General features: G+C 44.3%; 2 long non-coding RNA genes and 1 pseudogene across 3 annotated transcripts; 1 reads left to right on the top strand and 2 right to left on the bottom strand.

Moving 5' to 3' along the window:
- Positions 1 to 71,552: 71,552 nt before the first annotated feature.
- LOC130357914 (uncharacterized) lies at positions 71,553 to 85,685 on the bottom strand. Of its 2 annotated transcripts, none has more exons than XR_008889321.1 (3): positions 85,603 to 85,685; positions 77,520 to 77,675; positions 71,553 to 71,759 (listed from the first exon to the last, which is right to left on the bottom strand). It is a non-coding gene; the product is annotated as an uncharacterized LOC130357914 (long non-coding RNA). The 2 variants fall into 2 exon arrangements; XR_008889322.1 differs by lacking the exon at positions 85,603 to 85,685 and adding an exon at positions 77,901 to 78,038.
- Positions 77,310 to 247,363, top strand: LOC130357915 (uncharacterized). Its single transcript, XR_008889323.1, has 4 exons — positions 77,310 to 77,394; positions 100,750 to 100,833; positions 142,733 to 142,811; positions 246,851 to 247,363. It is a non-coding gene; the product is annotated as an uncharacterized LOC130357915 (long non-coding RNA).
- On the bottom strand, positions 92,400 to 92,509 carry LOC130359879 (U2 spliceosomal RNA; annotated as a pseudogene).
- Positions 247,364 to 288,358: the final 40,995 nt, after the last annotated feature.

Raw genomic sequence — 288,358 nt, 5'->3', positions numbered from 1 at the left:
TAAAAATGTTCAAACATTACTACAATTCTCCTTGTTTATCAGCTTAAATTGATTTAAACCTAATATTGCAAATGTGTTAAAAAGAAAAATATATATAAGCATTAACTATCACAAAAGCATTCAATATTTTATTCATAAAAGTGTTGAACTGTACAAAATGTTTTTAGGTTATAAAACAAGTTACTTTCACAAAAAACCCAATGGCAAACAGTCCCTTGTTAGAAATCACTCCATTTTTGGAATGTAGGTTATTGCGTGAGGCAAACTCACACTTTTTCTAGAGTGATTTTGGAAGTACTCCGAGTATTTTTTGTCGGTAAATGCCTGTTTTTGCATAAAACACGCACATTTCAGAGTGAAAAAAAAACAGAGTGTTTTCTAAAGTGTTGGTTGTGCGACTAAAATTTGGTTGCATAAATAGTCGCACAGACGTTTCGACAAAAATGTAGCCGAGAATAAGAGTCAGTCGATAAATGAGGGCCACTGTGCATAATAATTTGGAACAGTGCATTGTAAGTTTTTTTATGTTTAAAAAAAATACTGTTATCATTAGGTTGTTTGTTCAATAAAATTTGAATTGTAGTCTTAATAGTTGATAACTAGAGAATTATGGTGACTGTTATTTACAATTATTTTGCTAAATGAGAAAAATATAATTTGCATAATAATATGGAACAGGGGGTAGTTTCTAAGGTTGAAAAATAAAAACACATGCCCATTATGTTCAACCTAAAATCCTACTGTGTTGATGCAGAGAAAGGCATCCCCCCTCATAAGACTTATGCCAACTACCCCATTAGAAAGAAAAAAGGCCTTGCCGACTTCAATATGGCAATCATAATATATCCCTGGATCAATGTTTCGTTTCCATAAATTTAGTATCGATGATCACACTTACCCCCTATCCTGTGGGTAGGGGTTAAGCTTTAAGGTGTCTATACATAAGAAAAAAACTGCAGGCCAAAAGTTAATTTAGCCAACAATTATTTCTTCTGGCTTCCCCATACATGGCTAATTGCTCATGTATCATTTATTAGGAGGGGAGAGGTAAGCTGCAGACAGACTCCTTTGACATTGGCTTTTTCCTCCAAGAGCAATAGGGTCTTAAAGTAAAAATCTTACATGTTAGATCCTTCTCTTTACAGAGGTCATCTGTTGGTAAAGATCAGTGTACGGTAAGCTGTTGAATGTGGAGGGTCCAGCCGACTTTAGAAAAAGGTATATACTGGGGGCAAGTCCTGGGAAAAAAGTGTGGGAACTTACCCAAGATTTCCACTCAAGGGCTGGACTCCTGATAATTGGAACAGTGTTCCTGCTGTGGAAAAAGTGCAGGAACTCCGTTCCCATGCGTTCTTGCAGGACTTGAGCCCTGGGTATATATATATTTACAGGGTAGAATGCCTCTTTAAGCCAACAGTCAAATGTAAATGCAGTCAATTGCTACTTCTGTGTTAAAGGGGTACTCCGGTGAAAAACTTTTTTTTTTAAAATCAACTGGTGCCAGAAATGTAAACAGATTTGTAAATTACTTCTATAAAAAAATCTTAATCCTTCCTGTACTTATTAGCTGCTGAATACTACAGTGGAAATTCTTTTCCGTTTGAAACACAGAGCTGTCTGCTGACATCATGAGCACAGTGCTCTCTGCTGACATCTCTGTCCATTTTAGGAACTGTCCAGCGTAAAAGGAAATCCCCATAGCAAACATATGCTGTTCTGGACAGTTCCTAAAATGGACAGAGATGTCAGCAGAGAGCACTGTGCTCATGATGTAAGCAGACAGCTCTGTGTTTCAAAAAGAAAAGAATTTCCGCTGTAGTATTCAGCAGCTAATAAGTACAGGAAGGATTAAGATTTTTCAATGATTCTGCCGCTTGACTGCTCATGCCTGGATCTCAGGCACGGAGCAGTCATTTGGCGATTGGACATGCAGGATAAAGGTAGGGACCCTCCTTGTGTCCTCCAGCTGTTCAGGATGCTGTGATTTCGCAGTGGGCGGTCCCGAACAGCCCACTGAGCTAGCTGGGAGTAGTTTACTTTCACTTTATACGCGGCGATCAACTTTGAACGCCGTGTCTAAAGGATTAATAGCATGTGGCACCACGATCAGTGCCGTGCGCTATTAGCCATGGGTCCACCACAGCCGGGCCTGACCCGCTATGACACAGGGAGCGGACTCTGGGGTCAGAAGAGGACAATTTTAAATGTATTAATTTTCGTGCATGTAGTTAAACCTATAAAATCAAACCAATATAAGTAGGGTATCATTTTAATTGTATGGACCTACAGAATAAAGATAAAGTGTAATTTTTACCGAAAAATTTACTGCATTGAAACGGAAGCCCCCAAAATTAAAAAAATAAGCCCTTATATGGATTTTTAGGTGCAAAATTGACAGAGTTATGATTTTTAAAAGGTAAGGAGGAAAAAACGAAAGTGCAAAAACAGAAAAACGCTTGGTCCTTAAGGAGTTAAGGTAATTCATAAATAAAGCTAATTCTGAGAGAAATATAGGTCATAGACGCATAAATTATATGTACATGATCAGGATGAGACCTAGAGATGAGCAAACTTTTGAAAAATTCGATTCGGACAATCTGACAAATTTTTTGAAAAATGTTGGTTTGATACGAATTTATTCACGTAAATCTATATTAAAAACAGCTATTTCTGGCCTACAGAGAGCCTCATTAGGGGTGTAGAACACGCATATGGAGTGTGCTGGTTTAGTATAATAATACTGTTATTCAGCATGACATGCAGATTACAGGCATCTCTTTTAGAATCACTGCCGCACAATGACAGAGCCTGGAGGTGGCATCAGTATGAGGAGACCATATAGTGGCTGAATGACACAGCGTGGAGGTGTTGACAGCATGAGGAGAACATATAGTGGCTGAATGACACAGCGTGGAGGCGTTGGCAGCATGAGCAGACCTTATTTTGGCTGAATGACACAGCTTGGATGTGGCTGAAGCATGAGGAGACCATATAATGGCTGAATGACACAGCTTGGATGTGGCTGAAGCATGAGGAGACCATATAATGGCTGAATAACACAGCATGGAGGTTTTGGCAGCATGAGGAGACCATATAGTGACTGAATGAAACAGCCTGGAGCTGGCAGCAGCATAAGTAGACACTAGAGCTTTACAATCCCTAAGATTAAAAGATGAATTTTTAAATTGAAATTGAAATTTTATGGTAGCTAGTGCTACCATAAATTTTTTTTTTAGGTCTAGGCCCAGGTCCAGCAGCATCAGTAAACTATATATTGGCTGAATGACACAGCCTGAAGGTGGCTGAAGCATGAGGAGACCATATAGTGTCTGAATGGCACAGCCTGGAGTTTGCAGCAGCATGAGTAGACACTAGGGCTTCACAATCCCTAAAAATAAAAGATGAATTCTGAAATTTAAACGGAAGATTTTGGGTAGTTAGTGCTACCATAACAATTTTTTTTATTCCCAGACCCAGCAGCATCAGTAAACTATATAATGCCTGAATGACACTGCCAAGAGTTGGCTGAAGCATGAGGAGACCATCGAAATTTATGATTTTTTAAATTTAAAGGGGTATTCCGGGCAAAAACATTTTATCCCCTATCCAAAGGGCCATCACACCCCCTCCTAAAAACATGAATGGAGGGGGCGTGGCGTGACGTCATGTCCCCAGTCCCGGAAATCCGGAGGTTTCTGAAACTGGAGACACATATAATGAGGGTGCTGCAGGGAGATCACAGGGGGTCTCCGTGGCAGGCTCCCCGCGATCAGACATCTTATCCCCTATCCTTTGGATAGTGTATAAAATGTATTTGCCTGAAATACCCCTTCAAGATTTTGAAATTTAACTTTTAACTTCCAAGTTTTAGTGTCCAGGGCCCCGGAGTGTGGGTACAAAGGACAAAATATAACAAGGAGTGACATGTCACATGGCAGCACAATGACAGAGCCTGGAGGTGGCATCAGTAGGAGAAGACCATATAGGGGCTGAATGGCACAGCCTGGAGTTGGCTGAAGCATGAGAAGAGACTGTCACGCCGAGCGCTCCGGGTCCCCGCTCCTCCCTGGAGCGCTCACGGCGTTCTCCTGTTCGCAGCGCCCCGGTCAGACCCGCTGACCGGGTGCGCTGCGATTATGTCCCCAGCCGGGATGCGATTCGCGATGCGGGACGACTCGCTCGTGGTGCGCATCCCGACCCGCTTACCAGACTCGTTCCCCATCTGTGCTGTCCCGGCGCGTGTGGCCCCGCTCCCTAGGGCGCGTGCGCGGCGGGTCTTTGCGATTTAAAGGGCCGGTGCGCCACTGATTGGCGCATGGTTTTTTTATCAGTATCTTCACCTGTGCACTTCCCTATAATACCTCACTTCCCCTGCACTTCCTTGCCGGATCTTGTTGCCATTGTGCCAGTGAAAGCGTTTCCTTGTGTGTTCCTAGCCTGTGTTCCAGACCTCCTGCCGTTGCCCCTGACTACGATCCTTGCTGCCTGCCCTGAACTTCTGCTACGTCCGACTCTGCTCTTGTCTACTCCCTTGTACCGCGCCTATCTCAGCAGTCAGAGAGGTTGAGCCGTTGCCGGTGGATACGACCTGGTTGCTACCGCCGCTGCAAGTCCATCCCGCTTTGCGGCGGGCTCTGGCAAAAAACAGTAGCAACTTAGAACCGGTCCACCGACACGGTCCACGCCAATCCCTCTCTGACACAGAGAATCCACCTCCAGCCTGCCGAATCCTGACAGAGACCATATAGTGGCTGAATGAGACAGCCTGGAGGTGGCATCATTATGAGGAGACCATATAGTGGCTGAATTAATTTCTGGAGTTTGTGGCAGCATGGGGAGACCATATAGTGTCTGAATGGCACAGCCTGAAGGTGGCTGAAGCATGAAGAGACCATATAGTGGCTGAATGGCACAGCCTGGAGTTTGTGGCACCATGAAGGTACCACATAGTGGCTGAATGGCACAGCCTGGGGGTGGCTGAAGCATAAGGAGACCATATATGTTACGGAGCTGGATGTGGATCCTCTAACTTGTGTGGCTGATGACTCAGACCGTATCGGGGAGCGGAGTCTAAGGTGCCGCTGGTCTTGACCAGAGCCCGCTGCAAGGCAGCATGGGCTTGCTGCTGCAGGCGACACCCAGGTCACTACCCCCAACACGGCTCGACCACACAGGTACCTGGGCAAGGCGAGGTACCAAAGGATAAGGCAGTAGTGTAGTCAGACGTAGCAGAAGGTCAAGGCAAGCGGCAAAGGTGCAAAGTCAAATAACTTAGCGGGAAGGTATGGATACACGGATAAGGCAAATAGACAATATGGAATGCTTAATCTCAGGCTAGGGGCACTGAAGATCCAGCAGGGAAGCGGGGGAGGTGCAGGAACTTTATAATGTAGTGACAGGTGTGACAGCAATTGTGGGCATACTGGCCCTTTAAACTTCAGAGCTCCGGCGTGCGCGCCCTAGGAGACAGGGACGTGTGCGCTGGAGCTGAGACACAGAAGAGGTGGCAGCAGCAGAGCATGGTGAGCAGACGGGGACACAGGGACTCTGCGCTCACGGCCGATGCTTGCGGACGGAGTGCAAAGTGTAATAGTACCCCCCCCTTTGGTCTCCCCCTCTTTTTGGAGGACAAGAACTTCTGGATTAGGTTACGGTCTAGAATATTATCTTGTGGCTCCTAAGACCTGTCACGTACCTGGATGTGGATGTCACGGAGCAGGTAGTGGATCCTCTACCTGTGTGGCTGATGACTCGGACCGCATCAGGGAGCGGAATCTAAGGTGCCGCTGGTCTTCACCAGAGCCCGCCGCAAGGTAGGATGGATTTGCTGCGGCAGGCGACACCCAGGTCACTACCCCCGATACGGCTCGACCACACAGATACTGGGCTAGGCAAGGTACAGGAGGATGAGACAGAGGCGTAGTCAATGTAGCAGAAGGTCAAGGCAGGCGGCAAAGGTTTGTAGTAAAAAAACGTAGCATGTAAGTCTGGTAACACGGGTAGGCAAAACAGGCAATGGGAACGCTTTCTCTTAGGCAAAGTGCACTGAAGATCTGACAGGGAAGTGTGGGAGGTGCAGGGACTTTATTAGTTAGTGTCAGGTGCATACAGTAATTAAGGGCGTACTGGCCCTTTAACCCCTTAAGGACACATGACGTTCTCATACGTCTCCATTTTCGAGTCCTTAAGGACACATGACGTATGAGAACGTCATGTATTTTACCGGCCCCCCGCAACCATCTGGAGCGTAGCCGGTGCCCGATGCCTGCTGAAATCATTCAGCAGGCATCGGGGCATATCGCCCAGGGGGGTCATGATGACCCCCCATGTCGGCGATGGCCGCAGATCGCTGGACAATTCAGTCCAGCGATCTGCGGCGGATTCCGGGTCAATCGGGTCTCCAGTGACCCGGTGACCCGGAATTATTGGCTGATTGGGGCCGATAGCCAGCAGGGGTGAGGTGGCACTGGTGCCATCTCACGATCGCCCTGATTCGTCGGCCGGATTACCGGCCGACCAATCAGGGCACCTGCTGCGGGTGTCACTCCCGCAACCCGCTCCGCCCCTCTTCCGGAGGACGTGAGCGGGTGTGGGACGTGCACCCCGGGTGCTGGGGACCCCGATCCCCGGGGTCCCTGTTGGGATCGGGGCCCCAGGAGCAGCAGCGGCGGCAACGACGAGGGACTGACCTGATGCGGCTGGATCGTTGGAGGTGAGTGACAGCCTCCTGCTGTTTCTTAGCAACAGCTCCCAGCATGCAAAAAGGGCATGCTGGGAGCTGTAGTTATGCAACAGCAGGAGGCAGACCACCACAACTCCCAGCATTCCCTTATGGGCATGCTGGGACTTGTAGTTTTGCAACAGCTGGAGGCACATTCTTTCTATGGAAAAGTGTACCTTCAGCTGTTGTATAACTACAACCCCCAGCTTGCACAATCAGCTAAAGTGCATGCTGGGAGTTGTAGTGGTGCATCTGGTGGTTGCATAACTACAACTCCCAGCATGCCCGTTGGCTGTCTGACTGCTGAGAGTTGTAGTTTTGCAACAGCTGAAGGCACACTGAGTTAAGTAGCAAACCAGTGTGTCTCCAGCTGTTGCATAACTACAAGACCCAGCATGCCCTTCCGCTGTCCGTACATGCTGGGGGTTGTAGCTTTTGCAACAGCTGAAGGCACACTGGTTGCAAAACACTGAGTTTGTTACCAAACTCGGTGTTTCACAACCAGTGTGCCTCCAGCTGTTGCAAAACTACAACTCCCAGCATGCAATGATAGACCGTACATGCTGGGAGTTGTAGTTTTGCAACAGCTGGATGCCCCCCAATGTGAATGTACAGGGTACACTCACATGGGTGGAGGATTACAGTAAGTATCCGGCTGCAAGTTTGAGGTGCGGCAAATTTTCTGCCGCAGCTCAAACTGCCAGCGAGAAACTACTGTGAACCCCCGCCCGTGCGACTGTACCCTAAAAACACTACACTAACACACAATAAAATAAAAAGTAAAAAACACTACGTATACACATACCTCTTCACAGCCCCCCTCCCCTCACCAATAAAAATGAAAAACGTCTGGTACGCCACTGTTTCCAAAACGGAGCCTCCAGCCGTTGCAAAACTACAACTCCCAGCATGCACTGATAGACCGTACATGCTGGGAGTTGTAGTTTTGCAACAGCTAGATGTCCCCCCCCCCCCATGTGAACGTACAGGGTACACTCACATGGGCGGAGGATTACAGTAATTATCCGGCTGCAAGTTTGAGCTGCGTCAAATTTTCTGCCGCAACTCAAACTGCCAGCGAGAAACTACTGTGAACCCCCGCCAGTGTGACTGTACCCTAAAAACACTACACTACACTAACACAAAATAAAATAAAAAGTAAAAAACACTACATATACACATACCCCTATACAACCCCCCTCCCCAATAAAAATGAAAAATGTCTGGTACGCCACTGTTTCCAAAACGGAGCCTCCAGCTGTTGCAAAACAACTACTCCCAGTATTGCCAGATAGCCGTTGACTGTCTAGACATGCTGGGAGTTTTACAACAGCTGGAGGCAAGCTGTTTGGGAATCACTGGCGTAGAATACCCCTATGTCCACCCCTATGCAAGTCCCTAATTCAGGCCTCAAATGCGCATGGCGCTCTCACTTTGGAGCCCTGTCGTATTTCAAGGCAACAGTTTAGGGCCACATATGGGGTATCGCCGTACTCGGGAGAAATTGTGTTACAAATTTTGGGGGGTATTTTCTGCTATTACCCTTTTTAAAAATGTTAAATTTTTGGGAAAACAAGCATTTTAGGTAAAAAAAATATATATTTTTTTACATATGCAAAAGTCGTGAAACACCTGTAGGGTATTAAGGTTCAAATTACCCCTTGTTACGTTCCCCGAGGGGTCTAGTTTCCAAAATGGTATGCCATGTGTTTTTTTTTTTGCTATCCTGGCACCATAGGGGCTTCCTAAATGCGGCATGCCCCCAGAGCAAAATTTGCTTTCAAAAAGCCAAATGTGACTCCTTCTCTTCTGAGACCTGTAGTGCGCCAGCAGAGCACTTTTCACCCCCATATGGGGTGTTTTCTGTATAGGGAGAAATTGGGCTTCAAATTTTGGGGGGTATTTTCTGCTATTACCCTTTTTAAAAATGTAAACATTTTGGGAAAACAAGCATTTTAGGTAAAAAAATATATATATTTTTTTTACATATGCAAAAGTCGTGAAACACCTGTAGGGTATTAAGGTTCAAATTACCCCTTGTTATATTCCCCGAGGGGTCTAGTTTCCAAAATGGTATGCCATGTGGTTTTTTTTTTTGCTGTCCTGGCACCATAGGGGCTTCCTAAATGCGGCATGCCCCCAGAGCAAAATTTGCTTTCAAAAAGCCAAATGTGACTCCTTCTCTTCTGAGACCTGTAGTGCTCCAGCAAAGCACTTTTCACCCCCCATATGGGGTGTTTTCTGTATCGGGAGAAATTGGGCTTCAAATTTTGGGGGGTATTTTCTGCTATTACCCTTTTTAAAAATGTAAAATTTTTGGGAAACCAAGCATTTTAGGTAAAAAAATATATATTTTGTTTTACATATGCAAAAGTCGTGAATCACCTGTAGGGTATTAAGGTTTACTTTACCCCTTGTTACGTTCCCTGAGGGGTCTAGTTTTCAAAATGGTATGCCATGTGTTTTTTTTTTGCTGTCCTGGCACCATAGGGGCTTCCTAAACGTGACTTGCCCCCCAAAAACCATTTGTCGCTCCTTCCCTTCTGAGCCCTCTACTGCGCCCACTGAACAATTAACATAGACATATGAGGTATGTGCTTACTCGAGAGAAATTGGGTTTCAAATACAAGTAAAAATGTTCTCCTTTTTACCCCTTGCAAAAATTAAAAAATTGGGTGTACAAGAACATGCGAGTGTAAAAAATGAAGATTTTGAATTTTCTCCTTCACTTTGCTGCTATTCCTGTGAAACACCTAAAGGGTTAATACACTTACTGAATGTCATTTTTAATACTTTGGGGGGTGTAGTTTTTATAATGGGGTCTTTTATGGGGTATTTCTAATATGAAGACCCTTCAAATCCACTTCAAAACTGAACTGGTCCCTGAAAAATAGTGAGTTTGAAAATTTTGTGAAAAATTTCAAAATTGCTGCTGAACTTTGAAGCCCTCTGGTGTCTTCCAAAAGTAAAAACTCATACATTTTATGATGTAAACATAAAGTAGACATATTGTATATGTGAACCCAAAAAAATATATTTTGAATATCCATTTTCCTTACAAGCAGAGAGCTTCAAAGTTAGAAAAATGCAAAATTTACATTTTTTTCATCAAATTTTGGGATTTTTCACCAAGAAAGGATGCAAGTTACCATAAAATTTTACCACTACGTTAAAGTAGAATAGGTCATGAAAAAACATTCTCGGAATCAGAATGATAACTAAAAGCATTCCAAAGTTATTAATGTTTAAAGTGACAGTGGTCAGAATTGCAAAAAACGCTCCGGTCCTTAAGGTGTAAAATGGCCTGGTCCTTAAGGGGTTAAATCTCAGATCTCCGTCACGCGCGCGCCCTAGGATACGGGGGCGCACGCGATGGGGCCGAGATACAGGAGCGGAAGCGGCAGCAGTACTGGGTGACGGGCCGGGATTCGCATGCAGGCGTGTCCCGCGATGCGCATTCCGGCCCCCCCGGAGTAGGAACAATGCGCTCACGGCCAACATGTGCGGCCGGAGTGCAGGTAGTAACAGTAACCCCCCCTTTTGGTCTCCCCCTGCTTTTGCGGCTCAGGAATTTCTTGAGAAGATCTTTGTCCAGAATATGGTCCTGCGGCTCCCAAGACCTCTCCTCCGGTCCAAAACCTTCCCAATCAACCAGAAAAAGGTGTTTTCCTCAGATGAACTTAGAATCCAAGATTTCCTTTACAACATACACATCAGAGGTCCCCGAGATTGGGGCAGGAGAGATGTCCCTCAGAGAGAAACGGTTGAAGATGGCTGGTTTTAGGAGAGAAACATGGAAGGAGTTCGAGATCCGGAGAGAGGAGGGAAGATGGAGGGAATAAGCCACAGGATTGAGACGTTTCTTGACTTTATAGGGACCCACATAACGAGGACCTAGTTTACAACTGGGTATCTTGAAGCGGATATATTTAGTAGATAGCCAGACTTTGTCACCAGGAGAATATTCAGGAGGAGGACTTCTCTTCTTGTGTGCCTGAACTTTTGTACGAGAAGGAGCCTGAAGAAGTGAAAGACGTGTTTTACGCCAGATGGAAGAAAAATTCTGTACTTGTTCGTCAACGGCAGGAACTCCAGAGGAAGAAGACAATGGATGAAGAGGACGAGGGTGAAGTCCATAGACAAAATAGAAGGGAGAAGCACCTGAGGAATTGGAATTCTTGTGGTTGTAGGAGAATTCAGCCCATGGTAGCAGATCAACTCAGTCATCTTGACGCGCAGAGATAAAATGGCGTAGATAGTCTCCCAACACCTAATTCACCCTCTCGACCTGTCCATTGGATTGGGGATGGTACGCCGAGGAGATATCCAACTTGATTCGTAGACGTGAACATAGGGCCCGCCAGAATTTAGAGACAAACTGAACCCCTCGGTCAGAAACAATATGGGAAGGGAGTCCATGCAAACGAAAGATTTGATGAAGAAAAAGCTTGGCAAATTGTGGAGCTGATGGGAGGCCAGGTAGTGGTACAAAATGAGCCATCTTAGAAAATCGATCGACTACCACCCATATGACAGTATTTCCTTGGGAAGATGGAAGGTCTGAAATGAAATCCATGGCAATATCAGACCAAGGAAACTCAGGAACTGGTAAGGGCAGAAGCAGACCTGCTGGCTTGAAACGGGGAGTCTTGTCCCGGGCACAGATTGAGCAGGACCGAACAAAATCAACGACATCCTTTTTCAAAGTAGGCCACCATTAATGTCTTGAGATGAGCTGTAGGGTCTTACGAACACCTGGATGGCCGGCCAAAAGAGAAGAATGTCCCCATTTCAAGACTCGGAGTTTCATACGAGATGATACATACGTTTTTCCAGGAGGTAGATGTTGGAGACTTGCTGGTGCTGAGGAAATGAGACTCTCTGGCGGGATAATATGCTGTGGAAGGGGTTCACCGTCGTGCACATCTGAAGACCTGGAGAGAGCATCAGCTCGGACATTCTTTTCTGCAGGACGGAAGTGGATGAAGAAGTTGAACCTGTAGAAAAATAATGACCATCGGGCCTGTCGTGGGTTGAGACGATGGGCTGACTGAAGATAAAGTAGATTCTTGTGGTCAGAATAAATTGTGACGGGATGTACAGAACCTTCCAGGAAGTGACGCCACTCTTCTAAGGCCAGCTTGATGGCTAGGAGATCGCGATCTCCGATAGTATAGTTTCTCTCAGCAGGGGAGAAGGTTTTAGAAAAAAATCCACAGGTTAAAGTTTTCCCTTTGGTAGACTTTGGTGTTAAGACTGCCCCAATTCCTAATGAGGAAGCATCCACTTCCAAGAAGAATGGCTTGCAAGGATCAGGTCTGGATAAAACAGGAGCAGAAGCAAAAGCGGACTTCAACTGTTTAACAGCTTCTTCAGCCTCTGATGTCCACAACCTAGGATTAGCCATCTTTTTGGTTAGGGAGACGATGGGAGCTACCAGAGTGGAGTAATGAGGTATAAATTGCCGATAGTAGTTGGCAAAACCAAGGAAGCGCTGGGTCGCTTTCAAACCAGACGGTAGAAGCCAGTCCAGAACTACAGACAACTTGTGGGGATCCATTTGGAGACCTTCACTTGTAACAATACAGTGATCCCTGACATACGATGGCCCCGACATATGATCAAATCGACATATGATGGACTCTCAGAGGCCATCGCATGTCGATGTCAGCATCAACATACGATGCTTTTTTATGTCGGGGCCATCACATTAAGTGCTATCCGGCAGCGCAAAATGCTTAAGCTCTGCCGGATAGCAGCTTAATGTTCCCCGTGTGGTGCGGTAAGTATTACTTACCCCTCCACGATGCTCCGGGGTGCCCTTCGGGTCCAGCGCTTGTCCTCCGGTGTCTTCTCAGCCCTCTCCAGTGACTTCAATACGAAGCTGCGCACGCCGTCCCATCATCCAATAGGAACGGCGTACGCAGCAACGTAATGACCTTGCTACGTAGGCCCAGTAAGGCCTTGCGGAAGACAGCGGAGGACCGGAGAAGACAGCGGAGGACCGGAGAAGACCAGGAGAGCCCAGCAGAGGACCAGAGAAGACCAGAAGAGCCAAGCGGAGGCCCAGGGACACGATCGGGAGCAGCGGGGACACCATCGGGAGCAGCGGGATGCGGTCTGGAGCGGCGTGGACAGGTGAGTATGACTTTACTTTTTTACATAGCACGAATCCCTCAACATAAGATGGATTCGACAAACGATGGCTCATTTGGAACGAATTACCATCGTATGTTATGGGACCACTGTATAGCCCAAGAAAGGAAGACTGGTACATTTTTCCAATTTGGCATAGAGATTATTTTCACGGAGACGATGTAAGACTTGGCGGAGATGAGAGCGATGAGATTGAAGATTGGGCGAATAGAGGAGTATGTCGTCCAAGTCGACTACGACACAGGAATAAAGAAGATCTCGGAAAACTCGGTAAAGAAGATCTCGTTGACGAACTCCTGAAAGACTGCTGGAGCGTTACAAAGTCCAAATGGCATGACCAGATACTCGAAATGTCCATCACGGGTATTAAACGCAGTCTTCCATTCGTCCCCTTTACGAATGCGAATCAAAATTATATGCCCCACGTAGATCAAGTTTAGAGAAGATTCTGGCACCTCTCAGGCGGTCAAGTAATTCCGAGATTAGAGGTAGTGGATAGCAGTTCTTCACTGTAATTTTATTTAAACCATGGTAATCGATACAAGGTCGCAAGGAACCCAACACCGGCAGGAGAAGAGGACTTCCTGATAAACCCCTTGCGCAGATTTTCTTGGATGTAGTCTGCCATGGCCTGGGTTTCCGGAACAGACAAGGGGTAAATTCTGCCTCTGAGAGGGGAGGTGCCGGGCAAGAGATCTCTGGGGTAATTGTAGGGACAGTGTGGAGGCAATATTTCAAGCTTGCTTTTCGCTGAAAATGTCCGCAAAGTCCTGGAGGAAAGAGGGCAGTCCAGGCAAGGGTCTAGAAGTTGGCTTCTGCTTAGTAACACGGACATGGATACAGTGGCTGTTACAATGTGGGCCCCAGCGTAGAACTTCTCCAGTTTTCCTATCTAACTGTGGGGCATGGAGCTGCAACCAAGGTAGACCAAGCAGGAGAGGAGAAGTACAGTGTGGGAGTATGTAGAAGGACAAGTTCTCCTTATGTGAAACTCCGTCCTGCATCGACAGGGGTTCTGTGCGGTATAGCACGGTACAGTACAGTCTTTCTCCATTTACCGTAGAGATGTACAGGGGTTTCTGAAGGTGGGAAAAAGGCAGACAATACTTATGCACCAGGGAGGCGTCAATAAAGTTTCCCGCAGAGCCAGAGTCCAGGAAGGCCAGAACGGAGATGATCTCTTTGGAGGAAAGAAGAAGCTGGACCGTCAAATTTAAACATGGAGAGGAGGAATTCACACCTAGGGAGGCCTCTCCTACAAACCCTAGGTGCGAGCGTTTCCCTGTGGCTGAGGATGCAGAGGACAATCCTTAAGGAAGTGGTCTACACTTGCGCAGTAAAGACAAAGATTTTCGGTTCATCGGCGAGTCCTTTCCTGCTGGGTCAAGCGAGACCGATGCACCTGCATAGCCTCCACTGAGGGAGGCAACGGAGAAGGTTGTGATGGTTGGTGGAAGACGGGTGCCAGACGAGGAAAGTGCAGAGGTCGTGCAGAATCCCTTTCTTGGCGTAGTTCCTCACGTCGCTCGGAGAAACAAATATCTATCCGGGATGCCAATTGTATCAGTTCATTCAAGGTAGACGGCAATTCCTGGGCCACGAGGACATCCTTAATTTGGCTAGATAATCCTCTCTTGAAGGTAGCACAGAGAGCTTCATTATTCCAGGACAACTCCGACGCCAGGGTTCGGAACCGGATGGCATACTCGCCAACAGTGGAGTTGCCCTGAGAAAGATTCAGCAGGGCCGTCTCTGCAGAGGAGGCTCGAGCAGGTTCCTCAAACACAGTGCGGTATTTGGTCAGGAATGCCTGGAGATTAGGGGTGAAGACATCACTGCGAACCCACAGCGGGGTTGCCCATACCAAAGCCCTTCCTGACAGGAGACTAATGACGAAAACCACCTTTGCATGTTCCGTGGAGAACTGGTCCGCCATGAGTTCTATGTGCATGGAGCACTGTGTCACAAAACCACGACAGGACTTGGGACCCCCCTCATATTTCTCTGGAAGAGACAAACAGAGTTTAGTTCTGGAGGAAACTGCAGCAGCGGGAGGTTGTACTGGAGCACGAGGAGGAGACAGAGGCTGTGGCAGTTGCTGCTGAGCAGAAAGCAACTGCTGCATCATGGCGGTTAGCTGGTTGAGCTGCTGTGCCTGCTGAGACAACTGCTGGGACAGAAGCGCCACGATAGGTGCAAGATCCGAGTGGTCAGGCAGAGGAACTCCAGTTGGATTCATGGCCGGATCTTGCTGTCACGTACCTTGATGTGGATGTCAGGGAGCAGGTAGTGGATCCTCTACCTGTGTGGCTGATGACTCGGACCGTATCAGGGAGCAGAGTCTAAGGTGCCGCTGGTCTTCACCAGAGCCAGCCGCAAGCCGCACCCATGTCGCTACCCCCGATAAGGCTCGACCACACAGGTACTGGGCGAGGTACAGGAGGATGAGACAGAGGCGTAGTCAACATAGCAGAAGGTCAAGGCAGGCGGCAAAGGTTCGTAGTCAAAAAACTTAGCAAGTAAGTCTGGTAACTCGGGTAGGCAAAACAGGCAATGGGAACACTTTCTCTTAGGCAAAGTGCACTGAAGATCCGGCAGGGAAGTGTGGGAGGTGCAGGGACTTTATTAGTTAGTGTCAGGTGCATACAGTAATTAAGGGCGTACTGGCCCTTAAAATCTCATAGCTCAGTCGTGCGCACGCCCTAGGAGACGGGGGCGCGTACGACGGGGCCGAGACACAGGAGCGGAAGCGGCAGCAGTACTGGGTGAGTGACGGGCTGGGATTCACATGCGATTAGTAACAATGCTCTCACGGCCGACATGTGCGGCCGGAGCGCAGGCAGTAACAAGACTTTTCTTCTGGTCCGAATCCTTCCCAATCGAAACGTCTTTCCCAGGAAGAAAAGTTTGGAGTCCAGAATTTCCTTGACTGTAAAAACATTGGGGGTACCTGAGATGGGAGTAGGAGAAATGTCCTTTTGAAAGAAGCGGTTATGGATGACAGGTTTCAAGAGGGAGACGTGAAAAGAATTTGGAATCCGGAGGGAGGAAGGCAGATGAAGAGAATAAGCCACTAGATTTAGACGTTTCTTGACCTTGAAAGGACCCAAATAGGAAGCACCCAGTTTATAGTAGGGTACTTTGAAGTGGATATATTTAGATGACAACCACACTCTGGGGGAGATTTATCAAAACCTGTCCAGAGGTAAAGTTGCTGAGTTGCCCATAGCAACCAATCAGATCACTTCTTTCATTTTTGCAAAGGCTTCTGAAAAATGAAAGAAGCGATCTGATTGGCTGCTATGGGCAACTCAGCAACTTTTCTTCTGGACAGGTTTTGATAAATCTCCCCCCCTGTCTCCAGGAGAGAATTAGGGAGGAGAATGCCTTTTCTTGTCCGCTTGAGATTTCATACGGGTCGTGGCATATAAGAGGGAGAGACGAGTCTTCCAGATGGAGGTGAAATTCTGTACTAGTTCATCTGCCATAGGGACACCGGAGGGAGAAGACAAGGGAAGTGGTGGATGTGGATGAAGTCCATAGACTACATGGAACGGCGAAGTCCCAGTGGGTTTGAAATCCCTATGGTTGTAAGAAAATTCGGCCCAGGGAAGTAAATCGGTCCAATCGTCCTGACGAGCCTAAGCAAAATGGCGAAGGTAGTCTCCCAAGATTTGGTTCACCCTTTTGACTTGTCCATTAGATTGAGGGTGATAAGCCAAAGAAAAATGTTATTTGACTTGGAGACGTGAGCAGAGGGCCTTCCAGAATTTTGAGACAAATTGAACTCCCTGGTCGGACACAATATGGGTAGGCAATCCATGTAAGCGGAAGATGTGGTGGAGAAAAAGTTTAGCAAGCTGCGGTGCCGATGGTAATCCTGGCAGGGGTACAAAATGAGTCATTTCAGAGAATCTGTCTACTACGACCCAAATGACTTTATTGCCGCCAGAGGAAAGAAGTATGGTTATAAAGTCCATGGCAATATTGGTCCAAGGTTGCTCTGGAACTGGCAAAGGTTTTAGAAGACCTGCAGGTTTGGAATGAGGGGCCTTGTCCTGGGCACAGACCGAACAGGAACGGACGAAGTCAACTACGTCCTGTTTTAAAGTTTGCCACCAATACTGTCGGGGTATGCATTGACAACGGTTCTGTGCGATATAGCATGGTACAGTCCAGTTTTTCTCCGTTGACCGTAGAGATGTACAGAGGTTTTAACAGGCGGGACACAGGCAGATGATACCTATGTACTAGGGAGGCATCAATAAAGTTTCCTGCTGAGCCAGAGTCCAGAAAAGCAAAAATGGAGATTATCTCTTTCGAGAAAACAAAAACCTGGACCCTCAAATTTAAGCGTGGATAGGTGATATTCACACCTAGGGAGGCCTCTCCCACAAACCCTAGGTGCGAGTGTTTCCTTGTGACTGTGGACACAGAGGACAATCCTTGAGGAAATGATCTGCACTGGCGCAGAATAGGCATAGATTCTCATTTCGTCGGCGAGTTCTTTCCTGCAGGGTCAGGCGAGACCGATCCACTTGCATAGCCTCCACTGCGGGAGGCAACGTAGAAGTTTGCAGAGGTTGCTGGAAGACAGGTGCCAGACAAGGAAAGCGCAGAGGTCGTGCAGACTCCATTTCTTGACGTAGTTCCTCACGTCACTCAGAGAAAAGGATATCAATCCGAGATGCCAAGTGTATAAGTTTATTCAGGTTAGATGCCAATTCCCAGGCAGCGAGGACATCCTTGATATGACTTGATAATCCTCTCTCGAAGGTAGCGCAAAGAGCTTCATTATTCCATGACAACTCCAATGCCAGAGTTTAAAATCGTATGGCATACTCGCCCACAGAGGAGTTCCCCTAAGATAGACTCAGCAATGCCAACTCAGTGGAGGAAGCTCGGGCTGGTTCTTCGAAGACACCTCGAAATTCCGACAGGAATGCCTGAAGATTAGTAGTGAGAGCATCACTGCGATCCCAAAGCAGAGTTTCCCAGGCCAAAGCCCTTCCAGTTAAGAGACTGATGACGAAGGCCACCTTTGCTCGTTCTGTAGGGAAATGTTCCGCCATGAGTTCTATGTGCATGGAGCACTGAGTCACGAAACCACGACAGGTCTTGGGATCCTCCTCATATTTCTCTGAAAGAGACAAGCAGAGTTTTGATCCAGAGATGACTGCAGGAGCGGGAGGCAGCACTGGTGCAGGAGGAGGCTGTGGCTGTGGCGGTTGTTGTTGAGCAGTGAGTAACTGCTGCATCATGGCGTACAACTGGCTCAACTGCTGTGCCTGCAGGGCCAACTGCTGTGACTGGAGCGCCATGATGGAAGCGAGATCCGGATTATCTGGCAGAGGAATCCGAGCGGGATCCATGGCCAGATCTTGCTGTTACGGAGCTGAATGTGCATCCCCTAACCTGTGTGGCTGATGACTCAGACCGTATCGAGGAGCGGAGTCTAAGGTGCCGCTGGTCTTCTCCAGAGCCTGCCTCGGGCTTGCTGCGGCAGGCGATACCCAGGTAGCTTCCCCCGACACGGCTCGACCACACAGGTAGCTGGGCAAGGCGAGGTACCGAAGGCTAAGGCAGTAGCGCAGTCAGATGTAGCAGAAGGTCAAGGCAAGCGGCAAAGGTGCAAAGTCAAATAACGTATGAGGATACCATATAGTGGCTGAATGGCACAGCCTGGAGTTGGCTGAAGCATGAGGAGACCATATAGTGGCTGAATGGCACAGCCTGGAGGTGGCTGACGCATGAGACCATATAGTGGCTGAATGAGACAGCCTGGAGGTGGCATCAGTAGGAGGAGACCATATAGTGGCTGAATGAGACAGTCTGGAGGTGGCATCAGTAGGAGGAAACCATATAGTTGCTTAATGACTGCCTGGAGTTTGTGGCAGCATGGGGAGACCATATAGTGTCTTAATGGCACAGCCTGGAGTTGGCAGAAGCATGAGGAGACCATTGAAATTTAAGAAGTTTAAATAGAAATGTAAGATTTTGAAACTGAAATTGAGGATTTTGAAATTGAAATGTTAACTCCCAAATTTTAGTGTCCCGGGCCCCGACGTGTGGGTACAAAGGATCAAATCTAACAAGGAGTCACATGTCACATGGCAGCACAATGACACACAATGAGTCTGGAGGTTGCATCAGTAGGAGGAGACCATATAGCTGCTGAATTGGACGGCCTGGAGTTGGCTGAAGCATGAGAAGTGACCATATAGTGGCTGAATGAGACAGCCTGGAGATGGCATCAGTATGAGGAGACCATATAGTGGCTGAATGACTGCCTGGAGTTTGTGGCATCAGGGGGAGACCATACAGTGTCTGAATGGCACAGCCTGGAGTTGGCGGCAGATGAGGAGACAATAGGGCCTTTCAATCTCTTAGAATAAAAGATGGATTTTGACATTTCCATTGAAGATGTATGGTACCTAATGCTACCACAAACATACATAGGTAAAGTCCTAGGCCCAGCAGCATCACTAAACCATGTACTTGCTGAATGACACAGACTGGAGCTGGCTGAAGCACCAGTAAACCATATATTTTATGAATGGCACAGCCTGGAGGTGGCTGAAACATGAGGAGACCATAAAGTGGCTGAATGACACAGCGTGGAGTTGGCTGAAGCATGAGAAGAGACCATATAGTGGCTGAATGAGACAGCCTGGAGGTGGCAGCAGCAGCATCAGGAGTCCTGAAAGTGACCTGATGACAGAGTGGTGCGGTGGGTAGCAATTGGGTCCTCCAACATACCATAGAGGACTTAACATAGTCACATGACCGAAGGTCCTGTGACGCTATCAAGGTAAGTAGACTAATATGCATTATATTAAATATATACATTATTAAATATGTACACATAAACATTATAAAATTAGAAAAGGAGGATGCGACTAGGGGCTGTCCCATCTGGGGGACCCTACCTGAACGTAGTAACTCTGACTTTGGGGACCACCATACAAGGCACAGTATGCAGTACGGTACCGGGACACCACACAGTCTTGCGAGCACAGGCGTGCTGATACACCCACCTCATAACGTCATACAACATGTGCCATAACATAAGGTGAATTGACGCGTTTTAAGTGTAATGGTACTGAACTGACTTGTATTTGCAAATCACTCAGCAGAAATCACTTGCAGGTTGAAATCCAAAGGATATTCTAACAGATTATCTAAAGCTATAAAAAAAAAAAAGAAAATAGTGTCCAAAAAAATTCAGTGATCTCAAGTCTAAGCAACAACATATGAAATTAGTTCAGAAGCCTGTTTCTATGAGGTAAAAAATTAAGTAAAAAAATATTTCCACATTCTAAAAGGAGATGAAAAATGAACCTATAATATGCCAAAAACTATAATACAAACAATACATTCATTGTAATTATACAAACACGGAAATTTTCCCTGCTGACAATCCACCATGTTAACAGAGCCTTAACCCCTTAAGGACTTAGCCCTTTTTCACCTTAAGGACTCGGACGTTTTTTGCAATTCCGACCACTGTCACTTTAAACATTAATAACTCTGGAATGCTTTAACTTATCATTCTGATTCCAAGATTGTTTTTTTATGACATATTCTACTTTAACATAGTGGTAAATTTTTGTGGTAACTTGCATCCTTTCTTGGTGAAAAATCCCCAAATTTGATGAAAAAAACGGAAATTTTGCATTTTTCTAACTTTGAAGCACTCTGCTTGTAAGGAAAATGGATATTCAAAATATTTTTTTTTGGTTCACATATACAATATGTCTACTTTATGTTTGCATCATAAAATTTAAGAGTTTTTACTTTTGGAAGACATCAGAGGGCAAGTTCAGCATACCATTTTGGAAACTAGACCCCTCGGGGAACATAACAAGGTGTAAAGTGAACCTTAATACCCCACAGGTGTTTAACGACTTTTGCATATGTAAAAAACTATTATTTTTTTTCCCTAAAATGCTTGTTTGCCCAAAAATTTTACATTTTTAAAAAGGGTAATAGCAGAAAATAATTCCCAAAGTTTGAAGCCCAATTTCTCCCGATTCAGAAAACACCCCATATGGGGGTGAAAAGTTCTCTGCTGGCGCTCTACAGGTCTCAGAAGAGAAGGAGTCACATTTGGCTTTTTGAAAGCAAATTTTGCTCTGGGGGCATGCCACATTTAGGAAGCCCCTATGGTGCCAGGACAGCAAAAAAAAACCCACATGGCATACCATTTTGGAAACTAGAACCCTTGGGAAATGTAACAAGGGGTAATGTGAACCTTAATACCCTACAGGTGTTTCACGACTTTTGCATATGTAAAAAAAATTAAATAATATTTTTTTACCTAAAATACTTGGTTTCCCAAAAATTTAACATTTTTAAAAAGGGTAATAGCAGAAAATACCCCCCAAAATTTGTAACACAATTTCTCCCGAGTACGGCGATACCCCATATGTGGCCCGAAACTGTTGCCTTGAAATACGACAGGGCTCCAAAGCAAAAGAGCGCCATGCACATTTGAGGCCTAAATTAGGGACTTGCATTGGGATGGACATAGGGGTATTCTACGCCAGTGATTCCCAAACAGGGTGCCTCCAGCTGTTGTAAAACTCCCAGCAATCCTGGACAGTCAGTGGCTTTCTGGCAATACTGGGAGTAGTTGTTTTGCAACAGCTGGAGGCTCTGTTTTGGAAACAGTGGCGTACATACCTGTGTAGGGGTATGTGTATATCTAGTGTTTTTACTTTTTCTTTTATTTTGTGTTAGTGTAGTGTAGTGTTTTTAGGGTACAGTCACACTGGAGGGGTTCACAGTAGTTTCTCGCTGGCAGTTTGAGCTGCGGCAGAAAATTTTCCGCAGCTCAAACATGCAGCCGATTACTTACTGTAAACCTCCGCCCATGTGAGTGTACCATGTACATTCACATTGGGGGGGGGGGGGGAGAAACATCCAGCTGTTGCAAAACTACAACTCCCAGCATGTACGGTCTATCAGTGCATGCTGGGAGTCGTAGTTTTGCAACAGCTGGAGGCATACTACTTTGGCTGGGGATGCTGGGGATTGTATTTATGCAACAGCTGGAGACACACTGGTTTGCTACTCAGTGTTTCACAACCATTGTGTTTCCAGCTGTCTCACAGCATGCTGGGAGTTGTAGTTTGCAACAGCTGGAGGCACACCGGTCGTGAAACAGAGTTAAGTAAAAAAAACGCTGTGTTTCACAACCAATGTGCCTTCAGCTGTTGCAAAACTACAACTCTCAGCTGTCACCGACAGCCAACGGGCATGCTGGGAGTTGTAGTTATGCAACCAGCAGTTGCACCACTACAACTCCCAGCATGCAGTTTAGCTGATTGTGCAAGCTGGGAGTTGTAGTTGTACAACAGCTGAAGGTACACTTTTCCATAGAAAAAATGTTCATCCAACTGTTGCAAAACTATAAGTCCCAGCATGCCCATAAGGGAATGCTGGGAGTTGTGGTGGTCTGCCTCCTGCTGTTGCATAATTACAGCTCCCAGCATGCCCTTTTTGCATGCTGGGAGCTGTTGCTAAGCAACAGCAGGAGGCTGTCACTCACCTCCAACTGCTGCTCCCGCACTCATGTCTGTCCCTCATCGCCGCTGCCGCTCCTGGGGCCCCGATCCCAACATTGACGCCGGGGATCATGGTCCCCAGCTGCCGGGGTCCACTTCCCGTACCCGCTCACGTCCTCTGGATAAGGTCTCTGAAATGAAGATGAGTCCTTAAGGGATTAAGGTTTAAAAGGGTACTCCGGTGGAAAACCTATTTTTTTCTAAATCAACTGGTGCCAGAAAGTTACATTTGTAAATTACTTCAATTAAAAAAATCTTAATCCTTCCAGTACTTATTAGCTGCTGAATACTACAGAGGAAACTCTTTTCTTTTTGGAACACAGTGCTCTCTGCTGAATCACGAGCACAGTGCTCTCTGCTGATATATCTGTCCATTTTAGGAACTAACCAGAGCAGCATATGTTTGCTATGGGGATTTTCTCCTACTCTGGACAGTTCTTAAAATGGGCAGAGATGTCAGCAGAGAGCACTGTACTTGTCATGTCAGCAGAGAGCTCTCTGTTCCAAAAAGAAAATAATTTCTTCTGTAGTCTTCAGCAGCTAATAAGTACTGGAAGGATCATGATCTTTTTAATAGAAGTAATTTACAAATCTGCTTAACTTTCTGGCACCAGTTGATAAAAACAAAAAGTTTTCCACAGGAGTACCCCTTTAACCCCTTAAAGACCTAGGGCGTATGGATACGCCCTGGCTTCCTGCTACTTAACCCCTTAAGGACCCGGCCATTTTTTGCACATCTGCATTAATAACTCTGGGATGCTTTTACCTTTCATTCTGATCCCGAGATTGTTTTTTCATGACATATTCTACTTTATGTTAGTGGTAAAATGTTGTCGATACTTGCATCATTTCTTGGTGAAAAATTCAAAAATTTGATGAAAAAATGTAAAATGTTGCATTTTTTTTACTTTGAAGCTCTCTGCTTATACAACATGTCTACTTTATGAATGCATCATAAAGTTGACATGTTTTTACTTTTGGAAGACATCAGAGGGCTTCAAAGTACAGCAGCAATTTTCCAATTTTTCACAAAATTTTCAAAATCGAAATTTTTCAGCGACCAGTTCTGTTTTGAAGTGTATTTGAAGGGCCTACATATTAGAAATACCCCACAAATGACCCCATTATAAAAACTGCACCCCTCAAAGTATTCAAAATGACATTCAAAAGGTTTGTTAACCCTTTAGCTGTTTCACAGGAATAGCAGCAATTTGAAGGAGAAAATTCAAAATCTTCATTTTTTACACAGGCATGTTCTTGTAGACCCAGTTATTGAATTTTTACAAGGGGTAAAAGGAGAGAAATCTTCCGAAAATGTGTAACCCAATTTCTCTAGAGTGAGAAAATACCTCATATGTGTATGTCAAGTGTTCGGCAGGTGCAGTAGAGGGCTCAGAAGGGATGGAACGACAGTGGGATTTTGGAGAGTGAGTTTTTCTGAAATGGTTTTTGGGGGGCATGTTGCATTTAGGAAGCTCCTATGGTGCCAGAACAGCAAAAAAACACATGGCATACTATTTTGGAAACTACACCCCTCAAGGAACGTAACAAGGGGTCCAGTGAGCCTTAACACCCCACAGGTGTTTCACGACTTTTCGTTAAAGTTGGATGTGTAAATTATTATTTTTTTCACTAAAATGCTGGTTTTCCCCCAATTTTTTTATTTTTACAAGGGGTAATAGGAGAAAATGCCCCCCAAAATTTGTAACCCCATCTCTTCTGAGTATGGAAACACCACATATGTGGTGGTCAAGTGCACTGCGGGCGCACTACAAAGCTCAGAAGAGAAGGAGTCACATTTGGCTTTTGCAAAGCAAAATTTGCTGAAATGGTATTTGTGGGGCATGTCCCATTTAGGAAGCCCCTATGGTGCCAGGACAGCAAAAAAATACCGACATGGCATACTATTTTGGAAACTACACCCCTCAAGGAACGTAACAAGGGGTACAGTGAGCCTTAACACCCCACAGGTGTTTCACAACTTTTCGTTAAAGTTGGACGTGTAAATGAAATTTTTTTTCACTAAAATGCTGGTTTTCCCCCAAATTTTACATTTTTACAAGGGGTAATAGGAGAAAATTCCCCCCAAAATTTGTAACCCCATCTCTTCTGAGTATAGAAACACCACATATGTGGAGGTCAAGTGCACTGCGGGCACACTACAAAGCTCAGAAAAGAAGGAGTCACATTTGGCTTTTGCAAAGCAAAATTAGCTGAAATGGTTTTTGGGGGGCATGTCCCATTTAGGAAGCCACTATGGTGCAAAAAACACATGGCATACTATTTTGGAAACTACACCCCTCAAGGAACGTAACAAGGTGTCCAGTGAGCCTTAACACTTGGCTGATTTTACAGTGGTTCTGACGTAAAAGCAAAAAAATAAATACCCACATGTGACCCCATTTTGGAAACTACACCCCTCACGGAACGGGCTATAGTGAGCCTTAACACCCCACAGGTGTTTGAAGAATTTTCATTAAAGTTGGATGGGAAAATAACAATAAAAACATTTTTCATTAAAATGCTGGTGTTACCCTAAATTTTTCATTTTCACAAGGAAAAATAGGAAAAAAAGTCCCCCAAAAATTTTAACCCCATTGCTTCTGAGTAAGAAAATATCCCATATGTGGATGTAAAGTGCTCTGCGGGTGCACTACAATGCTGACATTGGGCTTTTGAAGAGAAAATTTGGCCGGAATTGAAGGCCACGTGTGTTTACAAAGCCCCCATAGTGCCAGAACAATGGACCCTCCCACATGTGACACCATTTTGGATACTACGCCCCTCACATAATGTAACAAGGGGTACAGTGAGCATTTACGCCTTATTTAATTACATTTTTCATTTGCACAGCCAACTGTTCCAAAGATCTGTCAAATGCCAGTGGGGTGTAAATACTCACTGCACCCCTTATTAAATTCTGTGAGGGGTGTAGTTTCCAAAATGGGGTCCCATGTGGGGGGGTCCATTGTTCTGGCACTACGGGGGGCTTTGCAAACGCACATGGCCCCTGACTTCCATTCCAAACTAATTCTCTTTTCAATAGCTCAATGGCACTCCTCCATTTCAGCTAAATTTGCTTTCCAAAAGCCAAATGTGACTCCTTCTAACATGGGGTATTTCCATACTCAGAAGAGATGGGGTTACAAATTTTGGGGGGCATTTTCTCCCATTACCCTTTGTAAAAATGGTAAATTTTGGGGAAAAACGGAACTTTAGTGAAAAAAATGTTTTTTTTTCATTTACATATCCTACTTTAACGAAAAGTTGTCAAACAACTTTGGTGTGTTAAGGCTCACTGGACCCCTTGTTACGTGCCTTGAGGAGTGTAGTTCAAAAATGGTATGCCATGTGGTGTTTTCTGCTGTTCTGGCACCATAGGGACTTCCTAAATGTGACATGCCCCTCAAAAACCATTTCAGCAAAATTCACTCTCCAAAATCCCATTGTTGCTCCTTCCCTTCTGAACCCTCTACTGCGCCCGCAGAACACTTTACATACACATATGAGGTATTTCCTTACTCGAGAGAAATTGGGTTACAAATTGTGGGGGATTTTTTCTCCTATTACCACTTGTAAAAATTCAAAAACTGGGTCTACAAGAACATGCGAGTGTAAAAAATGAAGATTTTGAATTCTTTCCTTCACTTTGCTGCTATTCCTAACACAGTTACTGAATGTCATTTTGGATACTTTCAGGGGTGCAGTTTTTATAATGGGGTCTTTTGTGGGGTATTTCTAATATGAAGGCCCTTCAAATCTACTTAAAATCTGAACTGGTCCCTGAAAAATTCCGATTTAGAAAATTTTTGGAAAAATTGGAAAATTGCTGCTGAACTTTGAAGCTCTCTGACGTCTTCCAAAAGTAAAACATATGATGCAAACATAAAGTAGAAATATTGTCTATGTGAATAAATATATAATTTATTTGGAATATTCATTTTCCTTATAAGCAGAGAGCTTCAAAGTTTAAAAAAATACAAAATTTTAAATTTTTTCATCAAATTTTTGAATTTTTAACCAAGAAATGATGCAAGTATCAACAAAATTTTACCACTATCATAAAGTAGAATATGTCACGAAAAAACTATCTCAGAATCAGAATGAAAAGTAAAAGCATGCCAGAGTTATTAAAGGGGTATTCCAGGAAAAAAACTATTTTTATATATCAACTGGCTCCAGAAAGTTAAACAGATTTGTAAATTACTTCTATTAAAAAAATCTTAATCCTTTCAGTACTTATGAGCTTCTGAAGTTAACGTTGTTCTTTTCTGTCTAAGTGATCTCTGATGACACGCGTCTCGGGAAACGCCCAGTTCAGAAGAGGTTTGCTATGGGGATTTTTTTCTAAACTGGGCGTTTCCCGAGACAGGTGTCATCAGAGAACACTTAGACAGAAAAGAACAACCTTAACTTCAGAAGCTCAAAAGTACTGAAAGGATTAAGATTTTTTAATAGAAGTAATTTACAAATCTGTTTATCTTTCTGGAGCCAGTTGATATGTAAAAAAAAGGTTTTTTCCTGGATAACCCCTTTAATGTTTAAAGTGACAGTGGTCAGATGTTCAAAAATGGCCGGGTCCTCAAGGTATAAATGGGCTGGGTCCTTAAGGGGTTAAGCACCAGTACACCTAACTTATATTACTAGTGAGAAAATAAAATCTGGTGCTTTGCTTCACTCCCAAAATGTTCATGATGGTTAAACTAGTTTCTTTAGAATATATGCCATCAAAAAATATGCATGGAGGAAAAACCTACAACAAATTACTTGATCGGAAGTTTATGATTCAAACTAGAGAGAGGCTTGAAAGCAGTTGTTACAACATAAATGTTGTAAAGAGTCATAAAGAGTGTCTGAATAGACATTTAATGATGGAAGTTAAATTATGTGCTAGCATATGGATATAGTTGTTCTGCATTGTATTACTTTATTGTCACACATTTTGTTGTTTTAATGTGTTTTATAGGAAGAATCTCATACTGGGTGTTATTATTGACTAAAAGTGTGCTTGCGCGTAAATTCAAAAGTCTGCGATCAAGGTTGTTTTTTTATTTTTTTAACGGTCTGCCTCAGCCTGAACAGCTTCTGTAGCAGGCAGACCTGAGGGAGGCTGTCCTCAGGCCCTTGGTTGTCATGGCTAACATCGGCACTCAGGCTGTAGATGAGAAAAAGAGGGAGCTCCCTCCTACTTTACCTCGGGTAGATGCTGGGTTTGCACTAACTATAGCACCTAAAGATTTAGATGTCAAGATTGAAGCACAGTTGTGCAGGGCCAGATAAAGGCCGCCTGGAAGATGGAGCACTTCATTATGATGGTCCCCGCGCCCGACAGTCCCCCTTCCCTTTCACTGAGGCCTGCCAAGTAAGGAACAGACAGAGACCAAAAATAGGCCTGGGTTTATTAGACTATGTCGCCTTTTTTTTTTACAGGAGTCAGGCCCCCGTTAAAATAAAATGGGCTGCATGGTCTAAAATCACTTCAGTTCAAGTCACTCTTTCCAGCTGTTGCAAAGCTACAACACCCATTATGTCTGGAGAGCTTCAGGCATTATAGGAGTTGTAGTTTTGTAACAGCTGGATCCTCATATACAGTTTCATCCATTATTACTGCAAAACTTAGAAGTGACGAGAGACCTAGTGGGACAGTCAGGAGAATACACAAACATAAAATGACTCACAGGAGACGTCTTCTCTGTTGTCTTTGCTTTTCTTCTTCATCTGGTCCAGACGCCATGTCTTCTTCCAGCTTCATCTTCCTTTGTAAAGTTCGACGCCTGGACATCATTGGTTCCTCACTTTGCCAGCCGATCCTCATTCTCTGTATAAAGACAACAATCATTATAACCCTTCAAGAGACTGTGCTTCCTAAATATAATACTGCCAAACCCTGTGTACCCTGTATATTATGCTGCCAAACATAATTTTCTCTAAAAATAATACTACTACACACTGTGTCTTCCGTAGTATGCACAGAGCAGCAGCATCCCATTGAAAACAAGCAAAATTCTGCTGGCGGAAGTTCGTAGGGATGAGCCCTAATTCCCCCAGACCCCTCTGCCCCCCCCCCCCCCCCAGACCCCTAAGTCCTCCTCCAGACTCCTGCTCCCAGAGACCCCTAAGGCTAGGTTTCCCTCTTTTTTTTACCTGCAGAACACAGAAAAACTGCTACTGCTTTTTCCTGTGTTATGTTAATTTTTTGGCATTTTTTTCTTGTGCTTTTGCCTTCTCTGGAAACTTAGCCTTAGTCCTCCCCTGGTCCTTAAGTCCCCCCTTCAACACTCCTGGTCCTTCTCCACTATTCCACTTTTCTGCACCCCCTAACCCCCCCCCCCCCAGTCCCCTATCAAACAGGGTTAGATACATTCCTGAAACAAAATAACATTAATGCCTATGCAGAATTATTAAACTACATCCCTTCCCCTTATCCCCTTACACCCTTCCCTTCAATTCCCTGGTTGGTTATGTCTTTTTTCAACCATACTAACTATGTAACTATGTAACCTCACTTCAGCCCCCCATGCCTTTCTGGTCCTTCTCCACTACACTTTTCTTCACCAACCCCACCCCCAGTTCCCCCACATTAGGTTGGCAGTACAGTTCCCCCACATTAGGTGCAGTACAGTTCCCCCACATTAGGTGCAGTACAGTTTCCTCACATTAGGTGCAGTACAGTTCCCCCACATTAGGTGCAGTACAGTTCCCCCACATTAGGTGCAGTAGAGTTCCCCCACATTAGGTGCAGTACAGTTCCCCAGCATTAGGTGCAGTACAGTTCCCCCGCATTAGGTGCAGTACAGTTCCCCCGCATTAGGTGCAGTACAGTTCCGCCGCATTAGATGAAGCACAGTTCCCCCACATTAGGTTGGCAGTACAGTTCCCCCACATTAGGTTGTAGTTCCCCCACAATAGGTTGTAGTCCCCCCATATTAGGTTGGCAGTATAGTTCCCCCACAGACATACAGCCTCCAGCCATATACAGTGTATGGCTGGAGGCTGTATGCCTGTGTACTACCCCACTTCAGTGCTCTGACCACCGCTCCTCTGGCCCGGGGTCATGATCTACTGCTATGGCCTATGGGCCATAGCAGTAGGTCCCGGGACCAGAGGAGCGGTGGTCGGAGCACCAAAGATGACGTGCAGGTAACTTACCATGCGTGCTTCCTCGCTGCTCCGCTCCTATGGGCGCATGCACTAGACGTCAGTGATGTCCCTGAGTGCGCTACCTAGCGGTGGCCCCTGCGTTTTTAGAGTTAACGTGGGGCTGCAATCTTCAAAAAGGGCTCTAGGTCTTCCCCAGGAAACTATAGACCGGTAAATTTAACATGCATTGTGGGTAAATTGTTTGAAGGACTTATAAGGGATTACATACAGGAATACATAGGGGATAATTGTATTATAAGTGATAGCCAGGATGGGTTTACTAAGGATAGAAGTTGTCAAACCAATCTAATTTGCTTTTATGAAGAGGTGAGTAGAAGCCTTGACAGAGGAATGGCTGTGGATATAGTGTTTCTGGATTTTGCTAAAGCATTTGATACTGTCCCTCATAGACGTCTGACAGGTAAGTTAAGGTCTTTGGGTTTGGAAATTTTAGTTTGTAACTGGATTGAACACTGGCTCATGGATCGTACCCAGAGAGTGGTGGTCAATAATTCGTACTCTGATTGGTCCCCGGTTATTAGTGGTGTACCCCAAGGTTCTGTACTGGGCCTGCTGTTGTTTAATTTATTTATCAATGATATAGAGGATGGTATTAACAGCTCTGTTTCTATCTTTGCAGATGACACCAAGGTTTGTAGCAAGGTACAGTCTATAGAGGAGGTGTATAGGTTACAAGAAGACTTGGATAGACTAAGTGTCTGGGCATCCACTTGGCAAATGAGGTTCAACGTGGATAAATGTAAAGTTATGCATCTGGGTACTAATAACCTGCATGCGTCATATGTCTTAGAGGGGATTAAACTGGCAGAGTCACTGGTAGAGAAGGATCTGGGTGTACTTGTAGATCACAGACTACAGAATAGCATGCAATGTCAGGCTGCTGCTTCCAAAGCCAGCAGGATATTGTCATGTATCAAAAGAGGCATGGACTCAAGGGACAGGGACATAATACTCCCCCTTTATAAAGCATTGGTACGGCCTCACCTGGAATATGCTGTTCAGTTTTGGTCGCCTGTACATAAAAGGGACACTGCGGAGCTGGAAATGGTGCAGAGACGCACGACTAAACTAATATGGGGCATGGAACTTCTTAGCTATGAGGAGCGATTAACCCCTTAAGGACCAAGGACGTACCGGTACGTCCTTGGTCCTGCTCCCGTGATACAACGCGGGGTTACACGGTAACCCCGCATCATATCACGGCGGGCCCGGCATCATAGTGAAGCCGGGACCCGCCGCTAATAGCGCGCAGCGCCGATCGCAGCGCCGCGCGCTATTAACCCTTTAGCCGCGCGCTCGGAGCTGAGCCGCGCGGCTAAAAGTGAAGGTGAAACCATGCCGGTTAACTCAGTGGGCTGTTCGGGATGGCCGCGGCGAAATCGCGGAATCCCGAACAGCTTACAGGACAGCGGGAGGGTCCCTACCTGCCTCCTCGCTGTCCGATCGCCGAATGACTGCTCAGTGCCTGAGATCCAGACATGAGCAGTCATGCGGCAGAATCATCAATCACTGGTTTCCTATGAGAAACCAGTGATCAATGATAAAGATCAGTGTGTGCAGTGTTATAGGTCCCTATGGCAGCTATAACACTGCAAAAAAAAGTGTAAAAAAAAAGTGAATGAATATCATTTAACCCCTCCCCTATTAAAAGTTTGAATCACCCCCCTTTTCCCATAAAAAAAACACAGTGTAAATAAAAATAAACATATATGGAATCACAGCGTGCGGAAATGTCTGAATTATAAAAATATATCATTAATTAAACCGCTTGGTCAATGGCGTGCGCGCAAAAAAATTCCAAAGTCTAAAATAGTGCATTTTTGTTCACTTTTTATATCATTTAAAAATGAATAAAAAGTAATCAATAAGTCCTATCAATGCAAAAATGGTACCGTTAAAAACTTCAGATCACGGCGCAAAACATGAGCCCCCATACCGCCCCATACACGGAAAAATAAAAAAAGTTATAGGGGTCAGAAGATGACAATTTTAAACGTATTAATTTTCCTGCATGTAGTTATGATTTTTTCCAGGAGTCCGACAAAATCAAACCTATATAAATAGGGTATCATTTTAATCGTATGGACCTACAGAATAAATATCAGGTGTAATTTTTACCAAAAAATGTACTACGTAGAAATGGAAGCCTCCAAAATTTACAAAACAGCGTTTTTTATTTCAATTTTGTCGCACAATGATTTTTTTTTCCGTTTCACCGTAGATTTTTGGGCGTCATTACAAAGTAGAATTGGTGGCGCAAAAAATAAGCAATCATATGGATTGTTAGGTGCAAAATTGAAATAGTTATGATTTTTTTAAGGCAAGGAGCAAAAAACGAAAATGCAAAAATGGAAAAAACCCCGGTCCTTAAGGGGTTAAAGGAGTTACAATTGTTTAGTCTTGAGAAGAGACGTTTAAGGGGGGATATGATAAACGTATATAAGTATATTAACCCCTTAAGGACCGGAGGTTTTTCCGTTTTTGCATTTTCGTTTTTTGCTCCTTGCCTTTAAAAAATCATAACTCTTTCAAATTTACACCTATAAATCCATATGATGGCTTATTTTTTGCGCCACCAATTCTTCTTTGTAATGACGTCAGTCATTTTGCCCAAAAATCTATGGTGAAGCGGGAAAAAAAATCATTGTGCGACAAAATTTAAAAAAAAACGCTGTTTTGTAACTTTTGGGGGCTTCCGTTTCTACGTAGTACATTTTTCGGTAAAAATGACACCTGATATGTATTCTGTAGGTCCATACGATTAAAATGATACCCTACTTGTATAGGTTTGATTTTGTCGGACTTCTGGAAAAAATCATAACTACATGCAGGAAAATTAATACGTTTAAAATTGTCATCTTCTGACCCCTATAACTTTTTTATTTTTCCGTGTATGGGGCGGTATGAGGGCTCATTTTTTGCGCCGTGATCTGAAGTTTTTAACGGTACCATTTTTGCATTGATAGGACTTATTGATTACTTTTTATTCATTTTTAAATGATATAAAAAGTGAACAAAAATGCACTATTTTAGACTTTGGAATTTTTTTGCGCGCACGCCATTGACTGTGCGGTTTAATTAACGATATATTTTTATAATTCGGACATTTCCGCACGCGGCGATACCATTTATGTTTATTTTTATTTTTATTTACACTGTGTTTTTTCTTTTATGGGAAAAGGGGGGTGATTCAAACTTTTAATAGGGAAGGGGTTAAATGATGTTTATTCACTTTTTTTTTGCACTTTTTTTTTGCAGTGTTATAGGTCCCATAGGGACCTATAACACTGCACACACTGATCTTTTACATTGATCACTGGTTTCTCATAAGAAACCAGTGATCGATGATTCTGCCGCATGACTGCTCATGCCTGGATCTCAGGCACTGAGCTGTCATTCGGCGATCGGACAGCGAGGAGGCAGGTAGGGGCCCTCCCGCTGTCCTGTCAGCTGTTCGGGATGCCGCGATTTCACCGCGGCTATCCCGAACAGCCCACTGAGCTAGCCGGCATGCTTTCGGTTTCACTTTAGACGCGGCGTTCAACTTTGAACGCCGCGTCTAAAGGGTTAATAGCGCGCGGCACAGCGATCAATGCCGCGCGCTATTAGCCACGGGTCCCGGCCGTTGTTAGAGGCCAGGCCCGAACCGCTATGACGCGGGGCCACGCCGTGGCCCCGCGTTATAGATCGGGAGTGGACACATGACGTTCCAGTACGTCATGTGTCCTTAAGGGGTTAATGGCCCATACAAAAAATATGGAGAAAAACTGTTCCAGGTTAAACCCCCCCAAAGGACGAGGGGGCACTCCCTCCGTCTGGAGAAGAAAAAGTTTAGTCTCAAGGGGCGACACGCCTTCTTTACCATGAGAACTGTGAACTTATCGAACAGTCTACCTCAGGAACTGGTCACAGCAGGAAAAATTTACAGCTTTAAAACAGGGTTAGATACATTCCTGGAACAAAATAACATTAATGCTTATGAAGAAATATAAAATCCCATCCCTTCCCCAATATTGCGCCACACCCCTACCCTTCAATTCCCTGGTTGAACATGATGGACATATGTCTTTTTTCGACCGTACTAACTATGTAACTATGTAACCGGGACATCCTTGTGTCCCGAAAAGATCTTTCAGGACACAGGGATGTCCTGCTGAATGTGAGGGAGGAGAGGGGGGAATTACAGTATTTATCTGCGTATAGCATGCACTGGCATATAACACGCACCCTCATTTTCACAGGAAAATTTGAGGGGAAAAAAATAAATGTTAAATAAATGACTTGGAAGCTCTGAACTATATGCCTCATCATCCCCCCAACTTTGATTCCCCTTGATCCTCAGTTTACCCCCCCTCCTTCCTCCCCCTTTTATCAGCCCCTGTGCCACATTTACCCCCTCCTTTCCCGTGTTTTCCCCTGCTCATCATACCCCCCTGCTCATCATCCCCCCCTGCTCATCATTCTCCCCCTGCTCATCATTCCCCCTCCTGCTCATCATTCCCCCCCTGCTCATCATTCCCCCTCTGCTCATCATTCCCCCTGCTCATCATTCCCCCCCCCGCTGATCATTCCCCCCTGCTCATCATTACACCCCCTGCTCATCATTACCCCCATGCCAGTCGTTCCCCCCCATGCTCATCATTACCCCCCCTGCCTCATCATCCTCCCCCTGCTCCTCTCCCCTCCCCCACTCACAATCCTCCCCTGCTTATTGCCCCCCCCCCCCCCCTTCTCCTGCTATTTTTATTTTTCATATTTCCTTACCTGGCCGTGCTCGGCAGGCTCAGGTAATGCGTTGTGTCTTGGGGGCTGTGACAAGTGATGTCTCCTGCGGCTCCTCCTCAGGGATGTCACTCATCATTCCCTGCAGCGCCGGCTGCTTAAAGGGGTAGTCCAGTGTATAAGTTTGAGATCGCGTGGGGTCCGACCGCTGGGGCCCCCCGCGATCTCTCTGTACGAGGGCCAGGCTCTCCGGCCAGATAGCGGGTGTCAACCACCGCACGAAGCGGCGGCCGACACGCCCCCTCAATACATCACCATGGCAGAGCCGGAGATTGCCGAAGGCAGCACTCCGGCTCTGCCATAGAGTTGTATTGAGTGGGCATGTCGGCCGCCGCTTCGCACGGTGGTTGACACACTCCCTTCGCGCGGGCTGCCGCGGCCCCGTACAGGAGATCAGGATAGGGTATAAGTTAGGATAGGGGATAAGTTGTTCAGCACTTGTTCACCACTGGATGACTCCTTTAAGTTTTTAGCAGTCAAGCCGTGGCTGCAGGAAATGACAAGCGACGTCCCTGACACCGCGCAGAGGAGCCGCAGGAGACGTCACTCATCACAGCCCCCAAGATCTGACGCATTACTTGAAATATGAAAAATAGAAAAAGCAGGAGGAGTCCGGGTCAACAGAAGCCGCCGCTAGTCACTGTTTTAAAGTGGCCGGGCTACTGATCTTTAACAAGCAACCGGCGCTGCGGCCACTTTAAAACAGTTCCCTACTGAGCAGCCTGCAATGATGTCCCGAATGTGACGGGGCCCCCTGCGGGAGCGCCAATGATGATCTGGCCCTGGTTGTGTGATAGACAGATGATTATTTCTAATATTTAAGGACTCTTTAGTGACAGGGTCTGCTCCCCAGACTGGCATATAGTGAATGTGGTGCCAATTTTAAAAAGGGGTCACAAGTGAGGCCTTCTTATAGCTTAACCTTGATTGAATATAACTTGTTTGAGAGTTTTCTAAGAGAGATGCTAATTTGGAGTATCTCAATGAAAATGAATGCATGACTCCATATCAGCATGAGTTTATGAGGGATCGGTCCTGAAAAGCTAACCTGATCAGCTTTTATGAGTAGCGAGCTCAACACCAAATCAGGGTGAATTGCTGGATGTGAATTGCTAGATTTCTTTTCAAGTAGTTGATACAATGCCACATAAAAGGTAAGTACATAAAATGAGAATGAATGGGCTTGGGGAATATGTGGGTAAATACAAGAAAGAAATAGTGGAGCTAGAAAATATTCAAAGATAAGCAGCCACAGTAATACATGGAATGGGAGGACTACAGTACCCATACAAATTATCAAAAAATGTAGGGTATTTATTTTAGAAAAAAAAAAAAAAAGCCCTAATAACTATGTATAAATATATCAGGGGGAAATACAAAGATCTGTACACCAATGCAGAAAGTGATTCTTTACTGTAAGAGTGTGAGACTATGAAACTGTCTACCCCTTAACCCCTTAACCCCTTAAGGACAAATGACGTTCTCATACGTCTCCATTTCCGAGTCCTTAAGGACACATGACGTATGAGAACGTCATGTGTTTTACCGGCCCCCCGCAACCATCTGGAGCGGAGCCGGTCCCCGATGCCTGCTGAAATCGTTCAGCAGGCATCGGGGCATATCGCCCAGGGGGGTCATTATGACCCCCCATGTCGGCGATGGCCGCAGATCGCTGGACAATTCAGTCCAGCGATCTGCGGCGGATTCCGGGTCAATCGGGTCTCCAGTGACCCGGTGACCCGGAATTACAGGCTGTTCGGGGCCGTCTCCGACGGCCCCGAACAGCCAGAGCCAGCAGGGGTGAGGTGACACTGGTGCCACCTCACGATCGCCCTGATTTGTCGGCCGGATTACCGGCCGACCAATCAGGGCGCCTGCTGCGGGTGTCAGTCCCGCAACCCGCTCCGCCCCTCTTCCGGAGGACGTGAGCGGGTGCGGGACGTGCACCCCGGGTGCTGGGGACCCCGATCCCCGGCGCCCTTGTTGGGATCGGGGCCCCAGGAGCAGCGGCGGCGGCGGAGACGACGAGGGACTGACCTGGTGCAGCGAGGATCGTTGGAGGTGAGTGACAGCCTCCTGCTGTTGCTTAGCAACAGCTCCCAGCATGCAAAAAGGGCATGCTGGAAGCTGTAGTTATGCAACAGGAGGAGGCAGACCACCACAACTCCCAGCATGCCCTTATGGGCATGCTGGGACTTGTAGTTTTGCAACAGCTGGAGGCACATGCTTTCTATGGAAAAGTGTACCTTCAGCTGTTGTGTAACTACAACTCCCAGCTTGCACAATCAGCTAAAGTGCATGCTGGGAGTTGTAGTGGTGCATCTGGTGGTTGCATAACTACAACTCCCAGCATGCCCGTTGGCTGTCGGTGACTGCTGAGAGTTGTAGTTTTGCAACAGCTGAAGGCACACTGAGTTAAGTAGCAAACCAGTGTGTCTCCAGCTGTTGCATAACTACAATCCCCAGCATCCCCAGCCAAAGTAGTATGCCTCCAGCTGTTGCATAACTACAACACCCAGCATGCCCTTCCGCTGTCCGTACATGCTGGGGGTTGTAGCTTTTGCAACAGCTGAAGGCACACTGGTTGCAAAACACTGAGTTTGTTACCAAACTCGGTGTTTCACAACCAGTGTGCCTCCAGCTGTTGCAAAACTACAACTCCCAGCATGCACTGATAGACCGTACATGCTGGGAGTTGTAGTTTTGCAACAGCTGGATGTCCCCCCCCCCAATGTGAACGTACAGGGTACACTCACATGGGCGGAGGATTACAGTAAGTATCCGGCTGCAAGTTTGAGGTGCGGCAAAATTTCTGCCGCAGCTCAAACTGCCAGCGAGAAACTACTGTGAACCCCCCGCCCGTGTGACTGTACCCTAAAAACACTACACTAACACACAATAAAATAAAAAGTAAAAAACACTACATATACACATACCCCTACACAGCCCCCCTCCCCTCCCCAATAAAAATGAAAAACGTCTGGTACGCCACTGTTTCCAAAACGGAGCCTCCAGCGGTTGCAAAACTACAACTCCCAGCATGCACTGATAGACCGTACATGCTGGGAGTTGTAGTTTTGCACTGATTCCCCCCCCCCCCCCCCCAATGTGAACGTACAGGGTACACTCACATGGGCGGAGGATTACAGTAAGTATCCGGCTGCAAGTTTGAGCTGCGTCAAATTTTCTGCCGTAGCTCAAACTGCCAGCGAGAAACTACTGTGAACCCCCGCCCGTGCGACTGTACCCTAAAAACACTACACTAACACACAATAAAATAAAAAGTAAAAAACACTACATATACACATACCCCTATACAACCCCCCTCCCCAATAAAAATGAAAAACGTCTGGTACGCCACTGTTTCCAAAACGGAGCCTCCAGCTGTTGCAAAACAACTACTCCCAGTATTGCCAGATAGCCGTTGACTGTCCAGGCATGCTGGGAGTTTTACAACAGCTGGAGGCACCCTGTTTGGGAATCACTGGCGTAGAATACCCCTATGTCCACCCCTATGCAAGTCCCTAATTTAGGCCTCAAATGCGCATGGCGCTCTCACTTTGGAGCCCTGTCGTATTTCAAGGCAACAGTTTAGGGCCACATATGGGGTATCGCCGTACTCGGGAGAAATTGGGCTTCAAATTTTCGGGGGTATTTTCTGCTATTACCCTTTTAAAAAATGTAAAATTTTTGGGAAAACAAGCATTTTAGGTAAAAAAAATATATATTTTTTTACATATGCAAAAGTCGTGAAACACCTGTAGGGTATTAAGGTTCAAATTACCCCTTGTTACGTTCCCCGAGGGGTCTAGTTTCCAAAATAGTATGCCATGTGTTTTTTTTTTGCTGTCCTGGCACCATAGGGGCTTCCTAAATGCGGCATGCCCCCAGAGCAAAATTCGCTTTCAAAAAGCCAAATGTGACTCCTTCTCTTCTGAGACCTGTAGTGCGCCAGCAGAGCACTTTTCACACCCATATGGGGTGTTTTCTGAATCGGGAGAAATTGGGCTTCAAATTTTGGGGGGTATTTTCTGCTATTACCCTTTTTAAAATTGTAAAAATTTTGGGAAACCAAGCATTTTAGGTAAAAAAAATATATATTTTTTTACATATGCAAAAGTCGTGAAACACCTGTAGGCTATTAAGGTTCACATTACCCCTTGTTACGTTCCCCGAGGGGTCTAGTTTCCAAAATGGTATGCCATGTGTTTTTTTTTTGCTGTTCTGGCACCATAGGGGCTTCCTAAATGCGGCATGCCCCCAGAGCAAAATTTGCTTTCAAAAAGCCAAATGTTACTCCTTCTCTTCTGAGACCTGTAGTGCGCCAGCAGAGCACTTTTCACCCCCATATGGGGTGTTTTCTGAATCGGGAGAAATTGGGCTTCAAATTTTGGGGGGTATTTTCCGCTATTACCCTTTTTAAAAATGTAAACATTTTGGGAAAACAAGCATTTTAGGTAAAAAAAAATTTTTTTTTTTACATATGCAAAAGTCGTGAAACACCTGTAGGGCATTAAGGTTCACGTTACCCCTTGTTACGTTCCCCGAGGGGTCTAGTTTCCAAAATGGTATGCCATGTGTTTTTTTTTTGCTGTTCTGGCACCATAGGGGCTTCCTAAATGCGGCATGCCCCCAGAGCAAAATTTGCTTTCAAAAAGCCAAATGTGACTCCTTCTCTTCTGAGACCTGTAGTGCGCCAGCAGAGCACTTTTCACCCCCATGCGAGGTGTTTTCTGTATCGGGAGAAATTGGGCTTCAAATTTTGGGGGGTATTTTCTGCTATTACCCTTTTAAAAAATTTAAAATTTTTGGGAAACCAAGCATTTTAGGTAAAAAAAAATATTTTTTTTTTACATATGCAAAAGTCGTGAATCACCTGTAGGGTATTAAGGTTCACTTTACCCCTTGTTACGTTCCCTGAGGGGTCTAGTTTCCAAAATGGTATGCCATGTGTTTTTTTTTGCTGTCCTGGCACCATAGGGGCTTCCTAAATGCGGCATGCCCCCCAAAAACCATTTGTCGCTCCTTCCCTTCTGAGCCCTCTACTGCGCCCACCGAACAATTAACATAGACATATGAGGTATGTGCTTACTCGAGAGAAATTGGGTTTCAAATACAAGTAAAAATTTTCTCCTTTTTATCCCTTGCAAAAATTCAAAAATTGGGTCTACAAGAACATGCGAGTGTAAAAAATGAAGATTTTGAATTTTCTCCTTCACTTTGCTGCTATTCCTGTGAAACACCTAAAGGGTTAATACACTTACTGAATGTTTTTTTGAATACTTTAGGGGGTGTAGTTTTTATAATGGGGTCTTTTATGGGGTATTTCTAATATGAAGACCCTTCAAATCCACTTCAAAACTGAACTGGTCCCTGAAAAATAGTGAGTTTGAAAATTTTGTGAAAAATTTCAAAATTGCTACTGAACTTTGAAGCCCTCTGGTGTCTTCCAAAAGTAAAAACTCATAAATTTTATGATGCAAACATAAAGTAGACATATTGTATATGTGAACCCAAAAAAAATATATTTTGAATATCCATTTTCCTTACAAGCAGAGAGCTTCAAAGTTAGAAAAATGCAAAATTTTCATTTTTTTCATCAAATTTTGGGATTTTTCACCAAGAAAGGATGCAAGTTACCATAAAATTTTACCACTAAGTTAAAGTAGAATATGTCACGAAAAAACAATCTCGGAATCAGAATGATAACTAAAAGCATTCCAGAGTTATTAATGTTTAAAGTGACAGTGGTAAGAATTGCAAAAAACGCTCCGGTCCTTAAGGTATAAAAGGGCCTGGTCCTTAAGGGGTTAAGGACGCAGGACGTAAATGTACGTCCTGGTGTGGTGGTACTTAACGCACCAGGACGTACATTTACGTCCTGTGCATAACCGCGGGCATCGGAGCGATGCCCATGTCATGCGCGGCTGATCCCGGCTGATGATCGCAGCCAGGGACCCGCCGGCAATGGCCGACGCCCGCGATCTCGCGGGCGTCCGCCATTAACCCCTCAGGTGCCGGGATCAATACAGATCCCGGCATCTGCGGCAGTGCGCGATTTGAATGAATGATCGGATCGCCCGCAGCGCTGCTGTGGGGATCCGATCATTCAAAATGCCGCACGGAGGTCCCCTCACCATGCCTGATGAAGCTGGTTATCCAGCGAAACGCGTTGCATGCCGGGTAAATAAACCATTTTACCTTTGAAGTCCTGTGCGCTGCCTCTATCCTGGTTTGTTCCTTGGAGGGATCCGTTTAATGATTTTTAGAAGGCGAGGAGGAAAAAATGAAAACGTAAAAATTAAATTGTCTGAGTCCTTAAGGCCAAAATGGGCTGAGTCCTTAAGGGGTTAAGGACACAGGAATTTTTCATTTTTGTATTTACATGCTCACCTTCGAATAGTCTAAGAATGCATAAAATTTTTCACCTGCAAACCCATATAAGGGCTTGTTTTCCATGCCATCAATTGTACTTTTTAATGACATTAATTATTTCACCACAAAATCTACAGCAAAACCAAATGAAAATTAATTATGGGACAAAAATGAAGAAAAAAAAACACTGCTTTGTAACTTTTGGGGGCTTCTGTTTCTAAATAGTGTACTTGCTGGTAAAAATTACATATGTAAGCAAAATTTTTGTGGTGTGGTCTGTCATTTTTTATTTAAGCCATGTTTGTTTTTATGGGACTTTTTGATCACTTTTTATCTGCTATATAAAGTGACCAAAAATACGCAATTCTGGACATTTACACCATTGACTGTGCTGTTAAATTTACATGATATTTTCAACATTCGTACATTTACGCAGATGGCTATACCACATATATTATTATTTTTTTTACATCATTTTTTCAAAAAATGGGAAAAAGGGAGTTGATTTAAACATTTATTAGGCAAGGGGCTTATTAACATGTATTAAATGTGTCTGAATCAACATCTGAGCTGTGAGCTACCAACAACTGTGATTACAGTGTCTAAAGGGTTAATGGCAGGCAACAACCCGATTGGCAATGTCTGACACTAGCCATGAGTCCTGGCTGCTGATAGCAGCTGGGACCAACCGGTTATGATGCACGCTTAGCATGAGCGTGCTTTATATTTCAGGAGCAGGCACAGGGTGTAAATTTATGCCCTATGTCCTTAACCCATTAAGGACTCAGCCCATTTGGACCTTAAGGACTCAGACAATTTTATTTTTACGCTTTCGTTTTTTCCTCCTCCCCTTCAAAAAATCATAACTCTTTTATATTTTCATCCACAGACTAGTATGAGGGCTTGTTTTTTGCGTGACCAGTTGTCCGTTGTAATGCCATCACTCACTTTACCATAAAATGTATGGCGCAACCAAAAAAATTCTATTTGTGTGGGGAAATTAAAAAGAAAACCGCAATTTTGCAAATTTTGGAAGGTTTTGTTTTCACGTCGTAAATTTTTAATACATTTTTTTTGGAATAAAATATTATAAAAAGCAGCTATTTTGGACTTTTTTTTTACGTTCACGCCGTTCACCGTACGGGATTATTTAAATTTTATTTTAATAGTACGGATATTTACGAACGCTGCGATACCAAATATGTATATAAAATATTTTTTTTACACTTTTTGGGGGTAAAATAGGGAAAATGGGACAATTTACGATTTTATTGGGGGAGGGGGTTTTTCACATTTTTTTAACTTTATTTTATTACTTTTACATTTACACTCTTACAGTCCCAATAGGGGACTATTTATAGCAACCATTCGATTGCTAATCCTGTTCAGTGTTATGTATAGGACATAGCACTGATCAGGGTTATTGGTCATCTTCTGCTCTGGTCTGGGGGAAGGCAGATCAGAGCAGAAGACTCCCGGAAGACAGCGGAGGCAGGTGAGGGGCAGCGGCAGCGCTGCGGGCGATCCGATCATCCTGTTAAGTGACCGCGATGCTGCAGATGCCGTGATCTGTATTGATCACGGCATCTGAGGGGTTAATGACGGACATCCACGGGATCGCGGGTGTCCGCCACGGCGGGTCCCTGGCTGCGATCCACAGTCGGGACCTGCTGCCCATGATGCCGGCATCGATCCGATGCCCGCGGTTATGCTCAGGACTTAAATGTGCGTCCTGGTGCGTTAAGTACCACATCACCAGGACGTACATTTACGTCCTGCGTTGTTAAGGGGTTAAAGGGGTACTCCTGCGGAAAACTTTTTTTTTTTTTTAAATCAACTGGTGCCAGAAAGTTAAACAGATTTGTAAATTACTTCTATAAAAAATCTTAATCCTTCCAGTATTTATTAGCTGCTGAATACTACAGAGGAAATTATTTTCTTTTTGGAACACAGAGCTCTCTGCTGGCATCATGACCACAGTGTTCTCTGCTGACATCTCTGTCCATTTTAAGAACTCTACAGAGTAGAAGAAAATCCCCATAGAAAACACATGCTGTTCTGGACAGTTCCTAAAATGGACAGAGATGTCAGCAGAGAGCGCTGTGGTCATGATGTCAGCAGAGAGCTCTGTGTTCGAAAAAGAAAATAATTTCCTTTGTAGCATTCAGCAGCTAATAAGTACTGGAAGGATCAAGATTTTTTTTTTTTTTTTTTTTATAGAAGTCATTTACTAATCTGTAACTTTCTGGCACCAGTTGATTAAAAAAAAAAAAAAGTTTTCCACCGGAGTACACCTTTAAAGTGCTACCAGAGTAAGTTGCCATGGTGAACTCAATAAAAAGTACAAACTATATAATTAAATGTAACTATGTGTAAAGAGAATGCATTTATATTTCAATTCCATAACCTATTACCCTTGCTCACTTACACACAATAATCATTATTATAGTAATTTTCTACTGACAGTATGTAGTTGTTTAGAAGCAAATTAAAATAAATTCTCTTTTATTGATAGTCTTTGAGTTTAAGTAAAAGAATGCAGAAGCGTTCTAATCGTATATACCAACATATTATGTGGCACATTATAAAATACTTTGGAAAAATTAAGACATACGTCATCCAGCAATTTGTTCCGGTTCAGTCTTGAGCTCACCTCCTCATAAAAGCTGATCTATTTAGTTTGACAGGATCGATCCTTCATAAACCAATGCTGATATTATATACCGTATATACTTGAGTATAAGCCGACCCGAAAATAAGCCGAGGCCCCTAATTTCACCCCAAAAACCCTGGAAAAGTTATTGACTCGACTATAAGCCTAGGGTGGGAAATACATCATCCCCCCATGTCATCATCCAGACCCCCGTCATTAACACCCCTTCATCATCACCGCCTGTCAATCCCTTCTCAGTGGTCTTCAACCTGCGGACCTCCAGATGTTTCAAAGCTACAACTCCCAGCATGCCCGGACAGCCGATGGCTATCCGGGCATGCTGGGAGTTGTAGTTTTGCAACATCTGGAGGTCCGCAGGTTGAAGACCACTGATAAGGGATTGACAGGTGGAGATGGATGGCCGGGACCATCCCCTCACAGCTAAAGCCAAAAACGTTTCTTTTGTTCACTCGAGTATAAGCCGAGGGGGGCGTTTTCAGCACGAAAAATCGTGCTGAAAAACTAGGCTTATACTCGAGTATATACGGTATATCCGATATATCATCTCTTAGAATATCACTAAGCAATTTAAATACAATGAAAGTTAAACTAGCAAGCCTATAGCTCCCACTAGGGATCGACCGATATTGATTTTTTAGGGCCGATACCGATATTCTGTAACCTTTCAGGCCAATCGACCTTTCAGGCCGATTGGCATTGACCAATACCCCCACGGCCCCGTAGAAGCCGCTGCAGATCAATGATTTAAAGCGGGCGCCTTAAATCAATGAACAGCAGCGGCTTTTGCGGTGCCAGAGACTGCCGCCGCTTCTCTCCCCCTGCCTGTCCTGGGGTCCTCCCTAGTCCAACCACCGCCGTTGCCCCGTTGTCTCCCCTATCCCTGGTTTTATAATTACCTGTTCCCGGGGCCCGCGCCACTTCTGGCTTTGGCGGCGTCCTGCACTGCCACTGTGCGCACTGATGGTGACGTTGCGTTGAGAACGTCACTCGTGATTGCGCTGGGCAGCGCACAGCTATAGCACAGGACGACGCAGGAGCCAGAAGTAGCGCGGGCCCCGGGAACAGGTAATTATAAAACCGGGGATGGGGGAGGCAATGGCGCGGCGGCGTTCTCTGGCCGGGGAGGCGGGGTATTATCGGCAAGGTAATTGCCGATACCAATAATGCCCAAAATCATGAATATCGGCCGATAATATCTGCCAAACCGATAGTCGGTCGATCCCTAGCTCCCACTGCCACTTTTTGGCCCCTTTTTGAATATTAGCACCACATTTGCTATGAGCCAGTCCTGGGGAACAGGCACTGTCACTATAGAGTCCTTAAATATAAAAAGGGGTCCGTCTATCATATTACTTAACTGAACAATTCAACAATTCATTGGATCAATAAATGATTCATAACAAAACTCTTTAAGGGGGTTATGCCATGTTTAAAATATATATATATATATTTTGCAAAGATGATAAATGTGGTGGTGGTGGTGGTTGGGGGGGGTTTTATAAAAATATATATATCTTTTTTTTTTATAACATGCATATCTACAGAAGACCTGGGGAGCTTATGTTAGGCCCCTGGCTGCCATAGTAATCCATGTTAACCCTGCAATTAGATGACATAGCACCATTGGGGAACTCCATTACTTTGTTAAGCTCTTTAACCCCTCAATGACTTTCATTTTTGCACTTTCGTTTTTTTCTCCTCCCCTTCTCATAATGCTCTCATCATAATGCTTCTTCTAATTTTGCACCTACAGGCCCATATATGGTATTTTTTTTGTGTCAACAATTGTACTTTGTAAACAAAACAAAAAAAAAAATATTTGTGGGGAAATTTAAAAATAAAAACAAAACGCCATTTTGTAATTTTTGGAGGCTTCTCTTTCTACACAGTGTACTTTTAAGTAAAAATTACACCTTATCTTTATACTGTATCTCCTTCTGATAATAAAAATACCCAATTTATGTAGTTTTTTTTTACTACTTTAAAAGATTATAACTACGTGCACCAAAATTAGTATGTTTAAAATTGTCACCTTCTGACCCCTATAACTTTTTTATTTTTCTGCATACTGGGGTATATGAGGGCTCACTTTTTGCGCTGTGGCCTGTTGTTTTTATTGCTACCATTTATGTTTTCATGGGACTTTTTGATCCCTTTTTATACATTTTTTTATGGTATATGAAGTGACCAAAAATGCACAATTTTGGACATTGGTATTTTTTTAAGTGTACGTCATCGACCGTACGATTTAACTAATCTTCTATTTAATAGTTCGGACATTTACGCAAGTGGCTATATTACATATGATTATGTTTTATTTTTGATTACATTATTTGATTTAACCGTTTAAGGAGCAAGCCCATTATGACCTTAAGGACCAGAGCATTTTTTGCACATCTGACCACTGTCACTTTAAGCATTAATTACTCTGGGATGCTCTTACTAATGAATTTGATTCCGAGATAGTTTTTTCGTGACATATTCTACTTTAACATAGTGGTAAATTTTCGTCGATACTAGCATCATTTCTTGGTGAACAATTCAAAAATTTCATAAAAAATTAGATAATTTAGCATTTTTCTAACTTTGAAGCTCTCTGCTTATAAGGGAAATAGACATACCAAATAAAGTTTATATATTGATTCATATATACAATGGGTGGGATTTATCACAGCTGTCTATTTCCCGCATCAATATAGACCAAACTACAGAGCGTTAGGCCTATTGTGTGCCTAATTTATCAAAAGGCGCACGGCTCTTGATAAATTCTGTTCACGGACTTCGGGATCTACGGTTTAGGCTATATTAAACCTGCTTCAGCATGGTCTGATATTTCAGCTTCTTTTCACCCGATGCAAATTTTTGCCAAAAAATGTCAATTGATAAATTTAGCACCAGTGCATTTTTCCATCTAATATAGCCTAAAATGCATCATGAACTAAAAATCCTCTAAAGAAAAAGTCATGAAAAAGTCGCATGTATTTAGACTGCGACTTTCTGTGCGACAATTTTAGATGGGAAAAACAAGTCTAAATCCTTTGCTTAATCCACCCAATTTATCTACTTTATGTTGGCATCATAAAGTTGACATGTTTTAACTTTTTGATAACATCAGAGGGCTTCAAAATTTTCAAATTTTAAACAAAATTTTCAAATTGGAGAGTTCCGGGACCAGTTCAGTTTGAAGTGGATTGGAGGGGCCTTCATATTAGAAATACCCCATTAATGACCCCATTATAAAAACTGCACCCCCTCAAAGTATTCAAAATGACATTCAGAAAGTTTGTTAACCCTTTAGGTGTTTCACAATTTTTTACACTAACATGTTCTTGTAGACCCATTTTTTTTTTCATTTTTTCATTTTTTTCATTATCTCACAAGAGATAAATGGAGAAAAAGCCCACCAAAGTTTGTAACCTAATTTCTCTCGAGTAAGGGAATACCTCATATGTGTATGTCAAGTGCTCTGTGAGTGCACTAGAGGGCTCAGAAGAGATGGAGCAACAATGAGATTTTAGAGAGTGAATTTTGCTGAAATGGTTTTTGGGGGGCATGTCAGATTTAGGAAGCCCCCATGGTGCCAGAAAAGGAAAAAAAAACATGGCACACTATTTGAGAAACTACACCCCACAAGGAACATAACAAGGAGTACAGTGAGCCTTAACACCCCACAGGTGTTTGACAAATTTTCACTGAAGTTGGATGTGAAAATGAAAAAAAAAATATTTCACAAAAATGCTGGTGTTACCCAAAATTTGTAACACCATTTCTTCTGAGTATGGAAATATCCCATATGTAAATGTGAAGTGCAGGCGCACTACAATGCTCAGAAGAGAAGGAGCGCCATTGAGCTTTTGAAGAGAGAATTTGGTTGGAATAGAAGTCGGGGGCCATGTGCATTTACAAAGCCCTCATGGTGCCAGAACAGCGGAACCCCCACCACATGTGACCCAATTTTGGGAACTACACCCCTCACGGAATGTAATAAGGTGCAGTGAGCATTTACACTCCACTGACGTTTGACAGATCTTTGGAACAATGGGCTGTGCAAAGGAAAAATCTAATTTTTAATTTTCACGGACCACTGTTCAAAATATCTGTCAGACACCTGTAGGGTGTAAATGTTCACTGCACCCCTTATTACATTACGTGAGGGGTGTAGTTTCCAAATTGTGGTCACATGTGGGGGATCGCTGTTCTGGCACCATGGGGGCTTTGTAAATGCACATGGCCTTCATTTCCTGACAAAATTTCTCTCCAAAATCCCAATGGCGCTCCTTCTCTTCTGAGCATTGTTGTGCAACCGCAGAGCACTTTACATCCACATATGGGGTATTTCCGTACTGGAAATGGTGTTACAAATTTTGGGGGGATCTTTTTCTATTTTCCCTTGTGAAAAGAAAAAAATTATTGTAACACCAACATTTTAGTGAAAAAATATATTTGTTACGTTCCGTGAGGTGTGTAGTTTCCAAAATGAGTCAAACATGGATATTGTTTTTTTTTTTGCGATTATGTCAGAACTGCTGTAAAATCAGCCACCCTGTGCAAATCACCAATTTAGGCCTCAAATGTACATGGTGCGCTCTCTCTCCTGAGCCCTGTTGTGCGCCCGCAGAGCACTTTACGTCCACATATGGTGTATTTCCATACTCAGGAGAAATTGTGTTATAAAAAAGTATGGGGCAACACCAGCATGTTAGTGTAAAAAATGTAATTTTTTTACACTAACATGCTGGTGTAGACCCCAACTTTTCTTTTTTATAAGGGGTAACAGGAGAAAAAGGCCCCCAAAATTTGTAATGTCCCATATGTGACCCTAAACAGTTGCCTTGAAATATGACGGGGCTCCCAAGTGAGAGAGCGCCATGCGCATTCGAGGCCTAAATTAGGGATTTGCATAGGGGTGGACGCGGATGCAAGAGTTACAATTGCCTCCGCTACCAAAAATAGTCTACACCAGTGATTCCCAGACAGGGTGCCTCCAGCTGTTGCTAAACTCCCAGCATGCCTAGACTGTCAGTGGCTGTCCGGCAATGCTGGGAGTTGTTGTTTTACAACAGCTGGAGGCTCCATTTTGGAAACAGTGCCATACGAGATGTTTTTCATTTTTATTTGGGGTGGGGGACAATGTAAGGGTGTGTATATGTAGTGTTTTACCCTTTATTTTGTGTAGTGTAGTATTTTTAGGGTATATTCACATGGACGGGGGTTTATGATGAGTTTCCCGCTAGGAGTTTGAGCTGCGGTAAAAAATTTGCCGCAGCTCAAACTTGAAAACAGGAAACGCACTGCAAAGTACCCTGTACATGGGTGGGTGGGGAGCAACCTCCAGCTGTTGCAAAACTACAACTCCCAGCATGCACTGATCGCCGAAGGGCATGCCGGAAGTTGTAGATTTGCAGCAGCTGGAGGCACGCAACTACAACTCCCAACATGCCCAGACAGTCGTTTGCTGTTCGTGCATGCTGGGAGTTGTAGTTATGCAAGATTTGGAGCATCACAGTTTAGAGACCACGGCACAGTGATCTCCAACTGTAGCCCTCCAGATGTTGCAAAACTACAAATCCCAGCATGCCCAGACAGCAAACTTCAGTTTGCCATCTGGGCATGCGGGGATTTGTAGTTTTGAAACATCTGGATGGCTACAGTTTAGAGACCACTGTATAGTGGTCTCCAGACTGTACCCCTCCAGATGTTGCTAGGCAACTACTCACCAGCAGGATCAATACCTTCAGGAGGATCGCCGCCAATCGGTAAGTGTCCGCGCTGCCTGCTGCAGCCACTCATAGCATTTCCCCAGTTCTGCCCGGACTACCATGGGTGGACAGAGCGGGGGAACCGAAATTTAACCTCCCCCCCCCCCGCCCCGATCTTCCATTTGTCGGCTGCTTCTGACTGACCAATAGCCGGGATAGGAGGGGTGGCACCTTCAGGAGGATCGGGGCCGTCTTGGACAGCCCCGATCACCCGTATTTTCTGAGTCACTGGAGACCCGTATGACCAGAAATCGCCGCAGGCATTGTCACGGAGGTGTTAGACCTCCCAGGCGTTGACACGGGATGCCTGCTGAATGATTTTGCCTGGTTACCGGCAGTGAACGGAAATGTTCAGGGCGTACAGGTATGCCCTTGATCCTTAAGTCCCAGGATGCGAGGGTGTACCTGTACACCCTTTGTCCTGGACGGGTTAAAAAATTTAAAAAGGAGGGTGATTTGCATATTTATGAGGGGAGGGGCTTATTCACAATTATTCATTTTTTTAACTTTTTTTTTTGTCCCCATAGGGGGTTATACTATGCATACACTGATTAATGTTTCTCCATAGAACAGCATTGATCAATGTTACTGGTGCTTCTGCAGCATCCGAGCAGTGAACAGACAGTGAGGAGGCAGGTAAGGGCCCTCCCACCATCCTCTCAGCTGATTGGGACATTGCGATCTCACCGTGATGGTCCCGATCAACATTTTTTTTTTACAATTTCAGATGCCGCAATCAACTTTTATTGCGGTGCCTAAAGGGTTACTGAAGGGCATCGGCCCAATCAGTGATGTCCGGCATTTACCCTGCTGATAGCAGTCAGGACCCACTCCGTATAAAGCACGCTCAGCTCATGAGTGTGCTTCAAACAGCGGTAACGTGATCAGGGTGCACAGGTACGCCCTGCATCCTTAACTACCAGAACGCAAGGGCGTACCTATACACCCTGCATCCTGAACAGGTTTAATGCCATAGGCCCTACTAACCACAGCATCTAAGGTCACTATTGTCCACAGAGTCTAAGCAGTTAACTGGAATCATAGGTTTACAGCTGAAGCCTAGCTATAAGTAACAGCAGCTTCTGTGCCTTAACTGTTATTATGACATAACTGTACAGCGAGGCAACTCTATATGTAAGGCAATCCATAATGTACAGTTAAGTAATAGTATACTACGAGGTTAATAAGGATGGATGTAGAGGACTACAATAAATATAAGATTTCTCATAATATCTAAGTTCTAAAACCTTTTTAATCCTAACAGGAGAAAAATGTACTGTATGAAAATTTCCAATAAAAAAATATTTTATACAAACCTGTTAGGAGTCGCGCCGCAGTCAGATATGCTGGCCACGGACGCACTCCTCCTGCCCGGCTTACCCCGTGCTGCTTGTCGCATTCCGCAATGCGATCGCAGCCTTACCACTGCCTTTTACCTCCCCATCGTCTCCATACACTTCCTGCTTGCCGGTGCACCCACCTCCTAGGGCGTGCGCATGCCGGCTCAGTGAAATTTAAAAGGGACAGCACACATTTAATTGCCGGATCTTTGTGCCTTATCAGCCTAAGAGAAAGCGTCCTGTTTGTGCCTTGCCTTGCCATGTTCCAGACCCTGTTGCTACGTACCCTGACCTTGCTCCTGTGCCGCCTGCCCTCTGACCTCTTGCTTCATGACCTGACTTTGCTACTGTGCCGCCTGCCCTGACCTCCTGCCTGCCCTGACTAGGAGTTGACTTATCCATCCAGGACCACGTTACATCTCGACAAGTGTGGACGAATGATATCAGGGGTAGCGACCTGTGTGCCACCTGCCGCTGCAAGTCCATCTCGTTTTGCGGTGGGCTCTGGTGAAAACCAGTGGCACCTTAGACTCCACTCCCGGATACGGTCCACGTCATCATCCACACAGGTAAAGCGGATCCACTACACCTCAGCCATGAATCCTGCTGGGGTGCCTCTGCCAAATGTTCCTGACCTCATTTCTATTGTGGCCCAGCAGTCCAGGCAAATAGCGCAACAAGCGCAGCAGTTGAACCAACTGTCCGTGATGATGCAACAGCTCCTCATGGTCCAGCAGCAGCAACAACCACAACCTGCTCCAATGGCTCCTCCTGTGTCTGCAGCATCCGTTGGTCCCAAACTTCGTTTATCCCTGCCGACGAAGTATGAAGGGGACCCTAAATTGTGCAGGGGATTTGTGTCCCAGTGCTCCATGCACGTTGAACTGATGGCCGATCAGTTCCTGACGGAGCGTGCCAAGGTGGCCTTCGTGGTTAGTCTGCTCTCTGGTAAGGCTTTGGCCTGGGCCACTCCTCTGGGACAGAAGCCACCCGGTGACTACCAACCTACAAGCTTTCCTCTCTGAATTCCGTAGTATCTTTGAAGAGCCTTCTCAGTTTTCCTCTGCCGAAACTGCGCCTCTGAACCTCCGCCAAGGGGATTCTTCTGTTGGCGAGTATGCGGTCAAATTACGCACCTTGGCTTCTGAACTTGACTGGAATAATGGAGCCTTTTGTGCCACCTTCAAAAAAAGGACTTTCCAGCAGGGTCAAAGAGGCTTTGGCCTCCTTCTACCTTGAGGGAACTCATTCTGCTGGCTACCCGCATTGATGTGCGTTTTGCTGAGAGGCAAGAGGAGCTCTGTGTAGAACGCGAACCTGCCTGTTCTCGTTGCCTTCCCCGTTTGGCTCCGGTGTTTCAGCGACCTCCACTTCCTATGTCATTGCCATCCTCCGAAGAGCCCATGCAGGTGGATCGTGCTCACCTGTCTCCACAAGAGAGGTCCCGCCGTCGGAAAGAGAATCTGTGCCTATACTGTGCCAGCCTGGAGCATTTTCGCATTAACTGCCGCCTTCGGCCTCAGCGACCGGAAAACCTGCGCACCTAGAGCACGTGGGAGAGAGGTGTGAATACTTCCTCTCCTCGCTTATACATGCCTGTCCCACTCTTCTCCTCCACTGGTTCCTTGTTTTTGCTTTTGTGGACTCTGGTTCTGCAGGGAACTTCGAGGATGCCTCTCTGGTCCGTAAATATCTTCTCCCAGTCACACAGCTTGCTAAGCCTCTGTACATCTCTACCATCAATGGGGTGTGCCTGAATTCCCCGGTGAAGTTTATCACGGAACCTCTGAAGATGCAAGTGGGTGCTATGCACAAGGAGAGAATTAAGTTCTATGTGCTTCCACACAGTTCTGCCTCGGCTCTCCTCGGTCTGCCTTGGCTGCAATGTCACTCCCCTATTCCTTGTCCCTCCCTGCTGGGAAATACCTTGTGATGCCATTTGGTCTCTGTAACGCCCCGGCCATTTTTCAAGAATCTGTCAATTACATTTTTCGAGATCTCCTTTACACTTGTGTTGTGGTGTATCTGGACGACATCTTGATCTTCTCACCCAACTTGGAAGTCCATCGCACTCAAGTGCGTCAGGTCCTGAGACGCCTTCGGAGCAACTGTCTCTATGCCAAGCTCGAGAAATGTCTCTTCATGAAGTTGTCTCTGCCGTTCCTCGGCTATATTGTCTCTAACCAAGGACTTCGGATGTATCCTGATAAGCGGTCTTTGGTCCTAACCTGGCCACAACCTTCTGGTCTGCAGGCTATTCAATGCTTCCTCGGTTTTGCCAATTATTATCTGCAGTTCATTCCGCATTTTTACACCCTGGTAGCTCCAATTGTGGCTCTTACTAAGAAAGGAGCCAATCCTAAGTCTTGGCCACCTACAGCGGAGGAAGCCTTTTCTCGTTTGAAGTCATCATTTGCCTCCGCACCTGTTCTGAGAAGACCATACCTGGATAAGCCGTTCAACCTCGAAGTGGATGCCTCTTCTGTAGGAGCCAGAGCAGTTTTGACTCAAAAGTCTCCTAAGGAAAAGATGGTGACTTGCGGCTTCTTCTCTAAAACATTTTCTCCTGCAGAGAGAAATTACACCATCGGTGATCGGGAACTCTTGGCCATTAAGCTTGCGCTGCAAGAATGGCGTCACTTGTTAGAGGGAACTACTCATCCTATTAATATCTATATGGATCATAAAATCCCAGTTTAATTTTCTTATTCATTTTCAACCAGCACACAAGAACATCAGAGCTGATGTCCTCTCTCATGCCTTCGATGTAGTGGGTAAGGAACCTTTACCTTACCATATTGTGCCTCCTGATCTATTGGTTATGGCAGCTCTGGTCAACAATCAGCAAGTTCCCCCGGGAAAGACTTTTGTACCAACTTGCCTAAGGACTAAAGTGCTGAATTGGGGACATTCTTCCTTATTGGCCGGTCACCCAGGAATACGGAAATCCACTTTGCTCATCACCCGTCATTACTGGTGGCCGAAGCTAGAACGCAATGTTGCTGACTATGTCCATTCCTGCACAGTTTGTGCTCGTGACAAGACGACTCATAGCAAACCAGCTGGTCTCTTACAACCTCTTCCCATCCCAGAGTCTCCGTGGACCCATATTGCCATGGATTTCGTCACTAATCTGCCGTCCTCCTCCAGTTGCACGGTCATTTGGGTGGTCGTTGATTGTTTCTCCAAGATGGCTCATTTTGTACCCCTGCCTGGTCTTCCTTCTGCTCCTCAGTTGACAGATCTATTTTTCCGACACATTTTCCGCCTGCATGATCTTCCGCTTCACATCGTGTCTGATAGAGGGGTTCAATTTGTTTCCAAGTTTTGGCGGGCCTTCTGCTCTCGCCTTAAAGTTAAATTAGACTTTTCTTCTGTGTACCATCGCAAACCAACGGCCAGGTGGAGCGGGTGAACCAAGTTCTTGGAGAGTATCTTTGCCATCTTGTTTCTTTACGGCAGGACGATTGGTCCGATCTATTGCCTTGGGCTGAGTTCTCCTACATTCATCGTGACTCTGATTCTACAAGTAGCTCTCCATTCTTTGTTGTTTACGGTTATCACCTTCTTCCTCCTCTACTTTGTCTTGATACGGGACTTTCAATCCATTTGGCAGAAAACTCTGTGCTCTTTAGTTGTCGCCTCCTCTCGCATGAAGTCCCAGGATGACAAGAAGAGGAGGTCTCCACCTATCTTTTCCCCAGGAGACAAGGTTTGTCTCTCTGCGAAGTATGTTCGGCTGAAGCAATCTAGTTTCAAGTTGGGTTTGTGGTTCTTGGGTCCTCTTAAAGTTCTTTGCGGCATCAATCCGGCTGCGTACAAGTTACATCTCCCTCCTTCTCTGCGCATCCCGAAGTCTTTCCACATCTCCCTCCTCAAGCCTTTGGCCTTTAATCGCTTCTCCAAGAAGTATATCTCTCCAGCCCCTGTCACCAGGGCCTCAGATGTGTTTGAAGTCCAGGAGATACTCGCCACCAAGACCATCAGGGGGAAGCGGTACTTCTTGGTTTATTGAAAGGGTTTTGGTCCTGAGGAGAGGTCCTGGTAGCCTGAGGAGAACATCTTAGACCAGGATCTGGTGCTCAGGTTTCTCTGGCCTAAAAAGAGGGGGAAACCTAAGGGGGGGTACTGTTAGGAGTCGCGCCGCGGTCAGACATGCTGGCCATGGACGCACTCCTCCTCCACTTCCCGGCTTACCCTGTGCTGCTTGTCGCATCTCGCAATGCGATCACAGCCTGGCCACTGCCTCTTACCTATGCCCCTGCCACCTCTTACCTATGCCCCTGCCAGCTCTGTGAAAGGGACAGTACACATTTAATTGGTTTTCCCATGACCCTATAAGTACAGGCACTGCCTTTTGATCCTTGCCAGATCTTTGTGCCTCATCAGCCTAAGAGAAAGCGTTCTGTTTGTGCCTTGCCGTGTTCCAGATCCTGTTGCTACGTACCCTGACCTTGCTCCTGTGCCGCCTGCCCCCTGACCTCTTGCTTCGTGGCCTGACCTTGCTACTGTGCTGCCTGCCCTGACCTCCTGCCTGGCCTGACTATGAGTTGCCTATACATCCAGTACCATATTACATCCCGGCCGTCTTTGTGGATGAATCGTATTAGGGGTAGCGACCTGTGTGCCGCCTGCCACTGCAAGTCCATCCCGCTTTGCGGTGGGCTCTGGTGAAAACCAGTGGCAACTTAGACTCCGCTCCCTTATATGGTCCACGTCATCATTCACACAGGTAAAGCTTATCCACTACACCTCAGCCATAACAAAACCGTTTTAAGAAGACCATAGTCATAGGAATACTGTTGGCCAACAGCTAACCTGTTATCTCCTTTATAAAACTAAAACATTGGTTGTACATAAAGATACCGAGACAGTCATGTGTTACGTGAATGCTGGGGACATTTAGTACCAGTTAAAGGAATTCAGTGCTGGAAAGGTTAAACCATCCAGTCCTAGTCAAAAATGTCTTCTTAATGCTTAGCTAAGTGAAAAGAAACAAACTGGCTCAGACTTGCACTATATTAACAGTGATTATGACATCATCGGTTAGCATTACTAAAACCCATGCTTCTTTAACAACATTGTGCATTTCTATAGCCAGGAAATGTGAGCGGATTAACCATCATATATATGTACTGAAAATTCATGGAAATTTTAATTGATAAAGAAACATTTGAACAAAGAATTCAGAAGGATCTGGAAGCTAAAGTTGTATCACTGAAACTCCAATATTTTCTATGTAAAAAATAAACGGAAAACCGACCAAGTGTTGACATTTTTATACAAACGGTGGTCAAGAGGAAATGAATTATCAATAACTGGGTCCTTTCTCTTCTTTACAAAAATGAGAATTTATTAGTAGAGGGTAACTTTTTATTAGAAATGCTGCAGAATCACAGTTTTTATTTATATGGTTCCCCTTAGGGCTGTTATCTGGTTCTGTCATAATTTCCGTGATAATTTAAAATCATTTGCTTCCTTCCCATCTAGCATCATCCCTTTATTTTATTTTTTTTCAACTTTTCATTTAAGTTTCAAGGTCATCCAGGACAAACAATGCCACCAGCCCCTGTTTGAAATGCGAACGCCATTGGCGTCCATTGCCACCGTCTCCGTGGCAACACAGTAACCATTAATTTTCAATTAAACTAGACAAAAAGCTCGATGACAGCTCTGGGTCTGCTGAAGATGTCAAGAATCTGTATTAATATACAGAAAGAGAGTATAATTGTGTGTCCATCTTCACGAACAACAAAGATGGGGGATAATTAGCAGCTAGAAAGCCACTCTGTAATTTTGTGCTTATTGTCACCACAGCCCAGCACATTAGCATAAATTAAAAGTCAGTTTATTCCTATTAAATTTTCCTTACATTTTCAGATTTTTTTATTAACTATTTGCTATTTACTGATGTTAAATCAAAGTAAAATATAACATACACAAAGAAATCAATATCGGATTCACAACCTGTGACAATGCTTGCATAATACTTTAACTGCCTGTGCAGGAGAAAATTGCTGTATATGTGAGAATAAGCATTTTGCACTTTACATTGCTCATATTTATTTATAGAAAAGGGTGTTGTGTGGCATGTTTCATTAGTGCCATTTATTGTTAAGCCATGTTTTTGTGTGTGTTTTTAACCTGTCCACTACTAGGGGTTTTTGGACATTTTGCACTGTTAGTAGCTTGGACAGTTTTTTCACACACACACCTACACACATATTTTTTTTAACCTACGGTACAAAAGAAATGACTCTAAACCAACCCTTGTACCTATATATTTTCTTAGATTAAACGCTTGGCACATTTCTTAAATTAGATGCTTGACATTATTTAAAATGCTTTTCAGCATTTTGCACAGACAGGCACTTTAATGCTTAACAATGAACGTTTACAGCTGTCTGACCCAAGCAGAAGGTTATATACATCAGACCACCTAAAAATAAAAGGTCAACACGTGCATAGTTCATACGTATAACTTTAGCATGTGCATAGAAGCTCTAGTAAACATTAAGAGACTATCCCCATTTTTTCTATAAACGCTCAAAATTTCCTCCTTAACCAGTGCTGAATCCTGTTTTTCATCCTTTTACGTCTTTATATTCCCATTTATGTTGCTCACACTGTATGCAGTTCACTGAGGAAAAGGGGGCATTCGCTTGGGCAAGCATAACATTTTCCCTTACATCTCATGCGCCAACTTCCTCCCTCACTCCTCAGATCTGACAAATGGCTGCTCTGTGCACTAAGGCTCTGTGACATGCCACTACCTCACAGAGCAGGCTGAATGACAAGCCAGGAGCATACAAGCCCAGCTTGTCCCTCCCACACCTCTGTGCTTTATCTTAGCGCAGCTGCCTGCTGAGACACACTGGCAATAGCTGCACGGATTAGTGGAGGAAGCCCTAGTGGTAGGAAATATTGAGCATTTTTTTTTTTTACCCACAAATATACTTTTTTTTTTTTATATACACATATATTGTTATCTACATTATGTACAAAGTTTTTGCAAATGACAATGCCCAGCATGTATGGCAGCCATTCCATTCCAGTGTCTATTACTTTTCTACGAAGAGTATAGAAGAAAAGGGACCAGCAGATTCCAGGCGCTGCTTGCTCAAACACCATAAGCAGAGATTAATAGTAAAAGATCCTTGCAGGGATCATATTTAAAAATAAAAAAATAATATTACATATAATGCGTTTCGAGGGTAACCCCTCTTCATCAGATCAGTATATCATATACTGATCTGATAGAGATTGGGTTACCCTCGAAACGCGTCATCTGTAATTTTATTTTTTTATTATTAAATATGATCCCTGCAAGGATCTTTTACTATTAATCTCTACTTATGGTGTTTGAGTAAGCAGCGCCTGGAATCTGCTGGTCCCTTTTCTTCTATACTCTTCGCATACTACTACAGGACAGGATCTCCAGACTCCTGAGGACCCTCCGGCCGAGCAGCCTGCTCCACCTCTATACCTCTATCAGAGGTGATATGCTATAAATCTTCTACTTCAAAGTGAGCGGCCACCTATAAGGTGCTACACTATTCTTTATTTATCCCAAGGGTAATACACAAGGCGAGGTTTGTGGTCTTCTCTTTTTCTCTATATTACTTTTCTACACAGGCACACCTTATTTTACTTTATTGATTTACTGATTAGGTGATTACTTGAACCACAGCTAATTTAACGAGGAAAAGTATAAAAAACCACTGCTGTGGTCTACACTATCCTCTTTCAAAAGCACCAGCTGTATGATAAAAACAGTGAAAGTAGTCAGGGGCGTACCTAGAGCGTTTGGCACCCCCCCCCCCCCCCCACACACACACAAATGCACGCACCCCCCTTAATTACACCCCCTCCCTCCCCTCCCCCAGGGGCAGACTGACAACACTCAGGAGCCCCGGACCAAAAAAAAGGCAAGGGCCCCTGCTAGGCTCTGCAACTCGTCAATCTTCTGCCATGCTCCTATTCCACCCAAATCTCACACACAATAAATTAAAATTTATATATGTAAGAAACACTTTAACGTAGGTAAATTTCCATGACCAATAATACTGGTATACAAGGAGTAAATATATACCACCACATAATAACTGGATAATATCGCCATAATGTACTGAATAAAACCAGTATATACAGACCAGTATACTATAAAGAATCTGCATACAATATAAGTGATTATATACAGGACCATATGGCGGTAGGTATCAGCTGTACACAGGATGTGTATACCATATAAGTGATTGCAGTAACATTTTGGGATTTACAATTACGTCTTTTCTGATCAGCAGCGTCCTCTTTCCTTTTCTTCTCCGTCCGGATAAGACCGCCATGTGGATCTCTTAACATCTGCAGGAAAAACATGTCAGACTCTGCATATATTCAATGCCCTCCTCTACACAATCTTTCCATCTATAGGCCCACAAACTGTAATAATGTCCTCCTTGGTGTCCTGCACAGTAAAAGGGCAGGTAGGTAGGTAGCCAGGTAACCCCCTCTTTCCCATAGGTATATGCAGACTTACCCCCCCCCCCTTTCCCATGGGTATATGCAGAGTTACACCCCCCTCTCTTTCTCATAGGTATATGCAGAGCTACGCTACACCCCCCTCTTTCCCATAGGTATATGCAGTTACACCCCCCTCTTTCCCATAGGTATATGCAGAGCTACACCCCCACCCCCTCTTTCCCTTAGGTATATGCAGAGCTACCCCCCTCTTTCCCATAGGTATATGCAGAGTTACACCCCCCCCTTTTTCCCATAGGTATATGCAGAGCTACACCCCCCTCTTTCCTATAGGTATATGCAGGGTTACCCCCCCTCTTTCCCATAGGTATATGCAGAGCTACCCCCCTCTTTCCCATATGTATATGTGTAGCTACACCCCCCCTTCCCCATAGGTATATGCAGAGCTACACCCCCCTCTTTCCCATAGGTATATGCAGAGCTACACCCCACCCTCTTTCCCATAGGTATATGCAGAGCCACATACCCCTCTTCCCCATAGGTATATGCAGAGCTACACCCCCCTCTTCCCCATAGGTATATGCAGAGCTACACCCCCCTTCCCCATAGGTATATGCAGAGCTACACCCCCCTCTTTCCCATAGGTATATGCAGAGCTACACCCCCCTCTTCCCCATAGGTATATGCAGAGCTACCCCCCTCTTTCCCATATGTATATGTGTAGCTACACCCCCCCTTCCCCATAGGTATATGCAGAGCTACACCCCCCTCTTTCCCATAGGTATATGCAGAGCTACACCCCACCCTCTTTCCCATAGGTATATGCAGAGCCACATACCCCTCTTCCCCATAGGTATATGCAGAGCTACACCCCCCTCTTCCCCATAGGTATATGCAGAGCTACACCCCCCTTCCCCATAGGTATATGCAGAGCTACACCCCCCTCTTTCCCATAGGTATATGCAGAGCTACACCCCCCTCTTCCCCATAGGTATATGCAGAGCTACACCCCCCCTTCCCCATAGGTATATGCAGAGCTACACCCCCCTCTTTCCCATAGGTATATGCAGAGCTACACCCCCCTCTTCCCCATAGGTATATGCAGAGCTACACCCCCCCTCCCCATAGGTATATGCAGAGCTACACCCCCCTCTTCCCCATAGGTATACGCAGAGCTACACCCCCTTCCCCATAGGTATATGCAGAGCTAAACCCCCCTCTCCCTCCCTTTCCCATAGGTATATGCAGAGCACCCCCCCTCTCCCTCCCTTCCCTATAGGTATATGCAGAGCACCCCCCTCTCCCCCTTCCCTATAGGTATATGCAGAGCACCCCCCTTCCCTATAGGTATATGCAGAGCACCCCCCCTCTCCCCCCCTTCACTATAAGTATATGCAGAGCACCCCCTCCTTCCCTATAGGTATAGGCAGGGTTAAAAAAAAAAATCTCCTTAGCTGCAGGGCCCGCATATCTCCCCTCCACAGTACAGGCGCCGGATGAGTGACGTCATCGGCGCCTGTACTGCATGCTGCGTGGGGGCGGAGGTCACGTCTCCTCTGTGTAGCTGCAGATGCGGCTCACACAGAGGGGACGCCTTCTCCTGTATGTGCGTGTATACAGGAGAATGTAGCGTTGTCTGCTGGGGATCTGGGACGAGCAGTGGCGGTGGTGGCGGCGGGTCAGTCCGCCCCTGGCACCCCCCTTGAGAGTGGCACCCGGGGATGGTCTCTTATACGCTCATAAATGGGGTCATATATGGTGGTTAGTAGTGTGTGCACAGTTGGATAGCAGAAATGTAAGATACAGTATAAATAAAATATTTTGTTTATCATTATACAATAAGGCATCTGTCTGCAGTTGTGCTGATAATTATAGATATATTCAATAAATGTATAAATAAAATGTATAAATAATATAATAAAACTTGTATAAAACTTATGGAAGTGTGTATTAGCAATCTAATAGTTGTATGCAGCCTTTGTAATTAAATCATGTGCAAATGGTGTGCACATGTAGTATATAGTTCAATGTATATAGTGTCTGTGATTGGTGCAGATATAGTTCAATGTATATAGTGTCTGTGATTGGTGCAGTCTGTATTACTCAGAGAGGCTTCTTGCAAATAGATACTATGTAACTATAGAGATATATATATTGCGAAGGTTGCAGGAGTGTGCTGCTCACCCATCCTGCCGTGGTCCTCCGGAGCTCTCACTACTTACTCGCTGCGGCTTCTAAACCAGACGCCTGGTGGCTTCCTGGAGTGGTGAGTTATCAGCGCCGGCAAGCCAGGGGAGGGAGAGTTGTATGGCCAGAGAGAGTTGGCCGGCGTGGCTTAGTGCTTTGTTTGTGCGCTATGCGCACTAGGATAGCTGAGACTTGTGTGGCTGGCTGTAGATTGCTAATTACAGTATATAGGAGGGCTAGACGCCTTTCAAGATTGGCTGGATCTCTTTATCAATAGCATTATACCAAAAGAGCATGTCTTTTATATACCCTGCTGGTAACTGATTGGACCATTTGTTTTCTAGTAAAGACCGTTCTGGATCAGAACAGGGAACATACATGGATAATGGTAAACTCTGTGCTGGTCTAAAATAGGATTGGATCTATGAGCATATAAATTATATATTAGACCATTACACCTATACATATATTGAATACATGGAGGTATATGTACATGATAACACAAGGAATAATATGATATAGTATAGTATATGGTATTAAATAAAGAAACATTTATGATAAATAATAATGGGAAATAATATATCATAAATATGATAGAAATAGAAAAATGCAGAAAATTATGATGAGAAAAATGATGATAGAATAAAATAACAAAATGCAATATATTGAAATATATTGTAAAATGGAAGAAATGGAATAATGGTTGGTGATGAGTATATTGGATATATATATATATATATATATATATATATATATATATTCATAGGTTGCATTAGTGGTATTAGGTATGTGTATATTTGTAGAGTGTGTTTTGCTGGTAAAATATACGTACATATATATATATATATATATATGTGTGTGTGTGTGTGTGTGTGTGTGTGTGTGTGTGTATATATTGTGTACATAGAATATAACAAAACTGTTCATTTTACTCAAATTCCTATAAATAGTAAAACAAGAGAAACTGATCATTTTGCAGTGGCCTCTTAAAGGGGTATTCCAGGATTTTTTTTATTTGACTATGCTACAGAGGCTGTAAAGATAGTGTAGTTCATAATATAGTGTCTGTACCTGTGTGTGACGATTTTCTCACAATTCTTCCGTGATTTTCACCCCACTATTTATTTTTAACAGCATACAAAATGACTGTTGTCTCGGATTTTTCCCAGCTTGCAATGCGGCCGAGACCTGACTCACTAGTCACTGGATGACAGGGAGCCTGTCTGTTTCAATGGGTGGAGCAATCACTTGGTGGGAGAGAGATCAATCTGCAACTAATGCAACAGCTTTAGGCACCCTGATTGAAAACCACAGGAGGTCTTTAGTTTCAATGGGTGGGGTGGCTGATGTGTGGGAGGGAGGAAAATGGAATTGTGGGATTTGTAGTAAAAAAAAAGAAGAAAGTCAAACAGGAAATACAAGTTCACAAAAAGCTAGCCAGTGTTATGGTAATCTCAGAACATAGCCATTTAGCCCCAAAACAAGTGCAGATCCTTCCTAAGCATGTCCATTACTGTCTGCCAGGTATGTACTAAAATCACCTTTTGGTGGATAACCCCTTTAAGTTTTTTTTTCCAGAGTGGTAATTTTATAAAAGGACCAGAAATGTGAGATATGGTCTAAGGTAAATTAGGTAATGTTATTGTGGGAAAAACTCTGTGACCACACAGCTTACACCAGAGAGTTTGTAAAGAACTCAGTTTAGTTATTTCTGTCCTCTTGTTGATAATATTTAGATTCTCTGGTGACTGACGCAAGGCAAATGTAGTACTGATCTTTAAAAGGGACTCTAGGTCTTGCCCAGGTGATTATAGACCAGTAAGCTTAAAGGTATTTTACAGACTAATATTATCGATTGCCTTTCCTCAGGATCAGTCATCAATCGCTGATCGGGAGTTACTGACATCTGGCATCCAAGCCGGTCAGCTGTTCGGGGCCCACAATACAAAAGTTAATGGGGCTCGAAGCAGTTGGCTCTGCTCAATCTATTTAGGACCTTGCTCAACATTTTAATTTGAATTAAAGTCAGGTAAGGGGGACATGTGCTGGCTGCTGGGGGTCCCCTGCAATCTTCTGTTCGGGGTCTGGTGGCTCCCCTGTCCTCAGCGTGACATTCTCGCAGATGAACTTCAGTGAGGACCAACTCAGCCAATCACTGACTGTGCCATCATTGAAGCTCCTCTCTAAGGGTGGGGACTGGAACACTGCCTTTGACAGTTGAGTAGCCATCACCCATACAGGAGATTGCAGGGAGGGGGGCAGCAGTCAGACCCCCAGCGATCACATATCTGGCTCTGGACTGGTGGAGTCCAAGCTCTTTAGAGATGGTTTGGTAAACCTTTACAGCCTAATCAACAACTCTTCTTCTGAGGTTCTCAGAAATCTCCTTTGTTCATTTCGTGATACAGTGTCACAAAAATCTTCTGTAAGGATCAGGCTTTGATAGATTGCTTTTATTTAAATCAAATAGGTCACTAGAGATGTCGCGGCGAATTTCGCATGTTCACGTTCGCATCGCCAGGCGAACATATGTGAAGTTCAATCCGCCCCCTATACTTTAACATTGCAGTAAACTTTGACCCTGTGAGTCAGAGTCAGCAGACACATTACAGCCAATCAGCAGCAGTCTCTCCCTTCCAGACCATCCTACCTCTTGCACGGACGCCATTTTAGCCTCATTCAGCATGCTGCAAGCCTAGGAAGTGGAGGGTTAGAGAAGCTGCTCCTGCTGTATAGGGAAAGCGATAGCTAGGTTGCTGCTAAGTGGTGTATTCAGGGTCCAGTTTACTCCTAAAGCACTAGTGTAACATCTGCTTTAAGGACAGCACCCAAAAAAGCCCTTTTTAGGGCTGAAAGATATCAGTCCTGGCAGGGAGGGAACCGCTGGTTAAAAGGGGTACTCCAGAATCAAACTTAAGTTCCTTCAAGAAACTATCTACTACAGTGTTCAAAGGGCTGAAAGATATCAGTCCGTGAGTCTTGCAACAGCTGGAGGCACCCTGGTTGGGAGGGAACCGCTGGTTAAAAGGGGTACTCCAGAATCAAACTTAAGTTCCTTCAAGCAACTAACTACTACAATATTCAAAGGGCTGAAAGATATCAGTCCGTGTGTTTTGCAACAGCTGTAGACACTCTGGTTGGGGACCACTGCTTAAAAGGGGAATTCCGCTGGCAAGCTTTTTTTATTTAAAGCAACTAACTACTACAGTATTCAAAGGGCTGAAATATATCAGTCCGTGTGTTTTGCAACAGCTGGAGGCACCCTGGTTGGGGACCACTGCATAAAAGGGGAACTCCGCTGGCAAGTTTTTTTGCTCATTGTCACACTAGTGCACATCACATTAGGTGTGACAGTTGTGCAAATAAAAAAAAAATACTTTTTTGGGCTGTTAAATAAAATCAGCCGTCACTGTTAGTTCACGTCACAGTTGCCATTTTTCCTGCCTGAAGGGCAAATTGTGTCACCCTAGTGCAAATCACATTAGGTGTGACAGTTGTGCAAATTAAAAAAAAATACCTTTTTTGGCTGTTAAATAAAATCAGTCGTCACTGTTAGTTCACGTCACAGTTGCCATTTTTCCTGCCTGCAGGGCAAATTGTGTCACACTAGTGCAAATCACATTAGGTGTGACAGTTGTGCAAATTAAAAAAAAAATACCTTTTTTGTCTGTTAAATAAAATCAGTCGTCACTGTTAGTTCACGTCACAGTTGCCATTTTTCTTGCCTGCAGGGCAAATTGTGTCACCTTAGTGCAAATCCCATTAGATGTGACAGTTGTGCAAATTTAACCAAAAAAATGACAGGCAGAGGAAAGCCACCCTGCAGGGGCCGTCGTGGTGCTGGGATTCCCTTTGGCCCTAGAATGGCCAGTGTTCAGAGGCCACGTACCCTGAACCCCCAAAGTTCTGAGGACTTAGTTGACTGGCTATCACAAGACACCCAATTTACTACTAAAGCTTCCGCTTGGAACCTTGACGCACCGTCCTTCTCCTCCTCTAGCTTGGCTTCGGCACCTCTCATGCTACCACTTGCCCGCCTGCTGCCACCACCAACACTAGCACCACAGCAGCTTTGCTTGATCCGTCAGAGGAGTTATTTACACATCAGTTTGAAGACATGAGTGATGCACAACCATTATTGCCAGAGGATTTAGTTAACAGGGATATGTCTCAGTCAGGCAGCATTACACACATGGACATATGGTGTGATGATGATGTTGTACCTGCTGCTGCTTCCTTTCTTGAGGTGTCAGATAGCGGTGAAGGTGTTGATGATGACGATGTGTCCGTGGATGCCACGTGGGTGCCCGCTAGAAGAGAAGAAGAGGGGGAAAGTTCAGATGGGGAGACAGAGAGGAGGAGGAGACGAGTTGGAAGCAGGGGGAGGTCGTCGCAAGGAGCTAGTGGTACAGTCAGACAGCATGCATCGGCACCCGGGGTCAGCCAGACGGGACGACAATCAACGCATGCTGTTGCCACCACCAGAATGCCGTCATCGCAGAGCTCAGCAGTGTGGCATTTTTTTTGTGTGTCTGCCTCTGACAACAGCGAGGCCATTTGCAACCTGTGCCAGAAGAAACTGAGTCGTGGGAAGTCCAACACCCACCTAGGCACAATTGCTTTGCGAAGGCACATGATGTCACATCACAAACGCCTATGGGATCAACACGTCAGTACAAACAGCACACAAAGTCAAAGCCGCCATCCTCCTCCTGGTCCAGAATCTTCAGCCAGGTCAACCACTGCTGCCCTCCTTGCCCCCTCTCAACCATCCGCCTCTCCGTCTCTCACCTTGAGCAGTTCCTGCTCATCTGCCCACAGTCAGGTGTCTGTCAAGGAGATGTTTGAGCGCAAGAAGACAATGTCTCAAAGTCACCCCCTAGCCTGGCATCTGGCATCTCTAGCTGGCTTGTCGGAACTGCTAGCCCGTCAACTTTTACCATACAAGCTGGTGGAGTCTGAGGCCTTTAAAAAATTTGTAGCCATTGGGACACCGCAGTGGAAGGTACCCGGACTAATTTTTTTTGCACAAAAGGCAATCCCCAACCTTTACTCCATTGTGCAAAAGGAAATTATGGCATGTCTGGCACACAGTGTAGGGACAAGTGTCCATCTGACCACTGATACCTGGTCTGCAAAGCATGGTCAGGGCAGGTATATCACCTACACTGCTCATTGGGTAAACCTGGTGACGGCTGCCAAGCATGGAAAGCGTGGCTCTGCAGAGGAGTTGGTGACACCACCACGACTTGCAGGCAGGCCTGCTGACACCTCCTCTACTCCTCCTACTCCATCCTATTCCATAACATCCTCGGCCGAGTCCTCTTTCACTGCTGTGTCTTGCTCCACATCACCGGCACCCCCCCCCCAGCTCCCCAGATGCTATTCCACATCCCGGATATGGCAGTGTCACGCCATCTTGGGGTTGACTTGCCTCAAGCGGGGAGTCACACCGCACCAGCGCTCCTGTCGGGCCTGAACGCACAGGTGGACCAGTGGCTGACTCCGCACCAACTGGAGATCGGCAAGGTGGTTTGTGACAACGGAACAAATTTGTTGGCGGCATTGAGGTTGGGCAAGTTGACACATGTGCCAGCGGCGAAACAACATGCCAGTGAGGTGCTTGATTTGCGACACCCCGACACGTTGGAATTCAACACTCCTAATGTTCGACTGCCTGCTCCAACAAGAAAAAGCCGTCAACGAATATTTGTATGACCGGGGTGCTAGGACATCATCTGCGGAGCTGGGAATTTTTCTGCCATGTTACTGAAGGCTCATGCGCATTGCCTGTGGGCTCATGCGCCCTTTTGAGAAGGTGACAAACCTGGTCAGTCGCACCGAAGGCACCATCAGCGACATCATACCGTTTGTTTTCTTCCTGGAGCGTGCCCTGCGAAGAGTGTTGGATCAGGCAGTAGATGAGCGTGGAGAGGAAGAGTTGTGGACACCATCACCACCAGAAACAGCCTTATCAGCATCGCTTGCTGGACCTGCGGCAACGCTGGAAGAGGATTGTGAGGAAGAGGAGTCAGAGGAGGAATGTGGCTTTGAAGAGGAGGAGGAAGACCAACCACAGCAGGCATCCCAGGGTGCTCCTTGTCACCTATCTGGTTCCCGTGATGTTGTACGTGGATGGGGGAAGAAGATTATACCATCCCTGACATCACTGAGGACGAGGAACGGGACATGAGTAGCTCGGCATCCGTCCTTGTGCAAATGGGGTCTTTCATGCTGTCGTGCCTGTTGAAGGACCCTCGTATAAAAAGGATGAAGGAGAACGACCTGTACTGGGTGTCCACGCTACTAGACCCCCGGTATAAACATAAAGTGCATGACATGTTACCGCATTACAGCAAGGCGGAAAGGATTCAGCAGGTCCAAAATAAATTAAGAAGTATGCTGTACACAGCGTATAAGGGTCATGTCACAACACAACAGGGGTCTAACAGGGAAAGAGGTGAAAGTAATCCTCCTCCTCCTCCCACAAACACGCCGGCAAGGACAGGAAGCTGTACAGACATGCTGTTGATGGCGGACATGCGGAGCTTTTTAAGTCCTACGCATCGCCACAGCCCTTCGGGGTCCACTATCAGAGAACGACTTTACCGACAGGTAGCAGACTACCTGGCCTTAACCGCAGATATTGACACTCTGAGGAGCGATGAACCCCTTGACTACTGGGTGTGCCGGCTTGACCTGTGGCCTGAGCTATCCCAATTTGCGCTCGAACTTCTGGCCTGTCCCGCTTCAAGTGTCCTGTCAGAAAGGACCTTCAGTGCAGCAGGATGTATTGTCACTGAGAAGAAGAGTCGCCTTGGTCAAAAAAATCTGGATTACCTCACCTTTATTAAGATGAATGAGGGATGAATCCCGAAGGGACTGACACTGGGCGATACATTTGACTGAACAAGGCCTGATCAGATGAGCTGCCTTGGCCTAAAAATGGTCCACACGGTGCTGTATTTGAACTCTGAATGCTGGATGACTTGCGTGACTTATCCGCCACCAACTAGGGTTCAAGCCGCAATGTTTTAGGGCACTTTCTGCCTGGCAAAACAAACAGAATTTTTTCAGGCCGCTGCTACAGCAGCTGCTGCGACAATACCCAATTTTTCATCCATGTGTACATGCCTAATTTTTCTTGCCTCTGCTGCTGCACTTGTTATGGTGCTGCAATTTTTATGGCCGCTGCTACAGCTGCGACAATACCAAATTTTCCTGCCAGGTGTACATGCCTAATTTTTCTGGCCTCTGCTGCTGCACTTGTTATGGTGCTGCAATTTTTCTGGCTGCTGCTACAGCTGCGGCTGCGACAATACCCAATTTTTCATCCATGTGTACATGCCTCATTTTTCTGGCCTCTGCTGCTGCACTTGTTATGGTGCTGCAATTTTTATGGCCGCTGCTACAGCTGCGACAATACCAAATTTTCCAGCCAGGTGTACATGCCTAATTTTTCTTCTTCTGCTACTGCACTTTTTCTGGTGCTGCAATTTTTCTGGCTGCTGCTACAGATGCGGCTGCGACAATACCCAATTTTTCATCCTTGTGTACATGCCTAATTTTTCTGGCCTCTGCTGCTGCAATTGTTATAGCGCTGCAATTTTTACGGCCGCTGCTACAAAAGCGGCTGCAACAATACCACATTTTTCAGGCATGTGTACATGCCTAATTTTTCAGGTACTCTCTGCTGACATCTCTGTCCATTTTTGCAACCATGGATATTAGATGTATGCTAAGGGTAGCATGGTGGCTCAGAGGTTAGCACTGCTGCCTTGTAGCGCTGGGGCCTTGTGTTCAAATCCCACTATGTGCTGCTCTAACTATGTGCTGCCTAATATGGGGGAATCTTATGTGCTGCCTAAATGGGGAATCTAACTATGTGATGCCTACGTGCTGCCTAAAAGGGGGGATCTAACTACGTGCTGCCTAAAGGGAGGCTGTAACTATGTGCTGCCTAATATGGGGGAATCTAACTATGTGATGCCTAAAGGGGGGCTCTATGTGCTGCCTAAAGGGGGCTAAAGCACGTTATTCCAAACCATTTAGGAATAATAATAGATGATTTATGTCCTTTATGGATTAAAACCAGACTCTTCATTTAATATGTAATTTTCCATGGCAGTTTTGCCATGGATCCCACTCCGGGACGACACAGTCCAGGTGTTAGTCCCCTTGAAACAACTTTTAAATCACTATAGTGGCCAGAAAGAGTCCCTGTGGGTTTTAAAATTCGCCTGCCCATTGAAGTCAATGGCAGTTCGCCCGGTTCGCCGGTTCATGAACTTTTGCGGACGTTTGCGTTCGCGGTTCGCGAACCGCAAATTTTATGTTCGCGACATCACTACAGGTCACCCACTAACACTGGATTGTCATTCAATTGGTTAAAAACCCCTGACTTTACCTTGAAATGATGCTCCTCTGATGTCCACTTTCCTAATACTGCATATGGGCAGTGATTAACTTTTTAGATATGGATAAAATAAATCTCTGGGGAATCAGAAATGAAAAAACTCCCCTAGATCCTTTCTTTTAATATTTTCATTTTGTTGGAGAAATTCCTTTATGTCATATGGTCAAACATTCATTACGTTGTTGTGTTACCACTTGCTAAATGTAAACCTATGATACTTCATGCATCAGCCTTGATAGATCTGTTACTGTTCCGGTATAGAGGGAGATCAAGACCAGCAGGGCAGTCAGAGGTCACAGGATGACCGCCCCATGACTCATTATTCAGACAGCATGAAAGTTATAACAGGTTCCCTTTAAAATTTATATTTGCTTAAAAATTTGCATACATTTTTTACCAATTTTTTATTAAATGCTTTATTTTCAGTTATACAAAAGTATAAGGCTCATAGAAGAAGTAGAAAATATCAGTTTCTTGGTGTAGAACTTTACATAGATTTATATTGAATATTTGTTCCATGTACATCTTATTAAAAATGTTATATTACTTAGTGCATAACATTCCATTTTAGAGTTCATATCAAATGTAAGAACATGTTAATGATAACATTTTTGACTGTTATTTAGAAAATGGATGCTAGTAGACATTACTGTCCTTCATTGCCTATGGTTAAAAGGTCTCTGAGGCCATAAGTAACATTTTCATTTGTGGTGATGTAATCATATTTCTCAATGGGATTTCACAACTAAACAGAGAGAGTTCTCGCTGATTCATATATGTAACCCACATTGGTATAAAGATCACAGCTGGGTTACTGCTCATCACATATAATTTCAGGAATTGAAGTAAAAAGAAAATGAAATATTTTCAAATAATATCCAGTAAGAACCATCCTTAAAGGGGTATTCAAGGAAAAACTTTATAGGCTCATTAATTATACAATAGACATATAAAGTGAAATACATAAAAAAATAATATCATACATAGTGTTTAAGGGACATACATATAGGTCTGGAAATACATGTGTCTAAGTCACATAACTTATACAACAATACATATAGTGAAAAGTGTTTACAAAAACATGATGATTAAAATCGATGTAATAAACCGACAGGTGATGTATATATATCAATAACAGTTATTAAGAACAGGGGGCAGGGCTTACTTACATGAGGAGACCCGGCATGCACGCGGGACGCCATGTATACAAAGTATATAGTACATTTGTAAATAAAAAACTTCCGGGATGCCGTTCCGTGGGCCAATCAGGAATTGCCCCGCCGGATTGACAGTATACAGGCACCTATCAGATGTCCCCCCACGGGCATGCGCACGGGTCCAGCGACAACCCTCACTGGCGAGGGCAATCCCGTGACTCGGCTCAAGTCCTGGGGAGGCATACCGAGGGAGCATGCGCATCTGATATAATCGCACCGAACCCGGCCATCTTGCAAGTGGGCAAGTTAAGGGATAAAGTACTTATTAAGGAGCATGGATGTGGAAATACCAGCTGAATATAATCAGCACTCTGGGCACAGTAATATGTAACTATCATACAGATAGTGTTAGCAGCACACCTATGGTGATAATATAAATATATAATTATATAATGAGACTGGCATGAATTATGTCACCCACCGCCATTCAGTATCACACGTACCTGGGCACAAAATCACCACCCCACCTCGTCACATTTTCACCGTACATCCCAGGACTGGGATATGCATGTGTAACCAAGATTTTGGGGCACACAGGGTTCTGCGTCACTCTGCTATCACTGGTAGTGGCTTGGTATTCGGGGTCCACACACTGTGTCTGGGGTGCCAGCCATGCAGTTCATGCATCAAGTGCGGACATAAAAAAATCACCAAGTCTCAATAATGAACTGCGCCAAAGTAATATTAAGAGAGATATTTATTATAGATGACAGGACATGGTTTCAGTGCGATACTGATACTACAGATACCACATATTCATTAATTGAAAACAAAGAGAAAAAAAGGGGGGAGGGGGAAGCCCAAGGGTCGGCAACCTCGGAAGGGAAATGTTCTCAAACAACAGATGTGTGGATAGAAATTCTCCTCTATGGTTCTCCTCTGTAGTTCAGCCCCTGTCCCGTGTCCAGTGATTACACTAAAAAGCTAAAAAATTATAGACAAATTAATATATAGAAAAACAGATATAAATGTATAGGTGAATAGAATCACATCATAAAATCCAAACTAATGGGGGTATAGCCGAAGCATCAGTCTACAAAATTACACCCTATAAATCTGCGGAGTCACCTCGAGCTCAACGTTCAGGTCCTTCGGACGAAGGGACTGTAGTTCATGTATCCACTGTAATTCTCTGTGTTTAAGCATATTAGTACGGTCCCCTCCTCTTTTAGGGGGGGGGGGGAATATGGTCAATAATAACGCATTTCAGGTCTCTTTCTGTGTGATTAGCCTCGCTAACATGTATGTCCCTTAAACACTATGTATGATATTATTTTTTATGTATTTCACTTTTTATATCTATTGTATAATTAATGAGCCTCTATCAAGGTGTGTATAAAATGGCTCAAGGATCACTCAGTTGTAGCTTGACAAAGGGGGTGTGAGACCACAGAAACGTAGCTTGTTCACTTGGAATAAAACCTTTTTTCACTTGAAACTCCTGGTGTGCTGAAATCGCCCTTCTTTTCTCTGACTGGATTTGGACCCAGGACCGGGGTCCCAGAGATTGCTGGCACCCACTTATTTATTGCAATTTGGAAGTGCTGCTCTTCCACACACGATATATATATATATATATATATATATATATATATCAACTGGCTCCAGAAAGTTTAACAGATTTGTAGATTACTTCTATTAAAAAATCTTAATCCTTCCAATAATTATCGGCTGCTGAAGGTGAGTTGTTCTTTTCTGTCTGACAACAGTGCTCTCTGCTGGCATCTTTGCTTTTCTCGGGAACTGCACAGAGTAGAAGAGGTTTGCTATGGGAATTTGCTTCTACTCTGGACAGTTCCAGAGACAGGTGTCCTCAGAAAGCACTTAGACAGAAAAGAACAACTCAACTTCAGCAGCTCGTTAGTACTGAAAGGATTAAGATTTTTTTTATAGAAGTAATATACAAATCTGTTTAACTTTCTGGAGCCAGTTGATACAGTCATGGCCGTAAATGTTGGTACCCCTGAAATGTTTCAAGAAGATGAAGTATTTCTCACAGAAAAGGATTGCAGTAACACATGTTTTGCTGTACACATGTTTATTTCCTTTGTGTGTATTGGAACTAAACCAAAAAAGGGAGGAAGAAAAGTAAATTGGACATAATGTCACACCAAACTCCAAAAAGGGTCTGGACAAAATTATTGGCACCCTTAACTTAATATTTGGTTGCACACCCTTTGGAAAAAATAACTGAAATCAGTCGCTTCCTATAACCATCAATAAGCTTTTTACACCTCTCAGCCGGAATGATGAACCACTCTTCCTTTGCAAACTGCTCCAGGTCTCTTATTGGAAGGGTGTTTTTCCCAACAGCAATTTTAAGATCTCTCCACATGTGTTCAATGGGATTTAGATCTGAACTCATTGCTGGCCACTTCAGAACTCTCCAGCGCTTTGTTGCCATCCATTTCTGGCTTTTTGACGTATGTTTGGGGTCATTGTCCTGCTAGAAGACCCAAGATCTCCGATGCAAACCCAGCTTTCTGACACAGGGCTGCACAGTGTGACCCAAAATCCGTTGGTAATTCTCAGATTTCATGATGCCTTGCACACATTCAAGGCACCCAGTGCCAGAGGCAGCAAAACAACCCCAAAACATCATTGAACCTCCACCATATTTCGCTGTGGGTACTGTGTTCTTTTCTTTGTAGGCCTCATTCCTTTTTTGCTAAACAGTAGAATGATGTGCTTTACCAAAAAGCTCTATTTTGGTCTCATGTGTCCACAAGACGTTTTCCCAGAAGGATTTTGACTTACTCAAGTTCATTTTGGCAAAATGTAGTCTTGCTTTTTTATGTCTCTTGTGTCAGCAGTGGGGTCCTCCTGGGTCTCCTGCCATAGCGTTTCATTTCATTTAAATGTCGACTGACAGTTTGCGCTGACATTGATGCTCCCTGAGCCTGCAGGACAGCTTGAATATCTTTGGAACTTGTTTGGGGCTGCTTATCCACCATCCGGACTATCCTGCATTGACACCATTCAAAAAAATTTCTCTTCTGTCCACGCCCAGTGAGATTAGCTATAGTGCCATGGGTTGCAAGCTTCTTGATGATGTTCCGCACTGTGGACAAAGGAAAAACTAGATCTGTGGAGATGGACTTGTAACCTTGAGATTGTTGATATGTTTCCATAATTTTGGTCCTCAAGTCCTCAGTTCTCTTCTCAATTCTGTTGCCCGTGCTTAGTGTGGCACACACACACAATGCAAAAACTAAGTAAACTTCTCTCTTTTTTTTTCTGCTTTCAGGTGTGATTTTTATATTGCCCATACCTGTTACATGCCCCAGGTGAGTTTAAAGGAGCATCACATGCTTGAAACAATCTTATTTATCCACAATTTTGAAAGAGTGACAATCATTTTGTCCAGCCCATTTTTGGAGTTTGGTGTAACATTATGTCCAATTTGAATTTTCTTCCTCCCTTTTTTGATTTAGTTCTAATACAAACAATGGGAATAAACATGTGTATAGCAAAACATGTGTCACTGCAATCCTTTTCTGTGAGAAATACTTCATTTTCTTGAAAAAATTCAGGGTTGCCAACATTTACTGCCATGACTGTATATTAAAAAAAATATTTTTTCCTGGATAACCCCTTTAAAGGAAAGAATTTAATGTAATTACCCGAAAGAGCTCTCTCCCCATGCTTAGTCATAACACTGACCTCATGCCTGGGAAATGAAAGAGAAAAGACTGACTAACATTAGGAGGAATCATCCAATTCTGTGTCTCAATGAAATAAAGAAGCATCATATTTGCTCTGAAATGTCGCCTTCTTAGGCAAAAGTAGATTGGAGACATTTTCCATTTTACCTCTGATTAAAGGTAAAGTAGGTAAAGGAAAACATTGTGAAGATTTGCCAAAACTAGTGCAAAGAAAACATGAAGGAGTTGTTACATAAGTGTGCACACCCTTAAACTAATACTTTGGTGAAGCACCTTTTGCTTTTATTACAGCAATCAGGTAGGAGTTTAGCATGGTACATCTTCCTTGCAAAAATGTTCTAAACAAAGCTGGACTGGCCATGGGGCAAATTTTTCTTTTTTTTTCTTCTTCTAGTCTGCGGCTCCGGAAGCTCTGGCCACATACATAGAAACTACCACATTGCTCCCAGCTGCCACTGCGCCTGCTGTTAGACATGCTCCGCTCACGCATGCATGTCTGCTTCTAGTCCCTGAGGTTGCCATGCCTGCAACTGCTGGTGCCGAGTGGCCATACCTCAGTGTGAGGAAGAAGTGGGGGCCAGCAAAGTATACTGCAGTGGATGGAAGTTGGCATGTCCTGCCTCTGACCTCAACATGGCACTTGAGCAATCTTCATGGCGGCCGCAGGTCAGGAGGGTGGTTGGACTGGGGGTGAGGTGACCAAGGATGGGATGTGTGTATGTATTATGTATATATGCATTATGTATTTTTGTGTATATGTATGTATTATGTATTTATGTGTGTATGTATTATGTATTTATTTATGATGATGTGTGTATGTATATATTATGTATGCGTGAAACATGAGTGTGTATGATAGATGTATGTATGATATGTTTATGATAGATGTGTGTGTATGCATTTATTATGTATGTATGTGTGTGTATATGTTCAATAAGATTAAGGTCTGAGCTCTGTGGCTGGGCCATTCCAAAATGTTATTCTCCTACTAGTAAAGTAATGCTTTTGTGCATTTGATTATGTGCTTTGGGTCGTTTTCGCGCTGAACTTCTTCTGCAGCTTTCTAATGGATGCCTGAAGGTTTTGTGCCAAAATTGCCTGGTTTTTGGAACTGTTCATAATTCCCTCTACACTGACTATGACCCCGCTTCCAGCTGAAAAAAAAAATGCCTCAAAGCATGATACTGCCACCACCTTTCTTCACTGAGGATATATGTTCTTTGGGTGAAGTGCAATGTTGTTTTTTGCGCCAAACATACCTTTTGAAACTACTGATTGGCCAATAAGTTCAACCTTGGTTTCATGAAACCATAACACATTTTCCAATGTGCTTTGGGGGACTTGATGTTTGTTTTTGCCAACTTCAGCCAGGGTTGGATGTTTTTCTTTGTTAATGAAAAATGTGGAGAAATACCATGTACCCATGGATCAAATTTGGAAGGCAGCCATGTGTACTTCTCCTGCAACTTTCATAAAGCATTAAAGGCTAGACGTCTAAGCATCTAAGGGATCAGCACTTAGAGCTGAAAATCAGTAACCTTTACTCTCTAGTTTACCATTGATGTACCATTCCTGTACTGTCATAGGACGACCAGGAAGTGGAAAATTTACCTGAAGGCAGCATACATTTACCCACCCAATAAAAATAATATTGCAGCATACTATACATGCTTTGGTGGCTTCTGCAGTAGTCTTATTGGAGATACCCAGGTGTACATAACACTTTTCTACACATTTTCAAATTTTTTTTGTTTCAGAAATGAGATGTGCCATTTTTTTAAATGAATTTCACACATAATAATGAAATTTGTTAGTTGGCTCTAGTTTTCATGCAACAGACATTTTACATTTTCCAACTACAGGTAATAGTCTAATAATCACTGCTCTACAGGTAAAAAGTTGGGAGCGTGAAATCAGCTGCTCTTACATACTTTTTCGTTGCAAACAACGAAAATAACATTAAAAAAATTATATTTATATTTCCATGATATAAGCAACCAACTAATGAAGTAAGGTTTATAAAATGCATGATGCAACTTACACCATAGATTACATAGTCAGTATTGGTGACCAACAGAAAACCGCCAAGCGTACCAAGATGATGCAATATTAGCTAATATTATGTCACCAAATTCTATAAAAGTAGCAGTATCTGTTCTTTGGCGAGTTTAGGGTGGGTTAACACTGCATTTACTAACTATGGGAACCAGATCCGGCCAAGGGGGAGTGAAAACCGCGCTCTTCCGTATCCCACCCAGACCCAGACCCCTTCTCATTCATTTGAATGAGCCCTCCGGAGTCACATAGTGACATTTTTGCCCCATATCTGGTTTTCGGACTGGACTGAAACCCACAGCATCCCACTGTTTTCAGTCCGATCAGAAAACTGGATACAGGGCAAAAATTAGGTTTTAACTGCCCCAAGCTGGATCCGGGTCCTGTAGTTAGTAAACCCAGTGTGAACCCACCCTAAACTCGCCAAGCAACAGATACTGTGACTTTTATAGAATTTGATGACGTAATATTAGATAATATTGCATCATCTTGGTTTGGTACGCTTGGTGGTTTTCTATTGGTCGCCAATACTGACTATGTAATCTATGGTGTAAGTTCAATCATGCATTTTATAAACCTTACTTCATTACTTGGTTACTTATATCATGGAAACTAGAGCCAATATAAATTTTTTTATGTTATTTACGTTTTTAGCACCCCAAAATTATGTAAGAACAGCAGTTTTCATGCTCGTAACTTTTTACCTGTAGAACAGCGTAATTAATTAACTATTTTTCTTTCTGATTTTATTGCTAGATCTATCTCTTTTATTCTTGGTCAATGAGAATCCAATAACCCATTTGTGTGCTGCCTACGTACTCCAGGAAATGAAATTTTAGGTAAGATACATTTTTCACATTTTATTTACAGTATGGCAAGCTGATAATGTTATGTTCCTGACAACGATCTGCTGGGAAACTTTGGGTAGAGTAATAATGTCCATTGTTACAGACTAAGTACACACCTCCATGGCAGCAGTATTCTCTAATGGCAGTGGCCTATTTTTGCAAGATAATGCCCCCAGCCACACTGCAAACATTAGTACAAGAATCATGACAAGACGTTGACTTTGCTTCCAAATTCTTGAAATCTCAATCCAATTAATCATCTGATAGATGTGCTGGAAAAAACAAGACAGATATTTGAACAACTCACATTGCAACATACAGGACTTGCAACATAAGGATCTGCTGTACAGTCTTGGTGCCAGATCCTACTGGACACCTTTAGAAGTACTGTGGAGTCAATGACTTGAAGGGTCAGAACTGTTTTTGCTGGCAGTACTGACAGCTGACATCACTGTAGGGTTTTAAAATAATTGTATCTGTCCCCATCATACACTTACCTACTGTTTTCTACTCCATCTAAACGCACACCTTCTGTGTCATCTATCAAGGAACAGATAAACTGGAGAAAGCAAGGTGTTTTTGTTTAGCAGTGAATATCATCTTCCATTTATGTAGAATGTACTGTGGTGAATTTATGTAGAATGTACTGTGGTGAAGATGTTTAAACTTTATGCTTCAAATAAATATAAGCTTGTAGTCTACTGTGTACAAAAGCAAAATCAGCAAAACTCAGGAAAAAGTGCCCAGGATGCATCTGTTTCCAGTTTATTTTGTGATAAGCTGGGAAAACAGAATGTTTGATGTACTGTAACTGGAAATGGAAAGTAACAATTTCAGTGTGCTGCCTCTTTAGGAAATGGAAAGATGAAGACAAAATGAGGGAGACAGAGAGATGAGTAAACAGGAAGCAGCCAATGATGTGGAAGGAATGTGTTACAGGCAGCACGTCTGAAAGGGAGAGGGTTTCCGTAATTTGACTTTCATAATACTGCACTTACGTGATATTAGTAAACCAGACAAACACAGAAAAGAACACAAATCCAAGTACTGATCGAGCCAACCTCCTCCCTCATATTTCTTTGGTGTCAGATTCTGCTAGACAATTGTATTAGCGCAGTAGAAAAGACAAGGCGAACAAAATGTATAGAAACTTTATGTGGGAGCAGAATGTGGGAAAGTAATGGGGAAATATATATATATATATATATATATATATATAAATGCTGTAACTTGAGTCATAGCAGCCATACATGGTTATACAAATGGGTTTGATTATATATATTCATCATTCTATGTGTTTATTCGTTCATCATTACATGTAAATATTGACTCAGGTAGACATTGTGTAACAATACTGTCAGGTTTTTGTTTGTTCACTTATGTCCCCTTTACCAATCTAGTGGTGAGTTGTAATGAACAGCAAAGCCTTCTATGCACGTACCTTACTTAAGGCAAACACTTTCAGAAGTGTTTTATCTCCTGAGGATCTTAAACAAACCTCTTGTTCCTGCTGAACTGCAGACCAGCAAAGAACCAACAGTTTCTATTAAATTCATACCTTTGTGTTTTGGAGTTATATGTACACTTCTTCATTCAAATGATAACAAGTCAAGAACCCTCTCTAAGGTACAGGTTAGGGCATCTCAAATTCTTTCAGCTCTAGGTCAGATATTTTTTTCTGAATTAATGGAGAAGAGAATCTGTAAAGATTTGCTCATATACTTCCTAATAGGTGGTCAAACTAATTGTGTTCTGATATTCTTAACGCGTAATTATAGTGAAACAAGTGCACCGTATTATGTTTTTTAGTCACACACCGTATTATGTTTTTTAGTCAGTTATTTGGTTAGTATTTTTAGCCAGACCAGGAGTGAAACTAAAGCAGAGAAATCTATGATTAAAATATGTACAGCTTTTTTTAGGCGTTGAGCCCAATTCTGATTTGACCTAAATATATTGGCAATACCGTGTGAACCCAGCCTTAAAAAGAAACTGCAGATTTAAAGTCTATTTATATATGTGGTGTGTTCTGTTGGTGGCTCTTGCAATGTAATAGATGGAAATGTGCACATTGCACATGGATCTTGAATGTGGCATACCAAAAATTTAAATTCTTTGTTTTGTTGAGATAAAAATTGCAGAAGGTCAGGATTGTCTAAATATAAAGAATACACAACACTGTGGAACACAGTAAAATAGTACATAAACAGCGCAGTTATTTAAAAACTAAAATAGACTGAAGACTTGGACATAGTAAAAAAAAGTTTCACATCAGTTCCTTGTTTATTTGAAGCATTACATAGGTCCATGTGTAAATATTCTCCATGCTATGCAGTCTAACAATATTCTGATATGTCATAGAGAAATTAGAGACATTATAGTTCTGCTGAAATCTATCACCCTGCCAATATAAGCTCTGAGATCTCTAGAACTGGAGAAAATATAAAGGAAGCTAGGGTCATGGATGCCTGGATGCAGAATTATACTTTGGTGCCCCAGTGGGCACGGCTATCTCCTCCCCTTTACAAATGTATTTTTTATACATGGCAATACAGCACAAAACTACAACTCCTATCATGCCCGTAAAGGGAGTTTTGCAACATCCATTGGTTGGTAAATATGTAGAGTATTACCAAGACTTTGAAAAGTCACTACTTATAGTCAGATATACTTGAGTACCTAACACCTCCCAAAAAACACTAGAGGTTAACACAGGTACTTTCTATGCAATATAATACTGTATACCTATAATCAATCTGAGTAAATTGCCATCATACTATTACTGAATAAATCCAGTATATTGAGACCACTAATACCAGTATACAAGGAGGAATATTATCACAATACATATTACCATCTTCTGTTACTGGCCAAATCCAGTATACCAAGACCAATAATACCAGTATACAAGGGGGAATATTATCACCATAAATATCACCATCATACTGTTACTGACCGAATCCTGTATACTGAGACCAATATTAACAATGCCAGTATATAAGGAGGAATATTATCACCATACATATCACCATGATATTGTTACTAACAAAATCTTCTATACTGAGAACAATATAACCAATAGTACCAGTATACATGGGATAAATAATAGCTCTACACCATTACCACTGCATAGTGACTAAATATGTTACCAACATAAAGTTGCTGAATAAAATCCACTATACAAAGGCCAAATTCCGGTCCCCGCCGCTAGCCGGTTGTGGACCGGATCGGGATGCCTGCTGAAATCATTCAGCAGGCATCCCGGCACATCGCCCAGGGGGGTCCTGAGACCCCCCCATGTCGGCGATCGGAGAAAATCGCATGTCAATTCAGACTCTGGTGACCCAATCACCCGGAAAATAGGGCTGATCGGAGTTGTCAGCGACAGCCCCGATCAGCCTAAGGGATAGGAGTGAGGTTGCAGAGCTGCGATCTCCTCCTATCCCCTGTCATTAGCAGAACAGAGTTCTGACCAATGGCAGCGCAGGACAGGGGGATGTCGAGGGGATCGTGGGAAAAAGATGGAGGCCGTACCTGCAGGAAAAGATGCCTGGGGACCCGGGATCTTCGCTGGAGACTGCTGGATCCTGGCTCAGGTAGAGAATCGTCGTGGGGGGGGGGGGGGGGGGGAGGATTGAAAGTGAAAGTAAAGCAATCTTTACTGTGGCAACCACTAGGAAGGCCAAACTGCAACTCCCAGCATGCCCATACAGCCAAAGGCTGTCTGGGCATGCTAAGAGTTGTAGTTTTGCAACATCTGGAGGGTCACAGTTTGGAGACCAATGTTACAGTGGTGCCCAAACGGTAGCCCTCCAGATGTTGCCAAACTACAGCTCTCAGCATGCCTAGACTGCCCAGGCATGCTGGGAGTTGTAGTTCTGTAACATCTGTCCCTTAGGATTTAGCAATTTTCATACATTTTTTTAAAATTGCTGCTCTACTTTGAAGCACTCTAATTTTTTCAAAAAGCTAAAATATCTCCATTTTATGATGCCAAATTTGGGGATTTTTCACCAAAAAAGGATGCAAGTAGCGCCGAAAATTTACCACCAAAATAAAGTAGAATATGTCACGAAAAAAAGTAAATCTCAGAATCAGAATATTTGGTAAAAGCATTTTCGCGTTATTAATTCATATAGCGATGGTGGTCAGAATTGCGAAAAAGGGCTCAGTCCTTAAGGTGAAAAAGGGCTGCGTCCTTAAGGGGTTAATAAATGCACATATTGTAAAATCACTCTCTATAAACAATAAATGTTCTGCACTTGAGTCACATTTAAGTCTGTGCCCTGATACCCACAGTGTTAGGGCCAAGTGGGACACGAGTGCAGAACATTTGGAGTCTGCCATGGGTTTTACTGACTGTTTAAACTGTTGCATTAGCTTAAACACATGTTGTATTTTTTCAGCCTTGTTTTTATTTATTTTTTATTGCAAATATTATTAAAAAATGCTGAGGACATTTATAGTATAACATGCTTAGCTTAGACTCTGTTCACACTTTGTTTTTTCCCATCAGGTTTCTGTTCCTTTTATTGCTTAGCATAGTGGTTGCACTATTCTATCCAGAAAAGGAAGAAAAAACTGATTTCTTCAGTCCCCTTACAAGTCAACAGTTAAAAATGTAACAGATCTATTATACCTATAATGATTTCTGCAATTATGTAAGTCCTTGCTCTTTTATCAATAGGGTGTTAAGGGAGTACTTCCAAAAGTGAAAGCCAAACATTGCCAAGCACCGCTCGATAGACAATGAATGAAGCATGGCAGTCTCAGAGCTCCCTGCTGCGGGCGGGCAGCACTGTGTCTACAGCAGGAAATCCACCTATAGAAGCGGACGCATTGATCTACCCAGCCGCAGCAGGGAGCACGCTCTTTTGACTGTTGTCGGCGCATCCAAAGCGTGAAATGGCTTTGGATGTGCTCCAAGTGACCCTACCCTTAAATAATAAATTGCAGGTAAATGGGAGCTGAACTTCATGTACCAGCTCTACAAAGTTTCTGAAGACCATAGGGGTGATTACAGTGCAGTTACATCCAGTGACTCACAGGTACATGTTTCTGATCAAAGAAACCTTACCTTATACCAAGGTAATCATTTTCCCCAATAAGGTGGTCTCAGTACTAGTTTTGTCTAGATAAATGTAAGGGGACGATGAGGTGCACAGATGTCCATTGTGGTAATATCTTTACCAGTTTAATTTGATCCCCAGAATGGTTTGGACTAAGAGCAGAAGAGATGTGGTTAACTTTTAGTTGTAAATTTAGAAACCCAGTTATTTAGAGCCTGTTGGAGAACTACACATAGTTAAAATGTACGTGAGGCTAAACAACAGTATCTTCGACCCTAGCAGAGGTATCCCAATTTTTACAACTGGACAATAGTTGACCTAATCTTATTTGAAATCTCCACTTGTCACAGAAATTAGTAAATTACAATTATTATTATTATTTTTTTTAAATCTGTTAATTTGTGTGGGGTTGAACAGTAACACTGGCCCTGATTTAGTCCAACCGACTTTTTTTCTTGGTTTATGCGCCTAGATTTTTGTTGCACCATTCGTACGACTAATTCTGCACCCAAATTTTACACCGCACAACCTACACTTTTGAAAACCCTCAGAGTGTTTTTTTGTTACAAGAAAATGGGCGTGGTTAACCAAAAATGGGCGTGTTCCCAACAAAAAGCAGAAATTACCACCAAGAGGATGTGTAAAAACTACCAAAAGCAAGTGATTTTGGCAAAGGCACAGCTTAACATGGTGGAGAGTGCTTAAAGCGTACCCATCAGATCCAACCAAAAAATTTTTTTTAATATCGCTCAGTACCTAATCCTGACCATGTACATCAAATTTTTATGTGTCTAGCACCTTTATTTTTTATTACACTTTTAATTCAGCTCACTATTCTGAATTCCTCTCAAAGGGAGGGGGCGTGGCCCTGCGCTCACAGCTGTCAATCAATGAAGTGTGTCCATGACATAGGTGATGACGCATGGAAATATGAATAGGTGTATATATAGGCAGTGCAGGGGACCATAGAAGAGCAGCGCATCTATACATTATACAGGAGGATCGCAAGGGACCCCGGTGATCTTTCAATTAGTACAGGTACTACTACTCCCATCATAGAACAGTGTGTTCCATGCAGAGAGTAGTAGTACAACCTAAAAAAAAAATTTTTTTTTTATTATTGTCGGCTACATTTTTTGTGCCCTACCTGCCCACATAAATTGATCACTGTTTAAAAATTAATTAAGATTTTGTTATAAAAAAGATGAATTTCATTAAATCCAATATTTTTCCATCACTACTATCTTTTTTATTATTATTTTTTAATGGTACCCTACGAAATTTTAATGAAAAAGGTATCTCCATCACTTTTTTGGATCACTAAAGTCCAAAAGAGAATAAAAACCGCCTGCAAAAATGCCAAAGTTAAAACCCACATGGCATTTTTCTTGGTGTTTTTCACTCCCATAGACTATGGGAGGAAAACGCCAAGATTTTCCCGAAAAAACGCCAAAGTCTTGACAAGAGGACGTTTTTTAAAAACTGCCAAGGAGCCCAAAAATGCCAAAAGGATTAAAAAAAATGCCAAAATGAAAAATGCCAAGTGGATTTGGCATTTCGCAGTTCCCTATTGACTTGCAGCTAACATCTGGCCGCAGCGTTTTTTCACAAAAAAAACGCAATGCAGCAGAATGGGCGTTAACATTAGGCCGGGTATTTGGCATACATCACAAATATCACAAAAACATGCAGGGGGAATTTATCATTGTTTTGGTGTATATTTGTCACACAGTTAGTGCTGTGCAGTGTTTTGTGCTCATTTTCATGACCCTTAAATGGGCACTGTCACCAACTTTATTTTTTGATATGTTGTAGTACTTATGTACTACAAAATATCTCTAATATACTTTTATTTTATTTTTTTTCCATTAAAAAGGTTTAATTTACATTTAAAAACCGGCCACTGAAAAAGGACTGATTTTGGAGTGGCAATCAGTCCTTTTACAGTTAGGCTGCACTCGCTCCCTGCCTGTCAATCAGACAGGCGGGAGCGAGCGCATTGTCTCCCCGGCCACTGGCTGGGAGGCCACTCCTCCCGCACATCGCCGCCGCCGCCTCGTTGCCGCCGCTGTCCCTGCATGCCCGCTGCTGGACTCTGCAGTAACTGCAAGTGTAATGAGGGAACGGGGTATGCGGGGCGGGGGGGGAGGAGGGAACGGGCTAGTGCCGTAGCGGGGGGGGGGGGAACGGGCTAGTGCCATAGCGGGGGGGGGGGGGAACGGGCTAGCAAAAAAAAAAAAATAGGATGGTGGGAGCTACCCTTTAAGTATACACTTTTTTTTTTTCAAACTGTATATGAACCAGTTGTTAAAGTTACTTTTTTGCAGTGGTAATGACTTTATCAAGTACAACTTTTCAAAAAAAAGTTGCAAATTTTTGCGTAAGAACCAACAAAAAGTCGCAAAAATACACCAGTCCAGATTTAGAATAGACTCCTTGTGCCTGGTAGGTGACGTCTGTTAGGAAGATAGGGGGGGAAAAATTTGTGCATGCAAAGTATTTTTCTCCTGCTCTCTTCAGCCGCAAAACAGAGTTATAACGGACGTTAGAGGAATCACAAGTCACTGGACCACCACGTCCACTTAAGCTAACCTTAACCACAAATATCCAGAATAGAAAATTAGCTAAAATTAAATTTATTCAGTATAAAAATTACACAAAAAGTCCAAGCATATAGCTGACTATAACATTGAAGCAAGACAGTCATGATGATGGTTCTTCCAGTGGCTTTATCAGACATCAAGATGTTCATAAATTAGGGTCCAAACTCCTTCATGTGGGTCTGAATGGTATCCACATTAGTATACAGAGGGGCAATAATTAATCATGATGTCCAACCCTTCTCAAAACATGTCCCCCACTGCTAGCTTTGATAGAGCATCCTCCATTATGAAACATATGGGGGGAGATTTATCAAAACCTGTCCAGAGGAAAAGTTGCTGAGTTGCCCATAGCAACCAATCAGATCGCTTCTTTCATTTTGCAGAGGCCTTTTCAAAATGAAAGTAGCAATCTGATTGGTTGCTATGGGCAACTCAGCAACTTTTCCTCTGGACAGGTATTGATAAATCTCCCCCATAATGTATAATATTCGTGCACTTCTAGGACCACTGAAAGGACTGACACTTACTCCACAATGTTACTGTCCTTTCAAGCATAATACCGCCTGACAGGAAGGAGAGGGAACAAGCCACGGATAGACTGGATACCTTGTATGTGATAGCATATACATATGAAACTGTCAGCCTCAATATAAAACAGATAGGGAAAATCTCTGCAAGTCTGATTCCCAGATATAGGGTGCCTTGCCACCCTCAAAAAAGTCACCACCATCCAGGATTACAGAGAGATAGTGGTCAGGAGCCGGAGATGTTTGAAGTGGAGGGTGGCAAGGCACCCTATATCTGGGAATCAGACATGCAGAGATTTTCCCTATCTGTTTTATATTGAGGCTGACAGTTTTATATGTATATGCAATCACATACAAGGTATCCACCCTATCCGTGGCTTGTTCCCTCTCCTACCAGTCAGGCGGTATTATGCTTGAAAGGACAGTAACATTGTGGAGTAAGTGTGCGAATATTATACATTAAATGTTTCACAATAAAGGATACATGTGGAGCAAAGCTAGCAGTGCGGGACATGTTTTGAGAAGGGTTGGACATTATGATTAATTATTGCCCCTCTGTATACTAATGTGGATACCATTCAGACCCACATGAAGGAGTTCGGACGCTAATTTATGAACATCTTGTTGTCTGATAAAGCCACTGGAAGAACCATCATCGTGACTGTCTTGCTTCAATGTTATTGTCAGCTATGTGCAACCTGTATTTGTGCCATCTATGTGCTATATATATGCCTGCTATATATGTGCCATTTATGTACTGTATGTTATGTACTAATTTGCTCTATAGAGTGGAATAGTACAGTTGGTATATTTATATATTTTTCTACACCTCCATTTCCATCTTCATGTATACATCTCAGCTGATTACCCCTGATGAACTTTATCTCTCTCTATGTACGGGGAAACGTGTCGGGTTAATTTAATTTTGGAGATTGATCCTTTGGAACACTCCAATATTGGAGTTCCTCCAACCTGAATGGTTAGTTGTTTTTTAATGTTGTTTGGACTTTTTGTGTCATTTTGATACTGAATAAAGATAATTTTAGCTAATTTTCTTTTGTGGATACTTGACGTTAGAGGAATTCCATTCAAGTCATTGGGATCCTCTTTGCCCATTATGACTCCCATTAGGCTCTGTTACAATAACGTTAAGGGCGGTCAAAGTGAAAAAAAAAAAAAAAAAGCCTTAAAGGGGTATTTCAGGCAAAACCTTTTTTTATATATATCAACTGGCTCCGGAAAGTTAAACAGATTTGTAAATTACTTCTATTAAAAAATCTTAATCCTTCCAATAGTTATTAGCTTCTGAAGTTTTCTGTCTAACTGCTCAATGATGATGTCACGTCCCGGGAGCTGTGCATGATGGGAGAATATCCCCCTGGGGAACTGCACAGCTCCCAGGACGTGAGTCATCAGAGAGCAGTTAGACAGAAAACAACAACTCAACTTCAGAAGTTAATAACTATTGGAAGGATTAAGATTTTTTAATAGAAGTAATTTACAAATCTGTTTAACTTTCCGGAGCCAGTTGATATATAAAAAAAAGTTTTGGCCTGGAATAGCCCTTTAATGTCCATAGCCACTTTAAGGCTAAGTTTCTACTTGTTTTTTTGGGGGGGAAAAATGACAAGAAAAACGCCATTTCTGCTGCATTGCGTTTTTTCGGCCAAAAAACGCTGCTGCCAGATGTTAGCTGTAAATCAATAAGAGATCGCAAAATTCTTTTTACACTTGGCATTTTTCAGTTTGGCGATTTTTTTTTTTAATCCTTTTGGCATTTTTTCACTCTGTTTTGGCAGTTTTCAGCTCCTTGGCGGTTTTGCAAAATCGCAGCATGTTGAGCCACTGGCATTTTTTCCCCTGAAATCGTGGCGTTTTTCTCCCATAGAAGTCTATGGGAGTAAAAAAAACGCCAAGAAAAACGCCATGTGGGTTTTAACTTTGGCGTTTTTTAGGCGTTTTTTATTCTCTTTTGGACTTTAGTGATCCAAAAAAAGTGATGGAGATACCTTTTTTAATAAAATTTCGTAGGGTACCATTATAATAAAGATATAGTAGTAATGGAAAAATAGTTTTTAGCGCAATTTTTATTTTTAATAACAAAATGTTATTAATTTTTAAACAGGGATCAATTTATGTGGGCCAGCAGGGCACTAAAAATATGTCCGACAATAATAAAAATGTAGTGTGTGGGTGTTTTCACTCTTTATTCTTTATTTTTTAGGTGGTACTACTACTCCCATCATGGAACAGTGTGTGTAGTAGTACCTGTACTAATTGACCAACCCGAGTCTGTTGCGATCCTTCTGTATAATGTATAGATGCGGCCAGCCGCTCTTCTATGGTCCCCTGCACTGCCGTATATATACACCTATTCATATTTCCTGCAGAGAGCTGTGATTGGATAGATGGTTCCAGCCAATCACAGCTCTCTGTGGGAAATATGAATAGGTGAATATATACGGCAGTGCAGGGCACCATAGGAGAGCGTCTGGCCGCATCAATTATACATTATACAGTAGGAACACAGCGGGTGTCAGGAGTACTGTAGGTACTACAGCTCCCAACATGGAGCAGAGCTAGCTCCATGATGGGAGTAGTAGTACCTGATGTTAAGGAACGATCACAGCGGGTATCACTCCTGACACCTGATGCGATCATCTATTGCAGAGATGCAGAGCGGCTCTATACAGCGCTCGCATCTCTGCACTATACTCTGGCCAGTGATGTGAATAGAACATCACTCATTCATATTTCTCTCTGAGAGCTGTGATTGGCTGCAACCATCCGGCCAATCACCACTCTGGCCGAAAATATGAATGAGTGATGTTCTATTCACATTACTGCCTGGAGTACAGAGCAGAGATGTGAGCGCTGTATAGAGCCGCTCCACATCTCTGCTATATTATGGACGATCGCATCCTGTCCTGACACCCGGGGCGATATGTCTATTAGTACAGGTACTACTACTCCCATCATGGATCAGTGTGTTCCATGCTGGGAGTAGTAGTACTACCTAAAAAATAAAAAATAAATAGAGGGGAAAAAAAAGTGAAACACACACGTAACTAAAATTTCGTTACAAAGAATATACATTTTGTCAAATACATTTTTTTCCATCACTACTGCATCCTTTTTTTTTTTTTCGGTACCCAACAAAAATGCCAAAGGGGCCAAAAATGCAATTTCCACACAAATGAAAAAAACGCCAGGAAAAACGCCAGACGCAGGAAATTGCACTGGCATTTTTTCAGGTGTTTTTTTTTTCAAACCAAAAAACGCAGGACAAAAAAAAACAAGTAGAAATTTAGCCTAACAGTGTAAAAGTAGCCTTAGCTCTTTGGTGTGTGTACAGTGACATTTCAGGAAATGTATCAAATGCCTTGCAAGCATTTAATAACTTTGGTGCACCTACACATTACCAGCACACAAAAAAGGTACAATGATAACTCCCCCCTATATTCTGGAAGCTCGCCAGATATATTTATTTCCTTACTGCACTGACTACTATCTTTCACAGGATTGTAGACTACAGTAAAAGGCACTATACTTTTTTTTTTCTAACGCTATTATGACTTGCATAGTTGCAAGAGTTAAATCTATACAGTACTTATACAGACAGTTAGGAGAAAAGGGAGAGCCCTGCTGATTTGGGAAGCCAAGCTCCTTGTATTTATCCAAGCTGTATGTCAGAGGGGTAGCCCTGCTGCTTTCACACACTGTCTGACTGCAGCCTGTCAGCAGATCCCCGGGTTACAGACTGCACAGGCTCAAGGGACAGCAGCCAAGGAGAGAGGCCGTCTAGCCGCAGATCCAGATGTGGGGGCCACTGAACGCCAGCACTCCCTGAAAAGCCTTTCAGACTAAACAATTGTGACTTGGCTGTGAGAAGCAGGACAGCTCCAGCTGCAGCCTCCCCCTCGTGTCCCTTTAATTGAGCTGGCAGGCGCTGGGGCGCACTCAGAGAGGGGGAATCTCCCCATGGGACTGCACAGTTTTGGCAAAGCTCCTGCCTGGCTACCTTAAAGAAAGAAAAGAGAGGAGGAGGGAGAAAAAGAAAATTGGGAACATGCTGCCGAGGTGTTTACTGCTTAATCCAGCTGGGGCTACTCCTATTTCCCAAATTCTGCCCTCTGCCCCTTGCTGCATATAAGTTGAAAGCCCAAGAGAGGAAGATGTGTTATTGGGCTGATCTCGCAAGTGGGAGACGGATTTTATACCATCAACAGCTGCTTTTGACCTTGAATGATCACCGGGCTTCTCTTCGGGCCCACAAGTTGCTGGGACTGTACAAAGTACACTTACGTTAATATTGATGTGTATAAAGGGGCTTCCGTCACTTGCGTGTAAGAAGAACATGTATATGTCTACTACTTTGGATAAGATGCCCATATATTTTATAGAGAAAATGCAGTCACAAATGTCATATTTTAGGTTCGATGCTGAGTTTGTACATTTTATCAAACCAGAGTAATGTGGAAATTAAGTGATTTGTTCCCTTAAGGCTAAGTTTCCACTTGGTTTTTTTCCTGCATTTTTTTCTTGCATCTGATGTTTTTTCTGGCATTTTTGCATTTGAGTGGAAATTGCATTTTTGGCCCCTTTGGCATTTTTTTCAAAATTTGTTGGGTACCAAAAAAAATAAAAAAAAAATAAAATAATTAAAAAAATTAAAAAAAAGGATGCAGTAGTGATGGGGAAAAAATGTATTTACCGAAATTTATATTTTTATAATGAAATTTGAGCTAATTTTTAAACAGGGATCAATATATGTGAGCGGGCAGGGCTCTAAAAATTTTGTGTGTGTGTTTCACTTTTTTTTAACCTGTTAAGGACCCAGGGCGTAAACTTACGCCCTGAGTCCTGGTCCTGCGATATAATGCGGGGTCACACGGTGACCCCGCATCATATCGCGGCAGGCCCGGCATCATAGTGAAGTCGGGACTCGCCGCTAATAGCGCGCGGCACTGATCGCAAAGTGGAAAAATAATTTTGAGCTTTTTCATTGATGTACAGCTAACATCTAGCCACAGTGTTTTTTCAATGAAAAAACACCATGGGGCCATTTTGGGGCAGTTCTTTTTAGGATACGTGTGAATAGTATCCTGCGCATATTTGATGTGCAGAATGGTATTGAGTCATTTTACATTGAAATCAAGAGCATAAAATCTGCAACTTTAAAGCGTACCCATCAGATCCAACAAAAAAAATTTTTTTTAAATATATCACTCAGTACCTACTCCTGACCATATACATCAAATTTTTATGTGTCTAGCACCTTTACTTATTTTTTTATTACACTTTTAATTTAGCTCACTAGTCTGAATTCCTCTCAAAGGGAGGGGGCGTGGCCTCACTGTGCAGGTCTCTGCCCCCTCCCTCAGTATGCTGTCTGCTCACATCTTCCCTAGCATTAGCAATACTACAACTCCCAGCTTGTCCTCACAGACAGTAGCGGGACACAAGCTGACAGTGGGAGGATTTTTTGCCTCCAGCTGCGAGCCCTGCACTCACAGCTGTCAATCAAGGAAGTGTGTCCATGACATAGGTGATGATGCATGGACACAGCAGGACTAGTACGTGTCCAAGCAGGCAGGGGGGGGGGGCAGTTGTTTGACTGGCTTTTTCAGTATGAAATACAAAAAAATTTCTAATGAAAGCAATTGCAAAACCTATTGGTTTTGCATTGTTTACAACTTATCAAAAGTTTTTGTATCTGACAGTGCCCATGCTGGGCTTTGTAGTCTTGCAACATCTGGAGGCACACTCTTTGGAAAACTCTGCCTTAGAGGGATATTCCAGGAAAAACTATATATATATATATATATATATATATATATATATATATATATAGGGGAATATGCAAAGCAGCTCATTACATCACCTTTTCAGGTAATGTTCCCTGGTATCAGCTTGGCTCCTCTTAAGGAATATAAAAAGCTGATCGGGATTTATGCCAAGCCAGACTACTCCCCAAAAGGGAAGTTTCTACCCATCTGCAGACAGCAGTTTCGTGGTGTTTTTTTTATTTTTTATTTTTAAAGCCGAGGAACGTGCTCTCGATTCACCCAAAGTGCAAGAAAAAGTGCAAACGTGTTACACTAAAAAAAACGTGCACAAAGGATGCGGTCTATCGCAAGCCCTTCTCCGATAGGAGAGAGGCCCCCCAACAAACCTTACCCTTCGCCTCCGGACCAAAAGGTACCTGCGAGGTTCCAGGTTCGATGTCCCTTTTCGCCGAAGCTACTAGGGGACCACAAATGCTCCCGGCATCCCCCTTGGCATTAGCCAAGGTATCTGCCCGCAGAGCCGATAACGGTAGGTACCCTCCCAAAGCAGGAGTACCTGGGGTGTTTGCAGGGAGGTGCGGAACCTAATGGCCACACACACCTCCCCTAGACCACCAGGAGGGACACCCAGAAGGGCTACCGCATCCTGACAAATCCTGTGAACACACAGTGACACAGTGAGACAAAAAGAAATAAATAAGTGAATGTGTGCAGATATACTGCCCGGATCTATAAAAATTTCTCTGATCCTAGCCAGAAGGCCGGGAATCAAGAGGTGAGTGCCACAAGGTGAAGAGATTATGGTGCCCGTGCTTCAACTCAGTGAGCCAGTACTCCCAGTGAATTTCGGCACCTCGGGGTCACCACTCCCTGAGGCACAAAAGTACCTCGGCTCTAGACCCTCTCAGCCTCATGGCGAGACCCAGAGGGAACAGGTCACATCGGGGCAGCCGTCGAGCTGATTCCTCAGAACCAGCCCCGGAAAGCCCTGGTACACCTGCATCCTCCATGCAGCACCCATCCCCACCAGCCCCATACCGGCATCACAGTCCACCGGCATGAAAAACTGATAAGAACAGATACTACACTTGATCTTAGCCAAAAGGCCGAGAAGCAGTTTCGTAGTGTTTGCCACTCGTCAGTACAGAGCAGGGCGATCTGGCTTGGCTGAGGTAAGAGGCCTGAAAGCAGCTAAAGGGGATGAGTATTTACCTCAGGGAGAGGCCACCACTCCTGGTGTAACAGAGTTTCAGAAGGCCATTTAGCACTCCGCGTGCATTCTGGGTAGGGGAATATGCAAAGCAGCTCATTACATCACCTTTTCAGGTAATTTTCCCTGGTATCAACTTGGCTCCTGTTAAGGAATATAAAAAGCTGATCGGGATTTATGCCAAGCCAGACTACTCCCCAAAAGGGAAGTTTCTACCCATCTGCAGACAGCTGTTTCGTGGTGTTTGTCACTCGTCAGTACAGACCAGGGTGATCTGACTTGGCTGAGGTAAGAGGCCTGAGAGCAGCTAAAGGGGAAACTTTCCTTTTGGGGAGTAGTCTGGCTTGGCATAAATCCCGATCAGCTTTTTATATTCCTTAACAGGAGCCAAGCTGATACCAGGGAACATTACCTGAAAAGGTGATGTAATGAGCTGCTTTGCATATTCCCCTACCCAGAATGCCCGCGGAGTGCTAAATGGCCTTCTGAAGCTCCGATACACCAGGAGTGGCGGCCTCTCCCTGAGGTAAATACTTATCCCCTATATATATATATATATATATATATATATATATATATATATAAAATCAACTGGCTCTAGAAAGTTATACAAATTTGTAAATTTCTATTAAAAAATCTTAATCCTTCCAGTAGTTATCAGCTGCTGCAGTTGAGTTGTTCTTTTCTTTCTACAACAGTGCTCTCTGCCAAAACCTCTGCTTGTCTCAGGAACTGTCCGAAGCATTAGAGGTTTGCTATGGGGATTTGCTAACTCTGGACAGTTCCTGAGACAAGCAGAGGTGTCAGCAGAGAGCACTGTGGTCAGATAGAACAACTCAACGTCACCAGCTGATAACTACTGGAAGGATTAGGATTTTTTAATAAAAGTAATTCACTAATCTGTTTGACTTTCTGGAGCCAGTTGATATAAAAAAAAAAAAGTTTTTTTCCTGGAATACCCCTTTAAGGTATGGCCACATGTAACTGATAATTGGGTATGGCCATGTACATCCAGATTTGCAGGCAGAAAATATACATAGCAGCAAAGTGATTGAGATAAAAAAAAAAATCTATATGGAAACAGACCTGTGGTGCAAATTTGAAATTTCACAGCAAGTCAATTCTATTTGCAAAGCATAGGGTGAAATCTGGGGTACCATCTTGCTAAATTGTGGAATCCTAGAAGATTTGCAAAAGACATCACTGTGTGAACATATCCTAATGACACAAACTAAAGATTTTTTCAATGGCAATGGGTGTTTGCAACCTCATATACATCTAGGTTCACCTTAGCAAAAAATTCACAAAAAATTGCCCCATCATCTGCCTCAATGACGCAATCTGATAAATATGTCATGTACAATTTTCAAAAAGCCTTGTCCTAAGAAGGAACAGATATTTCTGCTTTATAAACAAGACACAACATGTCATTTTTGCTATTTGAGAACAGATTTGTATAACAAGAAAAATGACAAGAACATGATGCATAACTTAATAAAAACCTATAAGTAAGCCACCCCAGCGGTATGCTCTATTGTAGAATTTTCCTTGCTGTAGTAAATCACTGCTATACTGTTCCCCATTAGAAAGTCAGGAGAAATGAACTTTATTCATGTTTCATAAATAAATAAACAAAAATAAAATCATTTGTCACTAAAAACTTTCCAAATTTTGGTCTTCCTCCTAGAACTGAGATCATTGTATCTAGGATCCCAAGTTCAGGTCAAGCAGAGTGGCACAAAACTGGCAGTGCGGAGGTTAATGGGAGTTGTGCTGAACATTGGTGTCAGGACTTTGAGAGCAGAGATCAGTGGAAGGTTTTCTATTGCAGTGAAAGCTGAGGCCTCACTGGACAGCCTTCCTTTGTTTGTTTTCCTGAGATTGGGAGGTCTGAATTCTTTCTCAATGCCGTAGCAGTTTTGGGTGTTTTTAAGAGTGAAGGCCAGGAACTGCAGGTACTTCCTAGAAAACGGAGGGTGCATCTCTGTAGCTACAATTAGAGAAAATGACAGGTCAAAGGTGCAAAATCAGACACATAAACCAGCAGGTTGTGATTTTGGGCAAAGTTTCCAGTCTATTAGTTTCTTTTTTTTTTTTTTTAAAGAAGAAATTAAATGAAGAAGAGCCTTTTCTTTAACTTCAGGCATAAAATAAATAGAAGCACTTTTTTCTGGTTGAGCTTTTGGCAGTGTTAATAATTTCCCCCTGAAAAAACCCTCCAATAAAAGGAAAACATGGAAAGAAAAACAAACTATTAGAAAATCGAGGAGGGAGGAAATGTTATTTAAAAGGTAACCAGACCGCATCATTTTCCAGCGGTATTATATTCTCCCCTCAGTATCCAAAATATATACGGGCTCCGAGCCAAGAATGTAAAAGAAAAAACACCACGGCATAGACACAACATCTGGACAGAGGCAGAACAAAACCCCCATTTATCACACTTAATCCTGCAATGAAACAGTCAACAGTTTACTTCTGTTTTGCTAATTTAGCTTCTTTCATGGTATAAGGTGGAAAACCCAAAGGAGAGGCTTGCAGGCCAGGTCACTTACACAGCTTCTTAAATATGGAATGTTCTGCTTTTTCTATCCTTTGAAAACAGTTCTTTCCCTTTTATATTTGCCATGGGCACAATGTTTAGTCACTTTTATATTTGATCTGTTTGCCTGTAGTAGCATTGAGTTCTTTATTCTATGGTCCTATCATGGTCAGTTGCAGCACATACAATTTCCTAGAAATCTAAATATTGGATATATCCTCCTATACATTACAAATACCCTTATCATTGAAAAACCAATATTCTTTCACTTACATTGACATATTATGGAACCATTTTGTGATCTTGTGGCATAATATTTAAATTCCTATTGTCACCTTGCAAATTAGAGAGTTAAAGCATAATGCACATTGACATTCTGTACACATCAGCACCAACTGATTCAGTCAGTTCTGGGACCACTCGGATATATACCGTCACCATTGACAACAATGCATATATGAGCGGATCAGCAGAAAGAATGAACATGTTTATTCAGAGTCCAGAATTAACATTTTCTCTGCTGCAGAAATTCGGTGGTGGGCACAGTGCAGCAGAATCTCACTGAAAACAATGGGAGGCTGCTACACCTGGAAATTCCATAGTGTGAATGCACCCTAACTGTAAAGTTATATTAAACATGACTGTAGTGGAGCCCTGAGCACCAAAGTCATTTTTTAAAATTGTATGCATTATAAATTTAGCCTGTAATCACTTGATCGGAGATGCCATTCCATCAGCTTGCAGCCACTGTAATCTAAGGCTCTTAGCTAACCATACCCAGTGCTGTAGGATGTAATGGTGCTTGGTCTTGTGCTCAGGGATTTTTTAATATATATATATATATATATATATATATATCCGTAGTTACGCTTTTAAGTCCCCCCTCGGCTCTGTTGCTAGAGGGAGCCCAAAGTCCTTCTCTACATGAGATGACAACAAAACTTTACAGTGAAGGAAATCAATATTTGATCCCCTGATAATGAAATCAATCAGATTCTAAACTTTCTACCATGGCCGAAGAGCTTTCCAAGTATGTCAGGGACAAGCTCGACCTACACAAGGCTGAAATGAACTACAAGATCATCGCCAAGCAGCTTAGTAAGAAGTTTACAACAGTTGATGCGATTCTTCACAAATTGAAGAAACACAAAATAAACGTCAATCTCGAGGGAATTTTGTAAGATCTCACCTCATGGAGTTTTAATGATCATGAGAACAGTTAGGAATCAGCTCAGAACTACAAGGGATGATCTTGTCAATGATCTCAAGGTAGCTGGGACCATAGTCGCCAAGAAAACAATTGGTAACACACTATATTGTGCAGGACTGAAATCCTACAGTGCCTGCAAGGTTCCCCTTCTTAACCCCTTAAGGACATAGGGCGTACGGGTATGCCCTGACGTCCTTGTAGTTAAGGACACAGGCCATACCTGTACGCCCGTGGAGATTTCGGTCCCTGCATCGTGCCGGTCGGGGACCGGACCGGGATGACTGCTGAAATATTTCAGCAGGAACCCCGTGCAAACCCCTGGAGGGGTCCTGAGACCCCCCATGTCGGCGATCGTCACAAATCGCTGGTCAATTCAGACAGGCAATTTGCAGGCGATTTCGAGTCAATCGGGTCTCTGGTGACCTGGAAAAAAAAAGGTGAATGGGGCTGTCCGGGACAGCCCCAGTCACCCTTACCCAGCAGGAAAGAGGGGGCAAGGGCAAGAACATACCCATATGTGGATGTAAAATGCTCTGCAAGCAAAGTACAATGCTCAGAAAAGAAGGAGCACCATGGGCTTTTGGAGAGAGAATTGTCCGAAATTGAAGGCCATGTGTGTTTACAAAGCCCCCAGAACAGTGGACCCCTTCCACATGTGACCCCATTTTGGAAACTACACTCCTCACGTAATGTAATAGGGGATGCAGTGAGCATTTACACCCCACAGGTGTCTGACAGGTTTTTGGAACAGTGGTCCGTGAAAATGAAAAAGGTAAGCCCCCTTTTCCAAAGATATGTCATACGCCAGTGGAGTGTTAATTCTCACTGCACCCCTTATTAAATTCTGTGAGGGGTGTAGTTTCCAAAAAGGGGTCACATGCGGGGGGGTCAACTGTTCTGGCATCACGGGGGCTTTGTAAATGCACGTGGCCCCCAACTTCTATTCCAACCAAATTCTCTCTCCAAAAGCTCATTGGCGCTCCTTCTCTTCTGAGCATTGTAGTTCGCCAGCAGAGCACTTTAAATGCACATATGGGGTATTTCCATACTCAGAAGAAATGGGGTTACAGATTTTGGGAGTTTTTTCTCCTATTACCCCTTGTGAAAATGAAAAATTTGGGGTAACACCAGCATTTTAGTGAAAAAAATCAAATTTTTCATTTTCACGCCCAACTTTAGCGGAAATTTGTCAAACACCTGTGGGGTGTTAAGCTCACTGTACCCCTTGTTACGTTCCTTGAGGGGTGTAGTTTCTAAAATAGGATGCCATGTGGGTTTTTTGTTGCTGTTCTGGCACCATAGGGGCTTCCTAAATGTGACATGCTCCTGAAAAACCATTTCAGCAAAATTTGCTTTCCAAAAGCCAAATGTGACTTTTCTCTTCTGAGCATTGTAGTGCACCCGCAGTGCACATGACGTTCACACATGGGGTACAAATTTTGGGAGGCACTTTCTCCTATTACCCCTTGTAAAAATGTAAAATTTGGGGGAAAACCAGCATTTTAATGAAAAAAAGAAAAGAAAATTAATTTACACATCCAAATTTAACGAAAAGTCGTCAAACACCTGTGGGGTGTTAAGGCTCACTGTACCACTTACATTCCTTGAGAGGTGCAGTTTCCAAAATAGTATGCCATGGTTTTTATTTTTTTGCTTTTCTGGCACCATAGGGGCTTCCTAAATGTAACATGCCCCTCAAAAACCATTTCAGACAAACTCACTCTCCAAAATCCCATTGTCGCTCCTTCCCTCCTGAGCCCCCTACTGCGCCCGCCGAAAACTTTACATACACATATGAGGTATTTCCTTACTCGAGAGAAATTGGGTTACACATTTTGAAGGGCTTTTTCTCCTTTTACCCCTTTTAAAATTTCAAAAACTGGGTCTACAAGAACATGCAAGTGTAAAAAATGAAGATTTCCAATTTTCACTTTGCTGCTATTCCTGTGTTAGCACACTTTCTGAATGTCCTTTTGAATACTTTGAGGAGTGCAGTTTTTATAATAGGGTCATCTATGGGGTATTTCTAATATGAAGGCCCTTCAAATGCACTTCAAAACTGAACTGGTCCCTGAAAAATTCTGATTTTGTTAAAAATTGGAAAATTGCTGCTGAACTTTGAAGCCCTCTGATGTCTTCCAAAAGTAGAAACATGTCAACTTCATGATGCAAACATAAAGTAGACATATTGTATATGTGAAATAATACATAATGTATTTGATATGTCTTTTTTCCTTATAAGCAGATAGTTTAAAAGTAAAAGAAATGCAAAATTTTCTAATTTGCCATAAAATTTTGGAATTTTTCACCAAGAAATGATGCAACAAATTTACCACTGACATAAAGTAAAATATGTCACGAAAAAACTATCTCCGAATCAGAATAAAAAGTAAAAGCATTCCAGAGTTATTAATGCTTAAAGTGACAGTGGTCAGATTTGCAAATAATATTCTGGTCCTGAAGGTGAAAATGGGCTTGGTCCTTAAGAGGTTAAAAAACACATGTACAGGGGCGTGGCCTGGCTGCTGAGGCGAATGGCCACACATTAGAGGAGCTCGGTCTCATCGCCTGCTCCAGTGACTATAGAACAGCAAAACACCAGTCCTGCTCGCTATAGCCCGGACCCTAAAGTCACCCACCATGCCGGTGAGGAGGAGGAAGCCGCTCCGCTGCCGCTCTCTGGCTAAATTCCGCTTCTCCCCGAGAGGAGCTTACTCCCAAGATGGCGCCGACGGGGAATGCGGAGGCCCTGTACCTTGGGCCGCCTCTCCAGACAGCCGCCGCACTGCACAGCTCAGTCTCAGACGCCGCTCAGCCTCAGACACGGCGCTGCACACTGCTCAGGAGCCCGGGGATCCCCTGGCAATGACCGGAGGTCACCGCTCACCTACTTACAGCGGCGGGGACGGCTGCCTTGGCTCCTGCTCTTCTCCGGCGACTCCGGCCTGCCTCCCTCCGGCCCCATCCTCCATGAGCCATGCAAGGCACAGTCCACAGCTACCCTCCTCTCTGCATTCACAGGAGGTAAGAGCTCAATCCCTCTCAGGCACCCCTGTAGCAGCAGCTGACCTGCTGGCAACCCTGCCTGTCTCCAATAAGTCTCTGGCAGACTCTGCTATGAAGGGCATGTTATTGTTGCTACGATCTACCTTCCTCCAAGATATTAATACGCTAATTTGCCCCATCCAGTCTGATTTGAGGGACCTGGGTGGCAGGGTGGACCATCTGGAGCACAAGTTTGGGGACTTTGCTGATTCACACAATTCCCTCATACACTTGCATCATGAAATGGAGGACAAAGTGGCGGCCTTACAAGCAAAATTGGCAGATCAGGAGGACCGCAGCCGCCGCAACAATATTAAACTTAGAGGGGTGCCTGAAACAGTTACCCCGGCAGACATCCCGAAATATGTGCACTCATTACTTAAAGCGGTGGCACCCAACTCCGCACTCCAAGAGCTGACGGTCGACAGGGCCCATCGGGTTCCGCGCCACCTGGAGGATACTGTTCCGAGGGACATTTTGGCCCGCGTCCACTTCTTCCACATTAAAGAGCGCCTCATGGAGGTTTCCAGATGCAACAACGGGCTGCCTGCTCTGTATCACCACATCTCATTGTATGCAGACTTATCGGCTGCTACACTCCAAACTAGAAGGGCCCTGGGCCCGGTTACTCTGGCTCTCCGCACAGCATCTATCCCATATCGATGGGGCTTCCCAAAAAGACTCCTCATTAAAAGGGACAATATAATTCACGTTGTTATATCCTTGATGGAGGGTGAAGAATTACTGAAGACTTGGAACATCCAGTCCCTACTTGCAGAAGGCCCTCGTCCTCCTCCTGGAAAAGCTCGGGTCCGGAAGAAATGGGACGTCGCTTGATCTGGAAGGTGACATTCTTTCATCACAGATGTGGGCTCTTCTGCGCTGCCCGTGTGCCTCAGCTTCAGTGTGGACTCTGACCCCCACACAGACATCGATAGTGCTTGGTTAAGGCCATCCAGGTTCTCCTGTGCCACCTTTGAGTGGTTGTTTGTGTTTGTTTGTTTTTCTGTTTATTTTTCTGTTTTTACCACTGTCTTTTTTCAAGGTCCTAGTAGTGAATATTGACGCTTTCTGACAGGCTCATGCTGGCTGGGAGATGTGCCCTGTCCCCTCAATTTCCTGATCCTGCTACCAGTTCCGATCTTTGTATATTTCTGTATAAGATTGTCATATCCATTGCCAGCCTTAATATGAAGGGGCTGAACAATCCATGTAAACATTCCTATCTATGGAAGGAGGTAAAATTACTTAAATGTGACATAATATGCTTGCAAGAGACACACCTTTTATCCGCTGATGCGCACTGCCTCACCCACCCGCAATTTACGCATTTCTATCATTTACATTTCAGCTCCAAGTCCAGAGGGGTCTCGATCGGCATCAGGAACACCTTGGCTTTCACTCTGCAGGAAGTGGTTCCCGATCAACAATGCAGGTATGTGATCCTCCCCTGTGTCATCAATGCTGTTCCACTGACCATCGTGGCTTTGTATGTCCCTAATTCAGGCCAACTCCGTTTTTAAATCGATTACTGAAAAAAGTCCGCAGCTCGCCCTGGGGATCCCTAGTTCTCTGCGGGGACTTTAAAATAGTCTCGGACCACAACTTAGATTCCACATCCATCTCTCGTTTCCCCTCACCCACTATCACCTCACTACTGTTGGAGAAGGACCTATACGACATATGGAGGGTACAACACTCCACGGAAACAGACTATACCCTTCTCTCTACGGTGCACAACTCTTACTCACGCATAGACATGTTTCTTTTAGAGAAATCTCTGGTCTCCGATTCTATTACCACTACTATAGAATTTATCAAATGGTCAGACCATGCTGCTATCACCTTACAACTGACTGACACGGCCTCATTGCCCCCCACATACACGTGGAGAAGCAACCCCTTCTTGTGGTCTCATCCTACATACTCGGTCAACTTAAAACAACACATAGAGGAATATTTTGCATATAATGCTGACTCGATCTCTGACCCGATTGTGTTGTGGAATTGCCACAAGGCAGTGATACGAGGATTCTGCATACAATACGGATCGAGGCTTAAGAAACAGAGGGAAAAACTAGTGAACGACACTCTCTAACCTCCGCTCTGCTGAGGTCCTCAATCAAGCTGATCCTTCCCTGGCCCACGCCGCGGATGTCGCCTCCTTGAGATGCGACCTCCGCTGCCTGTTGCTACATATTTATGAGAAGTCCCATCGAAAACTCCAAGCCACATACTATTCACAAAACAACAAGGTGGGAAAGCTCATGGCGCACTGTTTGAAACGTCACCAACTCAAATCCCAGGTTCCCTACCTACTGCATCCCGTAACACACTCCAAACTGTACACACCAGATGACATTGCTAACGGCTTTCTCTCTTTTTATTCCAGACTATATAATCTCAAGGACTCTATCCCTCCTTCTCCTGATCTTCAGCTGGCTACTTCTACCTTTCTATCTAATCTGAATCTTCCTACCTTAACATCGGACCAGCTGGCCTTTTTAAACAAGGACATTACAGTGGAGGAGGTCTCACTTACGATACGGTCCCTACCTGCGGACAAGGCCCCGGGCCCAGACGGCTTTGTTAATTCCTACTTTAAACATTTTCAGTCTACAATAGTCCCTCACTTAACTAAGATTTGTAATGCGGCCATGTCCACGGGCGTGCTCCCACATGAAAACTTGCAGGCCACCATAGTGACTCTACCAAAACCTGGTAAGGACCCAGACAGACCCCAAAATTTTCGACCCATATCGCTTCTCAATCAAGATGTCAAGATTTTCACCAAATTGCTAGCATCTCGCATATCCACAGTTCTCCCGTCTTTAGTCTCTACAGATCAAGCGGGATTTGTGGCTGACCGTCAGGCCTCCAACAACACAAGGCGCTTACTTGATATCTTTGCTCACTTAGAATATACTGATACACCTACAGTGGTCTTGGCCCTGGACGCCGAGAAGGCCTTCGACTGCCTCCAGTGGTTGTATGCCTTCTTGGCCCTCTCACATATGGGCTTTGCTGGTCCGATAATTTCTGCTCTCTCCTCTCTCTACAGTTGCCCCTCGGCCAGAGTGCTGGTAAATGGCTTCTACTTGGAAAATTTTGACATATCTAACGGGTCACGTCAGGGATGCCCCCTTTTGCCCTTTCTCTACATCTTGTCCATGGAGCCCCTGGCTCAGGCTATCCGCCTGTGCCCAGAAGTTTCTGGGGTCATGATTGGACGTCACAGCCATACCATCTCGTTATACGCTGACGATGTTATCCTGTCTCTCACGAACCCTGTTCAGTCACTGAAGGCTATCATGGATCTGGTGCACAGATTTGGCGAATTATCCTACTACCTCCTTAATGCTTCTAAAACACAAGCTTTAGCTATCAACCTATCCCCACAGCTTTTGGGAACACTCCACTCCATGTATTCCTTTGATTGGCGTACTACTTCACCCCAATACTTGGGTATGCAACTTTCTTATCCCCATAACATGCTGTATCGGGAAAATTATTTACCACTACTAGCTAATGTGTCCGCTGAAGCTGATAGGCTTGCCAAAGCAGATATGTCCTGGGTTGGGAGGGTAGTCGTATTCAAGATGTTTCTTCTCCCCAAATTCCTATACCTGTTCCGCACACTGCCTATCTCCCTTCCTACTTCTTTCTTTTCTAAAGCCCAATCCCTCCTTTCTTCTTTTATATGGGCCGGACACAAACCACAGCTTTCGGCTAAAATCCTAACCAAAGCTAAACTCTCGGGAGGCCTGGGTTCCCAAGATCTACGCAATTACTACACTGCCACGATGGTCTCTATGTTACGGCACTGTAGGCAGAACCGGACAGATCTGCCTTGGGTAGACATTGAAAACCACTCTGTATTGCCTTTTATACTTACCATATTGGTCCTTTCCTCTGCCCGTTTTTATCAACCCGCTGGTCCAGGTCTCCTTCTCGGTGTGGACCTAGTACATACAGAAATCTCTCCCTATGTGGCCACTCACCTGTGATGACTTGCCGCTCTCGCTCATACAAGCAGCCATCCCTGATATCGATCTGTCTACCTGTATGTCCAAGGGCATCACACATGCAAAATACCTTTTACGATAGCTCCTCTATTGTTCCCTTTGCCACACTTACGGATAAATATCACATAGCTACACATGATTTCTATAAATACCTATAAGTCCGCCACTTTTTGTCAATGCTGAAAAGTTCGAGCACCCCTCTGGACAGCTTATCTCTTAAAATACTAACTACTTCCATAAAGGGCTTAAGGGTGTACTATAACAACTTGACTCAGGGGACCACGCTGACCAAATCATACCCCTTGCGTATGTGGGAGAGGGATCTAGATATAACAGTCTCTCTAGAAAGTTGGCAACGGACATTCAGAACCATACATGCTTCCTTCCAGTGCTCCTCCCACTTAGAATCTGCTATCAAAACTGTATTAAGGTGGTACTATACCCCAGACCGTCTGGGCAAAATATACCCGTCTGCCTCTACCCAGTGCTGGCGGGTATGTGGCGCCCTTGGCACCCTTCCTCATATCCTGTGGTTTTGCCCTGTCACTGCCCCCTTTTGGGAAGCTTGCAGAAAGCTACTGCAGGAGATATTTGGTAGTCATGCTCCATGGTCCCCCCAGGCGATATTACTTTTTCTAGACTTACAGATCTTACCCCGAGATCAACGAGCTTTGTTTAGCATTATTTGTATCCTAGCGAAAATAGTGATAGCAAGCCTCTGGAAGTCAGCGTCCGTGCCCACCATAGATACTCTTATCACCAAACTGAACATGACATATGCATATGAAAAGATTATAGCCTATGGGGCCTGTAAGCGCCAGTTGTTTCAGAAACGCTGGTTACTGTGGTCCTCCTCTGCCTGCTGCAAAGAAGTGTCATTTCCGCAAAGCCTTGTCACCTGTGCATTGGTCATTTACCTGTCATAGACTCCTCCCTCCTGTCCCACGCTCCACGCCCGTTCACCATATCAGATGCTCATGTTGTCACTGACTTATACTACCAACTACCCTCCATGGTAATATTCACGTTTACACTTAATTGCAACTTTGTGGCATTATTGTACCTAAACCATTTCTAACTGTAGGAACTCTATAATAATGCGCAGAGACACAGGTAGTTTGTGTTTTTATTTTTTATTTTATTGGTTGATTGTTAACATTTGTGTTTATTTAGTTACTTGTATGGCGGGCCTTGAATGTTGGGCAACACTGTGTATTGCCTTTATCCCCATGTTCGTGGTGCCCGGAAGAGTCCTGCATTTTCTATGTCGCCCGGGTCCATCGCACGACTGTACTGTTTGTATTTTATTGAAATACTTTAATAAAAATGTATTTACGAAAAAAAAAAAAAAAAGAAAGCACATGTACAGGTGCATCTAAAGTTTGCCAATTAACATCTGAATGATAAATCAATTCATAATTCTCACTGTTCACAAAAATCTACCATTTAAATTATAAAGGAATATATTTTTTTTTAGTGTGGAAACGTTCAAAAATTGGGGGACTCTGGTACAGCTTTTTTCATCAGGGCATAGGAGCGAAGCAGCAAAATGAAAGCATGTGCCTACTACAAAGGAGAAGATTTACGTGTGGCTGGCACTGTTGTGTATTTTCTGAAGCAATATTCACTTTGTAATCCATATGCATTTTTTTGTACCATTGCCTATTTGTCTGCACTGGCACCTTATATTTTTGCTGCATTTGGGATTAGTTCACTAACCTTTGCCTCTTATCTGTTATGGTTATTACCTTTTATGCTAAGTTATTTGTTTGACATCATAGTTATATGTAGAAAGAGTTAGAATGAGAGTTAAAATGTGGTAACTTTTGCTTAAGAAGTTCCTCTTTTATCAGTTGCTGTTGTTGGTTTTTTGTAATGTAGTTTTGTCTATCAATAAAGTAAACATGTATATTATCATTTCCTGTGGTCTGCAGCAAAATTCTTTGTAGGTTTGTTCTATTACTGTGAATAGAGATGTGCGAACCCGGATTCAACCCGAACTTTTGGAATTTTCTGGCTCGGCGAACACTCAAGCCTTTACAGGTTTGGCTCATGCGAGCCAGTAAATAGCGTGAAAAACCAGAAAGCATGGTTTTTTGGCAGGCGGAACAAGCAGGACAGAAGGGGGCGGTGAGATGACGTAAGAAAAGCAGCAGATCACATGATAACTAAGGTCTATCATGTGATTTGCTGCTTACTGTGTCAGTCAAGCACAAAGGCCAATAGGACACAGCCAGGGACACAGATAAAATGGCACTGATATCATCTACAGCGTTCAGAGCTTTCAGGATCTTCTGCAGAGAGGAGACAGAGAGAGAGGGAGAGAGCCAGACATAGGGACAATTAGTGGTTAGAAAGACAGAGATACAGATTAGAAAGCGATACCTTGTGTGTGTGTGAACAGGAGTCAATTCCCTTACAAGAAACCTATAGGGAACTCATCTTTTGCTAACACTAATCCAAAGCCTTTTTCAAGGCTCATACCTGCAAATACCTGAAATGAATAGTGTTCCTCAATCAGCTACAGTAGCCAGTGCCGTGATCTGTCTCGAGCCTGTAGTTCTGGTGAATTTCATATATTTCCGCAAACACAGTCAGTACTCATTGTGCATTAATCTCTGCCAGTCAAAAAGCGTGTCCATAAGTAATATGTATCTAGCCTGTTGGGTTGATATAGGCCTGTTATATTTCATATAGTTCCACAAACACCATCAGTATGTATTGTGCAGTCATTAGAGATGAGCGAAAAAATGTGTTTCTGTTTACATTTATTTGAGGTGAATCTATATTAAAAACTGCTATTTCTGGCCTACAGAGAGCCTCAATAGGGGTATATAACACTTTGCTGTGTTCTAACACGCATATGGAGTGTGCTGGGGTAGTGAAATAATACTGTTATTCAGAATAACATGCAGATTACCTGAATCGCTTTTAGAATCACTGCTGCAATGACAAAGCCTGGAGGTGGCATCAGTATGAGGAGACCATATAGTGGCTGAATGACACAGCATGGAGGTGGCATTAGTATGAGGAGACCATATAGTGGCTGAATGACACAGCGTGGAGGTGTTGGCAGCATGAGGAGACCACATAGTGGCTGAATGGCACAGCCAGGAGTTGGCAGCAGCATGAGTAAACACAAGGCCTTCAAAATCCCTAAGATTAAAAGATGAATTCAAAAATTTAAACCAAAGATTTTGGATAGCTAGTGCTACCTACCATCACAAAAAAAAATTCCCAGACCTAGGCCTAGCAGCAGTATCAGTAAACCATATATTGCCTGAATGACACAGCCTGGAGTTGGCTGAAGCATGAGGAGACCCCAGGGCTTCAAAATCCCCAAGAAAAAACACAAGAATTTTTGAAATTTAAAATGAAGATTTTGGATTACTAGTGCTACCTACCATTACAACATTTTTATTCCCAGGCCCAGCAGCGGTAACAGTAAACCATATATTGCCTGAATGACACAGCCTGGAGTTGGCTGAAGCATGAGTACACACCAGGGTTTCACAATCCCCCCCAAAAAACTGAAGAATTTTTGAAATTTTAAGAAAAGATTTTGGATAGCTAGTGCTACCTTCATTGAAAACATTTTTATTCCCAGGCCCAGCAGCAGTATCAGTAAACCATATATTGCCCAAATGACACAGCCTGGAGTCTGCTGAAGCATGAGGAGACCCCAGGGCTTTACAATCCCCCAAAAAAACACAAGAATTTTTGAAATTTAAAATGAAGATTTTGGATAGCTAGTGCTACCTACCGTAACAAAATTTTTATTCCCAGGTCCAGCAGCAGTATCAGTAAACCATATATTGCCTATATGACACAGCCTGGAGTTGGCTGAAGCATGAGGAGACCCCAGGGCTTCACAGTCCCCAAGAAAAAACACAATAATTTTTGAAATTTAAAATGAAGATTTTGGATAGCTGGTGCTACCTACTATAACATTTTTTTTTATTCCCAGACCCAGGCCCAGTAGTAGCATCAGTAAACCATATATTGCCTGAATGATACAGCCTGGAGTTGGCTGAAGCATGAGGAGACCATTGAAATGTATGATTTTTTTAATTAAATATAAGATTTAGAAATTTAAATTAATGATTTTGAAATTGAACTTTTAACTCCCAAGTTTTAGTGTGCCGGACCTGGGCGTTTAGGTACAAAGGGCCAAATCTAATAAACCCCCACAGGGTGCATGTGGCCGCGAGATGAAGGCGCAACGTCTCCATTGCCCTGACCAGCCATTATTTCCAACACTTTTCACCAAGGCAAACCATGTGAAGAACAGCGTGACACCTCTGTGCCCTGCCCACATTGTATGCTGAAGGGCCACTGAGACTTGTCCGGGCAGTGGAGGCTGAGGACACAGTGGAGGATGAGGAGGCAGAGTCGCACACTGTCGAGGGCCAACGGGCTGACAGAGTGGAGCAGGAAGCAACATGAGTACACAAGAGGGGTTCACAACCCCTAAAATTAAAAGGTGAATGTTGAAATCTCTATTGAAGATGCATGTTAGGTAATGCTGCCGTCCAAAAATGTAAGGCCAAAGCTCAGAAGCATCAGTAAGCCAAGTAGTTCCTGAAAGACACAGTCAGGAAAAGGCATCAGCAGTACACAAGAGGATTTCATAACCCCTAACATTGAAAGATCAATGTTGAAATCTCAATTAAGCATATATGTAAGCTAGTGCAAAACATCCCAAAATTGAAGGCCCATGCCCTGAAGCATCAATAAGCCAAGTAGTTCCTGAAAGACACAGGGGCAGTCAGGAGCAGGCATCAGCAGTACCCAAGAGGGTTTCATAGCCCCTTATATTGAAAGATCAAAGTTTAAATTTCTATTAAGCATGTATTTAGCTCATGCTAAACATCCAAAAATTTTAATCCCAAGCCCAGAAGCATCAATAAGCCAAGTAGTTCCTGAAACACACAGTCAGGAGCAGGCATCAGCAGTATACCAGAGGGTTTCATAACCCCTTACATTGAAAGATCAATCTTGAAATCTCAATTAAGAATTTATGTTAGCTTGTGCTACCAGAACATATTTGGAGTTAATATACCAAACTCAGTAGCATCAGAAAACGATATATTGGCTGAATGACACAGCCTGGAGGTAGGGAAAGCATAAGGAGCCCATTTAGTGTCTGAATGGTACAGCATGAAGGTGGCTGAAAAATGAGGAGACCATTGAAATACAAGAATTTTAAATAGAAATCTAAGATATTGAAATTGAAATTCAGGATTTTGAAATGGAACTTTTAACTCCCAAGTTTTAGTGGTCCGGGCCCCGGCATGTGGGTACAAAGGACCTAATCTAACAAGGAGTCCCATGTCACATGTCAGCACAATGACAAAGCCTGGAGGTGGCATCAGTAGGACGAGACCATATAGTGTCTGAATGGCACAGCCTGGAGTTGGCTGAAGCATGAGGAGACCCCAGGGCTTCACAAAAATTGTCAGAATACCACCTGACATTCATAATAATAAAATGATAGATATGTTCTCTGAAGAAAAGGATCCTTTATTAGATGACAATATGAGTATTGTGTGTTCCAGTGACATTAGCTCATCGGAGAAACAGGAAAACATGATACAACTTAATTCTGCAACTGAAGAACCACAACAAAGAATGAACGACTTAAAGCCTACTGGAACTGAGGAACTTCAAAATGGTAAATTTACCACCTGGGATGGTCAGTCAATTCCAACAGCCGGTGGTCAGTATCCACAGTTCCCTGTTTCTGCTAGTCCTTGGCAATATTCCCTTTATTACTGGTCTGGTATCAACATGACCATATAGTGTCTGAATGGCACAGCCTTGAGTTGGCGGCAGATGAGGAGACAATAGGGTCTCATAATCTCTCAGAATAAAAGATGAATTTTGAAATTTCCATTGAAGATATATGGTACCTAGTGCTACCATAAACATAGTTACATAGTACGGTTGAAAAAAGACATACGTCCATCAAGTTCAAGCAAGAAATTGAAGGGTAGGGGTGTGGCGCAATATTGGGAAGGGATGGGATTTTATATTTCTTCATAAGCATTAATGTTATTTTGTTCCAGGAATGTATCTAACCATGTTTTAAAGCTGTACATTTTTCCTGCTGTGACCAGTTCCTGAGGTAGACTGTTCCATAAGTTCACAGTTCTTATGGTAAAGAAGGCGTGTCTCCCCTTGAGACTAAACCTTTTCTTCTCCAGATGGAGGGAGTGCCCCATCAGACTTTGGGGGGGTTTAACCTGGAACAGTTTTTCTCCATATTTTTTGTATGGGCCATTAATATACTTATCTACATTTATCATATCCCCCCTTAAACATCTCTTCTCAAGACTAAACAATTATAACTCCTTTAATCACTCCTCATAGCTAAGATGTTCCATGCCCCAACATATATAGGTAATGTTCTAGGCCCAGCAGCATCACTAAACCATGTAGTTGCTGAATGACACAGACAGGAGCAGTCAGCAGCAGGAGTGCACAAGAGGGTTTCATAACCCCTAACATTAAAATGTTAATGTTGAATTCTGTATAGAAGATGTATGTTAGCTAGTGCTAACATCAAAAATTTCTAAGATTGAAAGATCAATGTTGAAATCTCAAGCATTTATGTAAGCTAGTGCTAACGTCCAAAAATGTAAGGCCCAAGCCTAGCAGCATCACTAAGCCAAGTAGTTCCTGAAACATACAGCATGAAGCAGGCATCAGCATGAGTTTACAAGAGGTCTTCACAACCCTTAACATTAAAATGTTAATGTTGAAATTTGTTTAGAAGATGTATGTTAGCTAGTGCTAACATCAAAATTTTTTTAGGACTGAGACAAAGATTTTGACAGAACTGTCCCCAGTGAATAATTTTTCCACTTCTCCAATCTAGTTGCGGAGAGTGACGTTGGAGCCAAGGAAGGCCAAGAAGAAGATCAGAAGTACAGTGAGGCAGTACATAGAATTCAATCTTTTCTGTATGCAAGACACCCACTTGCATGAGGAGAGGCTCAGTACTGAATAGCACCTTACAGTCCAACATTTCTCCATTAACAGAGGAGATGAACAAAGGCTTGGCAAGCCGAGTAACAGGAAGATGATGTTTGTGGACCAAAGAAGCATCAATAATGTCACCTGCGGATCCAGAATCTAAAAATGCTGTAGCGCTTAAGGAATACTTGGCAAAAACGAAGACTTGTAAAGAAATGGTCAAGCAAGGTGAGGTGGTATTCACACCCAGGGACGCCTCTCCTACATGCCCTAGGTGCGAGCGTTTTCCCGGATACTGTGAACGAACAGAACAGTCTTTGAGGAAGTGTTCCGGGCTAGCACAATACAAGCACAAATTCTCACTGCCTCTTTGTGATCTCTCCTGTTGCGTAAGACGAGAACGATCCAGTTGCATAGCCTCTTTGGCAAGAGGCGCAGGAAACTGACGAGGTGGACGTTGAAACACAGGTGCCAGGTGAGGATATCTCTGTGTTCGAGCAGGTTCCTCTCTAAGCGCAGTTCTTCCTGCCTGTCAGCAATACGTGTGGCCAGGTGGATAAGTTCAGTCTGAGAAGGAGGATCACGTGCAGCAAGGGCATCTTTAATCCTGCTAGACAGACCTTTTTTGAATGTGGCACACAAGGCCTCATCATTCCATGCAAGTTCTGAGGCTAGATTGCGGAATTGAACCGCATAGTTACCAACAGAAGAATTCCCTTGACATAGGTTCAGCAAAGCCATCTCAGCAGAATAGGCAAGTGTGGGTTTCTCAAAGACACAGTGAAATTCTGCCAGAAAAGCCATCAAGTTGGAAGCTACCAGATCACTGCGGTCCCAAAGGGGTGTAGCCCAGGCCAGGGCTTTTTCCGGACAGTGGGCTAATAACAAAGGCCACCTTAGCATGTTCTGTCGGAAACTGTTCAGACAAGAGCTCCAAATGCATGGAGCACTGTGTAACAAAGCCTCTGCATAACTTAGAGTCCCTGTCATATTTAGAGGGTAATGGTAGATTTAGCTGAGAGCCAGAAGACACTGCAGGAGCTGGAGGAGGGAGTGGGACAGGTTGTGGGTGCTGCTGCTGTTAAAAAGCCAAAAGCTGTTGCATCATAGCTGAAAGTTGAGAGAGTTGCTGCGCTTGGCGGGCCAACTGATGCGACTGACGTACCACAACGGAGGGAAGATCCACGACTTCAGGCAGGGGTACCTCAGTGGGATCCATGCCTGGATCTTACTGTAACACTCACTGTTCAGTATACAGCAACACTCTGGGTAGTAGATCTGCTGTACCTGTGTGGCAGATGACCAGGGCCGGACTGGGGACAAAAACCAGCCCTGGAAATTATTTCATACCAGCCCCACAGCACTGTGTCATTGTGCCAGCCAACAATATATATATATATATGTGTGTGTGTGTGTGTGTGTATATATATAGTTTTTTCAAGAAAACAGCACCGGAATGCATTGAAGAGTGCAGGCCAGTGTAAGAATCCTGGTCACAAATCCACAGCGAATTTTATAAAGAAAAAATAAAAAGTGGGTTTTATTCCAACATGTGTAGAGTTACAGGCAACGTTTCTGCTGCTCACCCAGACATTGGGGGAGATTTATCAAAACCTGTCCTGAGGAAAAGTTGCCTAGTTGCCCACAGCAGCCAATCAGATCGCTTCTTTTATTTTGCAAAGGCCCTTTTAAAAATGAAAGAAGCGATCTGATTGGCTGCTGTGGGCAACTAGGCAACTTTTCCACAGGACAGATTTTGATAAATCTCCCCCAATGTCTGGGTGAGCAGCAGAAACGTTGCCTGTAACTCTACATATGTTGGAATAAAATCCACTTTTTATTTTTGCAAGAAACACGTGTGCTGCAGTGATTCCTTCTGTCTCTCTTTCTCTCTCTATATACATACACACATCTATATTAATTTGTTTATTAATATATATATAAATATAATGTCACCCATAGAATACAGCCAGTGGTATTGCTAGGGTTGGTGTCACCCAGTGCGGTAGAAAATAGTGTCACCACATACCTACACGCCCCCCCCCCCCCCCCCCCCTCCCAAAGTAATTTTTTGGCTAGTTGTGACAGACGCCACTGGTGTAGCACATTGTGAAAAAATCCAGTATAATAATCAAATATATCAATTGCCACAGAATGGGAAAGCACTAAAGAAGTCTTCACCATTTAAAACTACAGCTCCCAGAATGACTTAAAGGGGTACTCCGGTAGAAAACATTTTCTTTCAAATAAACTGGTACCAGAAAGTTAAACAGATTTGTAAATTACTTCTATTTAAAAATCTTAATCCTTTCAGTACTTATCAGCTGCTATATGCTCCTCAGGAATTTCTTTTCTTTTTGAATTTCCTTTCTTTCTGACCATAGTGCTCTCTGCTGACACCTCTGTCCATGTCAGGAACTGTCCAGAGCAGGAGAGGTTTGCTATGGGGATTTGCTCCCACTCTGGACAGTTCCTAAAATGGACAGAGGTGTCAGCAGAGAGAACTGGGGTCAGACAGAAAGGAAATTCAAAAAGAAAAGAACTAAGGAGAATACAGAATGATATCAGTGACAACAGGTGACGTCTTCTCTAGTCTTTCCTTATTTAATTCAGATGGTACATACCGCCAGGACTTGTTCCTGCAAAATGTTCACTCAGCAGAACTTGACGCCCAGACGGCTCCTCACTATGTCAGCAGATTCTGATCCTCTATATGAAAACAATAATCATTATAATACTGCCAAACACTGTATCCTTTGATTATAATACTGGCACACACTGTGCCCTCTGAATATTATACTACTACATACTGTACCCTCTGAATATAATACCGCCCCACACCTTACCCTCTGTATATAAAACCGCCACACACCGTAACCTCTGAATATATTACCACAACACACTGTACCCTCTGAATATAATACTACCACATACTGTGCTCTCTGAATATAACCTTGCCATGCACCCTCTGAATACAATACCGTAATGTATTGTGGCCCATGAAAAACCATACTACCCCAGAAATTCCTTACAATATACACTATGGCCGACATGTATAATTGTCTTTAGACAGTTTTTTTGTGTCTAAAAATGGTGCAAAAAAGGCGCAAGCAGGGTTTATTTGCACCTTTTTTCCGCTTCAGTTGCAATCCACTGATTTTGGCAATACACGTGATATGGACGGGTTTTATGAACTGCGTCTTTTTGTGAAAATGCGCAAAAAAGGCGCAAAGCCACTGAAAAGTCTCTAAAACTGTGAAGAGTGAAATTTCAGAAAATTTGACCTGCACAAAATTTATCAAATGGTCTGCTACCTTTTAATAAATTTGGTGCAACTACACAGAAAAGTACTTCACTTACACCTACAATGATAAATGCCGGCCTATACATCTGAAATTTCAAAACACTCTGTGCCCCTCACATATAATGCACCCTGTCCTGTGCCCCTCACATATAATGCCCCCATGTCCTGTGCCCCTCACATATAATGCACCCTGTCCTGTGCCCCTCACATATAATGCACCCTGTCCTGTGCCCCTCACATATAATGCACCCTGTCCTGTGCCCCTCACATATAATTCACCGTGTCCTGTGCCCCTCACATATAATGCCCTCTGTCCTGTGCCCCTCAGATATAATGCCCCATGTCCTGTGCCCCTCGCATATAATGCACCCTGAGGGGCACATGACAGGGGGGCATTATATGTGAGGGGCACATGTCAGGGGGCATTATATGTGGGGGCACATGACAGGGGGCTTTATAAGTGAGGGGCACATGTCAGGGGTCATTATATATAAGTGGCACATGACAGGGGGACATTATATGGGCACATGACAGAGGGGGTCCTGTCATTTGCCCCCACATAAAATGCCCCCCTGACATGTGCCCCTTATATATAATACCCCATGTCCTGTGCCCCTCACAATATAATGCCCCCCTGACATGTGCCCCTCACTTATAATGCCCCCTGTCATGTGCCCCCACATATAATGCCCCCTGACATGTGCCCCTCACATATAATGCCCCCCTATCATGTGCCCCTCAGGGTGCATTATATGCGAGGGGCACAGGACATGGGGCATTATATCTGAGGGGCACAGGACAGAGGGCATTATATATATAAGGGGCACATGACAGGGGGGCATTATATGGGCACATGATAGGGGGGGTCCTGTCATTTGCCCTCCTGCCATGTGCCCCTCATATATAATGCCCCCTGACATGTGCTCCTTATATATAATATCCCATGTCCTGTGCCCCTCACAATATAATGCCCCCCTATCATGTGCCCATATAATGCCCTCCTGTCATGTGCCCCTTATATATAATGCCCTCTGTCCTGTGCCCCTCAGATATAATGCCCCCTGACATGTTCCCCTCACATATAATGCCCCCTATCATGTGCCCCTCAGGGTGCATTATATGTGAGGGGCAGAGGACATGGGGCATTATATCTGAGGGGCACAGGACAGAGGGCATTATATATGAGGGGCACATGACAGGGGGGCACTATATGGGCACATGACGGGGGGGGGTCCTGTCATTTGTCCCCACATATAATGCCCCCTGCCATGTGCCCCTCATATATAATGCCCCCCTGACATGTGCCCCTTATATATAATACCCCATGTTCTGTGCCCCTCACAATATAATGTCCCCTGTCATGTGCCCATATAATGCCCCCCTGTCATGTGCCCCTTATATATAATGCCCTCTGTCCTGTGCCCCTCAGATATAATGCCCCCTGACATGTGCCCCTCACATATAATGCCCCCCTATCACGTGCCCCTCAGGGTGCATTATATGCGAGGGGCACAGGACATGGGGCATTATATCTGAGGGGCACAGGACAGAGGACATTATATATAAGGGGCACATGACAGGGGGGCATTATATGGGCACATGACAGGGGGGGTCCTGTCATTTGCCCCCACATATAATGCCCCTCTGCCATGTACCCCTCATATATAATGCCCCCCCTGACATGTGTCCATCACTTATCATTTGCTTCCCCCCTTCTCACACCCGTCACCTTTCTCACGCTGCGGGCTGCTTGAAGTGTCAGTAACAGTTGCGGGTACGTGATTTCCGGGCGCCGGCCTGCCGTGGATGGCGTCACTGCGGCTGTCACTGGCACTTCAGGAACGGAGCAGCCGCCATCGCGCCGGCCTGCCGTGGATGGCGTCACTGCGGCTGTCACTGGCACTTCAGGAACGGAGCAACCGCAGTGTGAGAAAGGTGACTGAGTGGTGGACCGGGACAGCTGACAGCTCCCGCTCCACCATGCTAGCCAGAGCTTATAGCTCCTTCACTATGCGGCCGCTGCTGCTCTGCATACAAGGGCCTGATACTAGTATCAGGCCCTTGTATGCTAGTGTAGTGTGCATGGGCGGCCGCCGCGGCCCGACTGCACTGCGCCGCAGCCGCGCTGAATATATAAAAACGGGTCAGTCTTATGGTGCCTGAATTGCTCAGGCACCATCAGACTGACCCGTTTTTATATATTGCTGGCCCCAGGGTGAGCGGCCCAACGGGAATTTTCCCGGTATCCCGCCAAGCCAGTCCAGCCCTGCAGATGACGCGGGCCATACCAGGGAGCGGAGTCTAAGCTGTTGTTGGTTTTCACCAGAGCCCGCCGCAAAGCGGGATGGACTTCCTGCGGCAGGCAACACCTAGTTCGCTACCCCTGGCACGACTCGACCACACAGGCGGCTGAGGAGATTCGAAGCTACAGAAAGAGAACAGCAACTTGTAGTCAGGATAGCAGAAGGTCCAGACACTGGTGCGTGGTCAGGAAAGAAGCAGGAGGTCAGTAGGCAGGTGGCACAGGAGCAAGGTCAAGAACGTAGCAGGAGGTCAGTAACAAGGCAAAGCAAAACACAAGGCAACAAAGATCCAGCAGGGATGTGGGGGAGGAGCAGGAACTTATAGAGGAGACACAGGGGAACACATAATTAAGGGCGTACTGGCCCTTTAAATCTTCAAGCTCTGGTGTGGCAACATCTCAAGGCAGAAATTCTGTATTGTAAACTAAGTATTATTTAAGTTCTGCAGATACTTTTGTAATGTCCGTTTATTTGTTTTTGTATTTTTCTGTTTAGATGTGCATGCACACGCTAGTATCTTCAGAGCAGTTTGCTATTCTCCCTGGATAGGTAATAGTTAATGCTCTGAACGAATGAGATCTCGGGTGTGCCTATTTTAACCAGAGTTCTCCTGCATTCTAGTTACTGGTTATTTTGTGCAATAATGCTACTATGATGTCTGTTTGTGCAATACACTTCCATGCCTGCTTGTGCATGCACCCTGTATGTATCCTGTGATATATCTGAGTTTTAGGCATTGTTAAATAGTCCTGCTTATTGTAGATTTTAGTCTGTGTTATTTGTCGGTTTTTAGGATGTATGTCTGTGAGAATCCTGTCCTGTTCCTCCACATAGTGGAGTTTGGTTTTGAATTTATCCTGTGTTGTATCTTGAAATGTATCCTGTTTTGAATCTAGAGAAATATCCTGTCTAGTATCCTGAAAAGTGTTCCTGTATGTTGTAGAGTTTGGTTTTCTTGTATCCATTTTTATGAAGTTCATGTTTGTTATATGTGTCCAGTGTGAACAGTGTTCTATATTTCTGTCCCGTTTGGTTGATCTGATCTTTGTCTTTTGTACTTGTATCTGTTTGTGAACAGTGTCCTATGTTCCTTATAAGTTTGCCTGTTTTATATTCTGCCCTGCTTATTGTAGATTTTAGTCTGTGTTATTTGTCGGTTTTTAGGATGTATGTCTGTGAGAATCCTGTCCTGTTCCTCCACATAGTGGAGTTTGGTTTTGAATTTATCCTGTGTTGTATCTTGAAATGTATCCTGTTTTGAATCTAGAGAAATATCCTGTCTAGTATCCTGAAAAGTGTTCCTGTATGTTGTAGAGTTTGGTTTTCTTGTATCCATTTTTATGAAGTTCATGTTTGTTATATGTGTCCAGTGTGAACAGTGTTCTATATTTCTGTCCCGTTTGGTTGATCTGATCTTTGTCTTTTGTACTTGTATCTGTTTGTGAACAGTGTCCTATGTTCCTTATAAGTTTGCCTGTTTTATATTCTGCCCTGTTAGTATTTGCATCCTGTCTGGTTGTCTGGTAGTTTTACGCTTCTGTTTCTGGCCTGTGACCGACTATGTATATATTTGTTTTTATGCCACTGCACTGTAGCGCAGGGAGGGACCGGCTCCAAGTTGTCGATCCATCACTTAAGATGGATGGGCAAGTAGGCAGGGAGAGTGTTTTTAGGGTCAGTTTAGGGATCACTCTCCCTGTCCCCCCAGTCGGTCGTGACATCTATAGTTATAAATTTGCAGCAGAAAAACCTTACCAAATTATTTTAGAGAATTGTGGATTTTCCTCAGCAAATTTTCATGCAGAAAATTGCTGCTGCTGTGGAACCTCTATAGGGAATTCCAATGTGTAAACATAGCCTTATTGTAGGATGTACAAAGAAAAATTTATTCAGTTCCCCATCAGTCAGTGCACATCTAGAGGTGGGGTCCACAATAACCCTTTTACTCAGAATCACCTGCACAAACAATTTGTGTAAAAGTTTTTTTTTTTATCCCTTTTCCTTAGCCAAAGCCATAAGGGGATTCAAGAGGAACAAAAATGTAAAGGAATAATTTCTCCCTACTGCTAGAGCCACTAGCCTAGCGCATCTCCAAGCATATTTCACAGGAAATTCACCCGGAAGCCGATTCTGCTATGAGCAGAACTGTGGCCAGATTTTAGTTGGGAAATAATAGGGTATTATGAAACGCCATACTCACATGGCATCTTTTGTATTTTTTAGTGGTATGGTGGTGCAGAACAATGAGACAACCAGCTGGGTTAGAAGGCAGGGAAGGGAGAAAAGGTTCAGGAAGCCTAGTCTTGATCAGGCACACCCCAACAGGTTTGCCCAGTTGGCAGATGAGGGGGGTGTTAGTTCAGAGCTCAAACTGCTACAGTAAGACACTGCCTCTTACAGCCAAGGTGCAGGGCAGGTAAGACAGGCGCTGGTAGTGGGGGACTCTATCAGGGGGACAGACAGGGTGATCTGTCACAAAGACTGGGATTGTCCTGGCCCTTGACTTTAGCACATCGAGTTGGCAGATTACTGGAAGGGGCAACAGAAGACCCATCGGTCATGGTGCACATTGGCACTTCGGCAGCAAGCTAAAGGATCTCCAAGGTGGTATTTTCCAAAATACTACCAGTAGCACGTGCCACACCAGAGAGGCAGTGGGAAAATAGAGAGGCAAACAAATGGTTTAGAAACTGGTGTTAAAGAGGGGTTTGGGTTTATGGAGAACTGGACTGACCTGGCTACAGGCAATGCAGTAGGAATTGGCTGCATCTCAATAGGAAGGGTGTAAATGTTCTCAGGGAAAAGATGGCCAGAAGGGTAGAGGAGTGTTTAACCACTTAAGGACTGAGGGCGTATCCATATGCCCCCGTTTTAGAGTCCTTATGAGCTGGGTACGCCCATGGGAATTTCAGTCCCTGTTGCTATCCGGTCAGGGACCGGACTGTGATGCCTGCTGAAATCATTCAGCAGGCATCCCGTCACATCGCTGAGGGGGGACCTGAGAAAGGATCTCCGCAAATCACCGGCCAATTCAGACTGGCGATCTGCGGCGATTCCAGGTCAAACAGGTCTCCGGTGATTTGGAAAATAAGGGGGATCGGGGCTGTCCAAGACACCCCCAATCCCCCTGAAGGGATAGGAGTGAGGTGGCGGGGGCTTACAGTTCAGTTCCCCCCTTCTGCCCACCCACAGTAGTCCAGGCAGAACGGGGGGACGGACGGTGACTGGCGCTGGAGGTCACTTACCATGGGCAGCGGCGATCAGCGGGCGGCGATGATGTGTGGCTGGTTCCCTGCTGCAGACTAAGGAAGCCGGTTAGTTGCCTAGCAACATCTGGAGGGCCACTATACAGTAGTCTCTAAACTGTAGCCCTGCAGATGTTGCAAAACTAAAATTACATGCTGGGAGTTGTAGTTTTGCAATAGCTGGAGGCATACTGGTTGGAAAATACTGAGTTAGGTAACAGAACTTAATTGAAGGTTTTCCAATCAATGTGCCTCCAGCTGTTGAAAAAGTACAACTCCCAGCATGCACAGTCTGTCAGTGCATGCTGGGAGTTGCAGTTTTGCAACAGCTGGAGGTTTGATCCCCCCATGTAAATGTACAGCGTACATTCTCACGGCGGGTTTACAGTGAGTTTTTAGCTTCAAGTTTGAGCCGAGGCAAATTTTCTGCCGCAGCTCAAACTGACCTAGCGTGAAACTCACTGTAAACCCCCGCCTGTGTGAATACCCTAAAAACACTACACTAACACATAATAAAGGGCAAAACACTACATGTACACCACCTTACACGGTCCCCCCCCCCCCCCTCCCGATAAAAATGAAAAACGTATCATACGGAAGTGTTTCCAAAATGGAGCCTCCAGCTGTTGCAAAAACAACTCCCAGCATTTCCGGACAGCCACTGACTGTCCAGGCATGTTGGGAGTTTAGCAACAGCTGAAGGCACCCTGTTTGGGAATCAGTGGCATAGAATATCCCTATGTCCACCCCTATGCAATCCCTAATTTAGTCCTCAAATGCCCATGGTGCTCTCTTACTTCGGAGCCCTGTTGTATTTCAAGGAAACAGTTTTAGGGCCACATATGGGGTAATTCCGTACTCGGGAGCAATTGCACTAAAATTTACACTACCATGCTGGTGTTGCCCCATACTTTTTATTTTCCCAAGAGGGAAAAGGAAAAAAAGACCCCCAAAATTTGTAACGCAATTTCTCCTGAGAACGGAAATACCCCATCTGTGGGTGTAAAATGCTCTGCAGGCACACAAGGCTCAGGAGTGAGAGCACACTATGTACATTTGAGGCCTGACTTGGTGATTTGCACAGGGGTGGCTGATTTTACAGCCGTTCTGACATAAACAAAATAAACAAAAAAATAAATACCAACGTGGGACCCCATTTTGGAAACTACACCCCTCACGGAATGTAACAAGGGATAGTGAGCCTTAACACCCCATAGGTGGTTGACGAATTTTCGTTAAAGTTGGATGGGAAAATGAAAAAAACTTTTTTTTAACTAAAATGCTCGTGTTACTCAAAATTTTTCATGTTCACAAGGGAAAATAGGGAAAAAAGCCCCCCAAAATTTGTAACCCCATTTCTTCTGAGTAAGAACATACCCCATATGTGGATGTATAGTGCTCTACAGGTGAACTACATTGCTCAGAAGAGAAGGAGCGCCATTGGGCTTTTGAATAGAAAATTTGTCCGGAATTGAAGGCCATGTGTGTTTACAAAGCCCCCATAGTGCCAGAAAAATGGACCCCCCCCCCCCCCCACATGTGACCCCATTTTGGAAACTTAGCCCCTCACGGAATGTAATAAGGGGTACAGGGAGCATTTACGCCCCACAGGTGTCTGACAGATTTTTGGAACAGTGGTCTGTGAAAATGAAAAATTTAATTTTTAATTTGCACAGACCACTTACATCTGTCAAACGCCATTGACGTGTTAATGCTCACTGCACCCTTTATTAAATTCTGTGAGGGGTGTAGTTTCCAAAAGGGGGTCACATGTGGGGGGGGGGGGCGCTGTTCTGGCACCACCGGGGGCTTTGTAAATGCTCATGGCCCCCGACTTTCCATTCCAAACAAATTCTCTCCCCAAAAGCCCAATGGCGCTCATTCTCTACTGATCTTTGAAAAGAACAAATGGAAAAACCAGCGCTCGGAGGCAATATAAAACATAATAACAATCAAACCAAAATATAGTAGATTGTCACTGTGATAAACTTACTTCACTAGGGGAGATGTGTAGGTACAGTTACCTTTCACATCATCCCCTTCCAGGAGAGTAGGACAAAAAGGCCCGGAGGTCCGTGGATAGATAGGGTAGGGTTTATTGCGACGCGTTTCGGAGGGCTTACAGGATCGCCTCCTTCCTCAGGCATATATCAAAACAAAGTAATAACAGCCCCCTTATATACATACCATGTCCGGGGTAGAGGCGTGTTAATTGGTTCTTGTGTTCTAATGAAAGGATGGTTTGAGGACCTGCAGATCCGGTTCTGCAGGTCACGTGTTCCAGGGTCACGTGATCATAGATCACGTGATACCCAGAGGTATAGTGATTACCTCCTAAGGGGAGGAAAGCCGGAAGTTCCGGCAATGTGACCCGCGACCACGTGACGAGAATCACCACGTGATCGAGGATGACACGCCGGCCCTCCGGACAGATGCGTTCCACGCTGGAGCGCACCAATGCGCAAGCGGAGATAGATAGAACACTCGACGCCTGCGCACCAGACGTGTCGGCGACCCGTTGCGCTCCAGAGTGGAACGCACTGAGATAACTATCAGTAAATTGTTAAAGAACCAAAAAACGCCCATCCTACGGACATGTTTACAAAAAGGGAGGCAAGTAATACATTAAGAGAAACATGTTCAATTAAAAACATACAATAATGATATAGTATAATATAAAAAGAGTACAAATGTAAAAATATATAAATATAGTGTACACATGTACATGCAGGTGTATGGACATACGCACATGCATGTACACATGCATAAAACACTCAATCACACATATGCTAACATACACACCCATACTCTCATATGTATATATATATATATACACATACACATACATACATACACATTCACATATACTTAGAAATACACATACACACATACACGTACTAACACACACCTACACAAATACATGTATACACACATAGAAAATACATATACCAGTGTACATACATACATGCATGCACATATAATCACACATAGATATCACATTAAACACATAAAGCATATTCTAACATATCACATCTCAATCACAGGCATGTAATTAATTTAACATTATAAAAAGAAAGAGAATAACAAATTATATATATATACACATATACATGTATCCATGTGTATACGCACACATACGTGTAAATGCACGCGTGTGCACATACACACATATCCACATTCTTCCATATAAAAGGATAACTCAAATATATACTCCACAATATATGCATGTCATATAAAATACGCATCAATTACTTGATGCATAAATGAAGAGAATCAATACACTTGTTCTAAGGATTCGTTTAACCCCCGGGGCATTAGGGTGTTCAATTTGAAGATCCAAAACATCTCCTTATTACATAGTAGTTTGTAATTATTATTTGAAATCTTTTCAAGAGGTGTTATTCTTAGTAGTGTTGGATCTCTATTGTGTTGAAGGTTTAAATGCCTAGATACACTATGGAGGTTGAAGCCATGGCGTATATTGAATCTATGGCCATTGATACGCTGTCTTAAACTCGTAGTGGTTCTACCAATATATCTGAGGTCACACGGACACTCCAGTAGGTATATGATATAACCACTAGCACAGTTAAGATAATCCTTGATGTAATAGTGTTTACAATCAGCTACGGGAATTTCGGTTCTCCTGTGCATAATAATGTCACAACATTTACAATTCTTAAGTCCACATTTGTAGGCCCCTGTAATAGCCTCACCTCCAAAGAACGTACCCACCTCCCTCCGTGGGGTAAATTTCTTTTTTTGCTTAGTGGGTATTGATGGTGCAATGAGGTTTTTTAGGGTCTTTGATCTTCTAAAGATGCATCTAGGATTTTTAGGGACTATTTTCTCCATAATGGGATCCTGTTTGATGAGGTCCCAATTTTTAGAAAGGATCTTTTTAATGTAGCCATGTGAGGTATTGAATCGAGTCAAAAAGGCTAGATCCAATCTCTCTTGGTTGTCTCCGTTGGTGACGGATTTCACCTGTAGACAGTCATTTTGTTCAAGTTGTAAAATCCTGTCACTAGCATCTTTTATAAGTGGTTCAGGGTATCCTTTCTCCCTGAACCTATTTTCTAGAGTCTTTAATTGAGAAGAACATTGTAGGTCAGAGGAACAATTGCGTCGTATACGCCTCATTTGCCCATATGGGATATTGGTTTTCCATGATTTTAGATGACAACTAGAAAAATCTAGATAACTATTTGCATCCACCTCCTTGAAGTAGGTGGTGGTGCAAATTTGACCAGATTCGATGTAGATTTTCAGATCTAGAAAGACTACCTCGGATCCACTGATGGTAGATGTAAAATTTAGACCCCATATGTGGATGTATAGTGCTCTACAGGTGAACCACAATGCTCAGAAGAGAAGGAGCGCCATTGGGCTTTTGGATAGAAAATTTGTCCGGAATTGAAGGCCATGTGTGTTTACAAAGCCCCCATAGTGCCAGAAAAATGGACCCCCCCCCACATGTGACCCCATTTTGGAAACTAAGCCCCTCACGGAATGTAATAAGGGGTACAGGGAGCATTTACGCCCCACAGGTGTCTGACAGATTTTTGGAACAGTGGTCTGTGAAAATGAAAAATTAAATTTTTAATTTGCACAGACCACTTACATCTGTCAAACGCCATTGACGTGTTAATGCTCACTGCACCCTTTATTAAATTCTGTGAGGGGTGTAGTTTCCAAAAGGGGGTCACATGTGGGGGGGGGCGCTGTTCTGGCACCACCGGGGGCTTTGTAAATGCTCATGGCCCCCGACTTTCCATTCCAAACAAATTCTCTCCCCAAAAGCCCAATGGCGCTCATTCTCTACTGATCTTTGTAGAGCACTTGACGTCCACACAGCGGCAGCAGAGCACTTGACGTCCACATTTCCATACTCAGAAGAAATGGGGTTACAAATTTTGGGGGGCATTTTTTCCTATTATCCCTTTTAAAAATGTAAAATTTGGGGAAAAAACAGCATTTTAGTTAATTTTTTTTTTCCATTTACACATCCAACTTTTAAGAAAAGTCGTCAAACACCTGTGAGGTGTTAAGGCTCACTGTACCACTTGTTACATTCCCTGAGGGGTGTAGTTTCCAAAATAGTGTGCCATGTTTTTTGTTTCCTGGCCTAGGGGCTTCCTAAATGCCCCCCAAAAAACATTTTTGCAAAATTTGCTTACCAAAAGCCAAATTTGTCTCCTTCTCTTCTGAGCATTGTAGTGCGCCCGCAGTGCACTTGATGTCCATACATGGGGTATTTCCATACTCACAAGAAATGGGGTTGCACATTTTGGGGGGCATTTTTCCTATTATTTGGGAAAAAACACTGCATTTTAGTGAAAAAAATTTCATTTACACATCCAAGTTTAATGAAAAGTCATCAAACACCTGTGGGGTATTAAGGCTCACTGTACCCCTTATTACGTTCCTTGAGGTGTGTAGTTTCCAAAATAGTATGCCGTGTTTTTTTTTGCTGTTATGGAATCACAGGGACTTCTTAAATGCGACATGCCCCCCAAAAACCATTTCAGCAAAATTCACTCTCCAAAATCCCATTGTCGCTCCTTCACTTCTGAGCCCTCTAGTGCACCCACGGAGCACTTTACATCCACATATGCGGTATTTCCTTACTCGAGAGAAATGGGGTTTTCTCTCCTTTTACCCCTTGTAAAAATTAAAAAAATGGCTCTGATAGAACATGCGAGTGGAAAAAATTAAGATTTAAAATTTTCTCCTTCACTTTGCTGCTATTCCTGTGAAACACCTAAAGGGTAAACAAACTTTCTGAATGTTATTTTGAATACTTTGAAGGGTGCAGTTTTTATAATGGGGTAATTTATGGGGTATTTCTAACATGAAAGCACAAATGCACTTCAAAACTGAACTGGTCCCTGAAAAATTCCGATTTTGAAATTTTTGTGAAAAATTGGAAAATTGCTGCAGAACTTTGAAGCCCTCTGATGTCTTCCAAAAGTAAAAACATGTCAACTTTATGATGCCAACATAAAGTAGACATATTGTATATGTGAATCAATATATCATTTATTTGGAATTTCCTTTTTCCTTACAAGCAGGGAGCTTCAAAGTTAGAAAAATGCTAAATTTTCTAAATTTTCATGAAATTTGGGGATTTTTCACCAAGAAAGGATGCAAGTAATGACAAAAATTTATCGCTATGTTAAAGTATAATATGTCATGAAAAAACATTTTCGGAATCAGAATAAACGGTAAAAGCATCCCAGAGTTATGAATGCAAAAAGTGACAGTGGTCAGAATTGCAAAAAAGGACTCAGTCCTTAAGGTGAAAAAGGGCTCAGTCCTTAAGGGGTTAAACCAGGGACTGGAGGGACAGGAAATCACAAAAAGAAAACAGGTTTTTTACTATAGCTAAAGATAATTATCTGTCCCAAAGGTGCAGGACACAAGAAGAGAGGGTGCCCTACTGGACTTAAAGGAGTTATCTAAATAAGGGGGACTATTGGTAATGGTGGTTATAACCGTATTTATCGGGGTATATCACGCACCGGCCTATAACACCCACCCTCATTTTACCAAAGATATTTGGGTAAAAAATGTTTTTTACCCAAATATCCTTGGTAAAATGAGGGTGCGTGTGTGTGCATGTGTATACCCCGATACACTGTTTCTGACCCCACAGAAGCCCCCAGGAAAGGCAGGGGGAGAGAGGCCGTCGCTGCCCGCTTCTCTCCCCTTGCCTTTCCTGGAGTCTAGAGCCCTGCTGCCGCCGCTTCTCTCCCCCTGGCTATCGGCGCCGCTGCCCCATTGCCGGCGCCGCTGCCCCATTGCCTCCCCCATCCCCATTTTTATAATTACCTGTTGCCGGGGTCGGGTCCGTGCTGCTTTGTGGCATCGGCTCCGTTGTGGCATCTCCTGCGTCATTGCTATGTGCTGCGAGGCGCAATGAAGAGTGACGTCTTCAACGCGACATCACTCACCATTGCGCAGCGCATAGCAACGACGCAGGAGATGCCACACCGGAGCAGAAGCAGCGCGGACCCAACCCCGGCAACAGGTAATTATAAAACCAGGGATGGGGGAGGCAATGGGGCAGCGGCGCCGGCAATGGGGCAGCGGCGCCGGCAATGGGACAGCGGTGCCGATAGCCAGGGGGGGAGAAGCGGTGGCAGCAGGGCTCTAGACCCCAGGAAAGGCAGGGGGAGAGAAGTGGGCAGCGACGGCCTTTCTACCCCTGCCTTTCCTGGGGGCTTCTGAGGGGTCAGAAAAAACGGGGATGGGGGAGGCAATGGGGCAGCGCGGCCGGCAGTCTCTGGACCCCAGGATAGGCAGGGGCATAGAATCGGGCAGCAACGGCAGGTCTCTGGACCTGCAAAAGCCGCTGCAGTTCATTGATTTAAAGTGCCCGCTTTTAATCATTGAACTGCAGCGGCTTATCGCCGTATAACACGCAGATAGACTTTAGGCTAAAAATTTTTGCCTAAAAAATGCGTGTTATACGCCGATAAATACGGTAAGTGTCATACAGTAATAGACATGTTTACCAAGGTTTTTTGCTTGTGTCTGTGTGAGGATGTGGATCTGTGCGATGATGATTGCTCGCACGTGCACCAGTACCTTCATCAGGGGCTGGCTTCACACGTAAGAGACAAAGCAGCCAAGCCCCCCTTCAGTACCTGACTTGTGATGTATTGTCTTGGGTCGCAGAACAAGCTGGGAAAGGTCTGAACAACACTCATTTTGTAGACTGCAGAACATACACTTCCCAGAAGAAGAAAGACAAAGAAATTCGATACCAGCCACCAAACATGTATGTTATATGAAGTATATTAGTAACTAACTTTCCTGCCCCTGTCTCAAAGAACCAAAAATGTGGGAATACCCCTTTAATATTAACCTACCTGACAGAGTAACTAATGTGCAGATAGAGGGAAACTTAGGAAATAGTGACTATTATAATTTGTCCTTTAATAAGGGAAGTTTTGAGGAGTCATAAGAACAATAAACTTTAGGAAAGCAAAGTTTTATTAGCTCAGAAAACACTAGCCCTTAACACTATATACAGTATTGGGATAATATTCTCAAAAACAAGACTACAGACACTCAGTGGGCTATTTTTAAAAAGATCCTAAACTCTCATTGTGAGAGGTGTGTGTTATATATATATATATATATATATATATATATATATATATATATGTGGTGAGCTTGTAGAGATAATGGTGAACAGGGGTGTTGCAGAGTGGTAGTGTAGGGTATAGGTGTAACCCTTAATTGTCGTGACGCCAGGGTGCGGGCTTCCTCAATGAATGTAATTAGTCCTACCGCCACTGTTACGCCTAGCGCTCCGGGTCCCCGCTCCTCCCCGGAGCGCTCGCGGCGTCTCTCTCCCCGCAGCGCCCCGGTCAGTCCCGCTGACCGGGAGCGCTGCACTGTCATGGCCGTCGGGGATGCGATTCGCACAGCGGGACGTGCCCGCTCGCGAATCGCATCCCAGGTCACTTACCCGTCCCGGTCCCCTGCTGTCATGTGCTGGCGCGCGCGGCTCCGCTCTCTAGGGCGCGCGCGCGCCAGCTCTCTGCGACTTAAAGGGCCAGCGCACCAATGATTGGTGCCTGGCCCAATTAGCTTAATTGGCTCCCATCTGCTCCCTGCCTTTATCTGACCTCCTCCCATGCACTCCCTTGCCGGATCTTGTTGCCTTGTGCCAGTGAAAGCGTTTAGTGTGTCCAAAGCCTGTGTACCTGAACTTCTGCTACCCATCCTGACTACGAACCTTGCCGCCTGCCCCCGACCTTCTGCTACGTCTGACCTTGCCTCTGCCTAGTCCTTCTGTCCCACGCCTTCTCAGCAGTCAGCGAGGTAGAGCCGTTGTTAGTGGATACGACCTGGTTGCTACTGCCGCAGCAAGACCATCCCGCTTTGCGGCGGGCTCTGGTGAAAACCAGTAGCCTCTTAGAACCGGTCCACTAGCACGGTCCACGCCAATCCCTCGCTGACACAGAGGATCCACTACCTGGAAGCCGAATCGTGACAGTAGATCCGGCCATGGATCCCGCTGAGGTGCCGCTGCCAAGTCTCGCTGATCTTCCCACGGTGGTCGCTCAGCAATCGCAGCAGATTGCCCAACAAGGACAGCAGCTGTCGCAGTTGACCGCCATGTTAAAGCAACTTCTGCCTCTGCTACAGCAGCAACCATCTCCTCCGCCAGCTCCTGCACCTCCTCCGCAGCGAGTGGCCGCTCCTAACCTACGCTTGTCCCTGCCGGACAAATTTGATGGGGACTCTAAACTCTGCCGTGGATTTTTGTCTCAGTGTTCCCTGCATATGGAGATGTTGTCGGACTTGTTTCCTACAGAACGGTCTAAGGTGGCGTTCGTAGTAAGCCTTCTTTCAGGAAAGGCCTTGTCTTGGGCCACACCGCTCTGGGACCGCAATGATCCTGCCACAGCCACAGTCCAGTCCTTCTTCGCTGAAGTCCGAAGTGTCTTTGAGGAACCTGCCCGAGCCTCTTCTGCTGAGACTGCCTTGCTGAACCTGGTCCAGGGTAATTCTTCCGTTGGCGAGTACGCCATACAATTCCGTACTCTTGCTTCTGAACTATCCTGGAATAACGAGGCTCTCTGCGCGACCTTTAAAAAAGGCCTATCCAGTCGCATCAAGGATGTGCTGGCCGCACGAGAGATTCCTGCCAACCTCCAAGAACTCATCCATTTGGCTACCCGCATTGACATGCGTTTTTCTGAGCGACACCAAGAGCTCCGCCAGGAAAAAGACTTAGATCTCTGGGCACCTCTCCCACAGCATCCTTTGCAGTCTATGCCTGGGCCTCCCGCCGAGGAGGCCATGCAAGTGGATCGGTCTCGCCTGACCCAGGAAGAGAGGAATCGCCGTAGAGAAGAAAATCTCTGTCTGTACTGTGCCAGTACCGAGCATTTCTTGGTGGATTGCCCTATCCGTCCTCCACGCCTGGGAAACGCACGCACGCACCCAGCTCACGTGGGTGTGGCATCTCTTGGTTCTAAGTCTTCTTCTCCACGTCTCACGGTGCCCGTGCGGATTTCTCCTACAGCCAACTCCTCCCTCTCAGCCGTGGCCTGCTTGGACTCTGGTGCCTCCGGGAATTTTATTTTGGAGTCCTTTGTTAATAAATTCAGCATCCCGGTGACCCGTCTCGTCAAACCGCTCTACATTTCCGCGGTCAACGGAGCCAGATTGGACTGCACCGTGCGTTACCGCACAGAACCCCTCCTGATGTCTATCGGACCCCACCACGAAAGGATTGAGTTCTTCATTCTCCCCAACTGTACCTCTGAGGTCCTCCTCGGTCTGCCATGGCTCCGGCTTCATTCCCCCACCCTTGATTGGACCACCGGGGAGATAAAGAACTGGGACTCTGCCTGCCATAGGAAGTGCCTCTCCCCCCCTCCCAGTCCCGTCAGGCAAACCTCTGTGCCTCCTCATGGCCCCCGTCCTGGTGTCACACTGCCCCGTGCCAGGCTTCGCCCTCTGCCCTCCCTCCCCATTCCCACTCCTGCTGTACTGCCTGCCGTTGAGGAAACCCTCCATTCTTTCCCGGTGTCCTCATCCCAGGGGAGGCAGTTACCGGTCAAAGAAAAGGGGAGACCTAAGGGGGGGGGTACTGTTACGCCTAGCGCTCCGGGTCCCCGCTCCTCCCCGGAGCGCTCGCGGCGTCTCTCTCCCCGCAGCGCCCCGGTCAGTCCCGCTGACCGGGAGCGCTGCACTGTCATGGCCGTCGGGGATGCGATTCGCACAGCGGGACGTGCCCGCTCGCGAATCGCATCCCAGGTCACTTACCCGTCCCGGTCCCCTGCTGTCATGTGCTGGCGCGCGCGGCTCCGCTCTCTAGGGCGCGCGCGCGCCAGCTCTCTGCGACTTAAAGGGCCAGCGCACCAATGATTGGTGCCTGGCCCAATTAGCTTAATTGGCTCCCATCTGCTCCCTGCCTTTATCTGACCTCCTCCCATGCACTCCCTTGCCGGATCTTGTTGCTTTGTGCCAGTGAAAGCATTTAGTGTGTCCAAAGCCTGTGTACCTGAACTTCTGCTACCCATCCTGACTACGAACCTTGCCGCCTGCCCCCGACCTTCTGCTACGTCTGACCTTGCCTCTGCCTAGTCCTTCTGTCCCACGCCTTCTCAGCAGTCAGCGAGGTAGAGCCGTTGTAAGTGGATACGACCTGGTTGCTACTGCCGCAGCAAGACCATCCCGCTTTGCGGCGGGCTCTGGTGAAAACCAGTAGCCTCTTAGAACCGGTCCACTAGCACGGTCCACGCCAATCCCTCGCTGACACAGAGGATCCACTACCTGGAAGCCGAATCGTGACAGCCACCTGTCCCAGGAACGATAGGGAGGAATAAAGGATTGTCCACAGCAGAGGTTGAAGTAAACCAAGAACAAACTTTACTGCAGATTTTATGCAAGTTCAGATAATATACAGTCTTTTGTAAGAGGACCGTAGTACAGGCATCTCACAGGTTTTCCAGGACTTTGTAGTTGAATGAGCTTGGATTTTGCTAGCCACTGTGTTACTGAATTTAGGGGTAATTTTGGTTCAGTAGTCACAGAGGATTTGTATGTGTTGAGTTGGATTAAGTCACTTTTGTGGCTACTGAAGGAATAGGCTTCAGGCCTAGCTTGAATTGTAGTAGATGACACAGATGTGCTTTCTCTAGAGATCAGCAGGCAGCAAGAGCATAGCAGGACAACAACAACCCAGATTAAGTGGCAGCAGCCCCTTATATATCAAGGGGGCAGGATCAAAGCTCATTGGTTTAGCAAACCTGTCAGTCCTGACCTAAAGCATTATGGGAATATCACATGACCCAAAGGTCCTTGACCCTTAGCATAACACAATTTATTAACAGTCATATGACCTAAGGTCCTGTACATCAATATACTATAATAGAAAAATATATAAATATATACATTAACCCCTTAAGGATGCCGGGCATATCCATACGCCCCCGTTTTGAGTCCTTAAGGACTCAGGGCGTATGGTTAATTCCGTCCCCTGTCACTCGCCGGGCAGGGACCGGACCGGGATGCCTGCTGATATTGTTCAGCAGGCATCCCTGCATATCGCACAGGGGGGTCCTGAGGTCCCCCCATATCGGCGATCACCGCAAATCGCACGTCAATTCAGACGTGCGATTTGCGGTTATTCCAGGTCAATCGGGTCTCTGGTGACCCGGTGACCCGGAGACCCGGAAAAAAAGGGTGAATGGGGCTGTCTGAGACAGCCCCATTCACCCTTACTCAGCGAGGTGGCACGGGTGCCGCCTCACGATCACGTGATTGACCGGTCAGAACGACCGACCAATCACGGACCTGCTGGGGGTGATCGACCCCATTTTGGAAACTAAACCTCTCACGGAATATAACAAGGGGTATAGTGAGCCTTAACACCCCACAGGTGTTTGACAAATTTTTGTTAAATTTGGATGTGAAAATTAAGAAAAAAAAGTGTTTGCACTAAAAGGCTGGTGTTACCCTACATTTAAAATTTTCACAAGGGAGAATAGGAAAAAAGCCCCCAAAATTTGTAAACCCATTTCTTCTGAGTAAGAACATACCCCATATGTGGATGTAAAGTGCTCTGCGGGCGAACTACAATGCTCAGAAGAGAAGGAGCGACATTGGGCTTTTGGCAAGAGAAGGTGTCTGAAATTGAAGGCCATGTGTGTTTACAAAGCCCCCATAGAACCAGAACAATGGACCTCCCCCCCACATGTGACCTCATTTTGGAAACTGCACCCCTCACATAATGTAATAAGTGGTACAGTGAGCATTTATACCCCACAGGTGTCTGGCAGATTTTTGGAACAGTGGTCCATAAAAATGAAACATTTTATTTTTCATTTGCACAGCCCACTGTTCCAAAGATCTGTCAAATGCCTGTGGGGTATAAATGTTCCCTGCAGCCCTTATTAAATTCTGTGAGGGGTGTAGTTTCCAAAATGGGGTCACATGTGGGGGGTCCACTGTTCTGGCACCACGGGGGGGCTTTGTAAACACACATGGCCTCCCACTTCTATTCCAACCAAATTCTCTCACCAAAAGCCTAATGGCGCTCCTTCTCTTCTGAACATTGTAGTTCGCCCGCAGGACACTTTACATCCACATATGGGGTATTTCCATACTCAGAAGAAATGGGTTTACATTTTTCATTTTCACGTCCAACTTTAGCAGAAATTTGTCAGGCACCTGTGGGGTGTTAACCCCTTCCCGACCTATGACATACCTGTACGTCATGGGTGGCAAGGTGTTCCCGACCCATGACATACAGGTACGTCATGAACATTTTTGCCGCTACTCGCGGCATCCCGCAGCACCTGGAAAGATGGTGGCTATCACTGATAGCCAGCCATCTTACCATGCGACCACGGGGGGTTTCATCCCCCACCCCCCACCCCCAGCGATCGCTGCTATCAGCTGGTCAAATCTGACTAGCTGATAGCAGCGTTTCGCTATCAGAATACTTAGCAGCGCGGTGTGTGAGTCCCGATCACGGGGATCGGGACACACACCGCTCTGCTAAGTGTCCCTAACCCGTCCCCCGGCTTCACTTACCCGTCCGAGCGGTGTCCCGAGCGGTCCCGGCGCGAGCGACGTCCTCCATGCGGTCCCGGCTGCGCTGCGTCCCATCGGTGAGTTTCCGGCAGCAGTGCGGCATCTTCATTGGCAGCAGTGAGATCGCCGTAAAGCGATCTCACTGCTGCCTCTGGGAGTTTCAAAACTGCAACTCCCAGCATGCCCAGACAGCCTTTGGCTTTCTGGGCATGCTGGGAGTTGTAGTTTTGCAACATCTGGAGGTCCTCAGTTTGGAGACCACTGTATAATGGTCTCCAATCTGTGCTCTTCCAGATGTTGCAAAACTACAAATCTCAGCATGCTCAGTCTGTCCAGGCATGCTGGGAGTTGTAGTTCTCTAACATTTGGAAGAGCACAGATTGGAGACCATTATACAGTGGTCTCCAAACTGTGGACCTCCAGATGTTGCAAAACTACAACTCCCAGCATGCCCAGACTGCCCAAGCATGCTGGAAGTTGTAGATCGGCAACATCTGATCCTTCAGATATTGCCGAACTACAACTTCCAGCATGCCTGGGCAGTCTGGGCATGTTGGGAGTTGTAGTTTTGCAACAACTGGAGGCACACTAGTTGGGAAACATTGTCCGTTTCCTGCCTCCAGCTGTTGCAATTGTTGCAAAACTATAACTCCCAGCATGCACTGACAGACCATGCATGCTGGGAGTTGTAGTTTTGCAACAGCTGGAGGCACACTGGTTTGGAAACACTAAGTTTGGTTGCAAAACACTTGAAAGTTTATTACTTAACTTAGTGTTTCCAAACCAGTGTTCCTCCAGCTGTTGCAAAACTACAACTCCCAACATGCACGGACAGCCAAAGGGCGTGCTCGGAGTTTGCAACAGCTGGATGTTTGCCCCCTCCCCCCAATGTGAATGTACAGAGTACACTCACATGGGCGGAGGTTTACAGTGAGTGCTGCAAGTTTGAGATGGCGCAAATTTTGCGCTGCAGCCCAAACTTCCAGCGGCAAACTTGCTGTGAACCTCTGCCCATGTGACTGTACCCTAAAAACACTACACTAACACTAACCTAAAATAAAAAGTAAAAAACACTACATATACACATACCCCTACACAGCCTCCCTCCCCAAAAAAAATGAAAAACGTCTGGTACGCTGTTTCCAAAACGGAGCCTCCAGCTGTTGCAAAATAATAACTCCCAGTATTGCCGGACAGCCATTGACTGTCCAGGCATGCTGGGAGTTTTGCAACAGCTGGAGGCACCCTGTTTGGGAATCATTGGCATAGAATACCCCTATGTCCACCCCTATGCAAATCCCTAATTCAGGCCTCAAATGCGCATGGCGCTCTCTCACTTTGGAGCCCTGTCGTATTTCAGGGCAACAGTTTTGGGACACATATGGGGTATTGCCGTACTCGGGAGAAATTGCCTTACAAATTTTGGGGGGCTTTTTCTTCTTTAACCCCTTATGAAAAGGTGAAGTTGGGGTCTACACCAGCATGTTAGTGTAAAAAAAAAATTTTTTTACACTGACATGCTGGTGTTGCCCTATACTTTTCATTTTCACAAGAGGTAAAAGGGAAAAAAGACCCTCTAAATTTGTAATGCAATTTCTCCCGAGTACGGAGATACGCCATATGTGGGCGCAAAGTGCTCTGAGGGCGCACAACAAGGCCCAGAAGGGAGAGTGCACCATGTACATTTGAGGCGATTTGCACAGGGGTGGCTGATTGTTACAGCAGTTCTGACAAACGCAAAACAATAAATATCCATATGTGACCCCATTTTGGAAACTACACCCCTCACGGAATGTAATAAGGGGTGCAGTGAGCATTTACACCCCACTGGTGTATGACAGATTTTTGGAACAGTGGTCTGTGAAAATGAAAAATAAAATTTTTGATTGGCACAGTCCACTGTTTCAAATATCTGTCAAACGCCAGTGGGGTGTAAATGCTCACTGCACCACTTATTAAATTCCATGAGGGGTGTAGTTTCCAAAATGGGGTCATATGTGGGGGGGTCCACTGTTCTGGCACCATAGGGGCTTCCTAAATGGGACATGCCCCCCAAAAACCCTTTCAGAAAAACTCACTCTCCAAAATCCCATTGTCGCTCCTTCCCTTCTGAGCCCTCTACTGCGCCCGCCGAACACTTTACATATGCATATGAGGTATTTCCTTACTCGAGAGAAATTGGGTTACAAATGTTAGGGTGATTTCTCTCCTTTTACCCCTTGTAAAAATTCAAAAATTGGGTCTACAAGAAAATGCGAGTGTAAAAAATGAAGATTTAGAATTTTTTCCTTCACTTTGCTGCTATTCCTGTGAAACACCTAAAGGGTTAAAACACTTACTGAATGTCATTTTGAATACTTTGGGGGGTGCAGTTTTTATAATGGGGTCATTTGTGGGGTATTTCTAATATGAAGACCCTTAAAATCCACTTCCAACCTGAACTGGGCCCTGAAAAATTACGATTTTGAAAATCTTGTGAAAAATTGGAAAATTGCTGCGGAACTTTGAAGCCCTCTGGTGTCTTCCAAAAGTAAAAACTTTCAATTTTTTTATGCAAACACAAAGTAGACATATTGTATATGTGAATCAATATGTAATTTATTTGGAATATCCATTTTCCTTTCAAGCAGAGACTTTCAAAGTTAGAAAAATGCTAAATTTTCAAAATTTTCATGAAATTTTTAGATTTTTTACCAAGAAAGGATGCGAATATCAGTGAAATTTTACCAATAACATAAAGTAGAATATGTCACGAAAAAACTATCTCGGAATCAGAATGATAAGTAAAAGCATTCCAGAGTTATTAATGTTTAAAGTGACAGTGGTCAGATTTTCAAAAAATGCCCAGGTCCTGAAGGTGAAAATGGGCTGGGTCATGAAGGGGTTAAAGGGGTACTCCAGTGGAAAACTTTTTTTTTTTAATCAACTGGTGCCAGAAAGTTAAACAGATTTGTAAATTACTTCTATTAAAAAATCTTAATCCTTCCAGTACTTATTAGCTGCTGAATACTGCAGCAGAAATTCTTTTCGGAACATAGAGCTCTCTGCTAACATCATGACCACAGTGCTCTCTGCTGACACCTCTGTCCATTTTAGGAACTGTCCAGAGTAGGAGAAAATCCCAATAGCAAACATATGCTGCTCTGGACTGTTCCTAAAATGGACAGAGATGTCGGAGAGCACTGTGGTCATGATGTCAGCAGAGAGCACTGTGTTCCAAAAAGAAAATAATTTTCTCTGTAGTATTCAACAGCTAATAAGTACTGGAAGGAGTAAGATTTTTTAATAGAAGTAATTTACAAATCTGTTTAACTTTCTGGCAACAGTTGATTAAAAAAAATGTTTTTCACCGGGGTACCCCTTTAAGGCTCACTGTACGCCTTTTTGCGTTCCTTGAGGGGTGTAGTTTAGAAAATAGTAGGCCATGTGTTTTGTTTTTTTGTTATGGCACCATAGGGGCTTCCTAAATGCGACATGCCCCCCAAAAACAATTTCAGCAAAATTTGCTTTCCAAAAGCCAAATGTGACTCCATCTCTTCTGAGCATTGTAGTTTGCCAGCAGAGCACTTGACGTCCACACATGGGGTATTTCCATACTCAGAAGAGATGGGGTTACAAATTTTGGGGGGCATTTACTCCTATAACCCCTTGTAAAAATGTAAAATTTGGGGGAAAACCAGCATTTTAGTGGAAAAAAAATACATTCATTTACACATCCAACTTTAACGAAAAGTCTTCAAACACCTGTGGGGTGTTGAAGCTCAGCGGACCCCTTGTTACGTTCCTTGGGGGGGGGGGGTCGTTTCCAAAATAGTGTGCCAAAATAGCGTGGGCGGTTTTCTGCTGTTCTGGCACCATAGGGGCTTCCTAAGTGTGACATACCCCCCAAAAACCATTTCAGAAAAACTCTCTCTCCAAAATCCCATTGTCGCTCCTTCCCTTCTGAGCCCTCTAGGGCACCCACAGAGCACTTGACATCCACATATGAGGTATTTCCTTACTCGAGGGAAATTGGGTTACACATTTTTTTTCTCCTTTTACCTCCTTTTTCAAAAACTGGGTCTACAAGAACATGCGATTGTAAAAAATGAAGATTTTGAATTTTCTCCTTTACCTTGTTGCTATTCCTGTGAAACACCTAAAGGGTTAACACACTTTCTGAATGTTATTTTGAATACTTTGGGGGGTGAAGTTTTTATAATGGGGTCATTTATGGGGTATATCTAATAAGAAGACCATTCAAATCCACTTCAAAACTGAACTGGTCCCTGAAAAAAAAAATTTAAAATTTTGTGGAAAATTGAAAAATTGCTGCTGAACTTTGAAATGTCTTCCAAAAGTAAAAACATGTCAACTTCATGGTGCAAATATAAAGTAGACATATTGTATATGTGAATCAATAAACAATTCATTTGCAATATCCATTTTCCTTACAAGCAGAGAGTTTCAAAGTTAGAAAAATGCGAAATTTTCAAAATTTTCATGAAATTTGGGGATTTTTCACCATGAAAGGATGCAAGTAACCAAGTCCTGTACCAGGACACCACATGTATATATAGTACCTTGTAATGCCATTCGGTCTATGTAATACTCCAGCAGTCTTCCAGGAGTTTGTCAATGATATTTTTCGGTACCTTCTCTACTCCTGTGTCATTGTCTTTTTGGATGACATTCTCATCTATTCGCCCAATCTCCACACTCATCGTCTCCATCTCCGTCAAGTTTTACAGCGTCTCTGAGACAACCAATTCTATTAACTTGAAAATTGTACCTTTGAAAAAAACAGTCTTCAGTTTTTGGGGTATATTGTTACCAGTCAAGGACTACAAATGGATCCTAACAAATTATCCGCTGTACTGAAGTGGCCTCAACCTTCTTGTCTGAAAGCGATTCAGCGCTTCCTTGGCTTTGACAATTATTATCGGCAGTTTATTCCTCACTATTCCACTATTCCTCACTATCTCTTACCAAAAAACTACCAATCCGAAAGTCTGGACTCCTGAGGCCGAAGAAGCGTTCAAACACTTAAAGTTTGCCTTTGCTTCTGCGCCGGTGTTGTCAAGATCTGATCCTGACAAGCCATTTACTTTAGAGGTAGATGCATCGTCAGTTGGTGCAGGAGCAGACTTGACACAAAGCTCTTCCAAGGGAAAGACTATGACTTGCGAATTTTTCTCTAAGGCTAAGTTTCTACTTGGTTTTTTGTCCTGTGTTTTTTTGGGTTGAAAAAAATGCCTGAAAAAACGCCAGTGCAATTTACTGTGTCTGGCGTTTTTTCCGCGTTTTTCTGGCGTTTTTTCATTTGTGTGGAAATTGCACCTTGGCAGTTTTTTTTGGTACCCAAAATTTGTTGGGTACAAAAATAAAAGATGCAGTAATGATGGAAAAAATATGTATTTAACTAAATTTATATTTTTATAACTAAATTTGAATACATTTTTAATAAAGTGTGTGTTTCACTTTTTTTCTCTATTTTTTTATTTTATTTTTTAGATAGCACTACTACTCCCAGCATGGAACAGACTGTTCCATGATGGGAGTAGTAGTACCTGTACCAGTAGACATATGCGATCGTCCATAATATAGCAGAGATGCAGAGCGGCTTTATACAGCATCTCTGCTCTGTACTCCGGCCAATGATGTGAATAAAGCATCATTCATTCATATTTTCCGCCCAGAGTGGTGATTGGCCGGATGGTTGCAGCCAATCACCGCTCTGAGGGAAATATGAATGAGTGATGCAGAGCGCAGGAGAAAGCCGCTCTGCATCTCTGCAATAGAATGGACGAGCGCAGCGGGTTTCAGTAGTGATACCCGCTGTGATCTGTTCTTACCTGCAGGTACTACTACTCCCAACATGGAGCAAACTCTGCTCCATGATGGGAGCTGTAGTACCTGCATTAATAGACAGATCACAGCGAGTGTAATTTCTGAAACCTGTTGCGATCTGTCTATTAATGCAGGTACTACAGCTCCCAGCATTGAGCAGAGTGTGCTACATGTTGGGAGTAGTAGTACTTGCAGTTAAGGAAAGATCACAGCGGATGTCCCTCCTGACAACCACTGTGATCCTCCTGTATAATGTATAGATGCGGGAGGCCGCTCTTCTATGCACTGACGTATACATCCACATATTCCTATTTCCCACAGAGAGCTGTGATTGGCTGGAACCCTCTGGCCAATCCCAGCTCTCTGCAGGAAATATGAATAGGTGTATATATACGTCAGTGCAGGGGACCATAGAAGAGCAGCTGGCCGCATCCAAGGAGCTGAAAAAATAAAAAAAAAAGAGTGAAAAAACACCAAAAGGATAAAAAAACGCCAAACTGAAAAACACCAAGTTGAAAAAGAATTTAGCGATTTCTCATTGATTTACAGCTAATATCTGGCCGCAGCGTTTTTGGCAGAAAAAATGCCAATCGGCAGAATTGGCGTTTTTCTTGGTGTTGTAGTAGAAACTTAGCCTAAGACCTTCTCTCCAGCGGAGAGAAATTATACTATAGGAGATTGTGAGCTCCTGGCTATTAAGTTTGCCTTGGAAGAATGGCGACATCTCTCAGAGGGCTCTGTATGTCCAATAACTATCTATACTTACTCTATCTTCAGTCAGCCCATCATCTCAACCCTCGATAGTCTCGCTGGTCCCTGCTCTTCTCCAGGTTTAACTTTTTTATTCATTTTTGTCCAGCAGAGAAGAATTTTCGGGCTGACGCTCTATCTAGATCTTCTGAGGTACAAGACCTGGAATCACATCTTCAACATATTGTTCCATCTTATTTCCGCTGCACCAGCAAGTCTTCAGAATCTGCCATCTGGGAAGACTTATGTATCTCCTCATCTGAGACTCCGAATCTTGAGATGGGGTCATTCCACTCTGTTGGTTGGTCATGCCGGTGTCTGTAAATCCTTGCAACTAATTTCCTGACAGTATTGGTGGCCTACTCTGAAACGGGATGTCATTGACTTTGTTTGTTCCTGCCCAGTCTGTGCCCGGGACAAAACACCACGTGCCAAGCCTGCCTGTCTTCTACATCCTTTGCCTGTCCCTGACCTGCCCCGGAATAATATTGCAATGGACTTCATTACTGACCTTCCTTCTTCTAGCGGCAATACGGTCATCTGGGATGTTGTGGATCGATTTTCTAAAATGGCTCATTTTGTGCCCTTGCCTGGTTTACCATCTGCACCTCAACTAGCTAAACTGTTCCTATCCAATACCTTCTTCTCCATGGATTACCGACACATATTGTCTCTGACCGGGGGGTCCAGTTCGCCTCCAAATTCTGGAGGGCACTCTGCTCACATGTTCAAGTTAAGTTAGATTTCTCCTCTGCCTATCATCCCCAATCCAATGGTCAAGTTGAGAGGGTGAACCAGAACTTGGGAGATTATCTTCGCCAAGACGACTGGGCCGATCTACTGCCCTGGGCTGAGTTTTCTTACAATCATAGGGATACCGAATCCACAGGAACTTCACCCTTCTTTGTGATCTGTGGACATCATACTCGTCTACCTTTGCCCTTGTCTTCTCCCTTCGGTGTCCCTATGGCAGATGAACTTGTACGGAATTTCACCTCCATCTGGAAGAAGACTCATCTCTCCCTTCTTCGTGCCATGACCCGTATGAAATCTCAAGCGGACAAGAAAAGATGCCCTCCTCCTGAATACTCACCTGGGGACAAAGTGTGATTGTCATCTAAATATATCTGCTTCAAAGTACCCTGTTACAAACTGCGTCCACGCTATTTGGGTGCTTTCAAGGACAAGAAACATCTAAATCCAGTGGCTTATTCTCTTCATCTGCCTTCCTCCCTTCGGATCCCAAATTCTTTTCATGTCTCCCTCTTGAAACCCGCCATCCATAATCACTTCTCTAAAAAGGACATTCTTCCTACTTCCATCTCGGGTACCTCTGATGTATATTCTGTCAAGGAAATTCTGGACTCTAAACTCATCAGAGGAAAACGTTTCTTTTTTGTGGATTGGGAGGGACTTGGACCAGAGGAGAGGTCTTTGGAACCACAGGATAACATACTAGATCAGGATCTTCTCAAAAGATTCTTGAGCTGTAAAAGGAGCCTTTTTGACTACGAACCCTTACCGCCTGCCTTGACCTTCTGCTACGTTGACTACGCTACTGCCTCTTCCTTCGGTACCTCGCCTTGCCCAGTTACCTGTGTGGTCAAGCCGTGTCGGGGGTAGCGACCTGTGTGTCGTCTGCCGCAGCAAGCCCATGCTGCCTTGCGGCAGGCTCTGGTGAAGACCAGCAGCACCTTAGACTCCGCTCAGCGATAAGTTCAGAGTCATCAGCCACACAGGTAGAGGATCCACATCCAGCTCCGTTACACAGAGTCGGTCTGTAACTTAAAAAATGATGCATCAAATTCCACTACAAAATGCATGTGTGGTTTCAAACTTGTGGTAACAATAAACCTACAGTCAAGTTTGCCTCGGGAATGTAAAGTGCTGTAGGAATAATTTTTTTTATTTTTTTTTAATAATTACACAATTATCATTTTAAAATTTATGATTTTATGCTGCTGCTTGGTGATCAACAGATGCATAACAAACGTATGACAAAAGTTATCCTGGTGAGTTGTGATATACTCATGATACACCGTGAGACATTTTTATGCATATGTCATACAGCTGAGACATTTCTAAAAAGATGATTAATGACCAGAATTGTGACTCACAATAGTCTTGGTACCCTGTACCTCAGTATGTCATTATTCTGAGGGCAAAAAATGGTAAGGGGTTGATGTAGTTAATGCCATATCTGGAAATCATAGCACACCTTATTCAGGCTGAGTTATATACTTCTTCACAAATAGGTTATTTTTATTAGCTTTATGAGACTTTTTAGTGAGGAGGATGGATCTACTGAATTTAATCTGCATAGTATACAAAATTTATTGAATAACTCTAAATACTCTACATACTCTAAATAATGTATTGTTCAATAAGTCTCATGAAATATGCTCTGAAGAGTTAACATTACCAACAAATCTGCTCCTGTGCTATGGAATGTGCAAAATTTTATGAAAGCAGCTCTGGCTGCTGTATCAACAAGAAGGGCGTTTTACAAGGAACAGGCCAAATGGCTGGGATGCAGGTGGCATCATAAGGAACATGCAGTTTTTACACCACAAAGTGCGCACACAGAGGAAGGAAAGCGATTCATCAGCACTAGATTGAAATAAAAAAAATAATAATAATGAAATGTACAAAAATACAACACCCAACTTTGAAATTTTTTTTTTAAATAGCTTTTCCTTGCCTGCCTATTTTTGAGCTGTTTGTTTTCTATGGCATACGCGCCAGTACAATTATGTAATGGCGATAGCTGTGTGCTGCACGTGTTCTCACTTTTTAAGCACTGTTCAGTTTTTCTTGCAAAATTCACCCTTCTTTGTATTCTCTGGTATCAAAGCAGCCATACAGAATCTGGGGATTTTCCAACCCTGATACGCTTGTGAGTGAGACAATCTCCATAGGTTTTGCTCTCCGGTTTGGCTGTTTACAAAAGAAGAATAACCCATTGTCTCTTTATTTTTTGTTTTTCCTTTGATTTTCAATATCCTGCTCACTTGCATATTTCTTAATGAAATATATTTATATGGAAAGATCTGTAGAATCCGTCTTTGTAAAAACTTGTTTCCATTTTGCCACAGAGTATCTTATTCTTTCCCCAAATTTATCAGGAACCTGCTGCAGGTCAGAGAGCAGATGGAGAGCTGACCAGAGTGTTTGAGGGAGGTTGGGGCTAGAGAAATCGCCGCTCTTTCTTGGAAAATGGATTTTCTTTTTTTGTATGCGGCCTGCACTAGTTCCCTCTAATTAATGTAATAACGAGGCACTGAGTGATTACTATGCTAATGTCACATTAATTACACATGATTATCCACAGATCAGAATAACACCAATGTGCTCCACAAAGTATCTGGCCTATCCATACCCAGGGACAATTAAGCCGTTCAGCACACAAGGTACGTAATAGCTATATCACACAGGCCGGCAGCTTTTGGGTCAACCAGCTGTTTCAAATTAAAGCCCCTCCCCCTCCCTTTTGTTGACCCCCTGAACTTGTGTATTGAGAAATAGAAGCTGAGTCTTGGCAGATTTGGTTTAAGGCTGGGTGTCAACTGTTTTTGAAACTTAAAATAAACATTTGAAAATCAAATAAAGTCAACACAACATGGATAAAAAATACATTTTTTTTACTTTAAAAAAAAGTCTACTTGAAACCCTGTTGGTAAGTCAAGAGCATAGCTAGGTTCTACTGCTTATTACCTTGTAAACAGGTCTATTTAGTCTGATGTGTATGATATTAGGGAATGAATTTGGTTCTAAAAGAGTTACAGTTTTCTTTGAGAAAACAAACTAAAGATAATTAACTACTGCGGGGGTAAGATCATTTTTTATAAGTCCACCACAAAGAAGAGAGTAAACAATGTCATAAAAAGTAGAAGGAAACACTTCATACTTACTATTTGTCCCTAATTTCTACAAGCAGTGCAGGTTTGGCCTGCAAATACTTGTCCCTTAAAGGGTAGCTCCCACCATCCATTTTTTTTTCTGTCCCTGCCTATTGCCCTTCTATCCCTAACCCCCTCCCTGCCTTTACATTTTTTTTTAACTATATTAAAAATGGCTTTTTGTCTGCCTGGTAGTGTGCTCACTACCAGGCAGACTTCCCCAGCAGGCACAATGTCACTGATGCCTGGTGGGGCCGACACTTCCGCCCTTAGTTCACTATACAGGGTGCCTCCAGCTGTTTCACCACTACAACTCCCAGCTTGCCCTGACATCTACTGGCTGTCAGGGCATGCTGGGAGTTGTAGTGGTGAAACAACTGGAGGCACCCTGTGTTGAAAACAATAACTTTGTTAGCGCTGTGGTGCTACCCCAAACCCCGCTCCCCCCTGTTGAAATCAATAGTTGCCGCATGCGGTGGCGCTACTCCGAACCTTGCTCCCCTCCCCCCCGTTGAAATCAATAGGTGGCCGCATGCAGCAGCGCTACCCTGCTACCCCCCCCCCTTGAAATCAAAAGTTGCTGCAGCACTACCCTGAACCCCGCTCCTCCCCCCCAGCCATACCCAAGTGAAGAGCAGAAGCAGCGACGGCGGCGTGTAGATGCCGGAAGGCGGGGCCGGTGTGTGAAGCCAGGGAGCTAATGTGCTCTCAGCGCTCGCTCCCCCCTGTCTGATTGACAGGCGGGGAGCGAGCGCAGGCTAAATGAATTAGGACCGATGCCCGGCCGGCATCGTGCCGAATTCATGCGTGACGTCCCGCCAGCCTGCAGCCGGCCACTAGGAAGGAGACCCCTAGTGGCTGGTTTTCAACATTAAAATAAACTGTTTTAATGAAAATCTTTTTTATATATTTGTATTAGAGATATGTTGTAGTACATAAGTACTACAACATATCAAAAAAAAAAAGTTTGGTGACAGTGCCCATTTAAAATGTCCTTCTTGTGGACAGTTTTCTTATTCCAACTGTTCTTACTATACTTTTTTTTTATATTCGATGCAATACTATTAACATGTGTTCCATTTTTTTTACCTGCGCCTTAAAGTGGTACTCTGGTGGAAAACTTTTTTTTTTTTTTTTTTAAATCAACTGGTGCCAGAAAGTTAAAAAGATTTGTAAATTACTTCTATTAAAACATCTTAATCCTTTCAGTGCTTATTAGCTGCTGAATACTACAAAGAAAATAATTTTCTTTTTTGAACACAGTGCTCTCTGCTGACATCTCTGTCCATTTTAAGAACTGTCCAGAGTAGGAGAAAATCCCCATAGCAAACATATGCTGCTCTGGACAGTTCCTAAAATGGACAGAGATGTCAGAAGAGAGCACTGTGCTCATGATGTCAGCAGAGAGTACTGTGTTCCAAAAAGAAAAGAATGTCCTCTGTAGTATTATGCACACAATAAGTACTGGAAGGATTAAGAATTTTTTATAGAAATAATTTACTAATCTGTTTAACTTTTTGGCACCAGCTGATGAATTTTTTTTTCTGTAGTACCCCTTTAACCCCTTAACTCCTTAATGACCAAGCCCATTTTCACCTTAAGGACCAGGCCAATTTTATTTTTGCGTTTTCGTTTTTTCCTCCTCGCTTTCTAAAATCCATAACTCTTTTATTTTTCCATCTACAGACCCATATAAGGGCTTGTTTTTTGCGTAATGAAACCTCTCATTTTACCATAAAATGTACAGCGAACCCCAAAAAAATAATTTTTAGGGAGGAAATTTTAATGAAAACCAACATTTTGCACATTTTGGAGGGTTTTGTTTTCACACTGTACACTTTACGGTAAAAATGACATGTGTTCGTTATTTTGTGGGTCAATACGATTAAAATGATACCCATGGCTAGATACTGTTATATTTTTGTACCGCTTAAAAAAAAATCTAAAACTTTTTGTACAAAATCAGTAATCTAAAATTGCCCTATTTTGACCACCTATAACTTTTTCATTTTCCCGTCGTATATAGGATGGTATGAGGGATAATTTTTTGCGATGTCTTCTGTACTTTTTTTCAATACCACATTTGCATATATAAAACTTTTAGATAATTTTTTATTAATTTTTTTTTAATAAAATGTGACAACATTTTTTACGTTTACGCCATTCACCGTAAGGGATCATTAACATTATATTTTGATAGTTCGGACATTTACACACGCGTCGATACCAAATATGTTTATTAAAAAAAAGTTTACGCTTTTTGGGGGTAAAATGGGAAAAACTGACAATTTTCATTTTTATTGGGGGAGGGGATTTTTTACTTTTTTTTTACTTTTTATTTTTACATTTTTCAACTTTTTTTTACACTTTTTATGTCCCCATAGGGGACTATCTATAGCAATCCTTTGATTGCTAATACTATGCAGTTCTATGCATAGGACACAGCACTACTCAGTATTATCGGTGATCTTCTGCTATGGTCTGCTCGATCGCAGACCAGAGCAGAAGACCCCGGGAGATGGCCGGAGCCAGGTGAGGGGACCTCCGGCTGTCATGCTGGATGATCGGATCCCTGCGGCAGCGCTGCGGGCGATCTGATCATCCAATCAAAGTGCTGCAATGTCGCAGATGCCGTGATCTGTGTTGATCACGGCATCGGAGGGGTTAATGGCGGACATTCGCGGCATCGCGGATGTCGGCCATTACGGGTTGGTCCCCGGCTGCTAGTAGCAGCCGTGTATGACGCGAGCACCCTTCCGATGCTCGCGGTCATACACAGGACGTAAATGTACGTCCTGGTGTGGGAAGTCCCGCCAAAACAGGACGTACATTTACGTCCGTGGTCGTTAAGGGGTTAAGGACACAGCCCTTTTTCACCTTAAAGGGGTATTCCAGGGAAAAACTTTTTTTTATATTAACTGGCTCCAGAAAGTTAAACAGATTTGTAAATTGCTTCTAATAAAACATCTTAATTCTTTCAATAATTATAAGCTGCTGAAGTTGAGTTGTTGTTTTCTGTCTGGCAACTGTGCTCTCTGCTGACATCTCTGCTTGTCTCGAGAACTGCACAGAGTAGAAGAGGTTTGCTATGGGGATTTGCTTCTAAACTGGGCGGTTCCCGAGACACGTGTCATCAGAGTACACTTAGACAGAAAAGATAAACTCAACTTCAGCAGCTCATAAGTACTGAAAGGATTAAGATTTTTTAATAGAAGTAATTTACAAATCTGTTTAACTTTCTGGAGCCAGTTGATATATATAAAAAAGTTTTTTCCTGGAATACCCCTTTAAGGACCCGGGCATTTTTTGCACTGTCACTTTAAGCATTAATAACTCTGGGATGCTTTTACTTTTCATTCTGATTCAGAGAATGTTTTTTCTACTTTATGGTAGTGGTAAATTTTTGTTGATACTTGCATCATTTATTGGTGAAAAATACAAAAAATTGATGAAAAATTTGAACATTTTTCATTTTTCTAACTTTGTAGCTCTCTGCTTATAAGGAAAATAGACATTCCAAATAAATTATATATTGATTCACATATACAATACGTCTACTTTATATTTGCATCATAAAATTGACATGTTTTTACTTTTGGAAGACATCAGAGGGCTTCAAAGTTCAGCAGCAAAATTTCACAACATTTTCAAAATCTGAATTTTTCAGGGACCAGTTCAGTTTTGAGGTGCATTTGAAGGGCTTTCATATTAGAAATACCCCATAAATGACCCCATTATTATAACTGCCCCCCTCAAAGTATTCAAAATGACATTCATAAAATGTTTTAACCCTTAAAGGGGTACTCTGGAGTAAAACACATTTTTTTAAATCAACTGGTGCCAGATAGTTGCTTTATTCTCCACAGGAAGTTGTATTTCTTTCTGGAGTTCTTTTCAGTCTGACCACAGTGTTCTCTGCTGACACCTCTGTCCGTATCTGGACAGTTCCTGACAGAGGTGTGGTCAGACTGAAAAGAACTCCTGAAAGAAATTCAACTTCCTGTGGAGCTGATAAATACTGGAAGAGTTAATATTTATAAATAGAAGTCATTTTCAAATCTGTTTAACTTTCTGACACCATTTGATATAAAAAAAAATGTGTTCCCACCGGAGTACCCCTTTAATCCAATTGAATATCCGTGGGGTGATCTCAAGAGGGCTGTGCACATAGATGTTTTGCAAGGAAGAGTGGGCAAATATTGCTAGGTCAAGTTGTACCATGCTAATAAACTTCTACTCCAAAAACCTGATTGCTATAATAAAATCAAAATTGTTTAAATTGGCACTATCAGGTAGAAAACTTTTTATATGTCAATCAGCCATCTCGTGTCCTTGGACATGCTCATGCTGCTGTGGGACTCATCAGGGTCCAAGGAGGTATGGGGACCCCTAGTGGTGAGATTTTCAAAGGCAGTTTTCTTTAATAAAATGTAAAAAAATAAAATAAAAAATAGTTTTTCTAATATACTTCTTACCGTATTTTTTTGTATATTTTATGAAAGAAAACTGCCTTTGAAAATCTCACCACTAGGGCTGCAGGAGGAACATAGCCTGCAGTTACACTGCTGTAACACAGAGTTTTGCCAAACAAGTGCCTCCAGCTATTGTAAAACTACAACTCCAAGCATGCCGGGACAGTCAAAGGATGTCTGGATATGTTGGGAGTTGCAGTTTTGCAAAAGCTGTAGGCACACAGCTGAAGGCAACACTGCTGCAAAAAAGAGTTATCCAAACACTGTACCACCAACTATTTAAAAACTTCAAGTCCCAGCATTACAGCAGTGCCTAAGGATGACACACATGAATACTGTTTGTGTTTGTGTGTGTGTGTGTACAGCATAAAACCTGAGAATAAAGGGTTACAGAGCAGGGCTACCATGCTCCTCCAAGAACAGTGAGTCAACAGAGTGAGGGAGGGGAGAGGTGTCATCACAGTGCAGGCAAGAGAAGGACACGCTCCTTCCCTTTGAGACAATGGAAAAAAAATTGAGCAGCTGTAATATGCTATATATTTTTTTTAAATATAAGTGACAGAAACATAAAAAATATACATGACCAGGATTAGGTACTGAGTAACATATAACAGTTTAGTTTTTCTTGTGGGATCTGGTAAGTACGCTTTAACCCCTTAAGGACCTAAGGCGTACGGGTACACCCCTGGTACTTAACGACCCAAGGTGTACCTGTATGCTCGTTGGAATTCCGGTCCCCGCTGCGCAGTGGGCAGGGACCAAACCGGGATGCCTGTTGAAATCATTCAGCAGCATCCCGTGACAATGCCCAGGGGGGTCCTGAGACCCCCAGCCCCCCCCCCCCCCCCCCCCGATCGCCATTTAATTCACAACGGTGATCTGCGGCGATACCGGTCATACGGGTCATGTGTGACCCGATGACCCGGAATTAGAAGGTGATCGGCGGTGTACTATACACCGCCATTCACCTCCTGTAGCTGGGGGGAGGTGGTGATCCCGTCACCTCCCCAGGAGCACTGCTATTGGTCGGCCAATAGCAGCCGGCAGGGGAGGGGTTACTGTCCACTTTTCTCAGCTCTGCTCGCCCACCGAGCTCGGTCAGCAAGCAGAGCTGAGAGAAAGAGACAGGGACCCCCCTCTGCCAACATCTGTGCCCCTCCGGGCTGAAGAAGAGGTGTTAGTGCAGGGTGAGTTTCAGTGCAGGGACAGGAAGGAGGTTAAAAAAAAGTTTAAAAAAAACTGTGCAGGGTGAGTTTCAGTGCAGGGACAGGAAGGAGGTTAAAAAAAAAAGTTAAAAAAAACTTAAAAAAACTTAAAAAAATATAAAATTATCCCCTCCCCTGACCCACGGTGTGTGATTAATAATAAATATATATAAGTTACACCAAACACATACACTACACTCTTACATACATACATACATGGCTCTGCTGAAAACACTACTTGGTACAGGTTGCCATGTACAACGCTTTTGTACTATCCCAGTACGCTGGCAACACAGGGACATTCCTCCAGTTCCAAGAAGAAGTCCTAAAGGTCCTGATCTTTGGTGACCGGGAAAGAGCAGGCCGGAATTCCCAAGAAACTGGAGTTATAGGTGCCAGGAAAAATGCAGTGTGTCACAAGAGGGGGGATACGGAAGGATACCACCACTCAATGTGACACTTGCCCGACCATCCGGCCTCTGCATTAAAAAGTGCTTCAGGGAGTATCACACTTCCATGGAGTACTACATTTTCCCTTTTCATTTTAATTTCCCATAATTTGACCCCTATGTACCAAGTCCAGAGTACATTCCAAATTTTAACCCCATAAACCACTAAATTGCCCAAAAAAATGGGTCATGGGTCACTATCATCGGGGACATTTTTATGGTGCCTCAAATGTGCAGCGCTCTCTCTCCACTTGAGCGGGGTGCGCATTTGAGGCAACAGGTTAGGGACGGCCACACACATCATATTCTTAGAATGATGATTCAGAGCATAGGGTTTGGGGTGGGCATATTTTTTAGTTTTGGCTATGCTCTGGGTCATCATTCTGGGAACTTAACCTGTTTCATCATTTTACGTCCCACTGTACCCCACTTTCTTAACTTAGTGTACCCCATGTAACGTGTTCCTTGAAGGGGGTCCCGCTGTTCTGGCTCCATAGGCAGCTATGTAAATGCTCAAGGCCCCTGACTGCGCTCCTGCTCTTCCAAGACCGTTGTGCACCAGCAGAGATGTTTACATCCCAATATGAGGTATGTCCTTACTCCAAAGAAATGTTCTTACAAATTTGAGGTAACCCCAGCATTTTTCCTTTTCACATTGCAGTTTAATGAACATTTATCAATCACCTGTTAAGGCTCACTGTACCCCTTGTTACGTGCCTTGAGAGGTGTAGTTTCCAAAATAGTATGTCATGTGTTTTTTTTTTCTTGCTTTTTTTTATGCTGTTCTGGCACCATAGGGGCTTCCTAAATGCGACATGCCTCCCAAAAAAACATTTCAGCAAAATTTGCTTTCCAAAAGCCAAATGTGACTCCTTCTCTTCTGAGCATTGTAGTGCGCCAGCAGAGCACTTGATGTCCACACATGGGGTATTTCCATACTCAGAAGAAATGGGGTTGCAAATTTTGGGGGCATTTTCTCCTATTACCCCTTGTAAAAATGTAAAATTTTTGGGGAAACCGGCATTTTATTGGAAAAAACAAATCATTTACAAATCCAATTTTAACAAAAAGTCGTCAAACATCTGTGGGGTGTTAAGGCTCACTGTACCTCTTATTACATTCCTTGAGGGGTATAGTTTCCAAAATAGTATGCCACGTACATTGCTGTTCTGGCAGCATAGGGGCTTTCTAAGGCTAGGTTTCCACAAAAACGCCAATAAAAACACCCATTCTGCCGCATGGCATTTTTTTTGTGTGAAAAAACGCTGCGGACAGATGTTAGCTGCAAGTCAGTAGTGAACTGCAAAATGCCATATCCACTTGGCATTTTTCAGTTTGGTGTTTTTTTTATCCTTTTTGTGCTTTTGGGCTCCTTGGCAGTTTAAAAAAAAACTACCTCTTGTTAAGACTTTGGCTTTTTTTGGGAAAAACTTGGCGTTTTCCTCCCATAGAATGGAAGTGAAAAAACGTCAAGAAAAACGCCATGATGGTTTTAACTTTGGCGTTTTTGCAGGCGTTTTTTATTCTTTTTTGGACTTTAACGATCCGTCGTTCACATATTTGCAGCAGCTGCTGCATCCCGGGGGCTGAACTTTTCACCTCCGGTTGTCTCCGGCAGGTGAGAAGTTCTGCTTAAGGACCAGGCCAATTTTATTTTTGCGTTTTCGTTTGTTCCTCCTTGCCTTCTAAAATCCATAACTCTTTTATATTTCTATCTACAGACCCATATAAGGGCTTGTTTTTGTGTGACCAATTGTACTTTGCAATGAAACCTCTCATTTTACCATAAAATGTATGGTGAACCCCCCCAAAAAAATTTTAGGGAGTAAATTTTTATGAAATCCACAATTTTGCACATTTTGGAGGGTTTTGTATTCACACGTCACAGTAAAAATGACATGTTTTCTTTATTCTGTGGGTCAATATGATTAAAATTATACCCATGGCTAGATACTTTTATATTTTTGTATCGCTTAAAAAAAAAATCGAAAACTTTTTGTACAAAATCAGTCATCTAAAATTGCCCTAATTTGACCACCTATAACTTTTTCATTTTTCCGTATATAGGGCAGTGTGAGGGCTCATTTTTAGCTCCGTCATCTGTACTTTTTTTCGATACTACATTTGCATATTTAAAACTTTTAGATAATATTTTATTAATTGTTTTGAATAAAATGTGACAAAAAGGCAGCATTTTTGGACTTTTTTTTATTTTTTACGTTTACGCCATTCACCTTAGGGGATCATTAACATTATATTTTGATAGTTCGGACATTTACACACGCGGCGATACCAAATATGTTTCTAAATATTTTTTTTATGTTTTTGGGGGTAAAATGGGAAAAACTGCAATTTTTATTTTTATTGGGGAGGGGATTTTTCACTTTTTTTTACTTTTCATTTTTAAATTTTTCAACTTTTTTTTTACACTTTTTATCTACACAAAGGGGACTATCTATAGCAATCATTTGATTGCTAATACTGTTCAGTGCTATGCATAGGACATAGCACCGATCAGTGTTATCGGTGATCTTCTGCTCTGGTCTGCTTGATCTCAGACCAGAGCAGAAGACCCCGGGAGACTGCCGAAGCCAGGTGAGAGGACCTCCGGCCGCCATGCTGGATGATCGGATCGCCCCGACAGGGCTGCGGGCGATCCGATCATCCATTCAAACTACCGCACTGCCGCAGATGCCATGATCAGTATTGATCACGGCATCTGAGGGGTTAATGGCGGACATCCGCGCAATCGGGGATGTCGGCCATTACCGGCGGGTCCCCGGCTGCTGCTAGCAGCTGAAACCTTCCATGTATGATGCGAGCACCGTTTCGATGCTCGCTGTCATACACAGGACATAAATGTATGTCCTGGTGCGCGAAGTAATGCCAAACCAGGACGTACATTTATGTCCGTGGTCGTTAAGGGGTTAAAAGTAGTGCAATAATAGAAAAGCATGTAAACATAGGTATTGTTTTAATTGTATGACCCACAGAATAAAGACAATGGCCCAGATTTATCAAACTCTCAGCTTTTACTTTATCAGAGCCTGTTGGTGAGCTGTGATTGGTTACTGTTGGAAAAACACTCTATTTTTTCTTTCACACAGTTTGATAAATCTGGGCCAATATGTCAGTTTTACCATAAAGTGTGCTGCATAAAAATGAAACCCCACAAAAAAATGCAAAATTGCTGTTTTCAATATTTTTTGTATTGCTCTGTATTTTATTGTAAAATAAAAATTCTCATTACAAAGTACAATTTGTCGCACTAAAAGCAAGCCCTCATATGGGTCTGAGAAAAAAAAGAGTTATGGCTCTTAAAAGGTGAGGCAGGAAAAAAGAAACCACAAAAATCATAAATTGGCTGTGTCCTCAAGGCCAAAAGAGCTTAAAGAGCATAAGGTGATTTTAGTACGTACCTGCCAGACAGTAATGGACATGCTTAGGAAGGATCTGCGCTTGTCTTGGGCCTAAATGACTATGTTGTGAGATTACCATAACACTGTGGCTAACTTTTTGTGAACTGGTATTTCCTGTTTCAGTTTTCTTTTTTTGACTACAAATCCCATAATTCCATTTTCCTCCCTCCCACACATCAGCCACCCCACCCATTCAAATATAAATGAGCTGCATCCTTTCAAAAGACCTGTGGTTTCCAATCAGGGTGCCTACAGCTGTTATTTGCAGTTGCTCTCTCTCCCACCAAGCGATCACTCCACCCATTGAAGCAGATAGGCTCCCTGTTATCAGCTGACTAGTGTGTCAGGTCTCGCCGCATTGCATCCTGGGAAAATTGTATGCTGTTAAAAATAAATATTGGGGTGAACTACACTAACTTTACAGCCCCTGTAGCATAGTCAAATAAAAAATATTCCTGGAATACCCCTTTAAATGCACAAACCAGCAAGACTTACATTATAATAGTAGAGTATATCAACCTATTTTAAATAAATAACAAAGCTCCATTATCCCAATTCATTTTTATAGATGAAGAATATTTGTTGTCTATTTTGCTTTTTTGGCACCTATTCTCTCTGTTTCTGTTTTTGCTGTCTTTATTTGTCTTTTACACAATATTTTTCTCTCTATTATGGACATTTATCAACGGGTTTAGTCAGGTTTTCTTTACTATAATTGTCGCAAAATTGTCGCAACTGCGACTACGCGATTTTTCGTGCGACATTTTGACTGGAAAGAGAGAAAAGCAAGTTTTCCAAAAATTAACTATGTAGTAATAATTTTAAAATGGACTACGGATAGTCAGGTATTTATTAACTTCGACAGTCGCAACTGCGCAAAAAAAAGTCGCAACAGCGTTAAAAATTGACTAAATTTACTCCAGCTCAAACATGGAGCAGAAAAAGCTACTACCAAAGTAAAAACGTAAAAATTGCTTACGTGAAAGAAAATTATCAACAGGCTGAAACCAGTTGATAAATACTTCACACATAACCAAAAAAAAAGTAAGGAAAAAACTACTAAAAAAAAGAATACATAAGCAAACATTGATAAATGTCCCTCTATAAGTTTTAAATGCCTTGCCACTACATTCTTGTTTATGTTTATCTTACATTTTAATTTTATCACATAAGTTTTCTTTTATTTCTAACATGTGTATACAGTATCTTTAACAGAACATATTCAGGATTATTTTCTCACACAGATTCTCTGTATTCTTTCCCTCAGACATAGAAGTTAAAGAAGGAGGTTTTAAAGGTGTACTCTGGTGGAAAACTTTTTTTTTTAATCAACTGGTGCCAGAAAGTTAAACATATATGTAAGTTACTTCTATTACAAAAATTCTTAATCCATCCAGCACTTATTTGCTGCTGAATACTACAGAGGAAATTCTTTTCTTTTTGGAACACAGAGCTCTCTGCTGACATCACGAGCACAGTGCTCTCTGCTGACATCTCTGTCCATTTTAAGAACTGTCCAGAGAAGGAGAAACTCCCCATAGCAAACATATGCTGCTCTGGTCAGTTCCTAAAATGGACAGAGATGCCAGCAGAGAGCACTGTGCTCATGATGTCAGCAGAGAACACTGTGTTCCAAAAAGAAAATAATTTTCTCTGTAGTATTTTGTAGTATAATAAGTACTGGAAGGAATAAGATGTTTTAATCTGTTTAACTTTCTGGCACCAGTTTATTTATTTATTTATTTTCCACCGGAGCTTGCAGATCACAATGATGGAAGAATCCCGGATGAAAGGAATCTAGTGTGTCTTACTGTGTAAGGCTGGGTTAACACCACATTTTTGCAATACAGTTCCCGTATCAAGTTTTTGATAAAAAAACATTTCTCAAAACCTGACTTAACTGTATCAAAACGTGTGTACAAATTTAAATCTGTATACGGTTGAAAAATTATGTCCGGTTGCATCAGTTTTTTTAAGAAAAAAAAAGTATACGCTTTAAACTTTCTTGAAATTCCAGGAAAAAAGCTGTACAAAGTAAAAAATCGTATGATGAAAACCGGATGGAACCGTACGCACATACGGTTCTGTACGTTTCCCATTGACTCCCATGTTAAAAAAAAAAAACATATACGTTTCAATACAGTTTTTCACCCGGACCAAAAAACGTGGTAGGCTACGTTTTTGGGTATGGGAAAAAAACGGACACAACCGAATGCATCTTTTGGCATACAGTTTTCAATGGAGAGTCAATGCATACGGTTTTCAATACGGTTCCATAAGGTTTTCAAATTGAAAATGTATACAGGAACTGTATTGCAAAAAGTGGTGTGAACCCAGCCTAAGACATGCCAAATTGAGAACAGTCTGAAACTAGAAGCAGGTTGCAAAGTACATATTAAGGGGTCTGAATATAAATAGAGATTACGGGGGAGATTTATCAAAACCTGTGCAAAGGAAAAGTTTCCCAGTTGCCCATAGCAACCAATCAGTTCGCTTCTTTCATTTTGCTGAGGCCTTGTTAAAAATGAAAGAAGCGATCTGATTGGTTGCTATGGGCAACTGGGCAACTTTTTCTCTGCACAGGTTTTGATAAATCTCCCCCTACATCTTTAAGCTTTGTGCAGATTATTTTTTCACTCAAAGTAAACATAAATAATAGCATACGTAAAAACTTTTTTCTCAAATCAAAGGTGTCTATAGCTTTTAATTCTTTGGGCAGGAGCCTGTAACCCATTTGGTACCTCACAGTTTCCGGGCTGTACTTGGTTTTGATGACCCTATACTAGGGCTGCACGATATGGGGAAAATGTGCAATTGCGATTATGGGCCTAAATATTGCGTTATCGATATGCAATGCGATATAATAAATCGATGGTGAAATCCCGCCATTTCATGTCCAATCTCCTCTCTTTTACAACTGTGGTGTCCCGGTACAGGACCTGGTCCTGTCCCTGTCTAAAGTCCCCTCAGCCAGAGTCCCTTCATTCCCATAGGGCTCTTCTGCAGGGCTTACCCTTGTCACCTCATATAAATTGTATATTTAATATATAAAGATAATATAAATGTATAGGAAATATATATGTATAGGACCTTTCCCGGGTCACGTGATGCACAGTTGTAATGTATACTTGCTTAAGGACCTTCCAGGGTCATGTGATGTACCCAGAGTTCACTGGGTTCAGAACTTACAGGTTTGCTGACCAATGAGCTTAGTCCAGCCTCTTATTATATAAAGGGCTGTAGCCACAAAATTTGCTCTCTTAGTTCCTGCTCTTATCTCTTATTTCATGGACTATCAAGCAAGCACAAATATCTCAGCAGAAATCACAATTCATCTAGGCCAAAGCCTAAGAACCTGCAGCCACTAAACCGTAAGTTGCCAAGTTCAAGCTATCAAATCCTGTGTTACTACTACCAGCTAAAATATTGTAATTACTAGCACAGTGGCCTGCATCAAAGCTCATTGCTTCAAAGTCCCAGCAAAACCTGTAAGGAACCTGCATTCTGGTTGCCTCTTAAGAGATTGTTATGTATAGAGACTGTTGCATGAAATCTTCAAGTAAGGTTTTTCAGTTTATTCATAAAGTCTGCTGTGGACATTCCGTTATTTTCCCTAACGTTTCTGGGATGGTTGGCGGTAGGACCATTAACACTAAGGAAACCTCACCCTGGCGTCACAATATCTAAGGGTTAATACCACCAGACCCTGCACTTACATCACTGCAACACCCCAGACACCACTACTCTCCTGGTTCACCACACAACTATCCAAACATTTTATGCACACTGCCCATTTCACATCTCCTCCATTTAATTTCTATCTCCCCCTGTCACATTCTCCCCTCAAGATGTCACATCTCCCCCCCCCCCGCTTGTCACATTCCTCCCCCTGTCACATTCCTCCCCGTCACATTCCTCCCCCTGTCACATTCCCCCATCACAGTCTTCCCCTGTCACACTCCCCCCCTGTCTAATTCCCCCATGTCACATTCCCCCATGTCACAATCTTCCCCCCTGTCACACTCCCCCCGTCACATTCCTCCCGTGTCACATTTCCCCTTACCTTTCACATTCCCCCGTCACAATCTTCCCCCCTGTCACACTGCCCCCTGTCACATTCCCCCCTTGTCACAATCTTCCCCTGTCACATCTCCCCTGTCACATTCCCCCAGTCATGTTCCCCCTGTCACAATCCCCCCCCCCCCGTCACACTCCCTCCCTGTCACATTCCCCCCTTGTCACAATCTTCCCCTTTCACATTCCCTAGTCACATTCCCCCTGTCACATTCCCCCTGTCACAATCTCCCCCTCTGTCACACTCCCTCCCTGTCATATTTCCCCTTGTCATAATCTTCCCCTGTCACATTCCCCCGTCGCATTCCCCCCTGTCACAAACTTCCCCGTCACACTCCCCCCGTCACAAACTTCCCCATCACACTCCCCCCACCTGTTCTCACACTCCCCCTGTCACATTCCCCCATGTCACAATATTCCCCTATAACATTCCTCCCCCCGTCACACTCCCCCCCTGTCACATTCCTCCCCCTCTGTCACATTCCCCCTCCCCCTGTCACATTCCCCCTCCCCCTGTCACACACCCCCTGTCACATTCCCCCCTGTCACATTCCCCCCTGTCACATTCCCCCCCTGTCACATTCCCCCATCACCTCCCCCCCATCACATTCCCCCCTGTCACATTCCCCCCTGTCACAATCCTCCCCCTGTCACTGTACTGCAGCAATACACTAGGTTTCCCGGGCGGTTTTCAAATCACCAACCTAGTGTGTTTGCTGCTGAAAAAGACCTTTCCCCATCAGCCAATCACTGGCTTGACACCTGACACCGCTGGGGCCAGTGATTGGCTGAAAAGTTAAAGGTCCTACTGCTTGTATGGAGAAGAGATGAGACATCGGACCGCACGGAGGGAAACGGCATCTTTAGGGACCGGGGTGAGCAGAAGATTTATTTTTTATTTTTCTCCCTGCGCCCTTTTACTTAGCTCAGTGTTTTTCTACCAGGGTGCCTCCAGCTGTTGTGTAACTACTACTCCCAGCATGCCCAGACACAGTCTTTGCCGATCCGGGCATGCTGGGAGTTGTAGTTTTGCAACAACTGGAGGCACCCTGACTTTTAGTATTTAAATTTGTTTTTACCTGCTCTGGCCGGCCCTGCCTGCAGCAGCACACGGGAGCCAGCCCGAGCAGATAATCACAACTTTTCCCAGGGGCCGTATCGCTAAATCGCAAAAAGCAAAAATCGTGATTCAATTGCTTTTGCGATATATCCTGCAGCCCTACCCTATACATTTGAAGACTGTTATTACATAACTCATGCTGGCTATTCATTCGGCAGGCTTAGCATTCTGCATACAGATGTGCACACCAACAAGAGTGTGTACAGACACAGGCACACTGATATGTTTTTCTTGGAAATGATTCCTAGCAGGTTTGTATCAGATGATAAGTTTTGCGTTAAACTGTAAGAATGATTTATGGGCTCCTAATCCACATTCCTCCTGGCTAGATAAACACAGTTTTTGCTGCTTTACAACAGTTATCCATATATTTTTTTTTATAAAAAAAAAAACTGATCATAGCAACTTTAACTCCTTTAATATGACACATGAATTTACCACCTTGGAAACATGTATACTGAATAATCCTGTACGTTGAGGTTTTTGTTGGGGTGCTCTCTGGATAGAAAGCCCCTTGTTTCTTCATGTTACCACACTGTCTTATATTATTTACAATTTGCGCATGCTGATGATCGTTAAAATTTTCTGATTAATTTATTTCTTTAAAACACTGTTATGTTAGCTATACTTATTTGTTTTGGTCTTTTTAGGAAGATAGATAGAAGATGAAATTCATAACTTTTGTTTTTAAATTTTAGTGTTATTGAAAATACTGATTTTTTAACACATTTAAACAGACATTTTTTCACTATTTAACAATAGAGGCATACATAAAAGTATGTTCATGTATACATCTATATACCTACTCTTTACATATCTTTGCTCCTCTTCACAACCACCATCCACCATCTGCTTTTCATCATTTGTCACCAACACCAAGCATACAGTGAATGTCATGTTTATATACATACGTGATTTTTTTTCTTGTACTTTTTAAACAGCTTGATTCCAATCTATTTAAGGAATACAGAGAAACACACACATTAATGTATAGACAAAAGCAAACATAAATCCTGAAGCAGTAATAGAAGGGGAAAAAGAAATGAAGCCTGTCTTGTCTCCTGAGAAAAACAGTTTCAGAAAGATTGTTACAAACCTTCCCAACCCTCCTTGCAGGAAACATTGATGGTTCTTCATTTTCTGCCAAACAGATACTAAATTGTACAGGCTCCTGTGACTTCCTAATAGAGTTAAAGGGAATGTGTAACCACAAAATTATCTATTGTTTATATAATATTTTTAGAGAATTAAATTTTAATATCTATATATTAAAATAATAAGAGTCTTGCAGTTTCCATTCTGGCCACTAGGTCTAAAACTAAGCAGACTTCCTGTTTTGCACAGGTCATTTCCTAGCAGTGCCTTTCTTATCATCATAGACAGGATTGCAATGAAAGGTGTTATCAATATATAGATAACAAAGGTATACACAATAGATGGTGCTTACAAATCAGAATCCCCCTCTCTGTAGAACTTCCTCTGAAAAGGTTACAGATACTGCCCAGTAGAGTTTTTAAATTACATGAATTGAACAGGTCCTGTCTATTGTTACACGTGTCCATGGGTCCTGTCGTATAGCATATCTCTAAATGCTGTTAAAAACAGCTCAGGCAAGATGGGACTCCCCAAATAATAATGTACAAAAAAAAAACAGTCAGAAAATAGAAACAGATGAGAAAAAAAAAGCAAGTTGTTGTATGAGGCTCTAATCAGTAAAGAAATCTAGAGGATATATTCTGTGCCTGTATTATCCAGATTCGCTCAGAACTTAAATGCTGCTCTGCAAACATTCAAACTTTTCAAGACTCGGCTAAGGCAAGCCCTATTATAAGAGAAGGGATGAGGTACACATGGCATTTTGGTGCCATTTCAGTATAAGATGAGAACATGGGAACACTGAGATGACGTCAGGGTAGCCCAGAATTCTTTGCAACTAGCAGAAAGATCTCATGACCACAGGTTACCCAATCATTGTTTGCATATATACCCATCCAAGCCAACACTACGATACAAAGATATTGGAGAAAAGCATTGTGCAGTGGGCTAACCTCTGTGACCTGCATTATTGTGTCCAGTTGCTGTACTACAAATCCCAGCAGTGTGACTGCAGAACGAGCTCATAAAAAGCTATCACACTACAACGCAAAGCATTTGAGCAAAGCATTGTGCAGTGAGCTGACCTATATTTAAGGGCTCGTTCACATTAACGTATGCCCCGTTAATAATTGCCCATTAGCAATCCATTTGCACCCATTTGCTTCCTGTTCCATTTATTAATTTTTTTGACGGGGAAAAGGCGTTGCATGTGGTATTTTTTCTCTCAACAAAAATAACGGAATAGAAACAGATATTATAAATTTAACATTGAAGTCTATGGCAAACGGATGAGCCTTAAAAGGGGTACTCTGGCCTTAAGACATCTTAGATGTCTGATCATGGGGGTCCTGTCGCCACCATACTCTGGCCCCCGATACTCTGGCCCCGTAGTCGTGAGGCTTCAGACTTGGGGCCTCCAGCGCTGGCGTGCAGCTCACATAGGTGGGTGCTGCATGAGATATTGTGGGAGTTCCCAGTGGCGGGACCCCCGTAATTAGAAATCTTATCCCCTATCCTATGGATAGGGGATAAGATGTCTTAGGGCCGGATTACCCCTTTAATGTCATCTGTTTGCACACGATTTATAATATGCATTTTTTTTAACCATTATTACTTCTGAGCATGCTCAAAAGACATGAATTCAGCAGACTCCTGCAGTGCTGCGGGACTATTATTACTCTCATGGAACAGCCTGGTTTCCATGATGGGAGTAGTAGTTCTCCGGATGCTGGAGTCTGCAGGTGGCTGGGAGACTACATTAGTGCTTATACTACTACCCCCATCATGGAACAGAGTCTGGTCCATGTTGGGGGTAGTAGTACAGGGGCTGATGGATTGATTGCTTCTGAGACCCGATGCATTCAGAAGTTATTAACCAGGGGAGCGGGCGGCATGCTCCGCTCCCCTGCGATGTATAGAGTGCATTTACTTTCATTTTTAAAGGGGTACTCCGGTGGAAAAAACATTTTTAATCAGCTGGTGACAGAAAGTTAAACAGATTAGTAAAATACTTCTATTAAAAAATCTTAATCCTTCCAGTACTTATCAGCTACTGTATAATATAGAAGTTCTTTTCTTTTTGAATTTCTTTTCTGTCTATACACAGTGCTCTCTGCTGACACTCTTTTTTATTATAAAAGTACAAAACTTATACAAAAACACAAAACAAGCTTAACCAGCTATAACATAAATAAGAAACACAAAAAAAAAAAAAACCCTGCTTAACCGGCCAGCCCAGCTTTACAAAAACCTAAAATATGCTAACCTACCTGAGTCTGCAGTCGCTGATGAGTAGCTTTCTTCATCCACATAGTGAAGCAACTCATCAGCAGCAGGCACACCTGGAGCAGGACCTGAACCAGCAGGTGGTGGCATATCTTGACATGGCCATGCCAACACACCTTGAAGATCCGCTGGACTTCTGGGCAGCCAAACTTGATTTGTTGCTGCAACTAGCAGAGTTTTCCCTTGAAAAGCTTTCCTGCCCGGCCAGTAGTGTGCCATCAGAGCAGGTGTTTAGTGTGGCCGGGGCCACAGTCACCCCAAGGAGAACTTGTCTGCTCACAAAAACTGTGGAGAGACTGACCTTTGTGAACATGAATCAGGCACGGATCAGCCAGGATTTCCAACCACCAATGCCTGATGCATGAGAGTAGATTGACCATGGTGCCACACCAACACTTCACAAATATGGATAGTGCCAAACAGATTTAAGGCGCTGCTCCCCAGTTACAAACATTCCTCTCCATCAGACCTTTTTTCACCCACCTTCGTCACCTTTCAGGACTCCTGATGCTTCTGCTGCCACCTCCCGGCTGTCTCATTCAGCCACTATATGGTCTCTTCTCATGCTTCAGCCAACTTCAGGTTGTGTCATTCAGCCAATATATGGTTTACTGATGCTGCTGGGCCTGGGTCTGGGCCTAAAACATTTTTATGGTAGCACTAGCTACCCTAAGTCTTCAATTTAAATTTAAAAAAAATTCTTTTTTTTTAGGGATTGTGAAGCCCTGTGGTCTACTAGTGATGAGCAGCATTGTCCATATTCGAATGTACAATATTTTGCGAATATATAGACGAATATTCATCCTATATTCGCGAATTTCGCGTAATCATATATTTGAATATTGGCATATTAGAATATTCGCATATTCGAGGAAGAAAACAGTGCGGGGGTGGGCAACTTTCCTATTGGTTGCTAGGGATGTTGTTGACAGAAGTGATTGAATATTCGTATATTAGAATATTCGCATATGTAAATTTTCGCTCGCGCGCCAGTCTGACACAGTAACTAGTACTGGAGCCTTGTTTAGACCACAAGCTGGAAGCAGGGAGGGATATGTGAATATTCGTAATTGCGAATATATAGCGCTATATTCTCAATATTCGCAAATATGCGATATTCACGATAAATATTCGCATTGCGAATATTCGCGCCCTACACTAGTGTCTATGTACATAACTATATAATTGGTGAACTATGAGCTGGTTGCTTCCTAGTAGTTAGTCACAGCCAGTGATCTGCAGTATCACTGGTTAATGAGACACAAAGGAGGTTTTGATAAAAACTGGATATGCCCCCTCTACATGTTTCGTTGCAGCAGCAACGTCTTCAGGAGGGAAATGGGCATCGAAGGATGCCCATTTCCCTCCTGAGGTCGTTGCTGCTGCAACGAAACATGTAGAGGGGCCATATCCAGTTTTTATCAAAACCTCCTTTGTGTCTCATTAACCAGTGATACTGCAGATCACTGGCTGTGGCTGTGACTAACTACTAGGAAGCAACCAGCTCATAGTTCACCAATTATATAGTTATATACACACAAGGAGGTCTATTTTAATTCAGTTGATCACCATTTCACTATTATTACTGTTACTTTAATAAAAGTTAAGTTTTAGGGGGTGGGATTAAGAAGGGTATTAGTGACCCAGGGTCTTGTCCCTGGGTCAATGGTGTTATGTTTAATTGACCCTAACCCATTCCGGGGTAAATAATTGTTGTCTACACTAGTGTCTACTCATGCTTCTGCCAACTCCAGGCTGTGCCATTCAGACACTATACAGTCTCCTCATGCTTCAGCCAACTCCAGGCTGTGTCATTCAGCCAATATATGGCTTATTGATGCTGCTGGGCATGGATCTGGGCCTCCCCTTTTTTTATGGTAGCACTAGCTACGCTAAGTCTTCAATTTAAATATTTGTCTTTTTTTCTTAGGGATTGTGAAGTTCTGGTGTCTACCCATGCTGCTGCCAACTCCTGGCTGTGCCATTCAAACACTATATGCTCTCCTCATGCTTCAGCCATCTCCAGGCTGTGTCATTCAGGCAATATATGGTTTATTGATGTTGCTGGGCCTGGGTCTAGGAACAAAAGTTTTGTTATGGTAGCACTAGCTACCCAAAATCTTCAGTTAAAATTTCAGAATTCATCTTGTAATCTTAGGGATTGTAAAGCCCTAGTGTCTACTCATGCTGCTGCTAACTCCAGGCTGCGCCATTCAGACATTATATGGTCTCCTCATGCTTCAGCCATCTCCAGGCTGTGTCATTCAGGCAATATATGGTTTACTAATGCTGCTGGGCCTGGGCCTGGACCTAAAAATTTTTAATAGCACTAGCTACCATAAATCTTCAATTTAAATTTCAAAATGTATCTTTTAATCTTAGGGATCGTGAAGCCCTAGTGCCTACTCATGCTGCTGCCAGCTCCAGGCTGTATCATTCAGCAACTATATGGTCTCCTCATTCTGCCAACACCATGCTGTGTCATTCAGCCACTATATGGTCTCCTCATGCTGCCAACACCTCCAAGCTGTCATTCAGCCACTATATTTCTCCTCATGCTTCAGCCTCATCCAAGCTGTGTCATTCAGCCACTATATGCCACCTACAGGCTCTGTCATTGTGCTGCTCTGCGGCAGTGATTCTAAAAGCAATGCCGGTAATCTGCATGTCATTCTGAATAACAGTATTATTTCACTACCCCAGCATACTCCATATGCGTGTTAGAACACAACAAAGTGTCCTACACTCCTATTGAGGCTCTCTGTAGGCCAGAAATAGATGTTTTTAATATAGAGTCGCCACAAATAAATTTGGATCGAATCAAATTTTTTCAAAAAATTTGGCGAATCGTCCGGATCAAATTTTTCATCTCTAGTGGTTAGTGCGAGGCATTTACTCATTCGGGTAAGACTCCTCCTCCATTTATACTACACTCTGGTAAAGTTGTTTCGTATTTGGGTATCCTCTTCGGATTCATGTTTCCGATGCAACACGGATGTGTGCTCTCTTCTGATCACACAATGTGGAGTTGTCCTTTTGTGGAACCCTTTTGGAGAGAGGTGATGCAGTTCATGGCAGAGCACTTAGACTTCCATTATGTGTCCACCCCTGTTGTTTGTCTATTCAGTGTTCTTAATGATTTGGTCACAGGCTCCCATAGGCGCCTTCTTATTAGGTTGTTATTGTTTTTTTTGCTCGGAAGGTTTGGATAATGGCCTGGAAAGATACATCCCCTCCCCCTATCACAAGGTGGTTTAAGCTCTTGGGGACGAAGGGCGTACAGGTACACCCTTGCTCCCTGGTACTTAAGGACCAAGGGCGTATCCGTATGCCCGCAAAAACCATTTCAGCAAAATTCGCTCTCCAAAATCCCATTGTTATTCCTTCTCTTCCTAACCCCTCTTCTACTGCCCCCATAAAGCACTTTACATCCACATAAGAGGTATTTCCTTACTCTAGAGAAATTGGGTTACAAATTTTGGGGGGGTGGGGTTCTTCTTTTACCCCTTGAAAAAATAAAAAAATATGGGTCTACAAGAACATGTTAGTGTAAAAAATGAAGATTTTGAATTTTCGCCTCCACTTTGCTGCTATTCCTGTGAAACACCTAAAGGGTTAATAAACTTTCTGATTGTCATTTTGAATACATTGATGGGTGCAGTTTTCATAATGGGGTCCATTATGGGGTATTTCTAACATAAAGACCCTCAAATTCAATTCAAAACTGAACTGGTCCCCGAAAAATTCAGATTTTGAAATTTACTTGAAAAATTGGAAAATTGCTGCTAAACTTTGAAGCCCTCTGATGTCTTCAAAAAGTAAAAACATGTCAACTTTATGATGCAAACATAAAGTAGACATATTGTATATGTGAATCAATATATCATTTATTTGGTATGTCTATTTTCCTTACAAGCAGAGAGCTTCAAAGATATAAAAATGTGGAATCTCGGAATCATAAGTACAAGCATCCCAGAATTATTAATGCTTAAAGGGACAGTGGTCCGAATTGCAAAAAATGCTTTGGTCCTTAAAGGGGTACTCTGGCACTAAGACATCTTATCCCCTATCCAAAGGATAGGGGATAAGATGCCTGATCGCGGCGGTCCCACCACTGCCACGCCCCCTTCCCATAGACTTTCGTTGAGGGGGCGGGCGTGACATCACGAGGGGGTGGGCGTGACTTCCCGAGGGGGCGGCCTCGAACACGGAAGCCCGCACACAGCTTTAGGAGTAATAAACTTCTGGACGCTGCGAGCAGAGCTCTGGAAGGCAGGGCAGTGGAGAACCCCTTTAAATCCCAATTCGTTTTTCAGACTCCGTAACTGGAGCTAAAAGCTGATGTTACCTGTTAAGGTGGTGTGATGAGATGCTTTGCTTATATATATAGTTACATAGTTAGTACGGTTGAAAAAAAACATACGTTCATCAAGTTCAACCAGGGAATTGAATGGTAGGGGTGTGGCGCGATATTGGGGAGGGGATGGGATTTTATATTTCTTCCAGGAAATTTTGTTCCAGGAATGTATCTAACCCTGTTTTAAAGCTGTAAATTTTTCCTGCTGTGACCAGTTCCTGAGGTAGACTGTTCCATAAGTTCACAGTTCTGATGGTAAAGAAGGCGTGTCGCCCCTTGAGACTAAACCTTATTATACATATATAATGAACCACAAGGATTGCAGCACTACTTATCCCATTCCTAATTTGGTGCCAGCGTCCCAGACCCGATCAAAGTCCATCAGATATGCACAAGATATTGGCGCAGCCCTCTCCAATGGTGAAAAAAATCCAAAAATGTATTGGCTCAAATCTTAGTTCATAGCAACGTTTCTACCCTCACACAGGACCATTTTCAAGCTTGAAAATGGTCCTGTGAGGACAGAAACATTGCTGTGAACTATGATTTGAGCCAATACATTTTTTTATTTTTTTCACCATTGGAGAGTGCTGTGCCATTATCCTGTGTGTGTGTGTGTGTTTATATATATATATATATATATATATATATATATATATATATATATTTATATATATATATATATATATATATCTTGTGGTAAAAGTGGTGGATGGGGTGTATATTTTGCCTGGTGTCCTCAGCCAGGCATGATAAAGGAAATCCAGAAGGATATGCTGCTTTAGCAGAGCTAGTCTGCTACTGCTCTTTTGTTACATGGGCTGGATTTCCTGGACAGGTTGGATGTGGGAGTGCTCCAGTTCACACCCCTAGTCCACTATGGGTTTCCCTATTTTAAGGTGTCCATAGGTGAGGTTGGGTGGCTGCTGATTGCTGGAGAGACAGAGGAGAAACAGCCACAGCCAGAGCTGCAGCTTTAAACTACCAGGTCTGAACCTTCCTCTATGGACATTTGTGTGTTTGCTTGGGGGCTAGACATTAGGCCAACAGTAGGACAGAGATGTATCCTGATGTTTAGTTAGAGCCGGACAGGCTTAGGTTTGTTGTTTTGTTTGCACTATGCTTTGTGACTAAAAATCATTTCAATAAACATCCTCTTTGACGTTTGAAACCTGCTCTGTTTTGTCATGCCGTTGCCCCTAGCAACAGTTCTGCCCACATCCTCCACCAATTGTAGGGAACAGCTAACATGGTGAGGTCAGCAATGACAGTATTCACACAGGCAGCAGGTTTTAAACGTCCAAGATGATGTTTATTTAAAGGATTTTAAGGCATCGGTACCATATATTGATCAGACTTTTTGATTACTTTTTCTTAATTTTTTTCATGATATAAAAAGTGACCAAAAATACGCTATTTTAGACTTCGTTTTTTTTGCGTGTACGTCATTGACCGTGCGGTTTAATTAACAATATATTTTTATAGTTCGGATGCTTCCACACGCGGCGACACCACAATTTTTTTTTTAATTTACACAGTTTTTTTTTTTTTTTTTTTTTTTTTTATGGGAAAAGGGGGGTGGTTCAAACTTTTATTATGGAAGGTGTTAAATGATCTTAACTTTTTTTTCACACTTTTTTTTTTGCAGTGTTCTACCGATCTCATACACAGATCATTGCCGTGCATTGACACCGCAAAGATCAGTGTTATCGGCGGTTGATTGTTCAAGTCTGGATTTCAGGCCTGGAGCAAACAATCGACGATCGGACGTGACAGAGGCAGGTAAGGGGACCTCCGTTCACGTTCTAGCTGATCGGGACATTGCGATGGTCCCGATCAGCCCGACTGAGCTGCCGGGAAGCTTTTACTTTTCATTTTAGATGCAGGGATCAACTTTGAACGCCATGTCTAAAGGGCTAATAGCGTGCGGCACAATGATCGGTGCCATACGCTATTTGGCCCAGCGTCCCGGCTTTCATTAGCCGCCGGGACCGACCCGGTACGATGCGGGGTCACAGCTTGTGTCCTTAAGAGTTTAAACCTATGAGGCCTAGCAGACTAGCTCTGCTAAAGCAGCATATCCTTCTGGATTTCCTTTATCATGCCTGGCTGAGGAAACCAGGCAAAATATACACCCCATCCACCACTTTCCCGTACAATATATATATATATATATATATATATATATATATATATATATATATATAATGTAAATAAAAACAGCACAACCAATGTCCAGAAGAGAAGTGAAATGAGGGGTGCCCGCATAACTGGAACCTGGGTCCGCCGGTTCCTCAATCCAGACAATAGCAAATATGATGCAGCATCATATTTGCTATTGTATATATATATATAGTTACATAGTTACATAGTTAGTATGGATGAAAAAAGACATACGTCCATCAAGTCCAACCAGGGAATTGAAGTGAAGGGTGTAAGGGATAAGGGGAAGGGATGTAGTTTTATAATTCTGCATAAGCATTAATGTTATTTTGTTCCAGGAATGTATCTAACCCTGTTTTAAAGCTGTTAATTGTTCCTGCTGTGACCAGTTCCTGAGGTAGACCGTTCCATAAATTCACAGTCCTCACGGTAAAGAAGGCGTGTCGCCCCTTTAGACTAAACCTTTTCTTCTCCAGACGGAGGGAGTGCCCCCTCGTCCTTTGGGGGGGGTTTAACCTGGAACAGTTTTTCTCCATATTTTTATGGGCCATTTATATACTTATATACGTTTATCATATCCCCCCCCTTAAACGTCTCTTCTCAAGACTAAACAATTGTAACTCCTTTAATCGCTCCTCATAGCTAAGATGTTTCATGCCCCATATTAGTTTAGTCACGCGTCTCTGCACCCTTTCCAACTCCGCAGTGTCCCTTTTATGAACAGGCGACCAAAACTGAACAGCATATTCCAGGTGAGGCCGTACCAATGCTTTATAAAGGGGGAGTATTATGTCCTTGTCCCTTGAGTCCATGCCTCTTTTTATACATGACAATATCCTGCTGGCTTTGGAAGCAGCAGCCTGACATTGCATGCTATTCTGTAGTCTGTGATCTACAAGTACACCTAGATCCTTCTCTACCAGTGACTCTGCCAGTTTAATCCCCCCTAAGACATACGATGCATGCATGTTATTAGTACCCAGATGCATAACTTTACATTTATCCACATTGAACCTCATTTGCCAAGTGGATGCCCAGACACTTAGTCTATCCAAGTCATCTTGTAACTTATGCACATCCTCTATAGACTGTACTGTGCTACAAAGCTTGGCGTCATCTGCAAAGATAGAAACAGAGCTGTTAATGCCATCCTCTATATCATTGATAAATAAATTAAACAACACCGGGCCCAGTACTGAACCTTGGGGTACACCTCTAATTACTGGGGACCAATCAGAGTACGAATCATTGACCACCACTCTCTGGGTACGATCCATGAGCCAGTGTTCAATCCAGTTACAAACTAAAGTTTCCAAGCCCAAAGACCTTAACTTACCTGTCAGACGTATGTGAGGGACAGTATCAAACGTTTTGGCAAAATCCAGAAACACTATATCCACAGCCATTCCTCTGTCAAGGCTTCTACTCACCTCTTCATAAAAGCAAATTAGATTGGTTTGACAACGTCTATCCTTAGTAAACCCATGCTGGCTATCACTTATAATACTATTATCCCCTATGTATTCCTGTATGTAATCCTTTATAAGTCCTTCAAACAATTTACCCACAATGCACATTAGACTTACCGGTCTATAATGGCCTGGCGAAGACCTAGAGCCCTTCTTGAAGATTGGTACCACATTAGCCTTGCGCCAGTCCCTTGGCACAATACCAGACACCACAGAATCTCTAAATATCATGAACAAGGGTACAGATATTACTGAACTTACCTCTCTAAGAACTCTTGGGTGTAGTCCATCCAGCCCTGGAGATTTGCTTACATTTACTTTACTTAACTTACCTTGTACCATCTCTACATTAAGCCAGTTCAGTACATTACATGATGTGTTACCAGCACTGACCTGGCCAATGTCAGCTCCTTTTTCCATAGTGTATACAGAACTAAAGAACCCATTCAGTAGCTCCGCCTTCTCTTGATCGCCCGTGACAACCTCCCCATTATCATTATTAAGGGGTCCTACATGCTCTGTCCTTATTTTTTTTGTATTGATATATCAAAAAAATATTTAGGATTAGTTTTGCTTTCTTTGGCCACCTGTCTCTCATTTAGAATTTTTGCTGTTTTTATTACATTTTTACAGATTTTATTAAGCTCCTTGTACTGTTTAAATGCTATAGCTGACCCATCAGATTTGTATACAGCAGCAGGTTGAGAGACCTTGAAAACCAATTTGAATGTTTCCTCAACGAGGCAGCCCAGGCCTGGCTGGAAGTAGCAGGTTTGCCAAAAAGTCAATTTCATATTAGCCAGCAGCCCTGGCTGGCTGCAGGGTGGTTTCAAAAGCAAATGCAGTAAATTTGGATTTGGACAGCAGCCCTGGCTAGCCACAGAGTGGTTGCAAATTCACCCCAGCTAGATGGCCCAAGCCTGCTTGGAAGGAGCTGTAATGAATGGAGCAAAACTGTTTTTTCGAACCTATATTGCCCCTGGCTGTAAATACAACTCCACATATTAACCGTGGCATGCAGGGTATGGCTGTTTCAGCAAAATAATGGCGACTAGGTACTAATTTTGGCCAGCAGCCCTGGCTGGCCGCAGGGTGGTTGCAAAAGCAAGCACAACCAATTTGAATTTGGCCAGCATCCCTGGCTGGCAGCAGGGTGGTTGCAAATGCAACACATTTAAATTTGACCAGCAGCCCTGGCTGGGCACAAGGTGTTTGCAGAAGCAAACACAATAAATTTGAATTTTTCCCCAGCAAGGCAGCCCAGGCATGACCAGGAAATCCCACTGAGACAACAGAATAGGAACAAAGCTTTTTTTGGCCACATATTGCCCCTGACCATAGGTACTACTCCACATATCAACCGTGGCATGCATGGCACAGCTGTCTCAGCAAAATGGCGACTAGGTGTGTGCCACCTTTGCTGGGAACACCCCATTAGTTGCCTGAAGGCTGTGGAGTCCACAAGATGGTATAGGTGGGCCTGTTCCACCATTAACTTGGCCAGGTAGGAATTGTGGTGCACTGGCTGGGATAATACTGTTGTCTGGAGGACATGGATTCCCCAGTGGATAACTGACTGGATCGGGGAGGAGGCCACGGCTGTTAGATAGTTGGTAGAAGATTGCATGGAGTTTTCCAAGCCTCCCAAAAATTATCCCTTTTTTTTTTTTTTTTTTTGGATTAGCAACAAGCTATTAGTCTAGCAAGTGAAAAAGACGGCATAGATTTTTCTAAGCCTCCCCAAAATGATTGCTTTTATTGTGAATCATGGGTTATGTACGTGTGGGCCTAGCTGGAAGAAGTGTGATGGAGAATTGATGTTTACAGTATCCAGCATACAGCAGATGGTGGTGAGGTAGATTTATCTGTAGCCAGCAGAGAGCAGGCATTGGTGGACTAGGTATACTTCCCTGGCTTTTTTTTTATACTTGAGGTGCCAACGTAGAGGCCTGATTCTTAAATTTGGACCCTGCCTGTGCCCCACTTTCTCTCTGCAGAGGCGGCCCCATGTCTGGTTTCCTGTGTCTGGTAGGATACCGTAAATAGCTAGGTACATCAACACCTGATGTGCCCCTGTTCTAGAGAGTTATTCTCAAACCTTCCCAACCAGCAACAGTGTCACCATCACTTGCTCCTGAGCTGCCCGGACCAGTAGGCCTGCTAACATCCTCCTCTTTAAACTACTCATCACCATCCCCACCACTTCTCTCAGTTAGCTCTTCTGATATACCATCGTAGCCTCCTTGTTCCCTCGCACCACATCCACCATAGTGCCTTGCAGAATCCTCACCACAACTACCACCAGCCCCACTAGAGCTATGCTCAGCCACTGCAGCCCCTTCCCCCACCTCAACAACACGCTCCAAAGGCTGACCGTGACCCAACTCCTCCTCGTGGCTAGTGCTATCCTTCTTCATAGTAGTAGGGGAACGCAAAGACAGAGGTGAGAAAACACACCCTCTAGGATGGACAATTCCTTTACCAGACATATTTTCTTAAGGATCGTTTTATTTATTTTTTGTTGATTTTCACCAACCTACTTACAGTTTCTTTAAAAGCATAATGTGTTTGGAATGCACAGGCTTTTTTAGGTTGTGCTTGTGTTTGCGTGTTAACAAATAGAAACCCGCTTTTTGACTGGCAGAGATGACTGCACAATGCGTACTGATGTTTATGGAACTATATGAAATGCAACAGACCTCTATTAACACTGTACGCTAGATACATATAACTTCAACACGCTTTTTGACTGGCAGAGATGATGGCACGATGCATACGGACGGTGTTTGCAGAACTACATGAAAACGTACTAGCCCATAAAATTTATGAGCTCTTGCGCGCGCCCTAGGGGATGGGGACACGCACGCTGGAGCAAAGAAGCAGAGGAGGAGGCAGAAGGAGCATGTGGTGAGGGACGGGCTGGGATTTGCATACGGGTGCATCCCGTGATGCGAATCCCAGCCTCGCTGGCTGCAGCAGGAGAGGGGCCATAGCGGAGGCAGGCGAGTGCTCACGGTTGGAGCGTCGGACTGGAGCGCTCACAGTAACAAGTACCCCTTTAAAGTTAACGGGCAATACATTTATGCGGAACTACGCATAGAAAATTCACACAATTCCGAATTTTATCTGTGAACACTTTTACTTTGTAATAGTGTTACTCATTTCACCACAATATCTACAGTGAAATTGGGGGAACAAAAGGCAATTTTTCTTTTTTTTTTATCATTATTTCTGTGCAGTGGACTTTATGGTTAATATTACATTTTATATAGATTTTGTTTTATTTTACTACTTTAAAAAAATGATAACCTTTTGTAAGAAAATTAGTTTACTTGACATTGTTCTATTCCTACTCCTATAACATTTTTTTTTTCGTGCATGTATAGTTTACGCATGAGGGCTTTTTGTTCTGTGATCTGTAGTTTTTTTCTCAACCAATTTTGTTTCATTTCATTAAAGGGGTATTCCGGGAATTTTTTTTATTTGACTATGCTACAGGGGCTGTAAAGTTAGTGTAGTTCATAATATAGTGTTTTTACCTGTGTGTGACGGTTTTCTCACCATTCTTATGTGATTTTCATCCCAATATTTATTTTTATCAGCATACAAAATGACTGCTGTCTCGGATTTTTCCCAGCTTGCAATGCGTTCGAGACCTGACTCACTAGTCAGCTGATGGCAGGGAGCCTGTCTGCTTCAATGGGTGGAGAGAGCAATCTGCAAGTAATGCAACAGCTGGAGGCACTCTGATTGAAAACTACAGGTCTACAGCTCATTTATGTTTCAATGGGTGGGGTGGCTGATGTATGGGAAGAAGGAAAATGGTATCATGGGATTTGTAGGCAAACAAGAAAACTGAAAACAGGAAATACAAGTTCAGAGAAAGATAGCCACAGTGTTATGGTAATCTCACAGCATAGATATTTAGCTCAAGACAAGTGCAGATCCTTCCTAAGCATGTCCATTACTGTCTGCCAGGTATGTACTAAAATCACCTTATGCTGGATAACCCCTTTAAGTTTTATGCATAGCTCTCTTAAAGGGGTACTCCGGTGGGAATTTTTTTTTCAAATGAACTGCTGCAAGAAAGTTAAATAGATTTGTAAATTACTTCTATTTAAAAATGTTAATCCTTTCAGTACTGTATGCTCCAGAGGAAGTTGTATTTATTTCTGGAATTCTGTTCTGTCTGACCACATTGCTCTCTGCTGACACCTCAGGAACTGTCCAGAGTACAAGCAAATCCCCATAGGAAACCTCTCCTGCTCTGGACAGTTCCTGAAATGGACAGAGGTGTTAGCAGAGAGCACTGTGGTCAGACTGAAAAGATCTCCAGGAAGAAACACAACTTCTTGTGGAGCACACAGCAGCTAATAAGTACTGGAAGGATTCAGATTTTTAAATAGAAGTAATTTACAAATCTAAATTAAAGACATTGGGGCTCAGAGTCTTGAATATTGGATTAAATTAAAACGTTTATTAAATATGATATAAAATTGTACATGTAGGTATAATATACTGCAGATCACACGGCCCTTGTGATCCCACAGTAAAATTAGTAAATATTTAATCCATGGCAATTTAATATATAATGTTAAAATACAATAATTATAATAAACAAATAAAATGTACAACAATAAATAAGTATTCACGTATCTATAAGGATGATCAAAATTTTATCAGAATGTAAAATATAACATTTAATATTTTAACATTGTATTTTAAAATTATTATAATTATTGTATTTGTTTATTATAATTATTGTATTTTAACATTATATATTAAATTGGCAAGGATTAAATATTTACTAATTTTACTGTGGGATCACAAGGGCCTTGTGATCCACAGTACATTATACCTATATGTACAATTTTATATCATATTTAATAAACGTTTTAATTTAATCCAATATTCAAGACTCTGAGCCCAAATTTCTTTAATTTGTATCTTCCCCTTTTTCGGCACCGTGGGTATAGGTGCTATTTGGGTAGCTCGAGCCATTGGTCACTAGGTTAATACGAGCCTCTACCATTTTTTTTCCTAATTTACAAATCTGTTTAACTTTCTGCACCAGTGGATGTGAAAAAAATTTGTTTTCCACCAGAGTACCCCTTTAAGGTCCTGCCTTAGCATTTCACTTGGGTTAAGGTCTGATTGACTGTTGAGATGAAATCTGCTGATGTGCTGTGTTACCAAATGTACTTGTTTAGTCTTCTTTTAACTGTACTGTCATTAACCAGAACATTTAACATGCTAACTAAGGCTTGTAGAGTCTGAGCTGTAGGTCTTGTGCTTTATTTTTAAATTTTTTTTATTAATTTTTTGCAGTATTTCAGTACTAACAATGGAAAGCAGACAATATGGGGATACTCTATCTGTTCTTTTGTCCGAGAACTTTGTGTAATGTCCTCAAAAACCCAATATAGAGAACAAAAAGAATGCAAGAAGAAATTACAAGTTCTCAAGGACTTCAAATCTGATAGTCCATGAGAACCTGTCATTTATTATTGTAGTATTTTAGTACTGCATGGTCTAACCTTGGGTGAATTTGTTAGGCCATCCACCTGCATTTTAAACTGTACTGAATGTTCATAAAACTGCCAAAACTTCTGCTATTGGGCAAGGTTTTGGGAAAACTGCCAAAAGCCATTAGTATGTCCAAAAGAATGGGAAATATAAAGGCAGGACTTATATTTCTCCTTCCTTCCTGATCAACTTCTAACTTTGGCTCAAAAACTGCAGTGGCAATTTTCCAAAAATGCCAGAAAAAAACCTGTGTTGAATCCTAGTCTTCCAATTAATGAAGGACATTAGCTTTGCAGCACCTGACTGCTACATACCCTCTTACTTCCTATGAAAGCAGAAAGGGTGTACTTTCCTTTTCTTATGACTGTGTTGAGTTAAAAATGCTCAGTCACTACTATATATATATATATATATATATATATATATATATATATATATATATAAATATATCATGCATAGGTTCAAAAAGTAAAGTAAAACCCCGCCAAGCACCTCTGGCAGTGGCTTTTCTACCTTAAGGGTGCGTTCACACGCTATTACTAGCAGCGGGTTACCCGCTGCGAGTTACGCTACCATTGATTTAAATGGGTCCACAGAACGCAATAGTGTCAGATTTGCGGACTCAAATGAATGGTAGCTTAACTCGCAGCGGGTTTCTAGCATGTGAACGTACCCTCAGAACAAAAGGTCGAGCTCAATCTTTCTTTACCTGACATTGTGTGTATAAATATTTTGTGCAGACATTCACTTCTAGCTTTTTGATCCAGTTAAAGGGGGTTTCCAATAAAAAAAATAAAAAAAAAACGTATTCAAGGCCTGTCCTCAAGGAAAGCCATCAATATCAGAATAGCAGAGTGCCAACACTAGGAACCCCTGCTATTCAGAAATTGATGGCCTAGGCTAAGGATAACCCATTCATATGTTTTCACTGGAAAACTACCACTTTAAGGCAAAAGCTGTGTACTGATCACAGGTCTCATGACTAAGAGATAAGATATATAACAAAATTTAAATTACTGGTAATGAAATGTTCCTTTTTTGCCTGGAAAACCTTGAGGTATTATATTCTAGTTCTAGTTTAGCACTGTGAACCTTTGACATATGATCCTCCCTACTCTTCTGCTTTTTCTTCATACTTGCAGAGAACAATGGAGCTTTGTGTCTCCATCATTCTGAGCTGCTGCATGGAATCTGCCTCTCCTTTTATCCTGAATCTGTGCTGATGCAGACAAGGATTATCATCATTATCATAATTAATGACTCGTTATTAGAGGGTCTGCAGTGTTCAGGTAAAAAGGAAACAAAGATGCTGTATAACAAAGAAAGCAGCAAAAGGCTCTTGTTAGGGGGTAAAAGTGACAGAATTAACCCCTTCCCTCTTTGGCGATTTTTTTTATTTTTGCACTTTTGTTTTTTCCTCCTCACCTTTTAAAAATCCTAACACCTTCAATTTTGGGTCAACGATTTTACTTTGTAACACCAGTAATAATTTCACTACACAATCTACGGTGAAACCAGAATAAACTTATTTGTGGGGCAAAATTGAAAAAAAAAAATAATAATTTTTGTAATTTTCAGCGGCTTCCGTTTCTACGCAGTGCAGTTTTTGGTAAAAATTGCACCTTATATTTATTCGGTAGGTCCATACGGTCGCAATGATAGGTTTGATTTTATTATACCACTAAAAAAAAAATCATAACTACATGCACCAAAATGAATACGTTGAAAAATGTCCTCTTCTGACCCCTATAACTTTAGCATTTTTCCGTATAAGGGGCGCTATGAAGACAAATTTTTTGCGCCGTCACATTTTATTAATTTTTATATGGTATAAAAAGGGACCAAAAATATGCTATTTTTCACTTTGGAATAGCATGGCATTGATCAGTGTTATCGTAGCTTGACTGCTTCTTCCTGGATTTCAGGCACGGAGCAGTAATTCGGCGATTGGACAGTGAGGAGGCAGGTAGGGATCTTTCTTGTGTCCTGCAAGCTGTTCGGGATGCCGCAATTTCACCGCGGCAGTCCCGAACAGCACCACTGAGCTAACCAGTAATGTTTACTTTCGTTTAAGACTTGATCAACCTTGATCACAGCGTCTAAAGGGTTAAATACATCGGTGATGTCCGGCATTAGCCGTGGGTCCTGGTTGCCTATAGCAACTGGGACCCACCGGGTATGATGTGCGCTCACCTGCTGAGCGCGCATCATGCCTCGGGAGCTGCAGATGGACGTTAATGAATGTTACATAGTTAGTATAGTCGAAAAAAGACATATGTCCATCAAGTTCAACCAGGGAATTGAAGGGTAGGGGTGTGGCGCGATATTGGGGAAGGGATGGGATTTTATATTTCTTCATAAGCATTAATGTTATTTTGTTCCAGGAATGTATCTAATCCTGTTTTAAAGCTGTTAATAAATTTTTCCTGCTGTGACCAGTTCCTGAGGTAGACTGTTCCATACGTTCACAGTTCTCATGGTAAAGAAGGCGTGTCGCCCCTTGAGACTAAACTTTTTCTTCTCCAGATGGAGGGAGTGCCCCCTCGTCCTTTGGGGGGGTTTAACCTGGACCAGTTTTTCTCCATATTTTTTGTATGGGCCATTAATATACTTATATACGTTTATCATATCCCCCCCTTAAACGTCTCTTCTCAAGACTAAACAATTGTAACTCCTTTAATCGCTCCTCATAGCTAAGATGTTCCATGCCCCATATTAGTTTAGTCGCGCGTCTCTGCACAAATGTCTATTTGTGGCAAGGAGTTAAAGGAGAATTACAAAAACTAGGGAACAAAAGAAAAAAGAATCTCCCCTTAAATTGCATATGCCAACTAACCAACAATATACCAACGTTCATTTGTTTTTACTATAGCAAAATAAAAATTAAAACCAATTCAAGATGTTCGATATAATAATTTATCCCAACATTCTAAGAACACATCTCAATATGAAATGAAAGTAAATCTCAGCTGTTTTTAGGCAGGACAATTTTAAAACCTATTGCAATCCATTATGTCAACACTTAGGTCGTGTTCACACTGCGGAATCTCCAGATGGAATTTCCACTGAAGATCCCACAGTGGCTGGGGCTTGGTCCGTGTGGACTACATTGCCATCCTCATAGACAGCAATGCATTTTTGAGCAGATCCACTGAAAGACCTGCTCATAAATGCATTACTGTCTATGGGGATGGCATTGCAGTTCGCATGGTCCTAGCGCTGCCCGTGGGAACTCCGGCGGAACTTCTGTCTGGAGATTCCACAGTGTGAACCCAGCCTTAAAATTTAAAAGGGTATGCCAGGATTTTTGTTTATATGACTGTGCTACAGGAGCTGTAAAGTTGGTGTAGTTCATAATATATTTTGTGTACCTGTTTTTGATGACTGGTCTTGCAAATCTTATGTGATCTTTGCCCCAATGTTCATTTTTAGCAGCATACCAAATGAGTATTGCCTCAGCTTTTCCCAGGTTGCATTGCGGCACAAGACTTTACATCACTAGTCAGGTGTTAAAGGGAGCCTGTCTGAGTTTCAATGGGTTAAGAGACCACTGGGTGAGAAGGAGATCATTCTCCGAAGGGCTGCAGGGGATTGTAGTTTATAGCACAGCATAGCATGCAAGGTTTCTCAGGTGTACTGCAATGGGAGGGATGTATGGGAGGAAGAAAAAATGTCCCCACACAAGGGGTCCTAAAACTTGTAATCGGAGGTAGGGAACGCCAACAGGAAATAGCCATTTCACAAAAATAAAGCAGCAAGTGGGCTCAAAACACAGCAATTTAACTATAAGACAAGCACGAAGCATTCCTAAACATGTCCCTTACTGTCTGGCAGTTAAGTACTAAAATCACCTTATGGTGAAAAACCCCTTTTAAGCTGGCTATACACATAAAATTATGATTATCAACTGAAATGAATGATTTACCCATTATGGCACACCTTTTTTTGTAAACTATGTGCAAATAATTGTTTACAATGGCTGATCGCAGACTTATAAATTTGATTCAGAATTTTTTGACTGACTGGGCAAAAAAAACTGCACCCTGCGCACCCTGCCTGAATTTAGCCAATCATCTTCTACTGTGCGCAATCTAACTGAGGCTTTTCTCTTTAAGATAGCTCGAAAAAACAAGCAAACAGAAAGAAAAAAAAACGGAGAAGCCCATAGCTAGTGCTGCATTGGGGGAACATGGGTAACATCACTCGAGGCTGGTTAAGTAGATAGATGTACGGGGGCTGTCCACTTCAGCACAACGTAAAGAGTGGAAACAGGAAAGTCAAATTCTACTTAAAGGGGTACTCCACTGGAAAACATCTTATTTTAAATCAACTAGTGCCAGAAAGTTAAACAGATTTGTAAATTACTACTTTTTAAAAATATTAATCCTTCCAGTACTTATCAGCTGCTATATGGTCCACAGGAAGTTATTTTCTTTTTGAATTTCCTTTCTGTCTTACAACAGTGCTCTCTGCTGACACCTCTGTCCATTTTAGGAACTGTCCAGAGGAGGAGAGGTTTGCTAGGGGGTTTGCTCTAAATCTGTTTAACTTTTTTTTTTTTTTTTTTTTTTAAGTTTCCAGTGGAGTACCCCTTTGAATTCAGTGTTTGATCCAGCCTAGGCTCAGAAATCTTCAGGGAAAGGAGATGACCCACAATGAACATGTGGAGAAGTGATTACCAATAACAGATGTATCAAATAATACTGTAGATTATTCAATTAAGCTGTTTCAGATTACAACACAACTTCTCATGGTATACGTTTTCACTTGCTAAGGGCAATAGTCCTACATTGAACACATGTGATACGTACTATAGAAATGCAAATGTTAAAGATTTTACACCTTCTTTCAGGGACTGGGGAGAGGGCACAGGCTTTAGCCTTTCTGCAATGCAAAGCGATAAACTCCCCAGGTTATCCCAGCACAAAATTAATAGGACAATTTTACATGACCATCCCTGGTCTAGCACCAAGAGCAGAGGGAAGGTACACTGTATCTTATGCTGTGGGTTCAGTTCCACTATTCACTGAGGACAATCTAATAGACGACAGTCAGCATCTACTACCCAGCCAAGAAGGGGAGGAGACATACGCCGCTTCCTCCGCTAGGTGGGCAAATAGTGATGAGGAGAGAGATGTGGGAGGCGGTGTTGCCAGGGTTCAGGGTCCTGAAGCAGACACTGTTGAGGAACCTGAGGAGGACATCAGTGATGTGCATACACTTGATGATGATGATGAAGCCGATTGCAATTGGGATCTGGGTGCAGAAGGGGCTTCATCATCATCAGGAGAAGAGTTGCAGGTTGCCTTTGAGGCAGCAGCTGAGCCAGCAAGGCGGTAGCATGGTTGGCAGTCAGCATGGTGGCAGAAGTGGAAATTCTGGAGCCAAACGTGCCCGGGGGAGACCACCTGCTTCGGGGCAGCCTACCTTTCGGAGAGGAAGTGGAACAGGAGTTCCTGGAGACGGCGGCAGTAGCAGTCAATTAGTGCGGACTGTTGGTGGGAAAATCAGCTACTCGGTTGTGTGGCAGTTTTTCATCAAGCATCTGGAAGAGGTTCACGTAGCCACATGCAAGATATGTCGGCAGAAGGTGAAGCGTGGCCAGGGTCCCAATGTTGGCACCACGGCCCTGCGTCAACACAGGCTTCGCCACCATAAAGCGGCCTGGGAGAACCGTGGCTCTGATGTAGTGGTCCAATCTGCTACATCACCCAGTGGCACGCCGCTCCCTCCTTTAGTCAGCCAAGGCTCCACCACCTCAGCTGAAGGGAGCTGTGTGTTATACCCTCCTTCTGTCGCTCCAGATGCTCCTGCTTCTCCCACTTTTAGTCAGCCATTCCGCCATCAATCCATCCGTCAAACCATGTCCAAGAGACAACAGTATGCGCCCACTCATCCAATGGCACAGAAGCTGAATGTACTCCTCTCTAAGTTGCTGGTGCTGCAGTCCCTCCCTTTTCGAGTGGTGGACTCTGCACCTTTCATAGATCTGATGGCTTGTGCCGAGCCGAGGTGGAGAGTACCAAGCCGTCATTATTTTGCGAAGAAGGCAGTACCAGCCCTGCACAATTTTGTGGAAGAGAAGGTGGGCCAGTCCTTGAGCCTGTCGGTGTGTACGAAAGTGCATGTCAGCGCCTACATCTGGAGCTGTAACTACGGTCAGTGACAATACATGACCTTTACGGCTCACTGGGTGAATGTGGTTCCTGCACAGCCACAACCCCAACTTGGACAAGTTACGCTGCTTCCTCCTCCACGCTGTCAGTCCATTGGTCTTGCTACAGTGTGTGACTCCACCTCCTCATCCTCCACCATGTCCTCAGCCTCCACTTCCCAGACAAGTCTCAGTGGCCCTTCAGCATACCATGTGTGCAGGGAAAGGCAGTGTCAGACTGTTCTTCACATGGTTTGCCTTGGTAAAAAGAGTCACACAGGGGATAGACTGTTAAAAGTCATTCGTAAAGAAATCGGAGCATGGCATACTCCCCGAAAACTGGATATGGGAACAATGATGACTGAAAACGGAAAGAACATCATGGCCACGCTGCGACAAGGAAGGGTGACCCATGCGCCCTGCATGACACATGTGTTAAATCTGGTTGTCAAGCAGTTCCTGAAGTGTTAACCCCATTTGCAAGACATCCTAAGAATGGGAAGGAAACTTTGCAAGCACTTCAGCCACTCGTACACCGCAAATTCAGACACTATATGGTCTCCTCCTACTGATGCCACCTCCAGGCTTTGTCATTGTGCTGACATGTGACATGGGACTACTTGTTAGATCATGCTTAATAGAAATTTCGACATTGAGTTTTTTCAATGTAATGGGTTATGAAACCCACTTGGGTACTTCTGATGCCTGCTCCTGACTGCTCCTGTGTTTTTCAGGAACTACTTGGCTTACTGATGCTTCAGGGCTTGGGCCTTAAATTTTTGGATGTTTGTAATTGAGATTTCAACATTGATCTTTCAATCTTACGGGTTAAGAAATCCTCTTGCGTACTGTTGATGCCTTTTCCTGACTGTCTTTCAGGAACTACTTGGCTTACTGATGCTTCTGGGCTTGGATGGTAGCACTACCTAACATGCATCTTCAATAGAGATTTCAACATTCACCTTTTAGTTTTAGGGGTTGTGAACCCTTCTTGTGTACTCATGCTGCTTCCTGCTCCACTCTGTCAGCCTGTTGGTCCTGTGACAGTGAGTGACTCCACCTCCTCATCGTCCACCGTGTCCCATGTGTGCAGGGCATGGCGGTGTCACACTTCACATGATTTGCCTTGGCAAAAAGTGTTGGAAACAATGGCTGGTCAGGGCAATGGAGACGTTGTGCCTACATCTCGTGGCCACATAAGCCCTGTGGGGGTTTGCTAGATTTGCCCCTTTGAACCCACATGCCGGGTCCGGAACACTAAAACTTAATTTAAATTTCAAGATCTTAAATTTAAATAGAAAAAATCATACATTTCAATGGTCTCCTCGTGCTTCAGCCGACTCCAGGCTGTGTCATTCAGGCAATATATGGTTTACTGATACCGCTGCTGGACCTGGGTGTGGGAATAAAAAAATTTGTTATGGTAGGTAGCACCAGCTATCCAAAATCTTCATTTTAAATTTCAAATTTTTTTTTTTTTTTTGGGGGGGATTGTGAGGCCCTGGTGTGTACTCGTGCTTCAGCCAACTCCAGGCTGTGTCATTCAGGCAATATATGGGTTACTGATGCCACTGCTGGGTCTGGGAATAAAAATGTTGTTGTGGTAGGTAGCACTAGCTTACTGATGCTTCAGGGCTTGGGCCTTTCATTTCTGGATGTTTTGCACTAGCTAACATAAATGCTTAATTTCGATTTCAACATTGATCTTTCAATGAAATCCACTTGTGTACTGCTGGATGTTTAGCACTAGCTAAATACATGCTTAATAGAAATTTCAACTTTGATCTTTCAATGTAAGGGATTATGAAACCCTTGGGTGTACTGCTGATGCCTGCTCCTGACTGCTCCTGTGTCTTTCAGGAATTACTTGGCTTACTGATGCTTCTGGGCTTGGGCCTTACTTTTTTGGATGGTAGCACTAGCTAACATGCATCTTCAATATATATTTCAACATTCACCTGTATGTGTCATATAGCAACTACATGTTTTAGTGATGCTGCTGAGCCTAGGACATTACCTATATATGTTTATGGTAGCACTAGGTACAATACATCTTCAATTGCAATTTCAAAATTAATCTTTTATTATTGGAGATTGTGAGGCCCTATTGTCTCCTCATCTGCCACCAACTCCAGTCTGTGCCATTCAGACACTATATGGTCTCCTCATGATTCAGCCTCATCCAAGCTGTGTCATCCAGCCACTATATGGTCTCCTCATGCTGCCAACACCTCCACGCTGTATCATTCAGCCACTATATGGTCTCCTCATGCTTCAGCATCATCCAAGCTGTCCTTCAGCCACTATATGGTCTCAAAATGCTGCCAACACCAGGTTTACTGATGCTTCAGCCTCCTCCAGGCTGTGCCATTCCTCCAATATATGGTTTACTGATGCTTCAGCCACCTCCAGGTTGTGCCCTTCATCCAATATATGGTTAACTGATTCTTCAGCCATCTCCAGGCTGTGTCATTCAGCAACTACATGGTTTAGTGATGCTTCTGGGCCTAGGACATTACCTATATATATTTATGGTAGCACTAGGTACCATACATCTTCAATGGCAATTTCAAAATTCAACTTTTATTCTTAGAGATTTTGAGGCTCTATTGTCTCCTCATCTGCCAACTCCAGGCTGTGCCTTTCAGAAACTTTATGGTCTCCTCATGCTTCAGTTAACTCCAGGCTGTGTCATTCAGCCACTGTACGGTCTCCTCATGCTTTTGCTACCTCCGGGCTGTGTCATTCAGCCAATATATGGTTTACTGATGCTGCAGGGCCTAGGCCTAAAAAATGTTATGGTAGCAGTAGCTACCATAAATCTTCAATTTAAATTTCAAAATTTTTCTTTTAATCTTAGGGGTTGTGAAACCCAAAGTGCCTACTCATGCTGCGGTCAGCTCCAGGCTGTGTCATTCAGCAACTATATGGTCTCCTCATGCTGCCAACACCTCCACCCTGTGTCATTCAGCCAATATATGGTCTCCTCATGCTTCCGCCTCATCCAAGCTGTGTCATTTAGCCACTATATGGTCTCCTCATGCTGCCAACACCTCCACGCTGTGTCATTAAGTCACTATTTGGTCTCCTCATGCTGCCAACACCTCCACACTGTGTCATTTAGCCACTATATGGTCTCCTCATGCTGCCAACACCTCCACGCTGTCATTAAGCCACTATATGGTCCCCTCATGCTGCCAACACCTCCCCGCTGTGTCATTCAGCCACTATATGGTCTCCTCATACTGATGCCACCTCTAGGCTCTATCTTTGTGCCACTCTGCGGCAGTGATTCTAAAAGTGATGCCTGTAATCTGCATGTCATACTGAATAACAGTATTATTTCACTACCCCAGCATACTCCATATGAGTGTTAGAACAAAGCAAAGTGTTCTACACCCCTATTGAGGCTCTCTGTAGTCCAGAAATAGCCCATTTTAATGTAGATTCGCCGCAAATAAATTCGCATCATACCCAATTTTTGGGAAAAATTCGGCCTAATCGAATTTTTCAAAAGTTGGCAAATCTCTACTAAGGCCCTTTGAGGAAGCCACCTTATTAGTCAGTCGCCAGGATTACTGGATGAAAAACGTAATTCCACTGCTCCATCTACTACAACACATGTTGGAAATGATGGCTGGTCAAGGCACTGGAGATGTGGCACCTACATCTCACGGCCACATGAGCCCTGTGGGGGCTGAACTGGAGGAGGAGGAGGGGCACAGTTTACGTTTCGTGAGATGGGCGTTTTTTCTAGTCATCTGACAGTAGAGGAGAACAGGAGCAGCTAGAGGTTTATGAGGCAGTTGAGACAGAGGACCCAGACACACCATGGCAGTATGCAGTGAAGATGGAGGTAGGGAGTCCCTCCGAGTCACTTGCACAAATGGCATGATGCATGCCCACCTGCTTGCATAGTGACCATCGAATTGTCACCATTTGGCAGCGGGATGACTTCTTGCTCTCCACCTTATTGGACCCATGCTACCGGCACAAAATGGGGGCCTTTTTTACACCCACTGAGAGGGAGGACAAACTGACCAACTACAGAGACATCCTACGTAGTCAGTTGGCCGATGCCTATCTGTGCCTATGTTGTCCATCCTTTCGCAGGTCTGACTCAGGGGGGGGGGGGGGGGGGCTCTGAGCTCACCTTCCACTTCCATGGCTGCTGGGGAGGGGTGGGGTGGCAGGAGCAGTACCAGCTCCATCAACAGCAGCCTGAGTCTACAGTCGCTGATGAGTAGCTTTCTTCACCCGCATAGTGAAGCAATTCATCAGCAGCAGGTAGACCTGTAGCAGGTTCAAACAAGAGGAAGAAATGATCCAGCGTGGGTCAGTAGAAATCCAGACTTTATTAGAACTCACAGTAAAAGCAGTAAAAGCAACCAGCAGATCAGACGCGTTTCAGGCGCATGCGCCCTTCGTCAGTGATGGGCTGATGGATTTCTACTGACCCACGCTGGATCATTTCTTCCTCTTGTTTGAATCTGTGTGCACCGGGCTGGGTGCGGATCTGTTTTGGGGGCGCATTGGTGGAGCGAGCTGGATTTTCGTGAACTACACTAGACATGTAGCAGGACCTGAACCATCAGGTGGGACCAGGGGCGTAGCTAAAAACCACAGGGCCCGATGCGAAAAACTGTCTCGAGGACCCAATACACCCCCCCCCCCCTCCTCCAACTGGACTGGGACCAAATAGAATAAGCAGTCATTTTTTTTTGGTTTGTTTTTTTGGGTCGGGGTCCAACTGCTGGGAACCCCAAACACTTTGGTTCAAGTGGCTCTTCAGCTGTTGCAAAGCTACTACAACTCCCATCATGTCTGGAGAGTCTCAGGCATTATGGCAGTTGTAGTTTTGCAATAGATGGAGAGTCATAGATGGGGGTACATTGTCACCAATCATCACTGCAGAACTTACAAGTGACTACAGTTCTGATGGGACAGTCAGGAGAACACACAATGCTATCAGTGACCTCAGTGATGTCTTCTCTGTTGTCTTTTTTTCGTCCACATCTGGTCCAAACTGTCATGACTTCTTCCAGCTACATCTTCTCTATAGAGTCTAACACCCAGACTTCATTGGTAATTCACTTTGACAGAAGATCTTCATCCTCTATGAAGACAATAATCATTATAACCCTGCCAAATACTGTTACCTTAACATAATACTGCTACACACTGTACGTACTGAAATAATTTGGCCACACACTGTTTGTTCTTTAGCTGAACCTCACCTCTTCACCGTCCTTCCCCAGACCTCTGTGTCCTTCTCCCCCAGGCTCCTCTTTTCCACCTCCCCAGACCCCTAAGTCCTCTCCTTGCACCTCTGCCCCACAAACCCATAAATCTTCTCCTGGAACCTCAGCCCCACCAGATCCATAAGTCCTCTCCTGGCACCTCTGCCCACCAGGATCCCTAAGTCTTCTCCTGGCACCTCTGCCCCCCCAGACTCCTAAGTCCTCTCCAGGCTCCTCCGCCCCCTCCCCAGACCCCTAAGTCCTCTCCAGGCTCCTCTGCTCCTTCCCAGACCCCATAGTCCTTCTCCGGAAGCCTGTCAGAACACGATAGGAGTTATATTTGTGCAACAGATTGGAGAACACCAATCTAAACCAATATTCCCCAACCCATCAATGGTGTATTTTAGGTTTGTGCTGTCCTAAGTCGACCCATACCCCATCGCCTCTTGGACCCCCATCCCTCCGCATTGATGTACAGTGTACGTATGTATTTATGATAGATGTAAATATGACTGGTGTGTGTATATGTATGTATGATAGATGTAAATATGATAGATGTATGTACGATAGATGTGTGATCTATCAGACATATACACATCTATCATACACATTTATCATACATACCTTCATCTATAATGCATATATACTTCATACATACATATACACCCCCCCCCCCTCTTATCCTCGGCCTCCTCATCACCCTGCCCCTACACCCCATGCTTGGTCTCCTCAGCTCCTCCCCCTGCACCCCATGGCTTAGCATTGATCAGTGTATGTAGTCAAGAGAGTGCATGTTATAGCACCCTATGGGGTCTTAAAAAAAGTTAAAAAATAAGTTAATGAAGTGAATTAACGCCTTCCAATTAAAAGTTTGAATCCCCCTCTTTTCCCATTTAACAATTTTTTTTTTAATAAATAAAAATAATCATATGTGGTACTGCCACGTGTGTAAATGTCCAAACTATAAGGGTAGCTAAACCGCACGTAAAATAATACCAAAGTCCAAAATTGAGCAGTTTTGTTCACTTCATATACCATAAAATTTTTTATAAAAAGCGACCCCGTATGTGGGGAAAAAAAGAGTTATAGGGGTCAGAAGAGGACAATTTTAAACATACTCATTTTGGTGCTTGTAGTTATTTTATTTTACTGCTTAACAAAATTATAAGACCTACATTAATTGGGTATCCTTGTAACCGTATGGACCTACAGAATAAAGATTTGGTAAACAATTTTACCGAAAATTGCACTGTGTAGAAACAAAAGCTCTATAAAGTTGCAAAATGGCATTTATTTATTTTTTCAACCCACAAATGTTTTTTTTTTTTTTTACCGCAGATTATGTTATAAAATAAGTGATGTCATTACAAAGTACAATTGGTGATGTAAAGAACAAGCCCTTATATGGATCTGTAAGTGCAAAATTGTAGGCATTATGATTTATGGAAGGGGAGGAGGAAAAAAATGAAAGTGAAAAAAACTAAGAGTGGCCTGGTCCTTGAGCTTGGTCCCCAAGGGATTAAATCACTCTGTCCTGTGCTCTCTAGTTCTTGGTCTCCTCAGCCCCCTCCTTGGTCTCCTCAAGAAAAATCCTTGGTCTCCTCAACACCACCACCCCATCCTTGGTCTCCTCAACACCCCTCCCCTCTCTCATCCACAGTCCCCCCGTCGCGCGCTGCTCCACATCCAATCCCTGGCCTCCTTAGCCCCTCAGTTCACTCACTCTCGATCCCCCCCCCCCCCTGCTCCCTCACCTGGAGATCGGTGGCTTGGTTTGAGGTGATGGAGCCTGTACTGCTGCTGCCTCTGCTGCACAGGGGACCTCTGCTGGAGAGAGAGAACACAAGGAGCACTGCCGTGGAGAGCATGCAGGGACAGGGTCAGGTGATTGTTGGTGCCGACGTGCGTCCCTGCATGGGCACATCAACTCCCATCAGCCCCTGGCCTGTTCCGCTCTTCTCTGAGTTTTAAAGGGCCCATGCCCTTCCTAAAGGTAATTCTTAAATACAAATGTGCTGGAAGCAACGGGTCGGTCCCTCAGGCATCGCCCGAGGGCCCGGCCTGCTGCCTCAGCAGATAGTGTAGTGCAGTGGCAGGGTGCCCTACGGGCCCCCCCCCAGGCTATGCAACCTTTGCGACCGCTATAGTTATGCCACTGGTGGTGGCATACCTTGACATGACCCTGCCAACACACCTTGAAGATACGCTGGACTTCTGGGCAGCCAAACCTTATTTGTGGCCACAACTAGCAGAGTTTGCCCTGGAAAAGCTGTCCTGCCCAGTCAGTAGTGTGCAATCAGAGCGGGTGTTTAGTGTGGCCGGGGCCATAGTAGCCCCAAGGAGAACTCGTCTGTCCATGAAAAATGTGGAGAGACTGACCTTTGTGAAGATGAATCAGGCATGGATCAGCCATGATTTCCAACAACCAATGCCTGATGCATCAGAGTAGATTGACCATCGTGCCACACCAACACTTCACAAATATGGATAGTGCCAAACAGATTTAAAGGGGTACTCCAGCGCTTAGACATCTTATCCCCTATCCAAAGGATAGGGGATAAAATGCCTGATCGCGGGGGTCCCGCTGCTGGGGACCCCTGTGATCTTGCACACCGCACCCCGTCGATCACAGGGCCGGAGCGTTGCGATGTCAAGGCTCCGCCCCATATGACATCGCGCCCCCCCCCCCTAATGCAAGCCTATGGGAGGGGGGCGATTGTCCAACCAATAGCAGCCGACAGGGGAGGGGTTAATGTCCCCTTAATGTCCCCTGTGAGAAAGAGCCAAGGACCCCCCTCTGCCGAGATTAGAGCTCCTCAGAGTGAGTTTGTATGAAGGGACAGGTAGAAGGTTAAAAATAGAACAAATGTAAAAAATGTTAGGTCCTCAAGGGTCTGCCGCAGTTTTTTCAGCGTGACCCGGGCCCTATTAGGGGTTAAGGGCGCTGCATTTTTTTCTTATAACGGTGTGTGACTTATATTCACACACCGTTGTATAAAGTATACACCAAACACACACACACACACACACTATACACCAACCCCCCATAGAAAAAAGGTGATGGCGCGCCAGGCATTTTCAGCGGAGGAGGCATACGCTTTACTTGCCTCCAACTCCGAATCTGCCAGTGAGGACGAGGAAGATCCTACTTTCCTGTGCTCTTCCTCGTCCTCCTCCTTATCTAGCACTGATGATGAGTCCCCTGCACGGCGGCAGAGATGCCGCCAGGCGATACCACGCACCCCCCATGAAATTGACCCAGTGGCTGACACTAGTACGAGCATCCATGCCGCTCGTAATAGGAGTCCGACCCCCCAGACAAGCGTACCGGAGCCCCCTTCTGGTCAACCTGTCTGGAGACCCCCAGAGGGATATCAGCCACGGATCAAGTTTCTTGGAGACTCAGGAATCCAAATTGACACGGCCGGAAACACTGAAATTTACTATTTTAGTTACTTTTTCAGTGACAGTTTTGTCAATCTTCTGGTGGAGCAAATGAACTTGCATGCCCAGCAGTTCATTGCCCACCAACCTGTTTCTTTTTTGGCAAGATCCAATGAATGGTAAGCCATTGATGCAGCCGAAATGAGGACATTTTGGGGCCTCGTGCTGCATATGGGCCAGGTCAAAAAAACGAGTGTCAGAAAGTCCTCTGACCAGCTTTACAAAGTGAAGCCGGTCATCGATGACTTTGGAGCAAACTTTTTGGAGGCCTACATACCCTTCAGGAAGCTCTTGGTGGATGAGTCTCTGATCAGTTTTAAGGGGAGACTCATCTTCTGACAGTATATTCCCTCAAAGCGGGCGCAGTATGGCGGGAAACTCTACAAACTTTGCGAGAGTACCTCCGGGTGCACTTACAAGTTTAGAGTATATGAGGGACGAGATTCCCGTATTGAACACCCAGAATGTCCCCCCACTCTGGGTGTTAGCACGAAAATCGTTTGGGAGCTTGTGCACCCATTGCTGGATAAGGGTTACCACCTTTACATGGACAACTTTTATACCAGCATCCCTCTATTCACATCCCTTGCTGCCAGATCCACGTCTGCTTGTGGGACCGTGCGGAAGAACCAGAGAGGTCTCCCTCTAAATTTTATTAAGATACCTAAGCCCAAGGGTGAGTCCCGTGCCCTTACCCATGAAAACCTGTTGCTGGTCAGGTATAAGGATAAGAGGGGTATCCTTAGGCTGACCACAATTCATGGTAATGGCAGCTCATCTTTCCCTGTGTGAGGTACCATAACAACGGTCCTCAAGCCCGATTGTATTCTGGACTACAAACGGTATATGGGGGGAGTTGATCTCTCTGATCAAGTCCTCAAGCCATACAACGCCATGCACAAAACAAGGGTATGGTACAAAAAAGTTGCGGTCTACTTGGTACAGGTTGCCATGTACAACTCTTTTGTACTGTCCTAGCATGCTGGCAACACAGGGACATACCTTTAGTTCCAAGAAGAAGTCCTAAAGGCCCTAATCTTTGGTGACCGGGATAGAGCAGGCCGGAGTTCTCAAGGAACTGAAGTTATAGGTGCCAGGTGCCAGAAAAAATGCAGAGTGTGTAACAAGAGGGGGATACGGAAGGACACCACCACTCAGTGTGACACTTGCCCTGATCATCTGGGCCTCTACATTAAAAACTTCTGGCAAGTCTGAAGATGGTGGTGTGATACTACGGAAACATTGCACTTTTTTGTACATCTTGCTAAAGATGGAATAAATAGCACTTTTTTGCACTGATGACACTTTTTTTTGTGTGCTGCGTTTTTTTCTATTGTAGATAGATAGATATGAGATAGATAGATATGAGGGAGATAGATATGAGGGAGATAGATATGAGGGAGATAGATATAAGGGAGATAGATATAAGGGAGATAGATTGACGTGAGATAGCTAGATGTGAGATAGCTCGATGTAAGATAGCTAGATATGAGATAAAGAAGAAAATACTGTAGCACTCCAAGGATGGTGGAAAAACGGTGTAGAAGTTTATTCCAACTTAGACATCAAGGCAACGATTCGGCTGCATGCAAGCAGCCATTTTCAAGCAATTACATTGTGCAGATGAACTCATTAAATATGGTGGAAATGATGACATCATCGTGACATCAGTAATTGGCATAACAATCAAAACAAGAGGACACGTGGTGTATAAGAAAAACAGAGCATGACATGTTCACAATACACATATCACGGAAGTGTACAAACTAACATATGATAAATACAATAGTGACATGTGAATAATCATAAGTGCATGTGTGACATATAAAGAATACACTTACAGATACGGGAGCTCTGGGCGGGACCTGAATAACGTCATGAAAAAGCGCCGGCAGCGACGTCACACAGTGACTCTCGCGCCGGCCGCTGCCGGAAGTAAACAAAGCGGGACTAGAAGGGCAACCTGAAACGTGTCATGACGCAGGCGTACAGCGTAGTATCTGAATGGAACTCACTGCGCGTGCGCACAGATTTCACGGAGTTCATAGGCGCCATATAGGAAATGGGCAACTAAGTTGTTTAAGGTGTACCAGCGCACAGGCGCCAATAGACAACTGCTGGCAGGTTACTGTGGGCAAGGGCACCATAAGGCACAAAGTAACAAAATAAAATGTCATGGTGGGATTAAAACAGAGGGGTCAACACAGACAGTAAAGTCATACATAATGGACAATATGATCCAGAACCACCTCAGGGATTATGTCACCAACTCAGGATATGGAAAGTCCTGAGTGGCGGACAGGGGGAGACCCCGGGAGTCGCAACCGCAGGTCAGGAACAACCGGGTCACCCAGACCCCGTCTCTGGTGGTGGCCACTAGGTGCCATTGGACATGTCCCACTCGCCGGAGCATACATACATGACCCCTGTTTGGACCACCTGTCAAAAAAAGCAAATAAGTACAAACCACATGCCCCATAGAAAAAAACATTCAAGGCAAAGGACACAAATAACTATATATGAGTCCGGTTGTCCAAGTAGCCCGCACGTAGATTGAAGAAAAAAGGGAGTTAAATCATATGCAGGGTCCGCCACGCCGTATCTGTAAGAACATAAAAAAGAGGAGATAAATATCTCAAAGCAAAATGTAATCCAAACATAAAAGAAGGGGCAATCTACACAACTCCTGTGGTAGATAGGGATTATACATTTGTAATGGGAAACTCGACATTCAACTCATGTGGTTTTAGATATTGTAACTCGAATATCCACCTCAGCTCATGTTGGTGGAGAGCTCTTAGACGGTCTCCCCCTCTCCTAAGTGGAGGGATATGGTCAATCAGGGCGAACCGAAGGTCACGCTCTGAGTGACCCATATCCACAAAGTGTTTGGGTACGGGGAGATCTAAACGTCCCTTGCGTATAGTGTATCTGTGTTGATTGAAACATGTGCGGAACTCCCCAGTGGTTTCTCCTACATACAGGATGTTGCAAGGACAGGTAAGTATGTATATAACAAATAGGGAGGTACATGTGAGGTAATGTTTAATGGCATAAATTTTATTAGTCTGGGGATGTTTGAAAATTGGGCCTTTTAACATCTTTGGACAATTTATACAGTGGCAACATGGGTAACAGCCTTTGTTCTTGACTGTGAGATATCTTTGACCTGTAGACGGGGTGGAGGAGATGTCAGCTTTTACTAATTTGTCACGTAAGTTAGGTAATCGTTTGTATGCCATAATGGGAGGAAAAGTGAATTCTTGAACAGGGACATGCACACATAGGGTTCAAAGGGGGCTTCAGCCCCTGCCCTTTTTCGCCCTTGCTTCTTTAATGCCCTTTTTTTATTTTTGCAAAACTGGTAGACAAAGTGAGTCTGCTCACTCTATAGAGGTGCAGAGGTCTCTTGTATAGCGCTGGCACTGGCAGGGAGATGCTCGGCTCCTTTAACCCCTTAAGGACCCAGCCATTTTACACCTTAGGACCCGGCCATTTTTTGCACATCTGACCACTGTCACTTTAAACATTAATAACTCTGGAATGCTTTTAGTTATCATTCTGATTCCGAGATAGTTTTTTCGTGACATATTCTACTTTAACTTAGTGGTAAAATTTTTTGGTAACTTGCATCCTTTCTTGGTGAAAAATCCCAAAATTTTATGAAAAATTTGAAAATTTTGCATTTTTCTAACTTTGAAGCTCTCTGCTTGTAATGAAAATGGATATTCCAAATATTATTTTATTTTATTCACATATACAATATGTCTACTTTATATTTGCATCATAAAATTGACGAGTTTTTACTTTTGGAAGACATCAGAGGGCTTCAAAGTTCAGCAGCAATTTTCCAATTTTTCACAAAATTTCCAAAATCACAATTTTTCAGGGACCAGTTCAGGTTTGAAGTGGATTTGAAGGGTCTTCATCTTAGAAATACCCCACAAATGACCCCATTATAAAAACTGCACCCCCCAAAATATTCAAAATGACATTCAGACAGCATTTTAACCCTTTAGGTGTTTCACAGGAATAGCAGCAAAGTGAAGGAGAAAATTCACAATTTCCATTTTTTACACTCGCATGTTCTTGTAGACCCAATTTTTTAATTTTTACAAGGGGTAAAAGGAGAAAATGTATACTTCTATTTGTAGCCCAATTTCTCTCGACTAAGCACATACCTCATATGTCTATGTAAAGTGTTCGGCGGGCGCAGTAGAGGGCTCAGAAGGGAAGGAGCGACAAGGGGATTTTGGAGCGTACGTTTTTCTGAAATGGTTTTTGGGGGGCATGTTGCATTTAGGAAGCCCCTATGGTGCCAGAACAGCAAAAAAAAAACACATGGCATACCATTTTGGAAACTAGACCCCTTGAGGAACGTAACAAGGAATAAAGTGAGCCTTAATACCCCACAGGTGTTTCACGACTTCTGCACATGTAAATTTTTTTTTAAAAAATTTCAATAAAATCTGTGCTTCCCCCCAAATTTCTCATTTTTGCAAGGGTTAATAGCAGAAAATAGCCCCCAAAATTTGTAACCCCATCTCTTCTGAGTATGGAGGTACCCCATAAGTTGACATGAAGTGCACTATGGGCGAACTACAATGCTCAGAAGAGAAGGAGTCATATTTGGCTTTTTGAGAGCAAATTTTGCTTGTGGGCATGTCGCATTTAGGAAGCCCCTATGGTGTCAGGACAACAAAAAATACCCACATGCCATACCATTTTGGAAACTAGACCCCTTGAGGAACGTAACAAGGAATAAAGTGAGCATTTACCCCCCCACTGGTGTCTGTCAGATCTTTGGAACAGTGGGCTGTACAAAATTTTTAATTTTAATTTTTAATGTTCCAAAGATCTGTCAGACACCAGTGGGGTGTAAATTCTCACTGCACCCCTCATTACATTCCGTGAGGGGTGTAGTTTCCGAAATGGGGTCACATGTGAGGTTTTTTTTTTTTTTGCGTTTGTCAAAACCGCTGTAACAATCAGCCACCCCTGTGCAAATCACCTCAAATGTACATGGTGCACTCTCCCTTCTGAGCCTTGTTGTGCGCCCCCAGAGCACTTTGCGCCCACATATGGAGTATCTCCGTAGTCGGGAGAAGTTGCATTACAAATTTTGGGGGGCTTTTTTCCCTTTTACCTCTTGTCAAAATGAAAAGTATAGGACAACACCAGCATGTTAGTGTAAAAAAATTATTTTTTTACACTAACATGCTGGTGTAGACCACAATTTCACCTTTTCATAAGGGGTGAAAGGAGAAAAAGCCCCCCAAAATTTGTAACACAATTTCTCCCGAGTACGGCGATACCCCATATGTGACCCTAAACTGTTGCCTTGAAATACGACAGGGCTCCAAAGTGAGAGCGCCATGTGCATTTGAGGCCTGAATTAGGGATTTGCATTGGGGTGGACATAGGGGTATTCTACGCCAGTGATTCCCAAACAGGGTGCCTCCAGCTGTTGCAAAACTCCCAGCATGCTTGGACAGTCAACGGCTGTCCGGCAATACTGGGAGTTGTTGTTTTGCAACAGCTGGAGGCTCCATTTTGAAAACAGTGGCGTACCAGACGTTTTTCATTTTTATTGGGGAGGGGAGGGGGGCTGTGTAGGGGAATGTGCATATGTAGTGTTTTTTACTTTTTATTTTATTTTGTGTTAGTGTAGTGTAGTGTTTTTAGGGTACAGTCACACGGGCGGGGGGGGTTACAACGATTTTCCCGCTGCGAGTTTGAGCTGAAGCGCAAAATTAGCTGCATCGCAAACTGCAGCCTGATACTCACTGTAAGCCCCCTGCCCATGTGAATGTACCCTGTACATTCACAAGGGGGGGACCTCCAGCTGTTGCAAAACTACAACTCCCAGCATGCACAGTCTATCAGTGCATGCTGGTAGTTATAGTTTTGCAACAGCTGGAGGCACACGGGTTGGGAAACACTGAGTTAGGAAACAGACAATGTTTCCCAACCAGTGTGCCTCCTGTTGTTGCAAAACCACAACTCCCAAACATTCTCAGGCATGCTGGGAGTAGTAGTTCGGCAACATCTTTAGAGCCAGATGTTGCCGAACTACAACTCCCAGCATGCTTGGAGTTGTAGTTTGCAACATCTGGAGGACTACAGTTTGCAGACCACTAATACAGTGGTTCCCAATCTGTGCCCTTCCAGATGTTGCAAAACTACAACCCCCAGTATGCCAAAACTGCCCAGGCATGCTGGGAGTTGTAGTTCTGCAACATCTGAAGGGCCAGATGTTACAGAACTACAACTCCCAGCATGCCTGGACAGTAAGGGCATGCTGAGAATGTGTAGTTTTGCAACATCTGGAAGGGTACAGTGATCTCCAAACTGTGGACCTCCAGATGTTGCAAAACTGCAACTCCCAGCATGCCCAGACGCCAAGGGCTGTCTGGGCATTCTGGGAGTTGTAGTATATAGGCTCCCAATACAGCAATGTATGTCGCTTTACGGCGACGTGCATTGCTGTAAAGGGCCCGACCGCGGCTGAAGAGGAACTCACCTGTCGCCGCCGCCGCCATCTTCCTCGCCGGGATCCGGGTCTTCAGGGACGAGGTAAGTACCGGGGCCGGTCCCCAGCACTCCCCCGTCCCCCGCCGCGTCCTCCGGTCTTCCTCCCGTCCTCTCCGGACTTTCAGGGGCCGGGCAGGACGGGAGGAATTAACCACCCCCCCTCCTGCGATTGGGCGGTTAACTAACTGACAGATCGCAGGGAATAGGAGGAGGTGGCAGGCTTGCCACCTTGCTCCTATACGTTAGCATGGTCCTGGCTGTCTGTGACAGCCGGGATCATGCGAAATTACCGGGCGGTCGGGTCCCAGAGACCCGATCAGCCCGGTATCGCCGCAGATCGCAAGGACGATTTCCCTTGCGATTTGCGGCGATCGCCGACATGGGGGGCATACATGGCCCCCCTTGGCGTTTGCCCTGGATCCCTGCTGAAGGATTTCAGCAGGGATCCGCTTCCGATCTCCGCCGGGTGAGCGGCGGAGACCAGGAAAAGACATGACGTATGCATACGTCATGGGTCCTTAAGACCCAGGGTGTGAAGACGTATGCATACGTCATGGGTCCTGAAGAGGTTAACAAGCCCCCCCCCCCCCTCCTGTTTTGTTGCTGAACGATCTCGCACAGTGTAACTTCCTGTCGGCTGAGTCTGCAGGCACCAGGAAGCACAGAGTCCTGCAGAACATCCAGTTACTGAAGTATTCCCTGCACCCAGCCAGCTTCCTATAAAAGTGAGTGTATTCATATATAGTGTGCAGATGTATTGTGTGAACATGTCTGTGAAGCCTTTGTGTATAGTGTGGTGTGTATGTACTGCATGTATATACCCATGTATGATATATGTGTGAGTATGTGTATGTAAGTGTGTATATGTATAGTATTTTATGTATGTTATGTGCAGTGCTGTATCTGTCACTAGGCCAACAAGGCCCAGGATTGATGCAGCACTTATTGCAGTGGTGGTCACAAATCGCATGGCGCCCCTGAAGTACACTTTATGTTGTGAATATAAGTTTTTATATTTGTCTGTAATCAGTGTTTCCCAACCAGGGTGCGGCCAGCTGTATTGGCTGTCTGGCCATGCTGGGAGTTGTAGTTTTGCAACAGCTAGAGTCACCCTGGTAGTGAAACACTGATTTATGCATGTGTGTTATCAATGTCTCACAACCAGAGTGCCTCCAGCTGTTGCAACTGCTGAAAGCACTCTGGTTGGGAAACCCACAAACACACACACATATTTATATTAACCACTTAAGGACCTAGGGCGTATGGATACGCCTTGACGTCCTGGTACTTAAGGACAGAAGGCGTATCCATACGCCCGTGGGAATTTCGGTCCCCACCGCGCGCAGGGCGGGGATCAGGCCGGGGTGACTGCTGATATCAATCAGCAGGCACCCCGTGCAAATGCCCAGGGGGGGTCATCATGATGACCCCCTAATCCATCCCCCCCACCCCCCGTCAGCAATCGGCGCAAATCGCAAGTGAATTCACACTTGCGATTTGCGCCGATTCCGGGTCATATGGGTCTATTGTGACCCGGTGACCCTGGAATAGAAGGGGGATCGCGGTTGTCTAAGACACCCACCATCCCCCTGTAGGCATAGGAGTGAGGTGGCAGGGTTGCCACCCCTCCTATCCCTGCTATTGGTCTGCTATTGATCATCAGAGGCGACTACCAATAGCAGACCGGGGGCGGGGGGGGGTTAACTTTCGTTTTCCCCGTCCTGCCCACCCACAATAGGCGGGGCAGAACGGGGAACCGAAGGGGATCGGCGCCGACCTCCACTTACCCATTCGGAGGCTGCGGCAACGTTGATCGGCAAGCGGCGTGACGTGCGTCAGAAGAGGACGGCTCCCGGGATCCTACGGAAGCCGGTAAGTTGATCTGGAGGGCTACAGTCTGAGACTGTGGTCTCTAACTGTAGCCCTCCAGATGTTGCAAAACTACAACTCCCAGCATGCCCAGACAGCTGTTTGGGCATGCTGGAATATGTAGTTTTGCAACAGCTGGAGGGCTGCAGTTTGAGACCATTATACAGTGGTCTCTAAACTATATCCCTCCAGATCTTGCAAAACTACAACTCCTAGCATGCCCACATAGCTGTTTGTTGTCTGGGCATGCTGGGAGTTGTAGTTTTGCAACATCTGGAGGTCCACAGTTTGGAGATCACTGTGCACTGGTCTAAAAACTGTAGCTCTCCAGATGTTGCAAAACTGCAAATCCCAGCATGCCCAGAAAGCAAAAAGCTGTCTCGGCATGCTGGGAGTTGTAGTTGGGTACCTCCAGCTGTTGCATAACTACATCTCCCAGCATGCCCTTCGGTGATTAGTTCATGCTGGGAGTTGTAGTTTTGCAACAGCTGGAGGCACACTGGTTGGAAAATACCGAGTTAGGTAACAGAACCTAATTGAAGGTTTTCCAACCAGTGTACCTCCAGCTGTTGCAAAAATACAACTCCCAGGATGCACGGTCTGTCAGTACATGCTGGGAGTTGTAGTTTTGAAACAGCTGGAGGTTTGCCCCCCCCCCCCCCCATGTGAACGTACAGGGTACATTCACACGGACAGGTTTACAGTAAATTTCCTGCTTCAAGTTTGGTCTGCGGCAAATTTTTCGCCGCAGCGGAAACTCCTAGCGGGAAACTCATCGTAACACGTCAGTGCGAATGTACCCTAAAAACACTACACTACACTAACACATAATGAAGGGTAAAACACTACATATACACCCTTGTACACTGCCCCCCCAATAATAATTAAAAAGTCTTGTATGGCAGGGTTTCCAAAACGGAGCCTCCAGCTGTTGCAAAACAACAACTCCCAGCATTTCTGGACAGCCACTGACTGTCCAGGCATGGTGGGAGTTTAGCAACAGCTGGAGGCACCCTGTTTGGGAATCACTGGTGTAGAATACCCCTATGTCCACCCCTATGCAATCCCTAATTTAGTCCTCAAATGTGCATGGCGCTCTCTCACTTCGGAGCCCTGTCGTATTTCAAGGAAACAGTTTAGGGCCATATATGGGGTATCGCCGTACTCGGGAGAAATTGCACTACAAATTTTGGGGGTATTTTTTTCCTTTTACTGCTTGTGAAAAGGAAAAGTTTGGGGCTACACCAGCATGTTAGTGTAAACATTTTTTTTTTTTTTTACACTAACATGCTGGTGTTGCCCCATACTTTTTATTTCCACAAGCGGTAAAAGGAAAAAAAGACCCCCAAAATTTGTAACGCAATTTCTCCTGAGTACGGAAATACCCCATATGTAGGCGTAAAATGCTCTGCGGACGCACAACAAGGCTCAGGAATGAGAGCGCACCATGTACATTTGAGGCCTAAATTGGTGATTTGCACAGGGGTGGCTGATTTTACAGCGGTTCTGACAAACGCAAAACAAAATAAAAATACCCACATGTGACCCCATTTTGGAAACTACACCCCTCACCGAATGTGACAAGGGGTATAGTGAGCCTGAACACCCCACAGGTGTTTGACGAATTTTCATTAAAGTTGGATGGGAAAATGAAAAAAATTATTTTTTCACAAAAATGCTGGTGTTACCCTAAATTTTTCATTTCCACAAGGGAAAATAGGAAAAAAGACCCCCCAAATTTGTAACCCCATCTCTTCTGAGTAAGAACATACCCCATATGTGAATTTAAAGTGCTCTGCGGGTGAAGTACAATGCTCAGAAGAGAAGTAGCGCCATTGGGATTTTGTAGAGAAAATTTGTGCCAGAACAATGGACTCCCGACACATGTGACCCCATTTTGGAAACTACACCCCTCCCTTAATGTAATTAGGGGTACATTGAGAATTTACGCCCCACAGGTGTCTGACAGATTTTTGGAACAGTGGTCCGTAAAAATGAAAAATTAAATTTTTAATTTGCACAGCCCACTGTTCCAAAGATCTGTGGGGTGTAAATACTCACTGCACCCCTTATTAAATTCTGTGAGGGGTGTAGTTTCCAAAATGGGGTCACATGTGGGGGGGGGGGGCACTGTTCTGGCACCACGGGGGCTTTGTAAACGCACATGGCCCCTGACTACCATTCCAAACGAATTCTCTTTCCAAAAGCTCAATGGCGCTTTTACATCCTAACATGGGGTATTTCCATACTCAGAAGAAATGGGGTTACAAATTTTTGGGGGTCATTTTCTCCTATTACCCTTTGTAAAAATGTAAAATTTAGGGGAAAACCTGCATTTTAGTAAAAAAAAAAAAAATTTTTCATTTACACATCCAACTTTAACGAAATGTCGTCAAACACCTGTGGGGTATTAAGGCTCAGCGGACCCCTTGTTACGTTCCTTGAGGGGTGTAGTTTCCAAAATAGCATGCCATGTGGGTATTTTTTGCTGTTCTGGCACCATTCCTAAATGTGACATGCCCCCAAAAAACCATTTCAGCAAAAGTTGCTTTCAAAAAGCCAAATGTGACTCCTTCTCTTCTGAGCAATGCAGTTCGCCCGCAAAGCATTTTACATCCTAACATGGGGTATGTCCATACTCAGAAGAGATGGGGTTACAAATTTGGGGGGGGGCATTTTCTTCCATTACCCTTTGTAAAAATTGTAAATTTGGGGGGAAAACTGCACTTTAGTGTGAATTTTTTTTTTCCATTTACACATCTGATTTTAACGAAAAGTTGTCAAACACCTGTGGGGTGTTAAGGCTAACTGGACCCCTTGTTACGTGCCTTGAGGGGTGTAGTTTCCAAAATGGTATGCCATGTGGTGTTTTCTGCTGTTCTGGCACCATAGGGGCTTTCTAAATGTGACATGCCCCCCAAAAACCATTTCAGAAAAATTCACTCTCCAAAATCCCATTGTCGCTCCTTCCCTTCTGTGCCCTCTACTGCGCCCGCCGAACACTTGACATACACATATGAGGTATTTCCTTACTCGAGAGAAATTGGGTTACAAATTTGGGGGGCTTTTCTCCTATTACCACTTGTAAAAATTCAAAAACTGGGTCTACAAGAACATGCGAGTGTAAAAAATGAAGATTTTGAATTTTCTCCTTCATTTTGCTGCTATTCCTGTGAAACACCTAAAGGGTTAACACACTTACTGAATGTCATTTTGAATACTTTGAGGGGTGCAGTTTTTATAATGGGGTCATTTGTGGGGTATTTCTAATATGAAGGCCCTTCAAATCCACTTCAAAACTGAACTGGTCCCTGAAAAATTCCGATTTTGAAAATTTTGTGAAAAATTTGAAAATTGCTGCTGAACTTTGAAGCCCTCTGATGTTTTCCAAAAGTAAAAACATGTCAATTTTATGATGCAAACATAAAGTAGACATATTGTATATGTGAATCAATGTATAATTTATTTGGAATATCCATTTTCCTTACAAGCAGAGAGCTTCAAAGTAAAAAAAAAAAAGCAAAATTTTCAATTTTTTCATCAAATTTTGGATTTTTTCACCAAGAAATGATGCAAGTATCGACAAAACTTTACCACTAACATAAAGTAGAATATGTCACGAAAAAACAATCTCGGAATCAGAATGAAAGATAAAAGCATCTCAGAGTTATTAATGCTTGAAGTGACAGTGGTCAGATGTTCAAAAAATGGCCGGTTCCTTAAGGTATATTTGGACTGGGTCCTTAAGGGGTTAAGGGATGTGGGACTCCTATAACCCGACACCAGGGACATACTATTGGTGGTTGTAGTCGTGCTATGTTCCTTTACATACTGGTGGTTGTAGTAGAGCTATGTTCCTCTACATACTGGTGGTTGTAGTAGTACTATGTTCCTTTACATACTGGTGGTTGTAGTAGAGCTATGTTCCTCTACATACTGGTGGTTGTAGTAGTACTATGTTCCTTTACATACTGGTGGTTGTAGTAGAGCTATGTTCCTTTACATACTGGTGGTTGTAGTTGAGCTGTTTGGGTGGAGGCGGGGGGGGGTATGATTTTGAGGAGATCAAACATACAATGGCATATAACCAAACCAGTGTGTCTCCAGCTGTTGCAAAACTACAACTCCCAGCATGCCCAGACGAGTTTTTCAACACCTGAAGACACCCTGGTTGGGAAACTCTGAATCAAACATTCCCAGAACAAAATAAAAGAATAGAACTACAGAAGTTATTTTTTTCACGTTCGTGTTTTTCTCCTCACATTGTAAAAATCATAATGTTTTCAATTTTCCACCTATATAAGGGCTTGTTTTTTTGCATCAGAAACTCTATGGCAAAACTAGAAAAATATTTGTGGGGCAAAAGTAAAAACAAAACAGCAATTTTGTAACTTTTGGGGGCTTCTGATTCTACATAGTGCACTTTTCGGTAAAAATGACACTATCTTTATTCTGTAGGTCCATACGGTTACAAGGATACCTAATTTATGTAGGTTTTATTTTATTTTTCTACTTTAAAAAAATGATATCTACATGCACCAAAATTAGTGTTTAAAATTGTCATCTTCTGACCCCTATAAGTTTTTTATTTTTCAGCATATAGGGCGGTATGAGGGCTCATTTTTTGCGCCGTGATCTGAAGTTTTTATCGGTATCATTTTAGTTTTGTCCGCTTTTTATTAAAAAAATGTATATTATAAAAAATATGCTATTTTTTATAGTGCCTTTTTTTATTTGAGCCCCTGCCCTACAAAATGTCTGTGCACGTCCCTGTTCTTGAATGTTAGGAAATGCTTGGTGGAGAATATGCCAATGTTTGAGGATGATTTTGGAGTTGACAGTAGACTGGTTGTTAAACTGATTAACAAAAGGAATCCGGTTTGAGACTGGCTTGGTGAATGTTTGATGTATAAGAGAGGATCTGTCTGTAGAGAGAGCTTCTGTTTTGCACTGTGCAACCAATTGTCGGGGATACCCCCTTCTAATGAAGTTATCTGCCATGGTATCAAGAGTGGAAGAAATCAAAGTATCATCACTAACAATGCGACATGCTCGAAGCATCTGGCTCCGTGGCAATGACCTCACCATAGGTCTGCTGTTATAATGTAGAATGGCATTGCAATCAGTGGATTTTGTGTATAGACAAGTAGAGAGTTGACCAGCATTGAGGGAGTCAAGTGTGTCAAGAAATTGTACAGAGGTGTTAGAGAAATTGAGTGTGAACTGGATATGGGAATCAATAGAATTAAGAAAAGAAGGAAAATCAATGAGGAGATCGCCGGCACCGCTCCAAATGAGGAACACATCATCTATGTATCGCCACCACCCCAGCACATGGCTGAAGTGGTGGGACACATAGATGTGCGATTCCTCCAACGTCGCGACATAACTGTTCGTGTACGTTGGGGCCACATTGGTCCCCATGGCGGTCCTGGCGATCTGTGCATAAAAAGTGTCATTGAAAGTAAAATAATTGTTAGAAAGAACAAAGTCAAGAAGAGAAATGATGAATTGAGTGGTGTGTGGAGGAAAATCAGAAGAGATGGCATTGGTGACTGCAGTGATACCTTGTGAATGGGGAATAGATGTATAAAGTGACACTATATCGAAGGACGCTAAAATGGCATCTGCCGGTACAGTGACACCCTCCAGTTTCTTAAGAAAGTCTGAGGTGTCGCGACAAGCGTAAGGGCGTAACAGTTGATCTAAGAAGATCGATGCATGACTGGTGATTGAATCCCGCCCGGAGATATGGGTCGTCCATGGGGATCAACCAAGGATTTGTGGATTTTTGGAGGTAAATATAGAACCGGTGTAACCGGATGAGAAACCTGAAGATACTCGTGAAGTTTGTCATCAATGAGATTTTGTTGAAGTGCATTTGACAAAATCAGCTGAAGTTTGGATGCAATATCTTTACATGGATCTCGTGTTAATTTGTAATAAGTGTTAGAATCATTGAGTTGCCGTAAGGCTTCATGTATATATTTGCTGCGATCCAGCACCACAACCCCACCGCCTTTATCGGTATGAGATAGCTACATAGATAGATGTGAGATAGATAGATGTGAGATAGATAGATGTGAGATAGATAGATATGAGATAGATAGATATGAGATAGATAGATAACATATGAGGTAGATAGATAACATAGTTCATAAGGTCGAAAAAAGACCAGAGTCCATCAAGTTCAACCTATAACCCTAATGAGTCCCTACTGAGTTAATATAGATCTAGAATTCATAACCTGTAATGTTAATATTCTCCAAAAATGCACCCAGACCCCTTGTAAATTCTTTTACCAAGTTCACCATGACCACCTCCTCTGGCAGAGAATTCCACAGTCTCACTGCTCTTACAGTAAAGAACCTCCGTCTATGCTGGTGTAGAAACCTTCTTTCCTCTAGACGTAGAGGATGCCCCCTTGTTATAGATACAGTCCTGGATATAAATAGATCATGGGAGAGATCTCTGTACGGTCCCCTGATATATTTATACATGATTATTAGGTCTCCCCTAAGCCTTCTTTTTTCTAAACTAAAGAACCCAAATTCTGATAATCTTTCTGGGTACTGTAGTCCTCCCATTCCCCGTATTACCCTGGTTGCCCATCTTTGAACCCTCTCCAGCTCCGCTATATCTATCTTGTACACTGGTGCCCAGTACTGTACACAGTATTCTATGTGTGGTCTGACTAGTGATTTGTACAGCGGTAGAATTATTTCCTTGTCGTCGGCATCTATGCCCCTATTGATGCACCTCATGATTTTATTTGACTTGGCAGCAGCTGCCCGACACTGGTCACTACAGCTAAATTTACTATTAACTAAGACTCCCAAGTCCTTTTCCACGTCAGTCGTCCCAAGTGTTCTCCCATTAATACATAATCCCAGCCCGGATTTTTCCTCCCCATATGTATTACCTTACATTTATCAGTGTTGAACCTCATCTGCCACTTTTGAGCCCAAACTTCTAACTTATTCAGACCCATTTGTAACAGTGCACTGTCCTCTATAGTGTTTACCACTTTACAGAGTTTAGTATCATCTGCAAAGATTGCTACTTTACTATTCAACCCCTCTACAAGGTCATTAATAAATATATTAAATAGAACAGGACCCAAGACGGACCCCTGTGGTACCCCACTAGTAGCAGTCACCCAATCAGAATAAGTACCATTAATAACCACACTCTGTTTCCTATCACTGAGCCAGTTACTTACCCACTTGCATACATTCTCCCCCAGCCCGATCATTTTCATTTTATACACCAACCTTTTATGGGGAACCGTATCAAATGCTTTGGAAAAATCCAGATATATGACATCCAGCGATTGCCCCTGGTCCAGTCTGGAGCTCACCTCCTTGTAAAAGCTAATCAGGTTAGTTTGACCGGACTGATCCCTTATAAAGTCATGCTGATATGAGGTCATACATCTATTTTTATCAAGATTCTCCAAAATAGCATTGCTTAGGAAACCCTCAAACAATTTACATACAACGGAAGTTAAACTAACAGGCCTATAATTCCCGGGGTCACCTCTTGACCCCATTTTAAATATTGGCACCACATTTGCCATGCGCCAGTCCTATAGAGTCCCTGAATATTAAAAAATGGGGTCTGTCTATTACATTACTTAATTCCTTTAGAACACGGGGGTGAATGTCATCTGGACCTGGCATATTTGGTGTCACAATAGCTTGCATAAAAAAAATTAAAAAAAAATTAAGTGTTACACCACTGCTACTCATATATGGTGTAACAGTAGTGTACATTTAGAAAAAAAAAAAACTTTTTGACTGTGAAATAATAATTCACTTTCACAAGTGCATTTACGGGCCTGCAAGGGCTCAGTGTCACACTAGTGCAATTCCTATCTGGTGTAACAGTATTGTACATTTAACAAAAAAAAAATTTTGACTGTGAAATAATATCAGTCAGTTTACTTCACACTTGGGAGTTTTTGGGCCTGCCAGGGCTCAGTGTCACATTAGTGCAATTCATATCTGGTGTAACAGTAGTGTACATTTAACAAAAATAAAATACAATTTTGACTGTAATAGATTGAATATCAGTTAGTTGTCTGCAAGTGTTTGTGTGTGAGGCCTACAGTGTCTAATCTACCAACTTCTGCCAGTGCACAGTGCCACTCATAAATGTTGTCACAGTAGCTTGCACGCATAGTACCACTAATTGAAAAAAAAATGACAGGCAGAGGCAGGCCACCCCACAGGGGCCGTCGTGGTCGTGGTGCTGTGATTCCCTTTTGCCCTAGAATAATGGCCAGTGTTCAGAGGCCACGTACCCTGAATTCAGAAAGTTCTGAGGACATAGTTGACTGGCTAACACAGGACACTCAATCTTCTAGACCTTCTGCTCGGAACCTTGACGCACCATCCTCCTCCAGCTTAGCGGGCACCTCTAAAGTTACCACTCGCCCGCCTGCCACCACCACCAACACTAGCACTACACCGCTTTACTTGATCCGTCAGAGGAGTTATTTACACATCAGTTTGAAGACATGAGTGATGCGCAACCATTATTGCCAGAGGATGTAGATAACAGGGATATGTCTTAGTCAGGCAGCATTACACACATGGACGTACAGTGTGATGATGATGATGTTATACCCGCTGCTGCTTCCTTTGCTGAGTTGTCAGATACAAGTGAAGTGGTTGATGATGATGATGCGTCCGTGGATGTCACGTGGGTGCCCACTAGAACAGAAGAAGAACAGGGGGAAAGTTCAGATGGGGAGACAGAGAGGAGGGGGAGACAAGTTGTAAGCAGGGGGAGGTCATCGCAAGGAGCTAGTGGCACAGTCAGACAGCATGCATCGGTGCCCGGGGTCAGCCAGAGAGCACGCCAATCAACGCATGCTTTTGCCACCACCAGAATGCCGTCATTGCAGAGCTCAGCAGTGTGGCATTTTTTTAGTGTCTGCCTCTGACAACAGCGATGCCATTTGCAACCTGTGCCAAAAGAAACTGAGTCGTGGGAAGTCCAACACCCACCTAGGTACAACTACTTTGCGAAGGCACATGATCTCACATCACAAACGCCTATGGGATCAACACATGAGTACAAGCAGCACACAAATTCAAAGCCGTCATCCTCCTCCTGGTCCAGCATCTTCAGCCACATCAACCACTTCTGTCCTCCTTGCCCCCTCTCAACCATCCGCCACTCAGTCTCTCGCCTTGAGCAGTTCCTGCTCATCTGCCCACAGTCAGGTGTCTGTCAAGGACATGTTTGAGCATAAGAATCCAATGTCACAAAGTCACCTCATTGCCTGGCGTCTGACAGCTGGCTTGTCTGAACTTTTAGCCCGCCAGCTTTAACCATAAAAGCTGGAGGAGTCTGAGGCGTTCAAAAAATTTGTAGCTATTGGGACACCACAGTGGCAGGTACCGAAATTTCGTTGCAAAAAAGGCAATCCCCAACCTGTACTCGATTGTGCAAAAGGAAGTAATGGCATGTCTGGCACACAGTGTTGGGGCAAGGGTCCATCTGACCACTGATACCTGGTCTGCAAAGCATGATCAGGGCAGGTATATCTCCTACACTGTGCATTGGGTAAACCTGCTGACGGATGACAAGCATGGAATGTGTGGCTCTGCAAAGGAGTTGGTGACACCGCCATGACTTGCAGGCAGGCCTGCTGCCACCTCCTCTACTCCATCCTCTTCCATAACCTCCTCGGCTGAGTCCTCTTCTGCGTCTTGCTCCACATCAACTGGTCCCCCCCCCCCCCCCCCCCAGGTCCCCAGGTGCTATTCCACATCCCGGATACGGCAGTTTCACACCGTCTTGGGTTTGACTTGCCTGAAAGCAGAGTCACACCGCACCAGCACTCCTGTCCACTCTGAACGCACAGGTGGATCAGTGTCTGACTCCGCACCAACTGGAGATTGGCAAAGTAGTTTGTGACAACAGAACAAATTTGTTGGTGGCATTGAATTTGGGCAAGTTGACACATGTGCTGTGCGTGGCACATGTGTGTATTCTGATCGTACAATGCTTTGTGCATAAGTACCCAGGCTTACAGGACGTCCTGAAGCAGGCCAGGAAGGTGTGTGGCCATTTCAGGCGTTCCTACACGGCCATGGCGCACTTTTCAGATATCCAGCGGCGAAACAACATGCCAGTTATGCGCTTGAATTGCGACAGCCCGACACGTTGGAATTCAACACTCCTAATGTTCGACCGCCTGCTCCAACTAGAAAAAGCCGTAAACGAATATTTGTACGACCGGGGTGCAGCCTCTGCGGAGCTGGGAATTTTTTTGCCACGTTACTGGACGCTAATGCGCAATGCCTGTAAGCTAATGCGTCCTTTTGAGGAGGTGACAAACCTAGTCAGTCGCACCGAAGACACCATCAGCGACATCATACCATTTGTTTTCTTCCTGGAGCGTGCCCTGTGAAAGGGGGCTGGATCAGGCCGTAGATGAGGAAGAGGAAGAGTTGTGGTCACCATCACCACCAGAAACAGCCTTTGCAGCATCGATTGCTGGACCTTCAGCAACGCTGGAAGAGGATTGTGAGGAAGAGTAGTCAGAGGAGGAATGTGGCTTTGAGGAGGAGGAGGAAGACCATCCACAACAGGCATCCCAGGGTGCTCGTTGTCACCTATCTGGTACCGGTGGTGTTGTACGTGGCTGGATGGAAGAACATACCTTCCGTGAGATCACTGAGGACGAGGAACGGGACATGAGTAGCTCTGCATCCAACCTTGTGCAAATGGGGTCTTTCATGCTGTCATGCCTGTTGAGGGACACGCGTATAAAAAGGCTGAAGGAGAACAACCTGTACTGCTTGTCCACGCTACTAGACCCCCGGTATAAGCAGAAAGTGCCTGAAATGTTACCAAATTACAGCAGGGCGGAAAGGAAGCAGCAGGTACAAAATAAATTAAAAAGTATGCTTTACACAGCGCATCAGGGTCATGTCACAGAACAACGGGAATCTAACAGGGGAAAAGGTGAAAGTAATCCTCCTCCTCCTCCCACGACCACGCCAGCAAGGACAGGATGCTTTACAGACGTGTTGTTGATGGAGGACATGTGGAGCTTTTTAAGTCCTACGCATCGCCACAATCCTTTGGGGTCCACCCTCAGAGAACGACTCGACCGACAGGTAGCAGACTACCTCGCCTTAACTGCAGATATCGACACTCTGAGGAGAGATGAACCCCTTAACTACAGGGTGTGCAGGCTTGACCTGTGGCCTGAGCTATCCCAATTTGCGATAGAACTTCTGGCCTGCCCCGCTTCAAGTGTCCTTTCAGAAAGGACCTTCAGTGCAGCAGGAGGTATTGTCATTGAGAAGAGAAGTTGCCTAGGTCAAAAAAGTCTAGATTACCTCACCTTTATTAAGATGAATGAGGGATGGATCCCGAAGGGACTGACAGTGGGCGATACATTCGATCAAAAATGGCCTGATGAGAAGAGCTGCCTTGGACTAAAAATGGTCCACACGCTGCTGTATTTTACCTCTGAATGCCGGATGACTTGCGTGACTTATCCGCCACCAACTTGGCTTCAAGCCGCAATTTTTTAGGGCACTTTCTGCCTGGGAAACAAACATCAATTTTTCTGGCCGCTGCTACAGCAGCGGCTGCAACAATACCTAATTTTTCAGGCATGTGTACATGCCTAATTTTTATGGCCTCTGGTGTTGCGCTGTGGCTTCAAAAACCAAACAAAAAATGGCACATAACAGGGATTAAACTGATAGGCATAGTACTACTGAACACACCACTCCTATCTGGTGTCACAATAGCTTGCACTTAAAAAGAAAACCTTTTTTTTTTTACTGTAATATAATAGCAGTCAGTTTCCTTCACACGTGGGCGTTTCAGGGCCTGCCAGTGAACGGTGTCACACCAGGGCAACTCATATCTGGTGTAACAGTAGTGTACATTTCACTGCATAGAACACACTTTCCCTTTTCTCCAAAAATGACAGACTCAATTCTCCATTTTAACTGGGCTGGGTAGTGGTCACAGCTCAAATTTATTTTAAGTAAACAACATAACCATATAAAACTGTACAGCAGTTAACATTTAACAACAGCTTTTACCTCAACATAAACCAGAAACTCTTACCAAGGTGGTATGGCGACCGCCAGGCATATGTGCCCTCGGTACCTTTTCCTCCAACTCCTCTCTTACCAGGCCACCGAGGAGCCCGTGTACACCTACACGGTGCTTAGACCGCCACTAAGGAGGAAAAATGCCTGTTCTAGGCCATCCTGAAGGCCGGACAAAAATATGTCCAGGCCAATATCGTTCAGGTGGACCCCGTCCAGGATCATAAAACGCCTGTTATCCCCTTCGGCATTGCGGGCCCCCTGCCACGAAACCCTTGGAACAATCTCCGACCACACATGCACCAGTTCCGTAAAAGAAAACCAAGATTCTCTCCACATCAGCCTTCATGAGAATTATAAGGTCCGGAACCCGGGAATGACAAAGGTCATTCCCCCCAACATGAACCACCAAAATCACACTAGTAGGAGAGGAGTTAACCTTGCGATGTCCTGGACGGATATGTCCTCCCTGTAGTAGAGGAGGCGATTTCTGTCCAGCCATATAGCTTCCTTAAAACAGTTCATAAGGCGCCAGGCCTCCGGGATGGCCTCCACGTCGTGAACCCCAGGAAAAAGTCCATAAAGCACCGAATGGTATGATAGGTAGTTCCTGGGTACCGAGTCTCTAAGTTCAGGTTCCAGGGCGATCAATAGGCCCTGTGCAAAGAGGCACTGCCAAAAGACATGCATAGATGTTTCCTCCACATAGGGGAACCTGGAGCAGTACCTGGTTTTGCACAGGTCACGGACATGCATGAATGACCTCAGAGATAGTCCCCCCCCCGTAATGCCATCCACGACAAGTCCTTGTGTCCATTGATTAGCCTTGCAGAGGCTACATTGTCCCAAACAATCTCTGCCGTGGCCTTAGGGAGCCCCGGAACTGGCTCCAGCTAGTCCTTAGCTCTGATGAGCTTGTAAACAGTCTTAGGCTTCCACAACTCGGGCTTGAGTCCCTCCAGATGGTGTTCCCCTATGAACCGGACAACATCTCCATAGTACCAGGGAGTGTGCCAGTTGTAAGGGATGGAGCTGTCCCACTTGTCCCAGCCTATCCTCTTCCAGTGGGGCAGTAGAAACAGGCAGGGCATGGACCTGCCCGCGGAGCCTTTTTTTTTTTTTTTACCAAAGTCCTCTGCACGCTGACACATGCAAAAGAAGCCTGCAGCAGAGTAGGGACATCGGGGACTCCCTTCCCACCCTTGCTGGTCTCCTTGTACATAACAGTCTGTTTAAGTCTGTCCATTTTGCCCCAGATGAAGAGAAACACTGTCCGGGTGATGGCCCTGCAAACGGTGGCAAGGGGGGACCATTTCCGAAAAACAGGTCCGAAGCCGAGGATCCACATCAGGCACCAAATATAGTAACCAGGGGAGACACTCTCCTCCGCTGCAGAGATGTTGAGCTGAAGTCTCAGCACAGACCAGCACAGAGGGGGTTAATAGAGCAGCAGCAGGATCAACTGTCAGCACCACTCAGGCTCCAGCAAGTCCTGCAGCCAGGACACTTCCTCAGTACGAGAGCCCCACCATCCCAGCAGCTGAAGGAGCGGGGGTTGCCCTGGAGACCTACACTACCTGATCGATACAACATCATACCTGCTGTTTTAAAGCATGTTATACCAAACAATTTAGGAATGTTAGGTGATTTATGCCCTTTATGGATCAAAACCTGACTCTGCATGTAATTTTCCATGGGAGTTTTTCCATGGATCCCCCTCCGGCATGCCACAGTCCAGGTGTTAGTCCCCTTGAAACAACTTTTCCCATCACTATTCCACCTTTTAGAGGTCTTTGCATCACATCAATACTTGGTGCTGTGGGTGGCACATGGTGTTTTTTTGCACACTTTTCCTTTTGTTTGATTTAAAAAAACATTTTGGGTCCATATATTTTATCCTAAGCATATTATTAAAAGTTAAGTTTTACATAAGGCATATCCTCAATACTTGTGCACACTAACACTTTTACAAAAGAGACCTTTTTTTTTTTTGCCTACCTGCCTCAGTTACTATTCTGATCCTGCCACCCGCCTGATGCCACACATCTGATGCCAAGTTCTCCTTTTTCACCCACCTTTGTCACCGGGTACTGGTATTGCCACCCACTGCACCACTCTGTCACTGGGTCACTTTCAGGACTGCTGCCATCTCCAGGCTGTCTCATTCTGCCACCATATGTTCTCCTCATGTTGCTGTCACCTCCAGGCTTTGTCATTCAGCCAGTATATGGTCTTCTCATGCTGCCGACAACTCCAGGCTGTGTCATTCAGCCACTATATGGTTTCCTCATGCCTCCGCAATCTCCAGGCTGTGTCATTCAGCCACTATATGTTCTGCTCATGCTGCCGCCGACTTCAGGCTTTGTCATTCAGGCACTATATGGTCTCCTCATGCTTCCGCAATCTCCAGGCTTTGTCATTCAGCCACTATATGCTGCCGTCAACTCCACGCAGTGTCATTCAGGCACTATATGGTCTCCTCATGCTTCCGCCACCTCCAGGCTGTGTCATTCAGCTACTATATGTTCCCGTCATGCTGACACCAACTCCAGGCTGTGTCATTCAGCCACTATATGCTGCCACCAACTCCAGGCTGTGTCATTCAGCCACTATGTGCTGCCACCAACTCCAGGCTGTGTCATTCAGCCACTATGTGGTCTCCTTATGCTGCTGCCACCTCTACACTGTGTCATTCAGGCACTATATGGTCTCCTCTTGCTGCCGCCACCTCCAGGCTGTGTCATTCAGGCACTATATAGTCTCCTCATGCTGCCGCCATCTCCACACTGTGTCATTCATTCAGCCACTATATGGTCTCCTCATACTGCCACCAACTCCGGGCTGCGTCATTCAGCCACTATATGGTATTCTCATACTGTCGCCACCTACACGCTGTGTCATTCAGCCATTATATGGTCTCATCATACTGCCACTACCTCCACACGGTGTTATTCAGCCACTATATGGTCTCCTCATGCTGCCATCAACTCCAGGCTGTGTCATTCAGTCACTAAATGGTACTCATCCTGCTGCCAATTCCAGGCTGTGTCATTCAGCCACTATATGGTCTCCTCATGCTGTCGCCAACTCCACGCTGTGTCATTCAGCCACTATATGGTCTCCTAACCTGCCAACACCTCCACACTGTGTCATTCAGCCAACATATGGTCTCCTCATACTGATGCTATCTCTAGGCTCTGTCATCATGCCACTTTGCGACAGTGATTCTAAAAGCGACGCCTCTAATCTGCAAGTCATACTGAATACCAGTATTATTTCACTAACTCAGCACACACCCTATGCGTGTTACAACAAGGCAAAGTGTTCTACACCCCTATTTAGGCTCTCTGTAGGCCAGAAATAGCTGTTTTTAATAGCAATTGACCTCTAATAAATTCCGACCGAAACAAAACATTTTTGGAAAATTCCACGAATCGGCCAAATCAAATTCTTCAAAAATTCACTCATCTCTATTTGCATCATAAAGTTGACATGTTTTTACATTTATAAGACATCAGAGGGCTTCAATGTTCAGCAGCAATTTTCCAATTTTTCACAAAATTTTATAAATCTGAATTTTTCAGGGACCAGTTCAGGTTTTAACTGGATTTGAAGGGCCTTCATATTAGAAATGCCCCATAAATGTCCCCATTATTAAAACTGCACCACTCAAAGTATTCAAAATTACATTCAGAAAGTGTGCTAACCTTTTAGATGTTTCACAGGAATTGCATCAAAGTAAAGGAGAAAATTCTATTCATTCTAATATATAATATATTCTAATATGTAATAATATAATAATAATTATTGTCACCCTTTCAAAACTGTGGATAAATAAGATTGTTTCAAGCATGTAATGCTCCTTTAAACTCACCTAGGGCACCTAGGGCAAGTAACAGGTGTGGGCAATATAAAAATCACTTCTGAAAGCATATAAAAAGGAGAGAAGTTCACTTAGTCTTTGCATTGTGTGTCTGTGTGTGCCATACTAAGCATGGACAACAGAAAGAGGAGAAGAGAACTGTTTGAGGACTTGAGAACCAAAATTGTGGAAAAAATAACAATCTCAAGGTTACAAGTCCATCTCCAGAGATCTAGATTTGCCTTTGTCCACAGTGCGCAACATTATCAAGAAGTTTGTAACTCATGGCACTGTAGCTAATCTCCCTGGGAGTTGAAGGAAGACAAAAATTTATAAAAGGTTTCAACGCAGGATAATCTGGATGGTGGATAAGCAGCCCCAAAAAAGTTCCAAAGATATTCAAGCTGTCCTGCAGGCACAGGAAGCATCAGTGTTGTTACGATTCGGCAGGCTGGATGTGGATCCTCTGTGTCAGCGAGGGATTGGCGTGGACCGTGTCGGTGGACCGGTTCTAGGTTGCTACTGGTATTCACCAGAGCCCGCCGCAAAGCGGGATGGTCTTGCTGCGGCGGTAGCAACAGGTCGTATCCACCGGCAACGGCTCAACCTCGCTGACTGCTGAGAAGGCGTGAGATAGAAGGACTAGGCAGAGGCAAGGTCAGACGTAGCATAAGGTCGGGGCAGGCGGCAAGGTTCGTAGTCAATAGCAATAGCAAGAGGTCAGGAACACTGGTAAGGCAAACACTATAAACGCTTTCTCTGGCACAAGGCAACAAGATGCGGCAAGGAAGTGAAGGGGAAGTGAGGTTAAATAGACAGGGAGCAGGTGGAGGCTAATTAGACTTATTGGGCCAGGCACCAATCATTGGTGCACTGGCCCTTTAACCCCTTAAGGACTCAGGGTTTTTCCATTTTTGCACTTTCGTTTTTTCCTCCTTACCTTTTAAAAATCATAACCCTTTCAATTTTCCACCTAAAAATCCATATTATGGCTTATTTTTTGCGTAGCCAATTCTACTTTGCAGTGACATTAGTCATTTTACCCAAAAATGCACGGCGAAATGGAAAAAAAAATCATTGTGCAACAAAATCGAAGAAAAAACGCCATTTTGGAACTTTTGGGGGCTTCCGTTTCTACGCAGTGCATATTTCGGTAAAAATTACACCTTATCATTATTCTGTAGGTCCATACGGTTAAAATGATACCCTACTTATATAGATTTGATTTTGTCGCACTTCTGGAAAAAAATCATAACTACATGCAGGAAAATTTATACGTTTAAAAATGTCACATTCTGACCCCTATAACTTTTTTATTTTTCCACGTACAGGGCGGTATGAGGACTCATTTTTTGCGCCGTGATCTGAAGTTTTTATCGGTATGATTTTAGTTTTGATCGGACTTTTTGATCACTTTTTATTCATTTTTTTAATGGTATAAAAAGTGACCAAAATACGCTTTTTTGGACTTTGAAACTTTTTTGCGTGTACGCCATTGACCGTGCGGTTTAATTAATTATATATTTTTATAGTTTGGACATTTATGCACGCGGCGATACCACATATGTTTTTTTATTTTTTTTACACTGTTTTATTTTTTTTATGGGAAAAGGGGGGTGATTCAAACTTTTATTAGGGAAGGGGTTAAATGACCTTTATTAACACTTTTTTTTTACATTTTTTTTTGCAGTGTTATAGGTCCCATAGGGACCTATAACACTGCACACACTGATCTCTCATCCTGATCACAGGCGTGTATTAACACGCCTGTGATCAGTGTTATCGGCGCTTGACTGCTCCTGCCTGGAGCTCAGGCACGGAGCAGTCATTCGCCGATCGGACACCGAGGAGGCAGGTAAGGGCCCTCCCGGTGTCCTGTCAGCTGTTCGGGTCCCGAACAGCCCGACTGAGCAGCCGGGTCACTTTCACTTTCGCTTTAGAAACGGCGGTCAGCTTTGACCACCGCTTCTAAAGGGTTAATCGGCGATGTGTGGTATTAGCCGCGGGTCCTGGCCGTTGATGAGCGCCGGGACTGACGCGATATGATGCGGGATAGCGGCGCGATCCCGCTTCATATCGCGGGAGCCGGCGCAGGACGTAAATATACGTCCTGCGTCCTTAAGGGGTTAAATCTTAGAGAGCTGCACGCGCCAGGACGAGACAGACAGGGACCGGGACAGGTGAGTGACTTGGGATGCGATTCGCGAGCGGGTGCGTCCCGCTATGCGAATCGCATCCCCGCCGGCAGTGTCAGTGCAGCGCTCCCGGTCAGCGGGTCTGACCGGGGCGCTGCAGAGAGAGGAACGCCGCGAGCGCTCCGGGGAGGAGCAGGGACCCGGAGTGCTCGGCGTAACAAGTGTCAGTGCAAACTATCCATTGACAATTAAACAAAATGAAACACTATGGCAGGAGACCCAGTAGGACCCTCTGCTGACACAGAAACATAAAAAAGCAAGACTACATTTTGCCAAAATGAACTTGAGTAAGCCAAAATCCTTCTGGGAAAACGTCTTGTGGACAGATTAGACCAAGATAGAGCTTTTTGGTAAAGCACATTGGGGGACATGTATCATTTCCAGTGTATAATAGAAGTTTTTTACCCCTCTGCCTGTTGTCTAAATTTGGTGCAGCTGCGTTAAATTTATCATTCTTGTGCAGCTACTTTCTTGAATTGCGTTTACATTTAGAATTCTCCTCAGAGCATAAATTTACACCGCAGCTCTATTTAGTAGGAGCTTTGTCTGCAGCGTATCTGCACCTAAACAGTAAATGTGTCCTCGTTATTAGTTTTAGAATTTTTTTCTTCATTATGTAGAGTTTTAATCTCACAATAATACCACTTTTTGCACCCAATTATAACACATCAATTATACCAATGTCCTTATTCTTCATTTAACATCTGTGACACCCCTGTGCAAATCACCTCAAATGTACATGGTGCACTCTACCTTATGGGCCTTGTTGTGCGCCTGCAGAGCACTTTGCGCCCACATATGTGGTATCTCCGTACTCTGGCTAAATTGTGTCCCAAAAAATTGTTTTTTTCCCCCCCATTTACCTCTTGTGAAAATGTAAAGTATGCGGCAACACCTGCATGTCAGTGTAAATAATTTTATTTTTTACACTAACATACTGGTGTAGACTCCAACTGTTCCTTTTCATAATGGGTAAAAGGAGAAAAAGCCCCCCAAAATCTGTAAGGCAATTTCTCCCGAGTACGGCGATACCCCATATGTGACCCTAAACTGTTGCCTTGAAATACGACAGGGCTCCAAAGTGAGAGCGCCATGCGCATTTGAGGCCTAAATTAGGGTTTTGCATAGGGGTGAACATAGGGGTATTCTATGCCAGTGTTTCCCAAACAGGGTGCCTCCAGCTGTTGCAAAACTCCCAACATGCCTGGACAATGGCTGTTCGGCAATACTGGGAGTTGTTGTTTTGCAACAGCTGGAGGCTCCATTTTGGAAACAGTGCCGTACCAGACGTTGTTCATATTTATTGGGGAGGGGAGGGGGGCTGTGTAGCAGTATGTGTATATATAGTGTTTTTTTACTTATTTTATTTAAGTGTAGTGTAGTGTTTTTAGGGTACAGTCACACGGGCGGGGGTTGACAGCGAGTTTGCTGCATCTCAATCTTGCAGCACTCCCTGTAAACCTCTGCCCATGTGAGTGTACCCTGTCCATTCACATTGGAGGGAGGGGGGGGAGGAAACATCCAGCTGTTGCAAAACTACAACTCCGAGCATGCCCTTTGGCTGTCCGTGCATGCTGGGAGTTGTAGTTTTGCAACAGCTGGAGGCACACTGGTTGCGAAACACGGAAACAGACTCAGTGTTTCACAACCAGTGTGCCTTCAGCTGTTGCAAAAACTTCAAATCTCAGCATGCAGTGACAGCAGAAGGACATGCTGGAACTTGTAGTTATGCAACAGCTGGAGGCATACTGCTACAACTCCCAGCATGCCCTTTGGCAGTCTGTGCATGCTGAGGGTTGTAGTTATGCCACAGCTGAAGGCACACTGGTTGCAAAACACTTGAAATTTTTTTACTTAACTTAGTGTTTCGAAAAACCAGTGTGCCTCCAGCTGTTGCACAACTTCAATTCCCAGCATGCATGGTCTGTCAGTGCATGCTGGGCGTTATAGTTTGGAGGCACAGCTGGAGGCACACGGGTTGGGAAAAAGAGTTAGGAAACCAACAATGTTTCCCAACTAGTGTGCCTCCAGCTGTTGCAAAACTATAATTCCCAGCATGGCCAGACATGCTGGAAGTTGTATTTCGGCAATATCTGAAGGGTCAGATGTTGACAAACTACAACTCCCAGCATGCTTGGGCAGTCTGGGCATGCTGGGAGTTGTAGCTTTGAAACAGCTGGAGGTCCACAGTTTGTAGACCACTGTATAATGGTCTCCAATCTGTGGTCTTCCAGATGTTATAGAACTACAACTCCCAGCATGCCTCGACAGAGTGGGCATGCTGAGATTTGTAATTTTGGAACATCTGGAAGAGCACAGATTGGAGACCATTATACAGTGGTCTCCAAACTGTGGCCCTCCAGATGTTGCAAAACTACAACTCCCAGCATGCCCAGATGGTCACATGGTAAGATGGCTGGCTATCAGTTATAGCCACCATCTTACCGGGCGCTGGGGAAAAGTATAACAGAAAGCAGTAAATTTTAAAAATAAAAGGAGAATGATCTACAGTGTTAAGTGGATTACAAAGCTATTTTAATGTGACGGAGCTTGTTCAGTGATAAGTAAGCTATCAAACATTTCCTAAGTAAATGTATTAAATTGTTGGATCATAAAATAACAATATCAATATACAAGTGATCTAATGAATAACTGAACTGTAAACAAATATTCTATATGCAAATTATTTTAAAAGTGCTTTGGAATAACCAAGGAGTAAAAAGCAATATAAAGCAAACCAAATGAGGAATTGAGAAGGGAAAGTTAAAACATTCTGGTGGTTCCTTAGTAGAACTTTCCTTCAGAAATAGAAAGGATTGCTACGTGCAGTTAAAGTTGGCTTATATTTATGGGGAAAAAGACGCACTTGCGTCAAAATTTTTGCAGCAAAGGAAAAGAACGCAGGTAATAAATCCATGTGTACTATAGATGTCACTCCAAGGTACCCTGATTCAGCCACTTCTGGAGGACATGCTCTACCAAAACGTGCGCAAAAAACTGGGGAAAAAAAAGCGCTTGCGCCAAATTTTGCGCAAAAAAATACACACAAAACAGGGGTAAAATCTTTGATACATGTCCCCCATTGTTCTACTGTTAACCAAAAATGAAATGAGGCCTACAAAGAAAAGAACACAGTACCTACAGTGAAATATGGTGGAGGTTCAATGACGTTTTGGGGTTGTTTTGCTGCCCCTGGCACTGGGTGCCTTGAATGTGTTCAAGGCATCATCAAATCTGAGGATTACCTCTGAGGATTACAGGTGGAGAGAGGGTGGAGTAACTAAATAATTAGCAGCTGATAAATTGCAGCTGTTTGCAGCCAGCTGGCCATTTGGATTCACTTCCAGGCAGTGGAAGAGAGGTGGTTGTGGTAAATATAAAAGCAAGCACACTAAGCGATTGTTGAGCTAGCGATTGTGTCTGTATACAAGAGTGTGAAGTATAAAAGTGAGTGAGTATAAAAGTGACGGGACTTAAAATTCAGGAAGTTTAAATTGAAATATTTGATTTGTTTTTCTTTTCTGTTAATTTTTGTTATCCCCAAATCTAGTATGACCTCCATGATGGAAAAGGCTGTCCAGTGTGCATCTTGCACAATGTATGCAATCCTTGAACAGCAGTTTGAGGGTGCATATTTTTGTGCGAGATGTGTGCAAGTTGTTCATTTGGAAGCCCAGATCCTGGATCTAGAGGAGCAACTGGCAACACTGAGATGCAATGACAACCCGGAGAGGAGTCTCCTGCTCACTGAGCAGGTACTCTCTGGGGTAGAGGTGGGAGAGGATAGTGGTACGGAGGTGCAGAACAGTCAGGCAGTTAGCTGGGTTACAGTTTGAAAACGGGGTAGAGGGAAAAGTGTCAGGGAGGCTAGTCCTGAACTGGCACACCCCAACAAGTTTGCCCGGTTGGCAGATGAGGGGGATGCCATTTCAGAGCTAGCGGTACTGCCGCAGGACTCTGCCTCTGACCGCCAGGGGGGTGTCCGCTCCAGTAAGGAAGGAGGGAGGAGTGCAGGGCAGGCCAGACAGGTACTGGTAGTGGGGGACTCAATTATTAGGGGGACAGACAGGGCGATCTGTCACAAAGACCGGGTTCGCCGAACAGTGTGTTGTCTTCCTGGTGCTCGAGTTCAGCACATCGCGGATCGGGTTGACAGGTTGCTGGGTGGGGCTGGAGAAGACCCAGCAGTCATGGTACATATTGGCACCAATGACAAAGAGGTAGGTGGAGTGTCCTTAAAAATGATTTCAGGGACTTAGGCCGCAAGCTTAAGGCAAGGACCTCCAAGGTAGTATTTTCTGAAATATTACCTGTACCACGAGCCACACCAGAGAGGCAGCAGGAGATTAGGGAGGTAAACAAGTGGCTCAGAAGCTGGTGTAGTAAGGGGGGTTCAGGTTCATGGAGAACTGGGCCGACTTCGCTGTCGGTTACCGGCTCTACCATAGGGATGGGGATGGCTAGAAGGGTGGAGGAGTGTTTAAACTAGGGACTGGGGGAGGGAACCTACAACATATAGGGGAAAGATAGTGTAGATAGAGGGGGGGGGCTTAATAATGTACCTGGGGGTGGAGCAGAGGGAGGGGTTAGAATAGTTAATAGGGATAGGCATCATAGGAAAAAAAAACACATACTCCATTGAATCGCATGTTGACTAATGCCAGAAGTCTGTCCAATAAAACTGATGAACTGGAGTTGAAAATTTCTGAGGAGGATTATGACATAGTCGGTATAACAGAGACTTGGTTGGATGATAGCTGTGACTGGGCGGTCAGCATACAGGGTTATAGTCTATTCAGGAAGGATTGGACAAAACGGAAAGGGGGAGGAGTCTGTCTTTATGTAAAGTCCAATTTGAAGGCCACATTGCTGGAGGATATTTGGGAGGGAAACGATAATGTGGAGTCATTATGGATAGAAATATATGGAGATAAAAATAAAAAAAAATACTGATAGGGGTTTGCTATAAGCCACCAAACATAATGGAAGAGCCAGAAGATCAATTATTGAGGCAAATAAACAAGGCAGCAAATCAAACTGATGTGATAATAATGGGGGACTTTAACTATCCTGATATAAACTGGGAGACTGAGACCTGTGAATCTCATAAAGGAAACAGGTTTCTGACTATAACTAAAGACAATTATTTGTCCCAAATGGTGCAGGGGTCTACCAAAGGGGGCGCCCTACTAGACTTAATATTAACCAACGTACCTGACAGAGTAATTAATGTGCAAGTAGATGGACACCTAGGAAATAGTGATCACAATATAATACATTATAACTTGTTCTTCAATAAGGGAATCTCTCGAGGGGCCACAAAAACAATGAACTTTAGGAAGGCAAAGTTCGATCAACTCAGAGAAGCCCTTAACAATATAAAATGGGATAATGTCCTCAAAGAGAACAATACTGACACTAAAAATATCTTAAATTTCCACTGTAAGATGTATATACCTTATGGGAATAAAAGGGTCAGAAATAAAAGAAAACCAATATGGATGAATAAAAATGTTAAGGGGGCAATAAATGACAACAATAAAGCATTTAAATTACTAAAACAGGACAGCAGTGAAGAAGCATTAAAAAGCTATAGAGAAAAATGTAAAATATGTAAAAAACAGATAAAAGCCGCAAAAATAGAGACAGACTCATTGCCAAAGAGAGTAAAACTAACCCCAAAATGTTCTTTAACTATATAAATAGCAAAAAGGTCAACAATGAAAGTGTTGGCCCTTTAAAAAATGATGAGGAAGAAATTCTAAACAGGGATCAGGAAAAAGCAAATATATTAAACAAATTCTTCTCCACTGTATTCACTGAGGAAAATTAAATGCCAGGTGAAATACAGTGTGATAATGTAAATTCCCCAGTACAGGTCGCCTGTCTAACCCAGGAAGAAGTACAGTGCCGCATACAAAAAATCTAAATAGAGACATCACCAGGTCCAGATGGTATTCACCACCGTGTTCTAAAGGAATTAAGTAATGTAATAGACAGACCCCTATTTTTAATATTCAGGGACTCTATAGTGACAGGGACTGTTCCCCATGACTGGCGCATGAAAATGGGGTGCCAATATTTAAGAAGGGGTCAAAAGGTGACCTTGGGAATAATAGACCTGTTAGTTTAACCTCGGTTGTATGTAAATTGTTTGAGGGTTTCCTAAGAGATGCTATTTTGGAATATCTTGATAAAAATAAATGTATGACCCCATATCAGCATGCATTTATGAGGGATCGATCCTGTCAAACTAACCTGATCAGCTTTTATGAGGAGGTGAGCTCCAGAATGGACCAGGGGCAATCGCTGGATGTCGTATATCTGGATTTTTCCAAAGCATTTGATACGGTTCCCCATAAAAGGTTGTTGCATAAAATGAGAAGTTTTGGGCTGGGGGAGAATGTATGCAAGTGGGTAAGTAACTGGCTCAGTGATAGGAAACAGAGGGTGGTTATTAATGGTACTTATTCTGATTGGGTGACTGTTACTAGTGGGGTACCACAGGGGTTCGTCTTGGATCCTGTCCTATTTGATGACCTTGCAGAGGGGTTGAATTGTAAAGTAGCAATCTTTGCAGATGACACTAAACTCTGTAAAGCGGTAAACACTATAGAGGACAGTGCACTGTTACAAATGGATCTGGATAGGTTGGAGGTTTGGGCTGGGAAGTGGCAGATGAGGTTCAACACTGATAAATGTAAGGTAATGCACATGGGGAAGAAAAACCCGGGCTGGGATTATGTATTAAATGGGAGAACACTTGGGACGACTGACGTGGAAAAAGACTTAGGAGTCTTAGTTAAAGGGGTACTCCGGTGAAAAACTTTTTTTTTTTAAATCAACTGGCGCCAGAAAGTTAAACAGATTTGTAAAATTACTTCTATTAAAAAATATTAATCCTTCCTGTACTTATTAGCTGCTGAATACAGTGAACACCTGTGGAGAGATCTTAAAATTGCTGTGGGGAAAAGGCGCCCTTCCAATAAGAGAGACCTGGAGCAGTTTGCAAAGGAAGAGTGGTTCAACATTCCGGCTGAGAGGTGTAAGAAGCTTATTGATGGTTATAGGAAGCAACTGATTTCAGTTATTTTTTCCAAATGGTGTGCAACCAAATATTAAGCTAAGGGTGCCAATAATTTTGTCCAGACCATTTTTGGATTTTGGTGTGACATTATGTACAATTTGCTTTTTTCTTCCCTCTTTTGGTTTAGTTCCAATATACACAAAGGGACTAAACAGGTGTATAGCAAAACATGTGTTACTGCAATCCTTTTCTGTGAGAAATACTTCATTTTCTTGAAAGATTTCAGGGGTGCCAACATTTACGGTCATGACTGTACACCAGCTGTGTGCTTATATGTTACACTTATGTTACACTTATGAGGGGGACAATACACTCCACTACCCTTAAAACTGTATTAGACTAGAGAAACAAGTGTGTAGCTTTGGCTGGCCTTTCACAGTAACTAGGCCCAAATTGGTTTAACAGGAAATGATATAATGGACACCATGTAAGTGAACGTACAGTTGAAACTTATGAAAGGAGGGCTATGCGCTCCACTACAAACTGTATAAGGCTACATAAACGAGTGGGTAGCTTTGGCTGGCCTTTCACTGTAACTAGGCCCAAATTATTTTAACAGGAAAACTTATAAAGGACACCATGTAGGCCCACGTACAGTTTAAAGGTAAACTGTCACTAAACTCCCCCTGTACTAACCAGAGGTACTGGCTGGTAGTGCGGGGGACGCTAATCAATCTGCTGCCTACCATGGCCGGATCCATCCAGCCATTCGCCCGTTATCTTCATTATTCCTGATATGCAAATGATCTTCTAACTGGCACGGGCGGGGTTACAAGGTTTCATCTGGCACTGTGACGCCATCGCTGCTTGTTCACAGCGCTGCCCTGCTTATGAATATTCATCCCCTCCCTCTGCCACTGTGCTGAGGCCGCTTCCGGGTGTACACAGGAAGCGGCTCATGCACAGTGGAGTCCTGTACAGAGCAGGGAGGAGAGAGAGAGGCGGAGGGAGGGGATGAATATAGGCGCTGACGTCACAGTGCCAGATGGAGGCAAGTAACCCCGCCCATGCCAGTTAGAAGAGCATTTGCATATCAGGAATAATGAAGATAACGGGCGAACGGCTGGACGGATCCGGGCATGGAAAGCAGCATAATGATCAGTGTCCCCTGCACTACCAGCCTGTATCTCTGGTTAGTGTGGGGGAGTTTAGTGACAGTTTTCCTTTAAACTTATGAGAGGAGGACTATGCGCTACACCAGAACCTGTATAAGGCTACAGGAAAAATGGGTAGCTTTGGCTAGCCTTTCACAGTACCTAGGCCCAAATTAGTTTAACAGGAAAATACATAAAGGACACCACGTAGGTGTACTTACAGTTTAAACCGCCGGGCGTGAGCGCTCTTTGCTTATGTCCCCACGTGCTCCCGCCTCCTAGGGTGTGCCTGCGCCGGAGCTCTTTCACTTAAAGGGCCAGTGTTCTATTAATAAAGTGTCTACACTTGTCCCCTGTCCTTAAATATCAGCTCCTCCCTTGTTTCCCTGACGGATCTTTGGTTACCTTGTGCCATAGTTAAAGTCCTGTATCCCTGTTTACCATGTACCTGTTCCTTGCTACCTTACCTCCCCTGAACCTGTTACCTGCCCTGACCTACTGCTATCTTGCCACGTCCTGCCAGTCTCCTTCTGTGCCATGCCACCTTCCAGCTACCTGTGTGAATGAGTCATGCCAGGGATAGCGGCCTGGGTGCCGTCTTCCACAGTAAGACCATCCCGCTTTCCGGCAGGCTCTGATGAAAACCAGCATCACCTTAGACTCCGCTCCCTGGCACGGCTCATGTCATCATCCACACAGGCCCAGAGGATCCACCACCTGCCGCGTCCCATTACATAGAGGAGGACTATGTGCTCCACTACAAACTGTATATATGGCTACAGAAACAAGTGGGTAGCTTTCGCTGGCCTTTCACAGTAACTAGGCCAAATTGAGTTTTTCAGGAACAAAAACGTACACCACGTAGGTGTACACTTATGAGAGGTGGACAATACATTCCGCTTAAAACTGTATTAGGCTACAAAAACAAGGGTGTAGCTTTGGCTGGTCTTTCCCAGTATATATTCCCAAATTAATTTTACAGGAAAAAGAAAAACATACACCACCTATGTACACATAGGTTACACGTATGAGAGGACAATAAGCTCCGCTACGCAACCTGTATTAGGCATTGTAATCAGGTGACTATGGCTTTTCGTACTCACCCTAACTGGCCCCTGTTAGCTTTACAGTTGTTGTACACCCAACTGAAGCCGTACAGAATGGGCTTGGTCCTTAAGGGATTAAGAACAGTAGGCATAAAATACTATTTTAATGCCAAAGTATTAATTATTGATGGGGAATTGTACTGACTTTAAATGAAAACAAATAAGATTGAGTCAGTTATACTTGTTAAGCAATTATTCCATGACCTTGGGATTACCTATGCCCTGGTATAGAATTGGTAGAGCTTTTTATCAACTCAAATTTAAAGCTGACCTGAAATAAAAAAAATGTTTTAGTTTTCTGGAAATCCAAACATTTTAGGATTCATTTCTGGCAAATTGTAAAATGGGAGCTGACATTTAACATATAGGAGGAAGAAGGAGGATGACATGACGGATGTGCATGGCAGCAGGCTTTCCCATATAAATAGAAGAACTCCTTATAGTCTGGGAACAAAGCACACCACTGTTAAACTTAGACTACAACAGGAATACTGACAGTATCTTGTTTCTGACACTTGCTACACAATTGTTATAAAATAAAAGAATCCTGGAGCCACACTACAAGCAACTTTTGGTAATATATTGTTAATATTCAAAAATTGTCTAGATTCTGTGGTGACCTAGTAAAGAAAATAGCATTCTGCCCATCCTGTGTGGCAGATGTTGCCTTCAGTGTCTGTCTTGGGCCCACACTACTTAGGACTCAATATCCATTAATGTTATGCTATTGCTTTAAGCCTGTTAAACCTGTTGTTAGGGGAGTGTGCATGAGGTAAACCATGTGACTTGTCATCCCAATGGGAATCCTCCAAATCTGCCCCTATATATAGTGTGGTAGTAGTTCAGAGTTCAGTTGTAGCTTAGTTACACTCTTGGAGAAAGTCTGAGGAGAGAGTGTGATGTGTTCTGAGGAGGCCTCAAGCCTAATCCTGCAACCACACTGTCATGACCGACTGGGGGACAGGGAGAGTGAGCCTTAAACTGACACTAAAACCGCTCTCCCTGCCTACTTGCCCATCCACCCTAAACGGTGGATCGACAACTGGGTGCTAAAGTGCAGTGGCGTAAAAACACATAGCCAGAAACGGTCACAAGCCAGAAACGGAAAACAACTAGACAACCAGATATACCAGACAGAATACAAATACTAACAGGGCAGAATATAACTCACAAACAGAGCAGAATATGGTGAGTTAACAAACAGTTCATAAATGGGATATCAGATAAACGGCAGACATGATAAAATGAACAAGACTAGGCATGATATGAGTATACAGCAGAATCCAGTTGATGAAGGGGATAAACAGAAGAACTGAGAGCCAAAATACTAAACTGAACAGGTAAGTTACTAAGAACTATCACAAGCAGGTACAAGTACAAAGGACAAAGATCAGATCAACCAAAGAGGATATAAATATAGGACACTGTTCACACTGGGACACAGAACATACAAACTGCTCTGAACAAACTAGTGTGTGAATACACACCTAAATAGAAAAATACAAAAACAAACGGACATTACACACATATTCTAAATCAAGTCCCCTATGCCCAGGTGAATGTCAAAGCCTAGGGGTAAGCACTAAAGTCCAGGGGTTCCAAGTCAGTCATATAAATAAGTCATCCAAGTCAGTCCTTCAAGTCACTAAAGTCAGTGTGGGTTGCCATACAGCAAGTCAGTCATTCACAGCACAATTCAAGCTACTACAAGTCTCAACAAAGCGATAAGCTTCCAAGGTTTACCCAGCACCTCCCTTTGTACCAATCTGAGCTGTAACGGATTTTACCCTCTATCCTGCCTCAGTAAAGCCAGTTATCTGTAACCTTGCGTCAGAATATTTCTTGCCACGTGCCTGGCACAGGAGAAGCTGGCTCAACCACGGACGGTGATTAGGTTAACCGTGCCCTGGTGTCATGAAAAGATTAATTTGCACATTACCATTAGAGATGAGCGAATCGAACTTGACGAACCTGAATTCGTTACGAATTTCATGAAAAATTCGATTCACAACGAATATGAATATCGCCGCGATTCTATCGCACGAATCGCTTCATTAAACTCCATTTTACAGCGTTCCAGGCTATTGTAGAGCTAAGATGGCGGATCCACATGTGAGTACATGGGGCAGGGGATTATGGGAGGGCGGGAAACAGCGGCTGGAATGAAGGTAGGCGGGCTGACCCTGAACCACATGTGAGCCTATCAGTGTTCGCTGACCCCTGTGATGTCACAGCCCCTATATAATCGGCGGCCATCTTGCCTCTCTTCATTTCATCTATGCACTCAGATGGAGAGGACGGGACTGTGTGTGTGTGTGTGAATAGCTCATACCACAGAGTTACACTGCAACTTCTAGTCACATCAGCATTAGGGAAAGTCAGGAGTGCAGAGTGCTGTGCTGTTACACTGAGAAGGATCATTGATAGCTAAACCTCCTATTCACATTATTGAGCATTGCAGCAGAGAGGGGCAGATAGCTGTCAGCTGCCTCATATAGATCTCCAAGCTGCCTGAACTTTCTGAAGCATCTTATCTCCTCATTTTTCAGCTCTATTGAGTTTTTTTGCTCCACAAATCTTCTGCTGCTCAGAATTGTGTGACAGAGTGCAATTTAGGGCTTAATCCCTGGATTTTTTTTAATTTGTTGTGCTGCACTGTTGGGTCCTGCTGCTGTTCAGAAATAAGTCATATTAGTGTGGACTTTAGTGCCTTTTTACCATTTTTCACCTGTTACTCTGTCTCTGTGCTAAATTCAGTGTTATACCACACGTTATACACCTGCCGGTGTATTAAAGAAAAAAAAGGTTTTCCTGTGTAAAAATACGCTTAATAGTGGCCTTATCATTGCAAAGGGCTTAAATACAAGCAAATAGCGTACACAGGGCCTACATACAAGCAAATAGTGTACCATATACCACCTTTTTTTTCTGTCTCTGTGCTAAATTCAGTGTTATACCACACGTTATACACCTGCCGGTGTATTAAAGAATTTTTTTTTTCCTGAGTACAAATACGCTTAACAGTGGCCTTATCATTGCAAAGGGGCTAAATACAAGCAAATAGCGTACCGTATACTACCTTTTTTTCTGTCTCTGTGCTAAATTAACCTGTTGGGGATGAAGGGCGTATGCATACGCCCTTGCGTCCTGGTACTTAAGGACGAAGGGCGTATCCATAGGACCGGGCCAGGGTGACTGCTGATATCGATCAGCAGGCACCCCGTGCAAATGCCCAGGGGGGTCATTAGACACCCAATGTCGGTGATCGGCACAAATCGCAAGTGAATTCACACTTGCGATTTGCGTCGATTCCAGGTCATTCCGGGTCTATGGTGACCCGGTGACCCGGAATAAAAGGGGGATCGCGGGTGTCTAAGACACCCACGATCCCCCTAAAGCGATAGGAGTGAGGTGGCACGGGTGCCACCTCCCCTATCCCTGCTATTGGTGGTCTAGACGCAACCCCCAATGCAAATTTTTCGCCACAGAGCTAATTCCTAGCGGGAAACTCACCGTAACCCGCCAGTGTGACTGTACCCTAAAAACACTACACTACACTAACACCTAATAAAGAGTAAAACACTACATATACACCCCCTTACACTGCTCCCCCCCTTCCCCCAATAAAAATGAGAAAAGTATTGTACGGCAGTGTTTCCAAAACAGAGCCTCCAGCTGCAGCGGAAACTCCTAGCGGGAAACTCATCGTAACACGTCAGTGCGAATGTACCCTAAAAACACTACACTACACTAACACATAATGAAGGGTAAAACACTACATATACACCCTTGTACACTGCCCCCCCAATAATAATTAAAAAGTCTTGTACGGCAGTGTTTCCAAAACAGAGCCTCCAGCTGTTGCAAAGCAACAACTCCCAGCATTTCCGGACAGCCACTGACTGTCCAGGCATGCTGGGAGTTTAGCAACAGCTGGAGGCATCCTGTTTGGGAATCACTGGCGTAGAATACCACTATGTCCACCCCCATGCAATCCCTATTTTAGTCCTCAAATGCGCATGGCGCTCTCTCACTTCGGAGCCCTGTCGTATGTCAAGGAAACAGTTTAGTGCCACATATGGGGTATCTCCGTACTCTGGAGAAATTGCACTACTTTTACTCCTTTTACCCCTTAAGAAAAGGAAAAGTTGGGGTCTACACCAGCCTGTTAGTGTAAAAAATAAAATTTTTACACTAACATGCTGGTGTTGCCCTTTACTTTTTATTTTCACAAGAGGTAAAAGGAAAAAAAGACCCCCAAAATTTGTAACGCAATTTCTGCTGAGTACGGAAATACCCCATATGTGGGCGTAAAATGCTCTACGGGCACACAACAAGGCTCAGGAGTGAGAGCGCACTATGTACATTTGAGGCCGAAATTGGTGATTTGCACAGGGGTGGCTGATTTTACAGCGGTTCTGACATAAACCCAAAAAAATAAATACCCATATGTGATCCCATTTTGGAAACTACATTCCTCATGTAATGTAATAAGGGGTATAGTGAGCATTTACGCCCCACAAGTATCTGACAGATTTTTGGAACAGTGATCTGTGAAAATGAAAAATGTAATTTTTTTGTTTGCACAGCCCACTGTTCCAAAGATCTGTCAAACGCTAGTAGGGTGTAAATGCTCACTGTACCCCTTATTACATTTCGTGAGGGGTGTAGTTTCCAAAATGGGGTCACATGTGGGGGGGGTCCACTGTTCTGGCACCACGGGGGGCTTTGTAAATGCACATGGCCCCCAACTTCCATTCCAAACAAATGATCTCTCTAAAAGCTCAATGGCGCTCCTTCTCTTCTGAGCATTGTAGTTCGCTCGCAGTGCACTTGATGTCCAAACATGGGGTATTTCCATACTCAGAAGAAATGTTACAAATTTTGTGGGGCATTTTCTCCTATTACCCTTTGTAAAAAAGTAAAATTTGGGGAAAAACCAGCATTTTAGTGGAATTTTTTTTTTCATTTACACATGCGATTTTAACAAAAAGTTGTCAAACACCTGTGGGGTGTTAAGGCTCACCGTACCCCTTGTTACGTTCCTTGAGGGGTGTCGTTTCTATAATAGTGTGCGATGTGTTTTTTTTTTGCTGTCCTGGCACCATAGGGGCTTCCTAAAGAGGACATGCCCCCCAAAAACCATTTCAGAAAAACTCACTCTCCTAAATCCCATTGTTGCTCCTTCGCTTCTGAGCCCTCTAGTGCGCCAGCCGAACACTTGACATACACATATGAGGTATTTTCTTACTCGAGAGAAATTGGGTTACAAATTTTGAGAGAATGTTTTTCCTTTTACCCCTTGTAAAAATTCAAAAACTGGGTCTACAAGAACATGCGAGTGTAAAAAATTAAGATTTTGAATTTTCTCCTTCACTTTGCTGCTATTCCTGTGAAACACCTAAAGGGTTAACACACTTACTGAATGTCATTTTGAATACTTTGAGGGGTGCAGTTTTTTAATGGGGTCATTTATGGGGTATTTCTAACCAGAAGACCCTTCAAATCCACTTCAAACATGAACTGGTCCCTGAAAAATTCCGATTTTGAAAATTTTGCGAAAAATTGGAAAATTGCTGCTGAACTTTGAAGCCCTCTGATGTTTTCCAAAAGTAAAAACTCAATTTTATGATGCAAACATAAAGTAGACATATTGTATATGTGAATCAATATATAATTTATTTGGAATATCCATATTCCGTATAAGCAGAGAGCTTCAAAGTTTGAAAAAGGCAAAATTTTCTAATTTTTCATTACATTTTTTAATTTTTCACCAAGAAAGGATGCAAGTATCGACGAAAATTTACCACTAACATAAAGTAGAATATGTCACGAAAAAACTATCTCGGAATCAAATTTATAAGTAAAAGCATCCCAGAGTTATTAATGCTTAAAGTGACAGTGGTCTGATTTACAAAAAATGCTCCCGTCCTTAGGGTCATAATGGGCTCTGTCCCCAAGGGGTTAAGTGTTATACCACACGTTATTCACCTTATCATTGCAAAGGGCCTACATACAAGCAAATAGCGTACCATATACCACCTTTTTTTCTGTCTCTGTGCTAAATTCAGTGTTATACCACACGTTATTCACCTGCCGGTGTATTAAAGAAAAAAAAGGTTTTCCTGCGTAAAAATATGCTTAACAGTGGCCTTATCATTGCAAAGGGCCTAAATACAAGCAAATAGCGTACCATATACTACCTTTTTTTCTATCTCTGTGCTAAATTAAGTGTTATACCACACGTTATACACCTGCCGGTGTATTAAAGAAATTTTTTTTTTCCTGAGTACAAATACGCTTTTTCAGTGGCCTTATCATTGCAAAGGGCTTACATATAAGCAAATAGCGTACCATATATCACCTTTTTTTCTGTCTCTGTGCTAAATTCAGTGTTATACCACACGTTATACACCTGCCGGTGTATTAAAGAAAAAAAAGGTCTTCCTGCGTAAAAAATACGCTTAACAGTGGCCTTATCAATGCAAAGGGCCTAAATTCAAGCAAATAGCGTACCATATACCACCTTTTTTTCTGTCTCTGTGCTAAATTCAGTGTTATACCACACGTTATACACCTGCCGGTGTAGTAAAGAATTTTTTTTTTCCTGAGTACAAATACGCTTTTTCAGTTGCCTTATCATTGCAAAGGGCCTACATATAAGCAAATAGCGTACCATATATCACCTTTTTTCTGTCTCTGTGCTAAATTCTGTGTTATACCACACATTATACACCTGCCGGTGTATTAAAGAAAAAAAAGGTCTTCCTGCGTAAAAAATACGCTTAACAGTGGCCTTATCATTGCAAAGGGCCTAAATTCAAGCAAATAGCGTACCATATACCACCTTTTTTTCTGTCTCTGTGCTAAATTCAGTGTTATACCACACGTTATACACCTGCCGGTGTAGTAAAGAATTTTTTTTTTTCCTGAGTACAAATACGCTTAACAGTGGTCTTATCATTGCAAAGGGACTAAATACAAGCAAATAGCGTACCATAAACTACCTTTTTTTCTGTCTCTGCTAAATTAAGTGTTATACCACACGTTATACACCTGCAGGTGTATTAAAGAAAAAAAAGGTTTTCCTGCGTAAAAATACGCTTAACAGTGGCCTTATCATTGCAAAGGGCCAAAATTCAAGCAAATAACGTACCATATACCACCTTTTTTTCTGTCTCTGTGCTAAATTCAGTGTTATACCACACGTTATACACCTGCCGGTGTATTAAAGAAATTTTTTTTTCCTGAGTACAAATACGCTTAACAGTGGCCTTATCATTGCAAAGGGCCTAAATAAAAGCAAATACCTTTTTTTCTATCTCTGTGCTAAATTCAGTGTTATACCCCATATTATACACCTGCTGGTGTATTATAGAAAAGAAAGTTTTTCCTGAGTACAAATACGCTTTTTCAGTTGCCTTATCATTGCAAAGGGCCTACATACAAGCAAATAGCATACCATATACTACCTTTTTTCTGTCTCTGTGCTAAATTCAGTGTTATACCACATGTTATACACCTGCCGGTGTATTAAAGAAAAAAAAAGGTTTTCCTGCGTAAAAATACGCTTAACAGTAGCCTTATCATTGCAAAGGGCCTAAATTCAAGCAAATAGCGTACCATATACCACCTTTTTTTCTGTTTCTGTGCTAAATTAAGTGTTATACCACACGTTATACACCTGCCGGTGTATTAAAGCAAAAACGTTTTTCCTGAGTACAAATACGCTTTTTCAGTGGCCTTATCATTGCAAGGGGCCTACATACAAGCAAATAGCGTACCATATACCACCTTTTTTCTGTCTCTGTGCTAAATTCAGTGTTATACCACACGTTTTACACCTGCCGGTGTATTAAAGAAAAAAAAAAGGTTTTCCTGCGTAAAAATACGCTTAACAGTGGCCTTATCATTTCAAAGGGCCTAAATTCAAGCAAATAGTGTACCATATACCACCTTTTTTTCTGTCTCTGTGCTAAATTAAGTGTTATACCACACGTTATACACCTGCCGGTGTATTAAAGAAAAAAAAGTTTTTCCTGCGTACAAATACGCTTAACAGTGCGCTCATCATTGCAAAGGGCATACATACAACCAAGTAGTGTACTATTTAGTACCTGTATTTCTGTCTCGGTGCTAAATTCAGTGCTATTCCACACATTAGTGTTAGGATTCGGCAGGCTGGATGTGGATCCTCTGTGTCGGCGAAGGATTGGCATGGACCGTACCGGTGGACCGGTTCTAAGCTAATGCTGGTATTCACCAGAGCCCGCCGCAAAGCGGGATGGTCTTGCTGCGGCGGTAGCAACCAGGTTGTATCCACCGGTAACGGCTCAACCTCGCTGACTGCTGAGAAGGCGTGGGACAGAAGGACTAGACAGAGGCGAGGTCAGACATAGCAGAAGGTCAGGGAAGGCGGCAAGGTTCGTAGTCAATGGTAATGGCAGAAGGTCTGGAAACACTGGTATGGCAATCACAAGAAACGCTTTCACTAGGCACAAGGGCAAAAAGATCCGGCAATGCTGGGAAGGGGAAGTGAGGTTATATAGAGCAAGGAGCAGGTGGAAGCTAATTACAGTGATTGGGCCAGGCACCAATCAGTGGTGCACTGGCCCTTTAAATCTTAGAGAGCTGGCGCGCGCGCGCCTGGACGTGACAGCCGGGGACCGGGACAGGTGAGTAGCTTGGGATGCGATTCGCGAGCGGGCGCGTCCCGCTATGCGAATCGCATCCCCGCCGGCAGTGTCAGTGCAGCGCTCCCGGTCAGTGGGTCTGACCGGGGCACTGCAGAGAGGAAAATGCCGCGAGCGCTCCGGGGAGGAGCAGGGACCCGGAGCGCTCGGCGTAACAGTACCCCCCCCTTAGGTCTCCCCCTCTTTTTGTCTGCTTGTCCCTTCAAATGAGACGAGAACATTGGGAGCGACTCTTGAGTTTCCTTCCGGAAGAAAGAGAAGTCCTGGGTAGCTTCATCAGCGGCAGGCAATACAGAGGAAGTGGGAATGGGGAGGGGGGGCAGAGGGTGAAGCTTGTCACGGGGCAGAAAGTTACCAGGAAGGGGGCTATGAGGAGACAAAATCTCAGCTTGCTTTTTGCCGAAAATATCCTGGTAAGCCTTGGGAAGGACCGGTATGGGTGGGTGGAACCTCAGGAGTAGGGCAAGTGGGAGCAGATGTGAGGCATCGTTTGTGACAAGCAGGACCCCAATTCTTGATCTCCCCGGTGGTCCAGTCAAGGGTAGGAGAATGACGTTGGAGCCATGGCAGACCGAGGAGGACTTCAGAGGTGCAGTTGGGCAGAACAAAAAATGCAATTTTTTCGTAATGCAGTCCAATGCTCATAAGCAGGGGTTCTGTGCGGTAACGCACAGTGCAGTCCAATTTTACTCCGTTGACCGAAGAAATGTAGAGTGGCTTGATGAGACGGGTCACTGGGATGCTGAACCTATTAACAAAAGAGGCCAAAATAAAATTTCCCGCAGAACCAGAGTCCATGAAGGCCACAGCTGAGGAATTGGCAGAAGGAGAAATCCGCAAGGGCACAGTGAGACGTGGAGAAGCAGAATTCACACCAAGAGACGCCACTCCCACGTGAGCTGGGTGCGTGCGTTTCCCAGATGTGGAGGACGAATAGGGCAATCCACTAGGAAATGTTCGGTACTAGCGCAGTACAGACATAAATTTTCATCTCTGCGATGAGACCTCTCATCATGGGTCAGGCGAGACCGATCCACTTGCATAGCCTCCTCGGCGGGAGGCACAGGGGTAGACTGCAAAGGATTCCAGGAGAGAGGTGCCCAGAGATTAAGGTCCTTTTCCTGGCGGAGCTCCTGGTGTCTTTCAGAAAAACGCATGTCAATGCGGGTGGCCAAATGGATAAGTTCATGCAGGTTGGCAGGAATTTCTCGTGCGGCCAGCACATCCTTGACGTTACTGGATAGGCCTTTTTTGGAGGTCGTGCAGAGGGCCTCATTGTTCCAAAATAATTCAGAGGCGAGGGTACGAAACTGGATGGCGTATTCGCCTACAGAGGATCTTCCTTGGACAAGGTTCAGCAAAGCAGACTCGGCAGAGGAGGCCCGGGCTGGCTCCTCGAAGACACTACGGACTTCAGCGAAGAAGGACTGGACAGTGGCTGTGGCAGGATCGTTGTGGTCCCAGAGCGGTGTGGCCCATGACAAGGCCTTTCCAGACAGAAGACTAACTACGAAAGCCACCTTAGACCGTTCTGTGGGGAATTGGTCCGACAACATCTCCAAGTGTAGGGAACATTGAGTTTAGAGTCCCCATCAAATTTGTCCGGCAGAGACAAGCGGAGGCTAGGAGCGGGCACTCGCTGCGGAGGAGGTGCAGGAGCTGGCGGAGGAGATGGTTGCTGCTGTAGCTGTGGCAGAAGTTGCTGTAGCATGGCGGTCAACTGCGACAGATGCTGTCCTTGTTGGGCGAACTGTTGTCCTAGTTGCGCTATCTGTTGAGACTGCTGGGCGACCACCGTGGTAAGGTCAGCGACAACTGGCAATGGGACCTCAGCGGGATCCATGGCCGGATCTACTGTTAGGATTTGGCAGGCTGGATGTGGATCCTCTGTGTTGGCGAGGGATTGGCGTGGACCGTACCGGTGGACCGGTTCTAAGCTGCTACTGGTATTCACCAGAGCCCGCCGCAAAGCGGGATGGTGTTGCTGCGGCGGCAGCAACCAGGTTGTATCCACCGGTAACGGCTCAACCTCGCTGACTGCTGAGAAGGCGTGGGACAGAAGGACTAGACAGAGGCGAGGTCAGACGTAGCAGAAGGTCAGGGCAGGCGGCAAGGTTCGTAGTCAATGGTAATGGCAGAAGGTCTGGAAACACTGGTATGGCAATCACAAGAAACGCTTTCACTAGGCACAAGGGCAACAAGATCCGGCAATGCTGGGAAGGGGAAGTGAGGTTATATAGAGCAAGGAGCAGGTGGAAGCTAATTACAGTGATTGGGCCAGGCACCAATCAGTGGTGCACTGGCCCTTTAAATCTTAGAGAGCTGGCGCGCGCGTGCCCTAGAGAGCGGAGCCGCGCGTGCCAGGACGTGACAGCCGGGGACCAGGACAGGTGAGTAGCTTGGGATGCGATTCGCGAGCGGGCGCGTTCCGCTATGCGAATCGCATCCCCGCCGGCAGTGTCAGTGCAGCGCTCCCGGTCAGCGGGTCTGACCAGGGCGTTGCAGAGCGAAAAAAGCCGCGAACGCTCCGGGGAGGAGCAGGGAACAGGAGCGCTCGGCGTAACAATTAGTATACACTGGCTGGTGTATACAACAAAAAAAGAGTTTTTTTCTGCGTATAAATACGCTTAACAGTGCGCTCATCATTGCAAAGGGATGTACTATTTACTACCTGTTATTCTGTCTAGGGCCTATATACATTGAAAGGACAGCCGTAAGTAATCGCCTGCTGCTGTTCTATACCCTCATAAACGCACAAGTATGTCAGGCAGGGAAGTGCCAGGACGTGCACAGAGAAGGGGCAGAGGCCTACATACGTCAGGCAGAGTTGGCAGCAGACTTGGGGCGAGTGGCAGCAGGAGTCGCAGCAATAGGCCTGAGTTCCCGTTAACACTCAGCGGTCGTGTCGTTGACCCATCTCTCCACGTCAATTGGTTTGCACACTCATCCCCATCATCACAAGCGACATCTGACAACCCCAGTCAAGAGTCGGTGGGTTCCTCAGACACAACCCTCAGTTGGCATGGCTCAGGAGCAGTCCCCGTAATCCCATTGCCTTTGTCCTATGCTGTTCCCTCTCCCAAAGAAGTATCTCATGCTTTGGGTTCAGCTCCACTATTTAGCGAGGACGATGTAATAGAGGACAGTCAGCATGTAATGTGCAGCCAAGAATGTGAGGAGACATGCGTCCCTTGCTCCGCAAGGCGGCCAAGTAGTGATGCGGAGAGTGACGTGGGAGGCAGTGTTTCAATTGTTCAGGGTCCTGAGGCAGACACTGTTGTGGAACACGAGGAGGACATCAGTGACGTGCACACATCTTTTGATGATGATGAAGCCGATCGCAATTGGGAGCCGGGTGCCGAAGCTGGGGCTTCATCATCATCAGAAGAAGAGATTTGCTCTTTGTCTATGAGGTAGCACGGTTGGCAATCAGCGTGGTGGTGGCAGTCGTGGAAATTCAGGAGCCAAACGTGCCAGGGGGAGACCACCTGCTTCGCGGCAAGCTACCATTCAGGGAGGTAGTAGAACAGGGGTTCCTGGAGACGGCGCCAATAGCAGTGAAATAGTGCGAACTGCGGGTGGGAAAATCAGATACTCTGCGGTGGGGTTGTTCTTCATAAAGAATCCGGAGGACCTTAGCGTAGTCACATGCAAAATCTGTGGGTAGAAAGTGAAGCGTGGCCAGGGTCCCAATCTCGGCACCACGGCCCTGCGTCAACACATGATTCACCACCATATAGCGGCCTGGGATAACCATGGCTCCGAGGTAGTGGTCCAGCCTGCCGCATCACCCAGTGGCCATCCGCTCCCTCCATCATCCAGCCAAGGCTCCACCACCTCAGCCGAAGGGAGCATTGTGTCAAACCCTCCTTCTTGCGCTCCTGCTTCCTTCGCTCGTAGTCAGCCGTTCCGCCGACAATCGATCGCCGAAGCCATGTCCAAGAGACAACAGTATGCGCCCACTCATCCAACGGCACAGAAGTTGAATGTGCCCCTGTCCAAGTTGCTGGTGTTGCAGTCCCTCCCTTTCCAACTGGTGGACTCTGCAGCTTTCAGGGAATTGATGGCTTGTGCCGAGCCGAGCTTGAGAATCCCAAGTAGTCATTTCTTTGCAAAGAAGGCAGTACCAGCCCTGCATAAGTTTGTACAAGAGAAGGTGGGCCAGTCCTTGAGCCTGTCGGTGTGTTCAAAAGTGCACAGCAGCGCCGACGTGTGGAGCTGTAACTACGGGCAGGGACAATACATGTCTTTTACGGCCCACTGGGTAAATGTTGTTCCTGCACAGCCACAACAGCAACTTGGACAGGTCACACCGCTTCCTCCTCCATGCTCTCGCTCCCAGGCAGTTGGTGCTTTTACAGTGTGCGCCTCCTCCTCCTCACCCGTGTACTCGGCCTCCACTGCACATCCAAATCTCGGTGGCCCTTCATCGTACCACATGTGTAGGGCACAGCGGTGTCAAGCCGTCCTTCACATGGTTTGCCGTGGAGAATGGAGTCACACAGGGGAGGAACTGCTGAAGTTCATTAGGGAAGAAATCCGAGTATGGCTTACTCCACGAAATCTGGAAATGGGAACCATGGTGACCGACAATGGGAAGAACATTGTGGCCGCGCTGCGACAAGGAAGTTTGAACCATTCGCCCTGCATGGCACACGTGTTGAATCTGGTTGTCAAGAAGTTCATCAAGTCTTCACCCCATTTGCAAGACGTCCTGACAATGGCAAGGAAACTGTGCATGCACTTCAGCCACTCGTACACCGCCAAGCACACTTTGCTTCAGCTGCAGCGTCAGAACGGTATCCCACAACATAGTCTCATTTGTGACTTTGCCACCCGTTGGAATTCCACCCTCCATATGTTGGACAGACGATACGAACATAGAAAAGCCATCACATATTTTTTTATGATACAAGCAGATAGGAGTACTCCCCTGTGTAACTTCAATGTGAACGAGTGGCAGCTCATACGTGACACCTGCCGTTTGCTAAGGCCCTTTGAGGAAGCCACATTTTTTGTTAGTCGCTCGAATTACGTCATGAACGACGTAATTCCACTCCTACATTTACTCCAAAAAATGATTGAAAACATGGCTGGTCACTGCAATGGAGATGTTGCACCTACATCAGAAGGCTACATGAGTCCTGTGGGGGATGAACTGGAGGAGGATGATGAGGGGCAGAGCAGAGCACAGTTTACGGTGGATGAGATGACCGGTGTTTCTGGTCATTGGACAGGAGAGGAGGAGCCGGAGCAGCCAGAGGAGCTGGAGGGTTATTACGAGGGAGGTGAGACAGAGGACCCAGACACACCATGGCAGTATGCAGTGGTAATGGAGGCAGGTAGTCCCAGCGAGTCACTGTCACAAATGGCACGATGCATGCTGAGTTGCTTGCGTAGTGACCCCCGAATTGTCAAAATTCGTCAGCGCGATGACTTCTGGATCTCCACCTTATTAGACCCTCGCTACCGGCCCTGAATGGGGGCCTTTTTTACCCCCACTGAGAGGGAGGACAAACTGACCTACTTCAAGGAGCTTCTACGTAGTCGGTTGGCCAATGCCTATCGGCCACATGGTCCATCCACTCGCAGGTCTGACTCGGGGGGCCCTCTGTGCTCACCTTCCACTGCCACGGCTGCTGGGGTGGGGAGGGGTGGCAGGAGCAGTACCGACTCAATCAGCAGCAGCCTGAGTCTACAGTCGCTGATGAGTAGCTTCCTTCAGCCGCATAGTGAAGCTACTCATCAGCAGCAGGTGGACATGGAGCAGGACCTGAACCAGCAGGTGATGGCTTAGCTCGACATGACCCTGCCAACAACCGTTGAAGATCCACTCGACTTCTGGGCAGCCAAACTCAATTTATGGCCGCAACTAGCGGAGTTTGCCCTGGAAAAGCAGTCATGCCCGGCCAGTAGTGTGCCATCAGAGCGGGTGTTTAGTGCGGCTGGGGCCATAGTCACCCCAAGGCGAACTCATCTGTCCACTAAAAATGTGGAGAGACTGAGGTTTGTCAAGATGGATCAGGGATGGATCAGCCAGGATTTCCAGCCACCAATGACAGATGGGTCTGAGTAGATTGACCATGCTCCTACAACAAAATTTTCTCTATTGTGGTTGGTTATGAAACCCTCTGGGGCAGACCTGGGGATTGTACGGCCCGCTTGACACATATGGCCCTTTGATTGGCCCGTGCTGATTGGGGGACAACTATGCTGCCTAATCTGGGGGACATCTATGCTGCCTACTCTGAGGGACAACTATGCTCCTAATCTGGGTGTCATCTATGCTGCCTAATCTGGGGGACAAGTATGCTCCTAATCTGGGAGACATCTATGCTGCCTAATCTGGGTGACATCTATGCTACCTAATCTGGGGGACAACTATGCTCCTAATATGGGGAAAACTGAAGCTTCTGGCCTTGGGCCTACAATTTTTCGAAGTTTAGCAGTAGCTAAATACATGCTTAATGCAAATGTCAACATTGATCTTTAAATGTAAGGGGTTATGAAACCCTCTTGGGTACTGCGAATGACTGCTCCAGACTCATTCTGTGTCTTTCACAAACTACTTGCCTCCCTGGTGCCTCAGGCCTTGGGCCTATAATTTTTCGAAGTTTAGCAGTAGCTAAATACATGCTTAATGCAAATGTAAACATTGATCTTTAAATGTAAGGGGTTATGAAAACCTCTTGGGTACTGCAAATGCATGCTCCAGACTCATTCTGTGTATTTCAGGAACTACTTGCCTTCCTGATGCCTCTGGCCTTGGGCCTTAAATTTTTGGATGTATAGCAGTAGCTAAATATATGCTTAATGCAAATTTCAACAATGATCATTAAATTCTCGGCGCCCTGCTAGGGCCTTCTCCTACCCCGCCTGGGCCGATCCGAGGACCTCACTAACCAACTCACTAACTAATCCAATCGCTTATAGCGACGGGCGGTGTGTACAAAGGGCAGGGACTTAATCAACGCCAGCTTATGACCCTCACTTACTGGTAATTCCTCGTTTTAAGATTAAATAATTGCAATCACAGATCCCTATCACGAACTGGTTTCAGCGTGCAACACGCACCTGTCCTTGAAAGATAGAGAGACGCTAATCCGTTCAGTGGAGCGCTAGTGCGGCCCAGGACATCTGAGGCCATAACACACCTGTTATTGCTCGATCTCGCAATTGATCGGGCAAGGTAAGGGGTTATTAAAGCCTCTTGGGTACTGCTGAGGCCTACTCCTGACTGCTCCTGGTGCAATGTATGGGGTAATTAAACACTCTTGGGTACTGTTCTTGTTAAATTTACTGGTAATTTTATCAGTAATAAAATTGAATTTTGCAGAATGCTAACCCTTACACAACGGAACGCTTGTTGCGTGTGATTTTTTTATGAAAAAAAAAAATAGATGGAGAGGGATTAACTCTGCTTAATCATTTTTGGCGAATAGAATCCTTTTGCCATCAGTTTTTTTGTGACAGATGCACTTACACACATGTAATAATTTTTTTAACCAAATTTCAAACATTGTGTGGTTTATTACTTTTGAGAAGAATGTCTTTGGGTGGTCCATCATGCTGCATTGTAGAGTCTTCTGAACTGCTGTATATGCACTTGTTTAAAAAAAAAAAAAAAAGGTATTTTGTCCGACAATTCCGATTAAAATTTTGCGTTTTTTTGGGGTGGATTGTGGAGCCTGGGTGACGGGTGTGTAGTGTGTATTCGTGCATCAGTCAACTCCAGTCTGTGTCCGTTAGGCAATATATAAAAACAAATATAGAAAAAGACCAGCGCTCAGAGTAGGAGAAATGGCAGAATAATTTCAGGTTGTCATAAGAAGCAGAGAAGTGGTTCACTTACTAAGTGAACCACTTCTCTGCTTCTTATGACAACCTGAAATTATTCTGCCATTTCTCCTACTCTGAGCGCTGGTCTTTTTCTATATTTGTTTTTATTTTCGCTACGGATTCCCTATGGGTCTTCTGGAATACCCTGCGCACTCCTGAAAGGGATGTCCTTGTGTCAGAGACTGGAAGATAAATTTTACGTTTGAAGAGGACCCAGGGTGTTTGTGGGGGAGTACACACTCAGTGTGACCCCCACTCACACCGGGTGAGTAACACACACCTCATTTCATATATTTTGGGATTAGAGCGCCGCCTTCTTTTTGTTAATATACTGTATCTCATTAGGCAATATATGGGTTACTGATGCAGCAGAGGGAGGGCCTTGGTCTTGGAATTTCAATTATTTAAAAAAATTTGAACATATTGTGTGGTTTATTATATTATAGAAGAATGTCTTTGGGTGGTCCACCGTCCTGCATTATAGAGTCTTCTGAACTGCTGTATATGCGCTTGGTTTAACAAAAAGGTATTTTGTCAGACAATTTCGAAAAAAAATTGCGTTTCTTTGGGGTGGATTGTGAAGCCCGGGTGACAGGTGTGTAGTGTGTACTCGTGCATCAGTCAACTCCAGTCTGTGTCCGTTAGGCAATATATGGGTTACTGATGCAACAGAGGTGGGGCCTTGGTCTTGGAATTTCAATTATTTAAAAAAATTTAACATATTGTGTGGTTTATTATACAATAGAAGAATGTCTTTGGGTGGTCCACCGTCCTGCATTATAGAGTCTTCTGAACTGCTGTATATGCACTTGTTTTAACAAAAAGGTATTTTGTCAGACAATTTCCAAAAAATTTGCGTTTTTTGGGGGTGGATTGTGAAGCCTGGGTGTGTACTCGTGCATCAGCCAACTCCAGGCTGTGTCTTTCAGGCAATATATGGGTTACTGATGCAGCTGAGGTGGGGCCTGGGTCTAGGAATTTCAATTTTTTTAAAAAAATTCAACAATTGTGTGGTTCATTATTTTTGAGAAGAAAGTATTTGGGTGGTCCACCGTCCTGCCTTATAGAGTCTTCTGAAATGTTGGATATGCGCTTGTGCTTACACAAAGTTGTAAATTAAGAAAAAAAATGTATACAACCATTTTTTCAACCATACGAACTATGTAACTATGTAACAATTTTGTTGATTTTGGGGCGGATTGTGAAGCCCTGTGTGTACTGGTGCATCAGCCAACTCAAGGCTGTGTCCTTCAGGCAATAAATGGGTTCCTGATGCCGCAGAGGTGGGGCCTGGGTCTGGGAATTAAAAATGTTTGGATTGCGGGTGCTACAAAAAAAGATGGACACACCCTAATCCGTTCAGTGGAGCGCGCCTGCGGCCCCGGACATCTGAGGGCATAACACACCTGTTATTGCTCGATCTCAGGAGAAGGGGGCTCATCATCGGGAGAAGAAAGTTGCAGGTTGCCCTTGAGTCAGCAAGGCGGTAGCACGGTTGGCAGTCAGTGTGGTGTGGCAGTAGTGGAAATTCTAGAGCCAAACGTGCCCGGGGGAGACCACCTGCTTCGCGGCAGCTTACCTTTCCGGGAGTTAGCGGGTTACTAGCACCGGTCAATGAAAGATAGAGACACTCTAATCCGTTCAGTGGAGCGCGTCTGCGGCCCCGGAAATCAGAGGGCATAAGACACCTGGTATTGCTCGATCTTGCAATTCATCTGGCAAAGGTAGGGGGTTATTAAAGCCTCTTGGGTACTGCTGAGGCCTACTCTTGACTGCTCCTGGTGCAATGTATGGGGTAATTAAACACTCTTGGGTAGTGTTTTTTTTATTTTTATTTACTGATAATTTTATCAGTAATAAAATTGAATTTTCCAGAATGCTAATCGTTACACAACGGAACGCTTGTTGCATGTGATTTTTTTATGAAAAAAAATAAAAAATATGGACAGGGATTAACTCTGCTTCATCATTTTGGGTGAAAAAAGTCCTTTGGTGATCTGATCTTTTGGAGACAGATGCGCTTACACACATATTGAATTAGTTTTTGTAAAAAAATTTCAAACATTGTGTGGTGTATTATTTTTGAGAAGAATGTCTTTGGGTGGTCCACCGTCCTGCATTATAGAGTCTTGTGAACTGTTGGATATGTGCTTGTTCTTACACTAAGGTATTTCTTTAAAAAATTTCTAAAATGTTGTTTTTTGGAGGGGATTGTGAAGCCCGGGTGTGTACTGGTGCATTAGCCAACTCCAGGCTGTGTCCTTCAGGCAATATATGGGTTGCTGATGCCGCAGAGGTGGGGCCTGGGTCTGGAAATTTCTAATTTTTGGATAGCGGGTGCTACCAATGAGAAATCTTTGACAAAAATTTCATATATTGTGTTGTTTTTTTTTTTGGGGGGGGGGGGGGGATTGTGAAGCCCTGGTGTGTAGTGTACTAGTGCATCAGCCAACTCCCCGCTGTGCCATTCAGCCACTAAATGGTCTCCTCTTGCTGCCAACATGTCCACGCTATGTCATTCAGTCACTATATGGTCTACTGACACTGATGCCACCACCAGGCTCTGTCATTGTGCTGCTGTGCGGCAGTGATTCTAAGAGCGATGCCGGAAATCTGCATGCTATTCTGAATAACAGTACAGTGATCCCTCGACTTATGATGGCCCTGACATATGATCATTTCAACATATGATGGCCTCTCAGAGCCCATCGTATGTTGAAGGCAGCCTCGACATATGATGCTGCTGTGTGTCGGGGCCATCGTACAAACAGCTATCTGACAGCGCTGACAACTTCAGCAACTGACAGATAGTTGTTAATGTGCCCCGTGTGCCCCGTTCTGCCTCCTGTTACTCACATGCTGTCCTGCTAACTCACGGAGGCTTCCACTGTGAGCTCTGTGTAAGCCCCGCCCCCCAGAGCAGCCATAGCCAATAGCCTGCAGCATCTTGCTGCAGGCATCCAATGAGCTGCTCCCCTTCCTTTCCTATAGAGCTGTAGTCGACAGGATCGTAATGGAGGACATTCTGGCCCCCCCCCTGAAGGTATTTAAAGAACTGTACAGTACTGTATGCGATGTCACACATCACATACAATACATATACACACAATACACCCCATACATCAATGTTTCCCTATCAGTGTGCCTCCAGCTGTTGGAAAACTATAACTCCCAGCATGCCCAGACAGTCAATGGCTGTACATGCATGCTGGGAGTTGTAGTTGTGCAACAGCTGGAGGCACCCTGGTTTGTTAAACACTCCCCATACACTCCACATACAATGGTCATCCCAGAACCAATTGGCAGTTTCCCATAGAGATATGTATTCAACATACAATGGTTCCGAGGCCCCAGAACCAATTACTATTTTTACATAGACATATGTACTCGACATATGATGGTTTCAACAAATGATGGTTCTCCTGGAACCAATTAATATCATATGTTGAGGGACCACTGTATTATTTCACTACCCCAGCACACTCCATATGCGTTTTAGGACACAGCAAAGTGTTCTATACCCCTATAGAGGCTGTATGTAGGCTAGAAATAGCCTTTTTCAACATCGATTAGCCGCAAATAAATTCGGATCGAAACAAACTTTTCAGGAAAATTCGGCAAATCGGCCGAATCGAATTTTTGAAAAGTTCGCTCATCTCTAATTACCATCACCCTCCACCACAACTTTTGACATCACGAACAGGATACGGGTGTTTGCCTTATGCAAGAAAACCCCCCAGTCTGAACAGTGTCTATAGCGTGTGACAAATCGTGCGACAGTTATTGTGCCAGTTTTGTATGGGACTTTGTGTGTTAAAAGTGACTATGCTAAGAGGCGCTAGTGAAAAAGAGGGTGAGAAGTAAAGTTTATTGTTGGCCATTGTTAAAGTACCAAGTCTGTGTCCGCCATGTGAAAAGTACATACAGAAGCCATGCTGTGTCATACAGCTTTTTCTGCCCCTGCAAGGGTTAATAGAGTCTGTGAAAAGAGCGCGAAGAAAGCCTGTGAACCAAGATGCAGTGCTGAGCTTAAAGGGCCATCCCCCTGTTGCCCAGTCAGTAGTTCCTACTCCAGTGCCGCAAGCCGTGTTCTTACAGATGGTCGTAACCGTCAGTCCCACTTTATCCCATTTTAATTTGTCTAGGGTGTCCTGGAACACATTCCTTGATGGACGTATGTCTATTTTCGACCATACTAACTATGTAACTATGTAACCACAGTTAACCCCTTGGAAGGAGCACAAGCAAGGGGTTCACGTTATATGTCACAACCCAGAAAAAATGGAGATCGTCGTGCATGGGATGGACAGTTCCCTGCACATTGAACCCTGTATGGCAAAAAGCACCTTTTTTTCATTTATATTGATTCACTAAAGTAAAGTGAGCAGTGTGCTTGTTTTTGTTTCTCTCTGTTCAAGAAGATCTGCCCGGCAATCTGCCAAGAACTTTTACAGTAACTATATCCTTAAGCATATGTACCTGGCCATGAACTTCTTAAGACTTACAGTACCTAGGACTTTCATAAGGTACTACATTAAATCTCAGGAAAAAGTATCTAAGACGTTGACGAAGTGTGCAAACCTAAATTTATGTGGGCCAAATGGGGGAAAAAATACTTAAGATGGTGTTGATGATTGTGGTACTATTGGGCTAAAAGTAGACAAATGTATATAAAAATGTTTAAGTGTCTAATGCCTTTCTTTCAGCTGGTTCAGCTGCACAGATTTCATCGGTCTACTAAGGGACAATTGCCTGCTAGATACAGAGAGTGAACAACACAAAGTAAATGTACATAGAATAAATGTATAAGTCAGTAATAAAATGTATATTACTATAGTAGGATTGCATAATCTTTAGAAAAAGTACATCCTAGTCCGTCTTATGTACAGTTAGAAAAGTAAAGTAGGTACATTGTATAATAGTCAGAAATGTATATCATGCATATTGTGTGAGTTAGTGTACAGCACTAAAAAATGTCTCAAGTCAGGACTGTTATCTCCTAGTCAGTATATCTATACTTCAGTCCATACAACCAAAAAATGTGTCTTGTGAATGTTAATTATTTGTCCTATCCACTACGCACAGTGTTCTCTTGTGGCCAGAGAGAGCACCTGGTAAACTTAAATCGCACTTTAAGTGGAAGTCACTGTTATCTGTGGTACTATCAGTATTCTCGAAAGTTTTACATTGTGGGGAGAAGTAGCAAAAAGCCGATGGGCCCCATAGCACAAGCATCTTGGTAGAAAGCCTCAGGCAACCCAATCCTAAACATATCTAGTCATTACACAGAAAAAAAAAAAACAGTCTGTCATTGCTTTCATGTATATTTATGTTATTGTCAGCAATTAAAAATGTTCAAGAGCTTGAAATGTCAGTATGACCGATACAAGGGGTAAAGGGGTTATCCACCATAAGGTGATTTTAGTACCTACCTGGCAGACAGTAATAGACATGCTTAGGAAGGATCTGTGCTTTTCTTGGGGCTAAATGGCTATGTTGTCAGATTACCATAACACTGTGGCTAGCTTTTTGTGAACTGGTATTTCGTGTTTGAGTTTTCTTCTTTTGCATACAAATCCCATAATTCCATTTACCTCCCGCCCACAAATCAGCCATCCCACCCATTGAAACATAAAAGAGCTGCATCCCTTCAAAAGGGTTTTCAATCAGGGTGCCTACAGCTGTTGCATTAGTTGCAGATTGATCTCTCAACCTTGGAAAAATCTGAGACTACAGTCATTTTGTATGCTGTTAAAAATAAATATTGGGGTGAAAATCCCATAAGGAATTGGGAGAAAACAATCACACACAGGTACACTATATTATGAACTACACTAACTTTACAGCCCCTGTAGCATAGTGAAATAAAAAAAATTCCTGGAATACCCCTTTAACTCCTTAAGGACACAGGGCATACAGGTAAGCCCCTGTTCCCGAGTACTTAAGGACTCAGGGCGTACCTATACATCCTGTGTTCTGCTAACGGAGTTTAAACCGTTCTCACAAGTGGAGAATGGGTTCAACCCCATGGATTCCGGTTGCTATGGGCAGCCAGGACCCATAGCTAATGCCGGGCACCACTGATCGGGCCGATGCCCGGCATTAACCCTTTAGACGCAGTGATCAAAGTTGGTCGCGGTGTCTAATCTGAAAGTGAAACTATCGGGACTATCGCGACAGAATCGTGATGTCCCGATAAGCTTAATGGACGATGGGAGGGTCCTCACCTGCCTCCTCATCGTCCGATCGGTGTTCTAGTGCTCCATGCCTTAAAAAAAAAAAGAGAATAAAATAAAATAATGTAATAAAAAAAATCATATGTGGTACCGCCACGCACGTAAATGTCTGAACTATTAAAATATAAGGTTAGCTAAACCGCATGGTTGATGGCATACACGTAAAAAATTAAAGTCCAAAATAGTGAATTTTTGGTCACTTTATATTCCATTAAAATTAAAATATTAATAAAAAGCGATCAAAAAGTCCCATCAAATCAAAAATGGTACCAATAAAAACTACAGACCATGGCACAAAAAAAATAAGCCCTCATATAGTCCCATAAGCGCAAAAATAAAAAAGTTATAGGGGTCAGAAGATGACAATTTTAAACTTACTGATTTTGGTGCATGTAGTCATAATTTTTTTAAAGTAATAAAATAAATAAAACCTACATAAATTGGGTATATCTGTAACCGTATGGACCTACAGAATAAAGATATGTCATTTTTACCTAAAAGTGCGTTGCGTAGAAATGGAAGTTTCACTGCAAATTCACAGATATACCGATGTATGCGGAGCCAATGGACAAAAATTCACAGAAGAGTAAGATTACTTAGCTCAAAAAATAGTAGTCCTCAAGAAAATGTTAATCAACACCAAAAATACACAGTGGGTGTAATGCCAGGGCCATTAGCCAATGGCCCCAGTCAAATAGCGTGTTTCCTATAATCACAATAAGTGTCACCAGATAAGACACAAATAATGCAGTAATCAATCCTGACGCATTTCCTCCCCCCCCCCCCTCCCATATGGATATTTAGGAGCAATGCAGGGTTAATCAGGGGAATGGATAGGAAACCAAAGAAATACTTGATACTCTGGCAATAAGTCTGTAAGTGCCAGCTGTATAAATGATAAACCGGTCCGATAGGGAACACTCACTTAGACCCACGGAAAGTAGTCATCCTTGCCGAGACCCGGGATGGAGGTCTCAATTAGCGATGCACGGTATAGGTAGCCAGTAACCAGATTCAAATCCCTCCTGGTCGGTGAATGAGTGTGATTCCCTCCAGACAGTAACAGCACTTATACAGCTGGCACTTACAGACTTATTGCCAGAGTATCAAGCGTAGAAACGGAAGCCCTAAAATGTTGCAAAATGGTGGAGTTTTTTTTTTTTCATTTCACACCACAAATAATTTTTTTTTATTTCGCCGCAGATTGTTATAAAACAAGTAATGTCATTACAAAGTACAATTGATGACGCAAAAAAACAAGCCCTTATATATGTCTGTAGGTGCAAAATTGAACGCGTTATGATTTTTACAAGATGAGGAGGAAAAAACTAAAATGCAAAAATGAAGATTGTTTTGAGTCTTTAAGGTGAAAATGGGCTGAGTCCTTAACCCCTTAAGGACTCAGCATTTTTCCGTTTTTGCATTTTCATTTTTTCCTCATCACCTTCTAAAAATCATAACGCTTTCAATTTTGCACATACATTTCCATATGATAGCTTATTGTATGCGCCACCAATTCTACTTTGCAGTGACATTAGTAATTTTACTAAAAAATCTACGGCGAAACGGGAAAGAAATTCATTGTGCTACAAAATTGAAGAACAAATTCAATTTTGTAACTTGGGGGCTTCCGTTTCTACGCAGTGCATTTTTCAGTAAAAATGACCTTATCTTTATTCTGTAGGTCCATACAATTAAAATGATACCCTACTGATAAAAGTTTGATTTTGTTGTACTTCTTAAAAAAATTATATCTACATGCAGGAAAATTTATATGTTAAAAATTCTCATCTTCTGACACCTATAACTTTTTTTTTTTTCCCGCGTATGGGCTGGTATGAGGGCTCATTTTTTGCGCCGTGATCTGTAGTTTTTATTGCTACCATTTTTGTATTGATCAGACTTTTTGATCGCTTTTAATTCATTTTTTCAGGATATAAAAAGTGACCTAAAATACGCTATTTTGGACTTTGGAACTTTGACCGTTGACCGTGCGGTTTAACGATATATTTTTATAATTCGGACATTTCCGCACGCAACTATACCATATATGTTTATTTTAATTTACACAGTTTTTTTTATGGGAAAAAGGGGGTGATTCAAACTTTTATTAGTGAAGGGGTTAACTGACCTTTATTAACTTTGAACTCCACGTCTAAAGGGTTAATTGCGTGCTGCACAACGATTGGTGCCACGCGCTATTAGCCCAGGGTCCTGGCTATCATTAGCCGCCGGGACTGACCTAGCGTTATATACCGGGCCCGGGCGCAGGGCGTATAGGTACGCCCTGCATCCTTATGAGGTTAAGGGGTTAAGTGTTAGTACAAAGACCCAATGACCCTTTACTGATGACCTGTTACTTTACTCTTCTATAAAGGACTTTGTATATTCATCTGGAGTCTGTAAGGACATTTGTAAGATGCCACATGAACTCTTACAACTGTTTATACCCCTGAAAAGGACATTTTGACCAATGCCACAGGAACTATTTTTGTTTGTTTTCTCTAGGCTCATTAGGTCACTTCACCATCATCTATCCTCCAGGACGTTAAGCCAAGGATGGCTTACTTTTAGAGGGGGAAGTTTGTGGTGACTCAGTAGAGAATATAGCATTCTGCCCATCCTGTGTGACAGATGTTGCCTTTAGAGTCAGTCTTGAGCCCACACTATTCAGGACTCAATCTCCATTTATTTTATGCTATGGTATGCCAAGTTTTACCCTGCACCTCCCTTTGTACCAATCTGAGCTGTAACAGATTTTACCATCTATCCTGCCTCAGTAAAGCCAGTTATCTGAAACCTTGCGTCACAGTATTTATTGCCCTGTTAGGATTCGGCAGGTTGGATGTGGATCCTCTGTGTCAGCGAGGGATTGGCGTGGACCGTACCGGTGGACTGGTTCTAAGCTGCTACTGGTATTCACCAGAGCCCGCCGCAAAGCGGGATGGTCTTGCTGCGGCGGTAGCAACCAGGTCGTATCCACCGGTAACGGCTCAACCTCGGTGACTGCTGAGAAGGCGTGGGACAGGAGGACTAGACAGAGGCGAGGTCAGACATAGCAGAAGGTCAGGGCAGGCGGCAAGGTTCGTAGTCAATGGTAATAGCAGAAGGTCTGGAAACACAGGTAGGGCAATCACAAGAAACGCTTTCACTAGGCACAAGGGCAACAGCAGAAGGTCTGGAACACAGGCTTGGGACATACACAAAACGCTTTCACTGGCACAAGGCAACACGATCCGGCAATGCAGGGAAGGGGAAGTGAGGTATTATAGGCGTGGAGCAGGTGGTAGTTAATTACAGTGATTGGGCCAGGCACCAATCAGTGGTGCACTGGCCCTTTAAATCTTAGAGAGCTGGCGCGCGCGCGCCAGGACGTGACAGCCGGGGACCGGGACAGGTAAGTAGCTTGGGATGCGATTCGCGAGCGGGCGTTTTCCGCTATGCGAATCGCATCCCCGCCGGTAGTGTCAGTGCAGCGCTCCCGGTCAGCGGGTCTGACCGGGGCGCTGCAGAGAGGAGAACGCCGCGAGCGCTTTGGGGAGGAGCAGGGCTCGGCGTAACATGCCCCATGCCTGGCACAGGAGAAGCTGGCTCAACCTCGGACGGTGTTTAGGTTAACCGTGCCCTCGCATCATGAAAAGGTTAATTTGCACATTACATCACCCGACACACACAAATCTAGTATCCTTCTACTTTTATTCCAGTTCATTTATGCACTTCAACGTAGTGCACAAGGCTAGCAAAGGTTTTTAATTACAGCTTCCAACAAGAAGGTACAGTAATAATATCACAATGTAATCAACAAAAAAGAATATAAACAATGTCCGGCCCCTTATACACGCCCAAACTGAGTGCAAGAACCACTAGATTGCAAAATACGGAAATTGCTTATTGAAGCACTACACAATAAAACACATTGACACACCTGCAATCCATAAAATATGCACGCCTATCTGAACAAGTAACACATGTAAAACATGTAAAAGAACAAATAAGAAGCAGAGTAAAGGAACACGGCCAACTGAGAACAAGAGAAGATAGGAAAGTACAGAAAGAGGACAAAAAGAAACAAAAACAAAGCACATAGAGGGAGGGTAGAAAGAAGGAGACGGAAGGAAGAAATAGAACAAGAAAAGAGGGGAGAATAGAGGTCACTGTTGACATCGCCCTGGAAGGCGGGGGGGGAGGAGGAGGGGGGAGATGCCAGTAAGAGAGGGGAAGAAAGGGCCCCAATGCACCATCAGCCAGTCAAAGCCAGAGCGCGGTATTCAGAAGAGCCAGCAAATTGTGTCCAAAGTAGCCAGCGGACAAGAGCCCTTTCAGCGGTGCCCACCGAGTCAGATATGCATTCCTCCATGCTATGAATAAAGTGTACTTCCTTAAACCAATCCTTCAGCGTCGGGGGGAGCACAGTCCTCCAAGGTCTGGGGATCACTCTGCGGGCCGCAGCTAGGAAGATACACGCCAATCCCTTTCTCAACTGTTTCACCTCACCCGGCAACATGGAGAGCAGCAATACTTGAGCAGTGCAAGGTAGGGAGACCCCCGAGACTCTAGCAATGACATCTAGGACACCCGACCAAAAAGAACCCAAGACCCTACAATCCAGCCAAATGTGTGACATGGAGCCGGGAGCCTCACCACACCTCCAGCACGTCTCCGGCACCGCTGGAAAAATGCGATGCAAGAGAGTCGGCACTCGATACCAGCGCATGAGAATTTTATAGTTGGTCTCTTGCAATTGTACAGAGACCGAAGTCTTATGACACAAAATAGAGGCTTTCTCCCAATCTTTCTGGGTAATGGTGCAGCCCAGCTCCTGGGACCACCCCACCCAGTAGGCTGGCGGAGAGGGGCGTGTGTGACTCAAGAGGATAGAGTAAACCTCCAAAATTAGGCGAGTAGGAGAAGCAGCAGCAATACAGAGGGACTCAAAGGGGAGGGGGTCCCTATGAAGGGTCAGGGATTGCTGCCAAGTAAGGTAGAAATGAGACAGCTGAGCGTACTGCCAAGAATAGGACAGTAGGCGTGTCAGGTTCCCCAGAATGTCCGTCAATAGTTTCAGTGAGTGAGAGAGAAGAACATGAGAGAATAGAAAGGTCGCCCCCCTAGGTCTTCCCAGAAAAGAGCCCGTCAGACAGCCCGGTGAAAAGTCTGGATTACCACGTATTGGGACAAGAGGCCCCCCCAACTCCCACCAACCCCGCCTTGTATAAGTATCTATGGCACACCTGGAGCACCACCCGTGCAACCCAGGGGAGATTGGAGCGGTGAGAAGGAGTCCAATAGGATTGTCTAATCCAAGGGAGAGCTGTGATGGGAAATGGAGAGAGGAGAGCCTCGAGACGGACCCACAACTTAGACCCAAAGTGGTGAAACCAATCCAATATACGAGAAGACACAGCAGACACAGCAGCCAGATAATAGAGGTGCGGATCTGGCATTGCCAATCCACCGTCCCATTTAGATCTGACGAGGGCCAAGCGTGCAAGTCTATGTCCCGAGGCACCCCAAACATACCTAGTAAAAAGTTGTGTCAAAGTCTGGAAAAAGGTCCTTGGAAGAAAAATAGGGAGAGTCTGGAAGAGGTACAAGAGACGGGGCAAAAGGTTCATTTTCAATATGTTCACACGTCCAATCCAAGAAAAGTCCCTACGGTCCCACTTCCTAAGGTCAGAGCGGAAAGAAGAGAGGAGGGGGGTGAAGTTCAAGTCAAAAATATGCGTCACTCGGCACCTGGACACCCAAGTATTTAAAGGAAGTAGTCGCTAGTGTTGCTCGCGAATATTTGCAATTCGAATTTTATTCGCGAATATCGCATATTCGCGAATTCGCGAATATTCGCGAATATAGCGCTATATATTCGTAATTACGAATATTCGTTTTTTTTTGGTTTTTTTTTCACAGTACACATCACAGTGATCATCCCTCTCTGCTTCCAGCTTATGTGGTGTAAGAAGGCTCTAATACTACTGTGTGAGACTGGCGTGCGTATTTTCGCATATGCGAAAATCTGCATATGCTAATTTTCGCATATACGAATTTTCACATATGTTAATTTGTTGTATATGCAAATTTTCGCATATGTTAATTTTCGCACATGCGAATACTCGCATATGCGAAAATAAAACGAGAATATTACGAATATGCGAATATTCGCGAATATGACGAATAGTCGTCCATATATTCGCGAATATTCGCGAATTCGAATATGGCCTATGCCGCTCAACACTAGTAGTCGCCCACTGAAAGGAGAAGCGTTTGCGAAGTAGGGAGACCCCCAAGGACCCCAGGGAAACATCTTAGGCCACACTCTTGGTAAGATTGAGCTTGTAGTTACTAAATCTGCTGTATTCTGCAATAATGGACAATAAAGCCGGTAGAGAGTTTTCGGGGTCAGTAAGGTAGAGGAGGAGATCATCCGCAAAGGCCGCACATTTCACGTGTGTGTCTCCAATCACAATACCCTTCACTTCCTCAGAGGATCTAATTGCCTGCAACAAATGTTCCATAACTAAGATGTACAGCAGAGGGGACAGGGGGCATCCCTGTCTGGTACCATTATGAATGGTCAGAGGCGAGGAGAGGGTACCATTGACTCGGATACAAGCCCGTGGGGAATCATATATGGCAAATATATGCTGTAACATGACAGGTCCCAAGCCTAAATGAGAGAGAACCCCCTGCAGGAACACCCAGTCCACCCAGTCAAAAGCTTTTTCAGCATTTAAAGAGAGCAAAATACAGGGCTTTTTGGTATATTGAACATGGTGGATCAGTGAAAAGGTTTTCAGGGTATTGTCTCTAGCCTCCCTGGTGGGAACGAAACCCACTTGATCCGGGTGAACCAGGGTGTCCAGCAGAGGGGTAAATCTCAGGGATAGTAGCTTAGCATAAATTTTGGCGTCCACGTTAATCAAAGAGATGGGGCGGTAACTTTGACATACATTTGTGTCCTTGCCTTCCTTGTGAATAACAGTTATAGAGGCTTGTAAAAAGGAGGGTGGGAAGGGGGACAAAGCTGTAATGGCGTTAAAGGCCTTCAAGAGGCACGGGGATAATTCCTGGGCCAACAATTTATAAAATTTGGAGGTGTAGCCGTCTTGGCCCGGAGATTTTCCTGAAGGCAAGAAGGAAAGCACCGGGGACAATTCCTCTAGTATGAAGGGGTCTTCTAAGGCCTGAAGCATTTGAGATGGAAGCCTGGGCAATGCTGTTTTACGCAGATAAGCTAAAAGGTCCTCAGAGGTTCCCTCCCCCACAGAAACAGAGGGAGACAGTCCATAAAGTTCAGAATAATAGGCGTGAAAGCTGTCTAGGATTTGGGAAGTCAGATGAACTACATCACCCCTCGGTGATTTAATCGAGGGGACATGTAAGGACGCATGTTTATCTCGTAGGGCCCTGGCCAAAAGTCTACCCGCCTTATTACCCCATTCAAAATGAGTGCTGGAGCAAATCTGTCAGAACCTGTTATGCCTTATGTCAATGAGCACCTGGACCTCCCCACGTACTCTCAACAAGTCCCGCAGGACCATCTCTGATAGATTGGACTTATGGAGAGTCTCCAAAGAGTGCAAATGTTGAAGTAAAACATTCAATTTGTGAGCTGCCTCTCGCTTGAGCCGGGCACCATGTTTGATTAAGGTACCACGGAGTACGCATTTCAGCGCCTCCCACTGACAATGAGGAGAAGTGGGGTCGCTCGAGTGATCCCGGACAAAATCAGAAATGGAGGACTTAATGTCCGCCATGCAGAGTACATCTGAGAGGAGCGATTCATTCAGTCTCCAAGCAAAGCTTTTCTTAGCATCACCAGGGAGCGACAGCTCACAAAAAATATCGGGGCATGATCAGAGAAGATCATAGTACCTATGGAAGTAGAGAGCACATTGGGAAGAAGGTAATGACTAACAAAAACATAATCAAGTGTTGTGTACACCCTACGAGAATGCGAGTAAAAGGTATAATCACATGTGTCCGGGTGAGTCAGTCTCCAGGGATCAGACAGTTGTAAGGAGAAGAGCAGGCGGCGTATTCTGTTCAGTTGTGAGAAGGATAAGGCTGACGAGCCGGAGGAGCTGTCTAGAGAAGGAAGCAAAGTCAGGTTTAAATCTCCACACACTATCAACATCCCCTGGGAAAACACAGTTAGAGCATCAAACATCCCATTAGGAAAGGTCAGCTGTCCATGATTAGGAGCGTATACATTAGCTATGGTATACATCCCTCCCTGGATGAGACACTTAACAAATAAGTAGCGACCCTCTTCATCATACCGCGTATCTATGATCTGAACTGTCAGGGACTTATGGAAAAGGATAGCCACCCCTTTCACCTTCTGGGACTGACAGCTGCTATGGTGCCAGGTGGGATAATACCTACTACACAGCACCGATACCTGGTCCCTGAGAAAATGGGTCTCTTGTAGACAGACTATCGCTGCGCACTGCCTGTGCATTGAGTAGAGTACCTTTGCCCTCTTCTCAGGAACATTAAAGCCCTGAACATTTAGGGATGCTATTGTAAGAGTGGTCATGGGGCTACCAACGCAGGCCAATGAGTGGGGAGGAGAAATGGACCAGAGGAGAGAGCAAAGGAGCAGCTGGAAAGGGGGGGGGGGACGATGTCAAGAGCAGGCAGTGACTTGGAGAAGAAGAAGGGTGGGTTAGGGAGAGGGAGCAGGTAGGAAGTGAGGGACTAAAGAGGGACCAACACAAAAGAGAGAAACAGAGAGAAGAAATAATAGCAGGAGAGGGAGAAAGAATAAACAAAAAGTAGCAGGAGTAAAGAGACTTCTGCAGTACAACTAGAACAACTAGCACTAAGCTAGAAACAGGCAGGAGAAAAAACCCTACCTAAATCCTATGTGGGGCAATAGGAGAAAGAGGCGAAGTAACATCTCAATATAACAGAACACAACGGAACACACTGCCGGTGGAGGTCATGACTCCGCCCCCAGCCACCGAACGGAAAGTAAATAAAGAAACACAAAAACATCACCATCAAGAGGTAAGGGTGAGGGAGAGGGGAAAAAATATATATATAGGGGGGCGGGGGGAGGCACGAGGAAGACAAAGTGGGAGAGAAAGAGGGCATTACAATTAGGACAGCATAAATCCCCAGCACAACCCTCACACCCCATCCACAGAACTCGCATAATGCAATCACCCAGGGAGGTCGAGCACCTCCCCAACAAACCCCCCGCAGGCCGCGGGGCCCGACAGCAAGACAGGAGGCAGTCCTCTACTTAGCCAGAGAGTCCTTGTAGAGTCAGCAGCCCTCAGTGTTCAACAGAGTCCCTGGAATCATCTCCAAAGCCAGAGTTGCTACGTCTTCGGTGTCGGGACCTCTGAGGCCGGTTGTTGTAGAAAGGAAAATGGGTCTGCCAGCAGGTCAGCCCAAGCAGGGAGGGGCATTGGGTCCAATCCAAAAGTCTCCAAGAAGTGGGGGAGGTCAGCCATATTGCGCAGAGTGGTTGAAGTCTTGTGATTAGTAGCATGGAGCACAAAAGGGAACCCCCAACGATACACTATCTATCGTGAGTGGAGAATCCCTAATAGCGGTTTCAAGGATGCTCTAAGCCTCAGAGTATGTCTGGACAGGTCAGGAAACAATTGCAGTTTGGCTCCATCAAAGTCAATTTCACGGAGAGGACGTGCTTTTTTCATGATGTATTCCTTGACGGAGTAGTAGTGGATGCGGCATATAACATCCCTAGGTCTTGCTGGGTCAGAGCTCGGTGGCCGGAGAGCTACGTGGGCCCTGTCAATTTCAATTGGGGACTGGGCCGGCCTCCCCAGTATGGAATTGAAAATGGCAGTGAGAGTAGGTAGGAGGTCCTCAGCCCCCGTTGCCTCAGGAAGACCTTTTATGCGGATATTGTTTCTGCGATTGCGATTTTCCTGATCGTCCATATGAGCATGCAGAAGTTGTTGGCGGGAGGCCTGTAACGCCACTGTGGAGCGGATGTCATCCACTGACTGCAGTACAGATGAACGGAAAGATTCAAGAGAGTGCACTTTAGAAGAGAGGGACTCCACCTCCGTCTGAACCACTTGAATATCTTGGCGCCAAGCTGAGCGAAAGTTCTCTGTGAGCGAAGTCAGGTCTTGCTTCGTAGGGAGAAGATACAGCAACACTTGAAGCTCTGGGTGAGATTGCAGTATTTGCTCAGCATCAGCACGAGGCAAGAAAGGATTAGAAGGGTTGCTCACAGAGGCCACTTGTGGCGCAGGGGGGCAGGAAGGTTCCTGAAATGAGGGTGCCAGAGCTTTAGGGGCCAGGGCATCTTCGCTCGGGGCATGTGGAGTCATGTGCCAGGGGCTATTGGAAGAGGAGCCCCAGGAGGGTTCAGGAGAAGGAGCCTGGAGAGGTGCAGGAGGAGCTGAGGACTGGGGGGCCCCCACGGGTGACAGGGGAGCCTCCTGAGAAGGGTACAGCAGAGGGGAGGCTGATGTCTGCAGCCTCTCCATGGTGCAGGAGGTCAGGTTCGCTCCAGCAGGAGCAGTCTTGGGCGAGATGGGCTCCGCTGCCCACGGAGTTCCAGGTGAGGAGGGCGAGGGGGAGGGAGCCCCACATAGCATCCGTGCCTCCCCGCATCCCCCATAGAACTGTATGGGGACGGGGAGGAGACGGGGCGTCAACGCCGACCTCTAGGTCGACGCTACGCGCCTTAGCGCTCACCATGAGTGCTTATGGCTGCGCCCCGTTAGGGAGATTTGGGGGGTCCCAGCTGTCGGACCCCCCGCAATCAAACACTTATCCCTTATCCTGTGGATAGGGGATAAGTGTAATACCGCTGCAGTTGTCCTTTAAGTATAATTAAACCCTAACGGGGTACCGCCATAAGCGCTCATGGTGAGCGCTAAGGTGCGTAGTGTCGACCTAGAGGTCGACGGTGACACCCCGTCTCCTCCCCGTCCCCATACAGTTCTATGGGGGATGCGGGGAGGCATGAATGCTGCCTCCCCACCTCTCCCATAGAGATGTATGGAGGAGGCGTGCCAGCCGCAACGTCATGCTGCAGCTGGCACGCCCCCTGCACGGGACAGCCGCGGCCCGTACAGCAGATCGCCGGGGGCCCCAGCGTTCGGACCCCCCGCATCAAACACTTATCCCCTATCTTGAGGATAGGGGATAAGTGTTTGTCACGCTGCAGATGTCCTTTAAGGAACACCACATGTAACTTGGATGCAGGACCTACAGAGCAATTAATACAAGGCCTTTAGAGTTGTTGCAACTCTTACAACAACCCTAGATGAGTGCAGCCCCTTGGGGCTTGGGATATATGCCCACACTGTCTTGTGTATCCCTTCACTGCAATTCACAGGATGGAGAGAGAGAACATCCAAGCCTTAACAGTTTAAGAGTATGGATAGGGAATTAAATACACACAACTGACTCTGCATGGGGAGGCTGGAGAAAAATACATACTCATCAGCATCAGGGTCTGTTAGGACAAGTAGGAAGCCTATTTGGCTGAATTTGTGCGAGGGGGCGCCCCCAGCACCTACAGGCGGGGCCATGCAGGGGGCACCACTATAAAACGCCCCCACAACATACAGGCGGGGGTACGTGGTTTCCAGGTCAGAAGGAGCGCAACAGCGTGAGGTCCCATGCCTACAAAAACTTTGACGAGGATCTGGTTACCCGGTAGCCCCCCTTTACCCCCCCCCCGTACATAGCACTGTTATCCCCGTCACCTCTTTCCCGGTCCGGCTGCTTTCCCCAGCTGCGATCCCGGAGCCGGGCGGGTGACGTCACTCCCCCGCGCCGTGAGGTCCTCCATCCAGCAAGCTCGCTTCCAGCGTGGCATGCGGCATGGACACAACTCTCAGGCGGAGGACGGGGGTTGTCCACCGACCCCGGGACCCGATCCAGCTCCGCCCCCCCGCCGGCTGCCCGTGGCTCTGGTTGAGTGCCCGGCATGCTTGGTTGCCGGGGCAGCGCTGCCGGGCCGCGCAGTGGGCAGAGAATCTCTGCCGCAGCTGGCTCCCTGGCAACCACCACGCGGCCAGGCCATGGCGGCGGCACCCTGGGACCCCGGGGCTCACACCGAGGCGGGTGTCACCCCACGCGGCCAATGCGGGGTGAGGCACATGCAGGTCAGTGCAAGTATTCTGCAGGAACGGTGCTGTCACCAGGCACCAAGGATATAAAAACACAGTAGTTAAATCCCTATCCTCCACATCATCCATGACAGCCCTTGCAGTCACGATAACTTTGTACTGCAGTCACCCAGCACCCACACCGTGCAGTCACTCATAAGCTTCCATACTGTGCAGTCACTCAGCTTCCATACTGTGCAGTCACTCGTAGCTTTCACTCAGTACAGTCACTCATAGCTAACACTCCGTGCAGTCACTCATAGCTTCACACCGTGCAGTCACTCATAGCTTCCATACTGTGCAGTCACTCATAGCCTTCGCACCGTACAGTCACTCATAGCTTTCACACCATACAGTCACTCATAGCTTTCACACAGTGCAGTTACTCATAGCTTTCATACCGTGCAGTCACGCATAGCTTTCACACCGGGCAGTCGCTCATAGCATTTATACCGTGCAGTCACTCATAGCTTTCATACCGTGCACTCACTCATAGCTTTCATGCCGTGCAGTCGCTCATAGTATTCATACTGTGCAGTCACTCATAGCTTTCACTTCGTGCAGCCACTCTTAGCTTTCACTCCGTGCAGTCACTCATGGATTTCACTCCGTGCAGTCACTCGTAGCTTTCATACCATGCAGTCACTCATAGCTTTCATACCGTGCAGTCACTCACAGCGTTTTCATTCTTAAAGTCACCAGTAGCGTTTCGTGCCGTACAGTCACTCATCAACGTTCATACTGTGCAGTCACTCTTAACTTCTTACCGTACAGTCACTCTTAGAATCATACCGTCACAGTCACCCGCAGCATTCATACCATGCAGTTACTCGTTGCATTTACACTGTGCAGTCACGTATAGCATTCATACCATGCAGCCGCTCATAGCATCATACCGGGCTGCCGCTCATAGCATCATACAGTACGCTCACTCATTGCGTCATACGGCGCAGTCACTCATGTCATTCATACTATGCAGTCGCTCGGCACCCACACCGTGCAGTCACACATACCACTATACTGTACAGTCACCCATACCATTTATACTGTGCAGTCTCCTAGCGTCTATACCATGCATCTACTCGCAGCACTCATACCATGCAGTCACTCATAGAATGTTTTCTCGCATAGCTTCACACGATACTAACTCATGGCTTCACACCGCACGCAACACGCATTCGGTACATACACTCATAACATTTACTGATCTTACGTTATTCAGTACTATACCACTCACCGCTTATACTGCACATACGCTCAAGCATTTTACACCGCGTATAAATATTCATAACATTTATCCTGCATAACAGGCACTCTAGTGGCACAGGCAGGGCATACAGTTACAGTGTTGTATAGAGCACACACGCCATAGTTTCATGATGTGGGTTCAGCACGTCGTCTACAGCACACATGTGTTCAGGGTCACGTACAGCAAGTACAGTCACGGCCATATAGAATACACACTCACAGTGTCACGTTACAGAGGGTACAGCTGTGGTATCCTGTACGGTTCGTGCGCTCTTGGTATCACTTACAGTGGGTACAGTTAGCTATTGCATTTAATACACACGCTCAGTTGCACACAGTGGGTACACTTATAGTAGTACACACGCTCATACTGTTATACAGCATAGCATGCTTACAGTCCATATGATAATGGTTCCATGCAGTGGGTACAGTCCCATTACATGCATGCAGTACATACGCGTATCACGCCACATACTGTGAGTACAGTCATAATGCCGAACGCTCACCACCTAGCACCGCATTGTGCCCGTCTTGGTCATACTGCACTCACGCGTGCCCCCGCATCCACACATGTGCGCATATGGGTTGCACTGTACGTACGCTCACAATTATTGTCGTGTTTAGCTCCTCGCTGGGTTACCACACACATGCTCATAGTTAGTACTGTTCATACGCATAACCTCACTCAGCATACCTCACACACGCTCTCAGCTTCTTACTGTACAGATATTCTCAGGTTGTATGGTACAATCGCATAGTCACTCTGCACACACGTCGGTACCAGCTATTGGTCCCCGTAGCCGACATACCACACTCTCCTTACCATAGTAACTGCTCAGTCACAGATCTAGCATCCGTATCTCGTCATACGCTCACCACTCACCTTCAACTGGTCCCACAGCATGCACAAAAATTGTGGTCGCTGACACGTAGTTGCTGTTACTGACACTTCTTCAGAGCACGACATCACGAAACACAGATGGTTGGCATACCCCTCATATGCCATGCCCACAGAGGGTTACACCGAGCAACGGTGGTTGTAGAATCCTATCAGATCTCACTCTTCAAAAAAATAAATAAATAAATAAATAATAAAATGAAGAAAAAAAATATTAAGGAAATATGTACACTCTTATTTATGTACTCACAACACGTACCCACTGATCCATGTTACTTTCACCACTCTTGTTCGCTCACCACAGTTACTTGCTCACACACTGACGCTGCTACTGACACGTCTTCAGAGCCTCGCGTGTCCTCTCACCCACCAAGTTCCTCAGGTCTGTCTCGCTTCAGTCGGGGTCCTGGTGAAGTCTGTTGTTCCTGACTCTGCTTCAGTGCAACATGACTCGATACACATAGGCAGTGGGTCAACCGTCTGGTTGACACGTCTTCAGTGGGGGCCCCTGCGTATGCTGTTCTGACTCTTCTTCAGCGCAACAGCATACACTTAGTCTCATCTCATTTCTCCATGCATACATCATGTCAGGCACTCAGCTGCAATTCACTCCCGCATAACCAGAAATTAAAAAAAATACAAATAATTTAAGGAAATATGTACACTCTTATGCATGTATTTTACAACACGTACCCACTGATACATGTTACTTTCACAAGCCTTGTTTGCTTACCACAGTTACTCACTTCACACGCTGACACTGCTACTGACACGTCTTCAGAGCCTCGCGTGTCCTCTCACCCACCAAGTCCCTCAGATCTGTCTCGCTTCAGTCAGGGCCCTGGTGAAGTCTCTTGTTCCTGACTCTGCTTCAGTGCAATATGACTCGATACACATATGACTCGATACTCCATGCATACATCATGTCAGGCACTCGGCTGCCATTCACTCCCGCGTTACCAAAAAATAAATAAATAAATGAACTCAGGGGTTGCATACCATCTCCACCTGCCACGCCCGGCAGGGAGATTTACGGCTTAGTCAATGACTCCCTAACACAGGTCATAGAGTCACAATCACATGACTCATAGGTGGTTATTTCACGCATTAATCTGTCTTGTCCACTCATGTCAATGTCACGCTAACAGCTATCACTTCCACAGACACGAGGGTTACTCAAAGACCTGTCACGCCTACAGGTACAAGGTTTGAGTCAGACTGCCATTCCAGGCACAGCGGTTAAGCAAAGACCTGTCACATCCACAGGCACGAGGGCATGCAAGACCTGTCAAAATCTACAGGTACGATAGTCACGGAGAGGTCGGTCATGTGTGCGGACACGGTGATTCTGTTGATGCCTGTCTACAGGCATGATAGTCCTTAGGCTAATTGTTACTGAGATTTGTCAAGTCTGCAGGCATGATCAGGATGAGGAGGCCCGTCGTTCGCTGCAGGCCAGTACTCCTGAGACCAGATTCGTGACGGTATGTTGGCAAGTTAGGATATGGCTCACCATACAGTCCAGTAAACTCTTCATATCACTTAACTAACAATGAAGTTTTTGCCACTTACCAGCAGGGACAGGAAGACATGTTATGCCCGACAAGCTCTATCGGTTTCCCCTTTCTGCAATTACCACAGTGAGCATGTCAATATGTACGAATCAGCTAGCACGTAGTCAGGTACCCTTCCAGTGCCGGGTCGGATGCAGTAGGCATCACCACCATATCCTCTCAGTGTCAGGTACTGCCTCACGTGGTCGCCAGCCGGCAGGCATAACTCTCTTGGTTCTTGAGTCTAGCAAGAACAGTTTAGGGGAAGATAGACATGACTAGTTGTGGTGTTGGTTATTATGGTCAGGAATGTTGCTATTAATTCTACTTCTTGATTTTTTGCCCTCTATAGGCGTGCCCTCATATGCAGTTATGGGCACAACTCAACCGCTTCGTCAGTCATTCTTATTTAAATAGGTACATAGGTTTGTATGTAGGTGCAATCTCAAGTACAGAACAACTCAAACCTCTTGGTAAGTCAATGTATGGTTTGCATAGTTGTGTATTCAGCGTTTGCTACCACAAGCTCGAATGTAAGCCCTGAGCACAAGTAGGAAGCCTATTTGGCTGAATTTGTGCGAGGGGGCGTGAATTCCCACGCCCCCTGCACCTAAAGGCGGCCCATGTAGGGGCACCACTATAAAACGCCCCCGCAACATACAGGCGGGGGTACGTGGTTTCCAGGAACCCTCCCAACCCGCCCTTATTTTTATCAATTCATCATAGGGTATGCCCTCTATAGGCGTGCCCTCATACGCAGTTATGGGCACAACTCAACCGCTTCGTCAGTCATTCTTATTTATATAGGTACATAGGTTTGTATGTAGGTGCAATCTCAAGTACGGAACAACTCAAACCGCTTGGTAAGTCAATGTATGGTTTGCATAGTTGTGTTTTCAACGTTTGCTACCACAAGCTCAAATGTAAGCCCTGAGCACAAAAGAGAAGAGGTCACTTATGGCCTGTAGCGAAAATTACGTTCAGGTATAATTCTGTCCTAATTCATGAGAACTAGTGAAGTCGGCAATATCATTGATCCACAGAATTACTCCAGCATGTATTAGACTAGGTTCACACTATTAAAGTACACTATGATCGGGGATCATCTGCAAGCATAAATTTCTGTTGATATATACTGCGGCATACCCTGTGCTGGGCCCATTAAGAAAAATGGACTAAACATAGTCTACTATGTCAATAAACCTTAGTATGCCAATATATATCCCAAGCATACTGTACTTTTACAGTCTGAACAGATCCTTATTGGGAAGGACATGAGAATAATCTAATACTTAGTTCAAGTCAAGGTAACATCTAACATATGTAAAAATTAGGTGTCCATAACTATTGCTAGTCTGTAGTCACTCTTCCCCCAACTATTGCTAGTCTGTAGTTACTTCTCCCCCACCCAAAGAAAACCTTTGGGGAGATTTATCATAACCTGTCCAGAGGAAAAGCTGTCCAGTTGCCCATAGCAAACAATCAGATCGCTTCTTTGATTTTTCCGAGACCTTATTAAATATGAAAGAAGTGATCTGAGTAGTTGCTATGAGCAACTGGGCCACTTTTCCTCTAGACAGGTTTTGGTAAATCTCCCCCTTTGAGTCTTACCAGTATACAGTTTGTTTTACCTATAGCCCATTTTTAATAAAGAAAATCTGTAAAAATGTATTTACCATGCCTTGTAACTACTACTTTGCCAAAAGGAAGAAGAGTTTTCAAGATGTTTATTTACTAATAAACATGGTCGGTATCTTTTCCTGTAGCACATGGTTTAAAAAAAATGGTGAATGATACTGTAAGTGTAAAAAGCCTTATATGTGCCATATTACCAGCCTCAGAGCACAGTCTTAGGAGACAGATGGATGGAAGACAGAAGTAAGTGCGAGTCAGGTAATTTATGGTTTCAGAAACTGCTTTGATCTATGTATTACTTTTATATTTGCATAAGCAAAAGCTTGAACAGGGCAAAAGGAGAAAGTGAGAGCAGAGGAGGAATTTATTAAATTTGTCCAATCTGTCAGATGTTAACCCCTCACTGCCAGAATCTACTCCTGAATAAGATTTTCCCTGAGCGATGAAGATTGCACACAGTTCTAATGCAGGATGTTGATTTAGACATGAGCTGACTTATAAATATTCATGCAAGGGATCAGTATGGTATTTTAGTTGTAAGTCTTAGCAGTATAAAACACTAAAATGAACAAGAAGCAAAATCATGTCGATATAAACGAAAAGGTCCTAAGGACCATAGGAGAGCTTCTGCCTCTTTATGAAAGGTTGAGCCCTGTTTGGCTGTTCTGTAGAAACCCAAAATTTATAAATGATTGTTTCGTAAATAAATTCCCCTAATATTGAGTAGTATTCTACCGACATGCGACAATAGCCTTCCTTGTCTTATGTAACCAGAATATAGTTCCATAATGGGATATCCATTTTCACCATATTCTGACCATATATTGACCGATTACATTTTATTAAAATATGACACTCTTGTTTTCATGATTTTTAATAACTCAAATAGCTCTAATCTAATCTGGAGTTGATAATGTCTGAGGAGAATTATGACATAGTGGGTATAACAGAGACTTGGTTGGACAATAGCTGTGACTGGAAGGTCAACATACAGGGTTGTAGTCTAATCAGGAAGAATCGGACAAATAGGAAAGGGGAGGAGTTTGTCTTTATGTAAAGTCCAGTCTGAAGGCCAAACTGCGGGAGGATATACGGGAGGGAAACGATAATGTGGAGTCACTATGGGTAGAAATATCTATACAGTAACCCCTCGAGATACGATCGCCTCGACATAAGTTATTTTCAACATACGATGGCCTCTCAGAGGCCATCGTATCTTGAAAGCAGTATCGACATACAATACTTTTTGTCGGGCCAGCATGAAAATAAACTGTTCTACAGCTGCGCTGGTTGCTGCAGCTGCCGCCGGCCCGCTGCGCCGGGCTATTTCAATAGCGGAGGAACGGAGCTTCAAATCTCGCGGGTATGTCATGTGACGTTACATTGTCACATGACATTGCCGCGTAGTGACTGGCTGCTGCAGGCCAAGTGGTGAGTCCTCTCCCCGGTGCATTAACCCCCATGCACATTAACCCCCGAACCCTTAAACCTGCTAATGACCATGGACGTGTATACACGTCCATGTGCCGTTAACAGAGTATGGCGCGGGCTCCCGACTGGAGCCCGCGCCATACCGGCGGGGCCCCCAGCTGATTCCTGTAGCTGGGGGCCGGCGTTAACAGCTGACATTTGGCGATAGCCACGGCCGGTTATTAACCCTTTAAATCGTCGCAGTCAAAGCTGACAGCGGCGTCTAAAGGAAGCTTTGAATGCTCCCTGGTGGTCAAGTGGGGTGGATCCATGCTGGCTGCTGTGCTCTGAATGATAAAGCCTAGCAGAGCCAGATCACACAGATCAATATGGTTCTGTGCAACCATATTGATCTGTATGAGGAATCAAATGATTCCTCCTAAAAGTGAAAAAAAAAAAAAAATTTTAAAAACACACACACACATTAACCCCTTCCTTATTAAAAGTTTAAATCACCCCCCTTTTCCCAAATTACATATAAAAAATATATAAACACAATAAAAATAAACATATGTGGTATCCTCACGTGCGTAAATGTCCGAAATATAAAAAGATATAATTAATTAAACCGCATGGTCAATGGCGTACATGCAAAAAAAATTCCAAAGTCCAAAATAGCATATTTTTGGTCACTTTTTATATTTTTATTTTTAAATTTATAAAAATTGATCAAAAAGTCCGATCAATACAAAAATGGTACCGCTAAAAACTTCAGATCACTGGGAACCAATTACCAGTTTTCCATAGAGATATGTACTCAACATATGATGGTCTCGGGGCTCCGGAACCAATTACCATTTTTCCATAGACATATGTACTCAACATATGATGGTTTCAACATACAATGGCCCTCCCGGAACCAATTACCATCATATGTTGAGGTACCACTGTATATATATAAAACTCAATGGCCCTCATTTACTATTGCACGCCGACATGTTTTGTCGGGTTGTGCGCCAGATTCTCTAGCATTGCTCCGCTCTGCATCTCCTGGTAAATGTGTCAATCCGGCTTGAAAGCCACACCCCATCTCACAAAGACACACCCACTGTTTAGGCCCCACCCCTTTATTATCTACCCTTTTTGTGCATCGTTCTGGCTTGCAAATCACGCCCACTCCCACAAAGCCATGTACCCTTCTATTTTCAGCTTACAATATCTTCTTCACAAATCAGTCCCACCTGAGGACAGGATATGAGGATGAGACATAAGGATGGGATATGAGGACAGCATATGAGGACGGGATATGAAGTGGGGATATGAGGACAGGATATGAGGTCGAGACAGGAGGACGGGATATGAGGAGGGGATATGAGGTCGGGATATGAGGTCGGGATATGGGGACGGGATATGAGGTAGAGATAGGAGGATGATAAAGGAGGATGGGATAGGAGGACGGGATATGAGGATGGGATATGAGGACGGGATATGAGGTAGAGTTATGAGGACATGATATGGGGTCGGGCTATGAGGATTGAATATAAGGGCGGGATATGAGGATGGATAAGAGGTCGGGATATGAGGTCAGGATATGAGGTCGAGATAGGAGGGTGGGATATAAGGTCGAGATATGACGACAGCATATGAGGACGGGATAGGAGGTCAGGATAGGAGGTCGGGATGAGAGGTCAAAATATGAGGATGGGATATGGGGACGGGATATGGAGTTTGGATATGACAACAATATATATGTCAGAATCTGCAGGGTTAATAAGTTCTGACAGGTTCTTTGTTTGTTTGGTTGCCGGGTTACACCCTGCTGTCTGGGTGGTCAGCTGACTGATTGAGCACCTGTGGCATAACTATTTAACCCAGCAGTTGGCTCTCAGCCAACTCCTGTGAAACAGTCTTCTGACCTAAGTAGCTAGCGTGTGTTCCCTGTATCTTTTATATTACCTGGCATCCTTGACTTCTGGCTTCCTACTCGACTTCCCCCTGGTTATAGCGATTCGGTACTTCTGTCCTCTCCTGTCTTTGATGCGGTTTGCTGACTCTGACTTTTGTGTGTGTGTTTTGTTTAATTTTTGTTAGTTGCCTGTATACTACTGGTCCCAGACTTTGACAGTTTCTTTGTATTTTATTGTGTTGACATTTATTCCCCTCACGTATTCAGGAAAGGCCTGTCTTCATGGTTACGGACCTGTCGGTTAGGGCAGGTACGTAAGTAGGCAGGGATAGGGGAGCGGGCAAGATCAGAGTGCACTCCTTCCCTGCCCCTACGTGACAATATGAGTATATGAAGTCAAAAGCTTCCTCCTTTGCTGATTTTCCTCCCCAAAAATGATTAGAAAGGAAAAACCTAGTTTACATCTATACTGATGTAAACCGGGAGACTTAGACCTGTGAATCTCATAAAGGAAACAGGTTTCTGACTAAAGCTAAAGACAATTATCTTTATTCAAATGGTGCAGGGCCCAACCAGAGGGGGTGCCCTACTATACTTAATATTGACCAATAGCCCTGACAGAGTAATGTGCATCTTTAGGTGGCAATTAGCAACCCAACAAGACCATACAACCAGAACAGGAAAGACAGGAGAAATGTAAAAAATTAAATAAAAATGTAAAAGGGTAGGGTCACACTTAATGGATTTGCAGCATATGTTACACTGCAAATTCGCCAAAGACGACCCTAGACTGTGCCTCCTGCTGTGCCTGCTTTGTCTTCCCGTAGCAGCAATTCGGCACTACAAGCAGACACACAGGGACCTGTGAGTCACCTCGCGCATGCACAGTGTACTCACAGACATTGCGGTCTCTCCCCCAGCTCCATTAGCTAGGCCAAGAGTTAACGCACGTCCCTGTGTGTCTGCTCATAGTGGTGGATTGCTGCTATGAGCAGACAAAGCAGAAACAGCAGGAGGTACACTATAGGGTCGGTCACGGGTAGATCCGCAGCATAAAATATGCTGCGTATCCGTTATATGTGATCCGTTACAAAGTACATTTTAACTAGACTGCATAAACAAATAGGAAAGTAAGTATTTTAAATCTTTGATAAACTACTCAATGCTGTTGCTTTTATAATATAATCTAACACTTGCTTATTGTCATGTTTCTATCTAAGAAATACTTTTCTCTTTAGGTACAAAAAAAAAAAAGATGGAATATGACTGAAGTTCAGCATCTTGCTAGCATAATGGTTATTTTAACTTCTTGGCAGCTTCGTACTCAAAGGGTTTGCTACTTGTACCCTAACACAATACTATCTTACGGGGGGAAAGGCAGGTGTGTTTTGCTGAACAGCTTCCATAAATTGAAAATATATTTCAACCTGAGGGAGTTAAGCACTCTTCACAGCCAGTGAGTGATTCAAACAGATTAAGGAGAATTGTGGCGTTTCAGACAAAATATGACTAAAGTTATTGGTTAACGCTAGCTGAAGAACACACGGGTCATCAGAGAAGGCTGTAAATGAAATGTTAATTTGAGGGTGAACTTGTTATTTGTTTTACTTTCTCACACAATGATCCTAGGTTAATTGGGACCTGCGGTCAGTGGGAGTTCTGCAAGTTCAAACATGTGGTATATATTATCTACAGTGGCTTAAGAGGGATTCTCTTCCTGCCACTCACCTATCTGCCCGCATGATAGAGGGTACTGCTATAAGGTTTTTACAGCTGCAATGAATTAAGGAGAAGGGGGAGAAAGAGACAAAAAGACAACATTGAGCGAGAGTTGGAAAGGAGGCCACAGTGTGGATGTAATGGAGAAAATATGTGGAGGGGCGAAAGAAGACTGTATTTGTGTTTGTTTGCTCCTGCCCACACACAAGCTCACAGCAAGAGCTGAAGACTCGGGGGTCTATAGAATATTTATCATTAGAAGCAACTAGTCTAATAGAAGAGCAGTTCCTAATAACCTGAGCAGGGAACAAGGCATAAAACATGCTGTCAGTATTTCAATATATTCAATTAAAGGGGTATTCCAGGCCAAAACTTTTTTTATATATATCAACTGACTCCTGAAAGTTAAACAGATTTGTAAATTACTTCTATTAAAAAATCTTAATCCTTCCAATAGTTAATAGCTTCTGAAGTTGAGTTGTTGTTTTCTGTCTAGCTGCTCTCTGATGACTCACGTCCCGGGAGCTGTGCAGTTCCTATGGGGATATTCTCCCATCATGCACATCTCCCGGGACGTGACATCATCATTGAGCAGTTAGACAGAAAACTTCAGAAGCTAATAACTATTGGAAGGATTAAGATTTTTTAATAGAAGTAATTTACAAATCTGTTTAACTTTCCGGAGCCAGTTGATATATATATAAAAAAAAAGGTTTTGCCTGGAATACCCCTTTAAATACTGTATGTTTCGAACCAATGTTTACAAATTTGAAATAAAGCAGCAACACACTTAAGAAAATATGAATATTGTATTGTAAATACCGTCCCTGCCATGTCGTAAGATAGTTTTCTACAAATGTCCACAGTAAGTTGATTTACTATGTCATGAACATTAAAAGGCATTCTTTAAAGGGGTATTCCAGGAAAAAAACTTTTTTTTATATCAACTGGCTCCAGAAAGTTAAACATATTTCTAAATTACTTCTATTAAAAAATCTTAATCCTTTCAATAATTATCAGCTGCTGAAGTTGAGTTGTTGTTTTCTGTCTGGCAACAGTGCTCTCTGCTGACAACTCTGCTTGTCTCGGGAACTGCACAGAATAGAAGATTTGGGGATTTGCTTCTAAATTGGGAGGTTCCCGAGACACGTGCCATCAGAGAGCACTTAGACAGAGAAGAACAACTCAACTCCTTCAGCTCATAAGTACTGAAAGGATTAAGATTTTTTTAAAGAAGTTATTTACAAATCTGTTAAACTTTCTGGAGCCAGTTGATATATAAGAAAAGTTTTTTCCTGGATAATCCCTTTAACCCTCCTTCCACTGGATAATCCCTTTAACCCCTTAACGACAAAGGACGTAAATGTACGTCCTGGTGATGCGGTGCTTAACGCACCAGGACATACATTAACGTCCTAAGCATAACCGCTTCCGATTCCCGGGACCCGCCGGTAATGGCGGACACTCACGATCCCACGGATGTCAGCCATTAACCCCTCAGATGATCAATACAGATCATGGCATCTGCAGCATCGCGGTCACTTAATTGGATGATCGGATCGCCCGCAGCGCTGCCGTGGTGATCCGATCATCCAGAACTGCAGACGGAGGTCCCCTCACCTGCCTCCGCTGTCTTCCGGGAGTCTTCTGCTCTGATCTGCCTTCCTGCAGACCAGAGCAGAAGATCACCGATAACCCTGATCAGTGGTATGTCCCATGCTGGGAGTAGTAGTAGTGCCTAAATAGTGAATAAAAGAAAGAGAATAAAAGTTTAAAAAGTAAAGTGTAAAACACATACTTAAAATACTGTATTTATCGGCGTATAACACGCATTTTTTAGGCTAACATTTTTAGCCTAAAGTCTATCTGCGTGTTATACGCCGATAAGCCGCTGCAGTTCAATGATTTAAAGCGGGCGCTTTAAATCAATGAACTGCAGCGGTTTTTGCAGGTGCAGAGACCTGCCGTCGCTGCCGGCTTCTCTGCCCCTGCCTGTCCTGGGGTCTAGAGCCCTACTGCTGCCGCATCTCTCCCCCTGGCTATCGGTGCCGCTGCCCTATTGCCGGCACCAATAGCCAGGGGGAGAGAAGGGGCAGCAGCACCCATTGCCGGCGCCGCTGCCCCGTTGCCTCCCCCATCCCCGTTTGTATAATTATCTGTTGCTGGGGTCATTGCTGCTTCTGGCCTCCGGTGTGGTGTCCCCTGCGTTGTTGCTATGCGCTGCACGGCGTGGCGCAAAAATGCCAAAGTTAAAATCCACAGGGTTTTTTTCACTCCCATAGACTTCTATGGGAGAAAAACGCCACAATTTCAGTAAAAAAAAAAAAACCCCAAGGAGCAGGAAAATGCCAAAGAGGAGTGAAAAAAATGCCAAAAGGGTAAAAAAAAAAAAAAAAAGCCAAACTGAAAAACGCCAAGTGGAAAATGCATTTAGCATTTTCCTATTGATTTGCAGCAAAAATCTGTCCGCAACGTTTTTTTCACCCAAAAAACGCTATGCGGTGTTACCCTAAAAGAGGTCAGAAGAGGACAATTTTGAGCATACTTATTTCATACAAAAAGTAATAATTTTTTCAAAGTAGTAAAACAGAAAAAAAAAATATATAAATTGGGTATCTTCCCAACTATATGGACCTACAGAATAAACATATTGAATTTGTACCTAAAAAAAAGTAGTGTAGAAACTGAAGCCCCCCCAAGGTTACAAAACAGGGTTTTGTTTAGTTTTTACAATTTTGCTTCACACATACATTTTTATGATTCACCATACATTTGGTGGTAAAATGAGTGATGTCATTACAAAGTGGTGGCACAAAAAAACAGCTCTCATATGGTTCTGTAAGTGGGAAATTTTAAGTTCTATGGCTATTAGAAGGCAAGGAGAAAAAAAAAAAAAAAAAATTCCTGCAATCTTAAGGGGGCGTTCCCACCCGGCGTATACGCAGCATATTTCACGCTGCGCAAAATTTACGGCAGCAGCGGGAAATACGCTGCATATTCCTTGCTCACTATACACACAGGGCTTTCCGGCGGTAGCCCTGTGCGTGTAGTGAGTTTTGGAGGCGGGGCCATGTGTCGGCGTGACTGTGACGCGCGACTCCGACTCCAAAACTCACTGCACACATAGGGCTGCTGCCAGAAAGCCCTGTGTGTATAGTGAGCAAGGAATACGCAGCATATTTCCCCCTGCTCCCGTAAATTTTGCGCAGCGTGAAATACGCTGTGTATACGCCAAGTGGGAACGCACCCTTAAGGAGATATCCAGTGCTGAAAAACCTATCCTAAGGATAGGGGATAAGTTTCAGATCGTGGGGGGTCCGACCGCTGGGGCCCCCCGCGATCTCCTGTACGGGGCCCCAGCAGCCCACAGGAAAGGGGCGTATTGACCACTGCACGAAGCGGTGGCTGACACGCCCCCTCAATACACCTCAAAGGCAGAGACGGAGTGCTGCCTTCAGCAATCCCAGTCTCTGCCATATGTATTGAGGGGGCATGTCAGCTGCCGCTTTGTGTGGTGGTCGACACCCTATATCTGGCCAGCGAGCCGGGGCCCCGTACAGGAGATTGCGGTCGGACCCCCCATGATCTGAAACTTATCCCCTATCCTTAGGATAGGGGATACGTTTTTCAGCACTGGACTACCCCTTTAAAGGGTTTAAAACACACTGCACTAGTGGATTTGGTATGCTTTTTAACACTAAAATAAAGGTGCATAAGGGATCTCTTTTTGTTATCAGATGCCTGCCAGTTTTTACATGTACACAAAAGTATCAGAAGACGCAATGGCTTTTTTCGAGAGTTCCAAAAGTTCTCCCTTTTGGGAGTTGCAACAGGATTGGTGTCCCACTTTTGAAATTACAAAAAAAATCCTTTTTTGGGAATCATGGGTTGTGTTGTGTAGACCTGGCTGGTAGTAACAACACCTACCGGTTGTGGATACAAGGGCAGGTTAAGCACCTATTCCCACTATGATGCAGATAAGCCACAATGCTATATAAAGGGGGACTGCACAGGTGATGAACAACCACTCACTGGCACCCTGTGTTTGACTTATCTGTGTGCAACTACAGTATAATTCTAAGCAGCTACCCCCCTCAGGAATAGCAGGCTTGCGAGTCGTTGTTCATCAGTACTTTGCACCTGTGCAACTTCCCCCTGATTTTTTATTTTTTTTGGGTAGTACAGCAGCAACGGTAGGGGACTGGTGTTAGATGTAGTATCGGGCAGACAGCAGGCATTGGTGGACTTGTGGTAGTTGCAGTAATTAGCAGACAGCCATCCATTGGACAGCAGGAAGGAGACAGCAGAACAACAGAAAGTGGTGGACTAGTGGTAGCTGTTGCCAGCGAATAGTAGACTAATGATACTTGTAGCCAAGCCTTGTGATGTCACTCCATGTGCTTATGTTCAGCTGTTATTCCCAAACTTGCACCCTGGTTATGCCTTACTTTCTGTTTGCAGATACAGCACTTTGCCTGGTTTGCTTCATCTGGTAATATAGTACAGAATTTGCATATGGCAAAATATAGTAAAGAGATTGTGCCACTCCTCTGGAAGGTTTTTTCTTAAGCTTACAGATACAGAAGCATTGCTGTCACTTGTTCCTGAACTGATCATACCAGCAGGTACGTTTCACAGAGTTTTGGCCCTACTTCAACTCGCTCTTCATTGCTAAAATCATAATCATCCAACTCCACCTAATAGTCCCCACCACTCCTCCTCTCAGGATGAACTTCTGATGTCTGATCATGAGCTCCTTGCTCCCCCTCAGCATATCCACCATGATGCCTTAAAGCAGGGGTCTCAAACTCAAATTATCTGGGGGCCACTGGAGGTAGGAGCTGGGTGAGGCTGGGCCGCATGCGTCCCTTACATATAATGCCCCCATCATGCACCCCTTACATATAATGCCCCCATCAAGCGCCCCTCATCATCCATCAGCAACCCCCTTTCCCCCTACCCCCGTGTGGTAATAGCATGAGCTGATGGATGATGGGGGTGCTACTTCTGGGGGTTCCTTACGTTAGGTAGGCAGCAGGTTTCCCACATTAGATTGGCAGCAGGTTCTCCACATTAGGTACGTAGTAGCAGGTTCCCCGCATTAGGTAGTAGCAGATCCCCCACAATAGGTAGTAACAGGTTCCCCGCAATAGGTAGTTGCAGGTTCCCCACATTAGGTAGAAGCAGGTTCCCCACACTAGGTAGAATAATTGACATTAAGTAAATAGGTTTAACCCAGTCTAAGGAGAGTAATGAAGAAAGAGAAAAAAATCCTCTAAAAGTAAGAACATCTTTTAATGAAAAATTGCTAATAAGCTCCCATAACCAAATGCTAAAGCGCAAGAACAAAAGTGGAGCCGTTGAGATAAATAATATAGGAAATATACTTTATTAGAAAAAAACAGCAAGGGTGACATTCCCCCCCCCCCCCCCCCCCCAGGATACAAAAGTAGCTAATGAAACAGACTATACATAAGCATGGTGGCAGAAATAATATATATATATATATATATATATATATATATATATATATATATATATATATATATATATATAAATAAAACTCAATGGGGGAGATTTATCAAAACCTGTCCAGAGGAAAAGTTGCTGAGTTGCCCATAGCAACCAATCAGATCCCTTCTTTCATTTATAAAGAGGCCTGTGAAAAATGAATGAATGAAGCAATCTTTCAAACGGCTGGAGATATTTCGATAATACTTGGTCACATGTTACTTACTTATATGTCCACTTAAAATATAGGATAGTTAATTTAACCCTTAACCACCCCCATTTGTGAGGGTCGGGGTTTTTGTTTAAAGTCCCAAGAAAATCAATGGGAAATGAATGTTCTCACATAACTTCTGTACGGCTGGAGATATTTCAATACCTGGTGCACATATTATGGGTCGGGATAGGAGGTCGAGTTAGGAGGTCGAGTTAGGAGGTCGAGATATGAGGACGGGATAGGAGGTCGAGATAGGAGGACGGGATAGGAGGACGGGATAGGAGGACGGGATAGGAGGACGGGATAGGAGGTCGGGACAGGAGGTCGGGACAGGAGGTCGGGACAGGAGGATGGGATATGAGGTCAGGATATGAGATGGAGATATGAGTAGGAGATAGGAGGACGGGATAGGAGGAGTGGATAGGAGGTGGTATAGGAGGCCGGGATGTGAGGACAGGATATGGGGTTGGGATATGACAACAATATAGGGGGATGGGATATGAAGTCAAAAGCTTCCTCCTTTTATATAAGGACGGAAAAACTAGGCAACGCCGGGTACTCAGCTAGTTATACATGAAAAATGGTGTCCAAAAGGACTACTAAGGCTACACAGTAAAAGCAATCATCACATACTTATACAGAGCTCCACGAGGACCTGAGGGGACACTAACCCAATGCTGCGTTTCGGGACCGAAGCCTTTCTCAAGCCTTTCCCCTCAGGTCCTCGTGGAGCTCTATGTAAGTATGTGCTGATTGCTTTTACTGTATAGCCTTAGTAGTCCTTTTGGACACCATTCATGTATAATTATTTCTGCCACCATGCTTATGTATAGTCTGTTTCATTAGCTGCTTTTGTATCCTGGGGGGTCACCCTTGCTGTTCTTTGTCCCCCATCTTTTGGCTGTGAGTCCTCTGCTTTTATGTATTTGTGCATTTTTTCTAATAAAGTATATTTTCTATATTATTTATCTCAACGGCTCCACTTTTGTTCTTGCGCTTTATCCCCACACTAGGTAGTAGCAGGTTCCCCACATTAGGTAGAAGCAGGTTAACCACATTAGGTAATAGCAGGTTCCTCACATTAGGTAGTAGTAGGTTCCCCACATTAGGTAGTAGCAGGTTCCCCACATTAGGTAGTAGCACGTTCCCCATATTAGGCTCCTTTCACACTATGAATTTCTCCGTTTATAAACTTCCGTCACATGTTCCGTCACTACAGCTGCAAAACCCGGCAGTTACAAAACCCCTGACGGCCATGACTAAATTGCATTGCAGCCTATGGGGTTTTGTAACTGCCCGTTTGCACCCGTATATGCCGTAATTCATTACGGGCATTATACAGTGACGGGACATCGTGGTGGAAAAATTACTGCATGCAATTGACTGGCTTTTTCAGTATGAAATACTGAAAATTTTCTAATGAAAGCAAGTGCAAAACATATTGGTTTTGCATGTTTTACAACATATCAAAAGTTTTTGTATCTGACAGTGCCCATTTAAAATATCACCACCATCACCACCATGCCATCACCACTAGACGCACTTGGGTCACAGGTTGCACTTCTACCACCTGTCCTCACATGACTTTTCCTTGTTACTAATGCTATCTTTTTGCTTAGCACTAGTTGGGGGAAGCAAAGACAGAGAGGATGGAACTTTTTAATGCACCATGTAACTATGGACAATGAGGAATTTAGTGCCACCTGGCTCAACATCATATTGTCAGACTCTCTCCTCCTGAGAAGACCGAGAACGAGCTAATCAGTCCACAATGGCCTTATTATTCTCTAAAACATCACAACCCCTGGAAAACTTGAACAACTTTTGCTTGCTAATGCTGCTGCCTCTACTACCACCAGACAATTTCTTTACCAGAAGACATTTTTTTTATCATTTGAAAAAATTTGAAGGTTATTTTTATGTTTTTGGGGTGAATTGTCACTCACCAACTAGTCGGGCGAAGAAATTGTCAGTCCACTTTCACTCAATGCTAGAAATGTGGATTTTTATCAAACCTTGATAGTTCTATGATTTTATTAAACCCTGAAAATCACTTGGCATAAATGACTGTTCCATGTTCACTTTCAATGCGACTTTATGTTAAACACAGCTAGAAATGCTGTGTTTTTGATTAAACCCAGAAAATACAGGTAATTTGGCATAAAAGGCCTTTTGTTAAAATACGGGTCAGCCCACTGCATAATGCTTTGCTCAAATTGCTTTGTATTGTAGTGTGATAGCTTCCAATGGTTTCATTATGCAGTCACACTGATGGGATTTGCAGTGCAGCAACTGGATATAGTAATGCCGGTCACTAAGGTCAACTCACTGGACAATGCTTTTCTCAAATTGCTTTGTATTGTATTTCTGAAAGCTTTCTGGGATCAGTGGTTACATAGTGAGTTCTTCTGTGCACTGCTCACTGGTCAGTTTTCTCACCAAGATTGCAACTCCAACTCAGTGCAGAGGGTTTTGTCCTTTTAGACCCCACCTTTATGCTGTCTCCCTATTGACATGGGAGCTGTATGTAAGCAATTAATGGTTAACCTGTGGTCATGTGATCTTGCTGCTAGCTGCAAAGTATGCTGGGCTACCCTGACTTCACCTACTTCCTCATCCAAAGCTGACATGGCACCAAAATTAGTTAGTTCATTAGTTCTCTTATATTAGTGCCGTTATCAGGCTCCCTCAAACCAAGCAACTTCTTTTTACCGAAAATCATGAGTGAGACCAGATTTGTACTACACCATTTCAGATCATGTTTGTCAGGAACCGGACTGGAAGCGGGTAGTGGATCCTCTATGTTAGTGAGGCAATGGCGTGGGTCAAACCAGGGGACCGGTTCTAAGAAGTTACTGGTATTCACCAGAGCCCGCCGCAAGGCGGGATGTACTTGCTGCGGCGGTAACTCCCAGGTCGTATCCCCCGATAGCGACTCAACCTCACTAATAGCTGAGATAGGCATAGTACACAAGGACAAGGCGAAGGCAAGGTCGGACATAGCAAGAGGTCAAGGCAGGCGGCAAAGGTCTGTAGTCAGGGGCAACGGCAAGGGTCTGGATACACAGGCTTGGGAACACACAGAACGCTTTCTCAGGGCACTAGGCAACAAGATCCGGCAAGGACAAGAAGGGGAAGTGGGTTTTTATAGACATGACAGCTGGGGAACGGGGCAGGTGAGAGGACTGGGATGCGACCCGCGGGTGGGCGCATCCCGCCACGTGGATCGCATCCCCATCGGTGATAACAGAGCAGCGCTCCCGGTCAGCGGGTCTGACTGGGACACTGCACGCTGAAGAACGCCACGAGCGCTCCGGGGAGGAGCAGGGACCCGGAGCGCTCGGCGTAACAGTACCCCCCCCCCCCTTTGGTCTCCCCCTCTTTTTGGAGCCCAGGAATCTGCGGACAAGCTCTTTGTCCAGAATGTTGGCCTCAGGTTCCCAGGACCTCTCTTCTGGACCACAATTCTCCCAATCAATTAAAAAAAATCTTTTACCTCGGACGATCTTGGAGGCGAGGATCTCTTTGACAGAGAAGACATCAGAGGAGCCTGAAACAGGAGCAGGAACAGTGACCTTGGGAGAATAACTGTTAAGTATAAGAGGTTTGAGAAGAGATACATGGGAAGAGTTAGGAATACGAAGAGAAGAAGGAAGGTGGAGCTTGTGGGAGACAGAATTGATTTGGTTTTTGATTTTAAATGGCCCGAGGTAACGAGGACCCAACTTGTAGCTAGGGACACGAAACCGTATGTATTTGGCAGAGAGCCACACTTTGTCACCAGGGACAAAGACAGGAGGAGTTCTTCTCTTTTTATCCGCATGTCTCTTCATACGAGAAGAGGCCAGTAAGAGCGACTTTTGAGTCTCCTTCCAGATAGAGAAGTCCCTGGTTAATTCATCCACGGCAGGAACTCCAGAAGAAGTGGGAATGGGGAGGGGGGGCAGCGGATGACGGCAGTACACCACAAAAAATGGAGATTTGGCGGAAGATTCAGAATTTTTGAAATTGTACGAGAATTCAGCCCAGGGCAGAAGGTCGACCCAATCATCTTGGCGGGAGGAGACAAAATGTTGCAAGTAGTCACCAAGAATCTGGTTCACTCTTTCCACTTGTCCATTGGATTGGGGGTGATAGGAGAAATTTAATTTGATCTTTAATTGATTACAGAGAGCTCTCCAAAAAGAGCTCTCCAAAATTTTGACACAAATTGAACGCCTCTATCCGAGACGATTTGCGTGGGAAGACCGTGAAGACGAAAAATCTGCAGAAAAAATTGCTTCGCAAACTGTGGCGCAGAAGGAAGGCCAGGAAGCGTAATAAAATGAGCCATTTTGGAAAACGATCAACGACCACCCAGATGACAGTGTTGCCATGGGATAAAGGAAGGTCAGTGATGAAGTCCATGGCTATGTGGGACCAAGGTTGTTCAGGCACCGGCAGAGGAAGGAGAAGACCTGCAGGCTTCTGGCGTGGGGTCTTGTCACGTGCACACACTGTACAGGCTCGTACGAAATCGGTCACATGCTTTTCCAGGGAGGACCACCAATAGTGTCTGGCAACTGTATAGATTTTTTTATGCCAGCGTGACCAGCCAGAAGGGATGAATGGCCCCATTTGAGGATCCGGAGGCGAAGACGTGGAGGAACATAAGTTTTTCCTATAGGAATAGACACCAAAGAAGCAGGAGCAGAAGAGATCAGACACTCAGGGGGGGATGATGCGCTGAGGAAGGGTCTCGGCTTCTGAGGCATCGGTGGTACGTGATAGAGCATCAGCCCTGACATTCTTGTCTGTGGGACGAAAATGGATTTTAAAGTTGAAACGGGCAAAAAACAACGACCATCTAGCCTGGCGAGGATTTAGCCGCTGGGCGGATTGAAGATAAGACAAATTTTTGTGATCTGTATAGATGGTGATGGGATGAAGGGATCCTTCCAGAAGATGTCTCCACTCCTCAAGTGCCAACTTAATAGCAATAGTTCACGGTCTCCTATGGAATAGTTTTTTTCAGGAGGAGAAAAGGTTTTGGAGAAAAATCCGCAAGTGATATTTAGCGGATTTTTGTAGGAGAACAGCTCCGGCTATAACTGAGGAGGCGTCAACCTCGAGGAAGAAGGGCTTCAAAGGATCTGGTCTGGACAAGACTGGAGCCGAGCAGAAGGCAGCTTTGAGGTGGATAAAGGCTTCCTCCTCCTGTGGCGGCCAGGATTTCGGATTAGCATTTTTCTTAGTCAGTGCTACAATAGGAGCAATAAGGGTGGAGAAGTAAGGAATAAATTGCCGATAATAATTTGCAAATCCGAGAAATCTTTGGATAGCTCGTAGGCCAGTGGGACGAGGCCAATCTACTACCGCCGATAGCTTATCAGGGTCCATTTGAAGACCTTGACCGGACACAATGTATCCCAGGAAGGGGAGACTGCTGCGTTCAAATATTTCTCAATTTTGGCGTAAAGATGATTTTGACGTAGTCACTGAAGCACTTGACGGACATGAAGGCGATGTTCCTCTAGGTTGGAGGAAAAAATGAGGATGTCATCAAGATAGACTACCACATAGGAATACAGCATGTCCCAAAAAATCTCATTAACACAGTCCTGAAAGACTGCTGGGGCGTTGCAAAGTCCAAAGGGCATGACAAGGTATTCAAAGTGACCATCTCTAGTATTGAAGGCGGTTTTCCATTCATCACCTGCACGAATACGGATGAGGTTATATGCGCCCCTTAGATCAAGTTTGGTGAAAATCTTAGCTCCACGCAGTCGGTCAAAGAGTTCGGAGATGAGAGGCAGAGGATAGCGATTTTTTACTGTAATTTTATTAAGACCGCGGTAGTCAATACAGGGGCGTAGAGATCCATCTTTTTTGGCAACAAAGAAAAATCCAGCTCCGGCTGGAAAAGATTTCCGGATAAAACCTCTTTTGAGGTTTTCCTGAATGTACTCTTTCATGGCTTGTGTTTCCGGGGCAGAAAGTGGGTAAATCCTACCACAGGGCGGTGTGGTACCAGGGAGCAAGTCGATAGGGCAGTCATAGGGTCTATGTGGAGGTATGACCTCTGCTTGCTTTTTACAAAAGACGTCAGAATAGTCCTGATAGGCCTTAGGAAGACCTGGCAATGGAGGAGCGATGGAGACTTGATTGACAGAAACCGACTTAAGACATCGCTTGTGGCAGGAAGGTCCCCAACTCTTAACGTCCCCAGTGGCCCAGTCGAGGATAAGTGCGTGACGCTGGAGCCAGGGCAAGCCAAGAAGAATTTCTGAAGTACAATTGGGCAATACGAAAAATTTGATATTTTCAAGATGGTGAACCCCAATGTTCATGAGCAGGGGTTCAGTGCGATAACGCATGGTGCAGACCAGTCTCTCTCCATTCACCGAGGCAATGAAGAGAGGTTTGACAAGACAGGTAACAGGAATATTGTACTTGTTTATGAGTGAGGCCTTGATGAAATTTCCTGCTGAACCAGAGTCCAGAAAGGCCTCAGCAGAGGAGGAGGACTTAGTGGCAAAGGAAATCCGTACTGGAATAGTAAGACGTGGAGAGGAAGAATTCACACCTAGTAACGCCTCTCCCACGTTCACTAGGTGCGCGCATTTCCCTGACGTGGAGGACGAATAGGACAGTCCTTTAAGAAATGCTCAGAGCTCGCACAGTATAGACACAAGTTCTCGTTCCTACGGCGAGTTCTCTCTTGTTGGGTCAGGCGAGACCGGTCCACTTGCATGGCCTCCTCGGCGGAAGGCACAGTAACAGATTGCAAAGGATGCTGAAAGAGAGGAGCCAGGCACGGATTATGCCTGGTGCGAACAAGATCTTTTTCCTGGTGAAGCTCCTGGCGTCTTTCAATGTAGCGCAGATCAATGCGGGTAGCCAAATGAATGAGATCAGACAGGGAAGAAGGTATCTCTCGTGCGGCCAGACAATCCTTGATGTGGCTGGATAAACCTTTCTTGAAGGTCGCGCAGAGAGCCTCATTATTCCAGGCCAACTCAGAGGCTAGAGTACAGAACTGTACGGCATATTCGCCCACTGTAGAGTCTCCTTGGACGAGGTTTAGCAGGGCTGTTTCAGCGGAAGGGGCACGGGCAGGTTCCTCAAAGACACTGCGTAGTTCGGTGAAGGACTGGATGGTAGCAGTAGCAGGATCATTGCAGTCACAAAGCGGTGTGGCCCAGGACAAGGCCTTTCCAGATAGCAGACTGACCACGAATGCCACCTTAGACCGTTCAGTGGAAAAGTGGTCCGACATGATCTCCAGGTGCAGCAAACACTAGGTCAGGAACCCACGGCAGAGCTTAGAGTCCCATGAAACTTGTCAGGTAGAGACAGGCGGACTGTGGGCGTGGAGGCGGCAGCTCGCTGTGGAGGAGATGCTGGAGCTGGCGGAGGAGATGGTTGCCGCTGTGGAGGTAGAAGCTGCTGGAACATAACAGTCAACTGTGACAGCTGCTGTCCTTGTTTTGTTGAGTGATCTGCTGGGACTGCTGGGCGATCACAGTGGTGAGATCAGCGAGGCTAGGCAGTGGTACCTCAGCGGGATCCATGGCCAGATCTACTGTCAGGAACCGGACTGGAAGCGGGTAGTGGATCCTCTGTGTTAGTGAGGCGATGGCGTGAGCCGTACCAGGGGACCGGTTCTAAGAAGTTACTGGTATTCACCAGAGCCCGCCGCAAGGCGGGATGGACTTGCTGCGGCGGTAACTCCCAGGTCGTTTCCCCCGATAGCGACTCAACCTCACTAACAGCTGAGCTAGGCGTAGTACACAAGGACAAGGCGAAGGCAAGGTCGGACGTAGCAAGAGGTCAAGGCAGGCGGCAAAGGTTTGTAGTCAGGGGCAACGGCAAGGGTCTGGATACACAGGCTTGGGAACACACAGAATGCTTTCTCAGGGCACTAGGCAACAAGATACGGCAAGGACAGGAGGGGAAGTGGGAGCCGGCGCGCGCGCGCCCTAGAGAGCGGGGCCACGCGCGCCGGAACATGACAGCAGGGGAACGGGGCAGGTGAGAGGACTGGGATGTGACCCGCGGGTGGGCGCGTCCCGCCACGCGGATCGCATCCCCACCGGTGATAACGGAGCAGCGCTCCCGGTCAGCGGGTCTGACCGGGGCGCTGCACGCTGAAGAATGTCGCGAGCGCTCAGGGGAGGAGCAGGGACCAGGAGCGCTCGGCGTAACAATGTTTCAAATAATTCTTTAAGGGGGTAATTTTTTAAATTTATGTATATCATGATGTCAATTTATAGACATCAGGGCTTATAAACAACACCACTAGGGGTCCATATACCATCCAGAACACAATCCTGTCCGGCTGCAGTATAGTTTTTTTCCCCAGCTGAATCTTTGGTGGGGACAAAGCCCAGTAGGTTAGGGTGGGACTCCTTATTCCTGTCCTGAAAACAGAGAGGAGGGAGTTACAGAGCAGTCTGCAGTGATTGGATAAAGCACTCAAGGCAGAAGTGAATGCATGGTGAGTGAGGGCAGGCTCAGTGCATGCCTTGGACACATCTCTTCCTGATCGTGGATGTCAGAGGGACATCCTGAGTGAGCAGCAGAACAAAGGGATTTGTGAGCCAAATACAGAAGCTAGATACATAGAAAATTATACATAGGAAATGAGTAACATATATATAAGCATTGTTTTTTTTTCCTGTGATAGAACAGGTACACTTTTAATAGGAGAATTTTGGTAAGGGAAAACAGTAAACCTCTTTAACCCCTTAAGGACATAGGGCGTATCCATACGCCCCCGTTTCCAAGTCCTTAAGGACCGAGGGCGTATGGATACGCCCTGAGCATTTCCGGCCCCCACCGCTAGCTAGAAATCGTTCAGCAGGCATCCCAGCATATCGCCCAGGGGGGTCATTATGTCCCCCCATGTCGGCGATTGGCGCAGATCGCTGGACAATTCAGTACAGCGATCTGCGTCGGATTCCGGGTCAATCGGGTCTCCAGTGACCCGATGACCCGGAATTACTGGCTGATCGGGGCCGTCAGAGACGGCCCCGAACAGCCAGAGTCTGCAGGAGTGAGGTGGCACTGGTGCCACCTCACGATCGCCCTGATTCGTCGGCCGGATTACCGGCCGACCAATCAGGGCGCCTGCTGTGGGTGTCACTCCCGCAACCCGCTCCGCCCCTCTTCCGGAGGACATGACGGGTGCGGGAAGACGACCCCCGGTGCTGGGGACCCCGATCCCCGGCGTCCCTGTTGGGATCGGGGCCCCAGGAGCAGCGGCGGCGGCAGAGACGACGAGGGACTGACCTGTGCGGCGAGGATCGTTGGAGGTGAGTGACAGCCTCCTGCTGTTGCTTAGCAACAGCTCCCAGCATGCAACAAGGGCATGCTGGGAGCTGTAGTTATGCAACAGCAGGAGGCAGACCACCACAACTCCCAGCATGCCCTTATGGGCATGCTGGGACTTGTAGTTTTGCAACAGCTGGAGGCACATTCTTTCTATGTAAAAGTGTACCTTCAGCTGTTGTGTAACTACAACTCCCAGCTTGCACAATCAGCTAAAGTGCATGCTGGGAGTTGTAGTGGTGCATCTGGTTGCATAACTACAACTCCCAGCATGCCCGTTGGCTGTCGGTGACTGCTGAGAGTTGTAGTTTTGCAACAGCTGAAGGCACACAGAGTTAAGTAGTAAACCAGTGTGTCTCCAGCTGTTGCATAACTACAATCCCCAGCATCCCCAGCCAATGTAGTATGCCTCCGGCTGTTGCATAACTACAAGACCCAGCATGCCCTTCCGCTGTTCGTACATGCTGGGGGTTGTAGCTTTTGCAACAGCTGAAGGCACACTGGTTGCAAAACACTGAGTTTGTTACCAAACTCGGTGTTTCACAACCTGTGTGTCTCCAGCTGTTGCAAAACTACAACTCCCAGCATGCACTGATAGACCATACATGCTGGGAGTTGTAGTTTTGCAACAGCTGGATGTTTCCCCCCCCCCCCCCCCCAATGTGAACGTACAGGGTACACTCACATGGGCGGAGGATTACAGTAAGTATCCGGCTGCAAGTTTGAGGTTGCGGCAAAATTTATGTCGCAGCTCAAACTGCCAGCGAGAAACTACTGTGAACCCCCCGCCTATGCGACTGTACCCTAAAAACACTACACTTCACTAACACACAATAAAATAAAAAGTAAAAAACACTACATATACACATACCCCTACACAGCCCCCCTCCCCAATAAAAATGAAAAACGTCTGGTACGTCACTGTTTCCAAAACGGAGCCTCAAGCGGTTGCAAAACTACAACTTCCAGCATGCACTGATAGACCGTACATGCTGGGAGTTGTAGTTTTGCAACAGCTGGATGTTCCCCCCCCCCCCAATGTGAACGTACAGGGTACACTCACATGGGCGGAGGATTACAGTAAGTATCCGGCTGCAAGTTTGAGCTGCGTCAAATTTTCTGCCGCAGCTCAAACTGCCAGCGAGAAACTACTGTGAGCCCCCGCCCGTGTGACTGTACCCTAAAAACACTACACTACCACAAAATAAAATAAAAAGTAAAAAACACTACATATACACATACCCCTACACAGCCCCCCTCCCCTCCCCAATAAAAATGAAAAACGTCTGGTACGCCACTGTTTCCAGAACGGAGCCTCCAGCTGTTGCAAAACAACTACTCCCAGTATTGCCAGATAGCCACTGACTGTCCAGGCATGCTGGGAGTTTTACAACAGCTGGAGGCCCCCTGTTTGGGAATCACTGGCGTAGAATACCCCTATGTCCACCCCTATGCAATCCCTAATTTAGGCCTCAAATGCGCATGGCACTCTCACTTTGGAGCCCTGTCGTATTTCAAGGCAACAGTTTAGGGCCACATATGGGGTATCGCCGTACTCGGGAGAAATTGGGCTTCAAATTTTGTGGGGTATTTTCTGCTATTACCCTTTTTAAAAATGTAACATTTTTGGGAAAACAAGCATTTTAGGTAAAAAAAAAAATTTTTTTTTTACATATACAAAAGTCATGAAACACCTGTGGGGTATAAAGGTTCACTTAACCCCTTGTTACGTTCCCCGAGGGGTCTAGTTTCCAAAATGGTATGCCATGTGTTATTTTTTTTGCTGTCCTGGCACCATAGGGGCTTCCTAAATGCGGCATGCCCCCAGAGCAAAATTTGCTTTCAAAAAGCCAAATGTGACTCCTTCTCTTCTGAGAAATGTAGTGCGCCAGAAGAGCACTTTTCACCCCCATATGGGGTGTTTTCTGAATCGGGAGAAATTGGGCTTCAAATTTTGGGGGGTGTTTTCTGCTATTACCCTTTTTAAAAATGTAAAAATTTTGGGAAACCAAGCATTTTAGGTAAAAAAAAATAAAAAATGTTCACATATGCAAAAGTCGTGAAACACCTGTAGGGTATTAAGGTTCACATTACCCCTTGTTACGTTCCCCGAGGGGTCTAGTTTCCAAAATGGTATGCCATGTGTTTTTTTTTTTTTTTGCTGTTCTGGCACCATAGGGGCTTCCTAAATGCGGCATGCCCCCAGAGCAAAATTTGCTTTCAAAAAGCCAAATGTGACTCCTTCTCTTCTGAGACCTGTAGTGCGCCAGCAGAGCAATTTTCACCCCCATATGGGGTGTTTTCTGAATCGGGAGAAATTGGGTTTCAAATTTTGGGGGGTATTTTCTGCTATTACACATTTTAAAAATGTAAAATTTATGGGAAACCAAGCATTTTAGGTAAAAAAATAATTATTTTTTTTACATATGCAAAAGTCGTGAAACACCTGTGGGGTATTAAGG

This window comes from Hyla sarda, chromosome 2 (assembly GCF_029499605.1).
Source record: "Hyla sarda isolate aHylSar1 chromosome 2, aHylSar1.hap1, whole genome shotgun sequence".
NCBI classification, from domain to species: Eukaryota; Metazoa; Chordata; class Amphibia; order Anura; family Hylidae; genus Hyla; species Hyla sarda.
The sequence above is the reverse complement of the archived record's forward strand: the minus strand, read 5'-3'. Positions and strand labels throughout refer to the sequence as shown.